The sequence below is a fragment of the Diceros bicornis genome, chromosome 5, assembly GCF_020826845.1.
Source record: "Diceros bicornis minor isolate mBicDic1 chromosome 5, mDicBic1.mat.cur, whole genome shotgun sequence".
NCBI lineage: Eukaryota > Metazoa > Chordata > Mammalia > Perissodactyla > Rhinocerotidae > Diceros > Diceros bicornis.
Genome location: NC_080744.1, coordinates 41,640,010 through 41,919,299, shown reverse-complemented (window position 1 = coordinate 41,919,299; position 279,290 = coordinate 41,640,010). Strand labels below are relative to the sequence as shown.

The window sequence follows — 279,290 nt, the reverse complement described above, 5'->3', positions numbered from 1 at the left end:
ACATTTTCTATTCTAGTTACAATGTTCTCACTATTTATACTTTTACTTATATTGTTCTCATTTGGAACACCTGTTTCTTCCTTCTGCCCATTCAAATCCAAATGATTCCCCAGTTCAAGCTTTCTTTTATAATTCATCCCCTGACTGTTTCAGTTTTCTCTAATCTTCTCTGAAATTCTAAACATTTATAAATTACAAACATGACAACATTTGGCTCTTAATAGTAGACTATCTTATATTGCTTCTATTGTTTTATTCATTTTAAACTTGACTAAATTTCAAAAATTTTATAACAAGAGTAATATCTTATATGCCCATATTTTGCACAATGTCTAGTAGAGTGCTGTCATGGTGGGGTTTAGGTAAATATTTGATTGATTGAGGGAATAGGCCAGAGCTCCTCCTCTGCCCCTTTCCTATCATCAGCAACACTTGAGAATGAACTTTGCAAGATATGTTGTATTTTCTGAGCACTCTGAGCTTTCTAATAATCATCTGAATAAAGAAGTGGGATTGGAAGAGAGAAGAAACCCCACAAAAGATTTTTCCCAGCTTTCCTAAGGGATTGCTCAAGGCCCAGGGCTTACCCACCATAAAGAAGTGGACAGCATCAGCAATCTGCATGAACTCTTTAGACTGCCCCACAGACAACCGAGCATCTTTGCATTGGAAGCAGATCAGTTTCCCATCTGGCTTACTGAACAGTTTCAGGTTCTCTCCATGCTCTGGGCACTGTGGATGGCCCTTGAGTAGGGGTAGCTTCTTAATCTTCTCTACTAGCTTCTCTAGTACAAGGTTGAATGTACAGTGGCTATATTGACATAGCATCTTACACTCAGGACAGAATGTTTCCCTTGTTTGTTGCTTCCAAAAGTTTTGGATACAGGCCTGGCAGAAGTTGTGGCCACAGCTTAGCATCAGTGGATCATGGAACCAATCATTACACAGTGGGCAGTGTAGCTCTGTAGTAATATCTTGCATCTGCACTTTAGAAGGTATCCGGGTGATCAAATCATTCACTTCAACGTAGTTGCGTGGGTCGATGTTGGAGGAGGGGTTGGAAGATACCTTTGGAAAAGAACAGCTAAAATGAGTTTCTCTTTCTTGCTGCCCATTTCAGCACTCCAGGATAATGGGCTCCATTTCTAAATGAGCTGAGAATTGGTGCAGCCAGAATAAAAGCACCTCCTTTGAAAGTGACCCAATAGATTCTGCGTTTTCTAATGTGATAGTTTATTACTACTTTCAACATTATTTAAACTTTAATAGAGAACTAAGGCAGAAGAAGAGAGAATACTCAACCAAAGAAAAGTATTTTGTTGTACATCCCTCCATCCACCCACTTTCCCCATCTATCAGTTGAAAGTTTTACTTTCAATATCTATTCTACTAGTTATTATCTTTTGGTTTTGTTTTCTAGAAGTCACGTACAAAGAATTGCAAAATCAATTAGATTCCTCAGTCAGTGGCATGATATCACCAACCATAATATCATCTATGCCCTCTTCCCCTCATTCGTTTAAAACACATTACAGAAATAACATACATACAGAGAAACGCAGAATCCTAAGTGTACATCTCGATGACTTCACAAAATGAACATATCTGTGTAATCAGCACCCTGATCAAGAAACAAAAGCCTACCAGCTTCCCAGAAGCCCCCCATATGCCTGCTTCAAGTCACTGTGCTTCATCAGGATTCACCCCTATTCCAACTTCCAACACTATACATTAATTTTATCTGTTTTTGAATTTTATATAAATGCAACCATGCAATATGTACTCTTGTTGCGGGCTTCTTTTGTTCAAAATTACATTTGTGAGATTTATCCACATTGTTCTTTGTAATTGTAGTCCATTCATCTTCATTGATATATAGAATTCCATTGTGAATATGCCATAATTTATTTCTTAATTCTACTATTGATAGACTTTTGGGTAGTTACTGGTTTGGGGCTATTATACATAGTGTTGCTAAGAACATTCCTGCTCATCTTCTTTGGTAAATATACGGTCATGCACCACATAATGATGTTTTGATCAACAATGGACTGCATATACAATGGTGGTCCCACAAGATTAGTACCATATAGCCTCAGTGTGTAGTAGGCTATACCATCCAGGTTTGTGTAAGTATCGTGGGGGAGGAAGAAATTTTCCTCTACTCTTCTAGGTTCTTCTGGCGGGTGTAAGAATAAAATTGACATGACACAGATTAACAGGAGAAAAATAAACAAAAGTTAAATAACATGTATACATGGGAGAAACCCAGGAAAACTGAGTAACTCACCAAAACGGCCAACGCTTTCACCTTAAATACTTTTCTCAGCTGAAGACAAAAGAATATGTTGGGAGTGTGGAGAGTCAGGGACTTCAAAGGGAAGGAAGGCAATTCACAGGCAGGTGAAAAGGAGCAAACTTTTGGAAAACAATTGTTTATTTGGCCACACAGAAACAGAAAAACACGGAGGAGAGCCCAACAAACAGGTTTTCTATGTTCTTCCCTGTCCACCACCTAGTTCATGTTATGCTAAGGTGATCACTCGCTTCCTGAGACAGGTTTTTTAAATCTGAATTCTTTTAGGCAGTTAAGGGGGAGGTAACAAGAAAAACTTTCTGAGTCTTTTGTTTCTTAAAAATAATCAGCCTAAAATAATCTTAATGTTAAAGAGACACATTTTGGGATGGCAAATTTTGTTCCCCTTCAGTATACTCTATGATGTTTGCACAACAACAAAATTGCTTAATGATGCATTTCTCAGAATGCATATGTATGCATTTCTCTTGGGTATATACCTGGGAGTGGATCATAGGATTGGCATATATGCAGCTTAGTAGATATTGCCAAACGATTTTCTAAGTGGTTGTATCAATTTACACTGCCAGCAATGTTGTCCCCTATCCTTGTCAACACTTAATATAGGTATATTCATTTTAGCCATTCTGGTGGATATGAAGTAATATTGCATTGTGGCTTTAGTCTGTATTTACCTGATGACTATGGATATTGGGCCTATTTTCATATGTTAATTGTTCATTTGCATTTCCCCTTTTGTGAAGTGTCCATTAAAGGCAACTATTTTATTGTAGAGTTGTCTGTCTTTTTATTTATTCACAAGAGTTCTTCACATATTCTAGATAGGAGTTTTTTTTTATCAGATACACATATTGCAAATATCTATTTCCACTCTGTGGGTTGCCTTTTCATTTTCTTAATGGGACCTTTTAATGAGCAAAAGTTTTTAATTTTTATTAACTTTTTCATTTTTAAGCAGAACACAAATACAGAAAGCAGCATGAAAGAAATGTATAGCTTATTGAATTATTAATAGATGAACAGCAGCCATGAAAGGAGATAGAGCCTTGCCAGCTACCCTAGAAGTCTTCCATATACCCCTCACCACCTTTATGCCCCTTCCCTTATTCCTGAGATGATCACTATCCTGAATTTTGTGTCAATCATTCTCTTTTTTGATTATTTTGATGTTTATATAAACAAAGTCATATTTTATGTATTTGTCTGTGCCCTGCTTTCTTTGCTCAGCATGACTTTTGAGATTCATCTATGTTGGTACACATAGCTGAAGTTTATTCATTTTCACTGCTATCTAATATTCTATTGATGAAAATTTATTTATCCATTTTACTGTTGATAACCAATTGGATTGTTTTGGGGTTTGCCGTACAACCAATGCTACTCTGAACATTTTCCACATGTTTCCTTGTACATATGTGCAAGTGTTCTCTAGATTATTTAATGTTAAACCAACCTTTCTTTCCTGGAATTAAACCATCTTGATCATGATGTATTATCTTATTTATGTATTGCTAGATTTGGTTTGGTAATGTTTTATTTAGGAGTCAACCTCTGTGTTCAATTCAACCTCTGTGTTCATGAGTGAGATGGCTTTTAATTTTCTTTTCTTAAACTATCCTTGTCTGGTTTTCTTATTGAAGTTATACTAGCTACATAAAATTAATTGAGGAGTGTGCCTTCTTATTCTCTTCTCTGAGTTTGTGTAGAAAATAGAATTATCTGTTCCTTGAATATTTGGCAGAACTTGCCAGCAAAACTTCTGGGATTGAAGTTTTGTTTTTTGTTTTTGTTTTATTTGGAAGTACTGATTTACTTCTTGACTAATTATAGGATTATTTAGATTCTCTATATTTTCCTGAGATAATTATGGTAATACATATTTTTCTAGTAATTTATTTTGCCTAAATTTATAAATGTATTAGTATAAAGCTATATTCTCTTATATTTTTATTGTGAGATATATTATAGATACATAAGACTGTATAACACATTTGTATACATTTTAAATAATAAGAACAAAGTAACGCTTTGTAATTACCACCCAGGTTAAGAAATAAAACACCAACTACCAATACCTTAGATGCCGCCTGTGTATATTCCTACACTTTTCTTTATTATTCTACTATGAGTGCATCCCCAAACAATATAGTGTTTAGTTTTTTTTCTGTTTTGGACTTTGTATAAATGGAATCATACTGTGTGTATTTTTCTGTGACTCGTTTCTTTCTCTTAAGATTATGTTTATAAGATTAATCCATGGAGAACCTATGTAGCTTTTCCTTTTCAATTATATATTGTATTTCATTGTGTGACTATACCACGATGTATGCATCCAGTCTACTGTTTGTGGACATTTGCTTCAATTTTTCTGACCATTACACACAACACTTCTAATAATATTCTTGTATGTTTCTCTTTGTGAACGTGTATAAGAGTTTCTCTAGGATCTATACCTAGAAATAGAATTGCTAGGCCATGGGATATGCACCTCTTAACCTTTACTAGATAATTACCAAAACCGTTTGCCAAAATGAATATAGTGATTTATACTCTTACTAGCAGAGGATGAGAGTTTTGGTTGCTCCACATCCTCACCAACATTTCTTATTGTCAAATTTTCTAATTTTTTCCAAACCAGCAGATGTGTAATGGTATATCGATAAAGCTTTAACCTGCATTTCTCTGACTACTAATGCAGTTGAACATTTTTTTCATGTGTTTGTGGATCCTCTTTTGTTAAGAGAAGAAATGTCCAAGACTTTTGTTCATTTTTCTAATGAGTTGTGTATCTTTTTCTTATTGATTCAGAGTAGTTCTCTATATATTCCAGATACTAGTCCTATTTTGGTTATTTGTGTTACAAATATCTTCTCCCGTCTCTAAGTATATGGCTTGTCTTTTCACTCCCATCATAATGTCTTCCCATGAACACAAGTTCTTAATTTTAGTGTAATTCAGTTTATAAATCTCTTCTATTTTATATTTTGCCTAGATTAAAGGTGAGTCCCTCCAGGGAATATTTGTGATTACTTCTTCTTGGACATATAGGTTAGGACCAGCCCTCCATCATTTTATGTTAATTGTGTTGGTTTCAAGTTTCTGAATCATAGAGGGATTATAAATTTTAAGCCTAACCCTGAGGGCAAGCTTGTTAAAAATTCTTCAGGGAGACCCTTAAACTTATTTTTCTCTCAGACTCCAGATCAAGATAGTTAAGATTCTTTATTATTTCTCTTTGCCACTCCTTCACTGAGGCTGTAGCTCTTCAAATGTCCCAGCTTTATTCAAGGGTCTCAGGTCCAATTCCTTAACTCATTGTGGGTCTAAGGATTGTTAAATCTGGGTTTTCCTGAGAGGCACAAAAGCTGTCAGTGCAGCCACAGCCTTAATAACTCCAGACTGCCTCACTGCTTTTCAGTTCTATATTCTTTTTTGTGTGTGTGTGAGGAAGATCAGCCCTGAGCTAACATCCATGCCAATCCTCCTCTTTTTGCTGAGGAAGACTGGCCCTGGGCTAACATCCGTGCCCATCTTCCTCCACTTTGTGTGGGACACGGCCACAGCATGGCCTGACAAGCGGTGCGTCAGTGCGCACCCAGGATCTGAACCCCGGGCCGCCAGCAGCGGAGTGCACGCACTTAACCGCTATGCCACGGGGCCGGCCCCTGTATTCTTTTTTTGACTTTGGAGTTTCTCTCTTTTTTTTTTAAAGATGTTTTATTTATTTATTTATTTATTTGTTTATTTATTTATTTATTTATTTTGTGAGGAAGATCAGCCCTGAGCTAACATCCATGCTAATCCTCCTCTTTTTGCTGAGGAAGACCGGCTGTGAGCTAACATCTAACGCCAATCCTCCTCCTTTTTTTCCCCAAAGCCCCAGTAGATAGTTGTATGTCATCGTTGCACATCCTTCTAGTTGCTGTATGTGGGACGCAGCCTCAGCACGGCCGAAGAAGCGGTGCATTGGTGTGCGCCCAGGATCCAAACCTGGGCCGCCAGTAGCGGAGCGCGCGCACTTAACCACTAAGCCACGGGGCCGGCCCTGGAATTTCTCTTTACTTTCTTCTACACTCAGATATGCATGTCAAAGGATGTTTGTTACATCTTAACTGGCATTTCTAGCTGTTTTATGGTGGTAAGTTTTCCTGGATAAATGGTTCACGGTATTGCCGGAAATGGAACTTAAAGAGTATATCTTCAAGTAATTTTTTAAGAAAGTCTGAGTGGGGAGTATATTCCATTGGAATAATTTCACTTCCAGTAAATGTAGTCCTATTTTCTCCTAGAATTTGAATGATAGTTTGTGTGGGTTTAGGATTTTAGGTTCCAAAACTTTCCTCTCAGTACTTGGTAGACATTTTCCATTATTTACATTTAATGCTGCAGATGAGAAACCCAATGCCAGTTTGATTCTCATTTCTCTTAGGAATGTGTTTATTTCTCTCTAGAAACTTGTAGGATGTTCTCTTTATCTTGAAATTCACAAATGTTTAGCATAATGGCTCTAAGTTTCTTTCTTTTTTCAATATTTTTCAGTATTAAGTGATCTTTTCAGCTTAATCAATCAAAACATTCTTTAACTCAGATAATTTTTAATTTAACTTTATTGGTTATTTCTTCTTTTTTATCTTCTGTTTTCTTCCTTTAGAGTTCATATTAGATAGACATTAGATCTGCTACATCTAACTTCTATGTCTCTTAATTTTTCTCTATAGCTTCTTTCTCTCTCTTTACATTCTAGGATAATTCTTAAATTTTATATTCTAACTCACTAATTTGGTATATTCAACCCTTTCACAGAGCTGGTTTTGTCTAGAAGGCAATCACGTTTTTAATTTCCAAGACTGCCTTCTTGTTCTCTAGTTATTCCATTCTCAAAGACTCCAGGATGAACTTATTCTCTTTAATCTCTATTAAGATGTAGATTAGATATATTTTTTTAATTCTCTTATTTCTGGCACTAACTCTGTTTCTTTGGTAGTTATTTGTTCTGCTTGTGTAACTTGAGACTTCTCTTTCATCTCGCTAATTTTTCTAAAAGCTAATGATTCTTGGATATCCATCTTTATAAATGAGAGCCTAGATCTATTGATATTGAAGTTCTGTGAGCCTCTTTGGCATATTAGAGGTCATTGTTCTCCAGGAAGTTAGGGCAATGGCAGACTTAAATGAATCAGATAGGATGTACCAACAGACAGACATCCCTCAGGATGTGAAGGTTCCACATCTGTTGTGAGACTTTTTGTGCATGTGTGTGAGGAAGATCAGCCCTGAGCTAACATCTGACAGTCCTCCTCTTTTTGCCAAGGAAGACTGGGCTAACATCCACGCCCATCTTCCTCCACTTTATGTGGGACGCCACCACAGCATGGCTTGACAAGCGGTGCGTCGGTGTGTGCCCGGGGTTCCAAACCCGGGAACCCTGGGCCGCTGCAGCCGAGCGTGTGCACTTAACCGCTTGCGCCACCCGGCCGGCCCCTGTTGTGAGATTTTAAAGTTCCCTGGAGCAGTGACCTGTTTCCTCTCCAGCTTTCACCCCAATACTGACAGTATACTCCTTTATTTAGAAAGAGGTTCTTACAAACTGTACCTGGGGCTAACACAAAGCCTGGTTACACAGAGCCAAGAACTGGTCCATCTCTGCCTCTCTCTCAATTAATACTCAACTGACCTTTCCTTAGCCTCATTCTGCTGCAAGTACAGCTGACTTTGAACTTAGAGTTATTACAGAGTTTTGTCAGGATCTAACACTTTAGCAGTCTTCTCTTTTTCTAGTGTTGTGCTGTAGATTTTTCAGCTGTTTGGTTTCTTTACCACCAAATCCCATTTACTTTATATCATGCAAAAATTCCCCAATGTTTTTACTCTGCTGCTAGTTATTCCCTATGTTCTAGCACAATAATGGATTTATTCTTTGTTATATATACTTTAGGAAATTTTTATGGGATTTTGAGAAAGTGGACAAGTATGTGCAGCCTGCCATCTTGAACTGGTAGCCCAAAGTAATACATTGTAAATCACAGAATTTCAGGCTTTAGTATACAAAATTTCTTTTAGATGTTGCTTTCCTGGCTCTGCTATAATCATATTACTTACATGACCACCTCTCTGTCTGTGTGTAAGGCTACTCCTGAGGCTAAGGGCCACAAATCAAGAGCAAGTTGTAAAAAAAAGACAGAAAAAGAAAGAGGAAAAGAAAAGAGAAGGATAGGAAAGATTCTTTTCCAATAGGCCAATTAGGACCCAGATTCTGAGTAATTTCCATAATTCAGCCTTTTCACTATTAAGCTGATCTCTGGAGCCAGCAAATCTGCTCTCAATCACTCTAGCTAGACTCAAGTGTCCAAGTCCAAATTCAGTGAACCAAGCAGGTGCTATAATAACCTAGTATTTCCCACTCTTCATTTTGAGAAGAGAACTCTCAGGAGAAAAATACTTTCTCTTTCTGTAGTTCTGAACACTGGGGATTTTAATTTTTGGATCCAGCAGAGGCTTCAGATGGATTTTAAGAACATCAATCAATGAAACAGGAGTGGCTTTGATAGGTCAGGCAAAGGATTAAACTGAAAAAGGAGCCCAGCCCTTCCTATTGATTGAAATAGTTTAACCATTGCACACTTTTCTACAGAGGAACATTGAACTGGGCCTTTAACGGCTGCTTGTTTCATTTTATTTCCTCACCTGAACCAAATATGCTTAAGCCCTAAATTTTAATTTTAAATACTAAATGCAGTAGATGAAAAATTTGAATTCAGGACTGACATCACTAAAAATGGCAGAGTAGGCAGCCCCAGGGAGGGCTCCACAAAAACAACTAATAAACTTGCGAAAACTGTCAGAATCAACTTTGGCAGAACTCTGGGATCTAGTCAGCCAGGGGAAAACTTAAGGAAGAAAGAAGCTGCCACATTGTAGTAAAAGTGCACTGTAGCATTTTAAATCATTCACCTACCATTCCTCACTCCCCAGATTGGTGGCATCCATGAAGATGGCAGCTGCACTCCTGGTGCAGGTTGCTAGTGCCAGAGGGAATATGGACCTTATTCTCACAGAATTGTGGTTGTGTGTTCCACTCTGTCTGGTGGTTCCCTCAAGGACCAAAACAAGGGCTTGCCTTTGTTTTGCTCAACTCAGAGTTCCCAAGGCTGGGGCAGCTTCCTGGATGGCTTTTATTGAAAGTACTTAATGGGAAAAGAATTGGACACAGCAGCCTGTGGGAAGGGATAGCAATCAATACAAGCAACAGACAAACCAAAAAGCCTGGGAAGGAAGAAGTTGGAAAATAAGATACATGGGGAATAAGGGCTTTTAAAAGCTCCCAGGTGTCCTGGGGAATTGAGAAACCCATGTGCTTGCCCATGTCTGCATACAGGCTCAAAAGAGGCCTGAGAAGATCCCAAGCTTCCACCTCTGGCTGACCTTCAGGCTCTACATGAGTAGGAAGTAAAGGTTAAGGCAGAGTTGTAAGTGGCCTGGCTAAGTGTTGAAGGAGTGCCCCAACACAGAGCCAATGGGCAAAGACTGGAAGAGTACTTTTTTCTTTTTCTTTTTTTCTCCACTTGTCTCCAAGCATTTCAGGAAACTGTCAAAACACTAGCTCACCACTAATCTAATGGAACACAGGTTTCAGGGGCCACACATGACAAAGATAACAGACTTTCCAAAAATAGTTTAGAAAAGTCACTAAGCAAAAAACAACAAAGAGCAACAACAAATACCAGGGAGGAAGAGAATCTGATTTCCAGAGTTTCCACATTATAATATTCAAAATATCGAGTTTTAAACAAAAAAAGGCATGCAAAGGAACAGGAAAGTATGGCCCATTCACAGGTAAAAAAAATGACAGAAATTGTCCCTAAGGAAACCCAGGCATTGGACTAACTAAACAAAAACTTTAAATCAAATATCTTAAATATGCTTGAACAGCTAAAGGAACCATGGACAAAGAACTAAAGGAAGCCAGGAGAACAATGTCTCACCAAATAGAGAATATCACTAAAGAGATAGAAATTATGAAAAGGGACAAAATAGAAAATCTGGAAGTGAAAGCACAATAACTAAAATAAAAAATTCACTGAGGAGCAGAAAGAGAAAAGAATGAACAAAAATGAACAGAGCCGAAGAGACCTGTGGGACACTATCAAGCATACCAACATACGCATAACAGAAGTACCAGTAAAAGAGGAGATAGAGAAATGTGCAGAAAGAATATTGGAAGAAATAATGACTGAAAACTTTCCAAATATGATGAAAGACATGAATCTATACATCCTAGAAACCCAACAAAGTCCAAGCAGGATAAATTTAAAGAGATCCACATCAAGACACATTATAGTCAAATTGTCAAAAGACAAAGAACCTTGAAAGCAGCAAGGGAGAAGCAACTCATCATGTATAAAAGACCCTCAGTAAGATTTAAAGCTGATTTCTCCACAGAAAACATGAAGGCCAGAAGGCAGTGGGTTGACATATTTAAAGTACAGAAAGAAAAAAAAAACCTGTCAACCAAGAATTCTATAGTCATCAAAACTATTCCTCAAAAATGAAAGAGGAGTTAAGACATTCCCAAAAAGACAAACAAAAGTCTTTTTAAGACAACAAAAACTAATGGAAATCATCACTAGTAGACCAGCTCTGCAAGAAATGCTAAAGAGAGTCCTTCAGGATAAAATGAAAGAACACTAAAAAGTAACTCAAAGCCACATGAAGAAATAAAGAACAATGGTAAAGTTAGCTTCATAAAAGCCAATATTGTTACAGCTTTTGGTTTTTAACTCCTCTTTTTTCCTATACAATTTAAAAGGCAAATACATAAAATAATAATTATAAACATATGTCAATGGGCACACAATGTATAAAGATGTGATTTGTAACAATAACAACATAAAGGGGGAAATGGAACTGAAAAGGAACAGAGTTTTTGTATACTATTGAAGCTAAGTTGGTATTAATTCACACTTGATTGTTAGAAAATTCAGATATTGATTATAATCACTTGGGTAACCTCTAAGGAAAAATAATAAACAATATATAGAAAAAGAAATGGAAAGAGAATCAAAATGGCTCACTACAAAAAAAAATCAATTTGAATGCAGTAATAGAGGAGTTTAGAAACAAAAAAAAGATATCACATTTAGAAAATAAATAGCAAAATGGCATAAGTAAGTTTTTCCTTATTAGTATTATATGAAAATGGAGTAACCTCTATTAAAAGGCAGATTGGGAGAATGGGTAAAAGGAACATGATCCAACTATATCCTATCTGCAGGAGACTCACTTTAGATCCTAAGACACAAATAGGTTAAAAGTGAAAGGATGGGAAAATATATTCCATACAAATAGTTACAAAGTAGATGGAGTGGCTATACTCATATCACACAAAACAGACTTTAAGACAAAAATTCTTACAAGAAACAAAGAAGGGTGTTATATATTGAAAAAAGGGTCAATCTATCAAGAAGATATAACAATTATAAACATACGCACACCTAACAACAGAGCCTCAAAAGGTGTGAAGGAAAAACTGACAGAATTGAAGTTATAAATAGATAGTTCTAAATTAATAGTTGTAAAACCCAATACTCAACTTTTAATAATGCATAGAACAACCAGACAGAAGATAGAAGACTTGAACAACACTATAAAACAATTAAACCTAACAGACATATCTAGAACACTCCATCCAACAATAGCAGACTACACATTTTTCTGAAGTGCACAAAGAACATTCTCCAGGATAGACCAGATGTTAGGTCACAAGACAAGTTTCAATAAATTTTAGAAGATTAAAATCATACAAACGATCTTCTCTGATATATTGGAATGAAACTATAAGTCAATAACAGAAGGAAACTAGAAAATTCACAAATATGTGGAAATTAAACAACATACTCTTAAACAATCAATGAGTCAAAGGTAAAATTAGAAAATAATTTGAGACAAATGAAAACAAAAACACAATATACCAAAATTTATGGGATGTGGCAAAAGCAGTGCTAACAGTGAAATTTATAGTGATAAACACCTACATTAAAAAAGAAAGACCACAAATCAATAACCCTTCTACCTTAAAGAACTAAAAGAAGAAGAGCAAGCTAAACCCAAAGCTAGCAAAAAGAAAGACATAAAGATTAGAGTGGAGATAAATGAAATGGAGAATAGAAAAACATTAGAGAAAAGTAATGAAACCAAAAGTTCATTCTTTGAAAAAGTGACAAACTTTTAACAGGACTAAAGATAAAAAACAAAAGAGAAAGAGAGAGAAAGAAGACCGAAATTACTAAAATCAGGAATAAAAGTAGGGGACATTACTACAGAGCTTACAGAAATAAAAAAAGATTGTAAGAGAAAACCATGAACAATTTTATGCCAACAAATTGGATAACCTGAAATGGAAAAATTCCTAAAAACACATAAACTACCAAAACTGACTCAAGAAAAATAGAAAATCTGAACAGACCTATAACAAGAGATTGAATTAATAATCAAAAACCTCCCAACAAAGAAAAGCCCAGGACCAGATGACTTCACTGGGGAATTCTACCAAATGTTTAAAGAATTAACACCAGTCCTCAAACTCTTCCAGAAAATAGAATAGGAGGGAACACTTTCTAATTCATTCTGTGAGGCTAGTGTTATCCTGATACTAAAATCATATGAAGATATCTCAAAAAAAGAAATAATTTTCGTTTTCTTTTCACAAGAGAATGAAAAGGCAACTCACAGAATGGGGGAAAATATTTGCAAGTCCCATACCTAACAAAGGTCTAGTATCCAGAATATAAAAGAACTCTTTGGGGCCGGCCCCGTGGCTTAGCAGTTAAGTGCGCACGCTCTGCTGCTGGTGGCCCGGGTTCGGATCCCGGGCGCGCACCAACGCACCTCTTCTCCGGCCATGCTGAGGCGGCGTCCCACATACAGCAACTAGAAGGATGTGCAGCTATGACATACAACTATCTACTGGGGCTTTGGGGGGGAAAAATAAATAAATAAAATTATTTAAAAAATATAAATAAATAAATAAAAGAACTCTTAAACTCAACAGCAAAAAGACAAACATTCAATTTAAACATGAGCAAAGGACTTGAATAGACATTTCTTCAAAGAAGATAGGCAGATGGCCAACAAACAGGAAAAGATGTTCAACATCATTAGGGAAATGCAAATAAAAACCACAATGAGATACCACTTTACACCCACTAGGATTGTTATAATTTTTTTGAGTGTGTGAGGAAGATCGGCACTGAGCTAACATCTGCCAATCCTCCTCTTTTTTTTGCTGAGGAAGACTGGCTCTGGGCTAACATCCATGCCCATCTGACTCTACTTTATATGGGACGCCGCCACAGCATGGCTTGCCAAGCGGTGCGTCGGTGCACGCCCCGGATCCAAACCAGTGAACCACGGGCCGCCACAGCAAAGCACGCGCACTTAACCGCTTGCGCCACCAGGCCGGCCCCCTGTTATAATTTTTTTTAATGGAAAATAAATTTTGGTGAGGATGTGGAGAAACTGGACCCCTCGTACATTGCTGTTGAGAATGTAAGATTCACAACTTGTACACAAATATTAATAGCAGCACTATTCACAGTAGCGACAGGTAGAAACAATCTGAATGTCCATCAACTGATGGATGAATGGATAAACAAACTGTGGCGTATCCATAAAATGAAGATTATTCCATCATAGAAAGGAATGAAGTACTGATGCAAGCTACAACATGGATGAACCATCCAAAAAATTATGCTAAGTGAATGAAGCCAGGCACAAAAGGTCACATATTATACTATTCCATTTATAAGAAATATCCAGAATAGGTTAATCCATAGAGACAGAAAGCAGATTAGTTGTTGCCAGAAGCTGGGGGACGGAGAAATGAGGAGTGACTGCTTAATGGGTACGGGGCTTCTTTTGGTGATGAAAATATTTTGCAACTAGATAGAGGTGGTGGTTGCACAATATTGTGAATGTACTAAATGTCGCTGAATTGTACACTTTAAAATGGTTATGTAAATTTTGGGTTTATGTTATGTAAATTTTGCCTCAATAAAAAAAACCTGAAGCCATATCTGACTCCAGAGCCAGAATTTTTATGCCAAACAGTATCCTGCTTTGCAGAATGCTATATTATAGCTACTGTTTGATGTGTAGCCACCAGAAGCGGCTTCAATCTCAATACCTAAGAGTCTGATGAAATAAACATTCAATAATGCCAGCTCTGTTCTAATGCCCATACTTGCTAGGGCAAAGAAATGAGTAAGATAGAGGCTCTGCCCATGAGCAAACATCTGGGTCTCCACTAACATTTGTGGGTCAGGAAAAAGTACAACTAGAAACCCCTAGTCCATTTTTCTCCCCTTACCCCCCAATCCCTCGCCCTGTCCCATACCTCATAAGCATGTATGTGGAAAACCCAGCCCACACAACCAAGCTCCGTACACATACACAGACACACACACCTGCACACAGCTTCCCTTTGGGCATGCAGCTGCCTATGGGAGCATGGCGGCCCTAGCAGTGGGCTCAGAATCTTTTGGGCAGAGAATTTTAGAGTCCTGTATACGTGATATGTGCTTTAAAGTAGGAGAGAGCATAGGCTCCTTGGTATCATGGAATCCTTGTCTTATAAGGAGGAACATAGCTGGAGGATAGTCAGAGTAGGAGCCTCAAAACATTGGCCCCAGGAAGGGCCCCCTCATTGCTCAGGTCTAGAGGTGGTACTGCCTTCCTGCCCCATTCTACTGACCCTTATCCTATCTCATCTGAGTACCAGCCATGGGTTGGGTGTCTGCTCTGGAATCAGCAAGGAAGGGCTGGCCTGAAAGCAAGTCTAGAGTTATCTTACAGGCCACACCTTTACTAGAACTGAATTCCTGGAGTCTCAGGGGCCCTGTAGGGCTTGTCTGACTTAGCTATGTGGAGGACCTTGTTGTCACCATTGACTGCCCAGATTCCAGGATTCTGGGCTCTGCTTCCTATAAAATTTTCTGCTCGAATTCCTGAAATGACATTGCCCACCCCAGACTTTCAAATGCCAGCATCCATTGCTCCCAGCATATACTGAGACCAGCTCTGTGTACTCTTACCCTTTCCTAAATGATAAGCTGAAAGGCTATGATCCAGGAGTATAAAAATGGGGACTTGAGACGAGACCTCCTCAAAGTAGGAGGATAATTTCTATGATAGAGATAAGTATGTTTTATGGGAGCATAATAGATGGGTCCTGACCCTTGACTAGGAGGTGTGGTTAAGGGAAATATCTAGGATGTCTAAGATAGGACTTGAAAGATCTTGAAAGATCAGATCTTAGGCAGACAAAAGTGAGGAGGACTATTATGGAGGGGAAAAGAAATGTTAAGTGTACATATACTATTTTCCAATTTGTATATCATATCCTCTGAAGAATAAAAAACAAATATAGACAGAAGATTTATTCTGAGGCAGAATCCCTGAAGATTGGTCCATGAGTTACTCTCATCCTCTTGAGAGGGAAATTAGAACTCAGAACTTACTGTCACACTCAAGTCAGTGGTAGAATCGAGGGAATCCATAGAATTCTAACACCACGATGAAAGTATCTCTATCTGCTGTACATCCGCTTGAGAATTTGAGTATCCAGAACTGATTTATTCTTCATTCCTAAGCCTCCATTCCCAGTTGGAAGTTTGTATTTGGCTCTATTTATGGGCTTAGTTCCACCCATATTCACATCTATTCTAGCCAGGGGAACATGGCTAAAACTTCTTCGCCACATTATCAAATTCCATTCTCATTGTTGACTATTTCTGTTGCTCTCTTCCCATACCTAGATTTTCACCTCTTTCTGTCCAAATGCTTTGGCTTGAGTCCCTAGACCTTTGCTCCCTGGTTTCCCACACCACCTGTGTTCCTTATCCCTGACACCTGATCTCCCCAAACCTGGATCTTGCTTGCCTGGACCTAATATAGCCACTTTCTCTTTGAATATTACCTCTCCACCATTTTCTCCAGTCTCTTTTTCTCCTGTCAGACAAACATTGGAGTGTCTCACTCTAGCCTCCATTTCTCTTAATTTCTTCTTCATATTTTCTAACTCCATAGCTCTCTGTGCTTTGCTCTGGACATTTTCTCCCATTCTTGTTTTATAGTTGCTATTTATTTTTTGTTCCTTTAAACATCTTTGATGAGGTCAGTTCTTCCTGAATCAGCTATTTGCAAGCGACTTGCAAGAGGGTGGAGGCAGGGTCACATTTGAGGCTTTTTTTTTTTTTTATGAAACAGTGTCTATGTGAGTTCTTAGAGCCCTTAATTTTCCCCATGATCAGCACTGCAGGGTTGCTTACGATGCAGAGTCTATCTCCACCACTCTTCCTCACCAACAGATACTTCCCACAAATATGGCTTATTTGTCCTTCTTCAACATCACTTTCCCTATATCTCAAATCTTTGTGATAAATGCATATAGGAAAGCTCTTACTTCAGCCTGCTTGCCTCTTCTCGTTGTTCTGTATAAGGACTTGTGTGTCTTGGGGCACTTTCTTTAGAGACCTATGTCACTCTTGCTTTGTATAAAATCTGCATCCCTAGGCATCCATTACCACGTTTCTGTTTGACTTTCACTATTCCAATAGTCCTTTCTCATAGGTTGTAGACCAGGCTTCCAGATGTCTCTAGTTACATTGCAAATAGAATTTGTATGTCTATTTTTCATTCTCATTGTAGTTTTGAATTAAAGGAGCACAAGTTTCTGAGAAAATGAGGAAAAAAATCACTGTTTTTATTCTACCATTTGAAAACCAAAGCTTAAGCTGTTTTTGACACTTTATCCAACATTTCTACATATTTAGAGAAGGGGGGTTGGTGGCGGAGATATTTCAGTAGATCCTCCCTACACCATCTTGACTAGATTGGGTAGTGTACATTCAGCAGTAATCAGTGTGGATGCCTCACCTCAAGGATTACAAGTTCAATTTCCCTCTAGCCCACAGGGATAGGAACTCAAAGTCAATATTAAACAGTGTTTATAGAAAAAGCTATTCACTATTCTTTACACACGTGATTTTTAGACTAAGATTCATCCCCAATACCTGCTGGATGTGTTAATCACAGTTGCTGTCCTTCCCATAGTCCATGCTAAAGCCTACACACACCATGTTGCCTCCACTCCCTCTCCCAGGCCACAGGTGATTAAAATACAGGTAGGCTTCTGACTCATTTCATAGGCTGTTCAACTACCCAAGATGTGACCTAAAGCAAAAAAGATGATCTGGACAAACTAGAACCTCTTGTGAATTTTACTTGGGAAACAAAGAGAGAATCAGAAAATTGACAGTTGGAGCAAAAACTTAAAGATTGCTGTGAAGTAGGGTTTGGGATTTGAAAGGTCATGGCACGGAGAATCATAAGGAAACAGAAACTAGGAACTGAATTTATAACGTAAGACAGAAGAGATGTAGGGTGGAGAGTCAGTTAGTTGGTAGAGACAAGAATTATAGGGAGAAATACATGTGGAGAGTGGCTGTGTTACATTAACCACAGCACTGTTCCATGGCTCTTCTTGGATTCCTGTGCCTAGCGCAATGCCTTGCCATAGTAGGGGCTCAACAAATGAGTTGGAGGAATGGATGTTTATCCTTATGGAAAGTGAGGTTACCTCTTTGCTTAAGGTAACTTGTCTGAATCTCTGCTCTTGTAGCAGACCCTCTACCCTAGCACTCTATAGAAACTGTTTCTTTAAAGCTTTCAATGGAGTTTGCTAAACACTCATTTAATGACTTACTCTCAATCTTCCTCCTCTTGACTTATTAAGTCTCTCCTCTGGCTCTTGTGATACAATACTGTCCTAGTTCTCCTGCCTCTGACCACTTCCCTGCCTCAGCTAGTTTCTCTTCCTCTTCTCACTTTCTGAAGTGTAAACAACCACCATGGTCTGTCTTCAGCTCTCTTCTAACTCTATACTCTCTTCTTACCAAGTGAGCCATTCATTCCCACGACTTCATGTACAGCCTCTATAGAGGTGACTCCCAAATCTATCTCTGAGCCCACGTTTCTGAGCCCACGATTGGGTCCTTAAAACTCAACAAAACTGAAAAAATTCATCTTTTTCCCTAAATCAGTTCCTCTCTTGACTTCCCTATTTCTATTTATTGCACTACCAACATCCCAGTTTTGAAATCTGAGTTATCTTTGGGGGTTTTCTTCTCTTCTTCCTTCCTCATCATCTAGTCAGTTGCAAAGTCTGGTTAGTAATAATAGAAATAATAATAATTGCTAATCCTCTTCTGCCTCCAAAACCTTCTATTGCTCTCCATAGCCTACCAAAATAAGCTCTGTGGTTTTTTTTAAAGGGCCTCAGAATTCAGAATTCTCTACAAACATGTTGCAAACTCATATTTCTAGTCTTATTTCCCATGGTTCTGTTGTGCAGTGAAAATTTTGAACTTACTATTCATTTACATATTAACGATTTATTTAAGTTCCATTAACCAAAAGATAACAAAAAAATTTTTAAAGACTATTCCATTTTTTATACTAGGCTGAGTGGGCAATTCTGGGGAAGTGAAGAGAAAACATCTGCTTGTTCTCCACCTACTCAATATGTGCTTAGAAAATCAAACTCAGAAAAATATGCCTATCAGGGAATATGCAAGTACAAAAATATTGCATTTTCAGCCCATCAGGCTGTCTTGAAAACTTTAAAATTAGATCCGTTCTGTATAAAATAAAACTTGTGGGAGCACCTGGCCAACTGAGGGTGATTTAAGAGAAGAGTTGCCTACCAGAGCTGGTTTTTAATCCACATGAATGAAGTATCTTTTGGAAATGGATTTAGAAATTTTATTCATTTTGTTTTAAAAATATATTTAAAGTAGATTATCAGTTGCCAGGACTGGGGCAAGGGGAAAATGAGAAGTGATGGCTAATGGGTATAGAATTTCTTTTTGTAGTGATGAAAATGCTCTAGAATTAGATTTTGGTGATGGTTGTACAACTTTATGACTATGCTAAAAACCACTGAATTGTACACTTTAGAAGAGTAAATTTTATGATATGAAAATATATATTTAATGTTATTGATTGTTGATATTATATGATTGTTTGATACTTGATGGTTAATTCATCTTGCCAATTGAGGTTTTTCCAATTACCCTGATTTTCAAGAATATAGCTTCTGCAATAAAACAAGGGATTATTTTCATCATATTAGCTAATATTTACTGAGCATGCACTGTACAAAATGCTTTATATACATTTCATTTAATCCTCATAACAACCCTTTGAGATAGGTATTATTGTACTTTTTTTTTATAATTTTATTTATTTAGTTTTTTTCCCCCAAAGCCCCAGTAGATAGTTGTATGTCACAGCTGCACATCCTTCTAGTTGCTGTATGTGGGACGCGGCCTCAGCATGGCCGGAGAAGTGGTGTGTCCGTGCACGGCCGGGAGCCGAACCCGGGCCGCCAGTAGCGGAGCGCGTGCACTTAACCACTAAGCCACGGGGCCGGCCCGATATTGTACCATTTTTAAGGAAATTGAAGCTTAGAGAGGTTAAATAAGTTGCCAAAGACACACAGTAATTAAGTGGTGGAGCCTGGATTTGAAGTGTTTATCTTACCCCAAGCCTATTATACTAATCATTGAGTCAATCAGTGTTTTGTGCAATTGAATTTATTAAATGGATCAAATTTATGAGGCAAAATAGTTGGAACAACTTCCCACTGTTCTAGAGGGAGGAATAGAATTGGAAACCAAAGGAGATTCGGAAATTTCTCTACCTAGAAATCTTAGGAAATCACACCCACTGCTAGCCCCTTAGGGAAAGTCTAACCTTAAGGCAGAAGGAGAGAAAATTCAAGTCAGGGATTGATAATTCATCCTTATAAAGCCCCTGGTTGGCAGGAATCACTTTCTAAGAAAGCACATCTACCTCCTTCCACTCACCTCCCACATTCTCATAGAGTAGAGAAAAGGCAAGGAATAGAACAATGAAGTCCTTGGAAATTTGCGGAAGAAATACTTAATTTTTCCTGGAGTTTTTTTCCTTGAGAAATTTTGGATTGCAAATCTTTTAAATCGTGTTTAATAAAATATTTAAGGGGATTTTTTACTTTTTAAGGGCATTTGTTGCATATTTAAGAGCATTTGTTGCTTTTCAGCTTGTATTCCTTCAAAGTAATTTTTAAAAACTCTGATGGGCAGATTTTCTGAGGAATTAATCTTAACAGCAGAGAAATACAATTCATCTATAGAGGACAAACCATACGGCACAGCCAGCTCAATGCAAGAACAAGATATAGCCACGCTTCACGCACCCTGCCATTTTCACATAAGAAGGAAGGATTATGAACTTGCTGAGTTTTCAGAGCTTCTCAGAGTTGAAAGAGATCTTAAGTCATTTAATTCACTCCTTTCCAACATCTACCTGAACATTTGAAATAATGGAATACTCACTATTACACAAACTATTTTTTTATACTGTTATGGAAAAGTGTCTATTTTTATTGACTTCACCTTAATAAAAGTGTAGTAGGAATAGGCGATAGTGTTTATTTTTTCCTCTAGAAATTATAGACAAAATACTTACAACTCTGTTTCAACAGTTAAGGACAGAGAAGAATAAGAGCAAAGCTAAAGATCCCATAATCAAGGAAATTAGAACCTGATCTTAATGATTAATATACGTTAAATTAAATTAAATTTTGTAAGAAGTGGAAACTGATGGAAATGATGATAACTCAGAACGCAAGGATTCATGTGTCAAAATTTCTTGTCGATGAATTTTAGTGAGTTTTTTTCAGCTTTCTTATAGTTAATAAAGATTTTCTTTTGTCTGTCTATCAAGAAAACACTTAGTTCAGAAGAATATAACTTCCTTTATTTTAGCTCTGAAGAGATCTTAAAGGAATTCAATTAAAAATGTTTAATTCCTGTGAGAATTAATTCCGCTTTAAATAGAAATTATCAAATGTGAGAGTATAATGAGCAAGCCAAGTTATATATGATAAATTTTTTCAGTCTAAAATAAAGTGATAACATTAACAAGGAAAGTAAATTTTTGTATAGCATTTAGTTTAATTTTTCTCAAAAGTTTATAGTGTTTCATTACTTTCCTACCAACCTCTCTTATATAAATTCTCAGTTATTCCAAGGCCTGGAGAGAGTATAGAAGCTATAAGCTGTCACAAATTAAATATTTCCCTGAATTTCCTTTCATCCTCTAAAATCCCATACCCCTTTCTGTGATCCGGTTTTCCACACGATGCCCAGAAAACCAGCTGAGTTAGAAAAGGGTGACTCACCTCCATTAAGCTCTATCATCAGGCCACCAGGGGGCAGAGGCAGGCACTGGGACCAGAGCTCAACAGGCTCAGGACCGCTGCAGACCAGGAGTCGGAGACTTGGTAGTTTGCTAAGAATGGGCTCAGAGCATGACAGAAGCAGGCATAGTTCAGAAGCTGGGGAGAAGGAGCAAGGCCAGAGTGAGGTCTGGCAGATTCCGTGACAGTTTGTCAGTTGCTTTGATCATTAGCTTAAGAAAAAGAGAAACCCTGATTGGAATGGCCTACGTGCCTACCCTTTTTTGTGGGTGAGTGGGGAGGCAACTCATTTAGATTCAACGTGGCAGTCTAATCTTAAGGTTCACATATCCCTATTTCTGGACTAGGTTGCTCTACAAAAGAGGAAATAAACATCATCATCTGCCTATAAGCCTAACGCATGAGAAATAACCACCACATCCCTGTACGTGATCCCATCATAGCATTGAGATACTAGCTAAGTGGCTTTAACAGAGAGCTATTCCACCTCTCAGAGCTCACATTCCATTGAAACAGCCCCCACTCTATCTCTGAGAAAGTAACAAACGCCTGGAAAACCCCAGGCCCTAAGGAAGCAAGATGAGAAAAGCCTCATTTCAAACAGCTTTCTTCAGCAATTTTAGCTCACAGAGATATGTAGCTGGACTGTGCTCCTGAGTGACCCATAAATAGCCATCACAGAAACAAACAGCTTTTCTTACAGTAATTCCTCTAACAATATATTTGCGTGAATGTCTAGCTCCTGCCTAGCTGTCCAGCCTTTATGCCCACAACTCTTCCCCCAGTGTTTGGGATTCCCCAAATACACCATGCTTCTGTGGCTTTGCACATGTTGTCCCTTCTGCTGGGATCTTCCCTCCCCCCAGCCAATCATTATCTCTTTAGTAAACTCTTCCATAACCAGCCCCCTGAAGCTTTACCCTCCCTCCCCCATCCCTTGTAGAAAATATTTTACTGGCTCTGTACCAGAGTTTCTCAACCTCAGCCCTATTGACATTTTGGGCTGGCAAGTCTTTGTTATGGGGGACTGTCCTGTGAATTTTAGGATGCTTAAGAGCACCTCTGGCCTATGCTCATTGGATGTAGCACCCACCTGTTTGTGACAATCAAAAATGTCTCCAGATAATGCCAAATATCTGCAGAGGATATAGGGGTGGGATCCACTCCCAGTTAAGAACAACTGCTTTACACATTTCTCTAGCATCCTAGATCTTTGTACATGCCTGTACTTAATTATTTTAATTGTTTGATTCCATGTCTGCCCTTTCACTAAATTGTGAACAACTGCTAGTAGTGCTGTGTCTTGCTCACCGTGACAGTACATGGCATTCAGTGGGTCAAATTCCTTGTCAAATAAGTGGCTATGCTGATGATCACCTAGAAACTATGTCCCTAAGTCAAAAACTTAATTTTGTTTCATCTTGAATATTTTTGTTGTTGGCTACAACGTTTAACAACATTTAGTAAAGATGAATGTACTAAATCCTGGAGTCTGTGCATTCTCAGGCCTTTAGCCCTGTGGTGAGAATACTGGCCTAAAAGACAGAAGCCTTGTCTCCCACCACAGCACTGAGTAACCCTGGCCAAGACATTTAACTCCTCTGGGCATCAGTTCCTCCACCTGTAAAATGTGAATTCCTAAGACTCCCCTTCCACCTCTAAAGTTTGTGATTTCAAAACCTATATAGCAAAAGGTCCCAAATTTCACAAAGGGGCACTTCAAGTTTTTAGTTTATTCTTTAAAAACAAAGTTATGGGGAGACAGTGAACAGTGGTGTCTAAGAAACTGCACATACCTAGTTTTACCGTATAACTGGTAGGGGAAAAAAACAAAAACACAGACATAAGCCAAAGTTACTTTTCTTTTCTAAGCCTCAATTTTATCATATATAAAATAGAGATGATAATACCTACCTCATAGAATTGTTGTGAGGATTAAATGGATGATGTATGTAAAGTGCTTAATAGTACCTGGCACATATGAGCACCCAATAAATGGTAATAGCTATTATTGTTGTTATTGCGCTAACACTGCTATAGCAAATAGTTTACAAAACTTCTGCTTCCTCAAATTAACTTTCTGTCTTGAAATATAAGATATATAAGTAGTTATTAATCTTTAAGGACTCCAACGGAGCTGAATATAAATTAAAAGTTCCATTTTCTGTCCTCTAGACTTCAAGGAATTTACTTAGAAGTCAGAGTTATTTCCTCTTTTATGCTTCAGCAGCACCCAGCAGATATTTCTGTCATAGCTTTTATTGCACTGCATTATTTTTTTCATTGTATTATAACTATTTCTTTTCACATCTCTTCCTCACTAGCTGTGAGCTTCTTGGAGAAAAGGACTGTCTTATTCATCTTTTTAACTACACAGGCTACCACACTATCAAAATTTAATAAATACCAAGTCAATGAGCAGATGAGTGAGTGAATTAATGAGTGGCCCATGCCCAGGATTGCACTGCACCTTCTCTCTTCTGGTTGGAGAATAGAGCAGCTACTGTTTCTGTGGCTTGGGCTTGTTCAGAGGAAAGGAAAAGAAGTTCTTCCTCTAAAGGCTCTCTTCTCAGCAGAGAAGCCAAGTGGTATGGGTAACCAGCTGCCTCTATCCTGTCACACCACACTGGCAGCCCCTCTGCTATCCCTTTAGAGGATCAGTGATGTGGGCAGAGCCACACCTAGGGCCACGTGCCTTCTTCATGCCATGCCACAGGGGAAGGGACTATGCCCTATAGGATCTTTTTGCCCACTGAAAGCTAAGGGGGCAGGGAGGGGCCCACATGACATGCTACCCTGATTAATGTCCCCCATACAGTGAGGGTTATTATGTTAGAGCTGTCTGTGAATAGTCCCTGGATAGTGAAACAAAGAAGATTTTCTCCAAGTCAGAAACCCACCTGCATAATACCATGAAACTGAACTACGAAACTGGAGATGGAAGAAGAAGAAAACAAGTTGTTTTACTTTCAAAACACTATGTATTAACAATGTCTAAAACTGTTATAAATAAGGCTAGCAGAAGAGCCTGCTGTCCCTAACCATGAATACCTTGTTTAGAACTACCCAGTAGGACCCACGTCTGCCTGCTAGCCTCAGCTCCCAACCCAGACAGAGATTACCGGAGGATCCAGGATCGCAGGGCGCGAGGACAGCAGGGCTTACAAAGGCCTGTGCCTCCCTGAGACTCTCATTGGTCCTAAGTATCCGTGAGGCTGTCAGGACAGCCCAAGGAAGCCAGCAGGTAAGAAACATCAGGAGGCGTGTGCATTTGTGCAAGTGCTGCTGCTGCTCCCTGCTCTCACTGCAGGGAAGCTGCTGTTTCAGAGACAGATACTGAGCTAATGATGTCACTGAAACCTAATTTACTTTATTAACACTCCTTGGGATAGTCATCCCAGTATGCAGAGTTTAATATCAAATCTGTGAGACCTAATTGATGTAGCTAAGGAAAAGACCTAAAAGTTTATCCCTGTAACAATTTTAGTTTCTTGGAGAGTAACTTGTTTCTCTTGGCAGGTGTACTTGACATTTGCAGTAGGGATGAATTCAGTGTGGACCAGAAAATAGAAAGACCCAGCCTTGCTCAAAGATGGGTCTGACTCCTTCACTCTGTCTCTCTTAACCTCTGTCTTGAACAGCTCAATTTCAATCTGTGGTTGATGAAGTCCAGACATATTACAGCTCAAGAAATTTGACTTTCATTCTCTGCTGTAACCTCAGTGAACATCAGGAAACGACAAATGAAAATTGCCAGATTATCTCACCATGGCGCTGACTTGGTCTGAAGCTAGATCAGGCATCAAGAGGATAAGTTTGATTGTCCACCTCTCCTAATTCCATTTTCAATCTTGCCAAATGAGCTTCCACTTTTCCAAAAAGGTACCTGAAAGCTAAATCCAAATTGCCACAGCTGCCCCCCTTGACTCCTATCATTGCCACCTCAGAACAACAACAATCTCCCAAGACTTGCTACAACTTAAAAGGCTTGCACAGCTCTGCTGGCTGTGCTGAAATGAAACTGTTAGACATCTGAGGGAAGGAGAGTACCAGTGCAATACCAAATTCCTCAGAACAAGGTTGCTTCAGACTTTTTCTTATACACCTCATAAAATTCACTTCTATTTTAAGAGGAAAATCAGCACCAGGATCTTTCCTTCCTAATTCCACCTCCATATTGTTCCCTCAGATTTCAAACAGTATCTTCAGGCTTCCCTGAGATCATGCTGAACCCTTAAGAATCTTTCTTTGAAGGCACTCCTCCAGAGCCTTTAATGGCTCCTTAGCACCTGTAGAATAAAATCTACACTCCATAACACAGTACACAATGCTCTACCCATGGTGTGGCCTGAATCTTCTTTTCTAGCTTTAGTTCTCACTTCTTCCCACAGCCACGTACTGCAGTCAGCCAAATTATTCACGTTCACATGCCCTGTGGCAGCTCCCTTCAACTTTTGCTCTTACATCCTGTTGGGTTCCTGCTCTTGTCTAGGTGTATACCTTGACTACCTGTGATGTGTGAAGTGCCTAGTATTGTGCCTGGAACACAGCTATTGCTTATTAAATAGCAGGTGTCATTATTAATACCTTCTTGCTTCAGTTCTTAAGACAGATAATATTAAGTCATGCTCCCTCTAAAACAAACCTTTTACCCTTGCCTAGTGCTTATATTCCAAACCCCTATCAAATTTTCCTCCCTGATGAGCTGGGCTAGACAATGAAGTAATAAAAGTCAGTGTCCCCAAACATATCCATGGTGATAGTAATCCGAACAGTGGTTGCCTGTGGGGGACGGAGATTGACTAGAAGGGGACATAAGGGAACTTTCTGAAATGATGAAATTGTTTGATGTTTTAACTGAGGTGTTGGTCATATGAATGTATATATTTGCCCAAACTCATCTCATTTTACACTTAAGATCAGTACATTTTGCTGTCTGTAAAATTTATCTCAATTTTTTTTAAAAGTCAGAATCCTCTCTATTTTTTTCCACTAAAACAGAGATCAAAACCTCAATTGGGGCCGGCCCAGTGGCGTAGCAGTTAAGTGCGTGCGCTCCACTTCGGCAGCCCGGGGTTCTCAGGTTCAGAGCCCAGGCGCGCACTAACACACTGCTTGTCAAGCCATGCAGTGACAGAGTCCCATATAAAGTGAGGAAGATAGGCACAGATGTTAGCCCAGGGCCAGTCTTCCTCAGCCAAAAGAGGAGGATTGGTGACAGATGTTAGCTCACAGCTAACCTTCCTCACACAAAAACAAAAAACCTTAATTGTCAAAAAAACCCTCAAATGTCTATATGAGCTTGGCAGGTAAGGTAAATATGTAGTGGACTGGGTAGAATATGATAGGGAGGGTGAAGGGCTGCTAGCAAATTGGAGAGAGTATGCCCTTTATCCTGAACACACGGACGGTACATGCAGTAGCAGAATCTGTGTTTAATAGGCACCTCAGGTGTTCTGATCATTAGCCAAGTTTGTGATACACTGTGCTATGTCGCAGAACAATTAATAGTCTCCAAAGTGGGATGCACTAGACGATCTATTGAAATGTAGGAAGATAATATATAGAACTTTTTTTTTCATTTTCATGTTCCTTTTTCTCATTTCATTTTAGAACACACAAAGGAACCCACAGAAGGGAGAATACCACATTTATCTTGCGTATCCCGTGCCAAGTTAAGCAACTGAGGTCTGTGGTATGAGATATTGCAGAGAATGGTAGAGACAGACATGACGCAGGGATGGGCACTGTTCCATTGGCAAGACTGAGCCTCCACGGAGGAGGGCAACACTGCTACAACCATTGTAAATAAGGAACAAGCTTTACTCATTTCATTCTGAGGGAAAAGGAGCGAGCACCACAGAAATCACGTCCTCTCCAATTCTCAAGTGCAGGCTGAATTGTGAGTGCTGTGTGATTCTCTACAAAAAAAAAAAGAGCTAGTGTGTGTGTATGGGAGGGTAGTGATGAGGTCTTCTCAAGGCCTGTGACCCAGCCAGGCTGCTAGAGCAGCTGGGACGGCGATGCAGTAAAGTGTTGGTTCACAGAGAAGCATGCCAACTTGTTGATTAGCTGACCAGTGTGGTGGAAGGCAGGCACACCGGTAAAGCCACAGTGAAGGCAGCCCCTCTCCGGCCTGGCAAGTCAGAGAGCACAGAACCACAACTCTAGATTCCAGTGTGCCTAGGCAACTCCTCAGGGTGGCCTTGAAGGCCGCTAGGAGTCCCAGCAGGACATGGTGCCTGCCCGTATACCCCCCTCCACCCTGCTGGTTGGTAGAGGTGGTCAGAAAGGACTGACTTCCTTCTACTCCAATGGAATTAGGAAATCCAGAGAAAGCACCCTGCCTGGTCCATTAATTAAAATAAAGTTTCCATTGCTCTAAACAAGACCCAGTATAATGGTTGCTTAAACAAGAATGCAATTTATTTATCTCTCAAGTAAAAGTCCAAAGAACCTTGTATGGTGGCTCTGGTTTGCAAAGTCAGTCTCTCAAGTTCCTTCCATCTGCTTGCTCCACCATGTCTAGGATGTTGCCCTTATTTATTTACATGATCCAAAATGCCCACATGTGGCCAATTAAAAATTGATTACTATGAGAAAGAAAGGAAAAATTGCTTTGAGGACAACCACCAGTCTCTGGCGCACTATGACAACAAAAGTCCAGCCCTGCAGCATGAAACAAAAGGAATAGAACAGCAATCTCATCGTGTGTGAGAAATGAAAGAGTTTTTAATATATTCCAGAAAGCGATTTTTAAAATTAGGCTTTCTGAGCTTGGCACACTGGATGCCAACAACCCATAGTTTCTCCACAAGGATGTGGAAAAACCCAGCCAGGGGGTCTGTTGGTCCTGAGCAACTCAGCACACATCATACATAAATGCGATGCCAGCTGATTGTTTTCAAACAAACTGGGCAATTTTTAGTGTACTTAAGCGAAGTGCAGAGGCACTGACTACAGAAGATGTGGCCACATTCTGTAGAATAGATGTGTCGTCTACTCAATTCAATCTCTGAGTACCCATCCATACAAATTCGACATTGGATATAACCAGGTAGTGTGCAACTTAAAGTTTCTTCTTCCAGGGCATTATGGTAGGCACTGTGGGTCACATATACATCTCTGTCCCTCATCAACCCCTGAGGACTGCTCACCACACTGCTGCCAGTTTGGCCTTGGAGTGACCTTGTGTTTCTCCTTGGCCTCCTCCTTTCTTCAGTAATCACAACACAGTCATGTTGAGTTAGGTCAATCACTGCAGGTTCTAGAGATTCACAGGTGAGGTCAACTACTTCATCACTTTCCTCAAGTTCTATCAATTCTGCTTCCAAGACAATCTCAGGAGATGGGCCTCCTTCTCCAGCTGTATGGAATTCTCGGGCTTGTCTGGAATTCACCATACTACCATAGCCCATTCTTGTATTCATTGTGCTTTTTGGATCCAGTCTTCAAAGAAATAAATGACCTGTACCAAAGTTTACAGTGAATGTTAAAGCCCTCAATGTCTCTCAGCTGTTGGTCAGTCACTCTCTGACTTACATAAGAATTTAGAGCCCAGATTTTCCAGTATATTTGAACTCTGATTCTGATTTCAGTCCTGTCTCCACCTCCACAACTGCTATGTTCCTGCAAGGTTGGGGGTTGAGTCTTCTTGGAGCCACTTATGAGACAGCTCAATCTGAATTTTTAACTGAAAAAAATGAGAGAAAAATTAAGCCTTAGTAATATTTAAAAATAAGATTGATAGTAATATAAAATGTATAGATATATAGAAAAATAATATATAAAAATATATATTTATATATAAAATTGTGTACTCAAAATTTCTGATAGTTATGCATTTAAACAAAATTTATACTTTGTGCCCCTCCTCATTTCATGTCCTGATGGTAGTGGGGTGAAGGAGAAACCCAAGGGGCAGTTACATGAAGAGAAGCACAAAATCATTAAACACCAAGAAAAGGTCACTACTTCATCCAAGATCCATTATGAGGATCTCAAGGAAACACTTATTTTTTACAAAGTGAAAATGGAGAGACCAAAAAGCTATTTGCACATTTGAGTTTCTAATAACAAATAAGAAATGAATCATTTAGTCTACACGGAGGTTCATCTTGCCCAAGATTCCCTTTCTAACAGAGGCAGCAAGTGGAGTTTTGAAGAGTTTTATCCCAGATTCTGTTCTAGGAAAGAGGGGATAGAGTTCAAGCACTCGCCACAGACAGACTTGGTTTGAGTCTAGACTCTGACTTGGGGGCATGTGACCTAGACAGTTAAAGTTCTCAAAACCTCAGCATGTAAATCCTTTTTAAAAATTATTTTGTAATTCAGATATATTTTAAATAATTTTAAAATCATTGGTCATCATTAAAGAAATGCAAATCAAAGCCATAATGAGATATCATTTCACACCCAGTAGGATGGCTATAATAGGAAGATAGATAATAACAAGTGTTGGCAAGGATGTAGAATTTTGGGATTCTCATGCACTGCTGGTGGGCAAGTAAAATGGTGTGGCAGCTTAGGAAACCAGTCTGGCAGTTTTTCAAAAGGTTAAATATATAGTTACCATATAACCCAGGAAGGCCACTCCTAGGTATATACCCAAGAGAACTGAAAACTTATGTCCACAACTGAAAATTTGTACATGAATGTTGATAAGAGTATTATTCATAATAACCAAAAAGTGGAAACAGCCCAAATGCCCATTAATTGCTGAATGGATAAACAAAATGTGGTATAATCCATACAATGGAGTATTATTATTATTATTATTATTTGTGTGTGTGTGTGTGTGTGAGAGAGAGAGAGAGAGAGAGAGGAAAGTTAGCCCTGAGCTAACATCCGGTGCCAATCCTCCTCCTTTTGCTGAGGAAGATTGGCCCTGGGCTAACATCCATGCCCATCCTCCTCTACTTTACATGGGATGCCACCGCAGCATGGCTTGACAAGCAGTGTGTCCAAGCACACCCCAGATCTGAACCTGCGAACCCTGGGCCACCGAAGCAGGGCGTGCGAACTTCACCACTATGCCACCAGGCTGGCCCAATGGAGTATTATTCAGCAGTAAAAAGGAATAAAGTGCTGACACTTGGTACAATATGGATGATCTTTGAAAACATCATATTAAGTGACAGCAGCCGATCACAAAACACCACATATTGTATGATTCCATTTATATGAAATGTCAAGAACAGGCAAATCAATAGAGACAGAAAAATTAGTGGTTCCTTAGGGTTGGGGATTGGGGAGAAATGAGGAGTGACTGCTAATGGGTACAGGGTTTCTTTGAAGAGTGATGAAAATGTTCTAAAATTGAGGTGATGGTTGCACAATTCTGTGAATACACTAAACCCCACTGAATTGTACACTTTAAATAGGTGAATTGTATGGTTTATATCTCAATAAAGCTTTCACCAAAACAAATAAACACACAAGCTGCCATAGAAACGTTACGCAAAACAGTGTAAGACCATCTAGACACAAGCCCTAGAACCTGGTAGAGAAGTGTGGAGCCCTAGAAGAAAATCAGCGGAAGCATAGGAGGGCGCGGCGCTCAGCGCTCCACTGGACGTGCCGATTTACTTATGAAGCAATACTTCTCTTGGACCCCACAGACACACCTGCCTCTCACTGGATCACCAGCCTCAAGTATTTGCCTTTCGTGACCAGCCTGCCCCTCCTTCTTCGCTCTGCGCCCAGGGAAAGAGAACCCTGGGGACGAGACCGGGCAGCCCCAGAAAGCAGTGCCCACCACCTGCGACCCCACCCATGCACCCTGCAGCTCATCAACGGCCTAGATATTTTGTCCTGTCCAGGCTAGTCCTTGCCAAGGTAGCTGTCCAGCGAGAATAGAGCAGGAAGCGTGCGTTCCAGCGGCGCGCCACTTTCCGGCCTCTCCTCTGCTTCGCGGTCCGGTCCGGTCCGCATGGAGCCTTAGCAAGCTGAACCCGGGTGCCTGGCTACACTGGGCCAGGAAGGAGGAACGAGGTGCTGCAGGGTCAGGGAGAGCCTGTGGATAGAGAGGGAGAGGCAGAAGGAGGGGGCGTCGCGGGAGGAGGTACTCACCGTGAACGCGCCCAGGTTGGCGGCGGCGCGCAGCGAAGAACAGAGCCAAGGTCACGAAGCGGGAGTCACGGTGCGTTTGCCCACCGACCCCACGGTAGAAAGCACGGGGGTTTTCCCCTCCTTTTAATCTGCTATTTTAGTTTCTCAACTGCCCAATCAAAACCCGAGCCCATGGTGGCTCGTCACCAGTCTCTGGGCAGAAAGCGCTGTTCCAGGTTAGAAAAGGGGACTTTCCCATCCTTAGTTTCCTTTTTCTCCAGTCTCATGTTTTCCGAGAAAGGGCAAGGGCGATGTTGTTGTATTTTGTTTTTTTTTTCCTCCTGGTCATTAGATCAGCAACTCCTCACTCTCTAAATAAAAGTGGTTCTCAACGGAGACAGTTCGCCTCTCTTTAAATTTTGAAAATTAATAGGGTTATTTTTGGTTGTTCCAACAATGGAGTGACTACAGGTATTTAGGGGCTGAGGGCCAGGGGCCCCAGCCTACACGCAGACACACACAGACTCTCCCCCACCACCCCCACCCCCCAATCTGTGAAAAACCTGCTTATAATCTGGGCTTTACAATCACGTGTAAAAACATGTCCTATTTTTCAGTTAATTTATTCCTTGAATACTTATTGACCATTTACTATAACAGGCCCATATACACTGAATTTTCCAGGAATGGAACTAGCAGGCAACTCAAAAGAAAATGTATTTTTGGTTTGTTTTTGGAATTTTACCTAGAGATTTTCACCATTTCAGAGAATCACACCACAGCCAGCAATACCATATCTGAATCTGAGCCATCAGTATAGTGCAACTCTCAGTCTTCAATGTCATAGTTCACAAAGATCCTAGGTCAGTTGCAAGCATGTGGCACTTCTTTACCTCAGCCAGTACAGCCAGGCTAGAGCATTCACATACTAAATTGCTTAGCTTTCATAATCAAATTAGTAAAAGAGGCACCAGAAGCAAAGGTTGTTATAAAAAGGAGGTGTTGCAGAAAAAAGGGGTGGAGGAGATGTTGGATCTGTTTGGAGTTGAAACCTCTAATATACACTGGAGTCCTAGGAACCATGCCCACCTCAGTCTACCAGGCCTGAACTTGAGTTCTGACTCCCTGTCCTAGAAATCTAGCAGCTAAGGCTTCAGTACACAAGTGACCTGCTTACTGTGCCATCACCAGTTAGTGGCTGAGAACCCTTCATTTTACAGGTAAGGAAACTGAGGCTGGGAAAGGTTAAGAGATTTGAAAGATGATGAACTGTGACAGAAGCAGGGCTAGAAGCTCCTGAAAATGCAATTAGACTTTTGTGAATTCTCTGAGCAAATCCTGAGACTGTCAGAAGCGAGCTCTGCCTGCAGATTTACCTTGGGAGGAACTGTCCAGAGTGAGGGGAACGTCTTTTACCTGCAGCCCTTTAGGGAAAGGAATTCTTACATTGTTTCTTTTTTTCACCAGCTCAGTGCCAAGAAGTTTTCCTTGTATCTCCTTGCTTTGGTTTTAGGCAATTTTATTTATTCTTGTGAGCTGTGAAAATAAATAACCACTGGGAGTAAAAGCAGTTGCCTAGAGCTTTACATTTTACAGAGCTCTTCTTACCACCATCCCCTTCTCAGAATGACCCCCGAACAGTATGTGGCACAGAGTAGACACTCCATATTTATTGAGCGAATAAATGAAAAACTTTATGAGGTAGGAATAATTATCCCGTTTTATGGATGTAGTGACAAAAAGTCAAGCCAGTAATATGACTTTTCCAGTTTTTTCATGGAGTTAGGATTCAAACTTAGACAGTAATATGACTTTTCCCATTCCTTTTGTGGAATTAGGATTCAAACTTGGGTCTGAATTCTGCTAACGTCTGTTGCCAATCTTCTTTTTCTTTTTTTCTCCCCAAAGCCCTAGTACATAGTTGTATATCACAGTTGTAGAGTTGTAGCTGTTCTATGTGGGATGCCACCTCAGCATGGCTTGATGAGCCGTAAGTAAGTCCGTGCCCAGGATCTGAACCAGCGAACCCCAGGCCGCCAGCTGCCGAAGCAGAATGCGCGAACCCACCCGCTACGCCACCGGGCCGCCCCGAAACTTTGAAATTTTAATGGAAGTTTGAGACAGCATGTGTTATGGGCCCAGCAGAGGAAGTTAACAGGAAATTCACAGTAGCAGACTGATGCCCCACCCAGACTTGATGAGCCCATCCCCAGCTTTTTCATATTTTGCTACTAACAGTTAGCACTTGCATAGTACTCCTAGCCCTGGAGATTACCCTCAGGCACTGGAGTGAGCTGGAAGTACCTGGGAGTTTTATGTTTCACCCCACTTCACACTCCTGGGCAGCCTGTAGCCAAAGACAAGCTGATGTGGAGCACCAAAGCCCAGCTCCTTTGCTTCAAGGCAGGACAAACTCTGAGGCGTGTTCCTTTTTTCTAGAGCTCCTGTGGGAATAGGCGGAGTGCCAGACAGCAAATCACACAACCACTTGGCTTCTTCCCATTCCCTATCCTTCATCCCTGACTCCCTCATTGGTTTCTCCTGGAAGCCCTTTCTTAATGTCACTTGCAAATCCTTGGTTCAGCGGCTGCTTCTGCAAGAACTCAACCTAAGACCCTCACTGACTCTTCAGATGATGAAAATGGCATGCACACTTGCAAACAGCTAAGGATACCTAGAAAACCACTTCAGACCACACTACAGCATCGTGTGGCAGCAAGAGGCCTCTCTGTTTTTTCTACGTGAAAACAGTAAAAAGAGGAAGTGGCCTGTTGGGGAGGGGAAGCTACACATCAGTGCGGTTTTCAGTTGAGCCTGTGTGCTACAGAAATATAGATATCTCCTTAGATTCAGAGACTTAGCGCGTAGTAAGTGTTTAATACATGATCAAACTATTATTTTTAATTATATTTACTAGTGGGGGTTTTTTCGATCAGCCCTTCTTATAGCTCTCCAAATTATCAGAATAGTTTTTAATGCATAAAGTTTCTAATCAAAGTACTCACAGATAATTTACTTCTTTAAAGATATCTAGGACCCAGATGTTAGTCTTCAGTTTTTTCTGAAAAGCCTAGAGTCCGAGGAGAGATATGTAATTTTTGCCCCTAAAACCTTAATGGCTCCATCACAGACAAGATGTTTATTTTATTAAAGAAAGACCTTGAATTTTGCCTCAAGAGTTTACAATACAAGAAATACAAGTAAAAAGCAACAGCCCAAAGGTATTTGAAGTGTGGTTGTTGACAAAAACTAGAGAAAACATTTGCCAGTTCTCTGTATTGTTTCCATTTATGCCATGTTTTCATTAGGGATAGTGAAAAAAAAGTGAGATATAAAAATTATTATTTAAAAAAATTTTTAAATAAATATAATAATAATAATAACAATGAAAATTTTTTAAAAGATAGAACAAAAAATAAAAATCTCCTGAAAAGCTAACCATACCAAAATGAACACTGATAAATGGTCATATCTGGGTGGTGGGATTAACAAGGTTTTTTTTTCCTTTCTGCCTGTATAAACTTTCTATTTTTAAAAATAATGAGCTATACTCAAATAATAAAAGTTGTAAAAATTCACATCATATAGAAGTATGTAGAATAATATTTAAAAAGTCTGCCTTCATCTTTCTCCTGCCATCCTAGCCCCTGCCCCTAGCTAAACATTGTTAAGAAGTTGTTGTGTATATTTCTGGAACTTTTCCTGTGGGTGTATCTGCTTAGAGGGATTGAGAAAAAAAAAAGATAAAAAGGCTAATATAGTTTGTTTAAAAATGTATAAAAATGGTAGCACCTCAGTGAGGAGTGCCTGAGAGGCAAACTCTGACAAGGGGGATGAGCAGGATAAGTGCCACGGCTGCCAAGATCTGAGCACCATTCTTGAGGAATATTGCACACAAACCGCTAATATACAGTCACAGTCTCAGCTCGATGTTTCCTTATAGGTCCTTGGTTCAACAGAGCAGTTCTAGGTTAAAACTGCTGAATTCTAACTGGCATTTCAGTATTACTTTGGACTTTCTCTTCCAGACGTGTTTTTTCCCCTTTACCTTGGTGAATTGTCTTAAGCCATGGCTCCTACCTTACAGCTTTTTCTCACTATCACTTCCTTTGGTCAGTTAAGACATGGGGTCCTCTCAGGCTGTCCTTGCAGTTCTAGAACCTGCATCAAATTATATGCTGTCTTTCTCTAGTTTCTTGGACATTTCTAAATTCTTCTAAAAGAGGAATTATAAGGAAATGCAAAGAGAACTATTTAATAAAGATTAAATTTTAAAAATAGCCAGAACATAAAATGGAGACTAATGGGTACACACTGAGAGAATCCAGTGGGGTCCACAAGAGGGTAACCTCTGTCATAGGAGATTGCAGTGGTTTATGATATCGTTTCTTTATTTTCATTATTTGACAATGAGGAGAATTTTAGAACAATCTTAAATAATTCTTATATATCCATTAGCCAAATAATTCTTCAAATGGTCAATTTTCCTCAAGCTGAGAGACAGCTTCCTTAGGCCCTTTCACCAACATAGTCTGGGGTGAGACCACCCCTCTACCTGGGAGAGTAGGGGAGTCCTGTGGGTTGCACCCTTCTTCCATTTGGCCAGGCCATGGTAGGTGGTGATTGGCTCAGCTGCCACATTCCCCAGTGTTTAAGAGGGCAGGACACAGGCCTCACTGTTGGCCCTGGTGAGCAGCGGGAAGGAAGCACCACTGCTTAGGGTCTGAGACTGCCCTGTTTCCCCTTCTTCTCCTCCACTCCCATCCCACCCCAAAACCCCTCCCCTCACACACACATAGAAGGTTTCAGAAAAACCACAACTGATACTCAGGAAAATGACTTTTAACAAATTGATTTTCCAGCAGACTAGTCAACTTCCTCTTCTTTGTTTACCCCTTTCCCATGCCTTCAGTAACCACTGACAACAATTCAGGGTGTCACCTTCCAGACCTGCTTTTGTGTTTGATACAAATATATAGCATGTGTGCTTATATGTAGTTTGGGTTTTTTAATGGCTTACAATATATATTTTCTGGAAATTACTTTTTTGTTTCAGCAATATAGCATGGGTATTCTTCCATGTCAGTATATAAGATGTAATTCTTTATTACTGACATTGAGACTTTTCTATTTAATTTGCATTGCACAGTTATATTTAATAAGCTTAGTTAAGTCTGATATTCCTCCTCTTTGATCGATCTCTTCTTCTGAAATGGGGCACTAAGGCATGCTCCAAAGGAGCATTACATTGGCCTACGAGCCAGCAAAGCAGCATTTCACAAAACAGTTCTGTTGAATGACATGGAATAGAAAGTCTTTTATGATTTAACCCAATGGGTGGTCTCAACCTTGGCTGCACATTAGGACTAGCTAGAGATTTTCAAAAACAATACTGTGAAAACAAGTCCACACAAAAACCTGCACACGATGTCTACAGCAGCTTTATTCATAATTGCCAAAATTTGGAACCAACCAAGATGTCCTTCAGCAGGTGAATGAATAATATTCATTATTCATTAATGAATGTCTGGTGCATCTAGACAATGGGGTATTATTCAACGCTAAAAAGAAATGAGCTATCAAGTCATGAAAAGACATGGAAGAACATTAACTGCATATTACTAGGTGAAAGAAGCCAATCTGAAAAGGCTATGTACTGTATGATTCCAACTGTATGACATTCTGGATAAGGCAAAACTATGGAGACAGTAAAAAGATCAATGGTTGCCAGGGGTTGGGGCAGGGCAGAGGGAAGAATGACTAGGCAGAATACAAAGGATTTTTAGGGCAGTGAATACTCTGATACCAAAATGATGGATACATGTCATATATTTATTAAAACTCATAGAACATACAACACCAAGAGTGAACCGTGACATAAACTATGGACTTTGGTGATTATGATGTGTCAATGTAGGTTCGTTAGTTGTAACAAATATATACCAGTCTAGAGGGGGTTGTTGATAATGGGGGAGGAAATGCATGGGGCAGGCAGGGAGCATATGGGAAATCTCTGTACCTTCCCTTCAATTTTGCTGTGAATCTAAAACTGCTCTTTTTAAAAACATAAGGTCTTAATAAAAGTAATAATAATAACAATAACATTGATATCTGGGCTCCAGACTTAGAGATTGTGATTTAGTTGGTCTGGATTGGAGCCTGAAAAGCTGGGTTTTTTTAATAGACTTTATTTTTTAGAACTGGTATTTTTTAATAAGTTCCACGGGTGATTCTAAGTGCATCCAGGGTGGACAATTACTGGTCTAAGTCAGTCACCCCTCAATCTTCTCCAGCTGAGTTCCTACAAGTCTTCCCCTAGGTACTCTTGCTTTGCTGTTTGGAATTACCCATGCTTGTCATACCTCTATATTTCTCATAATTTGCCCCCCTGCCTGGAAATCTCAGGCCTCCTCACCAATCAGGCGAATCACTACCCACCAAGTCTCAGCTCAAGCAAATGGCTTCCCTAATACCTACCTAAAGTTTTTTGTCATCCCTTGAACACATTTTCCTGTCACCTAGTTCTTTGGGCATACCTATGCTATACTCTTTATCAGGATGTATTTTAATTGTTCGAGTGCATGTCTGCCCCTCTACTAAACTGAGCAATTTGAGAGCAGTGTTGTGTTTTATTTATCTTGTCAGTACCTAGCACTAGCTAACTCAAATTCTTGGTCAAATAAACAAACGCACAAAGCTGGTCATCATGTGTAAACTATGCCTTGAAATTTAAAAAGCTAGTATTTTTCATTCAGAGCATTATCTATTACTGCTAAAATAAGAAATCTTCCAGATACTTTTGCTCCTTCTTAGAGTCTGCACACTTCTCATATCTTGGCTCAGGGAACAGAACTTTGGCTAAAAGGCAGAAGCCTGGTCTCCCAGCAGGGAGCTATACCACCCTGACTCAGTCATTTAACTTCTCTAGTATCCTGTTCCTCACCTGTCAAATGCAGATTACTGGGGCCCCTTCCACTGTGAGTCAAACCCTATACCCCAGGGGTTTACACTCTTCTCCAAGTGACACTTGAAGACCGTTTTCCTGTTTGAAAACAAAGGGGTAAGAGGGGGACTGATATATAAGAAACTGAACGCATCAGGTTTTACCATTGTTTTAATTAGTGAAACAGAAAAATCAAAATGTGCTCCACCATGTTTTTTTTTAACAGATGTAAGAGGTAAATATGAATTTTATATGACAAAATGTATCATCCATTATAACAAATTTCCAATAATTCTGACAATGATCCTTCAAAAATTTTTCCCCAAATTCTAAGCAAAGTATGCAAATTGAAGATTAACTCTAAACATGCATAACTATCTTATTATGCAGTTTTGTGTACACAAGAGACTGAGGAGTTCAGATTTGGCCAAGATGTTGATTTTTAACATAGGTATTCTTTCCTGCCCACCTCTAAGCTACCAGGGTCTCCCTATAGCTACCTGCCACAGGTCAAACAAGGAGGCATAGCGCTCGAAGTACAACTATAAACAAAGTAAAATTTGCCTTAACACCAACATAACTTCCTGATTTATGTGCATAAAGCATAAAAGTATTAAAAAGAAAGAAAGCATAATCTGGAATTAATCCAATCCAAATGAGGCATCTTCAAACCTGAAAAATAGAAAAAAGGCTTATTAGCAAATATGTTTATTTTATTTGGATTACACATCACACCACCAAACTTGATTAACTTCTTCTGTGTAAATCACTGCTTATAAAAGAAGTGGCTGCAGGGGCCGGCCCGGTGGCGCAAGCGGTTAAGTGTGCGCGCTCCGCTACGGCCGCCCAGGGTTCGCCGGTTTGGATCCCAGGCGTGCACCAACACACTGCTTGTCAGGCCATGCTGAGGCAGGCATCCCATATAATAGTGGAAGAAGATGGGCATGGATGTTAGCCCAGGGCCAGTCTTCCTCAGCAAAAAAAAAGAGGAGGACTGGCAGATGTTAGCTCAGGGCAGATCTTCCTCACAAAAAAAAAAAAAGTAGCTGCAGACAATTTCCCAGACACGTTACAAAGAGCATATCCCATTGGTTCCCCCACAAGTGTAGGGGAACAAATTCTGTTTTTGGAGTTCAGACCCGGGCTCTACTATTTAGTAACTGGGTGACTCCAGGCAGGACACCTAACCTCTCTGATGCTCTCTCAAATTAATTTCCCTGTCCTAGAATATACCAGAAGATGTGAATAGGGTTTCAGTATCAAGGTACCCTGTAGAGTAGAATTTCATTGAAAAGCTGGATTTTCTACGTCTTGTCTCCAACCAAAGATGCAGAGAAATCCAATTCCCCCCTTTTTCATGTTGCTAGAGCTCCTTGTAGATACATCTATTACAATATCTTTACATTGATCCATAACAATCTGTTTCCATTTCTCTCCTCTATTGGACAAGGAGCCTCTAGAAGGCAAACACACTAAGGCTGAACAAGAGATTGAAAGAATGGGATGTCTGGGGAACCACGCCACTCCTCTCTTCTGGCTGGATAATAAAGCAACTGCTATGCAAACGAAGAGAGTGGTTCATTTTTGAAGGCTCAGAGATGCCCCATGTAGAAATGGCAGAAGAAAGATCAAATTCTTGCAGGTGGTATGGGTAACCAGCTGCCTCTATCCCATCACACCACACCAGCAGCTCCTCTGTCCTCCCTTCAGAGGGTCAGTGATGCTGGCAGAGCCACACCTGAGGCCACACACCTTCCTCATGTCACTCCACAGAAGAAGGGAATGTGACCCCACAGGATCTTTGCCCGCTCAAACGCTACACTTATTAATGTCCTCCACATAGTGAGGGTATCATATTAGAGCTGTCTGTAAATAGTCCCCAGGATAGTGAACCAAAAATCATTTTCTTAAGCTTAGAAACCCACCTCCAGGATGCTGGTTAGAGGTCTCGATCTATGAAAAAGAAAATGGAAAAAGAAAATGAAAAACAGGAAGTTTTACTTTTAAAATACTATCTATTAACAATGTCTAAAACTGTTATAAATAAGGCTAGCAGAAGAGCCTGCTGTCCCTAACCATGAATACCTTGTTTAGAACTACCCAGCAGGACCCACCTCTGCCTGCTAGCCTCAGCTCCCAACCCAGAGAGAGATTACCGGAGGAGTCCAGGATTGCAGGGCGCGAGGACAGCAGGGCTTACAGACAAAGGCCTGTGCCTCCCTGAGACTCTCATTGGTCTTAAGTATCCGTGAGGCTGTCAGGACTGCCCAAGGAAGCCAGTAGGTAAGAAACATCAGGAGTGGGTGTGCATTTGTGCAAGTGCTGCTGCTGCTCCCTGCTCTCGCTGCAGAGAAGCTACTGTTTCAGAGACCATGCTGTGCAGAGGTCTCACAGAAGGTGCCACTAATCAGAGCTTTAATAACATTCCCTGACCATCCTAGTATGCAGATTTATATATATCAAAGTAGCTTTATGCTGTGGCTAGACTCAGATACAACTTTCAGCAGCTAAGGAAAGAACTTGAAAACTTACCCCACTTAACTATCTTGGGCTCTTTGAGAGTAGAGTGGACTACACGGCAGCTATAGTCATCCACGCCATTGGGAGTAAAATTAGTGTGGACCAGAAGATAGAAAGACCAGTCCTTGCTGAACGACAGGTCTGACCGCTCCACGTTCATCTTCTCCCCATTCTTCAGCAAATCAATTTCAATCTCCGGTGGATGGAACCCAGACACATAGCAGTTCAGGAAGTTTGGCTTTCCATTTTCTGCTGGGTGACGTGAGTAAACCTGAATCTTTGGAGTACCTGAAGAACATCAGGGAAAGACAAATGAAAACTGCAGAGTATTTCACTTGGGGCTACCTTGATGTAAAGCTAGATGAAGCACCAAGTGGTTAAATTTGATCATCCATTTCTCCCAATTCCATTTCCATTCTGGCCAAACGAGCTTCCACTTTTCCAAAAGGCTACCTCCATTTTGAGGGATAAACCATGACTGAGTATCTTTCCCACATAATTCCCCTACACATGCCTTTTTGGCTTTTTTTAAGCAGATTTCTAGTGGTAGCTTCTTCTGTCACTGGAGGTTGTGCCAAATCTTTAAAAACTTTTCTGTGGAGGCTCTCAAGAACTTTTGATGACTTCTCAGCACCCATAGAATTCCTTAACATATCATTCAAGAGTCTACATCATTTGGCCCCAAACTACTTTTTAAACTTCATTTCTCACTTCATACACCCTCCACAGTAGCCACATCAAAAAACTCATGTTATCGTACCCTGTTTCAGCTCCGTCAATGTTTTTTCTTACGTTTACTTCTTTCTTTTTTTGGTTCCTGCTCCTGCCTAGATCCACACCCATCTGACTTCTCAAAATGTATTAAGTGTCTAATACAGTGCCTAGCACACAGCAATTGCTCTGTAAGTGGCAGACGTTATTATTATTACCTCCTTGCTCAGGCTCCTAAGAGAGTCAACCCAAAGTATGTTCCTACAAAACACAACCTCTTCATCCTGCCCAGAGGTACACACCAAACCCCTATCTGATTTTATACCTGATTTCATGAGCTAGAAGACAAAGAAATAAAACTTAAATGCCTACAGAAGCTGGCAAGTACCTTAAATGAATGAGTTGGGCTTAAGAACAATAGATAAGGGTAAGGACTGTGGCAAATGAGAGAGAACTTACTCTCCATTATGACCAAGTGGAGTAATGCATGTGAGAGTGGGATTTGCTTTTTTTTTTTCCTGAGTAAGAGTTGTCCTGAGCTAACATCTGTTGCCAATCTTTCTCTATTTTGTATGTGGACTGCCGCCACAGCATGGCCACTGACCGGTGATGTAGGTCTGCACCAGGGAACGGAACCCAAGCCGCCAAAGCAGAGCATGCCAAACTTAACCACTAGGCTACCGAGGCTGGCCCGGGATTTGCATTTTTAATTATCACCCTCAAGTGATTGCTATAACTAGCCAGGTTGGGAATGCATTGCATAATGCTACGGAACAGTGGTTTCCAAAATGGGATGCATGACTAGACCGTCCATGGGGATGTGGAAAAAAAATATTATACATTCTATTTCTATATTTTCATCCAAAATGAAGAGAAATGTTACTGCTACTAAATATACAGATTGACACTAATACATGTATATAATTCACTTTTAAATACGTATACATTCAGGGAACATGATTACTAGAGGGCAGCTCCTCCTCCATGTCCAGGAGGTGGTGAGGAGGAAGACCACCAGGCTACTCTGACCAGATGTATCTGTCTAGAAACACCTTATCTTCAAAGGAAAGGTCACCAGTCCCATCAAGAGCTGGACTGGGGATCCCAATAAAGCCCTGATTTTTTTCCCCATAAAGTTAAAAATGAAGACTAATCAAAAGCTCTTTGCATTTGAGCTTCTAATAGAACATAAGTGCCACAAGGATCAGAACACAGGTTCATCCAGCCTGGAATTCTCTCTTTGAAAGAGTCAGGCAGCGTTTTGCAAGAATGCGATAATCTCTTCTAAAAGGAGGATGAGGATCAGGCAAGCCTGGGTTTAAATCTAGGCTCAGCCACTTATTGGCTTTGTGACTTGGGAGAGTTATTTGAGCTTCTGAAGCTTAACTGAAAAATGAATTTATGCCCATAGTGAAACAAACAAAACCCACACATCACGTGGGACAGAGCAGGAAATAGACCTCCAGAGGCAATCGCCATTACCCATTTCTTGTGTATCTTCTAGAAATGGTCTATGCAAAGCATGTATTACTTTGGAAATTTTCAAATTAAGATTTTTTTTAATGTCATCTTGTTGTTTTTCAAAAGACTTTATAGTCACTAGCAAATATCAATAATAGTGATGATATAGACATTATGCTTTATTTTGTAAATAAATTATAAATTAAGTACCTTTTTCTCATGATTAAAAAACCCTGCTTCACAGAGGCTTTTGTGAGGGGAAAAAATAAGAGGGTCCGCTATATTGTCGGGTATTTAGAATGTGCTCAAGATCTATGCTGTCCTCCAAAGACAACCTGAGTAACCATGCTATTACCCCTATCATTAGTTTTACAACCTCCCTGACTGATAAATTTTTGCTCTTTCAAAACTGAAAGTAGAGGCTCAGTTCATCTTGGAAAGAACCAGGCAAGGAGCCAAAGAGGAAGCCCTCTGTGCAGAAAAGGCAACAGGGGCCCATGGCCGCCCAGCTCGCTCCCCAGAATCTGACACAGGACGGTGGAGAGGCGGTTCTGAAACAAGAAGGGATTACCGCCAACAGGCGGACGCCCTCGCAAAATGCTTTGGTCAGGCTCGACTGTCTGCCATTTATCCCCTGTGTGATTAAGTCACTTAAACTCTTGGTGCCTCAGTTTCTTCATCTGTGAGATGCTGATGATAACTATCGTATTTACTTCATAGGCGCATTTCAGAATTAAATAGCATAAAGCACATAACGTCCCTGGCACACAGTGAGCTGTCAATAACAGGTAGCTCTTACGATTATTATTAAAAGCGACATGTGATGGGAACAAGTGAATAAATGATTCCTTGCCATGGTTTGGTCCCATATTCCTGGGGAAGTGCGGAGGGGCAAGCGAACCTAGCAGGCGCAGGGAGGAAGCCCGAAGCCCTCCTGATACGAGCCGAGCAGAGTTACCTCGGACTGATTTACCCAGGCAGTGCCTCCCCTCAGAGCCCAGGCAACTGTCTGCACCCATGCACAGCCCCCAAGTCCACGCCTTTGGGAGCCACCTACCCGCCCTCTCCTCCAGCTGTGCCCAGGGAGCGAGAGGTCGCGCGAAAGGCGGAAGAGAAACCCTCCCCCACCTCGGTCGCTCTGAAACTCATCAAGACCCCGAAACTTAGTCCCGACCCACCTGGCCCGAGCATGCCAGGCGTCTCCCCCGACCCCGCTCCCGGAGAAGGAAGAAAAAAAGCTTGTGTCCAGGGCTGAAACCCTTCCCCCCTCCACGGCCATCCCACCGCTTCCCCCATGCCGAGACCTAGTCCGGGGCTAGTCCCCGACCGGGAAGGAGAACCTGGGGAACAGGGGTGTTAAGAGAGTGCCGAGACTGCCAAAGAGGGTAGGAGGCAGGAAAGGAAGGGCTAGGGAGGAGGGAGGGGTAAGAGGTGACACTCACGCTCCACGGCCTCCAGGCCAGACAGGGAGAGCAGTCCGAGGAGGACCAAGGCCACGAAGCGAGCCATGGCTACCAGAGCAGCGCCGGAGGCAGGACTGAGCTCCTGGCCCCGCGCCTCCACTTATAGTCCACTCGCGCACCGCCAATCAGAGCCCTGCCCTCGGTGGCCGTCACTCGTCTCCTAGCGCGCGACGCGGGGCCAGGTTAGAAAGAGAGATTTTCCCGTTTTCAGTTTCATTTTCTTATAAAGCCTCGTGATGCGTAGGAAGGCATGGGTTGCACCTGATGGGGTCGCTGTCTGTAAATCGTCGCCCTCTGATCCGGGGTGCGCGCCCGAACTTGGGGCGCAGGCCGCCGATCCTAGAACTTCAGCCTGGCCGCATCTTGGTCCAGCGCCTTCGCTTTGCGAACCAGCCCCAGAGGTGCTAAGTGATTTGCTTACAATGCCCCAGCCAGTTAGCAGCCTAGAACCTTCGATTTTCATTCGAGAAAACTGAAGCTCAGAAAAATTAAGTGCGTGGATAGAGGATGAATGGCACAGGGCAGAAGAAGAGCTTTGGCTAATAATTACAGCCCAGGAATACACTGTAGGGTTTGTGGATTTTCGGGGCAAAAAAATATCGAGGAACCTCGAGGCCTCCTGAAGACAGCTCAGACAACTGTCCAGAGTGAATAAGGATCTTCTTCCTTGCTGAGTCCCTTCAGGAAAAAGTTTCTTTTTGGAAAGCTCTGTGCCAAGAACTTCTTTTCTGTACCATCTCGCTGTTGTTTAGGTAATTTTCTTTGTTTTGTCATTTGTGAGGAAAAGGACCACTGATAGTAAAAGCAGTAACTGTTTCCTTCTTTAGAGTTTACAGACTCCTTTAGGTACATCATTCCCTGCAAGTTCACCCTAGAATGGTGCTTGGCGCATAGTAGGTATTCGGTAAACTGAATGAATGAATGAGTGAATGAATGAACCAACGAACAAACGAGCCAATATGTGAATAAACTCGAGGAAGTAGGAATTACCCCATTAATTTTTATGTATAGGGAAAACAAAGGCTAAGACACCAGGATTCAAACTCCTGCCTAATTTCATTGGCATTTATGCTTCACACACTCGGAAAACGAAGGGCCGGGTAATTGTAGTGAGAGTTTGGCTTACATCTGACCTGGGCCCAAAGAAATTAAACCCACTGACTATGAGAGCGTGACAATGTTAGACAGACTGATTAAGAAAACCAACACTTCAGGGATACCATAAAAAAGATGCTGCCATCACATGGCTGAGTCCATGGGTCTTTTCTGCGTGTAACAACGAGAGGAAATGAATCATGGGGGCCGGGAGGGGCAGAGATCTTGGAAATCACCTTCGTTTTCAGTTGAAGGGAGTTAGGTTGTGCTTCCCCAAGGAGCACAACAAATATCTTCTGGATTTCTTTTACAGATTTTTATAACTTTTAATAATTCCTATTGTGGAGGCCATGTCTAAACTAGAGAAAGTATAATACTCTCCAGAGACCTAATGAAATGAAATAATGCACACACAGAGAGTGCTTCACACAGTTCCTAGCACACAGTGAGTGTTCTATAATGTTTAAAAAATGTACTTATGTTTATTATTATTGTAAATATTATATTATAAATGTTATTATAATATTTAACAAGTGTAATTATTGATATTATTTACCTAGTTTTTCTACCAGCTCTATCTATAACTTTCTTGAAATATAAGAATAATTGTTACACACAAAGTTATGAGTAAAGACACTCCTCGACAAATCATTCTCGTTTATTTGGGTCCAAAAAAATTTATTTGTTTTTTGTTTGTTTAACTCGTGTAAGGTTCTTAAGGCCTGAAATTTAGCATTGAATTGTTTTCTAGTGCCCTGGGAGTATAGGAAGAGACAGGGCTATTTTATACCTGTAAATTCCTTGTTTGCTACGTCACAGAGAAATACTATACTTAAAATTCAATGAAGATAGATTCTGACCTATTCACTTAGAAAACCAATTTTAAAAGCACTAAAAAAACATAATAAAGACAGAGAAAAGTATATTTTTCAGTTTTCTGTGTTTGGGGAACTCTGGTATTCTTCTTGGGTTTCCATTTATGACATGTTTTGAATAGTGAGGGTGAAAATGAAATATAAAACTGTTTTTTAAAAAATGACAGCAGTGTTTGCCCAGTAGCGCAAACCTCTGGAAGTCTACAAACACGGCAATTTAATAGTGTTATCTCCCAGTAGTGGGATTAACAGATGGATTTTTTTTTGCCTATATGACTCTCCTAAAAAATTTTTTTAAATGAACATTTATTCAAAATAGCAAATATTTTCCAGAATGTGGAATGGATAAGTTGTGATGGATATCCACACAATGGATTACTATCAGCAATAAACAAGGAGTGAACTATTGATACACACAAGATGGATGAAATAATTATGCTGAATGAAAGAAGCCAAACGAAGAAGAATATATACTATATGATTCTGTTTATATAAAACTCTAGAAAAGGCAAACTAATCTATGTAATAGAAAGCAGATGAGTGGTTTCAAGGGAGCCGGGGGAACAGCAGGAGCTGAAGAACTTTGGGGGTGATGGATATGTTCATTATCTTGACTTTGATGATGGTTTCACAGATGTATACATATATGAGAATTTATTAAATTGTACACTTTAAGTGTAATTTATTGTGTATCAATTATACCTCAATAAAGCTGTTTGAAAAAACAAACCCTAAAAGCACAGACACCTGTATTGTTAGGCAAGGGAAGAATGAAGTACTTGAACAGAAAGAAAAAGAAGCATATTGAAGTGGGGAGAAAATAGGAAGAGGTTAAATCTAAGATGAGTTGAGTTGTACCTGAGTGGATCTCAGTCAGCAGTTTTCTGAGATGGGCTCATCCAAACAGCCAGAAAACCAGGCCCACTAGAGAGGAGAGGAACAAGCTTAGGTAGGACATTTGTGCCAGGGCTCTTTCAAATGTTATGTCATTAATCTCTTGCAATTCAAAGTGTGGGCCATGCATCACTAGCATCAGCACCACCTCGGAGCAGACTTTTGGGCCCATCCTAGACCTACTAACCCAGAGTCTGCATTTAACAACATTCCAGGTGTTTCATATACACATTAAACTTTGCAAAACTGCTGACCCAAACTAACAATAATCTAGAAGGTAGGTTTTACTTTCATTTACAGATAAGGATACAGAGTCAGACAAGTAAGATACTTGCCCACATTCACGCTGAGCTCGGATTCAAATGCTGGTCCATCTGATTCCAAAAACCTCATAATTTCCACTAGAAAATCACTTTGGCCACTTTCATGGGAAGGGGTTCATTGGATGGCTTAGAAATCAGGGCAAGGATTAGAAGCAGATGAGAAAGTGAGGGGAAGTAGATAAGCAGGAACCAGCATCACGAGATGTATTATTTTTTTTAATTGACATTTATTTTTTTTCTGCTCATAAAAGTAATATATGCATATGATAGAAAATTGGAACATACTAATAACTATAAAGAGGAAAATTAAAACCACTGGTAATCCTACACCCAGAGATAACCATTGTTAAATGGTTTAATTTAAGGAGTTTGTAGATTGTTGCCCACTCAAAAGTACGTCCTGGTTTGGTCTGTTTGGGGGCTGGAAATTCTCAGTCTTTTGTGTTAAATTTCACTAACTTCAGCAAATGTTGGTTGAATGCAGGCTTTGTGGCAAATCTAAGTGTTGGAAGGATAAAGGGGAAGAAGACGCCAGAGCCTGCCCACCAGGAGATTCCAATCCGGAGTTAAAATCAGCTTAATAATTAATTTATTAGCACTTATAAAGTGCTCATGCTGATTGACTTCTCAGATTTGAGAGCTGTTGCCTAATGGGCAACAGGCCCAAAGGAAATGGAACACAGAGAGGGAACTGGTTTTTTTATTGGTAGTTCCTAAGTCAGACACCACATATGGGAGGAAAAAAAATCTCACAAGATCCATATAAGGTAAGTGCTATTATCGCTATTTGAGAGAGAGTACATGGGAAGACTGAAGTGGAGCGAGTTGAGTTATCTGGTTGCTGGAGAATCTCTGCCTCACAGGCTGTGTGTAACCACCGCACTCTATCAACTGCCAATGTTTTTATTGGGAAAATCATACAAACATGGTGTAAAAAACATCAAGCAGGGGCCGGCCCAGTGGCGCAGTGGTTAAGGGCATGTGCTCTGCTTTGGCGGCCCAGGGTACACAGGTTCGGATCCCAGGCGCGCACTGACGCACCGCTTGTCAAGCCATGCTGTGGCGGCATCCCATATAAAGTCGAGGAAGATGGGCACGGATGTTAGCCCAGGGCCAGTCTTCCTCGGCAAAAAAGAGGAGGATTGGTGATGGATGTTAGCTCAGGGCTGATCTTCCCCACACACACACACAAAAAAATCAAGCAGTACAAAACTGTAAAATCCTAATTTCTCTCAAATCCTCTTCCCAGTACTAACTATAGTGTTTAAAGTACTTTTTATTTTTAGTGACAAGCCCAACACATGAATGTATGCCCATTGTAAAAATGCAAACAATTAGAAGTTTACTGAATAAAAGTGAAAGTTTCCCTCGTGTCTCCTCCCACGTCACTCTCCTCCCCTCAGAAACCATTGTTAAGGTTTGGTGACTAATTATCCATGAGTATATTTTGTATGTAGTTTGGAAGGTGAAGAATTTTAAAATTATAACTAAAAAGGCTATTACTATAAGCCCCAGCTTCCTGCTTTCCAGCTTGCTTAGCTGACACTTGCCTCTGGCCAGTTAGTGTGTGTGGTCCTTTCTGGCTACCTTCTGCTTTTCGGACATGCATCAGACCCTATGCTCTCTACTCTGATATCTTGGACCTTTCTAAACTCTTCTCCTAAAAGAGGACTTCGAAGAACTGTTTAGTTAAGAATCAGTCATTTAAAACAAAATAAACAGCACAAAAATGTGAGGGATGTATACACAAGAGCCACCCATACACATATGTAGGAGCAGTCAAGATACAAACAAGGCAGCCAGTAAATAGATTGGTGAGTTAGTGACAATTTTTCTTTATTTCATTATTTATTATCATCATTGTTACTATTACTGTAGATCAACTTGCCACAAATGAGTTGTCTAAAAGACAATTTATATTTGTCACGTTAGCCAAAAACCTATTTATCTAATGACTGATGGCAGCAAAACCTGAGGTGGGACTCCTCCCTCTGCCTGCCCAATGCCCTGAGGGTTTGAGGGGGTGAGGTGGGCTCCACCATCTACCCCCAGAAGCCAGGCCATGACAGGTGGGAGGTGTCTCAGTGAGCATACACTCAGGGTTTAGTGACGGGAAGGGGAGGTTCCACAAAACTGGGATCATTCTATACATATTTACAAAACTTGCTTATTTTCATTTAAAAATATATCATGGATATTTTTCGTGTCATTATACACAGAACTGCCTCCTTATTATTAACCATTTTAGACTTTTCTCCATATCATACCCTGTAGTAGACAGAATAATGCCCCCCCGAACCCCACCCAGCAAAGATATTCACATCCTAATCTCTGGAACTTGTGAATGTATTACCTTACATGGCATAAGGGACTTTGCAGGTGTGATTAAGGTTAAGGACTTTGAGATGGGGAGATTATCAAGGATTATTTGGGTAGGCCCAATATAATCACATGGGTTGTTAAAAGAGGAGAACTTTTCCCCACTGTGGTTAGAGGGAGATGTGGCTACAGAAGAATGGTCAGAGAGATGCAACATGCTGGCTTTGAAGATGGAAGGCGCCATGACTCAAGGAATGTGAGTGACCTCTAGAAGCTAGAAAAGGTAAGGACACGGATTTTCCCTTTGAGTCTCCAGAAAAGAAAGCAGCCCTGCCTTAATTTTAACCCCGTAAGACTTGTTTTGGACCTCTGACTACACGACTGCAAGATGGTAAATTGTGTTGCTTTAAGCCAACAAGTTTGTGGTAATTTGTTACAGCAGCAAGAAAAAACCAATTCACCCCCTTTTCTAGAAACATGCACTTTTGGGCCTTGGTTGCCAGGAGCCTCGTTCAGTATAAATATTTGCCTTTTCAAAGTTGTTTAACCAGACTCTGGCCACAGAGCATTTTGGGTACACTCATGGTTGAGGCAGGGCTATCATCAGCTGAACAGATGAGGGGGTAGGAGATTTCCTGAAGCCTGGCTTGGTCAGGAGCCTTGGTTCTCCCTTCCTGGCACTGCCCCCACAGAGCTGGGTCAGCCCCAGCTGGCACTGCCATCTCTGGACTATTTCACAGACACCACACAGCAAATGGGCCAAACCACTCCTGCTCTACCTGCTGTTGCCAGTGTTAAATAGGGAATGAGAGTAACAAGAGGAGCCCTACAGTCCCTAGAACAAAGGTGCCCCAGAGCTTTCACTTCCTTTTTCTTAGTCTGGCCCCAACCTATCCATCTGGTCTCAGTGCTCAACACAATCATTCAGTCATTCAACAAAACTTTACTGAGCACCTTGCCTAGGTGCTGGGCACTGGGATGGCACTGGGGAAAATTCTTTCCTCAAGGAGTTCATAGACTCTGATTCATAGACCTATAAATAGATTATGATACTAGGAAAGCAACTAACTCCACCTCAAAGGGTTAAAGGTCCTGCAGAGGACTTTGGTGCCAAGCAAAAGAATGTGGACTTTATCTTTTAGACCATGATGCAGGCACCAACAGAACTGGGTTTTTTTTTCCCTGTTGTTTGTCTTTTGGGCATTTTTGTTTATTTTAAAAAGCTTTTCCACATAGATTTTTTTCTAATTATAAAATTCATATCCATTATGAAAAGTTCAGACAAAAATAGGTAAGAATAAAGATGAAAATTAAAATCACCTGTTATCCTACCACCCAAAGATAACCACTGCTAATGAACTGATAGATATATCAATATATTGATATTGATAATCAATAATATTTTTGACAATATATTTCTATGTTATAGTATATTATTATAGAAATATATTCTATATTAATTTTATATTATATTATATTTATATATTATGTTTTATATTAATATTTATGATTAATTAATATAATTTATATAAATATATATATCTATAATAATAGAGAGATATATAGTTTTTTCCAGCTTTCATAGTATTTCATTATATGAATATACCATACTTTTTTACCAAATCCTGTGGGGACATTTCCAGTTTTTTCCTATATAACCCATCCTATATACTGCGAAACCACCCTCCAGAGACTGTACCGGGTTACACTCCACCATAGAATAAGAGAGGATGCTCGTCTCCCCACACTCTTCCCCAAGCTGGTCCTTATCATTGAAAAATTGTATCTCCTTGTTTTACTTTGTATTTTTAAAAGGCAGTTAGGTTGAGCAGTTTTTCACGTTTACTTGTTATTTATGTTTCTTGTTCTGTGAATTTCCTATTCATGATTCTGTTAGCCAAATTCTCTGGTCACTAGGAACAGACACTGCCTGATGTAGCAGATGAAGGAGTTTATTTAAAGAATATTTGTGAGGCAAAATGTTATCAACTGCTAGGTGAAGGATACATAGAGGTTAACTTTATCATTCTCTCAACTTTTTCGTAGGATTGAAAATTTTTCAAAATAAAACGTTAGAAGGAAGGGGGTCCTGAAGGGGCAGAGGCTGAGGAGGGTTCAGAAAGTGACTGTGGCCAGTCCTAGATCCCTCCCTTTCTCAGTGTACTATGCTCTCAGCTCTGAGGACAATTGCCCCCGCCCTCTGGAGATTCTCAGCCAACTTGGATGGGTCCGCCTCTTCCAGCCCAACAGGATGGGTGTCAAGAGCCAGCCAGCTACTGGGCCAGCCCCAGACTTCCTTGACAGCAGCTTGCATCAGGCCATGTCCCTGCTGACCTCACTGGAGATCAACTATCAAGTTTCAGATAAAGCAAGACAGGATATTGATTTTCTTCTTTTTTGGGTGGGTCGGGGGAAGAAGATCAGCCCTGAGCTAACATCCGTTACCAATCCTCCTCTTTTTTTTTTTTTTTGCTGAGAAAGATTGGCCCTGAGCTAACATCCATGCCCATCTTCCTCTACTTTATATGGGGCACCGCCACAGCATGGCTTGACAAGCGGTGCATTGGTGCGCGCCCAGGATCTGAACCTGCAAACCCTGGGCCGCCAAATCTGAGCCGGCACACTTAACTGCTACGCCACCTGGCCGGCCCCTGATTTTTCTCTTGCCTCTCCGGGAAGTAAAACCTCAGTTTTTGAACAGAGAAAATCAGATAGAGTACAACGGTGGAGACTGAAGTTGGTGACTATATTCAGCACCATTTCTGAAAGGTGACTTTCTTTGAATTAATCCTCGATAATATGCAGGAACAGGAGCACGAATAGGTGGTAATATATTACAGGCACAGGTGTGTTGGATATGAAACCAGAAGCCATCCTGGAACCATCATCAGCATCCGATCAGGGTTATGCAAATGTAGTCAAACCCAAATTCTGCTTACAGCATTTGAAGCTTATCATCGAAATATACAAGGGAAGCAACTTTGATAGAATCGATTTCTGGTCCACAAACAATTTAGTGGTCATGGTGGTGGAGTGAGCCATTTAAGTTTTATCCTAAACCATCTATTTGAAGACAAGTAGAACTTAAAATTCCAAACTAGTTACCATTTTAAAAAGAGGCTAAAAAATGCAATAATCTGTCATAGTCAAGATTATTAATAGTCTCTTCTAAATTGTTTTCAGGCAGTCTTACGTGTGAAACAAATATAATTTAAATGTGAAAGGAAAGTCTACTTTTGTCTGTTTAAGTAATCTTATTTATTCAATTGTACTTAACTGTGTAACACAAATATTTTGCATAGTTTAAGTATAATTCAATGAAGCCCTATTAAAACTGCATTTTCCTAAGTTTGAAAAAATTTTCCAAATGTCATAGGTGATTTACATAAATGAACATTGACCCTAAACGCAACACCAAACGATCTGTATTAAAAAGTTTCTCTCAGGGGCCAGCCCCATGGCTTAGCCGTTAAGTGCGTGTGCTCCGCTACTGGAGGCCCAGGTTCGGATCTCAGGCGTGCACTGACACACCGCTTGTCTGGCCATGCTGAGGCAGCATCCCACACACAGCAAATAGAAGGATGTGCAACTATGACAAACAACTATCTACTGGGAAAAAAAGGAGGATGGGCAATAGATGTTAGCTCAGGGCCAGTCTTCTTCAGCAAAAAGAGGAGGATTGGCATAGATGTTAGCTCAGGGCTGATCTTCCTCACAAAAAAAAAAAAAACAAGTTTCTCTTAACCAGGAGTTTCTTTGTAAATGTGGCAATTACAGATTAATCACAAAAACTTGAATTACCTGATTAAGGTTTAAATATAGATTTGGAAGACAAAGTCTCAACTTCCCTCTATCTATATATGCACCTCCCTTACAATGTCAATAGAAGCATAGTTTTGAGAAACAATAACATTTTGAGATTTTTATAACCAAATATTATATTTCAACCTAAAATATTGGTAAAAAAGAAGTAGCTGTTTTATACACTTAGCCTATATTCTCCAAGGGTCATGGCTATGGACTGAATATTGGTGTCCCCCCAGATTCTATGTTGCAATCCTATCCCCCAAGGTGATGGGCGATAGGGGCCTGTAGGAGGAGAGGGGCCTGTAGGAGGTGCTTAGGTTATGAGGGTGGAGCCCTCGTGAATGGGATTAGTGCATTTATAAAAGAGACCCCGGAGCGCTCCCTCACCCATCCCTTCTACCATGTGAGGACCAGTGAGAAGGCACCATCTATGAACCAGAAAGTGGGCACTCCCCAGACACCAAATCTGCTGGCACCTTGATCTTGGACTTCCAGCCACCAGAACTGTGAAAAATAAATTTCTGTTGTTTATAAGCTACCCAGTCTCTGGTATTTCATTATAGCAACTCAAATGGACTAAGACACTCACATTTTGACAACTAATTAAAAATACAAAGTCATGCTTTTCTTATTTAAATTAGGACAAATTTTCTTTTTGAAGAAGTGAAGAATAAGGTCAAAGATTTCTTAGTCTCCATAAGGATGCAAATATTCTATGTTAACAGACATTCAGCACTTAACTAAAGTATAGGATTTTAAAAGTAGATATGAGGGGCCATCCCCATTGCATAGTGGTTAAGTTTGGCGTGCTCAGCTTCAGCAGCCTGGGTTCGGATTCTGGGCACAGACCTACACCACTCATCAGCCATGCTGTGGTGGTGACCCACATACAAAATAGAGGAAGACTGGCACAGATGTTAGCTCAGGGAGAATCTTCCTCAGAAAAAAAAAAAAAGGGTAAATATGAGAGAAAAGAACAATCTTATTTTTATATTATCCATCAACAGTATTATATTAATTGTGACATGGTTGCTTATTGGATAATACTGATTACCAGCAGTCGTGAAAGAAATACTGCTAAAAGGATGTGGGCTTAACATAAATATCTCCTTTTCTGAGACCTCAAAATCTTCAGAAACAATAAAAAGAATCTTCACCTAAAAGTTCTTTTAAATAACTATTAAAGGTAAATTTAAGATTATCAGATCAAAATAGAGTTTTTTTTACTTTGTTTATGATTTTTTTTTTTAGCCATTCAGAAGCCTTACATTTTTATGTAGGCAAATTTACCAGTCACCCTTCATGGCTTATTGATTTGAAGTGATGGTTAGAAGGGCTTTCTCGGGCCGCCCCGTGGCTTAGCGGTTAAGTGCTTGGGCTCTGCTACTGGTGGCCCTGGTTCGGATCCCAGGCGTGCACCGACGCACCCCTTCTCTGGTCATGCTGAGGCCGCGTTCCCACATACAGCAACTAGAAGGATGTGCAACTATGACATACAACTATCTACTGGGGCTTTGGGGAAAAAAAAAGGAGGAGGATTGGCAATAGATGTTAGCTCAGAGCTGGTCTTCCTCAGCAAAAAAAAGGGGAGGATTAGCATGGATGTTAGCTCAGGGCTGATCTTCCTCACACACACACACACACGCACAAAAGAAGGGCTTTCTCTACTTACATTTTTTTTAAAAGTCACTGATTTTCTTTGATTATTTTTGAGATTTAATTTTTTTTAAATATTTAAATCTTTGCACCATAAGAATTTACTTTGGCATAAATAAGTGTTCGGTATAGAAGTTTTACTTTCTTTCTTTTTTTTTTTTTTTGGTGAGGAAGATTGGCTCTGAGCTAACATGTGTGCCCATCTTCCTCTATTTTGTATGTGGGATACCACCACAGCATGGCTTGATGAGCAGTGCATAGGTCCACACCCAGGATCCAAACCCGCAAACCCCGGGCCGCCAAAGCAGAGCGCACAAACTTAACCACTACGCCACCAGGCCGGACCCAGAAGTTTCACTTTTTTAGTCTAATCTATATGTCTTTTATGATTCTTGCTTAGGCACCATTAGGAACCAGTTTTTTTTCGTAGAATGACATTTCTTGGGAGCAATGTGGAGAGTAGGCTGGAGTTAGGACACACCCAGGTGTCAAGCAAGAAACCCCATCTGAAGAAGTCTGTGAGGGGAAGGACCATCATTTTTCATTTCCGTTCAGCTCAATTAACACTTATTGAGAACCTTCTCTGTTGCAGATACTGTGTTAAGTGCTGGAGGCACAAAGATAAAGAAGACTTACATCTCTGTTCTCAAGTGGGGGTGACAAATACAGAAACAGAATTATAACTCAGTGTGGTAGGTACAATGAGAAAAAGATGTAAGGGCCAACGAGCGCAACTCATCTAGCCTGGAAGGCAGGATGGTGTTGAGAAAGCTTCCTGGAGGAGGTGAAGCTTGAGCTGAAGTTTTTTTCCCCATTTGAATATTTAGAATATTAGAGTAAGATAATTCATTAAAGCATCTGAAATCACCTTCCAATTAAAATAACTCTTCCTTTGCAAATTTATCTTGCCTGTGGAACACAACAGCATATTACCTGCGAACATATCCATGTTCGATGTTACTGAAAAGAAAGACAGAAAGAATTGGGACAGGAAGCCACTTTAATCAACAACTGGATGTAACTCCCAGACCAAGGGTGAGTGGTCCTCAGGGCGGGGAGAAACATCCTGGTGCAGAGTAATTAGAAAGAGGGCTCCCTCGGAGTCCCACTCTCCCTACAGGGCTAAAAGCAGTTCACTATTTCTGAAACCCAAACCAGAAGGCAGGGAACTTGAAGACAGGAGGCTGGAGAGGCAGTCAGGTTGGGATCTTAGAGGGCCTTATGCCACATGTAAAGGACAGGAGATGAAAACCACTGAGGTGCTATATGTTGGGGAGCGTCAGATCCAACAAAAGGACTTGGAAATCATCGGCGTGTAGGAGGGAAGAAAACATGAGTGGATGAGATTGCCCAGGGATACCAAGTTGCAGAGGACTTAACCTTTTCAGGGATTCTTGATCCCTTTGAGAATGTGATAAAAGTTCTGGACTGTGCCGATGCAAATAATCCATAATCAATCTATAAATCAAAATTTGGGGTGAGTCTATCATGAATTGTGAGGACTATAGCCTGGGGGGTTTCCTTCCCCAGGGAAGGAAGCACATCAAAGAAATAGGGTATACAGAGTGGTTGTATACTGTCTTGGAACAAAGAGCATACATCACATGTGATGGGAATATCCCTTTTACAACTGTCATGAGATTGCTTTGCTAGCACAGCAGGTCAGTGGTCACAAGGTGAGCACAGCAGGTCAGTAATTAATGCTTAGTTTCCAGGAAGAGCTATTTATCCTTCAAGAAATGCCAATATGGGGGGAAGCTACATCCCTATCTTTAAGAGCATCATTCTTGTCTTTGGGACATTGTAAGTGTTTAAAGCAGATGTATAATGCATGCTCAAGAGGCCACATTGGGCCTTTTGTAAAAACAAGGTCAGGTTGAATTGGTTTTAAACCAAATGGCTTCCTTGCATACTCTAATACATCCTATTGCTTTTATTTATCAACTGTCTCTCCAGTAAAAAGGATGTGTTAAAAGTCACACAAACATATACACAATTTCAGGGGACTTTCAGATTAAGAATATTTGACATAAAGGGGAAAGAGAAGAGGCATGAGGAAGAGGATATCTGAAGCATGGGAAAAGGAGGAGAAGAACAGGAAAGGGACCAAAGAAAGATGACCCAAGAGGTACAACAAGAACCAGGAAACTGAAGTGTCACAAAGCTGTGGGAGAACAGAGATGTAAGGAGGGTGTGATCAACAGCGTCAAACGCTGTAGGGACTTCAACTAAGGTAAGGACTGAAACACGTCTTTTGTACTTACAGTTAAGAAACCCCTGGTAATTGAGAATAGTTTCTAAGGAATGATGGGTCATGCTAGTTCCAGATTTTTTTTTTAATCCAAGAAGTGTTTAGGGGTGGCATCAGGGTAGAAGTGAGGGTAGGGGATTTGTCTTGATGGTGTGTTGCAGAGTACTAATATAAGGTTGAAAAATTGTCAATTGTCCATAGCAAGAGTTGAAGGGCTTGTGGGATTATGTCCATCTGTCCCCCAGTGCCCTCATTATGATGGAGTCAAAAGCCAGAGAGCAACGGTTGAAGGAATGATGTGAGTTGAAGAAATGGAGAAGTTTGGTTCATTGGGTAGGAGAGAGAAAAGGGGCTGTTAAAACAAGAAACGGATTTTGTTTCTAAGAATGAACATATCCTGATATTTCTATGCTACGGAATAAGAAGAAGAAAGAAGGAAAAATAGAGAGGCTGAAGACAGGGGCGAGAAGCCTGACTGAAGTGGCCAGAGGACATAGGAAGAGAGGCTGGACTTGAAGAAGAGGAGGGACACTCCACCTGGAAGAATGAGGTGGGGCGGCCTGTGGTGCATGTAAATTTCCTCCAAGCATAAATTTAAGCAGATCAGCCCAGATGGCCTCTATTTAATCAATAACATAAAAGGTGAGGTTGTCTACTGAGAGTAAAGAGACAGGAGTTGTGTAGGGGACTTCAGGACAAGGGTTATGTTTAGAAGCGCTGATGATTGAGGGATGGGAGAGGAAGCTGAACAAGGACAAAGAAAAGAATGGCTCAGCAGGCTGGAGATGGTGTCAGTCAGGGTCCTGATGGGAAACAAATAGCCCATTCGAGTGGGGTAACTGAGGGGAGTTTTGGGAAGGGCATGTTTACCAAGGTGTGAGCAGGGTTAAGAGAAATTTCTAAAGGACAGTGAAGCACCCTGGGGGCAACAAGAGTGGGGAGCCTTTACCACACCTAGGCAGGAGGAGAGAGCAGATAGCAGATCTCAGAGAGAATGGATATGGTTTAGGAGAGGGCTGCCACATGGGATCCCATGTGCACAGATGTTGAAATTATCTGCCAGCCAGGCAGCCTTCTCTTTCTCCAGCTGCTGGTAACTGCTCCATCCTCTGGCCTTTGCCCTCAAGTGGTGACAACCAACTTTTCCCAGTCCCAGGGCACTGTACTCGTCCTTACGATTGCACTATACTCTTTCTACACCTTTACAAATATCTCTTTACTAAAATTCTGCTCAAACTATCCATTTTGAGTGTACTGTCTATTTCCTGTAGAAACCCTGACTTATGTATAAGGTGAAAAGACTAATAAAAATAGAAAATCTAGAAAATCTCTGGAAAGAGAAAAAAAGTATAATACATAAATAATGCTAGCAATAAAAAGAGAGACAAAGCACAGATATAGCATGGATTTAAAAGATACTCTTGGGCCGGCCCCGTGGCTTAGCAGTTAAGTGAGTGCGCTCCGCTACTGGCGGCCCGGGTTCAGATCCTGAGCGCACACCGGTGCACCGCTTCTCCGGCCATGCTGAGGCCGAGTCCCACATACAGCAACTAGAAGGATGTGCAACTATGACATACAACTATCTACTGGGGCTTTGGGGAAAAAAAGGAGGAGGATTGGCAATAGATGTTAGCTCAGAGCCGGTCTTCCTCAGCAAAAAGAGGAGGATTAGCATGGATGTTAGCTCAGGGCTGATCTTCCTCACAAAAAAATAAATAAATAAATAAAAGATACTCTTATACTATGAACAACTTAATGCCAGTACATTTGAAAACTTATAAGAAATGGACACATTCCTAGAAGATTATATAATTGAGCAACACAAACTCAAGAAGCAACTGAAAACTGGAATAGATCTACAGCCATTAAAGAGACTGAAACCATGGATTTAAAATCTCCCCATATAAGTAGGACAGTCCTTAGGTGTTTTATTCAGTAAATGTAAACATGTCTAACATATCTTTTATCTGATCCAACAATCCCATCTACCTGTCTCTACTTCTTATTCTGTGGGAAACTCTAAGAGGCCATGGGTGACATCTGCCTTATGGCCCAAGCCTAGCACAGCCTTGGCTTAGTTAAACTTAGCATAAACTATGGCAGAAAGCTAGAAAATCTAAGGGATTATTAGACATATAAGACTTCAGGCAGGGCTGGCCCCGTGGCTTAGCGGTTAAGTGCGCGCGCTCCTCTACTGGCGGCCCGGGTTCGGATTCCAGGCGTGCACCGATGCACGGCTTCTCCGGCCATGCTGAGGCCGCGTCCCACATACAGCAACTAGAAGGATGTGCAACTATGACATACAACTATCTACTGGGGCTTTGGGGGGGAAAAAAAAGAGGAGGATTGGCAATAGATGTTAGCTCAGAGCCTGTCTTCCTCAGCAAAAAAGAGGAGGATTAGCATGGATGTTACCTCAGGGCTGATCTTCCTCACAAAAAAGAAAAAAAAAGACTTCAGGCAAGGGTAGGAGACTTTCACAAAAGCCACTAGGTCCTAAATGAAAATTTAAACAGCTAAGGCAGGGCTGTGATCTTAAAAGGCTGAGCCTTAGTCCACCTGCTCCGGTACTAGCTGGTACAGGGAATCTCTTCAGAATGAAAAATCTGCAGGCAGCAAGTGGCTCTCCCTAAGACCTGGTCTCTACAGCAACCTAATAAATTACTTCTGGAACACTGAAATTCACCATTTGGCTCTTTTGTTAATAATACCAAAGTGAGTTATTAGGAAGTTCTTGAGAGAGACAGCTGAATAACATTACCAAAAAGGCCTGAACCCAATTCAGATATTTGAAAGTTTTTCAGTAACTTTCAAGCTACTTCCCCCCCCCCCCATATAGTTCTGACCTACAGCACAACTTTTGAAACAAATATTTTTCTTTAGAGGCACCAAGAATTGCGGTCCTATAACCAGGACAATAGGGCCCTAACTTGCATTTTTGATGTAGAGAAATTAGCTTCGTTTTTATTTTTATTCAAAGGTACAGAAGTTCTTTTATTCAGAAGCTTTACCAAGTTATGTGAGGTTCAGCTGAACACAGGATGTGGGCACAGGACCCAGGATCGCTCTGGGGCTAGATGAGGCTCAGGTGGGTCTCAGGTTTTACCAACTAGCAGTACTAATGTGCTTGTTTGTGTTGTTTTGTTTTCTTTTCTTTTTATTCCTGAGCTTCTGAACCAGTTTTCCATTACAGCAGCCAAGAAGATATAAGATTGTCTGTGTAACTCATGCAAACGTATTTTTACCTTGAAGACCCCTAAATTCACAGGGGTCCTAATCAGTTAGAGCTGGGTAGCCGACTTAAGCTTACGGGACCCAGTGAAGGGCAAGCATCTCCAGGTGGACCATAGGGATCCACAAATGCGCTGCCCTGAAGCAGTGAGAACTTGGTTGCTAGGTAATCTCCTCAGATCCGCCCAGGGCTTTCCTATCCAATTTTGATGGAGCAAAAGCTAGGGATTGAAGGGAAAATAACCTCACAAAGTTCTTATGATGGGTGTGGAAAACAGGGATCCTCTTTTTAAATATCTGCTCCCAAATATCAATCCCAATAAACCGTACTCACAACCTTGGATGGTTAAAAATGCTGTTTATTTTTCTTGCCCTTTCGAGGATTTTCTTTATCATAAGATTATGTTCTCTTATTTCTACCAAGACGCAGTGGTTGGGGGATGCTGGCCCTTTAATGGGAGAGCAGGGGAGGGGCTGGGACTCTTAAAGCCAGGGGCAGCAAGCCAGCCCTGGCCCAGGCTGCCAAGGCTAAACTGAGCAGAAAGGACAGCAGCTGTCAGGCGGTGCGTGTCAGCAACAAGGCAGCTGTGAAGCCGCCTCGCTGTGCACAGGCAGAGCCTGATGGTGTCTGTGTGGGGGGCTTCTCCTCCAACTCCTAGTCCTGTCCCTCATTTCTGTCCCTTTGCAGGACGACTCCCTAGAGTCGTGGGCTGGTGAGGTCAGAGGGTGGGGGTTTAGAGCAGGCTGAGAGCCCAGTGTCTTGCTCCTAGAGACCCTGGGCCAATACCCCCCTGACAACCTTGCTGGGAGGAGACCATGGTGGTTTTAGGGTGCCATGCCATCTTGACTGAGCAGAAGGATGCCTCTGGGTCTCTTCCCTGTCCCAGGTTTACCTTCCAGAGGCTGACAGTGCTCTCTCACCAGAGGAAACAGCCATGGAGGATGTCTGCCAGCCTGCAAAGATGAAATGCCTCAAAGGTATCACCAACTCAGCCGTGGAATCTGGATAAAAAGCCAGGGGGTGTGGAGACTCGCTGGTCTGGTTCAGTGCATGGACATGGACTTGGGTATCCAGAATTGCTGGGAGTGATTCCAAACTCGTCTACTTACTAGCTACATAACACTGGGTGACTGAGATCACTTTTCTGAGCCCCATTTTCCTCACCTTCACAGTGAAATTATCAATAACAGCCTTGTATGATTGTTGTGAGAGTCAAATAACATATACTGTATGTGCAAAGTATCTGGCACACAGCAGGGTTAAATTGCAGTGAGTCAGGGCAGCTGGAACTTGGTTCATTAAAGAGGCACAGACAGGGCTGTCAGGTGGGGGAGAACAGGTGGAGAAGTCTGTGATGGTACCTAAATGAGGCATCGAAGAGGGGATGTGGTAAGTGAAGGTGTTTGCTACCTGCCAGGTTCTGTTTGCTCTAGTGGAGGATGGTTAGGGGCCCCCTGGGATAGTAAGGCTGAGTTGAACCTTAGAACAGGAGGTGTTGTTTGAAGGTGGTGCTGGAGACGGCTTATGAACAGAAGTACTACTGAGAAGCAGCCTCTCTAAACGAGACTCCTCACACCTGGACCCCTGTCTACTTCCTCCTCAGGCCCCCACTTAGACCAGGGCCCGGGCAAGTCCTGTGGCCCCTTGGCTCCTGAGGAGGAGCTGGTGTCTGCCTCCCAATTGGAGGAAGAGGAAGAAAATGAAGAGGAGGAGGAGGATCTGGATCCAGATCCAGATCTAGCCCCAGACCCGGAGGAGGAGGAAGAGGAGGAGGAGGAGGAAGAGAAAGATCTCAGGGATCCAGCTGTCCTCAGTGCTGTCCACAACACCCAGGTACCATGGCAGGAGTCGGTGGGGGGACAGTTGTCCTGATCTGTCTGTGGCTCAGGGACTGTTGCTAAACATCCCTCTCCTCCTCTCCACCCCTTTCTAAGATAGTTCTGGGTTAACACCTTCTATTTCAGGCTTGAACCCGAGTAGGGACTTGCTCCTCCTTCCCTCTTGCCTCCTGTCTCCCACTTAGATTCTGATGCTGTCTTCACCTTAAAAATCAGGTCCTAGCAGGGTTGTGCATTGTCCATAGGTGCTGGCGCTGCTCCTGGTGCTGAAGGTGAGTCACCTTTGACCCTGGGCCCCTGTGTTTCAATGGTCCATTCCTGGTATTTATTCCTTTGGATTCCCGCAACCAGTGGAGAGAGACAAGGATTCTCATGTAGAAATGAAGTGACTCAGACCCTCCTTCAACCTACTTCTGAAATACCAGTCTTGCTTCCCCTCAGGGGGAAGGAGAGAGGACTTTGATTATGAGGGAGGGCCAGGCTGCCACTGTCCTGGGTATTGGAAATGGTTGGCCTTGCTGCCACACCCCCCATGGACACATATGAATGTAGAAAACACCACAGAGGCTCATTAAAGCCTGGGTTTTCCTCCCTCCCATTCCAGAGAGGTCTTCTCAGCTCCCCTGGAATCAAGGCCCCTCATGTGCTGGAGATGTCACCTGCCTCCTTGCACTTTCTGTGGCAGGTGAGTCACTCCAGTCTCCATCCTGTGAGAAAGTTGACTGGGTGCTGAGAAGGAGCATGCCAAGTGTCCCTTATTTCCATTATCTTCTGTCCTCTTCACTTTGCTCTGGAGATGAAGCACCCAAAGTGAAGTGTGGATATGGGAGGTGGGAGACGTCCATAACGTAGGGAAGCTTGGTAAATGACAGAGGTGGTACTAGGACAACTGGCCGTTCAGATGAAACAAGAAACTAGACCCCTGCTTACACCTTACAAAATATTTCAGCAGATGAGCAGCACTGAGCTTAGGGCTAGAAAGAGCACCTGCCCTTCAATTAACTGCATAATGGGAACATGGTCTGGGGTAGAGGAATCGCAGGAAATCTTCAGGGAGAACAAGAAGGGAATTACAGCTCTGGGGAGGGCTTCAGATGAGTCAGAAAAGAGATAGATAAGCATTGCCCCAGTAGCTAAAGACACAAGAGCCTGAGACTGAGAGAAGACTAACAGAGAAGAGAGGGAGAGGTGTTGACCTTCCAAACAGTAGGAAAAGCACATGTCCCCACATTGTCAGGGACTGAAGAGCTGCTTCCCTAGGAGATGACAAACCCTGTTGGAAACAAGGGCAGGATCCACAGTCTGGTGCCCTCACTGTTGGCTTGAGGGCCCCCAAGATGGCAAAATGTTGGATAAGCTTCTTTAGGGAAAAGGCAGGTGAGAATACAGAGGCAGGAAAGGCACTTGGCAGGAAGAGCAGCATTCTGTTGATGCAGATGCCCTTCTCCCAGACCTCTTAATCCTTCTCTCAGACGGTGGACTACCTGTCACCAGTTCCTTTCCGGCCTACCTTTCCCAGCGCCAGCTCTTCAGCACGGCATTTTGGACCTCGACTGCTCTTGCCAGACCCATCTATCTTCTGCAGCCTGCCGACCTCATGGCCTAGGTTCAGGTACTGGGTCAGGGTGCTGGGCACCTCAGCATCCATGACAGGCTGAGCTCTTCTCCAGAGGTCTCAGGAGGTCATGGCTGACGAGGAGTGGGGGCCGCTCTACCAGCTGCCACAGAAACATACTTACAGAAACTTAAAAATAGAAGTCTGAAGTAGAGTCCAATCCCTTCTCCCTCACAGATGAGGAAATGGAGGCCCAGGGAGACTAGAAAGAACTTACTTGAGGTTAGGTGACATGGCAAAACTGAGATTAGGACTCAGAACTCCTGACAAACAGGGCCAATGGTTTTCTACTGTGTCAAGATTTCCTGCAGCCAAATTGTAGGAAAGTATCTTGGAGGGGAATGTGAGGCCTGCTGAGCTAGGATTGTGATGTTTCATATTGCTGACTTCGGGGAGGCACATAAACAGATAGGATTACCTTAGATGTCCTGCTGAAGTTACCAGAGGCTAAATGAATTGAAGGGGTAGGGAGCTGAGAGCTTGCTTTCACCCAGCCCAAGTTTCTTTCTCAGTCTTCCCAGTCATCTGACCCAGTTCCACCCTCAGCACCAACGGATCCTGCAGATGCAGCAGCACAGTCGAACACCAAGGTAAAGCCTAGATGAGGAGCAGGGTTGATGCTCATCCACATGCTGGGTACTCCCTTGTGATTCCCAAAGCCCCTGCACAATTAAGACTCTCCTGGTGTTGCCCACCTCTGCACTCGCTCCCCTCCTTCCCAGACAGCACCAATCCCTGCTCACCACTCCTTGGGAAGTTCACTGTGGCAGGGGTGGGTACATCTAAAGGGATGCTCCTCCTGGCTTGAAGTCCCTCAGCCAAGAAGCCTTGGTCTCAGCAACCAGACCCCTATGCTAACCTCATGACCCGAAAAGAGAAGGACTGGGTGATAAAAGTGCAGATGGTTCAGCTGCAGAGTGAGAACCCCCGCCTGGATGATTATTACTACCAGGTGAGCCCCAGGTATTCTTCCCACCTCTGACCGTGGAGCCTGGACTCCCCGGGCCCTCGTGGATCCTCTCTTCAGCTCTCAGAGGCCAAGTCCATTCAGGCGGGAGAGGCAGTCACTACAGGATAGGGGCCATATTCCTAAAGTTGACATCCCAAGCTCATTCCCCTCTATTCTCCTACACTTCAGCCAAATGGGATTATTTACAGTTCCCCAAACAGACTCAGGTTTTGTCTCCATCCTTTGCCCAGAATTTCCTCTATTCAGCCTGGAACTATGGATTTTTTCACCTTTGTACACTTTTTTGGATCTTAGAAATGTCTTGTTATAGACATTCATCTACTTTTTACTTTTTTAGATCTAAAACAGGGATCTTATATATAGTGGGTTTCAATTTGTTGACTTGAACAAATGCTGGCAGACATTGTAACTCATTTCCCCCTGCTTCCTGTCTCCCCTTTATTTATGGGGCAACTCTTTGTCTATGGGTTTTTGGGTTGTCCAAGCTGTGTTTCACTTTCTTCTCAACCTCCTTCTCAACTAAGTTTCCCCCCGCTTGATCTCCTTCCTATTTACATTAGTTTCTTCCTTTCTTTCCACCACGCTTCAAAAACTTGCTTCTTTGTGCCAGGATCACTGAAAATGAAATCGTTTTATACTCTTTCGTTTCTGGCACTGCTCCTAAATGAAGGAGCTTTATTCAAATCCTTGTTTGACTCTCGGTCAGTGGCTTTATTTTAGCTTGGGACTTTACAGATTTCTTTAAGAAGCTATTAGAGCTGCTGAGCAAATCCTCAGAAGTATAAAACTGGCCTAGAGACCAACTGATAATAGTGCTATCTCTGTACTTCAAGCTGCTTATGGTCTTCATGCCATCAGATAACTCTGATTTTGGAAAGCCCAGGTAGGATCACAAAATTATAATGGGGAGGGGGAGGATATGTGGTATGCAGGGAATAAGGAATACAGGAAGGTTGCAGATGCTCAGACAGGTTTGCTTCCTGGCTCTCCACTTTGCTCTCTGCCTTTCCATCAGATCTGGTGGTGTTATCTAGCTCTTCAAGTCCTTAGTATGGGGACCCCAAGATAGGTGGCATGAGGCCCAGGGTGCTTAAGATGCTTTAGGATAATTGCTAGAAGGGCCTAAGGTGCCAAGATCATTTCTGGAATGAATGCTTTAGGAAAGGGTATATTAAGAGGTTGCACTTGAGAACCTTAATTCTAAGTTCAGAAGATGAGTAGGCATTTTTCTATTCCATGGACTCTCAGAAGTATTATCAGAAACTAGAGAAGAAGCAGGCAGATGAAGAACTACTTGGGCGAAGGAACAAGGTTGAGTCCCTCAAGCTGGTAACGCCTTACATTCAGAAGGCAGAGGCTTATGAGTCAGGTAGGACCAGGGCTGACCTGCTGAGTTGGGCTGGACATCTGAGTGGGCAGAGGGTGGAAAGGGGAGGGGAATGTGCCTCTCCTGACTCCTTCTGTGCAGTGGTTCGAATCGAGGGTTCCCTGGGCCAGGTAGCTGTATCGACGTGTTTTAGCCCTCGCCGAGCTATTGACGCTGTACCCCATGGAACTCAAGAGCAGGTAGGAGCATTATCTGCCCAGAACCTTTTTTCTCTTCCCCTGTTCTGAAGAAAGGTCTGGAGCACTCTCATGCTTGTGTTCAGACTGTGACCAAAGAGTGAAGAAGTGTGATCAGACTTTGTGTCTAGCCTCGTCAGCTCCATGTCTAGCTCGCCAGAGGCCTGAGCTGCTGCTTTGGAGGTGTGGCTGATGGCTGGGGACTCTTTCTTCTAGGAGACAGGGGCTGCAAGCAGTCAGAGGCTTCGGGTGTTGTACCGAATTGAGAAGGTGAGCTATCAGCTCCTTAGGGACGAGTTCCTAACTTACCCATGAGAATGGGATATTGCTCAAATTTACCTCCTTCCTCTGTTCCCATCCTCAAATTCCTAGATGTTTCTTCAGTTACTAGAGATAGAGGAGGGCCAGAAGGATGGGCCTCCACAGCCCTGCTACTCTGAGCAGCAGAGCAACCAGGTTGAGAAGCTCTTCCAGACCTTAAAGACCCAGGAGCAGAATAATCTGGAGTGAGTGTGGGAGGGTCACAACTCAGCCCAGGAAGGAAAGGATCAGCAAAGACATTGGCTTTGCTTCCGCCCCTCCTCTCGAGCATGTAGTCCTCTCCTTTATGCAGAGCCCTAAAAATGCTCCCCTATCTCATTTGTAGGGAGGCAGCAGATGGCTTCCTGCAGGTGCTTTCTGTGAGGAAGGGGAAAGCTCTAGTGGCCCGGCTGCTCCCCTTCCTGCCCCAGGATCGAGCTGTTAGCCTTCTTCTGGCTATCACTCACCATCTGCCCCTCCTGGTCAAGAGGGATGTGGCTGATCAGGTATGGTGGCACTGAGTGGAGAAGAGGATGGTTTGTGGACAGGTTAGGGATCTTTCCTCCTCCTCCACTCCCCACTCCCAGAGATGCCAGAGAAGGTGCTGGGCAGCGAGGGGTGCTGACTTTGCCACTCTCAAGTAGGTGAGTTAACTACTATAGGAACAGCTGATCATCTTCAGGTACAATGAACGAAAAACACATGGGTATATGGTTGCACAGGTGAGTATATGCTGTGGAGGTTTGAGATGATAAGGACTCCCTGATAAGTGTTGAGCCCCATATCTACTTTTCTTAGGGAAGCCATCCTAGGACAAGTAGGTATTGAAGGACCAGTGCTAGGGATGGAGAGACATTGAGTGCTGATAGCTCTGGTAAAACTTGACCAGAAAGACACCAAAGGCAGGTCAGCAAGAAAAGGGGTGGGAAGCAAGGTAGGAGGAGGTGAAGTAGCAGAATCAGAGAGGTGCTTACTGACCTTCTTGCAGGCCCTACAAATGTTATTCAAACCTCTGGGCAGATGTATCAGTCACTTGACCTTCCATGAACTCCTCCAAGGACTTCAGGGACTCACGCTGCTACCATCTGGCTCCTCAGAGCGGCCAGTCACTGTGGTGCTTCAGAATCAGGTAACACACCTGGGAGGCTTTTCTCTGTCCATGGATGTCTTCCAGGTGTATCACTAGCAAGTAAGAAGTGGCAGAATGTTCTCATCTCTCCATCTTATCCTCTGTAGTGCTTCTCAACTTCTAGTGAGCACTAGGATCACCTGGAGGCTTATTGAACACCTGGTCCCACCCCTAGAAAGCCTCATCCAGTAGACCCAGGGTAGGGCCCATGCCTTAGCTTTTCTAACAAGCTCCCTGATGATGTCCTGGTGTGGATCTCTAAAGCAGAGGTCATCAAACTCTTTTGATTGTGTATCCCTTTTAGTAAAAAATTCTGAACCATATCACCCATGTGTTTGTTTATAAGTCATATACATGTAACACTGTTAATAACAGGTACACAATAAATACAAGATAGAAAGTTTTAAAAGATGAGACTTCAGATGTGAAAGTTGTAATATCTTCTAATATCCCAGTGGAATATCTTGTGAACCACTCTCTGAAGATCTTTGCTTAAGCAATGCTTCTTAAAATGGGGTCCACAAACTTCCTGTATTAGATTCCTGGGTCTATTCCTGATCTACAGATGCTGATCCCTGGCGGTGGAGCCCACGAGTATGCATTTAATCAGCTCCCCAAAAGAATCTTTTTGGAGAGTTCAGAGACGTGATTTCTTTGGAAAGGTCTGAGTTCTTTGGCCAGCCAGTGTAAAACTTGACAGTTTCATGGGTGTTGGACTCTATTTGTACATGTGAACTTGCCCTTTTAGTTGGGAAGACAGAGCCAGGGAAGCACTAAATGCCTGCGTTTAACTCATTTTACCCTGAATACTTGATCACTTGCAGTTTGGAATATCTTTGCTCTATGCCCTGCTAAGTCATGGGGAGCAGATGGTATCCCTGGATTCTTCCCTAGAGAAATCCAACAGTGACCGTACAGCTTGGTAAGATCATAAATGTCTTGTAAATACTGTTCCACTACCCCTGGGATGTGTAGGCTGAGCCAGATGAGGTATTTCCTGAGTGGTGTGTTGAAGCATGGGGGAGGAGGTTGGACAGAGAAGGGATAACTAGCAGAGTTGTAGCTATTCTTTTTTTTTTTTTTCTCTAGTGCCCTAGAGTGTTGGTTTCCTATGGGAGGCAGAGTAACATAGTCATTGAGAGGACAAGCTTTAGAGTCAAACAGATCTAGGTTTGAATTCTGGCTCTGTCACTTATTAACACTACAACTTTTGGGCATGTCACTTCACTTCTTAGTCTGTTTCCTCATCTATAAACAAGGGATCTAGGGATGATGGTAGTAATCACTTAGAGTTCTTAAGATTAAATAAGAGGAAGATTTGTAAAGCACTAAGCATTGCCTGGCACATACCAAACATGCAAATAGTATCTCTTAATTGCTACGTGCACAGAGGATGATAGTGGTAGTAGAGAATAATAAGGAACCTTGGCCTTGAGTCTGTTTCCTGCATAAATACAAAGACTCCGATGTATTTCTTCTTCTCTGCCTCCAGGACAGACATGGTAGTTCTGATCGCCTGGGAGATAGCCCAAATGCCTACAGCCTCTCTGGCAGAACCCCTAGCCTTCCCCAGCAACCTTCTTCCTCTGTTCTGTCACCATGTGGATAAACAATTGGTACAGCAGTTAGAGGCCAGGATGGAGTAAGTGATGGTAGAAACAAGGTCATATCCCCTGGTTCAAGCCCAATCTAGGTTCTGTCACTTACCTCTCTACTTTTTTTAAACTACGAGTATGGAGGATACCTTGCTTTTAGAAGTAGTTTCAGACACTGGCATTTATTGAGTAAGCAGTCTGTTCCAAGTTAGGACACTGTGGTCTGTTTCTTCAGCCAAAACTTTTCATTTATTCCCAGGTGCTTTGGTCATTTATCATGCTGAGCTATTTGAGGGCAATAAGTAATTTGAGAAGCTGAATTGTTCATTCAAGAAATATGAGGGACAACTATGCTAAGATATAAGCATGAACACCATAGAGGTTATTGCTGTCCTCAGAATTTACCATCTGCTGTAAAGAGTCAGACATTAGTCATCACACAAGATTAGAAAATGGAATTATGTTTGCAGTTAACAAGTTAACACTTGTTTTCTTTGTAGGCTTGCCTGGATCTACTGATCTGGTTGTTCTGCAATACATACATGTGGGAAAAGTTTAATCAGACACTAGCTGTTTGGCCTATGTCTACAGGGATCCAGAGAGTCTGAAGACATTTCTCATGCCTTGATATATTGGAGGACCCTGCCCAAAACATTTTCTTATCCTTTCTTCAAAAACCTGAATGATATGCCTAAAAAGGCATGGCATAATAAGGGATAATTAAAGAGATAATAGAAAAATGTGTTAAAATTTGTTTGTAAACTAGGTATAATGAAAGCCATTTTCTTATGTGTGAATGCTCCAAGAAAGTGCTTAATATAAGAAATAAGGCCTTATGTCTAACAAAAGTATGACTTTGAAAATGACTATGCTTTAATGTTGCCATTTTTTATAAAGAGAAAGTAGCCCTAGCAAAACTAAGAGGGTTGGATATAAATATCTCCTTTGGGATATGAAATGTTTGGTTTAACTTCACAAACAGGGTCATGCATTCATCAACAAACAGTGGAGTGCCTTCTCTGAACCAAGCACTGTTTAAGATGCTAGGGTAACAGTGGTGAGCAACAAAAAGTCCCTGCTTTTTTGAAGCTTACATTCTGGTTGGACTGGGACTGACACAAAACATCAAGTAGTGATAAATACTATGGTGAAAACAAAACTGGGTGATGAGTCACTGGAGTGGAATGGTCCAGGAAGGCCTGCCAAGAGATTATGTTTAAGCTGAAACAAAGGACAAGTATTCCATGTAGACGCACTAGCGAGCACAAAGCCCCCAAAGTGAGCATGAACTTTGTGTGTTTCAGCAAAAGAAAGAAGGAAAGTGGCTGAAGTACACAGATAAGGGGGAGGGTGATGAGTGTGATCAGGTTGGAGAGAGTAGGCAGGGTATAGATCTGTAAGCCATGATTTAAAAAAAATCTGGACTTTTTTAACTGTGATGGGAAGTTAGAATTTTAAACAGGAAAGTGATATGATGTGATTTTGTTTTTTAGAAGATCACTTTGTTGAATTGTTAGAGGAACAAGAAAGAGAAAAATGTCAGGTTTTTCCAACAGCTCAGGCAAGAATTGAAGAGCCATGGACATGGAAAGCAGAGAAGAGATTTGGAATAGGGCTTGGAAGTAAGAGTTGACGGTTATCCAATGGGCTGGATAATGGTGGTGATTAAAAATCAAGGGTGATTCTCAGGTAGTGTGAAGGGTGGGTGCCCCATACTGAAATGGGAAAAATAAGAAAAATGGGTTTGTGGGGAGTTAAAAATCAACATTTATTTCAGATACTTTAAAATTGAGTCCTGTTAGAAATCCAAGCAGATATACCAAGTAGGTAAACAGAGTCTGGAGTCAAAGGAAAAGGCCAGGGATAAAGACACAAAGTGGGAACATATGGGTGTTATTTACAGGTAGAAGAGAGGAAGAATCATATAGGAAGAAAAGCCATCATAGGAGACTGGGGAGGAGTTATCAGTGAAATGGGGAAAACTAGGGAAGTGGTGTTTCCAAAGTTGAAAAGGAAGTACTTGAAGAAAGGAGTGAGGAATGAGGATAGACAGGTGAGGGCTGGTTGTGGCAACATGAAGATCACTGAGGACCTTGAGGGACAGTTTTGGCGGAGATGGCAGCCTGATCAGAGCGGCTGAGGTGAGGAGGGAGGAACTGACTATAAGCAGTCAACTTAGGATTCTCTAAAAGGGAAGCAGAGGGCTGGCAGCCCGGGTTGGGATCCCAGGCGCGCACCAACGCACAGCTTCTCCAGCCATGCTGAGGCCGCGTCCCACATACAGCAACTAGAAGGATGTGCAGCTATGACATACAACTATCTACTAAGGCTTTGGGAGGAAAAAAATAAATCTTAAAAAAAAAAAATGGGAAGCAGAGAAAATTGACAGGTATGTTAAGGGAGGATTTTTTTTTTTAAAAGAATGACGTAAGAGCATGTCTCCCTCCAACAAGGAGGGAGAAAGCAACCCAGGAGAAAAAACTTTAGACACAGTCCTAGAACAAGAGGAGGATAGGAATCAAAGTACACAGGAGTTGGCCCTGGATAGCCACGTGACCCCATCTCATAGTGAAAAAGAAGGTGTTGATAAGAAAGGGACTGCTGTCTATTAGGAGACCTTTCCAAAATGCCTACTCACCACCTCTTCTCCTCTCCCTCTCTGCTTATGATCTTGGATCATACTTCTCTGAGACAAGAGGAGTAATGAAACGCGAACTCGTCCTCCTCCACCCCTTACCTACCCTGTTTTCCTGCCTGTAACAATGGATACTACTTGACTTCGGCATTCAGGTCAACTCCCTCATGATGGATCGGTCCACACTACCAAGGACATTGCACCACTCCAGGGCCTGTAAACAAAAATAATAGCACAATACGAAAAGCAGGAATAGGATTCCAATAGATAGGAGGCTGCCAGATTAAGGCAGCAAAGGATAACGCCACGTGTGAGAACAGCTGCTACAGCCTGCTTTAGGCCGCTAAATTAGGCCCTCAACTATTTCACAGCAGTCACACAGCAGGCTTGAGACAAAAGCAGACGTGGCTCTGCGGGAGCGGTTGCTGCGCTCCTCCACAACACGGAACGTAACCGCGCAGACTCGGCTCTCCCGGGGGAGTCACGAGGCAGCGAGCGGCTCGGCTACACTGCGCATGCCCAGGACGCAGTCGGGTTCCGGGACGGTCCGGCGCAGGTGACCGGAAGAGCGGCCGAGCCAACATGGCTACAGAGAAGGGGGCCGGAAGTGGTGCCGCAGGCGGTAGCTTCACTGCTGCAGCCATGGGGCGAGTTTTACGTGTGTTATTGGTGCCAGTTCCCGCCGAGGCAACGGGGTGCCTGGGGGCCCGGGCGCAGCTGCACAAGGAGCAGGAGGTTCTGGGGAGCCTGACGGCTGCAGGCAGCCTTCAAGTGCTTTCCTTGGCGCCGGGAGGCCGGGGCGGGGGCGGCTGCCGCCTGGACGGCCCCTTTCGGCAGTAAGTGCGGCGGGACGGCTGGGCAATGCGGGGGGAGGCCGGAGCCTTCGCTCGGCTGGCCCCAGTGCCCCCTCCTGGCATGGAGGTTGCGGGAGAGGAATGAGAGCCGCGGGAAATGCCTCAGAGGCGAACCTTTTCCTCGCTTTGGTGCATCCCCGCACTCTTGCTTCCCGGTTCCTCTGCTAGCAGCGGGGAACCCGGAATGCTTAGACGCTCTTGTATTCATTCAGCACAGGTTGATTAATTGTCAGTGTGCTGTGCACCATGCCCATTTTCCTAAATTTGTTAAAGGTGCCAGCTAGGAACCATCTCTAATTTAAATCATCCTGATACCTTCTTTTTGTCCCTGCAACAAATAGCGATTTCCTTCACATACGGGCTTTTTTTTTTTTCAAGTACAGAATCTGATTTGTCCACTCATGTATTCACTCAACAGATAATTATTACGTGCTCACTGTTACCTAGGAGCAATGCCTAAAAAATTGAGTAAGATACAGTTCTTACATGTGAGGCTTGCATGATTTGGGAAGACAGAAAAAAACATAATTGCAATCGTATTGCTGTCCGCTTCTGTAACTCTCGGTCCAGGACTTAGAGTTTACATCATTAAGTTTGGGAGTGCCCTCTGAGGCTTTGATTGGGCTCTTTTTAATAAGAGAAGACATTTTGGAAACGATCTTCTTTTGAAAACTTTGAATAGCCAAGAGGTGTCTTACCTTGGAATCTCCAGGTGCTGTGACAGTGCCTGACAGTAGAGATTCATTTGTTAAATCAGTGAATGCTTGAACGTGTTCTGTGTTTGGCTTCTTTATTCCTTGTCTCTAACTTCCCTTAAGGAGAGATTCCTCTTCCTAGCAACTAATTTATCCAACAGTATTAAGTACCTATGAACACAGCCCTGTAAAGAAATGAATGAGACAGAGAAGAGAAGCAGAACTCTTGAGGTATTTGAGAACCTAACAGAAGATAAGACATGTGAAGTAATGGGGGCATTCATAAGCTATTGCATGAAATTAGTAGAGGAGAGGGAGATCAAGAAGGGCCTTTTAATTTTTGTATTAGACTTGAATTTTAATTCAATTAAAATACTTCATAGGGTAAAAATAAGGATGAGTTTATAGTATTCAGGGTTTACTTCCTACTTTTCTCAAGGTATATGTAGTCCTTTTTATATTGTTGAAATCACTGTACGTTCTATATTTTATTTTCATTGAAAATTTCCTACCTTTCCACATGACAATGTAGTCCATGCGCTAATGATGTTGATAGTGTCACAGTATTCTGCCTTTTAAATATCTTAATTTGTTTAACCTTTTCCATATTTGATATTTAGATTGTTTTCCAGATTTTCAGTATAAGCAGTCAGGAATTAGGTGTTCAGGAAAAATCATCAGTCTGCATATAAAGATAGAAATATAAAATGTGTCAGTCTTTTTCTGTAATAAGGACATAATGGCACCAAGTTCGATTTTTTTTTTTTTTGAGGAAGATTAGCCCTGAGCTAATATCTGTCACCAATCCTTTTTTTTGCTGAGGAAGATTGGCCCTGGGCTAACATCTGTGCCCAACTTCCTCTACTTTATGTGGGACGCCACCACAGCATGGCTTGATAAGTGATGCGAAGGTACGCCCCTGGGATCTGAACCTGTGAACCCCAGGACCCCAAAGCAGAGCATGCGAACTTAACTGCTACGCCACCGGGCCGGCCTCCCAAAAAAAACTTTTTTAAAAAGATGAAATTTTATCAGCATGGTAGCCTCGTCTTATTCTGTTGCATTGTTTTCAGAATTGGGGCCCATTTATTTTTAAAGTGTGATTTAGTTTTATTATTTAATTTGAAGTTGTAGTATCATTAGTGTCTTTTTATCCCTGTTAGCCATTGTTGGTTTGTTGACATTACGCTGCTTTAAAAATTCTGCAACTGTGCTGTCTGGGATGGTAGCCATTAGCCACTTGTGACTTAAATTTAAAATTTGTTTCCTCAGTTGCACGACTCATGTTTCAAGTGCTCGGTAGCCACGTGTGGCTGTTGGCTACTGTATTGGACAGTGTAGATATGTAGAACACTTCCATCATTACAGAAAGTTCTGTTGGACAGACCTGTTCTATAATATACCCTGTGAGTCTTCAAAGTCTAAATAAAAATAATTGCTTATTATTCAGTAGTCACTGAAAGCATTTAATTTAGCAAAACCTATTTTGTTAGTTGTGAGCCTCACCTCATATAAATAATATACATATTTGGTTGTTGAAACTTATCCTTGATCATGATAGTTTCTTTAAACATATCAGTCAGGATTTAGGATGAAGGAATAAAAGCCACCATTTCTTGCTCCATGCCCCCTTTGCATCAGCCACTCCTATATTCTTGTGTTGGCATGAAGGGGGCTGAGGGGAAGAAGTGAGGAAGGGGAACGGGGAAAAAAAGGAAAGTCCTAGAGCAGTTTATATTCTCTTAAGTTAGACGTAGACTTAATGCTGCTAGGTGAACTAGAGAACTGTTCTCTACTCATTCTGTCCTTTTACCCTCACTACTGTGGGTAAATATTATTGTGGATATAGAATATAATAAAGAATCTTAACTTTTTCCTCAGTTTTGTATGGGAAGATTCTCATAACAGCGGCACACCAACAGACAAGCCCAGACTGCTTGCTCTTAGTGACAGTTATGAACTGCTCATCTATGAATTTAATTTGAAAAATGGAAGATGTGATGCAACCATTTTGTATAGCTATAGTGAGGAGACATTGCAAAAGCTCATTGAAGATCAAAATATCAGTAAGTATTTACAGGTGGTCTTTCAGCGTGTTTAAATCTGTGGCATTAGTACGTAATTTTGTATGTTTCAGGAAAAGTTCTTATAGAGGTGAAATCATGGAAGAGACATCTGCTTTGTCCAGTACAGTAGCCACTAGCCACATGGGGTTATTGAGCACTGGCAATTGTGGTTAATATGAATTAAGATGTCATTTAAGTGTCAAATACGTACCAGATTTTAAAGACTTAGTACTAAAAAAGTAAAATATCTCATTAATAGTTTTTTGTATTAATTGCATGTTGAAATGATATTTTAAATATGAGGTAAATAATATATATTAAGAAGTTTCTTTTTTCAACGCAGCTACTAGAAAATTTAAAATTACGTATGTGGCCCACATTTGTGGCTGACATTATATTTTTAATGGGTAATGCTGATATAGACCGGTTACAGAGCCATTTACTATGCCCCTGAGGGCTGTAGGGAGCAGAAATCTTCTTCTGTTTTTAGGGCAGTAGCATGCTTGCCACCCTTGATTTTAAGATTCCTTCTTTTTTTTAAAAAAAAAAAAAAGTCTGATCTTGTGAGGTCTTCTGGTGTGCTATCAGACTCTGGCCATAAACAGAAGGAACAGAGACATTGTGGGCCATCTTTATTCATCTTCTTACCTACCTTCCAGTGACCACTTGCTTAGGTGGGTATGAACAACCTAGAGTTGGACTAAGTTAAGTGCTGTTTCTTTTTTGTTTTACCTGTTTGTGTTATGTTTACAAAATTAATTTATCAATTGTAAAATTGTGACCAATGTGTTTGAGATAATATCCTTTTCTTTCATAGGTATTTCCTTATTATCTTTGAGGATTCTGTCATTTCACAATAACACATCATTATTGTTCATCAACAAATGTATCGTCCTACACATTGTATTTTCTGAGAGAGATGCTGAGATTAGAGTACTCAGCTGTTTCACATTACCCTTGCCTGCACAGGCAGTGGAAAGGATTATTGACGTGCAGCTCTGCAGAGGAGTTCTTTTTCTTTTGAGTAGTTTAGGCTGGATCTGTATCCTTTGAAGTAAAGATGTTGATATGCAGGGGCAGAGAATACCTAGCAAGATGAGCCTTTTTAGGCTTTTAGTCTTAGGGACTGGGGTATAGGTAGAATGGTTAGTTTTTCAGTAAAACTTTTCAGGGAAAAAGATCTTAGTGAACTTAAAATACTCAACTATATTGCTTTGTATTCCATTCAAATATTTTCCAGTATATACATATATATTTTTCCATAATCATAATTATCTTATCCAGTTTGCATTCTTTTTAAATTGTATATGCTTTTCACTATCCATTTATTCAAAATATACTTATTAAATATCTACTATGTGCTTGTTCCGGGAAGGATTTAGATAACTGCTTGTGATGTGATACACATATTTTCATGTATGAATGTAATCCGCCTCTTATCATCTCTAATGATGTTTCTATCATATTAGTGAATCATATGGTTTGCTTAACCACTTTTAATTTGTTTTTGGAAAATATTACAGTTTTGTTGTCTCTAGCAGATCCATAGGTCATTAGCAAAATTATTTTGAAGACTTGAAAAATTATCCTTATATGATTTTGGAACTTTCATTTCTAAATTAAAGGAATGGTTTTCCTATTTTAGATACATCATAGCCTGTGTTAAAATATCTTTTGTAAAAATGTAAAATATTGGATAACTTCATTTTTGTTGCTAGTTTATAGAACTGTGCTGTCCAACACAGTAGGTGCTAGGCATATATATGCCTGTTGAGCACTTGAAATTGGCTAGCATGACTGAGGAACTGAATTCTTAGTTTTCTTTAATTACTTTAGATTCAAAAGCTGATACTTGATTCAGTTATTGGAGAACTTTTAAGTGTGTTTGGAACAACTTTGCTTGTTCCAAGTTCTCAAATGTAAATTTTATGAAGTCTAAATATAGATCAGGTATTGCCAATGAAAATTTAGTGTCCACATTGAGGTGTGCTGTAAGTGTAAAGTACCAGATTTTGAACACTTAGGTGAAAAAAAGGATATAAAATATCTCAAATTTTTTATATTGATTACATATTGAGATAATCTTTTGGATATTATTATAAGTAAAATATATTATTAAAATTAGGTTCACTGGTTTCTTTTTACTTTTTTAATAAGACTACTGGAAAATTTACAATGACAAATGTGGCTTGCATTGTATTTTTCCTGGACGGCACTGTTGTAGAACACTAGTGGAAAATATTAGCAGTGTCTCAGGGCTTGCCACATAGTGGGTATTTAGCAAGTATTGTTGAATGAACTCTATCAGGTTGTTTATTGGGCCACCAACTTCATAGTCATCTGGTTACTGTGATCGGGGCTGCTTCAGTGTCCAGTCTTCCTTCTGTTGTTATAGCTGCAAAGTTGGAGCGATGAAGTCAGTAGCTCTATCCCATCCTGTGTTTTAAATGGTTAGGCATACTTAAGACTGGCATTTTCTTTAACTCTAACTCAAAGATATTTTTGACATTGTGGATGGTACACATGTAGCTCATGTGGACTTAGCACTTCACGAAGAAGATATGTATAATGAGCAGCAACAGGAGCCAGCCAAGATTTCTTCCTTTACTTCACTGAAAGTGTCTCAAGACCTAGATGTTGTAGTGATTGTCAGCTCCTCCAACTCTGTGATTGCTCTTAACTTAAATTTGTATTTCAGGTATGTAGATTACTGTAGTCTCTAATTCGAGGTGGATAATTAGAATCATAAGAGGTTAAAAATGTACTTGTTAGTTTTTTGTTTACCAGTTTTCTTTCTCTATTCAGTTAGATCATGTTCTAGCTACTACATAGTGAGATTGTTACTGTATAATAATGTATGCAAATGACCACTGGGTACCTTTTCATTTCTGGATATATATCAAAGTTTTGATTTTGATTTATATACATTATTATATGGCTTATATCATCATATTTCATCACATTGTATAAGTAAAAAAAAGTAATCAAGCACAATTTTAAAAGCCCGTGGCCATTATACGTTATCTACTCACCTCTTGCCCCACATTTGAGTAGAAGAGAAATGGGATTGACCCTATGTTATAATTGCTTCTTATGTGGCTCAGTGTCCCGGCTGCGTAAGGGCTCACTTTTCTCTTAAAGGACTTTGACAAGATATATTAAGCTAGCTTTCTCTAGCTGAGGGTTTCCTCTGTGTTTCCCTTGTAGAGCCCACACTTGTGGCTGTATACATATATTAGTAAAAATTGCTTATTTGTGTTGCTTATTGATTTACATATTCTGGTTGCTTCTGATTTTATGTTTGAGAGGAGTATGTGTGTATGTGAGTGTGCACACAGACACAACAGCCTGTTCATTGCAGCTTGCTTATGTAGAAGTAGGCCAGTCCATGTTTATGACTTTCAGTATTTAGAGCCATTTCAAACCATAAGGATTTTTCAGTCATAATTTAACATGAATGAGATAAACAAATCCTTGAATGATTGGGAATGCACTTTGATAGATTTCATTGCTTATTGTTTGGATCATAAGAAAGGGTAAATTCATCTTCACATACCTACCAGAACTTCCTACCACTGTGATTTTTTCATTTGTTTAAATGGCCTTTTAATGCTTTTTTTTTTAAATCTTTGAGCAGAGGTGATTAGCACATTCTCAGATTGTGTGCTTATTTATCAGTAGGCCATTTTTACTGACTAAAATGTACCCTGTCTGTATAGAGTTACATCCTAATCATCTGCTTTGGAAAACAACTTGACAGGTGAGGAAGGAGGAAAGCCTACTCTGCTACTCTGACCCTTGAGTGTGGGGTTCTCTTCCTCGGGATGTTTTGGCAACATTCCGAGAGAACTCTGAAGAGGGCACCAGGCACATTCCTTTGAACAAATTTCATTGAACTCAGCTACTGTAACATCAGCCAAAGAAGAGCTACTGTGCTGTTCCCTGCAGTAAATTTAGGGATCTGTCCTGTCCAACTAAATAAGTGATCTCTATTTATTAATTATTTACATGAATGTTCTTTAGTTAGTATAATTTCTCTGGAGTTGACTACATGTTTTATTTTCTAAGTGTGCTCTGAAATCTAAAAGTGTTTTTTACCTTTCTTGCCTCCTGGCCCTAGCTCTTCTTTCCCCTTGATACAGAATGTCAGTCCCTCCTTTTTATTTTATCAAGTCCTGTTCATCCTTTGAGATCCACCTCTTTCATGAAGCCTTTCCATACTAAAACCCTCTTCCACTTGTAATTTTATATCATTTTATAATTTTTCTCCTCTTTGAACTTCTGTAGCACTTCTACTTTGAACTATAGTTTAGCACTTAGTTGTTCAGTCTTCTATTGTTTCCCTAATTTTTTCGTGTTTCCTGTAGAGTTTGTAAGCGCCTTGAGAACCCAAACTCTGGGTTTATTCTTTCAATTCATTGTCATTGACGTTTTCTTCCAATTTACCTTAGTTGTCCACTCCCGTAGTCATACCTTGGGCTTTGTCATTATTTGAAACTGCTCCTCCCCCAGATCACTCTTCTACACATCTCGGTCTCTGACCACAACTTCCCAAACTTGCCTGCTCGCTTACTCAAGTATTCACACTTCAGCTGTCATCTGACCGCACTGGAATTTCCAATTCATTGACCTTCCACTCTCCAGCCCCCTCCTGTCTTCAATTCTCTCCCTTTCCAGCATAGGTTATGTGACCTATCATATCAGTCACTTTCTTGCATGCACTCTAAACTCTTGCTCCTGCCCTGTGGTGGCACATGGTCTGACAACATCTTTTTTTTTTTTCCCACTCTGCCTTCTCTGTTCCTGCACCCAAGCAACTGAGCACTTGTGAGAAAATGACAAAGGAAAATTGATACCACTATAAGTTCACATTCACTGCCTTCAACTGGTCTCAATATTGCCTGGAAATTTTACAATGATTTTTCATGAGGCCATTCTTTACAACAATGTTTTTAAACCCTCATTTTCCTCAAACCTCTATTCATCTCTTTATCCCCAGCTCTTCTTGGGTGACTTTGCCTCCTACTTTATAAAAGAAGTAGAACCCATCTAATGGGAGCGCCCTCAGTTTCTGACATTAAATTACAAACCCACTTTCCTGCACCCGTCTTTGTCTTCCTTCCTGTGAAGTCCCATCCCTCTGTTTGCTCTGGATCCCATTTCTTCCTTCTCAGGGACTGTTTTCCATTTCCTCTTTTTTCTATATCTCCAACCTCTTTTAAGTATTAGATCCACATCCAGTTAATCACCAGGTCCTAGCCATTCTACCTCCTAAATGTTTCTTGAGTCTATCCACTTTTTCTTAACTCCTCTGTCATCACTCTGATCCATGCCACTGTTATCGCTTACCTGAACTAGCTTAACCATCTCCTGATTGATCTTCCCATGTCTGTTCTTACCCCGTCAAATCCATTCTCTATAGAATAGCCAGAGTAATTGTTAAAATGCACATCTTATCAGAGGTGTAGCCAGGTATGAACATCTGGGGGCAGAGAATCTACCTTTTGTTGGTGGGGGAACTACCTTCTCCATGAATCATTTTTTCTCACTGTCACTCTGCCTTCTTTAACTTATTTATGTCATCTCTTTGACAAATGTATGTCAACATATTACCTTCAGATTGTTCAAAGAGTTAATGGTTAATAATTTAACTAAGTGCTCAGGGGGTTTAAATGCCTCCCTTTCTCCCCCCAGCTACCCTTCTGCATCTGCTCATATCGCTTTTCTGCTTAAAAACCCTTATTTAGCTTCCTTTTTTTCCCCCAGAATAAAGCTAAAAGACCTTATTATGCCATAAAGCCCTGCACCATCTGTCTCCTGCCAGACTCTCCAGCCTTATCTCACACCACCTTGCTTCTCATTCACTATGCTTTAGCCCCCCCTAACCTTTTTATTTGTGTGTGTGAGGGAGATCAGCCCTGAGCTAACATCCATGCTAATCCTCCTCTGTTTTTGCTGAGGAAGACCGGCTCTGAGCTAACATCTATTGCCAGTCCTCCTCCTTTTTTCCTTCCCCAAAGCCCCAGTAGATAGTTGTATGTCATAGTTGCACATCCTTCTAGTTGCTGTATGTGGGACGCGGCCTCAGCATGGCCAGAGAAGCGGTGCGTCGGTGCGCGCCCGGGATCCGAACCTGGGCCGCCAGTAGCGGAGTGTGCGCACTTAACCGCTAAGCCACGGGCCGGCCCAGCCCCCCTAACCTTTGTGTTTCTCAGATGTGACACCCCTCTTTCCGCGTATGCTCTCCCACCTACACCTGCATTCATACTTTGCCTTCCTGGTTCTCATGCATTCCCCTGGTCTCAGCCTAAGTCTTACTTTATAGTGGTGGTATAGTGAGTGATTAAAAAACCTGGGCATTATGATCACATTGACCTGGTTCAAATTCAACTGCACTGTTTCTCTGCATTAGTTTCCGTATCTATAAAATGGGAGTGTGTTTACCTCATAGGGTTGTTGAAAGGCTTAAATAAGATAGTTTATATAAAGTTTTTAGCACAACATCTGCAATATAGTAGACAATAAATGCTCTTATCTCTTTATAAAGCTAACTGCCCTTAGGGGTCAAATTCTTTTTTTTTATTGAGATATAATTTACATATAACATTATATTAGTTTCAGATGTATAACATAGTAATTCAGTATAAGTATATATTGTGAAATGATCGCCACAATAAATCTAATTAACGTCCATCACCATGCATAATTACAAATGGGTCAAATTCTTAAGGTTGACTTTATCACTCTGCCATAAGCAATGGAGGTAAGGAGGAGTCATATTCAGGGAAACTTATTGTCTATACTGTTCATTCTCTGTGACATACCTCCCTCTCCCTGCCCCCCCCCCCCATTTTTAACAGGAGCAATAGTACAATGGATTTTGGGTTTGATCATTTTTTTGACCATGGCTGTCATTTTAAAATGTAGGAAGCACCCAGGACATCTACTATGTGAAAGAACTCTAGAAGACATTCCTATTGAAGGCCCTAAGGGGATAGATGAAGATGATCCTGCTAATTCTGACTACAACATGAAACTGACCAAGTTTTCTTTCCAAGTCAATAGGTACAGAAACCTCATTTTTGGATTTACTTTATTATTTTCTTTTTTTGTCATGCTTGCTCTGTACCTTTTCACTAAAGTTCTTCACAGTGGTAGACACTCTTTTTTTTTAAGTACATCTTTTTCCTAGTTTAGTGTTTTACTTAGTACCTTTCACTGTAACAGGTGTAAGTTCTACCCTATCTTCCAGGTCTTGGAAAGCCCAGCTATCGTCATTGAATGAAACAATCAAGAGCTCCAAACTGGAGGTTTCCCATTGTGCTCCATGGTTCCAGGATATTTTGCACTTGGAGCCCCCTGAATCTGGTAACTATGGTACCAGTGTGCCAAGCTGGGCGTTCATTCCACAGGGCATAATGGGCAGCCAGTATAATTTTCCACAGAAAGATCACACCAAGACCAGTGATCCAAGAAGATCGTGGAAAATAATGCATATCAGTGAACAGGAGGAACCCATCAAGCTTAAATGTGTGTCTGTGACAGGATTCACTGCACTGTTTACTTGGAAAGTGGAGAGGATGGGCTGCACCATTGTCCTTTGGGATTTGGAGACCCAGGGCATGCAGTGTTTTCCCCTTGGCAAAAAGTGTATTCCTGTAGACCGTAGTGGAGACCAGCAATTGTGCCTTGTTTTGACAGGTAAGAATGTCTTGTATCAGGTTGAAATCCATTGCTGAGAGGTGTACTTTCTTAATGTATTTTACTTCTGCTGTCCTGGTGGTGTTAGTGCCTACTCTCTCCTAAGTGGTAATCTTTTATGGAGGAAATTTGGTGTTACTCTTGTTAACTTTGTTTCATATGCTTGATTTTTAATTAAGGTTATTTATGCTCAGCTGAATGCTAAGATACTAAGAGAAAGTTAAAGAGTAATAAAGATTGATTTTAACTGAGGGAGTCTTCACTTGACCTCAGTCTGTACAAGCAAAGGTTGCAAGCTGGCTGCTTGTGGGCCATGTATGAACTGCAGATTTATTTTGTTTGGCTTACACTATATAGGCTTTTAAGAAAGATTTTATTTATTATAAACATGTAAAATTAGAGGATTTCACACAAAATCTGAATTTCCAGCTATTACTGAAAAATTACAAAATCTGGCAACACTGGACCTGCATTCCTGCATAGTAATTTATGGATTGGAGCTGAATTTGTTCTCTTAGATGGTCTGTTTTCTTTCTGGTTAGATTTTTCTTGCCCTTCTCTCACTGCCTGCTTGGTCTTTGTAGGCGTTTGGGTTTGATATTTCAGATACACATCTTTTCAGCATTTATGCCATAACCTCTATTCAATAAAGCTATTGAATGTTGTGATTGAACTAACCATGTGTTTCTTCTTCAGTACCCCAATTTTGATAATCATGTATTTCTGTGTGTCAAGAGCATGCTATTAGTTGTTTTATTTTGGTAAACCAGAAATGTGACTTCTCTGTAAATAGTTAAAGGTTCCAGGTATTGCTTGTGCAAGATAATACAAAGTAGAAAAGTGAGATGTAATGCTATTCCATAGGATGCATTGTTCTCATGAGAATTTGCCTTGTGGTCAGTGTTTAAAAATAAAACTCTCCTTTAAAAACATTGAAAAATCATGACGAATTAATTAAGGTCATAATAGTACCTGTGTCTAATAAATGTATTTCTAATTATAGTGCTGAAGTATTGAGTAATTAGAAATTAATTCCTGTCATAATGTTAAAACCTAAGTCCTAATAATTTATTAAAGCCAACTTTTATTTTTCCTGTAGAAAATGGACTTTCTCTGATTTTGTTTGGTTTGACTCAAGAGGAGTTTTTAAATAGACTAATGATCCATGGAAGTGCCAGCACTGTGGACTCTCTTTGCCATCTCAATGGTTGGGGGAGGTGCTCAATCCCCATACATGCACTAGAGGTAACAGAATTAAATGTCTGCAGAGCTTTGCTTGATATTTTCTGTCATGTACTCTTATTTGACTGAAGATTTGGGAGAATTCATTTAACCTAACAGCAAAAAGAACTATAGTGTTTACTCATCCAGTTGCTTAGTGCTGGCTATTTCATTATCCTAACTCTGCTTAGCAATTTATCCTTTTTGGCTTTAAAAGTTATAAGATTAGGGGCTGGCCCGGTGGCGCAAGCGGTTAAGTGCGCGCGCTCCGCTGTGGCGGCCCGGGGTTCGCCGGTTCGGATCCCGGGCGTGCACCAAGGCACCGCTTGGCAAGCCAAGCTGTGGCGGCATCCCATATAAAGTGGAGGAAGATGGGCATGGATGTTAGCCCACAGCCAGTCTTCCTCAGCAAAAAGAGGAGGATTGGCAGATGTTAGCTCAGGGCCGATCTTCCTCACACACACACACAAAAAAGATATAAGATTATAATATACACTATTTAAGAAAGAAAAAATTACAAGAAGTAGAGGTAACAATAAGCTGAGGAGTTTAAATGAAGTGGAAGGAAGCTATGGAAAGCTTGAACAGGAGTGATCTTTTATTCCTACCTTATAGTCCTTACTCTTCTAATCCAGCTATAGAAACAACATAACCTGAATTTATATAGCATTTTATAGTTCACAAACACTTCTTTGTATGCGTTATCTAATTTCATCCTAAAATAACCACATGAGATGGATTGGATAGTTTTTATTCATTTCATTTTACAGGTGAAAAACCTTAGGCTCAGAATGGTTGGAGAAAGGAGCTAGAATAAAGTCAGAGCACTTTCTGCTATACCACACAGCCCCTGAAAGGTCAAAAACTGGAAGTTAATAATGTTATGTGGCAGTTTGTTTTTTTAATGACAGCTTTATTGAGATATAGTCACATACCGTAAAATTCACCCATCTAAAGTGTATGATTCAGTGGTTTTTAGACTTATATTTGGAGTTGTACAACCATCATCACTGTCTAATTCCAGAATACTTTCATCACTCCAAAAAAAAACTGTGTACCCATTAGTAATCACTTCCTATTCCTCTTGGCCCCTAAGTCCCAAAGACTAATCTACTTTCTGTCTCTGGATTTGCTTATTCTGGACATTTCATATAAATAGAATTATAAAATATGTGACCTTCTGTGACTAGCTTCTTTCACTTAGCATGTTTTCAAGGTTCATCCATGTTGTAGTATCAGTACTTCATTCCTTTTTTTTTTTTTTTTTTTTGGTGAGAAAGATCAGCCCTGAGCCACCATCCATGCCAGTCCTCCTCTTTTTGCTGAGGAAGACTGGCCCTGAGCTAACATCCATGCCGATCTTCCTCCACTTCATGTGGGACGCCTGCCACAGCATGGCCTGACAAGCAGTGTGTCGGTGCGCGCCTGGGATCCGAACCCGGGCCGCCAGCAGCGGAGTGCGTGCACTTAACCACTACGCCATGGGGCCGGCCCCAATACTTCATTCCTTTTTATGGCTGAATAATATTCCATTAAATGGATATACCCCATTTTGTTTTGTCCACTCGTCAGCTGATGGATATTTGGGTTGTTTCCCCTTTTTGACTATTATGAATACTCTTGCTATGAACAGTGGTGTACAAGTTTTTGTGTCACCATATGTTTTCATTTCTCTTGGGTATATACCTAACAGTGGAATTACTAGATCATTTAACTTTTTGAAGAACCACCAAGCTGTTTTCCACAGCTGCTGCACTATTTTACATCCCCGCCAGCAATGTATGAGGGTTCCAATAGCTCCACATCCTACCAACTTGTTATTGTCCACCTGTATTATTATAGCCATCCTAGCAGTTGTGAAGTCAAAATGAAATGGTTTTTATTTGCATTTTCCTAATGATTAATGATGTTGAACATGTTTTTATGTGCTCATTGGCCATTTGTATATCTCTTTGGAGAAATGTCTGTTTAAATCCTTTTTCCATTTTTAAATTGAATTATTTGTCTTTACTGTTGAGTTCTAAGAGTGCTTTATGTATTCTAGATACTAGACCCACATGAGATTACCCTCATGAGATATTTTGCAAATAGTTTCTCTTGTTCTGTGGGTTGTCTTTTCACCTTCTTGATGGTGTCCTTTGAAACAGAAGTTTTTAATTTTGATGAAGTCAACTTACCTTTTTTTTTCTTGTCACTTGTACTTTTGGTGTCATATCTAAGAAAGTATTGCCTAATCTGATTTATAAGAGTTTTATAGTTTTGGCTATTGCATTTAGGTCTATGATGCATTTTGATTACTTTTTGTATATGGTATGAGGAAGGGATCCTACTTCATTCGTTTTCATGTGGATATTCAGTTGTTCCAGCACCGTTTGTTGAAAAACTTACTGTTATATAGTACAAAATATCATTGTAGAAAATTTGAGTAATATGGGGAAAAAGAAAATTTGTCACCTATAAATCTATTATCCAGAAGTATTCATGTTTACTATCAGGATAATTTCCTGATAGGTGTTTTTCCTAAATATTAATGTTAATAATCAGGTATTGTCTCATTAATCTTCTTATTAACGCTATAGGTAAGTACTGTTATTATCCCCATTTTATAGATGAGGAAACACAGAGAGGTTAGAAAATCTAATTCAGATATACATGGATGGTAGGTGGTAGCACCAGGATTTGAACCCAGGCAGTGTGACTGCACAGCCCCTGCCCTTATACAGTGTGCACGAGTGTGTATGAGTTTGATTAGGATTGCATGGTATTGCATAGTATATATAGCACTGTTTTGACCTTAGTCTCACCCGATAAAAAATGAGTGAACATGTGTGATTTAAGTGATAACAACAACAACAATCATAATGAAACGAATGCTCATGTACCCACTCTCCAGGCAAGAACTAGACTATTAAGGATATTTTTGAATGGGTGCCCCTCCCCATCCTATTCCCTTACCTTCCCAGCCTCAGAGTTAAATACCATTCTGAAAATTTTAAGCATTCCTTTGCTTTTCTTTATCTTACTCCGTATAAATGTATCCCCAAATAATGCTATTTAGTTTTGACTATTGTTGAATTTTGTATAAAATGGAATCACTATATATATTCTTTAGGGACTTGCTTTTTTTTTTTTTTCACTCAACATGATTTTTTGTGATTCATTCATGTTAATTTATATAACTACAATTCATTCACTTTCACCCCTGTGTAATATCCCATTGTATTATTATATCTTCATTTATCCAATTTTAGGTTGTTTCCAGTTATAAACAACATTGCTGTAAACAGTTTTTTACACATCTACTGCAGCACGGGTGCAAGAGTTTCTCTATGGTGCTAGTAGAATTGCTGGGTCATAGGGCATGTGCATCTTTAACTTCTCTAGATAATAGTCTAGTTTTCCAAAGTTGTTTTATCAGTTTATGCGCTCACCAGCAATGTCTGTGAGGTCTCATTGTTGTATGTCTTGCCAACACTTGGCATATCCAGATTTTTAAAAATTTTGCCAATCCGATGGTATGATGGGTTTTAATTTGCATTTCTCTGATTAAGGTTGAGCATCTTTTAATATATATATATATACATACTATAATATATGTTAATGTATATATAAATTCATATATATGACATTTGAATTTCTTTTGTAAAGTGGCTGTTCAAGTCTTTTGCCCATTTTTCGCTTGGAGTGTTTGTGTTTTTCTTAGTGGTTTTTAGTGTTTGATATATTCTAGATACCAATCCTTTCTTAAAAGTGTGGTGAATATATTCTAATCTGTGGCTTGTCTTTTTATGGTCTTCATGGATGTCTAATTTTAATGTAGTTCTAAATTTTAGTATAGTTTAATCAGTCTTTTCCTTTATAGCATGTAATTTCTGACTTCTCTTACCCTGAGATCGTAAAGATATCTGTATATTTTTTCCTAAGTTATAAAATTAGGACTTTTACATTTAAGTCCTTTTTCATTTGGAACCTATATTTATGCATGGTGTAAGGTAAAAAAGTAAGTGGCATCCTTCTCTTACTCCTGATTTTAAAAAAGAATACTTATAATATCTCACTATAGAGTTATGTGTGTGTGTGTGTGTGTGTGTGTGTGTGTATTAAGAAAACCTTTATAATGGGGCTGGCCCTGTGGCGTAGTGGTTAAGTTCGCATGCTCCGCTTTGGCGGCCCAGGGTTCACAGGTTCGGATTCCGGGCGTGGACCTACACACTGCTTATCAAGCCATGCTGTGGCAGGTGTCCCACATATAAAGTAGAGGAAGATGGGCACGGATGTTAGCCCGGGGCTAATCTTCCTCAGCGAGAAGAGGAGGATTGGCAACAGATGTTAGCTCAGGGCTAATCTTCCTCACCAAAAAAAAAAAACCTTGATAAGATTAAGTTCTTTTTTTCCACGTGTGAGTTTTTATCATGAATGGGTATTGAATTTTATTGAATGCTTGTTCTGAATCTGTTGAGATTGTTATATGAATCATCTCCTTTAATCTGTTACTGTAATAAACCACATTAATCAGTTGTATTATTTTTATTGTGAAATATATAAAAAAGTCTATGGAATATATGTACAGTTCAACAAATAATTACAAAGGAAAAACTCTTGTAACCACCGCCACCCAGGTCAAGAAATAAAACATTACTAGCATTCCAGAAGCTCCTGTGCACTCTACTAAAGTTTGGATATTAAATATTCAGGTTATGTTCTTTTAGAGGATATCCTAGGAAATATAATGTACATATTTAAATTATCCAATCCAAAGTTAATAACTTTACTCTTCTGGATAATACAAGTCCATTGAATGCTTTAACTTCATTTACTCTTTCCCTACTTGCGTTATTGTTGTGTTTTTTTTTAAACCACGTTAGACATCGTTATGTATTTAGATTCGTTTCGTTTCTTTTCTTTTCTTTTTTTTGGTGAGGAATATCGGCCCTGGGCTAACATCCGTATCCATCCTCCTCTACTTTGTATATGGGATGCTTGCCACAGCATGGCTTGATGAGTGGTGCATAGGTCCGTGCCCAGGATCTAAACCTGCGAACCCTGGGCTGCTTAAGCGGAGCGAACAAACTTAACCACTATACCACTGAGCCAGCCCCACTGTTTGGTCATTGTTTTTAAATGTATTATTTTGCAGTTTTTCAAATTTACAGAAAAATTGCAAAAAATAGTAAAACGAACATCCATTTATCATTCGCCTCATTCGCCAACTGTTAACATTTTGCCAGGTTTGTTTTGTGTGTGTACTTTTAATTTTTGCTGAACTACTTTAAAGTTGCAAACTTCATAACTCTTCACTCTAAGTATTTCCTAAGAACAAGAATGTACTCTTATTTAACTGTCCATAATTCAGTTTTTCCTTCCACCACCCAGAGCAAAGGCATTTGTTTATGGTCTCCCTCTGGGGGCAGTAATTTTTCTAGTTCATCGTTTTTCAGAGTGTCACCTTGCGTGGACCCTAGGTTTATCCTCTCTTTTCTTCCTCCATACATAACTTCCGCCAGTACCTCTCACTCCAACCTGTCTGGTCTGTTAACACCCAGAGCTTTGGCCCACTGGTTCTCACAGTGTGGTCCCCAGGCCAGCAGCATCACCATCACCTGGGGATTTGTAGGAAATGCAAATATCAGGGCCTAACCCAGACCTAGAAGTTAGAAACTCTGGGGGCAGGGCTCAGCAATCCATATTTTAACAAGTTCTCCAGATCCTTCTTACAATGCTTTAGGCTAGGAGTGGCAAACTTTTTCTATAAAGGGCCAAATAGTAAATATTTTAGGATTTGCACGCCAAGTGGTTTCTGTTGCAACTGATCAGGTGTGCTGTTGTAGCCATTGACAATATGTAAATGAATGGGTGAGGCTGTGTTCCCATAAAACTTTATTTACAAAAAACAGGCAAGGGCTGGATTTGATTGGTGGGCCTTAGGTTTCCAACCCCTGTTTTAGGCCATCAGAGATATGCAGGTGCTTTCAGGCAGCAGTTGGCTTTAGAGCTCACTTTTCTGGATTTGTCTTTCTCCTCCTTGTTTTTATCTCCTGAGGATTTTTTTCACTTTCTTTGTAGTTCAACTGAGCATTTAAAGATACATACACATATTTTTTTTTTTTAATCTGTGATTTTTTTTTTTTTATAATTTTATTTATTTATTTCTTTTTCCTCAAAGCCCCAGTAGATAGTTGTATGTCCTAGTTGCACATCCTTCTAGTTGCTGTATGTGGGACGAGGCCTCAGCATGGCCGGAGAAGCAGTGTGTCGGTGCACGCCCGGGATCCGAACCTGGGCTGCCAGCAGCGGAGTGCACACACTTAACCGCTAAGCCACGGGCCGGCCCATAAATCCGTGATTTTTAAGTGTTTTTTATAGAGAGGTTCCTCAAGATACCTAGACAGAAATGGGAATCTGCTTTTAGCCGGCTTTTCAATTAACTTTATAGCATATTGCTTTAACATTTTAATTCACATAGACTATAACTTAACTATAAGGGTGATCCCCAAGTCCCTAGCTTTGAATGGTTTTAGAATTACAAAACAGTAGAGCTGGAAGTTTTCTAGTCTAACCTCCTGTTTCAGTAGAAATACTGAAGCAGAAACTGATGTTTGGAAAGGTTACGGAGACTTGCCCCAGGTCACATGATTAGTCATTTTCAGAATCCTCTCTAGAACCCCGGTACCCTTGCAAGATAAAGATAGCCTTGTGTCTCCTTGAGTCTCAGCACATTAAGTTCTAAAGTTTTTTGTTCTAAAATCTGTATCCTGATTTTTTTTCCTATTGTAATTTTTTCTTGATTTTCTCCCATTTCAGGCTGGGATAGAAAATCGTCAGCTGGACACAGTAGATTTCTTTTTGAAGAGCAAGGAAAATCTTTTGAATCCATCCTCAAAATCTTCTGTACCTGATCAGCTTGATCACTTTTCATCCCATTTATATTTGAGAAGTAAGTAAAATAAAGATGTTTACATTTGTATTTATCATTTTATCTTTTTAATCACTTTCAAATTATTGTTGTGTTTTCTGTTGACTTATGTACTTGCCAAAACTCAGTCAGTCACGAGATTTTATATACTTTGTGCAGACTTGAGAGAGTTGTGAGAATCTATAAATGTTCTCATTCTGAGTGGGGTGTTTATTGTTCCTGTCCTATACTGTGCTTTGTATTTTTAGTATGCAAGGGAGAGATGATCTTTCAAATTGAAGAGATTTTTATTCAAAAGACAATAAAATTTATTTGCAAAATTGCCCACCCTTGAGATGTATAGTGACAGTGTGGCTGGCTGAGTTATGGATTGGGACTTGATGTAAGAATTTTCAGCCTGACTCTTCTGCTTTTTTGCTACATTACCAACACTTTTCAAGATTTTGGCTTTCCTTTTTAATAAACAGAAAATCTAGCTTTTATTCTTGGATCGGGTAGCCATACAAATCCTCTCCTCAAAGGTGTAGGGTAATAAAGTGTTTTCCCTGTATGAACAGTTTCATAATCCTTTTTTTCACTTGATAATATATTATAGACATCTTTCTTGTTAATAATAGATATACTTATTATTTATGGTGGCATAGAATTTCACTGTATGGGCTGTACCATAAGTTACTCAACCAAACTCTTATTAGACATTTAGATTGATTCCAATTTTTGCTATTATTGGCAGTGTGCTAAAAATGCTGTGTGTGTGTGTATAATTTCACATATGTACAATTATTTACTTGAGATAAAACCTTTATATGTGGAATTTCCAGTTCCAAGAGATGCACAGTTTATCTTCTTAAATGCTTTGATAAATTGTCCTTCAGAAAAGTTTTACCAATTTGTACTCTGGTTATGTGGAGAGAATGACAACCTGCTTCTTCCATCGATGTAGAGTTAGTTCCCACTGAGAATGATACCAAACCTCTGAACTTCTTAATCTCAAGTTCGTGTGCCCGATGCAAAATAAGTCAATCATTGAGACACCAGTGCTTGGAGATGGATAAAGGTTTATTTGAATTGGCCAAAACGAAAAGGCAAGGGTTAGGTTCTCTCAAATCCACCTTAACAAAAGAACAAAGCAGGGAGTTTTATAGAGCTAAGGAGCTTGGGAGGAGGAGTTTTGGAAAAACAAAGGGGAAATCCCTATTTCTTTCACTCCAGGTAAGCCCTTGGACAATCAAACTTCTGGGTGTCAACTATATTTGGAGGCTAGTTATTTGGTGATTGGTAACTTCCTTGAAGGCATTCTTTTTCTTTTGCAAAACAAACTCATAAATCCTTTTGACCTTTGAGTCACGACCCCTCAGGTTAAACAAAAAAACAGCAAATTAACAAGATTAACTTCTTTCCACCAGTGTCTGTGTTAGGAACAAGGTCAAAAGGTAATTATGTTCTTATTGACTATTTACAGTTACCCTCAGGTACCCAGCTTCAAGCCCCACTGTCTTTTTCCCTTCCTCATTCTTGTAGGAAGCTGGGCATCAATCATCCTGGCTACTTCCTGCTGAAAGGGGGTGAAAATGGGGAAACTGAGGAATGAAATTTTTCAACCTGAGGTTGAAAATAGTCTCAGGTACCAGGTTTATATTTTGCATTATCGTTATTTGAGGGCCTTTATCTATAGTCATAGAACAGCACTTTATTCCACATTTGATGACAACACCAGAAAATATAAATTCCTTGTAGAGTCTAAGGAGAATAACCCAGAAAACCAATCTCTAATCTCTGGCCTATCAGCCTGGACTTGTAACCAGGGTGCTTGTTCCCAGATTTTATCTAAGTGTTTTTCTACTTTTCCCGAGGTGTTGATGTAAGCTCAGTGCAGAGTATTAGCAACCACACATACCTCACCTTGTTCCACCAACAAATAGTCAAGGGCCATACGATTATCCAGAACCACTCTAGCCAGGGAATCCAAGGCCCCTTGTTGGGTTGCGATAGCAAAAGCAGTTTCATTAGTTATAATTACTGAAGTTTGCACTAGTGAAGAACCCAATTCTTATCTGAAGAACCCAATTACTTATCTGACTGATTGGTGTGGACTGTCTTAACCCAGAAGAGCAGCTTAAGGTCTTCAGCAGCTCACAAGACCAGTTTTTTCCCTTTTCAGCTTCTGGGTGCTCTGGTTGTTGGCGGGGCGAGCTTCACTCGGGTGCGATGAATCCACAACGTGACTCCAGCGAATTTGACTGATGAATGGGTGGTCAGGAGGACTTCATAAGGCCTGGTTCACTTGGAGGCTAGTTGAGTCTCTGGTGCATGCTTCTTCCAAGAGTAAAGGAGAACCTGGTTGTGGTGGAGTGGAAATCTGATGGAAATGGGGACCTGTGAGAGGCAAACTCAGGAGAAGTTAGAATTTCATTTAAAAATTTCAAGGGCTGCCTGATTGCTATTTCCCTCTGTTGTACACAGTCTCCCCCTGTTGGTGAAGCCAAGAATGGTTTCCCATACATCATTTCAAAGGGACTCGGTTGAAGCCTACTTCAGGAGGCTACATGGATCCTCAACAGGGCAGAGGGCACCTTGTCTCAGGTTAAATTAGTTTCCCAACAAATTTTGACAACTGTCCTTAAAGTATGGTACATGTTTTCAGTCTTCCCCATTGACTGGGGCTGCCATGAGGCGTGGAGTTCCCAAGTGCTCCCCAAGGCTCTTGATACCTCCTGGGTTATATAGGAGACAAACAGGGTTCCATTGTCACTCTGGATTGACAGAGTCTGCACCTGGGAATGATCTCCTTTAGCAAAGCCTTGGTCATTTTGGCAGCCCTCCCAGCTCTGGAAGGGAAAGCTTCAACCCATCCCTATCCAGAACCTCTTCGGGTATCTCAGAATGAGATCCATCACTGGGCTACAACAGTAGCATCTGAAAGGTGCAGGCACGCTCTTGTGGAACCTCCACTTCTAAGTGTCCAGGGGAAAAAATGACTTGGGCCTTTAGCCTGGTGAGTAAATCCTGACCCAGAAAAGGAACGGGGCATTCAGGCATGTATAGGAAGCTGTGCCTCGGGTTTGTGTTTCCAAGATGATAGTCCAAGGGTTGTAAAAGAAAAAGTGGGGGGCGTGGGAGGGGTCATCGCCTCCCCTGACACTCCAGTAACAACCGTAGTTTCTTTTTTTTTTTTTTTTTGTGAGGAGATCAGCCCTGTGCTAACATCTGCCAATCCTCCTCTTTTTTTTGCTGAGGAATACTGGCCGTGGGCTAACATCCATGCCCATCTTCCTCCACTTTATATGGGACGCCACCACAGCATGGCTTGCCAAGCAGTGTGTCGGTGCGCGCCCGGGATCCGAACCGGCGAACCGTGGGCCGCCGCAGCGGAGCGCGCACACTTAACCGCTTGCGCCACCGGGCCGGCCCCAACGTAGTTCTTTTGAGTTGGGGGATAAATGTGTGTTAACAACAGAGTAGGTAGCCCCCGTATCGACGAGAAAGTCACTTAAACTTGTTCCCCACTGTCATTTGAACTTGGGGCTCCTGTGGGCACATAACGATAGGTTGCTCCAGTCTAAGCAGAGCCCCTAGGCCTCTTCATTCTTCATCTGTATCTCCTCCCTCTATTTCCACCATCTGGGTTGAGGGAGTCTTACCTTCTTTCGCCGTCTTCTGCAACTTGGGACAATCCTTCTTCCAATGTCCTTCTTTCTTGCAGTGTGCACTGCTCTTTCCCTCGGGGTGGGCATTCTCCTTTTCTTAATCCTATCAGAATGCAATTCCTGTAGTGTTCTAGGCAGGGCATTCCCCCTCATTTGTATCCCAGTTTGGTTCAACTGTGGGGACAGCCTCAGAAGAATCAGGCCAGTTCCTATCCTCAAGATGGAGCCTATGGGCTTCCTCCCATGCCTTTTCAGTAACCATATGGCATTCCTCGGCCATGAGTAAAATACTCATTAAGACTTGGATGTCAGCCCAAGTGGGATGATATGTCAAAAGATGGAGGAGAATAACTCAGTCATACGATTGGGGTCCTCCCTATAGGGTGAATTGTTGTTCTTCCAATTAAAAAGATCTGAAGTAGAAAAGGGGGAATGCACCCATATCATGCCTGCCACGTGTCCCTTAGCATTCAGTCCTCCAATTGGGAACTGGCGGGGCGGAAACTGCCCTGCTTGAGGAGCAGGCCAAATTGCACACCCTGCCGGATATGGGAAGGACAGACCATATCCTGGCTTCCCTCAACTATTAGCAGGGTGGCTCCTGCACCCTGCTACCCATATGGGGGTGGGTTGGACAGTGGGCGAGGGGTCTGCCAGTTGTGGAGTGGAAACCAGTGGAGGGGGTGCCAGCTGAAAAGGAGGTGGCACAGGGGCCAGCAGGAGAGCTGGGGGTACTATGGGGGGATTTAAAGCATTGATCAAAATTTCGTCATCCTCCATTGTGTCCTTGGAGTCCAGCAGAACTGGCTTGGGCTTCTCAGCCCTTTGAACCATCAAATTACACCTCTTTTATGCTGACTCGTTTTGGTGCAATAGCAAAAAAGCCTGCACATACAGAATTTCATCCCCTTTCCCTTCTCTGTTACAGAATGACTCCAGTTGCAAGATGACTTACAGATCCATTAACAGGCCACTTTTCTCCAGAGCCTAAGGAGTATTGGGGCCAGACAACACTACAAAGGAAAATCATCTTTTTATGTTTCATAGGTTCATAACTAAAAGCAATCCAGTTTTGGAGTATGCATCCCAGGGGGCTGCATTCATCCCATAGCTGACTCACACACAAGACAAATGCACCCACACAAAGACAAAATCTGACTCCTGCTGGACAAAATCAGTTGGTGAAGTCCATTAATTCCCTAGATCTCTCCCAAACGAGGGTCCTTCCTTTCCAGTCACACAAAATGCAAATGGAGAGACAGAAGATTCACGACCACGTGTGTTGTGGTAACTCATCTGGCAAATGCAAAACTGAAAGTAGACTGAGGTCCATTGTGTTTCTTCACTCCAAGCGAGCATTGTGCTGAGGGCCGCTGACACCAGCGGGAAGGGGAGAGTGGCAGGGGAAGTTCCCCGGGAAAAGAAACCTGGGCAGCTGCTGGGGACCACCGACTACTGGGGCTGTCCAGCCGTGGGCACAAGACTCTTGGCTGGCTCGCCAAAATTGGTACCCAACCTCTTAATCTCAAGTTCGTGTGCCCAATAGGTTCAAGATAACCTGTCCTCCCACCTTGTCATTTTGGCCAGTTTGAATAAACCTTTCTCCATCTCCAAGCACTGATGTCTCAGTGATTGGCTTATTGTGCATGGGGCACACAAACTTGAGATTAAGAGGTTTGATATCAACAATGTGGATTAGAAATTTTCTTTTTTTTTTTAATTTATTTACTTATTTATTTATTTTGGTGAGGAAGATTAGCTTCTGGTGAGCTAACATCCGTTGCCAGTCTTCCTCTATTTTTATATGTGGGATGCCTGCTATAGCATGGCTTGACAAGTGGTGCATAGGTCCGCACCCAGGATCCGAACCTGCGAACCCCAGGCCGCCAACGTGGAGAGTGCGAACTTAACCACTACGCCACCAGGCCAGCCCCTGGTTTTGAACGCAGGGTTTGGTCTCCTCTCTCTTGAATTGCTAACTCTTTTTATGCTCCAATTTCTTTTTAATCTACTTGAATTTATAGAAAAAGGCCTGGTTTGTGGTGTTGAGTGGGGCTCTCTCACGGATTGTATAGTCAGCATTCACTTCTGCTATTTGGTGGTCAGTGATCTCTCCTCACTCCACTCGCACCTGCACTGCTCTGCCTTAAAGGGAGGGGATGGGTCTGGAAATAAGAAGCATGGAAATAGCTTTACCTGTGCCCTCAGGGGAAAACCCATGTTTTCCATCATTCTCACTCACACAGATGCAGACCTGGAGCTGGGGCCAATGCTGAGATAAACAGGAATCACTTCATTAGGGCCTGCAGCTGGCAAATAGAGGATTCAGGGGCCCACACTCTTTCCTTTACCTTCGTGTTTAGGAGAATGGTTTTGGAATCAGAAGGGTTTAAGTTCATATTTTGACTCTGCCACTTACTTTCCACATTAACTTGAGCAAGGTATTTATCCTCTCTGAACCTCAGTTTTCTCATTTATGGAAAAGGGGCTATAATACCTCCCTCTCAGGTTGTTGAAAGGAATAAATGAGATAGCATTTATAAAATACCAAGTACAATACTTAAGATACAGTAGGTGATCAGCAAAATGGTAGTTACTAGTAATACCAGTAAATAATGACTAGTAGTAAGTAGAATTACTAAAGTTTGCAGGTAATAAGACTTCATAAAAGTTCGTGAACTTTTTGAAAATAAGATATTGGTCTTTGTTTTATGTTTGAAAATATTGCAACATGGTATTTTTGTATATGTTAATTTTATTGGGATATCCTGATGTTCTTCATGTTAATTTCTTTGGTTCTTTCTCAGATGTGGAAGAGCTGACACCAGCATTGGATTTACTTTGCTCAGCAATTAGAGAAAGTGATTCTGAAACCCAAAGCAAAAACTTTTCAGAACAATTGCTTAATCTTACACTGTCTTTCCTTAACAGACAAATAAAGGAGCTTTTTATTCACAATGAAGGTAAGAATAGCAGCAAAGAGAGGTGAGTTTGTCCCATTCTTCTGTCAGGAATAAGAAAGCATAAGCCAGTGGAGTGCCATTTGCTGAAGTCAGGTAGAGTCAGTGTGCAACTGAGTGAGTGAAATAGGTTCTAATAGTGGGAAAGTTAGCAGAAAGGACTAATCATTGTGAAAAGGGTTATATTAAAACACAGGGCTACTTGTAAATAGGAAAAAACTCAGATTTTTTGTTTGAAATTTTGAAAACACTGAGTTTGAATTTTCTAGAATCCTTTATAACAGCACATTCTCTCTACACACACACATATTTGTATATGTATGTATATCTATATGAAATTGGCACATTGGTGTTTTCCATAGAGCTAGATGAACATCTACAGAAAGGAGCGAACATTCTGACCAGCTATATTAATGAACTTCGAACCTTCATGATAAAGTTTCCTTGGAAGCTAACAGATGCTGTAGATGAATATGATGTAAATGAAAATGTGCCCAGAGTAAAGGAGAGCAGTATGTGGGAGAAACTCAGCACTGAGGTAAATATGAGTAATTCTCATTTCTTTTCTTTGCCAGATTCAGGAGATCTGAGAAAACAATAGAAGAAACAGAATTTAGAATCTTTGGCAAGGGTTTTAGGTTTTGTAGAATTTGGAGTCTCTGAGCACAACTTCAAATTTATGTCTACAAGCTTTGTTTATTTAATTCAGAACAGATAGGTGCCCTCTTAATGCCAGATCTGCCCACTTGGTTCCAGTGACAAACACCCAACCTCAAACCACGTGAAGTGGCACTCCTTTGGCAATGCCCCCTCAATGGCTAGAGCCTTTCCCTTTGTACTTATGCATTCTGCCTGACCTTTGAATAAATAGAATTGCTGCTGGTGATTCAATCTTAGGAAACTTTTATGACATTATTGCTTGGAAGTATATTCGATTTGAGTCCTATCTCAGATTCTAATTAAGATATTTTGCCAGTTAAATTTTCTGTGCTCAGCTGCTTGCCTTTCTTTTTATAGTAGAAGTTAATGCAACCAAACTGTGCTGCCCTCTTTATGACTAGTGACTGGAAGAATCCCTCCACCCACATGGAGAGTGTGGGCATTTGAAAGACAAAGGCCAAAATAGCTTAACCCAGGTGATCAGAATCAATAGAGAGTGAAAGTAATACAGTTGAGATGCTGCCAAGTTCACAGGACTGCTGTTCTTAGGGTGGAGGATAGGGAAGTACCTAGTGTGACTGCATTTTTTGTATTTCTTATTCATTCTTTAGCCAAAAATTACTTGATTTTCCATCTCCTTTTTTTGGTTTCTCTTTTCCAGTCTCCTTTGCAGGTTTCCCTTCCTGTTTCCTCCGTTGAATGTGCTCCAAGACTCCATTCATGGTCCTCTGCTCTTTTTACTCAAAAGTACTGATTTTTAATTTTTTGGGAGGTTACAGTCCACTTTGATGAAAGCTGTGGACTCTGTCTCCAAAAACCTGCGTATGAATGTGTGCATGTGCACACACACACAATTTTGCATGTGACATCATGGGGTTTACAGACCCCTCTAAAGCCCCAGGTTAGGAATGCCTCCTTTCTGTTCTCTCTCAGGTTTAGGTCTTTATTTCTTCTTACTTGGATAAGTAAGGCATTCTAATGCCTCACTATCTTGAGCTTGAATCCCTTTCAGTCCATTCTCCACATTACTGCCTGAATATTCTTCCTAAAATAGATATCTGATTCTGTCACCTCTTGCATTTAATTTAATTGTATTTAATTAATTAATTTTTTTTGCAGGGGAAGATTTGCCCTAAGCTAACATCTATTGCCAATCTTCCTCCTTTTTTTCTTCCCTTCCTCCCACCAAAAGCCCCAGTACATAGTTGTATATAGCTGTAAGTTCTTCTGATTCTTCTCGGTGAGCCACCGCCATAGCATGGCTACTGACAGATGAGCAGTGTGGTTCTGTGCCCGGGAACCAAACCCGGGCTGCTGAAGTGGAGCACACCGAACTTGAACTGCTAGGCCATCAGGGCTGGCTCTCATCTCTTGCATTTAAAATCCTACAGTAGCTCCACATAAGTTTCAGGATGAAATCCATCTCACACACACAACGCCCTTCATGATGGAACCCTACTTTTCTTTCAAGTTTCTTCTGCTACTCTCTCCAGCTTTTTTTCCAGTTACATTGAATAATTTGGAGTTCCCTGAAGACTTGATGCTGTTTCTTTCCATTATGCCTCTGCACTTATTCCCTCTTTTTAGAACACTGGTCTTCTTTTCTCAATATATGTATGTAACATTTACTTGTCTTTAAAACTTTTGCCTACAAATATGTAGTTATCTCTACAAGGAAGCCTTTTCTTTTTTGTTCTCTTATTTAGATGCTTCTCTTCTGGACCCTCCTCTCTAGCATCCTGGCATACCTGTGTCATCACCCTTATCATAGAGTACTATAATCAGTATTTTATTTGTGTGTCTTCTACTAGTTTAAAAGCCTGGAGAGCAGGGTCTATGTTGCGGTCTACTTCGTATCGCCTGCGCAAAGGCCCAAGTCTAGTGGTAGATTTTCAATTAAAGTCCCTTATTAGGTGCTCAATAAATGTAAAAGTTCCATGTTGATAATCATAATAAGGAATTAAAAAGGAACTTAAAAAGCAAATGTTTTTCTTACTTTTCCTAGGAAGTTATCACCAATGCCATTTTAAACAACAAAATACCAGAGGCACAAACTTTCTTTAGGATTAACTGTCATTCTGCTCAAAGACTTGAGGAGCTGATTAGAATAGGCCTGGATTTGGTCTTTGACAATTTGAAAAAGAATAATATAAAGGAAGCCTCTGAACTTTTGAAGAATATGGTGAGTGGCATAATCCATTTGTCTGATCTTAAAGTGCTTAATGTAAGAGAAGATCTTTATGTATTTAATATAATTTCTGGTCAATATAAAAATTTATTTATATTCATACTTGTGTCACAAACTAAGAAATTTGTGTAGCTTTTGTTAGGAAATAATGACAGTAATACTGAGAAATGTTCTTCAGTACTGTGAGAGCTTTCTTGAAGAGATTTTTGATTAGAGTTTCCATCATTTGCTCTCTGTTAGATTTGGCACTTTGGTTAGAAGGAGACCGTGGTTTTTTTTGTTTTTATTTATTTATTTATTTTTCCCCCCAAAGCCCCGGTAGATAGTTGTACATCATAGTTGCACATCCTTCTAGTTGCTGTGTGTGGAACGTGGCCTCAGCATGGCCGGAGTAGCGATGCGTCGGTGCACGCCCGGGATCCGAACCTGGGCCACCAGCAGCGGAGCGCGTGCACTTAACCGCCAAGCCATGGGGCCGGCCCGAGACCGTGTTTTTCACAGAAGTCTTCACACATGTCAGAGCATACACAGGAACTCATTATTTGTTGGGGAACATACTATATTGTTCATGTGACCACTTACTTCTCCATTTGAACTTTCTAATGGATTATACTTTTGCTTCGTGCTCTGTGGTTTTATTTCATTTGAGAAGGGGATGTCCTAGAGGTAAAGCTTCTGAGCTAAGCTGAGATCTGGCCCTAATCTGCATTATTGGGGTCTTGCCCCTGGTAACTTTCGGGAAGTACAGAGGAGTGAAACTATGCAACGGTTATTTGCATTGACTTTTGTTTTCGGGTGAAGCATCATAGGGGTTTCTTGTAATTTTGGTCCTGTGGTAGCCTGGCATTACCTTACATTGTTCTATATGCTGCCTTTGTTTTGGCAAAATGCTTAAGGAGTTTAGGGATAGGCAGTAAATATGTATGATAAATGTAGAAAATGAATGTTCACAAGAGCAGGAAAGCTGTGGGATTCTAACAGGATACATGTCTATAAGAGAGTACTTCTGTATCCAACATATATTTATGTTCAAAATAGCTCCATCACAAAATGTAAGTTTTTAAAAATTTTCTATTATTACAGGGCTTTGATGTAAAAGACCAGTTGCTCAAGATATGCTTCTATACAGCTGATAAAAATATACGGGACTTTTTGGTAGGTAAAGGTGAGACTATGTAGTTTACATTTTCTAGTAAACCTTGGTGAAACTTGAAAATAAATTATTTTATTAATCAACTAATATCTAGTAAGTAAGAGTACAACTCCTTTGTCTTTTTAAATGAATCGTTTTGCATTTATAGTAAAGGAAAATTTGTGTGACTATATACATTGCCTCAAAAATTCAAAATACAATACTTAAAAGGCATTTAATCTCATGGCATTTGTTTTGCAAATGTGCTTGGTTTTTGTGAGGTCATTGCTTTACTTTAATTACTTTTTATTCAAGGTTGAAATTTTAAAAGAAAAAGATTATTTTTCTGAAAAAGAAAAAAGAACTATAGACTTCGTGCATCAAGTTGAGAAGTTTTATTCAGGACATTTCCAAGAAAATACGCAGATCCAGTCCTTTCCCAGGTAGTCTCGTTAGCCCCCTTTTGATAATATGGAAAGAGCATTGTAGACAGTGTTTAGTTTATAACTGTTAGTGAGCACAGATTTCTTATGTGGAACTGAGCTTACCTTCCCTATGAAGATAAAACTTGTGTCATCCAGAAGGGACTCACACATTTTCTGTCATTTCAATATTTGCATAATCAGATATGTATTTTTAAGATAATAAATACGAAATTAAGAATATTGAATTGTATGTTTTCTAAAAGAGTAGAAGTTCTTGAGCAGATAAAAAGAAATGATGCTTTTTCCTCCAAAATTAAAAAGAAATGTATATCGCTGTTTTAGGTATTGGATAAAGGAAGACGATTTTTTCAAGCACAAATCTGTTTTGGACTCGTTCCTGGAATATGATCATAAAGATAAATTTAACAAACAGGATCATAGAATTGTGTTAAATTGGGCCCAGTGGTGGAATCATATAACACAAGAATCTATCCTTCTCCCCAGAATAAGTCCAGAAGGCAAGTGTGAGAGCCTGAAATGTCAACATATTGAATGGGGATTAAATTAGGTATTGGTATTTGAATATTTTGCTGTGTCTCCATTTTAGCATTCCTCTTGGGGAACAATAGTCAGTTGCTTTAAAATGCAAATCATTGCAGTAAGACCTCTTTCTTATCTCAAGGTTTTTGTAAGGGATTTGTAATGTGATAGTGAAAGGGAAAAGTCATATAGTTCAATGAATCAAGATTTTAAGACTAAGAGTTCTCATCCCAGCCTCAAAGTGACATTCTTTGTTTTTCCAAATAGTCTTTGAGTTTCTTCTTGAGTAACAGTTCTTGTGTAACTTGTGTCACATCAGGGCTCTGGGGAATAACTAACAATGATAGACAGTGGTAATTGATAGGGTGTCAAATTCATGTTTACTGTTACAGCCAAAGTTTTTATTTATATTAAGAAAGGAAAAGAGAAAAAGAGCCGAAAAGATAAGTGAAACACACAACTAATTCCCAAGTTTTATTTAACCACTCGTAGTAATGAGAAGCTCTTCTTACAGCTGAAGTGTTGATTGTAAAATGAACAACAACACGAAAGAGGAAAATAGTAAAAGAAGCAGAGTGCCTGAATAATTCATATATTATATAAATATTTATACTATTTACTCAGTTAATTAGTGTTGAGTTTCATGTCAATAATCATAATTCATTGCTATTTCAAAATGTATTTTGTTCTTAATGTAGAATACAAATCATATTCTCCCGAAGCCCTCTGGAGATACCTCACAGCTCGCCATGATTGGTTAAGCATTATCATGTGGATTGGAGAATTTCAGACACAGAATAGTTGTGCTTCACTTCAGCAGAACAAATGGCCCCCTCTGACTGTTGATGTTATTGATCACAATACTTGCTGCAACAACTACATGAGGAATGAAATTTTAGATAAACTGGCCAGGTATTGTAACTGTGGGGATGAATAAAAGGAAGAGCAATAAAAAATAATGGTGTAATTTTTCCTTTGAAACGCTATAAATCCAATGCAGTGTTGTTTCATAGTATTTTAAAACTGAAAGGACATTATCTTGTATTGAGACTTTAAAATCATGTGTGTTTAACGTCATATGGTAGTGAATAGGCTCTCAAATTCTAGATGTAGGTTCTTCCCAAAACCTTGCGTGGACTTTGGTGTAGAAATGATAAGCTGTCTGTGGGGCTACTAGGACCAAGTGGCAAGAACTGAGCTGAGGATACCTTGGTATCCTGTAGTGTCTCCCACTCTTCTCAATACTATCTCTGCAACCGTATGCTGTGTATGGCCTTGAACTAAAGAGGACTGTTCAGCTAAGAAATTAGAGAGGCTGGGGCCGGCCCCATGGCTTAGCGGTTAAGTGCGCATGCTCTGCTGCTGGCGGCCTGGGTTTGGATCCCGGGCGTGCACTGACACACCGCTTCTCTGGCCATGCTGAGGCCGCGTCCCACATACAGCAACTAGAAGGATGTGCAACTATGACATACAACTATCTACTGGGGCTTTGGGGTAAAAAAAGGAGGAGGATTGGCAATAGATGTTAGCTCAGAGCCAGTCTTCCTCAGCAAAAAGAGGAGGGTTAGCATGGATGTTAGCTCAGGGCTGATCTTCCTCACAAAAAAAAAAAAAAAAAAACTTAAAATGTTAAAAAAAAAAAAAAGAAATTAGTGAGGGGAAGTAGCGCTTGAAGTGATAAGTGAAGATTTTAAACTTTTAATTCACTTCTAAAAATAATTCGGTTAGATCAAACCATGTGAACTTGCCATTTGTGTGGGGTTGAATATCAGCAATTGCATTTGGCTCAACCTAATCATTAATGTTCCTAAGCTATCAAAATAATATAAGGAGACTTAATAACATGTATGTTAATTTTTAAATTTCTTAAACTTATTTCCCTTGTATTATTTTATTTTCTATTTATACTTATTGGGGCATTTTAGCTGTATTGTCCTACTCAAAGATGTGGAGAATGAGATTCAGAGAAATTAAGAGCTTTGCCAGAGCCAATTACTTACAGACTCTAATCCTTTTACCCCTGACTTTCTGTTCACTGTTCTTTTTTTTTTTGTTTTTAATTTATTTATTTATTTTTCCCCCAGAGCCCCAGTAGATAGTTGTATGTCACAGCTGCACATCCTTCTAGTTGCTGTATGTGGGACGCGGCCTCAGCATGGCCAGAGAAGCAGTGCATCGGTGCGCGCCCGGGATCCGAACCCGGGCCACCAGCAGCGGAGCACATGCACTTAACCGCTAAACCACGGGGCCGGCCTTCACTGTTCTTTCCATTGCGCTAAATCCTCTTCTTGTTTTTCACTAAAAGTAGAATTTTGTATAACTTGTATGCTTATCAAATATTTTGATTAATATTTGATTGTTTAAAAAGCTAATATATGTATGATTTAACATGAATTATGACATTAATGAGATCTACTACATTGACAGATTAAAGGGAAAAAATTATACTACCCTTATAGATGCAGAAAAGCACCTGATAAAATTCAATGTCTATTTATAATAAAAACTATTAGCAAACTAAGAATAGATGCAAACTCCCCTGACTTGAAAGAGATGTCAAAAAAAATCTTCTAGCTAATGTTTACTTAATGGTGAAGCATCACAAGCATTCTCTTTAGATTTGGAACAAGACAGGCTTGCTATCAGTTCTTCCCAAGTTGAGCTGTAGATAGAGTGCAATGTCAATAAAAATCCCATCAAGTTTTCTTATGGATTTTGACAAGCTGATTATAAATATTTATATGGAAATGCAGAGGGTCAAGAATAGCCCTGAAAAAGAAGAACTTGCCCTACCGGATATCAAAACTTATTTGAAAGCTGCAGCAATTAAGACAGTGGGAGTATTGGTACAGAGACAGACAAATAGACCAGTAGAACAGAATAGTGAGCATAATATGTAAGCATAATAGACTTATACATAAGTATGCTCACTTTATATATGACAAAGGTGGCACTGGAGAACAGTGGGGAAAGAACAGTCTTTTCAACAAATGGGGCTGGGATAACTGGATAGCTGTATTGGGGAAAATTAAATTGGACCCTCTGCCTTATATCACACATAAAATCAACTCCAGGCAGATTTTAAAACCTAAATGTCAAATGTAAAACTATAAAGCTTTTGGAAGATATAGAAGAATATCTTGGAGCCAGCCTGGTGGCACAACGGTTAAGTGTGCTTGCTCCGCTGTGGTGGCCAAGTGTTTGCAGGTTTGGATCCCGGGTGAGCACCGACGCACTGCTTGTCAAGCCATGCTGTGGCAGTGTCCCATAAAAAGTAGAGGAAGATGGGCATAGATGTTAGCCCAGGGCAAATCTTCCTCAGCAAAAAAAAAAAGAGGATTGGCATTGAATGTTAGCTCAGGGCTGATCTTCCTCACACACACATGCAAAAAAAAGAATTTCTTCATGACCCCGGGGTATGCTTTCTAAAAGGCCTGGAGAGGCAAAGGAAGGGAACAGTTACTGAGACCAAGAGAGCTACCTGGCAGGAGTTGTGTCACTTAGTGGAGAGTGTCACCCTACCTGCAGTCACCCAGCACAGAGAGAGCCAGAGTATCCCCATCCTCCCTTTTTTCTGAATCTTATCTCCTGATGGGGGTCTCCCATTTGGCAGACCAGAACAGAAGCCTGAGGACACGGGAGTCTTCTGGAGCAACCCATACAGGTGAGCCTCTAGGGACACAGAGCAGGAGAAGAGTAGAGCTTTGATCTGGAGGGAAAAGATACCAGCACACATAGGCATCTCACAAAAGAGGTGGCCAATAAACATATGAAAAGATGCTCTTCTTCATTTGTAGTCATGGAAATGTAAATTTATTTTACATTTTGGTAAAATTATCTTACCAAAAAAAATCTGGAAACAACTGCAAAGGTAGAGTGAATAAATAAAATGTAGTATAGTCATATAGTCATACAATGGAATACTATATAACAATGAAAACTAACAAACTATAGCCACAGGTACCAACATGGATAAATTGCACAATGTTGGGTAAAAGAAACAAGACAAAACAGTAAGTCCAGAATGTTCCATTTATATATAAAGTTTAAAATAGGCAAAACCAAACCATATGTTATTTGAGGTTACATATATGGGTGGTAAAACTATGAATGAAAGTAAGGGAGTGGTTACCACAAAAGTCAGTCTAGTGGTTACCTCTGGGAGTAGCAAAAGACATGTAATGGGAGAGTTGTACACCAAGGGCTTCCAGGTATAGTGTTCTGTAATCTGGGTGGTGGTTACCTGGTGTTTCTTTGAACTCCACATATTTTTTACACTCCTTCGTATGGTATGTATGATGTATTTAACAGTAAATTTGTAAAAAGTAATATTTAAATGCAAATTTCTATTGTTTAGTAGTTCTATTTAAATTATTCTGCTTTCATTTCTTAATGATTTTGTTTGAATATTTTGGTGAATTTCTCAGTGCTTAGAGCATCTAGCTTCAAGAGCTAACCACTGTTGCCACACTGGGTTGTACAGTTCTGGTCAAAAACGAAAAAATGGGGATAGCTTTGTTTAGGTTTTTGAAATATTTAAGATAACTTGAGACTGTCATTACTACATTTAAATACTACAGTGGTGCAGAAACTTTTGTTGGAAGCTAGAAAAATATGTGTCTCAGAACATATAGAGTAAGAATTGGCGGTCTTAATTTGTCAATACTTAGGTAGGTAAGTAGGTAGGTAGTGAGGAAGACTAGCCCTGAGCTAACATCCGTTGCCAATCCTTCTCTTTTTGCTGAGGAGGATTGGCCCTGGGCTAACATCCATGCCCATCTTCCTCTACTTTATATGGGACACCGCCACAGCATGGCTTGACAAGTGGTGTGTCAGTCCACGCCCAGGATCCAAACGTTTGATCCCCAGGCGGCCAAAGTGGAGTGCGTGAACTTAACCGCTATGCCACCGGGCTGGCCCCTGTCAGCACTTATTTTTAAGTAGTTGAGACTTAAACAATGAAAGATTTGGTCTGCTCTTAGTCTAGCAACTTTTTAACTTGCCGTTTCTTAAACCTGCCCAATAGGAATGGGATTTTTCTTACATCTGAACTAGAAGACTTTGAACTCTTCCTCCTAAGACTGAACCGTATTGGGGGTGTGATGCAAGATACCCTGCCTGTTCAAAACTACAGGTCCAAAGAAGGTTGGGATTTCCATTCTCACTTCATTCTCTATTGTTTGGAACACAGTCTGCAGTATCTTCTTTATGTCTATCTCGACTGTTACAAGTGAGTACTGAGAATTGATTTGTCCTTGAGCAGGTCTTCAGGTTTCCTCTTTCCATACTACTTATGAACTCAACTTTTAGGAAAATATTAAGCATTGACATGAGAAATACTGTTGTTTTTGAAGTAGTTCCCCCACTCCAATACTTGTTACATCTTTTAGATCAATGCTACATTCAACTAAATGCTTATCATGTGTTTTTTGATAATGTTAATTCTGTAATATCTCTGTTAACCTTTTAAATAACTAGAGATTAGAAGAAAATGAAAGAAATGCGTTAAAAGTTAGAAAGGGGCCAGCCCGGTGGCGCAAGCAGTTAAGTGCGTGCGCTCCGCTGTGGTGGCCCGGGGTTCGCCAGTTTGGATCCCGGGCACACACCAACGCACTGCTTGGTAAGCCATGCTGTGGTGGCATCCCGTATAAAGTAGAGGAAGATGGGCACGGATGTTAGCCCAGGGCCAGTCTTCCTCAGCAAAAAAAGAGGAGGATTGGCAGATGTTAGCACAGGGCTGATCTCCTCACAAAAAAAAAATTAGAAAGAAAGGAAGATTCTAAAGGTTAACTTGGAGTTCTTTGATACTTTCATTACCAGGTAAATGCTGAAGAACTTTGAATTCGTAGCTACTGCAAGCATTGTTAGATATGCTCTAAAATTTATATTTAGATAGATAGATAGATACATAGATACATAGAAGATAGATACATAGATAGATAGATAGATGGATAGCAGTATATGCCTGCCTGAGATCAACCTGCAGAATCATATCTGTGGCCAGTGTTAACTGTATTGGGTCAGTAATAACAACAATAACAGTAGTAGTCTCTAATGTATGAGTGCTTACAATGCTCTTGGCACTAGGCTAAGTGCTTTATATGCATCATCTCATTTAATTTTCACAAAAGCCCCATGAGGTGGTTATTCCCTTCTCCATTTCACAAATGAGGAGTTTCAAGAGAAACTGAGTGCCTTGCTTAAGGCACACAGCTAGGAAGTGGCAGAGCCAGATTTAATTCTACTATTGTTTGATTCCAGAGGCTGCGTTCATGTGCTAATGAGAAGATTTTTATTTTATTTTGTGTAGTAAAGACTAGGAATTCAAACAGAGTGTATTTCTGGTTCTTATCATTGAGGCCTACTTAGACAGAAATACTTTACCCAGAGCTATTGGCCAGAAAAGATTTAAAAGCCGTATTTTCAGAGGATCTATTCTGAGCCTTAACTCCTCAGTCCTAGCTTTTCTGCAGCTGTGTAAAGATTTTTAAAAACCTCTTAAGTTTGAAAATGCTAAAGAGTTGTTGTAAAAACTAATAAAATACAAAGTATCTTAACGTACAAGGTAACTCTTAATCTTTTTTTTGTTTTTGTTTTTTTTTTGTGAGGAAGATCAGCCCTAAGCTAACATCCGTGCTAATCCTCCTCTTTTTGCTGAGGAAGACCAGCTCTGAGCTAACATCTATTGCCAATCCTCCTCCTTTTTTTGCCCCAAAGTCCCAGTAGATAGTTGTATGTCATAGTTGCACATCCTTCCAGTTGCTGTATGTGGGATGTGGCCTCAGCATGGCCGGAGAAGCGGTGTGTCGGTGCACGCCCGGGATCCGAACCCGGGCCGCCAGTAGCGGAGCACACGCACTTAACCCATAAGCCGCAGGGCTGGCCCACATAACTGTTAATCTTATACAGAGTTTGTAAAATATCATCATGATAGTAAACACATTTTCAATAACATTATCTCAGTCCCTAAAATTTTCTCTATTTCCCTATCATAAGGAATATGTAAAACACAACAGTGACAGTATATTATGTTATATTTACTTTTTAATTCCAAGGTTCTTTTTTTTGTGCTAGTTATTGCTTGAGCAAACATGGTGGTAGGTGTCTTATCCTGTATGTTAATCAGAGAGTCGTTTTTTTTTTACTTTATATACAGACTTAGTCCTCCTATTTGTCCCTTTTTGGAAAAAAAAGAATTACATGAAGCTCACTCTTGGTTTGAATTTTTGGTTCAGTGTCGACAAGTTTCCAGTAATTTAACAGGTATGGGTATACTGTATTAAATACAAAAACTTTCTTTGGATAAATAACTGGTCTGTTGAATGGCATTTAACTTGTAAACTCTTTAAATAGGTCATTTTGCTGTAGACAAATATCTGAACATAATCTAGGCTCAAGCTTTATTTAAGAAGCAGAAGACCAAAAATGTTAGCCTCTTGCCAGCCAAGAAAAGCCAGACTTGGAGCAGACAGCGTGTGTTGTTATGTTTCCTTTTCCCTCAGCCTCGTGCTCTATTCTCTTTGGATTTCTCTCATCCTACCAGTTTATCACAAGCTGAATTCCTGCTTTCTGGTGGATTGACACTCTTTTCCTGTGAAGAAGTGGTCTGTCTTCCAGGTGCCTGCCCTGAATCTTTTAGTAAGGAGCTCCAGATGGAGTGAAAAGAAATCCATAGTGTGGGTAGGATTGTCATGTCTTCTGTAGTGGAGCTGCTGATGAGAGCCTTGCTCTGGTTATAATCAGATAGAAAAGCCCTGTGCCCCCTGAGGGTGTTGTTATTCCAGAGTTTCAGAAAAGAGGACAAGCTAAGCTACCAGACAGGCAAGGAATGTCAACAGCCAGTCTTGCACTTTTGTGTAATGCCCAGTTTCTTTCCAAGTGAAGAATTTTTCATAATGTGGTTTGGGTGTTTTGTTTTGTTTGTTTTTTTGTTGCTGGTTATAAAGTTGCTGGTAATATAAGTTCATTGTAAAAAAAGAAATTGGAAGCCACAGACAACTATCAAGAAGATGACACCTCCGTAGATAGATAGCCTAGGTAGATAGGAAGATAACTATCCATAGGCAACTCTTGGTATATTGTAGTGTATTTTGTTCCAGTTATTTTATCTATACCTTTTTTGTTTTCTTACCTACTCTGTATTGTATTTCATTCATCCAACAAATATTTATCAATCTGCTACCTTGTGACAGTCTATAAGTGCTAGGGATACAACCAGAAACATCTATATATTTGTATACTGTTTTTTTCATATAGTAATTATAACATAAGAATTTTCCTGTGTTCTTAGAGACAATGACCATTTTATGTCTACATAATATTTCATTGTATGGACATACTCTTATTTAATTTACTGTTCTCTCATTTTTTTTGACATTAAGGCTGTTTTCACTTTTTTTCTGTTGTAAATAATAGTCTTGACTATATTTTAACATACAATTTTTGTTCTTGTTTCAGATTATTTCCTTAGTACAGATAGGTTCCTGGATATAAAATTGCTGGGTTAAAGGTTATACGGGTTCTATTTTGAAGGTTCTTGCTATAAGGCCAGATTGCCTTCCGGGGGAGTGTTGTACCATTTTATCCATAAGTCTCAGCTTCTGTGTACCCTGACCAGCTCTATGCTTGAGGATGATTATTTTTTAAAACCATTGCTGATTTGATAGGTGATATATGGTATCTAATTATTATTTTAATTTGCATTTCTTTATTACTAGTGAATTAATATTTTTGTGTGTCAGACATTTATGTTTCCTCCTTTGTAAAATGGTTATTTCTTTTGTCTATTTATCTATTAGAGTCAGTGTTAGGGGCATTGATTTGTATCAGCTCTTTGTTGAAGACATTGATCCTTAGGTTGTCATTTGTTGTTAATTTTTCCCCCTAGTTCAATGCTACATTTCAATTATCTTTGTTTGAATAGAAGTTTTTATTTTTATGTAGACAGATCTTTCATTTTTTCCCTTTGAGATGTTTTCACATTGCTTTTAAACTTAGAAAGTCCTTCTAACTATGGATAGAGTTAAAAATTCATTTCCTTTCTCAGAATTATGTAATTCTTAATATAGTATTTCTCTCTCGAGGAGAAAAACATACTCCTTTATTTTCCAGATCCCAAACTAATGTTCCAGGCTAGCCTTGCAAATGCTCGGATCCTGATTCCCAGCAACCAGGCCAGTGTAAGCAGTATGCTATTGGAAGGACATACCCTCCTGGCCCTTGCTACCACAATGTATGCTCCTGGGGGTGTCAGCCAGGTATGGACAGCACTTTTACCTATATGGCGAAATAGGACTGATTTTAAAATTAGCAGAAATATGTATGTATTTTCTACATCTCAGTTGATATTATAATATAACCCTTTGCAAGTATTTCATTAGATTTAAGAGCATAAAACAAGGGCGAATTTTTAAAGTTTTTATCCTCTTAAGTTGAAAGGGAACTAAAACATTGTATAGAGATTATTTTTCCCCTTTGTTTTGTAATACTCCAGGTTTGTTTTCAGGATAGAATCAGGATCTGATTGCTCGTGGGAGTAAGTATACTTTAGGTTCTGTGACTTGGGAATTAGTCTCTACTCTTTGTCCTCTTAGAGGGATAAAAAGGAATTCATAATTTTTAGCTACCCATGTAAACTCTTTTGAGGGACCCAAGAGAAATTTGCCTGTCTCTGCTTTTTTGAAAGTATAATATACCTGGTTAGAGGGAACTTAAGAATGCTGTTAAACATCTAATCTTTAAAAGTTTCTTACTGTTGCTGGCTTAATTTAATACCACCTCTCTTAGATTGTTGTGGTATGCCTTAACTTATATGGCTGTTTATTCCTCTGTTTTTAATCACCTGTCAGAAATTAGTCACAGCATAACTTTAGAGCTGAGGGGGAAGGATGTAGTCTAGTAATTTTTTTCCTTTTAAAGTATTTATTTAATATCTAATTAATTATTATTATTTTTTTGTGTGTGAGGAAGATTAGCCCTGACCTAACATCTGTTGCCAATCCTCCTCGTTTTTGCTGAGGAAGATTGGTCCTAGGCTAGCATCTGTGCCCCTCTTCTTCTGCTTTATATGTGGGACGCCTGCCACAGCATGGCTTGATAAGTGGTGCGTAGGTTCACGTCCAGGATCCAAACCTGCAAACCCTGGGCCGCTGAAGTGGAGCGCACGAACTTACCCACTATGCCACCGGGCTGGCCCCTAATTAAATATTTAATATTTTAATATTTTAAATATTGTAGCAACAGAGCCTTTTTTCAAACAACTTTTCCACATGCAGTTTGAAAACCACTGATGTAGCTGAACTTACTAATTTTATGGGTGAGAAAATTGAGGCCTGATATTAAATATCTATCCCAAGGTAAGCACAGCTAGTTTGTCTTAGAACCAGAACTAGAACTATTGGCTTTTGACTTCTTCTCCAATGCTGTTTTCACACCACATACTCTCTCAAGTTAATCTTGTTTCACAGGGTTGTCTTGAATAAAGGACTTAAATTTGGAGAAAAGACAAACATTACACTGTGTTATCTGTCTTTTTATTTAGGTTGTTCAGAATGAAGAAAATGAGAACTGTTTGAAGAAAGTAGATCCCCAGCTACTGAAGATGGCATTAACTCCTTACCCCAAGCTAAAAACAGCTCTCTTCCCACAGTACACTGCCCCTAGTGTCCTGCCACCCGATATTACACTCTACCACCTTCTTCAGGTACAGTATTTCAGTGGCCAATATATAGGAGTATCAGTCAGCGTTTCAGCCAGGAAAACAGAAACCACTCTGGGTCTTTAAAATGGAGGACATTTAATATAGGGAATTATTTACAGAGTGATAGCAGAATGGAGAAACCAGACATGTGATGGTGAGACAACCAAAAACTGACAAAGAAGGAAGCCATCAACACCACTAAGGCTGCAAGAACAGTGCAAGAAAATGGTGTCATCAGCTGGAGAGAAGCTGGAGCCTTCTCTGGGAGCTAAACTCAGTACCAGGCTGCCTAATGGGAACTGGGAACATAGAGGATGGCGCTGGAACCTTGGAGGAGAGGCCCCAGAAAACAAAGAAGGGGAAAAATATCTTGGTTTCTCCCCTCTTCCCACCTTTAATCTCCCATGTTGTCTCTCATGGCTAAACCTATCTGGTAGCCAGAGGGCAAGTGAGCGTGGGAAATGCAGTTCTCTGCAGTAGGGGAAAGGTGGAAATGGATCTGAGAGCAGACAGATAGTTGACCAGCATACTTGTCTGCTGCTTTCATCAAAAGCTCTTCCATTCTACCACTGATATCTTCTCTCTCTTCTCAATGAATAGGGCTATTTGTTTATTTAAATCAATGCTTCTTAACATTTTTCAGGACAAGACCTCTTTAAGAATGTGACAGAGCTATGAGCTCTCTACCCAGAAAAATTGCACATATGCATATAATTTTGCTTATATTTCAAAGGAATTCACAGATTATCTGAAACCTATTCAGGGATCCTCAGCTAAGAGCACCTTCTTTTGTTCATTTCTCGTTTCAAAAGGCTTTTGTTTTTTTTTCTGGGTGCACATATTCCCATAGTGTCTTCAATTCAAAATAAGCTCTGTAATCCTGTAAAGATACAAAATCTCTCTTACTCTAATGTAAAGAATTTTTAGGGTATAGACTTTTTTGCTACTCAAAAAAGTCCCCAGATGGGCACCAGTCCATGCACTGCTTGTTGCTGGTATGTGATGAGATTAGGATCTTGCACCAGAATGTGAATCTTCTGTCACTAAGCATTCTGTTTAGTTCAGCAGGCTTTTTTTCTTTTTTTTTTTTAAATGTATCGAGGCTTTCTTGAAGAAGGAAGCACTAAGCTGGGTATATATTTATCACAAGCTTCTTATCTTATTGCAGACAGCACTTTGAGGAGCACTGGTATAAACTATATATAAGTGGAGTATATAAAAACGTAGTCTCACTACCTACAGTGGATTCAATCAGCCTAAAACATAAGTAGTTTCAAGTTGTTTGTTCTGTTTTCAAGTTGACTGATGTAATTTTTGAGTCCTGTTATTTTAGGAAAAGTATTCCTTGCTTAATAGACCACAGACTCTCCCTTAATTTTAAATCAAAGCTGCTATTTCCTTAGCCATCCAAATCTAGACTTAATAATTAGTTCTGCTTTCTTGTATATCCCTTCCACCATCTGTTTATCGTCTTTGCTAAACCTTTGGCCTAGACAGATTTCAGTCACTGCTCCCTGCGCTCAAATGGTTTCTGACTGACTTGACCCTAGTTGGCTCTTTCTTTGTTGGTGGTGATCCACATTCCTTTAACCCTTTCCTTTCCTGACCTGCCTTATGTACTTTGTCATGTTTACTTGGTAACATTTTCTAGCCTCTTAGTCCTCTTGCCTTGTGATTCCAAAAGCATTTCTAAAGCCCATTTTACATTATAACTGATGCTGCTTCTACCAAAAGAGAGTACACTTTGCAGGCATAGTTTGAAGTGAGGAGAGTCTTTAAAAGGAACACAGCCAGTTCTATTTTTATTAAGATAAAAAAAGTGTCTTGTACATTCTTTTTTGTTTTTAGCTGTATTAAAAGAATTTGTGTCCAGAAAGATAGGGTTTTTAATTGCCCTAGAGAAGGGAAGCAGACTACCTGTGAAGTCCTTTTATATAATTTTATTACTTATTTTAGAATCAATTAACTTTTGGGGTCAGCCCCATGACGTAGCAGTTAAGTGCACGTGCTCTGCTGCTGGCAGCCCGGGTTCGGATCCTAGGTGCGCACCGACACAGGCCATGCTGTGCGGCGTCCCACATAAAGTGGAGGAAGGTCGGCATGGATGTTAGCTCAGGGTCCGTCTTCCTCAGCAAAAAGAGGAGGATTGGCATGGATGTTAGCTCAGGACTGATCTTCCTCACAAAAAAAAAATTAAAAATTAGAATCAATTAACTTTTAACTCTGATTTTACTTTCCCTCTTTTTCAGTCATTATTGCCCTTTGATCCCAGTAGATTGTTTGGCTGGCAGTCTGCCAACACTCTAGCTATAGGAGGTAAGTCATTACGGGTACATCTTGCTTTAGAAGTATTTCAGCAGTGTTGACAGTGGGAGTAAATTTATGTAAAGCCAATTCAGTTTTTTCCACTGCTTTCTATTTTTAAAAATAAAGGCACATTCCAGTGGAAAACATTGTCTAGGAGACTGAATGGAAAACATGTTGTGAGTTGAAAGTCGTTGGATTAGGTCACTAATGCTGTGCTTGCTGGGAAATGTAATGTGTACATATCTGCTTAAATTTCTCCCTTGCCCAGAATCCCTCTTTGTTAATAGTATAGTAGTATAAAAGTGAAGGGCATAGGTGTTGGCATTAGACAAATCCTGGCTCTACCATGTAATAGCTGTGTGATCTTGGGCAAGTGATTTAACCTCTCTTCAATTCCCTATAAAGTAAGTTTAATAACAGTGCACCTCACATGTTATATGAGAATGAAAGGAGATAAGGCCTTTAAAAAGCTCTCACAGTTCCTGGCACACGGTCAGCACCAGATGCACACACATTGGCGTTCTCTCTTCTAGACCATAAGAGTTCCTCTGATTTTTTTTGTGCCATTCTTAAACTCTGCTTTTTCTATTTTTTTTTCTTTTGCATTTAGAGTTAGCCTTTAATATCATGTTACCTATGGTGCCTCTGCCTATATTACTCTAAAGTAGGCTTCAGATTAGTACTTTGCATATAATATATATCCTGTAAATATTTATTCACATGCAAAAATATGAATTTTCTAATGTGTCAGTTTTATAAGTTCAGATTTCAAAAATTGAATTTACCTAGTGTCCAGAGCCCATTGCAGTGCCAGGCTTGTAAGAGATGTTCAATAAATATTTACTGAGTGCTGAATAAAGTAGAAAGTGTATTTTCTTTTTTTTTTTTAATTTTTATTTATTTTTATCCACCCCCCCCCCACAACGCCCCAGTAGATAGTTGTATGTCGTAGCTGCACATCCTTCTAGTTGCTGCATGTGGGACGTGGCCTCAGCATGGCCGGAGAAGCGGTGCATTGGTGCGCGCCCGGGATTCGAACCCCGGGCCGCCAGCAGCGGAGCACGCACACTTAACCGATAAGCCACGGGGCCGGCCCAGAAAATGTATTTTCTAATGAAAATACAATTTCTAATCTCAGTGAAGTTACTAGAGAGTAAACAGAATCCCTTGTCTTGCTCTAATACCTCCAACTCCTTCACTTAGCGAGTCTTGACACCCTCTTGGAGATCAAGCACTCTACTAGGTACTAGGGAAACAGAGGAAGTTGAAGGCATGTGCTCTGCCTGGTTTTTAGAAGTTTAAAACATATTTTATGCAAATAAAGCACAAAGTGAATGAAACAATTATCATGAAAACATAATATAGATTTATAAAATTAGAGGTTTGTATTTGTACGTTCTTTTTTCATATGGTTTTACCACTGAAAGGGGATGTAAGGCAACTGCATGGTGACTTGGCTTCTGTGGCAAGCCAGAGAAAAATTTCCCTTAGGGTAGAATATTCTCCTAAACACAACCTCCACTCTAGCCCCTAACTGCTAAAAAATCAGAGTCTTATTTGAGTAAAAAACTCAAGTTTGCTCATTTGGCACCTGGAAGTACTGTATACTTTACATGGACTCAGGAAATATTTAATGAATGAATGAAGGTTTTATATGAATTGTAAGTTACCAAAGTCACTCTGATCTTACAAAGAACACAGATAAGCATGTGACAATTTTTTAATCTCAAAGGAGGTGTAGTTTTAAGTAATAGCTTTGTAAGATGACAGACACCTTTAAGGTCTTTGTGATTTTTTTAAAGGAGCCAAGTCACAATATAAAAAATCCTTGGAATTCCATGGGAGAATAAAACTTATTTTCAAAGTTGAAAGCTTATTTCTGAAATAAAGAGCATATGCACTGTTTTCCAGAATTGGTTCCCTAATAGTTCAAAATGTTATTTTATCTTTTTTTTTTATAGGTCGTAAGTGGTTAAAAGGCAATTAAAGATTAGGGCTTGATATTTCGTACTAACTTATCACATCCAAATATCCTCTGGGTTTAAATTTCTTTAAAAAGAGAAAAAATATTTTTTCTGCTCCTTTCATGGGCACAGAGGAACTTTAAACTGAACTCCTCTGCTGGTCTCAGAAAGATGGTACCATCATGTAGATGATGAGGTGCTCTATGAGTATAACATCAGAAAGTACAACTAGTGATAACAAAAGAATATTGGAGGATATTAATATGGAGGAAAAGATGTTCTTAGAGTATTCGTTGGAGAAAAGTACAGTGAGTTGGCGTTGGTGAATAGAGGACTCATTTAGATATGTTAAGCAGAGATTTCATTGTGTAATGAGCTGCGTGACTGAATTAAAAAGCTCCTTTTGCAAATTGTTAGCAGAGATTTTGTAGCTAAAGGGTTATTGCCATTGTGAAGTTAAAGGATCGTTAAATATGGAATTAAAGCATTTAAAATTACAAGTTCAGTGGAGGAAAAGCATAATTTATAAGTTTTTATGTAGCTTCTCAAGTACACATTTTTGTATAAAATGAGGGCTTCCTCTCCACATTGAAATGAAACTATTACATTTTGGTGGTCCAAAGTGGTACACAGTGGTACAAAATAATTATAGCAACCAGTTTTCTTTTACCATTGCAGAGTTAAGTTTTCCACATTCAAATCTGAAATTAATCATGGTGAGATGCAGAGAATTAATATTGCTTCACTTCGTCCACAGATGCATCAAGTCATCTCCCACATTTCTCTAGCCCTGACTTGGTTAATAAGTATGCTATAGTGGAACGTCTGAATTTTGCTTATTATTTACATCATGGACGGCCATCATTTGCATTTGGTACTTTTCTGGTCCAGGAATTAACCAAGAGCAAGACTCCCAAGCAGCTGTGAGTATTTGAACATAATTTGTAGGGGCCAGCCCCGTGGCATAGTGGTTAGTTTGGCGCGCTTCTCTTCAGCAGCCTGGGTTCGCAGGTTTGGATCCCACCAGCAGACCTAAACCACTCATCAGCCATGCTGTGGTGGTGACCCACATACAAAATAGAGGAAGGTTGGCACAGATGTTAGCTCAGGGCCAATCTTCCTCAAGCAAAAAAAGAGGAGGATTGGCAACAGATGTTAGCTCAGGGCGGATCTTCCTGAGCAAAAAAAAATAAAAAATAAATAAAAAATAAAACGTAATTTGTGCTCTTAATAAAATGCATATTTGTGAATTTTACACGTGCATTTAAAAAAAAACATACTGGAAGGGCCGGCCCGGTGGCGCAAGCGGTTAAGTGCGCACGCTCTGTTGCGGCGGCCCGGGGTTCGCCAGTTCGGATCCCGGGCGCGCACTGGCGCACTGCTTGGCAAGCCATGCTGTGGCAGCGTCCCATATGAAGTGGAGGAAGATGGGCATGGATGTTAGCCCAGGGCCAGTCTTCCTGAACCAAAAATAAAAAAATAAACGTACTAGAAATGTGTACCACAATGAACAGTGATTATATTTGGATGGTGATTTTTTTTTTTTTCATTTGTGCTTTCTGTGTATCCCAAGTTTTTGGGATTTAGCATGTGTTGCTTTTGTTAACAGGAAAAAAGGTAAATATATTTTAAAAGATAATAAATATATTTTTAAATCATATTTTAAAAAAATGATCCAACTTGTCAAATGTTAACAGTTAACTCTAAAGAGAATTCTATAATGAGATGTGAATTCTGTATTTAAAGTCTTTGTCTTTTATAATTCACTTTTATAAAAAGCACAGAATTGGGAGGAGTATTTGATATAATCAGCAGTTAAATATAGATTTACTTTATTGGTTTGGTTCATAATTAAGAGAATAATGCATTTTTATGGTAAAATACTCAAGTTGCTCAGAAGGGTGAAAAATGAACGATGAAAGTCCCTTAGTCTCCTATCCTCATTCTACATAGTAAATAAACGTGGTTAATTTCTTGTGCATCTTTCCTCAAAATTTTTCTATGCATATAAAAGTACATATATGAGTCGTTTAAAATATATGTGCTTTATGATATCAAACTTTAGGTGGCATTAATTTTCTTGGTAATTTGTGTACATACTCATAATTGATAAGACCACAAGTTGGCAGTCTTTGGGAAATTCTACACTGTGTTCCCTGGATGAAGTTGGAAGCAAGAGTAATTTGGACTATGAGTAGGTGTTTTAGGAAAAGGTAAAATATAAAGAAATGGTGGGCTATGGAGCCAGAAGACAACTAAAAGCTACTGAGAACCTAAATGGATGTGTGCAAGGGGCTCAAAAAGGGAAGGGGGAGGGGCTGGCCCCATGGCTTAGTGGTTAAGTGCGGGCGCTCCGCTACTGGCGGCCCGGGTTCGGATCCCAGGCGCACACCGACACACTGCTTCTCGGCCATGCTGAGGCAGCCTCCCACATACAGCAACTAAGAAGGATGTGCAGCTATGACATACAACTATCTACTGGGGCTTTGGGGAGAAAAAGGGAAAAAAAAAAAGAAGGAGGATTGGCAATAGATGTTAGCTCAGGGCTGGTCTTCCTCAGCAAAAAGAGGAGGATTGGCATGGATGTTAGCTCAGGGCTGATCTTCCTCACCAACAAAAAAAAAAAAAAAAAAAAGGGAAGAGGGAGGAAGCCCAACATCACATGTGTCTGACACTCCATGTACCACTCATGTAATGCCATCTGCTTTTCCTGGTGAGAAACAATTTTCATGTGCTGATGTGACTTTGATTCCTTTCTTTTTCAGGATCCAGCAAATAGGCAATGAAGCCTATGTTTTAGGGCTCTCCTCCTTCCACATACCTTCAATAGGAGCTGCCTGTGTTTGTTTCTTAGAATTGCTTGGCCTCGACAGCCTCAAGCTCAGAGTTGATATGAAAGCGGCCAATATAATTTTGAGTTACAAGTGTAGAAATGAAGATGCTCCATACAGCTTTATCAGAGAGTCTCTAGGTACAGCACCTTTTCTTTATGTGGTTTGGCTTGTTTAGAGGACAAGGAATGAATAGGTATAAGGCATTGAATTGTGAGTGGTTGGGCAGGAAACAATTATCTTCTTGTTTCATCCTTCTGCAGAGTGTTTGTTCTTTATCTCACTTGCTTGTGCCCTTTAATTGGGTTCTGAAATGGCCCCGGGCCACACTCTTCAAACAGAAATGCCCAGTTCCTGACCTTTTCTCTTGACCATATTTTGTTGTTTATATTCCTTACAGCTGAAAAACTGTCTAAACTGGCTGCGGGTGAAAAGGCAACCGTAGAAGAATTGCTTGTTCTCTTAGAAGAAGGTGTATGGAATAGCATTCAGCAGCAGGAAACAAAGAGGTTTGTGAGTTGCAGTCCCAACCTCCTTTCTAGCAAGCTTTATTATTCCAATGTGTGTTTGCCTAGTCTTTCTTCCAACACCTCAGATATGTTCATCAATCCCCCTGGACCTCACCTTCTACTCATTCAGCAGATAGCAGATATTCAGTAAATGGATAATGGGTTTTAATTGCATCTTGCTGTCAGTAATAGGAGGGTGAAAATAATGATTCCCTCTTTAGAGATGGAGTTTCCAAGAAATGGAGAGGAGCTTTGTCTCCTCCATTGGACTGCTGGTCAGAGCAGTCTCTTAAGTGTTACATGTTGAAATCATTTCAGAAGATGTGGGATGAATCTCACAAAATTTGACTCTAAGTGATGTCCTAAATTTTTCTTGCTAATATATGTCAGTTGATAATGGAAGTTGAGGTGACCATCTATCTACAAAATCCCCTCTCCTTACACATTCATGCCATCTTTCCTCTGTGCTGTCGCACTGGGGCTGACCCCGCCACCCCCGACCTGGGGAGTGCACCATTCTTCTGTACCTCCTATTGCTGACTCTGCTCGACAGTTTCCTGCTTTCAGGAAACCCTCCCCTTATTGAGGAAGCCCAGGTACCTGTCAGGGCTGTGATAATCTAAAGTGAGTCATACAAGAGAATTAAGCACTCAGAAAATTTCTCTTTTTTTTTTTTTTTTTTGTGAGCAAGATCAGCCCTGAGCTAACATCCATGCCCATCTTCCTCCACTTTATGTGGGATGCCGCCGCAGCATGGCCTGACAAGTGGTGCATCGGTGCGCGCCTGGGATCCGAACCCGGGCCACCAGCAGCAGAGCTCGTGCACTTAACCGCTATGCCACAGGGCCGGCCCTCAGAAAATTTCTTAAGTGACTGTTTTCTCAATTCTCCTAAAGATGGTACATAGCTAGTTTGATGGATACTTGGTTGGTGAAAAGGAATGAATTGTGCAGTTACACTAAGAAAGCTATTGTGCATTATGGGTGAATCCTTGTTTTTCCAAAGCAGTCTGATAAATATTTGGTATTTGTTGAAAGGCTTTTTGGAGAATGTACTCTAGTTAAATTTATTTAATTTTTACTAATTTTCCAATTTAAAACTACAGCTATATTTTAACTAGTTTTTTTTCTCTACCACCCCCACCCCCAATTACAGATTATCCAGTGAATCCAGCAGCCAATGGGCATTAGTGGTACAATTCTGCAGGCTCCACAATATGAAACTGAGCACGTCTTACCTGACAGAATGTGCCAAAGGAAATGATTGGTTACAGTTCATTATTCATAGCCAACTCCATAATTACCACCCAGAGGAGGTAAGCCACCAGTTGTTGCCAGTTATTCAAGAAGAGGAAATTGGAATACTTCTTGGAGGAAAAATAGTGTTCTTCCTGTTGTGTACACATAGGCTTTTGTTTGATATGACACTATTAGTTTTACTAAGATTTCAGCAGATTGGCTTAGACAAAGGACTAGTCATTAGTACTAAAGAGATGACGGAAGAGTTTTGGTGACTCCGGATTGAAAATGGAAGTTCACTGAAAAGCAGCAAACAACTTTGTAAAATTATAAGGTCACCTCTGACACAGTTCAGGGTGAGAAAGAACAATTTTGCCTGTGCTTTTCTCTAACGTTTTCAGCTCCATCTGAAACTGAAAGTTGGTTGTCTGTTTTAATCATCTAATATGTTTTCTAGGTGAAATCTCTTCTCCAGTATTTCAGCCCTGTCCTTCAAGACCACTTACGGCTGGCTTTTGAGAATTTACCCTCAGCGTCCAACTCCGGAATGGATAATGATCAAGTCTACAACAAGTCCCCCCAGGAACTCCAGAGAAACAAAGAAAGGATGACTGATTTCTTTAAAATTCTGCTGCAGTGCCCAGAGGAGCCAAACTCCTGGTGTTGGCTCCTGGCTGAAGCAGTGAAACAACAGGCCCCTATCCTTAGTGTTCTGGCCTCATGTCTGCAGGTGAGGATCGTGAGAAGCCAGAATTAAGGACCCAGAGAACAATATAAAAGGGGGAGGGGAGTGGGGAAAGCTGATAATCAGAGAGGAAGTAGGATGATGACGACAGTGAGGCTCCACCGTGTGTTTCCCAGGTCACTATAACTTTTTGTGCTTCTCTAGCTTAGGCTCCAGGCCATCTTGTGACTTGACATTCAGTAACTTAAGTGGTCAGAGCCTTGGTTCCTGGTTGGCAGTCATAGAGAAGGATGCTTTAGTGGACTGACCACCACTGCCTCTTGAGCAAGGAAGAGGGATGCTTTAGACAGTCCTTTGATCAGCAGTTCTATGAAGGGCAGTCCTGTTTTCTTATACTTAGTACTTCCCTGACTTCCACATGTATCCCCTCAGTCTCTTGGCCTTTTGACCTGCCATACTCTGCAGGACAGTTTATAATAGTCTCTTGTTTGTTCATTAGAGTTTGTTTCATGTTTGAAGGCTTTTCAAGCCATTTTAACTAATTTAGTGAGATTACTTGTTCTAAGCAAGAAATATCCATCTGTAGTTGTAGCATTGCTGGAAACTTCCTCTGTTCGGTAATCCAGGCTCAGTGTTATTTTATTTTGAAAAGTTCTTATCCAATGGCAGGATGCCAGTACTATTCCTTGTCTGTGTGTTTGGATCATCACTTCTGTGGAGGACAGTGTTGCAGCTGAAGCAATGGGACACATTCAGGGCTCACTGGAGGGCCACACTTGGGACCTTGAGGACCTCTCAGTCATCTGGAGAATGTTATTATCAAGGCAGAAGAGCAAAACTCTCATCAGAGGTTTCCAGCTTTTCTTTAAGGTGGTGATAGTCACTTCATTTCTTTCCTTAGTTTAAAAGCATTACTTCAGAATATCCCCTGTTGGCTTTTTCAATTATTCCTATTCCTGGATTTTTGTTTTTTAGCCAACAACAAATAATGATGATAAAACTACCATCTATTTGGCAGAGTGCTTTGTATACATTATTTCAGTTGGTTCTCACAATAATCCTCTACAAAGATGATGTTGTATGAGGATATTATGAAGTTGTATTATCCTCGTTTTACAGAGTAATAAACCAAGGCTCACAGAACTTAAGTAACATGCCCAGGGTCTCAAAGTACTTTAATAAGTGACTTGTACTTATAGTTCAGACCCATACTTTCTAATTCCCAAACTGCTGTCTTCTGACCGAAAAGCTCCCACTGAAGTGATGGAAATGTATGGGTTGATGCTACAGACCGCTGTAGGTTGGTGAGTCAGTGGAACCCATTATCCAGGAGTGTATGTAGAGGTATCCTAGCACCATCTAGTGGAATGCTTCCTGCTCATGTGTGGTGGACCAAGTATAGCACAGACAGAAAATGGGCTATTGAGTAGATGTACCGGGCCTGAGTATCTTTTTTCCTAAAAGAAATATAAATGTAGCTTCCTTTCTTTTTAACATAAATGATTTAATTCTATGAAGCTGTTGTTAATAGTATTTGTGTACTTTAACCTCTTATATTGGCATTATTCATTGAAAAAATAATATTAAGTTCAGGATTTTGTAATTTCATTTACTCTTCCTTAAAGGATTCCCCGTTACTATTGATGATGGAGATGTATGAACTGTGTATGTTCTTCAAGAATTATAAGGAAGCCGAAGCTAAACTATTGGAGTTCCAGAAGAATCTTGAAACTGTAAGTTGGAATTATAGTGCTCTCTCTCGCTAATCTGAAATTGGTTAGAGTGGCCTGTTGTCTGCTAGTAATGAGGATGTGGCAGCAGGTGAATAGCTGTTGTGTGGGATAATTCAAAGTAAATCATTTGTACTGTTCCAGAGATGGGGAGGCAGGGTAGGAGTTGCAGTGGCCTTGCTTACAGCACCTTAGTTCCAGGGATGACAGAGAGATATCATCTGATGTGCTAACTCTGATCAGTATCTGAATGCTACAGCCAAGCTCAGTGGGAAAGAGATTAATGATATCTGCTGTGGGTGCTGGAGAGGAGTATCGTGGTACATGGGCCACATTTTGCCAGTTCAAGATAGCTCCAGCAGCCATTGAGTGTGAAGAATGTTTAATACTGCTTTATTCACTGTGACAGAAAATAATGGCTTTTTTCATCAACACTCCTCGTGGTCCCTGTCCACATGATGCTGAGCCTTGTGGTCAACTTCAGGCTTTACCTATTCAGATGCTTGTTTCGGGCCTATTTATCATGTGGAGCTAATTAACCCTATGGAAAAAAAGAGGAAGTTATAAGAAAGGAAAAGAAATACGCTTTTGTCTTCTTTGGGGTTTCAGCACTTTTGCCTTTTGTACCCGAAAAGAGCTCTATGATAAATGAGACAAAACTATGTACTAATTCTACCCAACAAATATATCACAGTGGAACCTCATTATAGGCTTTTGTTTTCAGTCACATTGGTCTTAACTTAATGAAGATTTAAAAGTTAAATTATTTGAAAATATTGAATCAATAACTCAAATATGCCTGAGGCTCCTAAATCACAGAAAATAGGGACGTTAATTTTTTCAGTCTGTTGCTCTCCATGGCTGGGGCACTACCAGGTATCTTCTTCCTTTTTTTTTAAATATTATTTTTTATTGTGGTAAAATACATATAACATTTACCATCTTAACCTTTTTTAAGTGTGCAGTCCAATGGTGTTAAACACATTCACATTGTTGTGCGACCGTCACCACCATCCATCCCCATAACTCTTCATCTTGTAAAACTGAAACTCTATACTCATTAAAGGATAACTGCCCCTTCTCCACTACCCCTAACCTCTGGCAACTACCATTCAGCTTTCTGTCTTTATGATTTCGACTGCTCTAAGTATCTCATATAAGTGAAATAGTACAGTATTTGTCTTTTTGTGACTGGCTTATTTCACTTAGAGTAACGTCCTCAAAGTTGATCCATGTTGTAGCATGTGTCAGAATTTCCTTCCTTTTTAATTCTGAATAATATTCCATTGTATGTATATACCACATTTTGTTTATCCATACATCCATTGACGGACACTTTGGTTGCTTCCACATTTTAGCTCTAATGAATAATGCTGCTATGAACATGGTGTATAAATATCTCTTCGAGACCCTGCTTTCAATTCTTTTGGGTATCTACCCAGAAGTGGCATTGTTGGGTGATATGGTAATTCTGTTTTTAATATTTTGAGGAACCTCCATACTGTTTTCCACAGCAGCTGTACCATTTTACATTCTCAACATCAGTGCACAAGGGTTCTAATTTCTCCACATTCTCACCAACACTTGTCTGTTTTTTTTGATAGTAGTCATCCTAATGGGTATGAGGTAGTATCTCATTAGAGTTTTGATTTGCATTTCCCTAACGATTAGTGATGTTGAGCATCTTTTCATGTGCTTATTGGCTGTTTGTATATCTTCTTTGGAGAAATGTCTATTCAAGTCCTTTGCCCATTTTTGTATCAGGTTGTTTGTTTTGTTGTTGTTGAGTTCTAGGTATTCTCTGTATATTCTGGACATTAATCCCATATCAGATATATTATTTGCAAATACTTTTCTCCCATTCTATGGGTTGCCTTTTTACTCTGTTGATACTGTCTTTTGATGCACACAATTTTTCAGTTTTCATGAAGTCCAGTTTGTCTATTTTTTCTTTTGTTACCTGTGCCTTTGGTGTCATATCCAAGAAATCATTGCCAAACCCAGTGTTGTGAAGCTTTTGTCCTATGTTTTCTTCTAAGAGTTTTATTATTTTAGGTTCTATATTTAGGTCCTTGGTCCATTTTGAGTTAATTTTTGTATATGGTGTTAGGTTAGGTCCAACTTCATTCTTTTGCATGTGGATATCCAGTTTTACCAACACCATTCGTTAAAAAGACTGTCCTTTCTTCATTGAATGGTCTTGGCACCCTTGTCAAAAATCATTTGACCGTATATGAAAGGGTTTGTTTCTGGGCTTTCTATTCTATTCCATAGGTCTATATGCGTGTCTTTATGCCAGTACCACACTGTTTTGATTACTGTAGCTTTGTAGTAAGTTTTGAAATCAGAAAGGGTGATTCCTCTAGTTTTGTTCTTCTTTTTCAAGATTATTTTTGGCTGTTCAGGGTCCCTTGAGGTTCCAAATGATTTTAGGATGGATTTTTCTATTTCTGTAAAAAACATCATTGGGATTTTGATACGGATTGCATTGAATCTGTAGATAGCTTTGTATAGTATTGACATTTCAACAATATTAAGACTTCCAATCCATGAACATGGGATGTGTTTCCATTTATTTATGTCTTTAATTTCTTTCAGCAGTGTTTTGTAGTTTTCATTGTACTTTTACTTCCGTGGTGAAGTTAATTCAAATATTTTATTCTTTTTGATGCTGTTGGAAATGGAATTGTTTTTGTAATTTCCTTTTCAGGTTGTTCATTGTGTATGGAAATGCAACTGATTTTTGTGTGTTGACTTTGTATCCTGTTACTTGGCTTAATTCATTTATTCTAAATTTTTTTGTGTGGAATTTTTAGGGTTTTCTACATATAAGATCATATCTGTACTTTACTTCTTCCTTTCCAATTTGAATGCCTTTTGTTTCTTTTTCTTGCCTAAATGTTCTGGCTAGAATTTCCAGTACTATGTTGAATAGAAGTAGCGAAAGTGGGCATCCTTGCCTTATTCCTGATCCTAGAGGAATACTTTAAGTCTTTCACCATTAAGTATGATGTTCAGTGGGATTTTCACATATAGCTTTTATTATGTGAAGGTAGTTTCCTTCTATTCCTAATTTATTGAGTGTTTTTATCATGAAATGATGTTGAATTTTGTCAAATACATTTTCTGCATCAATTGAGATGGTTTTTTTCCTGCATTCTGTTGGTGTGATGTATACATAGATTGATGTTTATATGTTGAACCATCTTTGCATTCCAGGAATAAATCACATTTGGTAAGGGTGTATAACCCTTTTAATATGCTGCTGAATTCAGTTTGCTAGTATTTTGTTGAGGATTTTTGCATCAATGTTCATAAGGGATATTGGTCTGTAGTTTTCTTGTACTGTCTTTTTCTGTCTTTGGTAAGAACATTATTCTGGTTTCATAGAATGAGTTGAGAAGTGTTTCCTCCTCTTTAGTTTTCTGGAAAAGTTTGAGAAGGATTAGTATTAGTTCTTCTTTAAGTGTTTGGTAGAGTTCACCATTGAAACCATCAGGTCCAGGGCTTTTCTTTCTTGGGAGAATTTTGATTACTGATTCAATCTCCTTAGTAGTTATAGGTCTATTCAGATTATCTATTTCTTTGTGTTTCTAGGAATTTGTCCGTTTCACTAGGTTTTCCAATTTTTGGCATACAGTTTTTCATAGTACTCTCTTATAATCCTTTTTATTTCTGTAGAATAGGTAGTAATGTCCTCACTTTCATTTCTTATTTTAGTAATTTGAGTCTTCTCTCTTTTTGAAAATACATTGTTTAATTTCCACAATTTCATGAATTTTCCAGTTTCCTTTTGTTGTTGACTTCTAACTTCATCCTGTTGTGGTCAGAGATGGTACTTTATATGATATCTATCTTTTAAAATCTATTGAGACTTAATTTGTGGCCTCATGTATGGTCTATCTTGGAAAATATCCCATGTGTACATGATAAAAAATGTATTTTCTATTGTTGTTGGGTAGAGTGTTCTGTATATGTCTGTTAGATCTAGTTGGTTTATTGTATTAAGTCCTCTATTTCCTTACTTATCTCCTTTCTGGTTATTCTGTCCATTATTGTGAATGGGGTATTGAAGTCTCCAACTATTATTATAGAACCGTCTATTTTTCTCCCTTCAATTCTCTCAGTTTTTGCTTGATATATTTTGATGGTCTGTCATTAGGTGTATAGAGGTTTATAATTGTTATATTTTCTTGCTGTATTGAACCTTTTATTAATATACAATGTCTTTCTTTGTCTCTTTTAACCTTTTTTGATTTAAAGTTTATTTTGTCTGATGTTAGTATAGCCATTCCTGCTCTTTTAGTTACTATTTGCATGGCATACCTTTTTCCATGCTTGCACTTTCAGCCTGTTTATTTATGTCTTTGGATCTCAAGTGAGTCTCAAGTGAGTCTCTCAAGATAGCATATAGTTGGATCATGTGTTTTTATCCATTTTGCCAATCCCTGTCTTTTCATTGGAGAGTTTAATCTATTTACGTTTAAAGTAATTACTGACGAGGAACTTACTTCTGTCATTGTGCTGTTTGTTTTCTATATGCCTTATAGTTTTTTTGTCCCTCATTTCCTGCATTCCTGTCTTCTTTTGTATTTAGTTGATATTTTTTAGTGAAATGTTTACATTCCTTTCTCATTTCGTTTTGTGTCTATAGCTATTTTCTTTGTGGTTACCATGGGGATTACACTTAACATCCAAAAGTTATAACACTGTAATTTGAATTTATGCCAGCTTAACTTCAATAACATACAAAAAATGCTCCTTTACAGCTCTGTCCCCACCCCTTTTGGTTATTGATGTCATAAAATCACAACTTTATACATTGTGTGCCCCAAAACATAAACTAATAATTATTTTCAATGCATGAGTCTCTTAAATTATGAAGAAAACAAGATTTGGAGTTACAAACCAAAGTTACAGTAATGCTGCCTTTTATACTAAGAATTTTTCTTTTTTCTTTAAATGTAAACAAAAAATCCATAGCTACAGTAATATTAGCTTTTACAATTGCTTGTGTATTTACCTTTATTGAGCTCTTTATTTCTCCATATGGCTTTGTGGTACTGTCTAGTGTCCTTTCATTTTACCTTGCAGGACTCCCTCAAGTATTTCTTGCAGGGCAGGTCTAGCGGTTGGGAACTGACTCGGCTTTTGTTTACCTGGGAATGTCTTAATTTCTACTTCACTTTTGAAGGACAGTTTTGCCAAATATAGGGTTCTTGGTTGACGGTGTTTTTCTTTGAGCACTTTAAATATACTAGCCCACTGTCTTCTGGCCTCTAAAATTTTTGATGAGAAATCTGCTGGTAATCTTATTGAGGATCCCTTTTATGTGATCAGTTGCTTCTCTCTCATTGCTTTCAAGATTCTCTTTGTTTTTGTCTTTTGCAAGTTTGCTTATAATATGTCTCAGTCTGGGTCTCTTTGAGTTCATCTTAATTGAAGTTCTTTGAGCTTCTTGGATGTTTATATTCATGTTTTTCATCAGATTTGGGAAGTTTTCAGCCATTATTACCTCAACTATTTTTCTCTACCCCTTTCTTTCTTCTGGGACTCCCATTTAGTCTTTAATGTCTGGCTCTGGAAAGGGGAAAAAGCAAAAAATGAAGGGGGGAGAAAAAGGGCTCTGGCCCTTTAAATCCCCTGGAAGTACTTAAGCTGGAGGGGAAGGGGCTTGCAACAATGGGGTAGGTGAAACAACAATGGCTGCCTGCCTCTTTGTCTGCCCTTCTGTGGTCAGAAGCAGCAATCAGTGATCAGAGCACAGATCTCCAATATTTGGAAGATAAGATCATTGTGTGTCATCCATTGTCCCGCAACCACCACTGACTCCTGTAAGCTGTGTGCAAGCTGCTTCAGGAACATGTGCACAACTGCCTACCATGTGACTAGGGTTTGGGGATGGGTAGCTGTTACTGTGCTAAGGGCTGAAATTGACCAAAGTTCGGTAATTTACCTTCTAAGTCTTCCTCTGGAAGTTGCAAGCCTTCAGCAGACTCCAGAGTTCCAAAACAGTTACATCAGACAGATTCTGCTAGTGCAGTTGTTGTCTAGGTAGGGAGACAGATTCCTGGTGCTTTCTACTCTGCCATCTCTCCCCGCCCCCTTTTTTTTTTAAGGAATTTATTTTTTAGAGCAGTTATAGTTTACAACAAAACTGAGAGGAATGTACAGCGATTTCCAGTATACTCCCTATCCCCACACGTGCATAGCCTCCCCCATTATCAGTATCACTCAGCAGAATGGTCCATTTGTTACCAAGGATGAACTTATATTGACATATCATAATCATCCAAAATCCATAGTTTACCTTAGGGTTCACTCTTGGTGTTATACATTCCTTGGGTGTACATTGGACAAATGTATAATGATATATGTCCGTCATTATAATATACAGAGTATATTCACTGCCCTAAAAATCCTCTGTACTCTGTCTGTTCATCCCTCCCCACCCCCAACCCCTGGCAACTACTGATCTTTTTGCTGTCTCTATAGTTTTGACTTTTCCAGAATGTGGTATAATTGGAATCATATAGAATGTAGACTTTTAAGATTGGATTCTTTCACTTACTGCATCTTAAGTTTCCTCCATGTCTTTTCATGAGTTGATAGCTTATTTCTTTTTAATGCTGAATAATATTACATTTTCTGGATGTACCAAGTCTGTTTATCCATTCACCCACCGAAGAACATCTTCATTGCTTCCAAGTTTAGGCAATTTTGAATAAAGCTGCTCTAAACATCCATGTGCCAGTTTTTGTGTTTTGTGACGTAAGTTTTCAATTCCTTTCGGTAAATGCCGAGGAGCAAGATTGCTGGATCACATGGTGAGAGTATGGTTAGTTTTATGAGAAACCACCAAACTGTCTTCCAAAGTGGCTGTACCATTTTGCACTCCCACCAGCAACGTATGAGTGTTCCTGTGGCTCCATATGCTTGCCAGCCTTTGGTGTTGTCAGTGTTCTAGATTTTGGCCATTCTCATAGATATGTTGGGATATGTCATTGTTGTTTTAATTTGCATTTCCCTGATGACATATGATGTAAAGCTTCTTTTCATATGCTTATTTGCCATCCGTATATCTTCTTTGGTGAGGTGTCTGTTAAGGTCTTTGGCCTATTTTTTAATAGGGTCGTTTGCTTTCTTATTGTTTAAAGAATTCTTTGTATATTTTGGGTAACAGTCCTTTATCAGATGTGTCTTTTGCAAATATTTTCTCCCAGCCTGCAGCTTGTCTTCTCATTCTCTTGACATTGTCTTTTGTTGAGCAGAAGTTTTTTAATTTTAATAAAGTTTAGCTTAGCAATAATTCTTTCATGGATTGTGTCTTTGGTGTTGTATCTAAAAAGGCATCACCTTACCCAAGGTCATCTAAGTTTTCTCCTATGTTATCTTCTAGGATTTTTATAGTTTTGCGTTTTACATTTAGGTCCTCCGAGGTATCTTCTTATTCTTGCCTGACTACCTCTGCCCCAGCTTCCTGTGGAGGGGCAATGCAGCTGCTCTATCCTTGACTCAGCCCTTTACTTCCATATATTTTTTCCTTCAACCAGTTCTATCATCTGCCTGCTGTAGTCCCTCTTCTTAGAGCAAGAGAGATAGGTAAACTAATAAAGACTAAGAACTAATGTTCTAATTCAAGCTAATGAGGTCTGCTACTTGGGGTCATTAGCATTTGATTAAAATGACATAAATCCAGGCTTCTTGAGATCCTTCTCTAACGATAATGTAAACTAGAAGCAAACTAGTAGAACCAGCTCAGTAATGTTAAGCAAGTCTTTCTAAGAGGGCGTCATATGTGATTTCAGATCTTCTGGACCCTAGATCCCTCTTTAAAGAAGCTGTTAAGTGAAACACGTCTAGTTAATTTCACAGCAACTCACAGGGCTCTTAGTTTGACAGTCACTAACTGGAGGTGTTTGCATCAGTTCACTCCATCGTTAGCATTCAGTCTTTAGGTCTCTTTCCCGTCTTTGACTTTCACACACACAGCTCTCTACCCCGGGACATCTCGCAAAGAGGCAAACTCCAAAGCCGTGGAGGAGGGCTTATTTTTGCCAGTCCTCTGAGCCACAACACTGATTCCTGCTGTTTGGAAAGGACTTGAATAAGCATCCATCTTTGTGATAGGAGATGACTTTTTTTTCTCCCCAGGGAAAGATTTGCCCTGAGCTAATACCTGTTGCCAATCTTCCTCTTTTCTTTTTTCGTACCCAAAGCCCCAGTGCATGGTTGTATATCCTAGTTGTAAGTCCTTCTAGTTCTTCTTTGTGAGCCGCCACCACAGCATGGCTACTGACCAATGGGTGGTATGGTCCTGTGACCAGGAAACAAACACAGGCTGCCAAAATGGTGAGAGCACCGAACTTTAACCACTAGGCCATCAGGGCTGGCTCAGGAGAGGACTTTTCATGGTACCTGGGCTTTCTTAGGCATTCCCAGATTTGGAAGTTTTGATTTGCTATTCCTGTGAAACCACTTTCCCTGACCCTCTTTTTTTTTTTTCATAGCTTGAAACAGCAGCCACAAGGGTCCACACTATCATCCCTGCCCCATGGCTGAAGGAGCAGGTGTGTTTTCTTTTGAAGCTTATGTTGCAGCAATGTAGGACCCAGTATGAGCTGGGGAAGCTTTTACAACTGTTTGTTGGAGTAGAGCATCTCTTCCCTGATGGTAAGACAATCCTTACAATTAAGTTGCTGTTAAGAAATTAGCTTAATCTTGAAAATATGTTTAGAAGGGCATTGAGGAAATTAAAATGCATATGATATATAACATGACATTTACAGTCTGTAACGGAGTATGAAGAAGAGGTTACAGGAAACTTCAGTCATCGTTAAAGCATTCAAAACACAGCACAAGATATAAAATGATACAATTATCTGCTCATTCTAAGCAGTTGTCAGATAGCCACATTTCCCCCCAGCTAGCCTCTACATTACCCTGTCACTGTCATTCTCTGACAGGTAACCTTAAAATATCATCATTGCTCAGGGTCACAAACTTATTTCAGGAATGCCTAATTTGTTTTGAGGTTTTCAGAGACAAATTGTGCTTATCTTTTGCAGATTGATCCAGACATTGGCAGTCGCTAAGCTTGTTGCTGATTGAATGAAACCAAACCAATATTGTCTTACCCTCTTTTCTACTTGTTTGATAACTTCAAATGTTTGTTGAATAATAATGTTATTCTTTTACACTAGATTCTGATGTTTTCACTACTAAGGTTATTTTATCACATTTAAACTCACAGATGTTCAGCTGGAGAGCTCAGATTTGCAGAGAATGCTGAGCTCAGTGCCAGTGTTGTAGGCTGTGGGGCTGGTGACTGGAAGGAAAGAGGAGTGTTTCCAAAATGTAGTGTATGTAAGATAGTACTTGTCAGTTACTATGTAGACCAAACAGTAGATCCTTTTAACATATAGGTGTTTTCATTGATATGTAGTAATTTTAATTTTTTTCAGAAATGAATTTCCTGTTTTCTTGCCAGAGGTACTCTATCCTTGAAAAATTATAAGGATTGTCTTCATTGTTAACTATTACTATAATGATTTTATTCATATAATTAAATTATCTCTATTTTTATAGAATATTTGTGTGTGCGTGTATAACATGTACGTGCTTAGAGAAAAGAAGTGTTTTTTTAAAAAACTGTGTTTTATATGATGCCAACAAAGAAATCCAGCATGTTCATACTAGTGGTTATTGTGTAGGGTGTCTCACTGCCCTTGAACTACCTAAATCAGACCACAGCTCAGCGCACGGCATTGTGAGTAGGCTCCTATAGAATGTTGTTTATGCTACTCCTTTATGGTAGGGCACACACAGGCTCTACACAGATTGGGAGTGGGAGCAAACCCAGCCACGTAAGTTATCGGGAGAGAATTCCTAATATTACCGATAATAAGAATTTCCTGAGTACGTCAGGAAGAGCTCAGCTGGGTCTCCCTGGGTTAAGTAGATAGATGTCCAGAGGAGCAAGGTGATGCTCCATTCTGAATACAATGGGCCACACTTGGGCTGTTGGCCAGCTGCAGCTTCAACTGTCCTACAAGTTCTGTCTCTTGATCCACATGATGCCTGCATTGAATGAACAAGTGAACAATCAAGCTAGGACAAAAATCCAGAAAGAAGTGGGACTAACCTGAATGAATGGCCAAATCTTCCCAAGGTTGACCGAGTTCCTACTACATAGTAGGCCACCAACCTCTGCCCTGTATATAGAGCCAGATGTGTAGACTGAGTCCATGCACTAATCCCTAATAATTCTTACTATATGGGAGCTGCCTTATGGCTTCCTCTGCTGGTCAACCAGAGTAGAAAAATAGGTTTCTGTTTTTCCTTTAGCCACATTATTATGTTAAACATACATATTTTCCCCCTGATATTTAGTTACTCTTGAAATGCCATAGTGGCATTTGATTGATTAAATGTTTATATCCTCTTCTCTTTGGCACAGGTCCAGATGTAAAGAAGCTGTGTGTCCTTAGCCAAATTTTGAAAGATACGTCCATAGCCATTAACCATGTGATTATTACCAGCTACAGCCTTGAGAATTTTCAGCATGAATGTAGATCTATCTTGGAAAAACTGGAGGCAGATGGACAGTTTGCTTTGGCCAAGAGGGTAGCGGAATTAGCTGAGTTACCTGTGGACAACTTGGTTATTGAAGAGGTATCATTAGCCTTTTAAGTATTTAAAATCTTAGCTTTTTGAACCAGCACTGAACAGAGAATCAAATGAGATATGTAATTTGTAGGAGATGAGGCTTTTGACACACACATTACTTTCAGAAATGGAGGAGCCTAAGATGCCCTCTATTGAAGAAGGTATGCTTTAAATGTGAGGTTGGCTTACAGAATATGCTATAATTATTTTCCTTTTAATAGAATTAAATATAAGGTGACTTCTTCTTGAACCCCATTCAATTAGATAAATATAGAATTGTTTTTCATTCCTTAACTTTCCAGATAAAATACCCAGGATCATGTGTAGCCAAGCCCCATGTTCTCTGACTTGATTTTGTTTTCACGAGTATGGTATACTTAGAGAGCATTAGCGTTTATGGTACTTCTTTATTGAGGAAAGACTAAAATTTGCTTTGTTAAATTTCACAGATAACACAGGAAATGCAGACCTTAAAACATATTGACCAGTGGTCCCTGAAACAAGCAAAAATTGACTTCTGGAAAAAATGCCATGAGAGTTTTAAGAAAAATTCCATTTCAAGCAAAGCAGCTTCTTCCTTTTTCTCAGCCCAGGCCCTTGTGGCATGTGAGTACTCAACTGTGGAGGGACAGAGCAGCATTGAGGAACGCCATCTACTGCTCACCCTGGCAGGGCACTGGCTTGCTCAGGAGGACCTGGTGCCTGTCGACAAGCTGGAGGAGCTGGAGACGCAGATCTGGCTCTGCCGCATCACCCAGCACACCCTCAGAGGAAACCAGGAGGAAATAGAGCCCAGATTTTCTCAGCAGATCTCAACTAGTGGGGAACTTTCCTTTGATAGCTTAGCCAGTGAGTTTTCATTCTCCAAGTTGGCTGCTCTGAACACATCAAAATACTTAGAACTTAATGGCCTTCCATCCAAAGAGACTTGTGAGAATAGACTGGATTGGAATGAGCAGGAGTCACTAAACTTTTTGATTGGGTGCCTATTGGATGATGGCTGTGTGCATGAAGCAAGTAGAGTGTGCCGATATTTTCATTTCTATAACCAAGATGTTGTCTTGGTATTGCACTGTAGAGCACTGGCTTCTGGGGAAGCTAGTGTGGATGACCTGCATCCAGAGGTCCATGCTCTCCTACAAAGTGCTGAGCTGCTTCAGGAAGAAGAAGAACCTGGCATTCCTCTAAAGAAAGTCCAAAGCAGTAAGTGAAGGAGAGCAAAATGCCCTGAGTGCTAGACAGTGCTATTGATCCAAGCGCTGTTGGTTCAGGACGAAAAAGGTCCCTTTTGGCATACTAGTTACACTAAGTTAAAGGGATAGCAACTCGTTTTCCAGGTAATCCATAAACTAAGTAATTAACTAGTCAATGAAGTAGAAACTCCTGTGTCTTTTAAGTAGCTATGTGTCAAAGTTAGAGGGAATCCATCTGACTTATAACTGGTTCATTGAAATTTATTCTGTACAAATAATCATGTTTCCAATTGCACATTGATAGTATATAGAAATATGGTTGATTTTTATGTTAACCTTGTATCCTGTGACCTTGCTAAATTCACTTATCCCAGGAGTTTTCTTGTAGATTCCTTGGGAGTTTTCTACAGAGACAATCATGTCTGTGAATAGAGACAGTTCTTTTTCTTCCTTTCTAATCTGTATACCTTTTATTTCTTTTTCTTGCTTTATTGCACTGGCTGGGACTTCTAGTGCAATGTTGGATAGGAGTGGTTAAAGTGGACATCCTTGCTGTTTTACTGATCTTAGGGAAAAAGAATTCGGTCTTTCGGCATTAAGTGTGGTATTTGCTGTAGGTTCTTTGAAGATACACTTTGTCATGTTGAGGAAGTTCCCTTCTATTCCTAATTTGTTGAGAGTTTTTAGCATGAACTGATGTTGAATTTTTGTCATGTTTTTTCTCTGTCTCTTGATATGATCATGTGTTTTTTTTCTTCTTTAGACTATGAATACAGTGGATTACATTAATTGATTTTTTAATATTGAACCAGCTTTGCATTCCCAGGATAAACCCCACTTGGTCATGGTGTGTTATTCTTTTTGATGTATTACTGGAATCAATTTGCTATTTTCAGAATTTTTAGATTTATGTTCATGAGGAATATTGGTCTGTATTTTTCTCTTTTTTGTGTTATCTTTGTCTGGTTTTTGTATCAGAGTAATGCTGGTTTCATGAGTTGGAAAGTACTCCCCCTTCTTCTATTTTCTGGAAAATATTGTGTGGAATTGGTGTTATTTGTTCTTTAAATATTCAGTAGAATTTACCAGTAAAACTCTCTGAACCTGGAGATTTCTGTTTTGGAATATTTTCAACTATGAATTTAATTTCTTTCATAGTTTTATGACTAGTCAGGTTATCTTTTTCATCTTGGGCGAATTTTGGTAGTTTGTGGTTTTTGAGGAAACCTTTTTTTCCTGCCTTTTAGGTTATATGAACGTTTTTTAGTCTTCTATTTTAATTTATTGTGACTTCGACTATATATCTTAGCATAGTTTTTTTAATTTGTTGCTTGAGGGATTACGTCGTACATTCTTAACTTTCACATTCTACTTAAAATCAATATTTTACCACCTCAACTGGAATGTAGAAACCTTACCACCATGTAGGTCACTTTACTTTTCTCCCTTTATGTCCTCGTCGTCTTACAATATTATATCTACATACATTGGAAATCCTATCAAACAATGCTATAATTTTTGTTTTCAACTGAAAAATATATTTTTAAAAACTCGAGGAGAATCATTTGTTATATTTACAATTTTTGTTTCTCTTCCTTCATTCCTGATGTTCCAGGTTTCCTTCTAGTTTCTTTTTCCTTCTGTCTGAAGGACTTCCTTTAGTAATTCTTTTAGAGTTGTCTGCTAGCAACAGGTTCTCTTAGTTTTTCTTAATCAGTTTTTCTTCATTTGAGAATGTCTGTAGTTCACCTTCATTCCTGAAGGATGATTTTTGCTGGATATAGAAAATTTTATACAGGCATACCTCGGAGTTATTGCAGGTTCAGTTCCAGATCACGGCAATAAAGTAAGTCACATGAATTTTTTAGTTTCTCAGTGCATGTAAAAGTTATTTACACTATACTGTAGTCTGTTAAGTGTGCAGTAGCATTATGTCTAAAAAAACAATGTACATACCTCAAGTAAAGAATACTTTATCCCTAAAAAATGCTAACCATCATCTGAACCTTCAGCGAGTTATAATCTTTTTGCTGAGGTAGGGTCTTGCCTCGATGTTAACGGCTGCTGACTATTAGGTGGTGGTTGCAGCAATTTTTTAAAATAAGACAACAGTGAATTTACTGCACCAACTGACTCTTCCTTTCACGAACAGCTTCTCACTAGCACGTGATGCTGTTTGATAGCCGTTTACTCACAGTAGAACTTCTTTCAAAATTGGAGTGAGTCCTCTCAAACCCTCCTGCTGGTTTATCAACTAAATTTATGTAATATTCTAAATCCTTTGTTGTTATTTCAACAGTCTTCGCAGCATCTTCACCAGGAGTAGATTCCATCTCAAGAAACCACTTTCTTTGCTCATCCATAAGAAGCAACTTCTCATCTGTTAAAAGTTTTATCATGAGGTTGCAGCACCTCAGTCACATCTTCAGACTCAACTTCTAATTCTAGTTCTCTTGCTGTTTCTACCACATCTGCAGTTACTTCCTCCACTGAAGTCTTGAACCCCTCAAAGTCATCCATGAGGGTTGGAATCAACTTCTTCCAAATTCCTGTTAATGTTAATATTTTGACATCTTCCTATGAATCACAAGTGTTCTTAATGGCATCTAGAATGGCAAATCCTTTCCAGAAAGTTTTCAATTTACTTTGCCCAGATCCATTGGAGGAATCACTATCTATAGATGGCAGCTATAGCCTTACTATAGGAAACATAAAATATGTTTCTTAAATAAGACTTGAAAGTCAAAATACTTCTTGATCCATGAGCTACAGAATGGATGTTGTGTTAGCAGGCATGAAAACAACATTAATCCCGTTGTACATCTCCATCAGAGCTCTTGGGTGACCAGGTGCATTGTCAATGAGCAGTAATATTTTGAAAGGAGTCTTTTTTTCAGAGCAGTAGGTCTCAACAGTAGGCTTAAAGTATTTAGTAAACCATGTTGTAAACGGATACGCTGTCATCCAGACTTTGTTGTTCCATTTATAGAGCACAGGCAGAGTAGATTTAGCATAATTCTTAAGGGCTCAAGGATTTTTGGAATAGTAGAGCATTGGCTTCAACTTAAAGTCACCAGCTGCATTAGCCCCTAACAAGATAGTCAGCCTGTCCTTTGAAGCTTTGAAGCAAAGCACTGACTTCTCTCTAGCTGTGAAAGTCCTAGATGACATCTTCTTCCAATATAAGGCTGTTTCGACTACATTGAAAATCTATTGTTTAGTGTAGCCACCTTCATTAATTATCTTAGCTATATCTTCTGGATAACTTGCTGCAGCTTCTATATCAGCACTTGCTGCTTCACTTTGCACTTTTATGTTATAGAGACAGTTTCTTTCTTTAAACCTCATGAACCAACCCCTGCTAGCTTCAGACTTTTCTTCTGCAGCTTCCTCACTTCTCTTAGCCTTCATAGAATTGAAGAGAAATAAGGCCTTTTTCTGGATTAGACTTTTGCTTAAGGGAATATTGTGGCTGGTTTGATCTACTGTCCAGACTACTGAATTAACTTTCTCCATATCAGCAATAAGGCTGTTTCACTTTCTTATCATTTGTGTGTCCACTGGAGTAGCACTTTTAATTTCCTTCAAGATCTTTTCCTTTGCATTGACAACGTGGCTAATTGTTTGGCACAAGAGGCCTAGCTTTTGGCCCATCTTGGCTTTCAACATGCCTTCCTCACTAAGCTTAATCATTTCTAGCTTTTGATTTAAAGTGAGAGATGTGCTACTCTTCCTTTCACTTGAACACTTAGAGGCCATTGTAGAGTTATTTGTTGGCCTAATTTCAATCTTGTTGTATCTCAGGGAATAAGGAGGCCCCAGAGGAGGGAGAGAGACAGGGGAACAGCTGGTCAGTGAAGCAGTTGGAACACACACATTTATCCATTAAGTTTGCTGTCTTACATAGGTGTGGTTTGTGGCACCCCAAAACAATTACAAGAGTGACATCAAAGATCACTGATCACACATCGCCATAACAAATATAATAATAATGAAAAACTTTGAAATATTGTGAGAATTACCAAAATGTGACACACAAACACAAAGTGAGCCAATGCTGTTGGAAAAGTGCCACCCAGTAGGCTTGCTCGACTTAGAGTTGCCACAAACGTTCAATTTGTTTTTTGTTTTTTTTTTGAGTTGATCAGTAAAATTTCTTTTTTTTTTTTAATTTTTTGTTTATTGCAGTAACATTGGATTATAACATTGTATAAATTTCAGGTGTACATCATTATACTTCTATTTCTGCATAGATTACATCATGTTCACCACCCAAATACTAATTACAACCCATCACCACACACATGTGCCGAATTATCCCTTTCGCCCTCCTCTCTCCCCCCGCTCCCCTCTGGTAACCACCAATCCAATCTCTGTCTCTATGTGTTTGTTTATTGTTGTTATATGTACTACTTAATGAAGGAAATCATACGGTATTTGACCTTCTCCCTCTGACTTATTTCACTTTGCATAATACCCTCAATGTCCATCCATGTTGTCACAAATGGCTGGATTTCATCGTTTCTTATGGCTGAGTAGTAGTCCATTGTGTATATATACCACATCTTCTTTATCCATTCGTCCCTTGATGGGCACTTAGGTTGCTTCCAAGTCTTGGCTATTGTGAATAACGCTGCAGTGAACACAGGGGTGCATGTATCTTTACGCATTGGTGTTTTCAAGTTCTTTGGATAAATACCCAGCAGTGGAATAGCTGGATCATATGGTAGTTCTGTCCTTGATTTTTTGAGGAATCTCCGTACTGTTTTCCATAGTGGCTGCACCAGTTTGCACTCCCGCCAGCAGTGTATGAGAGTTCCCTTCTCTCCACGTCCTCTCCAACATATGTTGTTTCCTGTCTTGTTAATTATAGCCGTTCTGACGGGCGTGAGGTGATATCTCATTGTAGTTTTGATTTGCATTTCCCTGATAGTTAATGATTTTGAACATCTTTTCATGTGTCTGTTGGCCATCTGTATATCTTCTTTGGAGAAATGTCTGTTCAGGTCTTTTGCTCATTTTTTAATTGAGTTGGTAGTTTTTTTGTTGTTGAGATGCATGAGTTCTTTATATATTTTGGAGATTAACCCCTTATCAAATGTATGGTTTGCAAATATCTTCTCTCACTTGTTAGGTTGTCTTTTCGTTTTGTTGATGGTTTCCTTTGCTGTGCAGAAGCTTTTTAGTTTGATGTAGTCCCATTTATTTTTTCTATTGTTTCTCTTGCCCGGTCAGACATGGTGCTTGAAAATATGTTGCTAAGACCGATGTCGAAGAGAATACTGCCTATGTTTTCTTCTAGAAGTTTCATAGTTTCAGGTCTTACATTCAAGTCTTTAATCCATTTGGAGTTAATTTTTGTGTGTGGTGTAAGGTAAGGGTATACTTTCATTTTTTTGCATGTGGCTATCCAGTTTTCCCAACACCATTTGTTGAAGAGACTTTCTTTTCTCCATTGTATGTTCTTGGCTCCTTTGTCGAAGATTAGCTGTCCATAGGTGTATGGGTTTATTTCTGGGCTTTCGATTCTATTCCATTGATCTGTGTGTCTGTTTTTGTGCCAGTACCATGCTGTTTTGGTTACTATAGCTTTGTAGTATATTTTGAAATCAGGGAGTGTGATACCTCCAGCTTTGTTCTTTTTTCTCAGGATTCCTTTAGCTATTCGGGGTCTTTTGTTGTTCCATATAAATTTTAGGATTCTTTGTTCTATTTCTGTGAAAAATGTTGTTGGAACTTTGATAGGGATTGCATTGAATCTATAGATTGCTTTAGGAAGTATGGACATGTTAACTATGTTAATTCTTCCAATCCAAGAGCACGGAATATCTTTCCATTTCTTTGTGTCTTCTTCAATTTCTTTCAGCAATGTTTTATAGTTTTCCATGTACAGCTCTTTCACCTCTTTGGTTAAGTTTATTCCTAGGTATTTTATTCTTTTTGTTGCAATTGTAAATGGAATGGTATTCTTAATTTCTCTTTCTGCTACTTCGTTGTTAGTGTACAGAAATGCAACTGATTTTTGTATGTTGATTTTGTATCCTGCAACTTTACCATATTCGTTTATTACTTCTAAAAGTTTTCTGGTGGATTCTTTAGGGTTTTCTATATATAAAATCATGTCATCTGCAAATAGTGACAGTTTCACTTCTTCCTTTCCAATTTGGATCCCTTATATTTCTTTCTCTTGCCTGATTGCTCTGGCTAGGACTTCCAGTACTATGTTAAATAGGAGTGGTGAGAGTGGGCATCCTTGTCTGGTTCCTGTTCTTAGAGGAAGTGCTGTTAGAGGAAGTGTTTTAAGTGCTGTTCTTTCAGCACTTAAAAATGTTGTACCACTTCCGTTTGACCTCCATGGTATCTGCAGAATAATCTGCAGTCATTTGAATCATTATTCTCCTATGGATAATGTACTTTTCTCTGGTTGCCTTCAAGTTTTTTCCTGTCTTGGGTCTTGGGCAGTTTGATTATAATGTGACTGGGAGTGTATTTCTTTGGGTTTACCCTGTTGAGGGTTCACTGAGCTTCTTGAACATGTAGGTTTATGTTGTTTCACCAAATTTAGGTAGTTTTCAGACATTATTTTTTAGTCTTCTGGGACTCCAATGACGTGAATTTTAGAACTTTTGTTATTGTCTCACAAGTCCCTGAGGCTTTGTTCAATTTTTTTCCTGATTTTTTTTCTCTTTGTGGTTCAGATTGGACAACTTCTATCTTCAATTTCACTGACAACTCTTTTCTCTGGCATTTTCATTTTGCTACTGAGTTTTTTCATTTCTTTGATTTTTAAATTTCAGTTATTTTTCAGTTCTAAAATTTTCATTTTATTCCTCTTTATACCTTCTGTTTCTTTGCTGAAAATTTCTGTTTTTCTGTTTATTTTAAGAACATTCATAATTGCTTCTTGGAACATTTGTATAATAGCTGCTTTAAAGTCTATCAGATAATTTCAACATTTGTGTCATTTTAGTGCTGGATATCATCTGTTGATTGTCTTTTCTCATATGAGTTGAGATTTTCCTGCACTTTTGTATGCTGAGTAATTTTGGGTTGCATCCTATACATTTTGAAAAGTATGTTATGAGACTCTGGGTCTTGTTTAAATCCTGTGAAGTATGTCAACATTATTTTTAGCAGAGAGTTGACCTGGTTAGATTCAGGCTACAAGTTCCAGCCCACTTTCTATGGGCTATGGTTCTAACATCAGTTCAGTTTTCAAATTCTTTGTGGTGCCGTTCAGATCCATCTTGTGTGTGTGCCATCCTGTGCTCAGTCTGCGACCTGGGTAGTAGAGTCTCTGTTAATTCAGTTCTCAGAGTCTTTGCTATGCTGGTTAGGGTCAGATCCATACATACAAAGCCAGGAGTGAGCCCTAGTCTTTATAAACAACTTTGTGTTGCTTTCCTGACTCTCTCTCTCAGGTACTTTCTGGTTCTCTGAGGCTCCCCTTTTCAGTCTTCTGGCCAAAAGCTGGAGGTTTAGTTACCCCATTCTGTGATGCACTTCCCTGACTGTGCCTGCATCCAGGGCCAACTGACAGGAGGATAATGCATAAAGGAGGGGGCTCATTCCACCCTCTTGTGACCAGAGCACTTCTGATCTGACAAGAAGGTTCCTCTCTGAGTTTTGGCTCTTGCCACTATACCACCACAGCCAGGGGATTGCTTAGGAGCTTGGATGAGAGAGAATGGGCATTAGGAGTTCCCTTTCCTACTCCTTGAAGCCATTCTAGAAGGCTTCTCATGGAGCACTCCCTCTCTCTTTGTGAACCTTAGTGCCTGGTTCTGGGTTTCAGGCAGCGTTGCATTCAGCGTGGAGGTTACTAGGGGGGAAATGGTAATTCTGGTCGTCTTCAGTCCTCCTGCTACTGTTTACTTTTCAGAGTCCTCACGGAGTGCTGCCTGCACTGTGTCTAGGTTTTATATTGAGTTCAGTGGGAGAGACAGAGTGGAGTGAGCTTATTACTCCACCTGACCTAGAACTAGAACCCCCAAAGGATTTTAAGGATTTTAAGCAGGGGAATAACATGGTCTCAATTGCTTTTTACTTTTTTGTCTTTAAAGCATATTTTTTAATGCATGATATCTTAAATGCGAAAGTATTACATGCTTAGTGTAACAAATCACACAATACAGAAGTTCATAAAGTAAAAAGTGACAGTCATTTACCCATTCAACACCACCTCCACCACATTCCCCAGAATATCTTTTACTTGCTTGGTATGCATTATTTTCTGTATGTAGGCTTGCCCATATGTGTACGCACGCACACACAATATTTTTTACAAAAATGAAATTATATGATATTGTTTTACATTTTTTCCTGTCAGTATACATAGATTGACCTCATTTGTTTTTTGTTTTTTAAATTTTATTTATTTATTTTTCCCCCAAAGCCCCGGTAGATAGCTGTATGTCATAACTGCACATCCTTCTAGTTGTTGTATGTGGGACGCGGCCTCACCATGGCCGGAGAAGCGGTGTGTCGGTGCGCGCCCGGGATCCAAACCCGGGCAGCCAGCAGCGGAGCGCGCGCACTTAACTACTAAGCCATGGGGCCGGCCCTGACCTCATTCGTTTTAATAGCTGCAGTGTTCCACTACATGGATGTACTGTGATTTATTTAACAATGCTTTATTGATACACATTTCAATTTTTCAATTTTGTTTTTGCTATTAGAAACAGTGTTATATAAATATTCTTTTCTACTTTTTTTCCAAATAGAAACCCTTTATCAAGTTAAGATTGTTTTCTTATATTTCAGGCTAAGAGCTTTTTTTCCTTTTTTTAAAAATCAGGAATGGATTTTAATTTTACTGTGCCTTTAAGGCATCTATCCAGATGATGCTCAATTTTTGTGATTTGCATTTTAAAAAGATCCTACTGATTATCTGAAAGATTGACTTGCGGAAGAGCAGAGGCTGGCAGCAGGAGACAGTAACAGCCTCTTCAATGCAAGGTGATGAAGGCTGGAACAAAGGCAGTGATTGGAGAGATTTCTTGGAGATACATCAGTCTAGACCTGATGACGTATTTGATATGAGGGGAAATTGAGAGGGGGTGTGTGTGGAGGATAGTCTAGGAGGCATCTTTGGTGGTGATCTCTAGTGTTCATTAGGTGGCTTTGAGACTTTTGTAACCTGTGAGGCCTTTGAAGTATCTTGGGCTAGGATTTCCTGGAAGAAAGCAATGAAGGAAGTTTAAGTGGGGTGTGAGCCCTGACAGAAGTGGTCCCAGACCCAAAGGGAGTCATGGGGGTGCAATGCAGGAAGCTGTGAGCGGAGAGGTAGAGTCAGAGGGCACCGGGGACAGGCCTTACTTTGTCAGCTTAAAGTCCCCCTCAGATCTGTATTTGCTTCCAGCTTCAAGTTTGGATAGTCAGTCATTTGTGATGCTGCCCCCCAGTGATGAAGTGGTGACTAATCTGGAAACTCTGACAAGCAGATGCCTCCATGGGAAGAACTACTGCCGGCAGGTCCTCTGTCTGTATGAACTTGCCAAGGTATGTGCCCAAGGGTGAGGCCTCCACAGGAAGCTCCCTCTGAGAGGGAGGGAATGGGAAGTTGGAGGTAGATTTTGGACATTGCCAAGTCAGCCCCTCAGATGATAATCATGACCTGGTAGTAGAGCTCTTGTCAGGATGTTGGCCTATAAATCCATTCCTGGGAAAGAGTGGGGAGGACACTATGCTAAATGCCAGGGCGATTTGAGTCCTGGCTGCAGTCAGCCAACCAGAAGTTAGGGCAAGACATTTCCCTTCTCTGGGCTCCTGGTTCTTGATCTATAAATGATTTGACCACGAGGGTCCCTTCTAGCCCTAATATTTTAAGTTTTGCTTCAGGATTGTTTGGAGCTTTCCACGTGGGGGAGAGCCCAGAACAAGTTTTAAAATAAAATGGAATGTGATGATTATAAAGACAGGAGCCAGAGCAGCCAGGAATTGTTGGTGGCTTTGTGCTGATTGAAGGAGAAAAACAGTAGACTCTAAGTGAAGTGGACGAGCACGAGAGAAACAGCCGAGCACGAAAGCCTTGTGCCTTGGGTAAGGTGCAGAGACTTCTTTGGAAATTGTCGGTTTCTCTGCTGCTGTGGGAACGATAAGGAAGAGGCTCTTGCCTTTTATTCAACTTTCTTACATTTCATAACATTTGAAAAGCCCAGTGTTCAACAAGAGACAAGTCACCTGACACTTTCTGAAGACAAGCCCTTCTCTTGCTTGGATTTGGCCCATTGGCAAAGTGATAGAAAGGGCTAGAAAACAGTGCTTGCTTCTTCTAAGGTTCCTGCTCAGGATGAGGGATCTTTAAGCTCAGAAAATGATGGAGTCTGTCCGCATGAGATTTCAGAAAAAGGGCTGTCTTTTGCTAGCTTTTTCCTGGCTCCTAATGATGGCTTTGACTGCTCTGCCCTCTTCTCAGGAGTTGGGCTGTTCCTATACAGATGTGGCCGCCCAGGATGGTGAGGCCATGCTCCGCACAATCTTGGCCTCTCAGCAGCCTGACAGATGCAAGCGAGCCGAAGCCTTCATCAGCACCCAGGGCCTCAAGCCAGACACGGTGGCTGAACTTGTGGCCGAAGAGGTGACCCGGGAGTTGCTGACCCCATCAGAAGGAGCAGGTATCCTGCCCTCCAGCCTCCTCAGCCTTTCAGACCCCATTCGCACATTGCCAGCATTAAGGATTTGGATGTTATGCTCATATCCATCCTGCATGCTGCCCTTTTAAGTTGCCAGGTTGAACTTGTAAGAACACATTGCATTTATTTTGTTGTTGTTGCTTTTTGTTTGCTTATTGTTTTGTGATTTTGCTTAGAGTAGCTCTGCCTTTCTCTGAGCTCATGAACTCCTGCTGTCCTGTAGGATGACCACTAGGCCAAGGTATTTGAGCTCAGCAAGAGGAGAGTTGCACTGGGAGCTCCTTTGGCATTACCTCCTGGTGCCCAGGCCCAGGCAGAGTGGGCCTCCTGGCATTGGGCTCTTATCTTTCCCTCAGTTCTCTTGAGGTAAAACCAGTACCTTTCTCCACATCTTTCTGTACAGGACATAAGCAGATATTCAGCCCAGCAGAGGAAAGCCAGACTTTTCTTCAACTGACCACTTTGTGTCAAGACCGCACATTGGTAGGCATGAAGTTGTTGGATAAGATTTCCTCCGTTCCCCATGGGGAATTGTCTTGCAGTAAGTTCTTGTAATTTTCTTACATGTTTTGGGCCCAAGCAGGTCTCCAGGAAGTCTTCTTGAGTTAGTCTTTCCAAAACTCAATTTGGATCCTTGTTTCTGCTCTAGATCCCTATGCCTCCTGCATGGTTTATAAGTTCTTGGTAGAAAGCCGTAAGTTCAGAAAATATATATGGAAAAGCAGCCCAAAATTTAAAATCACACAGAAAGGTAACCTTTTAACATTTGGCGTACTTATCTTATTTTACTCTGGCATTACCCTGCAAAGAGGATATTATTGTCCCTATTTTACAAAAAGGAAAACTGAGGCTTAGAGAAGTTGATTAGTTTATAACTATTAAGTGGCAGAGCTGGTATTTGAACCCAGTCTGTGGGATTTCAAAGCCTGCTCACTTTCTACAATGTCTTGTTCAGTGTAGGTGTTCAGTAGTATGTGTCCCTCTGATTTTTTTCTATGCAAGTCTATAGGTTTTTTTTTTCAAAAGTGGCATTATATTGTACATACTGTTTCTAATTACTTTATTGATATGCTGTCATTAACCTCTTTCCAAGACATTGAATATGCTTCTATATCATTTTTAATGGTTACACAGTATTTCTCTTACATGTAATTAAAAATTGTATACCCTATTGTGGCAGCTTTAGATTGCTTCCAATTTTCTGCTGTTTTTAACTGTCACAAACATCCTTATAGGCAAATCTATGTGCACATCCATGATTATTTCCCTGTGATAAATCCCTGATTCAAGAGTGTGCCCATTTTTAAGGTTTTATGTATAAATAAATATATATATAGCCAATTTTTACTCCAGAAAAAAAAAATTCACTTTTCATACCCACTTAAGCAGAGTGTGTGAGTATCATTTCCTGGAACCCATTCCACTTGGCAAATTTGATAGCCCCACAAAAGGCATTTTACTGATGTTTAGTGAACAAATAAATGGAAATGTGAAAAGGTTGAACAGTTTCATTTTTAAAATCGCCTTCTGTGTCTCTTCTCAGTCCAGTTCAACAATCTTTACTGAGTGCCAGCTGTGTGCTAGGTACTCTAAAAACCAGGGATGTGAGGAACAAGGGAAGCATTGGTCCCTGGAGCTCACAGACTTGGGTGTAATACACAGTAAGAGCCAGACTGATGGAGTCAAGAAAGGTTTTTGGAAGAAATGTCTAAACCAAGGCCTGAAGGATTAGTAATCAAGGTTGCTCAGTAGTCAGTAGGTTTAGGGAGGGCCCCACAGGTGCCAAGGCCCAGAGGGCACAGCGTGGATTAAGGCTGGGAACTCTCTGTCTTCAACATGCAGATATTTTCCCCAGTTTATCTTTTAATTGTGCTTAGAGTGTTTGTGTGTAATAGTTTTAAATTTGTATGTAGTCAAATCGTTCAGTAATCTGGAAAGCCAGTAGAAGAGGAGAACATCAAATGGCACTTGGTTAGGCCCTAAGACTCTCCACTGAGATACAGAGAATGCCCTTGGATTCGTGTTGGCAGGTACTCCATCACTTTGTCTGCAGAAAGTTTATCCACCTTTAGAAAGCAAGGGTTCCTTATTCTCATTCATTGGACCTTTTAGAAATGCGGTCACTATATGATTGTCTTTCAGGAGAGTTAATCCCTGTACTGTGACAGGGAAGAATTTAGACATGATCAGGGGGCTGCCTCAGAGCTAGAGCTGGTGAGGTCAGGGATCTCAGAGGACTGGTGGGAGAGCCGTCTCCAGACAGGCCCCGTCTGTACCAGGCCCTTTACCCCCCTCAGGTACAGAGCTAGACAGTGGGTGGCCAGGGTTCATAATCCTGTCTTACCAGTGCCCCACCTACACAGCCACAGAGCTGCTGATCCTGGCCCATCACTGCTTCACGCTGACATGCCACATGGAGGGCATCATCCGAGTCTTGCAGGCTGCTCGGCTGCTCACAGACAACCACTTGGCCCCCAACGAAGAGTACGGACTGGTGGTAAGTAACTCCCTCATCTCCCACCTTTCATCTTGAGGAAACCTTTGAAAGAGCAGATAGGCTGGGGACCAGTTCAGATCTGATGTGGTCTTAGGGAATTTGCCCATCTGAATACCACTACATACTTGATAGCTGGCTGGGCAGCTCAACCCTCTGCTTCAGGTTATGATTTCTATCAGAATCAGCACAAGAGTAGAAATTGAAGGGATCCCTGCCATGCTCCAGGGCTGTTATACCCCTTTGCCAGAGCAGTTAGCTTTTCTAGAGGGCTAAGACAGCTGCATTTCCTCCCAAAACAAGGTTCAAACCTACCTCTTATCTGAGTTGAAATGAGCTGAAAAGTCAAGCCTCCTGTGCCTCCCCAAATTCTCTAGGCTTGAAACTGACCCCAGTGGCTGAGCCAGCCATTGGGCACTGTACCAAGGAGTGTTGGGAAAAGGAAGAGTGCCTGCCCAGGAGGATGGCACTTCAGCACTTGATAGTCACATTTAAGGACAACAGAGGAGAGAGCAGCCAGTGGTGTCCCTATGACTAGCTTTCTGAATCTTCCAGAGGAGGTCCCCTGTTGGGTACGGGGAAGGGAGGGAGGGAGACAGGGAAGGAAGGAATGAGCTAAGGATGGCACCCTGGCCATTAGCCCTTCTCCCCCCTGGAGTCGGCATCTGAAAGCAACCAAACTGATCAGGGTAGTGGTCTGGCTCAGAGAACTTCAAGTGATGCTGATGCAGGCTGCCCTCTCCCCTTTTTAGGTGCGTCTCCTCACGGGCATTGGAAGGTACAATGAGATGACATACATATTTGATTTGCTGCATAAAAAGCACTACTTTGAAGTGCTGATGAGGAAGAAGTTGGATCCGGTAGGTGTACAATATTTTGAGCTCCAGGATGACATATACTACTGACATTCAGGAGTCTCAGACTTTCTCAGGAATACTCCCATTCGGGATGGACCCCTGGGATATGGAGGGAGGGAATTAAGGACCTCCCTAGGACATATACTGTAACCAGTAGCTTAAAGTTAGAGTTCAGATTATGCTGACAGATGGTAAGTAATGAAGAAAATGAGTTTGTGCACCGCCACCTCAGCCTCTGTCACCTGCCTCTGCTGTCTGAATGCCTACTCTGGCAGGGGCAAAAACCCTTCCTGAGAGTGGAAATGGATTGACCAGCTTGGAAGGCTGTATTTGAGGGCTTTTAGAGTGGAGAGTTTTCAGGGGACCATGAAAAAGTGTGTTACCAAGAGCTATTAGGAAGTGAATGCCAAGGCCTGGGCCTGGAAAGCTATGGAGCTATTTATGACGACTCACATCAGAGGAAGGAGGCTTGGAAGCAAAGGCCTGATGTGCCAAAGCCTTTGGGCTCTGGGCGCTTGTCTGCCTCAGCGTGCAATGTGACATCAGGCATGTCCCTCACAGAGCCTGCTTCCAAGTCATTCATTTGGCTGATTCATTGTTTCAGCCCATTTCACCTCTGAAGATATAAAAATCGAGGTAAAACTTTTGGCTTCTGGGAATGTGGGCCCAGCCAAGCAGAGTTAAGAGACAAAGCAGAGGGCCGGCCCTGTGGCTTAGCGGTTAAGTGCACGTGCTCCGCTACTGGCGGCCTGGGTTTGGATCCCAGGCGTGCACCGACGCACCGCTTCTCCGGCCATACTGAGGCTGCGTCCCACATACAGCAACTAGAGGGATGTGCAACTATGACATACAACTAGAGGGATGTGCAACTATGACATACAACTATCTACTGGGACTTTGGAGGGGGAAAAAAAAAGGATTGGCAATAGATGTTAGCTCAGAGCCAGTCTTCCTCAGCAAAAAGAGGAGGATTAGCACGGATGTTAGCTCAGGGCTGATCTTCCTCACCAAAAAAAAAAAAAAAAGACAAAGCAGAAAAACTCTCCTCAATGCTGGGCTAGTTTCAGGACAGACCAGTCCAGTTGTCAGCAGAGAAGCAAGTCCTGGACATAGGTACACCTTTAGGACCCCCCAGAGGGTTTCTAAATTGTTTTTGAGGCATTTTTGTTTCTACATTTAAATATTCTTTTAATAACTTTTTTTATGATTACAAAAGTAATGCATATTCACTGTTAAGACACTTGGAAAACAGAACAACACAGAAAAAAACCCTCTGTGTCTATCTACCATCTGGAGACAGCCACTGCTAACAATTTGGTATAGGCCCTTTCTTTGCACACGTACCCACAAACATATACATACATATTTACATATTTTTAACAAAACATATCATGGTGTGCAGATATGAAATAGTCTGCTTTTCTCACTTAACAATAAGCATGTCATGAATATTTCTCAAATCAACATCAGTTTTAATGGTTACATGGTATTCTCTTAGCCCTTATTTTGGACATCTAGATTATTTCTAATTGTTTGCTATTAAATATCCTTGTTATATCCATATTAGCACTTTTCTCTGCTTATTATTTTACAGATAGATTTCTAGAAGTGGAATTGTTAAAATAACATGTGTGCACATTTTTAAGGCTTCTCCCTTCTGACAGGTTTTACTGTTCACACTCCCACCAGCAGAGAGGAGGTGCCTGTTTTCTTATACTCAGGATAGCATTAACTTTTCTATTTATTTTTGTTTATCTTGTCTTTTTTCTTGGGAGTTTTTAAGGAATTTTCAGAACCAAGAGACTTGGCCAATCCTGCCTGCCTTGCAGCACCTGGTTGAGACTTTGGTATTCCCTTTTTTTCTGGGCAGAGTGGTACCCTGAAGACAGCCCTACTCGACTACATCAAACGCTGCCGCCCTGGGGACAGTGAGAAGCACAACATGATTGCCCTGTGCTTCAGCATGTGCCGTGAGATCGGGGAGAACCATGAGGCAGCTGCCTGCATCCAACTGAAATTGATTGAGTCTCAGCCCTGGGGTGAGCAGAGGTCACAGCAGCACCCCCAGGGCAGCACTGCCGGCCAGGGGAGGGTCTTAGGGCTAAGAAGGGCAAGAGCCCATGAGCTTGACTAATACCCTCTCAGCTTCTAATAGCTTCTCAGCAGGGCCCCAGCTGAGCAGATGGGAGAGGGAAGGAGACTTGGAAGGCATTTGCCCTCTTGTAGCCTGTGCATCCAGGGTGTTATCCGTCAGGAACCAATGTGTTGATGCCATGTCAGTATGCCTTGATGTTTCAGAGAGAAATGAACTAGATGGGGAACTGAATCCTACTCCCAAGTGTGTGTACTTCTGGCCTTTACCCAAGGGAGACATACCTGCCTCTCTCTGAATATGAGCTGGAATGCTTCTAGTCCAACACACCATCACTCTGAGTGGGGTGAGAATAGCCAGCCTTGGGAGTCAGACACACCCAACAGGTTTCCTTTACTCCCCTGCAGAGGACAGCCTCAAGGATGGGCACCAACTGAAGCAGCTGCTGCTGAAGGCCCTGACTCTCATGCTGGATGCAGCAGAGAGTTATGCCAAGGTAACATGAAACGTCTTATTCCAGACTGGCCTTGGGGCCTGGTGTCTGCAGCAGGAATTATTTTGTCTCTGGGCTCCTCCAAGTGAAGGGGGAGGGAGTCACGGGCCAGCTGGGGACAGAAGGGGTGAATTCAGTTGCTGGAGGGTTCAACAGGAGAGATGATGACAACAAAGTCTTTCTCTACCTGCGCCTCCCTCCACCCTTGTCCCTCAGGACTCCTGCGTGCGACAGGCCCTGCGCTGTCACCGGCTCACCAAGTTGATAACACTGCAGATTCACTTTCTGAACACTGGCCAGAACACAATGCTCATCAACCTGGGCCGCCACAGACTGATGGACTGTATCATGGCCCTCCCTCGGTTCTACCAGGTGAGCAAGGAAGAAAAATCTAGTCAGCATCCTCTCTCCTGCTGTGCTTCTCAAGGGACCCAGAAGTTGAGTGAGTTGCCTAAGGTCTCAGAGCTAGTGACAGAACCAGGACAGCTCAGTTCTCCTGACTTAGCTATCTGATACATCAAATTGCCTTTCCATGGTAGTATTTCTTAATAGCATATTGTTTGGGCAGAGGTTGGAGAATGGTGAGACAGTAATGTCTCCTTCCCCTACCCTGTTAGGCCAGCAGAGAGGCAGATACCTTTGCCCCTTAGACAGCTGAAGTTCAGAGGAACATCCCTGCTAGTGTCCTATAAGCATCTCTTAGCCCTAGTGTTTCTAGAATGATGCACCTGGGATAGCATAGGGAGTCTGGGCTTCTGGGAGGCTGGTTCTAGCCTTTTAATGAGGAGAGATGGTAATGAAGGAATCAGCCCTTTCACTGTTCCTTATACAGTTGAATTAGGGAGAAAAGTATTCTTTCTCAGCAGTTTTATTAACCTATTGTGAGGAAGATTAAAAACACTGAAGGAAGGTGTTTGGAGGTTTAAGGGAGTGGAAATGTCAAACTAACAGCAAACCTTTCACCAACCCTAATACATACAGCCTTTTAACATAATTGGTAATGATCACATTCACTGTATGAGTATATAGTATTAAGTTGTTTTCTAGAACAATTTGCCTTCAATTTAAAGTCAAATAGGCTCTAATGGTGTCCTCCTTCCCCTCCATCCTTTAAGGCTTCTATTGTGGCGGAGGCCTATGACTTTGTTCCTGATTGGGCTGAAATTCTATACCAACAAGTGATTCTTAAAGGAGACTTTAATTACTTGGAAGAATTTAAGCAGCAAAGGTTATTAAGATCCAATATATTTGAAGAGATTTCAAAAAAGTAAGTATTAAAATGCCTCTGTTTTGAGATAAGGCATGGGTAAGAATTTTATGGCTAAGTGTAACACTGCCTATAGCTACCCCTCTGCTTGAGATGGCAAAGAGATGTCAAGAATCCCCCAAATAAAGAGATCTTTTAACACATTTAGGCAAACAGATGAATGAAAACAATTTGCTTATGGTGCTCTGTACTTAAAAAGCGAAGATAGCTACTCAGCCTGCCTGAGGTGCCAAAATCTTTAACATCAGAGGTCTCCTTTAGAGTACTGAATTTATTCTAATAAAGGTGAGCATTAAGATATTCATTTTTAATGAAATAATTTCAGCGGTTATCAAGCACCCCCTAATACTAATCTTAGATAACTTAGATACTCCAGCACCGTCTCCTCTGTAGGTAGTGATAAGTGTCAGAGCTGACAGCCCTCGATCAAGATAGAGTATCTTAACCTGTACATTCTTATGTTTCTTTGTCTAGATGTAAACAACATCAGCCTACCGACACAGTTGTGAAAAACCTCAAGAAGTTACTCACATATTGTGAAGATGTCTACTTGTATTACAAGCTAGCATACGAACACAAATTTTATGATATTGTAAATGTGCTTCTGAAGGACGCTCAGACAGGTTGCTGTTTAAAGGACATGCTAGCAGGTTAGATGGATTCAGATGACACGAGGGTGGTTACTGCCAAGATTTCTTAGGTGCCTGTTTTCATGTACTGAAATGAGGTACTGACAAATATTTGTGATCAGAGTAGCATAATGCGTTAGGGATCTTTGTTGTCCGAGTTGTAAAAACCCCAGGACTGATCATACCAGTCCTTTGTGAATAATGGGTAAAGAATGAGAGAATTTTCACAAGGAAATTCCTATTTAAAACTGATTGTTCATCTATATCATTTTATATAGATATTGGTATTAAGATCAAAAGCTCTGGGGCTGGCCTGGTGGCGTAGCTGTTAAGTTCACACGCTCTGCCTTGGTGGCCCAGGGTTTGCCGGTTCTGATCCTGCGCGCAGACCTACGCACTGCTCATCAAGCCATGCTGAGGCGGCATCCCACATACAGCAACTAGAAGGATGTACAACTATGACATACAACTATCTACTGGGGCTTTGGGGAGAAAAAAGGAAAAAAAGGAGGAAGATTGGCAACAGATGTTAACTCAGGGCCAATCTTCCTCAAAAAAAAAAATCAAAAGCTCCATCTTCCTCAAGATGGCTTCTACTTTAGGAGATGATACGATATTGATTAAAGAATACCTATGCCTGCAGATTCCAGTTTCAAAGGAATTTAATTTTATTTACACAGTTAAGGAACAGATGATACATTTCCATTTGTTAAAAACTGATCTCTATAATAAAATAGATTTAAATTCAGTGTTATGTCGTTATTACTGCTAAGGAAATCTTAGCCCTTCTCTGCCTTAAAATAGTCTTTATTTTGCTGTAATTATTGCTGTGTAGTCACTGCTTACTGGTAATTCCTCAAATCAGTTAGATGGTCCTGTCTTCCACTTAGTGGTCTACAGGGCCTTGATTGAGGCTCTTATTTCCTATAAAAGAGAAGTTAAAAACATTTTTTTGTTCTGTCCCTACTTTTGATTTTGTGACAGTTCCAAAAATGACTCCAACCACAAATCTGGTTAAATTGCTTAAAAGAAAAATATATAATAAAGATGATCACCCAATCTATGCTTACAGCTATAACCTGAGTTATAAGCTCAATTACTCCAAATAAATAGTTGTTGTTCTAGGTACTTAATTAGGCCTTAGTATCTAAACAACCAAATAATTTCCCTAAATAAATAATAAGAAGGCAGCCCTACACCTTTGTTGCTCTAGGGTGACACTATTAAGGGCCTGGCAAATCATTTTTGTTTTAAAGCTATAACTACTAGTCAAGCATTTATTAAGCTTTATAAGTATATAGAGAACTCTAGTCCCAAGAGCTGTGTTCTATACTTTCCCAAAATATCTCTTGGGAGGTAACACAAAATTTAAGTCCTCACAATAGTGATTTTATTAAATTAGTTGCTTTATAAAACATTGCAGATGTTATAATTGTTAACATAACAATTTACCAAACTGTGTTTAACTGGTGCAGTTTGCTGAGCATGTTTTATAAAGGAAAGGAAATGCCAAAACCCTGTTAAAGTTATTCCATTGCAGCCTAGGAGAACAAAGGAGATCTGTTTCTCAGATACTTAAATCAGGCAAATAAAACAGGTAAAGAGTTTCCCTCCCCCAGCTGAAGCACTCATCAGTAGAACAGTCTGATAAATATAACTAGACAGTCTATGCATTCAAGAGAGAGATCCCACAGCTTGTAATGCAATAATGGAGAGGTTTACCTTCTTCAGCTTCAAAGTTGGAGGGTTTTGGTCATTTAATTTTTAAGTATCAAACTAGTGCTTTTCAGCCGCTGTATCTTCACTCTGAGATAAGCAGTCTTCTTCACAATGTATTTTTAATATCCTCACGCTCAATTTTAAGACAAAGCAATTTTAATACTAGGTGCACACCACATGCCCTTGCTGCAAACTGCTTTTCTTGACAAGTTATGAAGTAGTTCAAGGAGGTGTGGTTAAGGCTGTATTACTGAATGGTGCTGGTAAATACTACACAATTTTTTGTCATGTTGCAACTTTTGTTTCCAATTTAGTGACTGCTGCTATGGAATCAGATAGCAACAATGACAACATTATTAGGTTTGTTTTTTTAAACTATGATTTAGTAGCAACCGAGGTTCCCAATTTTAACCCCTTGGCAGCAAGATCCAAGTTCCCTCATTCGCACGTTAGCACCTAAGTTGTCAAGGGGTTAAATTACCAGCACAAAAGATACTGCACTTCTGATTGTAGCATTTGGCAGAAACTGAAAGGAAAGGAAGTTGTGCTACATGTTGAAGGGATTGTGGGCAACAGAAAGAAGACACCAGGAGAGAGAAAATGTCACATGAAGTCTTCGTAGTCTTGTACATATCCTGCATCATAACCACCATAATCCGCCAGATCGTCTTTCATGGTGGCCTTTAATCCCCCTCCAGGAACCACACCTTTCTTCTTCTTTTTGGCTTTGCTTTGCTAAAGAGAGGAGAGAGTTAATTCATGAGACATGTCTACTATGGGCATCTTGTCTCGTAATAGCAACCCTCATAGAGACCTAAAGCCTCTGGTCCCAAAAACACTGTAGTTCTCTGAGGGAGATCCCAGACCTAACCCAGGGAAATTTCTGTTAATTCAAAAAAGATGACTGTGAACATGTCTGTAAACAAAAGGATGGTAATGGCACTCACACTCCTGTTCTACTCCAATTTAAATGGTATTGGTGAATTGCTTGATTTGTAAGTTTATTAAGTCAGGCTCCTACTACACTTGAAGATATTATGCCCACACTCCCATCCTAATGTAATAGACATTTCCCCACACAGCTTGCTCCTTACCTTTTCTTGCTTCTGTTTTTCACTGCAAAGCACAGTCAGTGAGTTGGTAATCTTTTTCAAGTCATCAATTTCCACTAAAAAAGAAGAAAAGGCATACCACTAATTTTTAAGCATTTTGAGGAATATGTAAAAGCAAAAGATACATTCTTCCACAAGTGTTATGAGAAATCCAATTTGTCCATCATTAACTTCAGTAACTTTAAGAAGGCTATGAATTTTTCCTGCTTAACATAACATGGTAAAGAATCATTCAGTGTATGGCTAGGCTTACAAATCAGAACTATTTAAATTAAAATGGCAAACTCAGCAACAAAAATTTATCTTTATAATGACCAGTAATCATGAAGACACCATTGATCAACCAAAGAGAAACTGGAAGTGTCATTATAGCTCACAGTGCTCCCTACCCATTCTTCCTTACCCAGTCTAAACACACGGATGATAACCATGCCCTTCCATAACATACCCTTGATGCTCAGTGAAGAGCACCTGAATGAACATGAAACAATTCTGAAACCTACAGATGACAACTCCCCACCCCTTGGGGTCTCCATTTTCTAGCACAGGAACTAAAATAGTAAATATTGCAAATCTCAAGTGTCCTACCAGGCGACAAGCCTGTTTAGTGGACAATACATCCTTCCATCTTTTAAAAATATAAAGCCAGAAACAGATACCAGTTTTTAGCTACCAAAAAACTGTTCAGTTTTGGTTAGAGAGCACTTTCAAAAATAGGAAAAATAGTACAGTCATATGTCACTTAATGACAGAGATACATTCTGAGAAACGCATCATTAGACAATTTCATCATTGTGTGAACATCACAGAGTGTAGATACACAATCCTAGCTAGTATAGCCTACTACACACCTAGGCTATATGGTACTAATCTTATGGGACCACCGTTGTATATGCGGTCCGTTGTTGACTGAAACATCATTATGTGGCATATGACCATATGTGCAGAATAAAATACCAACAATAGGTATATATTACTGGTCAAATTCAGAACCCCCAGCTTAATAATAATTTCTCAAAGAAAACTCAATTTAAAATTAATTGTGTAGAATTCCTTTTTCTCAATCTTAAAAACAGCAAATACTAGCAAAACCAGTCCCTTCTACATTAGAGCTACACCACCCCTGGCTGTCACTCCCACACACCCTGCCCCTGAAATGTATGACTCCTCTCAGGGCCTGGCACCACACCCATGGACCCAAAGAATGGGTGCCAGCTCTGTTGAGCAACTTGAACCTGGTCACAGGCTTTCTCATTTAAAATGAACAGATACTCGCTGTAGTCTCACTCAGCTCTAAAATCCTGTATGCCCAGAGATCATTTTCCCCAAAAGACACTTGGTAGCCCCTTTCAAGATACAATTAGATAAAAGAATAAGCCAGTGTTTTATTAGCTGCTGTGCCAAAACCCAGATGTCTCTTTGGGAAGCCACTGTAAAAACATCAAGAAGGTTGGGGCCGGTCCCGTGGCTTAGTGGTTGAGGGCGCACGCTCCGCTGCTGGCGGCCCGGGTTCGGATCCCAGGCCCGCACCGATTCTCCAGCCATGCTGGGGCCACGTCCCACATGCGGCAACTAGAGGGATGCGCAGCTATGACATACAGCTATCTACTGGGGCTTTGGGGTGGGAAAAATAAATAAATAAAATCTTTAAAAACAAACAAAAAAACATCAAGAAGGCAACCTCAAAAAACAAAAACAAAAAACTACTCAAACTCGTATATTTGCAGAACAACATTCCCAAGGTAACTGCTAAAAAGCAAATCCTAAGTCTATATCATAGCACCCAGAAAAATGTCAACCTCCATCTTTCTGAGTATGATGTGCCCCTAATAACTAAAATCCACCCACAGGGGCTAGAGATTAGAATTACTTACATGAAATACACACATCTCGAACTAAGGTTTCCAAAAAACTGGCATAATATAGTGACTTTTCATATTGTGTAATTTTATCTTTTAGTAACTTTCCAAACTCTGTGAAGTCATCTCTTGAAGATGGGTTCATAGCATCTATTCCATAAACTGTATTATTAACACCTGTAGAAGAAAGGAAGCACTGAAAGTTTATAAACCAATTAGCTATCTGGATAACCCTGTTATTTCACTCTAAAGCAGATGTTCTTAACTGGGTCCCCTGGAATCCTTGGACAGAATTCAGGGGGTCTGTGAATTTGGATGAGAAATAAAAATAACAGCTTTATTTTTATTAACCTCTAATTTAGCATTTCCTTTCATTTTGATTACAGACAACAAATCACAATGGTATTAGCAAACCTTGATTATTAACAACAGAGATCAGGTACTTCATATCACTTTACAGTTGTTACAGATATCTTGAAATATTGTTCAGTCATCATTACTTTCAAATTGCATTACTTATTAAACGTGCCACTAGATCTTATTTAATGCAGTAAGAAGCACATAATTACTGTATCACAGAGTATTTTAATATTTTGATATCTATTTCAATATAACAGATTTCCTGTGTAAGTAAAATCCTGTTTTTTATTTTATGCATTTAAAAACATTATATTAAGGGGCCCAGAGGCTTCACCAGACTGCCAAAGGAGTCCCTGGCATAAAAGGGATGCTCTTAAAGCGTTTGTCCTAGAACAGCCCACAGGTAAAGTAGGGAGAGAAGGAAAAAAAGTAAAGAAAACAAAGATGGTTCCTGTGAAAGTATCCAGCTAACTACCCCAGAAGCTAGGCAGGGGTAAACCATGTGTTAAATTCCAATAGAAAAATTAATCTGGCCAAAAAGGATTCCAGGCTAAGAGACAATATCACTAATTCAGTATTTTAGTATAAGCAACACAACATTAAAATCCTATTAACCAAACGATTACTGTATGAATGCATGTTTTTGCCTTTTAATCTGTAACTAGTGTCCCATATTAGGATTTATGGGTACTGCATAAACCCTTCTCTTTAATAAACACACAGCAGCTTTTACCATCCTATGAAGACACAGGATAATGGCTGAGTGCCCTCTGTAATGAGATGAGTGCAGCTAAGACATGCCAAGCACACACCAGTACATAGGAGCATCCACAGCAACTCTTGAGATTGCTAGAGACACACTGAGAGAGAAGGTTACACTTCCCATGGAAAGGAGAATGATCACTACAGTCAGCGTGCTTGATCCGTTTTAAAGAAGAGGAAGTGTGTGGGGGGGGGAAGATCAAGATAACTAGATCATTCTTGGCTCTAGGTTTTAATCTCAAAGTTATATAACTGTTTCAACATGGTCTTCTACTCTGAAAAGTACTCAATAGGTAATGACAACAACAAACTTGGTTAATTGAAGTGAGAGGTCTTAACTATTTCTCTGGCCATGTTTCTTACTCTACCCTCTGTGCCATGTAGACACTCTGAACTTCTCTCTTTACAGGATCCTGAACATATCTGTTATCTCATGCACTAACCACAGTGCAGGGATCGCACACAAAAATGGAAGCCCTCTACAGACAGGGCATGGTGAGGGCCAAGAAGAGTTGCAGAAAGAAATGACTCTGAGCACAAGAAGGCACAGCAGAAGCTGAAGGCCCCACCAGGACCAGCATGCTACTGTCTAAGTCTTATCCAGACTTAAGACAACAGGACAATCTTACAGTCAGTTCAGTATTTAAATCTCAAAGCTACAGACCTCACATTTCATCCAGCTGATAAATACATTTAAAGCAACATTATACCTTACTTGGGTCCAATGATTTTTTATCTTAATAATCTTATATTTGATACTCAAAACATAATTATTCAAAAATCTGAACATGTATCTCACTCTACCTTAAGTAATGAAATCTCAAATATAAACAGATTAAAAAATGCTTCCCTAATATCTAAATTAGTCAATATCATGTTTCTTCAAAAAAGGAGGCATTTTCTGAACATCCATAATTAGTAAGACTTCCACAGTATTCACTTGGAACTTCAATATTGTACTGCAGTCACAGCCCCACTTACCAAAAGTTTCTTTTGCTAATTCGAGATCTGACTCTTCCTGTAATTTCTTTAGCCGAAGTTTATCTGCTAATTGTTCTTCTGGTGTTAACACTTTAGGTTCTTCAGGTTCTTCTAACTAAAATGAGACAGAAATGAAGTTTTAAAAGGGCTGGGATTATGATGGACTCAGTACACTTCTGTATTGTATGATTTTTTTTTTTTTTTTTTTTTTTTTTTTTTTTTGTGAGGAGATCAGCCCTGAGCTAACATCCGCCAATCCTCCTCTTTTTTTGCTGAGGAAGACGGCCCTGGGCTAACATCGGTGGCCATCTTCCTCCACTTTATATGGGACGCCGCCACAGCATGGCTTACCAAGCAGTACTTCGGTGCGCGCCCGGGATCCGAACCAGCGAACCCCGGGCCGCCGCAGCGGAGCGCGCGCACTTAACCGCTTGCGCCACCGGGCCGGCCCCTGTATTGTATGATTTTTTTATAAGCATATATAAATAATAGCAAATGCTTATAAAGTGTTTACTGTATTTCAGGCATTCTTCTAAACACTTTAGATATTCTTATCCTAATTTTACAGGAAAAAACCTAATTTTACAGGAAAAAAACATAAGACACAGAGAGGTTAAGCAACCTGCCCATGGTAAGAGAAGGTTAACACAGCTGGTAATGTGACAGAGCTGAGATTTGAATCCAGGAAGACTGGGTTTATTTCTATGGCCTTCTTTAAAAATAAGGAATTGAGATTGGAGACAAGGTGAAAATGGCACTCTCATATACTGCTGCTGACTATATATTGAAATCACCTTTCTAAGGCAACTTGGTAATATGTACCAAGTCATAATATATTTTTATATGCTTTAATATAATATTTTTTAATTTTATTTATTTTTTTCCCCCAAAGCCACAGTAGATAGTTGTATGTCACAGCTGCACATCCTTCCAGTTGCTGCATACGGGACGTGGCCACAGCATGGCCGGAGAAGCGGCACATTGGCGCACACCAGGGACCCGAACCCGGGCCGCCAGCAGCAGAGCGGGCACACTCAACCGCCAAGCCACGGGGGGCGGCCCCTATACGCTTTAATAAAATAATTCCACTTCTAGGCATTTATCTTAAGAAACCAAAGAGGCACACAAATATTTAACCACAAGGATGTCCAATGGAACATTATTTATTATTTCAAATAAATTTAGAGACAACCTAAATGTTCAACAACAGAATGGTTAAATAAAGCATGGCACATCCATATGAAAATACTCTGTAGACATTAAAAAACATGTTTTTTTCCAAAGACTCAGAAAAACATTTTCCCTGTATTTATCTTTTTATCTTATTAGATTGTACTATTATAAAAGTAACAATTATTATTGTAACAAATTTAAAAACAGACAATAGGAGCTCTGATTATTTCCCAATCCCAGTCCTCTGAGATGACAGTTAATAGTTTAGTGTATATCATTTCTACATACTGTGATATAATTTTCTATAACAAAGAGGTATTACTTTTACTATGAGGGAAAATCTTCAATAATATTTACTGAAGTGGGAAAAAGGGGAAGGGAATTTGTGCCATTCATGGTTATCCATGCCTGTGCAGTTTGAAGATTCTGATTCAGCAGTCCAATTCTGAGATAGATCACATTTTATTTCTCATGGAGAAGATGAAATGAGAAAGATCATTATGCCAAGTTAGGAAATCTCAGAACACTTTCTAGAAAGAAAAAGGGAAATATCTTCACTTAACTGTCTTAGTAGACTGGACATCATTAAGTATTTCCTGCATAAAAGCTGAATATATCTTAACTCAATACTTGGCCTAAGATAAACTGAGTACACTCAAACTAAAGTTTCTTTATGTTGAAGACTAATATCAAGATACAACAAAATAAGTATAATTCTAACTTCAATGACTAAGAAAGATCTAATCAATACAATTTCTTAGACTCAGTTATAAGATTCCACTGCTTGTTCTGATCACAGAAATACACATGCAGATATTTTTAGATATATAAATTATTAAAAAGCATCTAAAATGTTCCTGACTGGGGGAAACGGGCACTCTCACTATTGGCAAACTGGTGCAACCCCATAGAGAAGACAATTGGGGAACATTTATCAAGACTACAAATGTGATTTGCCCTTTGACCTGACAAACTCACATTTGGGAATTTACCCTACAAATACAGCTACACCCATTAGAAATGACATACATATATGATTATTCATGGAAGCATCGTTTATCAAGTAAAGGACTGGGAAAAATCTAACTGTCCACAACAAAAGACTGGTGAAATAAATTATGGTACATCTAGGCAATGGAATATCATATAGCTACACACACACACACACACAAAAAAAAAAAGAATGAGGAAGAATAAACCAGAAACTAATGAAAATGGTTTCTTATAGGGGGTGATAGGGAACAGAGTGGAGAGGATAGGAATGGATGATTGAGAGTTAGTTCTGAGTATACCATTTTTGTACAGTTTTGAGTTCTAAACATATTTCATATTTAAAAAATAAAGTTAAATAAAAAAGAAAAACCTTAAAATTTAAAACAAACTGAAACAAATGACTCTAAAATGTATATCAAACTAGACATAATGACCAGAGAAAATAATTCAAATGATTTTAGGACCCAGGACATAATTATACATGATTAGTAGGATATATTCTAAGCCCAAAAAGAACTGCAAGGAAATCCTAAACTTCATTCAGTAGCTTTGCATTGTTAGTAATATTAGTATTGTAGAAAAGAAAAAGAAAACAACTATGTTAACATTATCAGAAACCAGGATTTTCAGAATAAGAGAAAATATCAGTATGAACTAGTGATTACACACACACACACATACACACTCATTCACACATGTTTATTTATTTCCTACCTTCATCCATGAAAAGGGGTCTAGAAAACAAGGCCATCCCAATAATACTAAGTACTACTAGCACCTAGATTTGGCCTCTAAATATCATTTCCCACTAGAAGGAACCTTAGAGAAGTAACTAATTCCAGGCCTAAGGAAAAGAGTTTACCAGGTGAGCCTGGCACTTCTTACTGTGCCAGAAAATAATGAAGCTGTCAAAGACTAATGGGGTTCTGGTAAAGGATGAAAACAGGAACAACTTAAAGGGACTCCTACTGGCCAAAGTTGGGACAATTTGAGCATCAATAAAATAATCCCTGTATCTGAGTAAAACAGAATGAATTTATAAAAACTTAAGTCCATAAATTTACCCAAAAAGAAGAAATAAAACCCATAAAATCCCTCATTTTTCACCACTTCAAGTCATTAGACCCCCTTCCTTACTCTGAAAATTGATAATTAAAAGAAAAGAATTAAGTTTTTACTCTGTCTTTCCAGTACAAACCATATCCACAGTAACCAAATAGAAAAATAAGAAGAAAAAAAGCCAGCCAATAAAAAATGGAAGAGAAGTCATAGAGTAAGGAAAATCACTGGGCCGGCCCCGTGGCGTGGCGGTTAAGTGAGTGCGCTCTGCTGCTGGCGGCCCGGGGTTCGGATCCCGGGCGCGCACCAGCACACCGCTTGTCAGGCCATGCCGTGGCGGTGTCCCACATGAAGTGGAGGAAGATGGGCACGGATGTTAGCCCAGGGCCAGTCTTCCTCAGCAAAAAGAGGAGGATTGGCATGGATGTTAGCTCAGGGCTGATCTTCCTCACAAAAAAAAAAAGAAAAATCACCATTTTGCAATCCCTAATGAAGTAATTAGTCGATGACGCATGATATTAAAACTACTGGGTGAGAACTGGATGTAAACTGGATTACTTCCAAGAAGAAACAGTAATTTTATAATAGAATTTATAACATAGAATTTTATAATCAGGCTGTCACCACTGTAACCCAGTGATCAATTTTAGCATTGCTAATAATAGGACAGACATTATATGACTCCTGATGTGATGTAATATGAAGCACACAGCATTACCTCTAAAGTATTCCAATCAAAAATGTTTACTCTGAATCCAATCAAACTTTTAGACTTAACTGCCAAGTTACACGAAATTGCAACTATAAGGAAGCAATCAATCTAAAAGGTGGGACGTTCTAGAAGACAACGGGCCCATTCTCTTCAATAAGTCAATGTCATTTTAAAGAGAGAGAAAGACAGACACTCTAGGAGACTTAGGATACATAACCAACCAAATGCAATGCAAGGTCCTTGTCTGAACAAACCATATGCAAGAGACATTTTGGGACAATTAGAAAAATGCCTATAAACTGAATATTAGATGACATTAAAAATTATCGTTCATTATATTAGGTATGTAATCATGTGAGAAATATCCTTGCTTTTTCAGAAAGGCATACTGAAGTATTTAAAGGTAAAACGCATAATGTTTGTTATTTACTTGATTATACTTTAGCAAAAAAAGAATAGATGAAGCAAATACAGCAAAATATTAACAACTATTAAATTTAGGTGATGTGTATGATCATTCATTATGCTATTTTCTCTACTTTTATGTTTGAAATTTTTCTTAATCAAGAGTCAAGTCTCAAAAAATCAAGGATAGAACTACCATATGATCCAGCTATTCCACTGCTGGGTATTTATCCAAAGAACTTGAAAACACCAATTTGTAAAGGTACATGCACCCCTGTGTTCGTTGCAGTGTTATTCACAATAGCCAAGACTTGGAAGCAACCTAAGTGCCCATCAAGGGACGAATGGATAAAGAAGCTGTGGTATATATACACAATGGAATACTACTCAGCCATAAGAAACGATGAAATCCAGCCATTTGTGACAACATGGATGGACATTGAGGGTATAATGCAAAGTGAAATAAGTCAGAGGGAGAAGGTCAAATGCCGTATGATTTCCCTCATTAAGTAGTCGATAATAACAACAATAAACAAACACATAGGGACAGAGATTGGATTGGTGGTTACCAGAGGGGAAGGGGGGAGGGAGGAGGGTGAAAGGGATAATTCAGTACATGTGTGTGATGATGGGTTGTAATCAGTATTTTGGTGGTGAACATGATGTAATCTATGCAGAAATAGAAGTATAATGATGTACATCTGAAATTTTTACAATGTTATAAACCAATGTTACTGCAATAAACAAAAAATTAAAAAAAAAAAAAGTCAAGAAAAAACAAGAAAGTTCTCTATGATCTGATATGGAAAGATCTCCACAATATATGAATATAATAAGGTGAGAACTATAAAAAAAGGTAGGAATAAGAATATATAATTGTATCCAAATACATAAAGACACCTTGGAGATGTAAGAAACCAGTATTTACTTAGAAGACAAAGGGAGAGAAACAGGATAAATGAGTGAAAGGTTGGGAGTGCTTCTTAATATTGTTTTGATTTTTGAATCATGTAAATGTGTTTTCTATTCAAAAAACAAATAAATTAATACAATATTCCTGATCTTGCTCCAAATAATCAAGAACAAAAACACTTAAATAAAACACTTACATGGCAGAGAAACAATTTTTTTATTTCACTCAATATGAACACTGCAAATTAAAGACTGATCATAACTAGAAAGAACTGCATGCACTGGCAAAAATCACTAACTGTGGTCACTACAAAATCATCACTGTTCCTGAATGTTTGTGAAAACTTAAAAGGCATTCTAATACATAAAGCTTCTAGGTTCAGTTTTTGCAAAAACCACAAATTCAGTTTTGGGATTCACTTATCTGATGATGTCCATTTATAGTCTTTACAAAGCCCTTCAAATAGCTAGGTAATATTTGCTGCCTATTAAGACACTGCACCACTACTGATGTGAGAATTCTGTATTTTAGAAAATGAACAGTACCTACCCTCTTTTTAATTTCTTCTTGCCTTTTCTTCTGTTGCCGTTCTTTCTCTTTTATCTTCTCTGCTATTTTTTTCTTTTCTGAAATTTTTACTTCTGAAAGTAAACAAATGTTTTAATCACAGTTATCTTGAATATTTTCCAGTTTATGGATGAGGCAGACATGATACTTGTATACTTCATGAGACCAAACCTCTCCCAGCTCCAATTTCATACGGTGATTTCCTGGCAAATGAGAATGAGAAAGTTCTGGGATTCTTCCTTTCTCCTTTCCAACCTGACCCCTAAAACCCAAACATCTCCCTTGATACTTCCCCCTAGTCCTTTAGGCAAGACTTAGATCATTCAACTATGATGCCACACCCTATACGCTCTCCTAACAATAGCACTTAAACAGAAAAACGGCAGATATCTAACCTGATTACATTTTGAGGGGAGAAAAGAGATGCAGAGAGAATAAAGCGGGAATGGAAGGATGTTTGGTTTCTAAATACTAAAATTTTCAATTTTGTGAGCATTCTGTCATTTGTCTTACCATAAGTCCCAGATACTCACCAAGATATAAAACCAAAAATGGAGGAACCCCAGTGGCTCACCTGGTTTTACTTCTGCTTCCTCTTTTTTTTCGTCATCATCATCATCCCAGTTATCCTAAAGAAAAGGATCTCCATTAATAATTCTTGCATGTTTACTTTTCCATGTGAACTTTATTATCAATCTGTCTAACTCCATAGAAACAAACCTGTTGATATTTTTGTGGTATTGCATTAAATTTATAAATCAATGTTGGGAGAATGGACATCTTTATAACCTTGAGCCGCCCTAGCCAAGAAAAAGGGCTACCTTTCCACGTGTTCAAGTCTACTTCCGAGTTTCCCTCTTAGAGGTTTTGCGCATTTCTCTTTAGGTTTATTCCTAAGTATTTCATCTTCTCTGTTGCTATTGTAAACTGAGGTTTTTTCCTTTTATGGCCTCTAACTGGTTATTATTTGTATATAGAAAAGCTATTGTTTTCGTACATCAAATTTTATATCTTGCGCTGGTGGTCTAGTGGTTAAGATCCGGCGCTCTAACCACTGCAGCCCACGTTCATTTCCCTGTCAGGGAACCACACCACCCATCTGTCGGTTGTCATACTGTGGAGGCTGTGTGTTGCTGCGATGCTGAAAACTACGCTACCGGTATTTCACAGGGTCACCCATGTTGGACAGGTTTCAGCGGAGCTTCCAAACTAAGACAGACCAGGAAGGACCTGGCCACCCACTTCCGAAAAAACTGGCCATGAAAACCCTATGAACAGCAGCAGAGAATTGTCTGATACAGTGCCAGATGATGAAAGGTTGGCACAAAAAAGACAGGACAGGGTTCCACTCTGCTATACACAGGGTTGCTAAGAGTTGGAATCAACTTGACAGCACTAACACACCTTAATGAATTCCTTTATCATTCTAATTAGTTCTATCATTGATTCCCTAGGGTTTTCCAGGTATACTACCATATCATCTGCAAACGAGATAACTTTACTTCTTTACCAATTCTTACACCTCCACCATTGATTTCTTTTTTCTAATTACACCACTGGCTAAACCTCCAGTACAATGTGAAGAGTGGCAGAAGTAACAAGCATCATTGCCTTGTTCTTCACTTAATGGAAATGCCTCTAGTGTTTCCCCATGAAGTGCTATGCACCCCACCACATTTATGCAGTAACATTTATCAATCTTTTTTTTTGTTGCCTCTGGATTTTTGAGTCAGTAAGATAGTCTTTTCTTACAGCAATGAATTTTCTTCTACAACATGTATGTTTTCATTGTTTTTTCATTTAGATCGCTGATCCATTTGGAGTTTTTTCTTTTGTATGGTGTAAAGCATGAATCTAATTTTAACTTTTTCCAAATGGTTACCCAGCTGTTACAGCATCATTTATTAAAAAGTCCACCTTTGCCCCATGATTTACCATATACTAAATTTTCATAGACTTTTGGTCTATTTCTGCTGTCTATCCTATCCCACTGATCTATTGTCTCTTCATGCACTAGTACCATACTGCTTTAATTACAGAGGCTTTATAGGATGTTTTTCTGTAGGCTAGGGCTAGTTCCACCATGTAGGTCTTGAGGGTTTTTTAGTGTTTTCCTGGCCATTCTTTGCATGTTCGTTTTTCCATATGAACTTTTATATCAACTTGTCTAGGGGCGGGCCCAGTGGCGCAAGCGGTTAAGTGCACACGCTCTGCTGCAGCGGCCCGGGGTTCGCCGGTTCAGATCCCGGGCACGCACTGATGCACCGCTTGTCAAGCCATGCTGTGGCGGCGTCCCATATAAAGTGGAGGAAGATGGGCACGGATGTTAGCCCAGGGCCAGTCTTCCTCAAGCAAAAAGAAGAGGATTGGCAGATGTTAGCTCAGGGCTGATCTTCCTCAAAAAAAAACCCCAAAACTTCTCTAATTCTATAAAAAACCTTCTCCATTAACAACTAAAACACAAGACAACCAAGCCAAAAACAATAGCCTCTCTTAAAGTAATTCACAGTTGTTTTAAATAAAAAATTGAGAACTTCATATTTCTGACTTTCCCAAATGTAAAAGCATGTAACATTCTAGCCAATGGTTCATTTATTTCAAGCAATATTCCATACAACATAACCTTGATTAACAAATTATATATTTAAGCCCAGTATTTAAGAATAGTCAAGAAACAAATTATCAAACAATTTTCTAAAGGCTCTACAGAATTTAGAAGGTTTAAGTTTAATAGAGATAGACACAGCCCTGTATTTAAGTGGAGCTTTAATCTACAGGTAGCCTGGCCATTGTCTTAGCAACTACCAGGCACACTATGACACACCCTTTGAAGCTGAGCCACAGGATGGCAGATGCAAAGCAGGAAGCCCTGACACTACTGGAAGATGCAGGGGCTGACATAATTATGACACGAAGCTTCTGGTTTTATAACGAGACAGATCATAAATCTGAATCGCTTTAGGTATATAAACTAACCAAGCCTTGATTCTTAACAAAAATCTGTAAGTCCACCAAAGAAATCAAAAGTCCTGATTAAGGCTGTCATGGGGTATGCAAGCAGAGAGGGAAGAATTTTATATAAAAGTAAAAATATTTTTATAATCACCTTATCTTGGCAATTTAATCCACAGTTCACAGTTAACAGATTGAAAGCAAACCAGCTAGTCATTGTTTGGACATCTAAGACTCTAGAGTTAGAAATTAGAGAACAAATGTCTGTATTACTTCACTGGTTTGCTTAAGTGCCTGTACAAAGGGAATCAGAGAGCTAAAAATAAAAGTTAACTACCAGGAGTTTTTTGTTGTTTTAATCTTCACACAACATAGGAAAGCTGGGTCTGTGAGTGATATGCTGCTTACATGGTGCTTCAGATAGGATGACCATTTGCTTACTTCCAGGTGGTGCATATTTATAACTCTCTACTAATAACAGTAATGATAATAACAACAATGGATAGCATTTATTGAATGCTTACTTTGCACCAGGTACTATGCAAAGGGGTTTCCATGTAGTAACACAGTTAACCCTCACAAAGGTCCTGTAAGTAAGGTGGTTTTATCTCCATTTTAAAGATAAGGACACTAAGGCCTAGAGATAGCTATCCCACAATCTCAGTGAAAAATAACAAAGGAACCTGTTCTGAACAGACCAAAATTCCTTTATTTATTTATTTATTTATTTATTTATTTTGTGAGCAAGATCAGCCCTGTACTAACATCTGCCAATCCTCCTCTTTTTCTGCTGAGGAAGACTGGCCTTGGGCTAACATCTGTGCCCATCTTCCTCCACTTTATATGGGATGCTGCCACAGCACGGCTTTCCAAGCGGTGCATCGGTGCACGCCCAGGATCCGCACCAGTGAACCCTGGGCCCCCCAAGCAGAGCGCACGCACTTAACTGCTTGCGCCACCGGGCCAGCCCCCAAAGTTCCTTTAAAATGTCATAGTTCTGACACACCGCTTCTCCGGCCATGCTGAGGCCGCATCCCACATACAGCAACTGGAAGGATGTGCAGCTATGACATACAACTATCTACTGGGGCTTTGGGGGGAAATAAATAAATAAAACTGTCATAGTAAACATGACTTTCTTACTTGAGTCCTGAAGTATAAAATAAGTATCTGGGAACTAGGTCCCTCCCCACCAAAATTCATTCTTTCGATTAGTTCTGGAATGAACTCCCCTGGAATCGCAGGGAATCTCATCAAAGAGAAGAGTTATGGCACATACTAAGAAGATATGCCCAGCTACAACCACATCAGTTACCCATCTCTAATTGCCTGTGATGGTTTTCTACTAATTTTAAGAAAATAGTCTAGCCGTCTCTGGTACTAGGAGACCAAGAAGGGAGAGGTATGGCTGAAGATGAGCAGTTCCATCCCAATAACTCCAACATAGAGAAATAGACACAACAGAGGAACATTTGTATTCAATGCTGATGTTCCTCAGTTCCCTTTCCCAGTAAAATATCACCCCCACTCCTCCCATATCACTGCTCCCTCAGTATCTCATTTACACCAACTCTATGGTCCCACCTCTATCCCTGTCCATGGTTTCCCCATCAAAGCATAAACCTTATCCCAGACAGTCAAGTTAAACTGTCCCATCAGTGCAGACATAACGAGGCTATCTAGAATTCCACCACAGAATGGATTTCAGTAGCAAAAGCAGTGGTTCCCATCAAGTCCTAGGAACAGCCATGACATCTAGCTCCTCAGTTCATAAAAGGACCATGAAAATCAAGCCTTGCCTGTCACCGTTACGCCACAGTGCTTGAAACAAGTCTGCCCTGAAGTTACTACCATACTAGGGACAAGTCCCTAAAGAAGGGAGCGTATGATGTCAGCAAAAAGAGACTGGTCACACTTTCAAATAAATGTAATCCCAAAAGCAGAAGACCAGGGTTGCTTTCCCCAACAGGGTTGCTTTCCCCAACAACTTAAAGAGTTTTTGTTTCCTTAGTTATAAAATTTGCAGATGCTCAAAAAGTAAATGTAAGGTAGAATATCTAAATCTGCCCAATTTTCTGCAAACACTAGGCCTTTATAAATGCTGACAATAAATTCAGATAAAAGGCACAAAGGGTTCCTAGAGAAACACCTAAAATAGGAAGTAAGTCTATAATTTAGTAAGCCCTAAATGGTTATTTGGTTCAAGAGACTATCAATATCCAATTAAAATCCTTACCTAATTATTTTTGGTAGCCAATAAATCCTCCAACTATAATATCCATTTATCTCCAAAAGAATCACCCAGGCTGCTCTCCTAAAATGGCTAGCTTCCTTAGAACAGAGGCTGTTTATAAACTACTTGCTTATCTATATACTTTTGTTCTATAGATACATACCCAACATAATTTGAGCCACTTCTCTGAAAGAGAAGGCTGCTTGTCAAGTTTAAAACCTGCTTCTCAATTAACATGACTAAGAACCGAAAACAAAATAGAAAAATTTTAAATGCTTCTTTCTTTTTATTTCTAATAATGTGGCCAATAGTTGGCTGGTGTGTCATTTTTATAATGTACAACTGCAGAATGTCACGTGCAATGAGAACACATTTAGGGCTGAAAATGCTTTCCAACTTAAGCAAGATATATTTATAGATCGTCAAATAGAAGTAGCTTCAAAAGAGCAGTAAAATTCTTCTGCACCACAGCAATAGCCTATTAACTAACATATACTCCTTCCTCTTTTTTCTTTAAGTAGTTTGGTTTAGATAAAGCATAACCTCTGGTAGGAAAAGAGCCTTTTACTGGTGTTCTGTAAGCTGTACCGATCTGCTCTGAGAAGCCTGAGAACTCTTAAGGAACTCCTGGCAAGGCTAGACTACCCAGCAAAGTTCAGTTTTTAATGTTCTTCCATCATCTCAGAACTATGCTGGTCTCTGGAAGCCAAGGTACCTGCTTCAATAAATTCTACTTCATTTAATTCAATTATTTAAGTTTTTAACATCCTACTAAGTATAAGTATGGCTTAGCACTCAGTTGAATTCCATCTCAATGCCTACCTGTCTCATATACAGGACTGTTATCAATCAATTCTACTTTAAATTCCTGGCTAAACAAGATCAAGAGCAAGGCACTACACACTTAACAAGTAGCTTATTTATTTTCAGTGGTCCAGCATGACAAACACATTAGGTAAATATTGTTCAATAACAAACATGCTTCCTAACTAAAAACTGAGTTTATAAAAATTGTCAGGGTACTGAAATGATATAATTGGGATTTTCTTCAAAATAATCTGGTTGAGGGAGGAAAGCAGAAGTGGGGATATAGAAGAAATAAGATTGGTCATGGGTTTATTAAACTTTTCTTGGGGTCCTGCCCCGTGGCTTAGCAGTTAAGTGCGCATGCTCCGCTACTGGCGGCCTGGGTTCGGATTCCAGGCGCACACCAACGCACCGCTTCTCCCGCCATGCTGAGGCTGCGTCCCACATACAGCAACTAGAAGGATATGCAGCTATGACATACAACTATCTACTGGGGCTTTGGGGAAAAAAAGGAGGAGGACTGGCAATAGATGTTAGCTCAGAGCTGGTCTTCCTCAGCAAAAAGAGGAGGATTGGCATGGATGTTAGCTCAGGGCTGATCTTCCTCACACACACAAAAAAAACCTTTTCTTTCTACTTCTGTGTATGTTTGGAATTTTTCATAGAAGTTACACACACACTTCAAGATATCCATTTCCTGGCAAAATGCCCACTTTCTGAGTATTTCCCAGTAATCTCCCATTTGTCTGAAATACAGATCTCCCCTTCATAAGTGCTGTTTCCAAAGCTTGAAAAATGTCTTTACTTTGGTAGATTTAAGCTATTAACCAGGATAGGATTCTAACAGATGGATGAATGGGTTAAGATGAGGCAGGCAGTTTTCAAGTAAGTCAGTTATCTAAGATCTTTTAAAGACATTTTATAATAACGTTATAGAAGCAAATGCCTGAGATGCTTGAACACAACCAGGAGAACTTTTAAACTCAAAACAACTCTACACCCTTTGAATAAATATAGCTTCTAATCTGTTCTACTGAAATGCTGGGAGACTAGTAAAACGGAGTGAAAATTGTATTGTCCCTGCTTGCAGTGGTAGGTACTCACTGCCTTCTTAGTCAACACAGCCTACACATCATTCCAGCAATGGAGAAGGAGTCCAGTGATATAAGCCAAGCAAACAATTCCTTCCACAGCCTCTGCATAACATCAGGATAGTAACCAAGGTAAAATAAAGCCAGGTCAACAGGAAAGTATGCTCGCTCCCTAGTTCTCACCTTTTTAACTGGGAAGAAGCACAGGGTTTCCCCTCCATGAACATTAACAATTCTACAGTTTCACCTAAATCCACTTCTGCCACTGCCAGACAGCTATTTGAAAGTCGAGGGGAGCAAAATGCTATAATGTCTACTAAAAGATACTAAACTACTGGAGTAAATTACTGTAACAAAGACCTCAGTTTTCCTTTCATTTCTCAGGACATTACAAATGACATTAAATCTATATTCTTAAAGGTTAAACACTAGATGCTGACATAAACTGAAGAACTTACTCTATTTCTACATACCTTACTTTTGAAGACTTTTTAAAAATTCACATATATTTAAGGACTATGATTATTTGATCTTATGGAAACAAAGCCTTGTTTGCATCTCCTTACAAAAGCATTAAGTACTAAAACATTAGAATTCAGAAGTTTGGTATTATTCACTACCATCCAAGTTGACAAAATTGGTAACCTCTGAGCAAGCAAAAACTTGAAAACCATGGTCTTTCCAATCAAAACACAAAATTCACAGTAAATAACCACTGTGGAGAGAACTTACCCCTTCTCAGCTTAGGAAATCACAAAATGTGGCACAAAATACACCCCAGACACTAGATCTAAACAGCCTAAGCATATTTTCCATTAGCTAGAAAAATTAAAACTATATCTTGAAGTGAGAGAGAATTAACACTTACTGAGTGCCTACCAAGTGCCAGGCAACTCTGCTTAATGCTTGACTTGGTATCTCACTTAAAATGCAAAATAATCCCCTGAGGTACTCCTATAATGACAATTTACAGATTGAGAAACTAAAAAAGAAAGATTAAAAAACTTATTTATGACCACAAATATAGAAAATGTCAAGGCAACAATATAAACCCAGGTCTGCCTGATTCCCAAGTCCAGGAATCAAACTACTCCATAGCTACCGTATCTTGGGAATCTTGGAGAAACTCAAAAGAAAGAAACCAACATTTCAACTTGGAAATAAAACAGACAGTTCAGCTTTCTTCTCCAAGATCGACGTCAAAGTTTATGTAAAAGAAATAAGCCGGGGCCGGCCCGGTGGCATAGCAGTTAAGTGTGCGCACTCTGCTTCGACAGCCCGGCCCAGGGTTTGCAGGTTCGGATCCCGGGCACGCACCAACGCACCGCTTGTCAAGCCATGCTGAGGCAGCATCCCATATAAAGTCGAAGATGAGCACAGATGTTAGCCCAGGGCCAGTCTTCCTCAGCAAAAAAAGAGGACGATTGGCATTGGATGTTAGCTCAGGGCTGATCTTCCTCACCAAAAAACAAAAAAAGAAAGAAGCTATTAGTGGGGCTGGCCCCGTGGCTTAGCTGTGTGCGCGCTCCAGGTTTGGATCCCTGGCGCGAACCGATGCACCGCTTGTCAGGCCATGCTGAGGCGGCGTCCTACATACAGCAACTAGAAGGATGTGCAACTATGACATACAGCTATCTACTGGGGCTTTGGGGAGAAAAAGGGGAAAAAAGGAGGACTGGCAACAGATGTTAACTCAGGGCTGGTCTTCCTCAGCAAAAAGAGGAGGATTGGCATGGATGTTAGCTCAGGGCTGATGTTCCTCACAAAAAAAAAAAGAAGAAAAGAAATAAGCTATTTGTATAAAAGAAACTCGGCACTGAAAGGGTGACTGGACAAGATGATCTTTATGGTCCCTTAAAACTTGTAAATCTCCAAAATTAGTTCCAAGTGGTCAGAATTATATTTATCAGGATTGACACCATTTAGATTCAATAACCTCAGGCAGGCTACTTCATGATCAGTCTAGACTGATCCATTCAAACTTCATTTTCTGGTACTTCTTTCCTGATTTCTCTAATCTTTTCTTCTCATTTGCCAACTTGTTCCCAATTTTCATAACAGATGTCTTAAATGCTACATCCAGTATGCACAGAAAAAGTGAATGGACAAATCTGAACTAAAGGCTCAAAACAGAAAATTCACTACAATGTGGGAAGGTGACATATCTTGTAATGAGTCTGACAACACAATCCATTCCCATGTCTACACAACAAGTAAATAAAGCATCTAAGTATCCTCACAATAGTACTACTCATTTATTAACCCCAAAGGGTGCAAAGCTCACTTCATTCCTGTACCTGGCTGTTTGATAAACTGGACATCCACGTCATCAGACTCAAGACAAAACAGTAAAATCCAAACAAAGGTAGTATTAAGTTCATAGTGATTAGCATAAATTTTTTCAACCCAAGCAGAAGGAACTGTAGGGTTCTCAGTATGTGCTGAAGGGTGGAAGTTAGGAGATTAAAACATTCACCAAATGAATCAAAACCACAAAAAAAACATTTCCAATCCATACAAAACTTTATCTACACAAATACAGTATAAGACTTGGAGAACTTTGTCAATAAGAGTCTTAACATTCTGGGCTTGAGACTTCTGTAGCTACTTCAAAGGGAAAAAAAAAAAACAAGGAATGCAGTAGTCACGATGTCATCTGAAGCCATATGCGGAGGCCCCCCAAGAGTTTTCAAAACACAAACGAGGAAGGTATCTGGTTCACACCTACAAGCAATAGGAAAAAATAAACACTGCCCTGCCTCGTCCACTCCAACCACTAAATCTTCAATATTTCTTTGGACGTCACTCGTGTTTAGACGAATAACTCACTCTGTCAACTCCCCATTTTTCAGGTTTCTGACCATTAACTGTGGGCTATCTCAGGACTCAGTTTATCCTTTTACCACAGGGTCGGGGAAGGAAGGCTAAAACTTATTTCACTTTATTGTTTTTATTTGTCTTTTATGAAAAATAGATTGAAATTAAACAATATTTCACTCATCTAACTGCTTGAACAAATTCTACAAATGGGCCTTCGGAGACATAAATTAGTTACTGGCCCTGGGGAGACCTGAGCTCGAAGAGGCAGGTGGGTTGCAAGACTTTCCATATGGGACGAGCCATGCGGCTCAATCCCCAACTTCCCAGTCTCACCCCGGGGAGCGGCTCCGGGCCGCGAAGTCTGCACGTGGACCGGCCCAGACGCTGCTGTCATCTCCTGTCGCCAGTTGGGGGGTGGAATCCAGGCCGGAGCGCGGACCCTCAAACAAGGGCTGGGGCCCGGCCGCCGCCCTCGCCAAGGAAGTCCGAGGCAACGCTGCCCGTCTCCGGTCCGTACGGCCGGCGAGCGGAGGGGAAGGGGGCACCGCCAGGCCCTACGATCGCGCCTGGAGGCCCGGGCGGCGCCCCTGGGCCCAGAGTCCATCAGCCCGCCCGTCGGCAGGCAACCCCGCCCGCGACGGCGCCAGTCCGCTCCCGCGCTGCCCGGAGCCCCGGCCCGCACCCACCTTGACGTCCTCGTCCTCGTCCTCGCCTTCCCAGCGGTCCCCGCCGGCGGTGCCGCCGCCCCCCACTTTCCGCACCGGGTCTTCCACGGAGAACGTGTCTGCGTCTACGGAAGAGAGCGAGCCGCGTTAGTCCCTGTCTCGGCATGGTGCCAGCGCCGGCCCGGGCCCTGCCCCCGGAACTTTTGCTCACCCCAGGAGTCGGAGTCCCCCGCCGCAGCCGCCATCTCGAGCCGGGCGTGAGCGTGTGTGAGGAGTGAGCGAGAAGAGTTAGCGCGGCGGAGGTGAGTCACTGGATTTGCTCTCGTTGGCTGGCGCGGGGCAGGCTGGGACCGTGGCTGACTACGCCGGGACCCAGGCCCCGCCCCCTCTGGTGGCGGCGGGGACGCGCGCGCAGGCGGGAAGGGGGCGTGGAATGCGGTCAGTGGGGCGTGGGTAGCGCGGGCTGGCGAGGCGAGCGTCCGGTACCCCACGACGCGGAACAGTCCTGGTGGATAGTGGGGCGGGGAGAGATGAAGAGGCCGGAGACCGCCACCCTAGCCTGGGCCCCGGGGAGGAAACGTGAGTGCGGGGAACTTAGCAGGGCGGTACCTTGCCTGGCGCTTGGCCCTCGCCTGTTCTCGCCATCCTTCCCCTACCAAGCCCAGCCCCGCCCCGACTGGTCGGGTGCGCCCTCCCTCTGGTCACTTTGATCGCCGCCTGTGGCTGCTTGTGGAGACCCCCAGCCTCTTCACGCCGCGCTGAGAAGCGGACTCTGAACGCCACGGCCGCCTCTGGGGGCGGTGGACGGGCCTCGCTGACCCCCCGAGGGCCCGCTCGCGCGCTGGGGGAGGAGGGATCCCTCGGGAAGCCGGTGTGCGCGGGGCGCCCGGGAAGGAGCGAGTGGAGAGAGCCGCGTTCCTGGCACTCTTCCCAGCCAGGGTGCTTGGAGTCAGCTCCTGGCACGTTTGCGTCGAGTTAGTCACGAAGGGATCGAAGAGAGCCCCAGTGCTCGAGGATTTTCCTGTCCTGTGAGCCTCATGAGGCCAGTACATGATTCATTATTTCGTAGAATAATTTTGAAACTCAGTCTGCGCTAGGCATAAACTCTAGCCTTGTCTTCAAGGAGCGCATAATCAAGTAACATAGATAGACGTGTAAACAAGTTTCGACACAGTGTGATGGCTGCAACAAAAAGAAACATTGTGAGGTTAATGTAAAAAGGTAACAATAACGGCGGGGGGAGCGGGGATGCATGAAAGTCTTCTTGAGGTAAGCGCTGCGGAAATTGGAGTTTGAAAGACCAAGTGAAGTTTGCTCAAGTGCACTTCCAATAGAAAGAACGCATATGGTCCCTCACCTGACTGAGTGAGACAATCGCAGATAAGCTGAGCAGGTAAACTGATCATAATAAAGGGCTTAAGATAGGCTAAGCTGCACTCTGCCTTTTGGGCCACTGGTCTTTGCTGCAGAGGGTTTAAGAGGAGAGCAGTTTCACATGTTTTATTGTCGAATACATACTTGGTACAACATTCAAGTTATAAAAAGCTGTATACAGTGTTCAGCTATTCTATTCTTTCTAGTGGCAACCATTGTTCCCCATTTCTTGTGTATCTTTTCAGAGAGTCTACAAATACACATTTCGTAAAGATGGGCTTTTAAGAGAGATTCTACAGCCCAATTACTTAAAGTTTGTCCCTCCATCAGCAGCAACACCTTGGGAGCTTGTTAGAAATGCAGAATCTCAGGCCCCATCCCAGACCTACTGAATCAGAATCTGCCTTTTAACAAGATCTTCAGATGAGACTTTGTGCATTAAAGTGTGAGAGGCAATGATATACAGGCATCCATTTAGAAAGATGGATTGGAAGGAGGCAAGACAGAAGGCAGGGAAAGACTGGAATATAAGGTCCTTAGGGCACAATCTTTTATTCACAGTGTATCTCCAGTATTTGGCACAGTATCTAATACATAAGTAAATATTTTATGAATTAAATGAGAAGAATACAAGCCTAAAAGTAAGGCAAGGGCGACAGGAAAGAAGGAACAAATCTGAGAAATATTTAAGGGTCAAAATCAACAGAATTTAGTGACTATGATGGTTAATTTTATGTGCCAACTTAGCTAGGCCATCTACCCAGTTTTTGGTCAATCACTATTCTAGTTGTTGCTGCGAATGTATTTGTTGTATGTGATTAACAGTTAAATCAGTAGACTTTGAGTAAAGCAGATTACCCTCCCTAATGTGGCTAGGTCTCATCTAATCAGTTGAAGGCCTTAAGAAAACATAATGAGGAAAAAGGAATTCTACCACCAGACTGCCTTTGGACTCTGCAGCATCAGCTCTCCCCTGGGTCTCCAGCCTGCTGGCCTGCCCTGCAGATTTTGGACTTGCCAGCTCCCGCAATCCTGCAAGCCAGTTCCTTAAAATAAACCTTTTTCTGTGTATATATACACATCCTATTGGTTCTTTTTCTCTGGATAACCCTGACTGCTACAGTGATTGACTGGATATGGAGGAGGAGGGGAAGGGAGAAGTACATAGAAGGTAATGCCTTTGGAGATTGAGTGAGTGGTGGTGACGCCCATCTATAGATGCTCAAGTCAAAAACCTGTGAGCTTTCCTTGCTTTCTTCCTCTCTCTCACCCCCTAAATTCAATCCATCACCAAGTTCTGTGAATTACTACCAATATTAATCTTGAGTTCATTTAATTACCCCCCTGACTCTTGCTACCACCTCAATCCAAGCTTTCTCTAGACTGTTCTAGTATAATAACCTCCCAATTGGTTTTCCTGCTTCCACTCTTCCCTCTCCACAATCTATTCACTACGCACCAGGCAGTTTTTTTAATTTAAAAATGTAAATCAGGGGCCAGCCCACTGGTGTAGTGGTTAAGTTTGCGTGCTCTGCTTCGGTGGTCTGGGGTTCATGGGTTCGGATTCCAGGTGTGGACCTATGCACAGCTCATTAAGCCATGCTATGGCGGCATCCCACATACAAAAAATAGAAGAAGATTGGCACACATGTTAGCTCAGGGACAATCTTCCTCAAGCAAAAAGAGGAAGACTGGCAATAGATGTTAGCTCAGGTCCCATCTCCCTCACCAAAAAAAAAAATTGTAAATCAGATCGTCACACCCCTTTCTCTCAGTTGAAATCCCTTTAGTGGCTTCTTGTTATTTTTAGGGTAAAATCCAACTCCTTACTATAGCTTACAAGGCCCTGTATAGTCTGACTCCTGACTCCTGACTCCTGCCTCCTCCCACCAAGCCCCTTATGCCATTCTCTTTCATTAACCTCAGTTGCTCCTGGCCCTCAGGTAGAGGGCCTACTAAGCCTTTCCCTATTTTTGGACTTTGCACTTGCTGTTCTTTCTGCCTACAGTGCTCTTCCACACCTCTTTGTATGGTTGGCTTTTCTTCCTCCTTCAAATCAAAGTTCATATGTTACCTTTGCAAAAAGCTCTTTCTTCCCTGATCTCCCTCCTGCAAGGGGCCTCCCCTAGTGACTCTATCTCGTCACTCTGTTTTTGTCATAGCATTTATCACAATCTCTAATGACCTTGTTTATTTAATGTCTGTTTGAAGCACAGGGACCTTGTGTTCTTGACTACTGTACTCCCAGTGTCTGCCATGTAGTAAATGCTCAATAAATGTTTCTGAAAATGACTGAATGGTGCCTCTCATCATAATAAGGAATAAGGATAAATTAAGTTTTGGCCACTCAGATCTTGATATTCCTATGGGACATCCAAATGGAAATGTCTAGGACACATTTGGAACTGAAGAAATCTGGGCTCCAGATAGAAGATTTGGAGTCATCTGATTATGGTGGTGGATGGAATCATGTGGAAGTAGAGGCCATCTGAAGATAGGAAAGAATGAGAAGAAACCTTGAAGGACATAACATTTAAGCAGCAGCCAGAGGAAAAAGGTATAGAAAGGATAGTAAGTTTTTAAAAAAATTTTGTATCCTTCCAATTCTACCACTTTTTTTGGTAAAAAATATAAATTTTAAAATACTATGAATTATGGTATATTTGAAAATTCACTGTTGGAAGTCAAGAGACCTGGGTTCTTGTGATTCAAATGATCAGATTATATTGAACTGAACATTGGGCACTTCTGGTGAGGGGTGGGGAAAGCTCACAATAATTCCTTTTCTGGGGCCTGCCCCGTGGCTTAGTGGTTAAGTGCATGCACTCCACTACTGGCGGCCCGGGTTCGGATCCTCGGTGCACACCAACGCACCGCTTCTCCGGCCATGCTGAGGCCACGTCCTACATACAGCAACTAGAAGGATGTGCAACTATGACATACAACTATCCACTGGGGCTTTGGGGAGAAAAAGGGAAAAAAAGGAGGAGGATTGGCAATAGATGTTAGCTCAGGGCTGGTCTTCCTCAGCAAAAAGAGGAGGATTGGCATGGATGTTAGCTCAGGGCTGATCTTCCTCACAAAAAAAAAAAATTGTCCATAACAAAGGTATTTAAAAATAATAATAATTCCTTTTCTGAAAATTGTCCTAGTATACAAGAGTAGGTGGACTCCCTAGGGTCATGTTTGCTCCATTACCATAGCTGATTTGGGAAGGGGGTCAGAAGCAGATTAACTGAAGCTAATGAAGCTTTAGCTTGAGGGACCCTCATTGCATGGGCCCCTTCCATTCTTCAAGAAAGCCCTCCAAATTGTATATGCTTCAAACCATATAAAATCTGAATCTGCCCCTAGATGGGATGTAAGTAACCCAGTGGAACCACCAGATTCTCTGATGGTCTCCAAAGATGGCCCTTTAGTGAGCAGTACTCAACTCCTTATGTAGTCTCTTCCCCTTGAGTCTGGGCTAGCCTTGTGATTCATTTTTGACCAGTAGAATAGGACAGAAATGACATCTAAAGCTAGGCCACAACAAGCCTTGCAGCTTCCACCTGCACCTTTTGGAATGCTCACTCTGGTGGAAGTCAGCCACCATTTAGGAAGTCTTACTATCATGCTGATTCAAGCTAACTATATGGAGAGGCTGTTTAGGGAGAGAGAAATACTCAGCCAGCCGCTGGCTGTTTCAGATTATCCCAGCAGAGATAACAGATATAGGAGTGAAGAAGCCATCTTGGACATCCAGCCTAGTTGAGCCTTCAAATGATTCCATCTCCAACTACTTTTTTGATGCAATCACAGAAGACCCCAAGCCAAGAGTTGCCCAGCTGAGCCCACTCAACCCACAGATCTGTGAGAGATGTCATCTTAAGCCTCTTAAGTTTTGAGGTGAATTGTTATGCAATGATAACAGAAAGATTCTCTTTCCTAGGACTTTAGAATTTGGAACTCAAGACTCTCAGGGCCTGGGAGTTGGTGGCTGATGACAGCACCCTGAAGGGAAGACCACAAGCTCCTGTTGGAGTGATGATTTCCCAAGCCACTTTACTGCCTCATGCATTCCCTTGAGGTCCAGTTGTCCAGCTCTTCCTTAAATGCCACGGGGTACCCCACTATCTTTCCAGTAAATTCCATTCTTGGCTTCAGCTAAAAATTGTAAAAATATATCCTAGTAGTCTATTTGCAGATAAGAAATCTTGAGAGGCTAAGCTCTGCTATACTTAAGTCTGTGTTTGGCACATAGTAGGCACTTAGTAACTGTTGAATGACTGCATGAATAAGTTTCTATGCAGAACTGAGGTTTTTTCCAAGGAAAACCTGCCCATCAGGCCATTGTTTCTCTTCATGAAAGGTAGTCTCAAAAGAAAATTAGTACAGCTGGGTCCCAAAGAAAGATTTTTTTTTTTTTGAGGAAGATTGGCCCTGCACTAACGTCTGTTGCCAATCTTCTTTTTTTCTTTTTTCTCCCCAAAGCCCCAGTACATAGTTGTGAATCACAGTTGTAGAGTTGTAGCTCTTCTATATGGGACGCTGCCTCAGCATGGCTTGATGAGTGGTGAGTAGGTCCGCGCCCAGGGTACGAACCAGCGAACCCTGGGCCACTGAAGCAGAACATGCAAAATTAACCACTACGCCACTGGGCCGGCCCCGAATGATGCTTTTTTATTATATTACTGGTAAGCCCACAGCATTGTATCAGTAACCTGAAGTACGAAATAGTAAGTGGCTAAGAAGTTCCCAGATTCAACCAACTACCCCAAGGTGGAGTCCCGGGAAAGCAAGACTGTTTATTTCTGAAGTGGTAATGTAGTCCTCTGTATTAACTTGCCTGAAGATGTTGTAAGACAATGTATCTTTAAAAAAAAAGTTGGGCCAGTCCCAGTTGCCTAGTGGTTAAGTTCAGCATGCTCCGCTTTGGCAGCCTGGATTCATTTCCCAGGTGTGGACCTACACCACTCTGTTAGTGGCCATGTTGTGCTGGCAGCCCACATACTAAAAAATAGAGAAATATTGGCACAGATGTTAGCTCAGGGTGAATCTTCCTCAGCAAAAAAAAGAAAATGTTAACAGAAAGATGAAATATAGGGAAGGTGATGCCAAAGAACAAGACATTGAGAGTCTCCAAAGAAAAGGGTAAGCTGACTTGCAGACTTTCAGCAGATAAGATATCTAGTAGAGAGGAGGTCATTCTGTTGACTTAATATTAGCTGTTATGATTCTCTTTCAGTAGACTTTCCCTCTAATTCTATTCTTACCAAGCAGACATTGGATTGTGATTTAGTTTCATAAGGAGGAAACTTGGGAACAGTAAATGAATGAAATTGAAATCTGGCTTAAGAATTAGTGTCTTGTGAGTTTAATTAGTGTGAACCAATTCCCCTGAGTTTCATCAATTGTGGGTTTCACTGAATGGATCAATTTTCTGACCTTATAAATAGAAGTCCTAACTTTGAAATGTAGGCTCATTCATTCCTTCATTTACTCAACAAATAATTATTGAGTGCCTACCCTGTACCAAGTACTATTCTAGGTTCTGGGAATATTAACTTCAAGATATTAAACCACATGCCATTGAAAATAGGGTGGGGGTTGGAGGTGCTGTGGAAAAATACATGGGCTATGTGTATGCAGCACTGATAACTTTTTGAAACAGAAATTGAGTATTCACAGTATTGTGCATGCTGCTTTTTTGAAATGAGGAAGCAAGGAAACAATTGTCTAGAACTATGTGCTGGGGATTTCATGTAGTCCTTCAAACTAACCTATGATTCACATGTTAATCTCTAGGGGAACCCTATAATCACACATAATATTCCCATTTTACAGAGGAGCAGAGTAACTGATCAGTTTGTTGAAGAAATTAACGTTAAAACTTCTGCCTTCAAGAAGCTTCATCATTAAAGCCATAGGAGAGTAAATGACGCAGAAATGAAGCAGTGCTGCTCATGGCTTCTTTCTAAATGGAAGTATCTTAAGCACCAGACTCAAAATCTCATAAAGATGAAATAAGGTAAGGCTAAAGAGGAGGTTTTAATTGCAAATAGGACCAGGTTAAAACTCACTTATAAAATACCAAAATCACTGAGTCATTACATCTATAAAAAGATTTAATTTATATGATTTGATATAGAAACAACTAATTGAATGACTTTTTCCATTTTAACTTCCCTCTCCCCCAAAAAAGCTTACCCAAGAATCTTACAAGACGTGAAATGACATCTGTCTCCATTCAACTCCTATACATTTTTCCATACTTTTTTTTTTTTTAATTTTTATTTATTTTATCCCCCAAAGCCCCAGTAGATAGTTGTATGTCATAGCTGCACATCCTTCTAGTTGCTGTATGTGGGACGCGGCCTCAGCATGGCCGGAGAAGCGGTGCGTCTCTGCGCGCCCGGGATCTGAACCCCGGGCCGCCAGCAGCAGAGCGCGCGCACTTAACCGCCAAGCCACGGGGCCGGCCCTTCATACTTATTTTATATGGTGCCATAAAATCCTGGTGTGCCTTCCTATGCCTGTCAGTAAACTGGACAAACCATACTCCCTCAGACTACCAATCTCCTAACCTCAGATTGTCCATTATGATGCCAGCGCTCAATGCATTAGCCATTTGTTATCTTGGAGAAAGGGAATACAATGTGTGGAGAATTAGGTCAACTTCTATATAACTCTTCTTACTGGTCTCCCCCTACCCCCCCACTTTATTCCCAATGCAGCAGCCAAAGTGATCTTTTTGACAGATCTGATCATTTACTCCCTTGCTTGATTTTACCCCTCCCTCCCCCACACCCAAGCCCAGCTTTATATTCTTTCAATAAATATTCTACAGATCTCAACTTAAACAATGCTTCTTCAGCCAACCCAAGCCTCACTTCCAGAGTAGATTGTTATTAGTGCTCTCAAAGCCATTCTTCTCCATTGTGACCCTTTTCCCAACAGTAATTAATGTCAGTTGCTACCACTAGACTGTAAGCTTGAGGGCAGCGTCAGGTTTACTTCCTTCTGTCATTTGCAGAGCCTGGCATACTTACACATAGTAAGGTAATGTTTTAAAATGATTTTTTTACTGTCATTAGGAAGGCTACTTTTAGCTACCTTCAACAAATATTGTCATACATCAAATATAACATTAAAGCTCATTGTATGGTAGCCATTAACAGCTCTAGTTATTTAGTTCATCCATTACTAAGAGACTTCTAACTTAGCAAATCATTTATATGAGCCTGCTACCCCAACTTCTTACCAGACTTCTCAAGCCATTCAACACTTCAATTTCATCAGCCATTGCTTAACACTCAGCATATTTTCATCAAATATCTTCTTGACAGTTATAGGTGACCTCTCCTTTATCACTTTTCCAGTCTTTGTTTGAATGCACCTTACTGCTTGTCTTTTTTTTTTTTTTTTTTTAATTTTTTGTTTATTGCAGTAACATTGGTTTATAACATTGTAAAAATTTCAGGTGTACATCATTGTACTTCTATTTCTGCATGGACTACATCATGTTCACCACCAAAATACTAATTACAACCCATCACCACATACATGTACCGAATTATCCCTTTCACCCTCCTCCCTCCCCCCTTCCCCTCTGGTAACCACCAATCCAATCTCTGTCCCTATGTGTTTGTTTATTGTTGTTATTATCTACTACTTAATGAAGGAAATCATACGGTATTTGACCTTCTCCCTCTGACTTATTTCACTTTGCATTATACCCTCAATGTCCATCCATGTTGTCGCAAATGCCTGGATTTCATCGTTTCTTATGGCTGAGTAGTATTCCATTGTGTATATATACCACAGCTTCTTTATCCATTCGTCCCTTGATGGGCACTTAGGTTGCTTCCAAGTCTTGGCTATTGTGAATAACGCTGCAATGAACACAGGGGTGCATGTACCTTTGCAAATTGGTGTTTTCAAGTTCTTTGGATAAATACCCAACAGTGGAATAGCTGGATCATATGGTAGTTCTATCCTTGATTTTTTGAGGAATCTCCATACTGTTTTCCACAGTGGCTGCACCAGTTTGCACTCCCACCAGCAGTGTATGAGAGTTCCCTTTTCTCCACATCCTCTCCAACACATATTGTTTCCTGTCTTGTTAATTATAGCCATTCTGACGGGCGTGAGGTGATATCTCATTGTAGTTTTGATTTGCATTTCCCTGATAGTGATTTTGAACATCTTTTCATGTGTCTGTTGGCCATCTGTATATCTTCTTTGGAGAAATGTCTGTTCAGGTCTTTTGCCCATTTTTTAATTGGGTTGGTAGTTTTTTTGTTGTTGAGATGCATGAGTTCTTTATATATTTTGGAGATTAAGCCCTTATCAGATGTATGGTTTGCAAATATCTTCTCCCAATTGTTAGGTTGTCTTTGTGTTTTGTTGATGGTTTCCTTTGCTGTGCAGAACCTTTTTAGTTTGATGTAGTCCCATTTGTTTATTTTTTCTATTGTTTCTCTCGCCCGGTCAGATGTGGTGTTTGAAAAGATGTTGCTAAGACCGATGTGGAAGAGCGTACTGCCTATGTTTTCTTCTAGAAGTTTCATAGTTTCAGGTCTTACATTCAAGTCTTTAATCCATTTGGAGTTAATTTTTGTGCATGGTGTAAGGTAAGGGTCTACTTTCATTTTTTTGCATGTGGCTATCCAGTTTTCCCAACACCATTTGTTGAAGAGACTTTCTTTTCTCCATTGTATGTTCTTGGCTCCTTTGTCGAAGATTAGCTGTCCATAGATGTGTGGGTTTATTTCTGGGCTTTCGATTCTATTCCATTGATCTGTGTGTCTGTTTTTGTGCCAGTACCATGCTGTTTTGGTTACTATAGCTTTGTAGTATATTTTGAAATCAGGGAGTGTGATACCTCCAGCTTTGTTCTTTTTTCTCAGGATTCCTTTAGCTATTCGGGGTCTTTTGTTGTTCCATATAAATTTTAGGATTCTTTGTTCTATTTCTGTGAAAAATGTTGTTGGAACTTTGATAGGGATTGCATTGAATCTATAGATGGCTTTAGGAAGTATGGACATCTTAACTATGTTAATTCTTCCAATCCAAGAGCACGGAATATCTTTCCATTTCTTTGTGTCTTCTTCAATTTCTTTCAGAAATGTTTTATAGTTTTTGGTGTACAGATCTTTCACCTCTTTGGTTAAGTTTATTCCTAGGTATTTTATTCTTTTTGTTGCAATTGTAAATGGGATGGTATTCTTAATTTCTCTTTCTGCTACTTCGTTGTTAGTGTACAGAAATGCAACTGATTTTTGTATGTTGATTTTGTATCCTGCCACTTTACCATATTCGTTTATTACTTCTAAAAGTTTTCTGGTGGATTCTTTAGGGTTTTCTATGTATAAAATCATGTCATCTGCAAATAGTGACAGTTTCACTTCTTCCTTTCCAATTTGGATCCCTTATATTTCTTTCTCTTGCCTGATTGCTCTGGCTAGGACTTCCAATACTATGTTAAATAGGAGTGGTGACAGTGGGCATCCTTGTCTGGTTCCTGTTCTTAGAGGGATAGCTTTCAGTTTTTCACCATTGAGGATGGTATTAGCTGTGGGTTTCTCATATATGGTCTTTATTATGTTGAGGTACTTTCCTTCTATACCCATTTTATTCAGAGTTTTTATCATAAATGGATGCTGTATCTTGTCAAATGCTTTCTCTGCATCTATTGAGATGATCATGTGATTTTTGTTCTTCATTTTATTAATGTGGTGTATTACGTTGATTGATTTGCGAATGTTAAACCATCCCTGCATACCTGGAATAAATCCCACTTGATCATGGTGTATAATCTTTTTAATGTATTGTTGTATGCGATTTGCTAGTATTTTGTTGAGGATTTTCGCATCGATGTTCATCAGTGATATTGGCCTTGGAGACTTCTAACTTAGCAAATCATTTATATGAGCCTGCTACCCCAACTTCTTACCAGACTTCTCAAGCCATTCAACACTTCAATTTCATCAGCCATTGCTTAACACTCAGCATATTTTCATCAAATATCTTCTTGACAGTTATAGGTGACCTCTCCTTTATCACTTTTCCAGTCTTTGTTTGAATGCACCTTACTGCTTGTCTTGAAGACTTTCCCTGACATCAGTGGTATTACAATACCCTGATTGTACTGCCCATTCCTGCCCCCTCTAGCTTCAGACTTCTTCCAAAACCCTGTGTATATCTCCCACACACCCTCAAGAAAACTAGCTGCTTGAACATTTTCATTCTGGTGGTCATTTATACTGCATATTGCTTTACAGTTTATAACATGCTCTGACATGTTTCATCTTTCTAATTCTGAAAGATGAAGCTTGGTGCACCCATTTTCAGATGAACAAACTGAGGCTCAGAGAACTACTTTGTCTAGTAGGTAGATGAGTTATCAAGGACTTGAATTCCAGTCTTTTGACTCTGAACTTTATGCTCCTTTTATTAATCATTCTCCCAAGTCAACTCTTTACCTGAAGTCCAATCATTTACTTCTAAAGGCCTACTGCAGTGATTCTTAAACCGTGGATGTGCATTAAACTCCTTTGGAGCTTAGGGAAAATAGTTATCATTAAGTCGCATCACAGCCAGGGGCTGGGGGAGAATGAAGAGATGTTGGTCAAAGGGTACAGACTTCCAGTTGTTTGAGGTTCTAATGTCCCAGGGATCTAATGTACAGCATGGTGACTATAGTTAGCAATACTGTATCATATACTTGAAAGTTGTTATTAGAATAGATTTTAAATGTTTTCACCATAATAACAAAAATGGTAATGAATGTGAGGTGAAGGATGTGTTAACTAACCTTATTGTGGTAAACATTTCATAATATATACGTCACATCATACACCTTTAATTTACACGTTATACGTCAATTTTATTCAATAAAGCTTGAAAAAAAAAGTCTCATCACAGAGATTGAGGTGAGACCAGAGTGCTATTTTAGTTATAATGATTCAAGTTATTATTAGCCTATTACATCAAGTATAAATGCCTCATTTTAGCTCACCATAATCTGGTTCTTTGTTGCCATTTTATCTCTACTTTTCAAAACTAACCCCTTTGTTTTCAGGTATCATTCAAATGTTTTATTTCACTTCTGCACACAGTACTTCCAGAAATTAAGAATATCATTCCTCCTAAAGTCATTACTTTGAGTAATAGTAATTTTTTTTTTTTTTTTTGGTGAGGAAGATCAGCCCTGAGCTAACATCCATGCCAATCCTCCTCTTTTTGCTGAGGAATACTGGCCCTGGGCTAACACCTGTGCATATCTTCCTCTACTTTATGTGGGACGCTGCCACAGCATGGCTTGACAAGTGGTGCCTCGGTGCACACCTGGGCTCCAAACCCAGGCCGCCAGCAGCAGTGCGCCCACTTAACCACCACGCCATGGGGCCAGCCCCTGAGTAATAGTAATTAAGAGACCTAGATTCTAATCCCAGCTCTGTGATCTTGAGAAGACACTTTTCTAGATATATTTCCTTATCTGTAAAATAAAGGGATAAACTTAGAAGTTGGAGTTTCCTTCTAGTTTAAAATTGAATCTAGGGCCTAGTTTATACCACAAGTTTTTGAATCAAGTTTCTATATTCCTTTTTAAGAAAATTTTGTTGGCTAAGTTGATTTATAAACTTGAGAAAGCTTTGTATTTATGTACAAACATGATTATACAAATATGCCAAGGCCTTGGGAAAAAGTTATGTTGTAGTGATACCTGAACTCCAGTCTCCCAGAAGAGCTGAGGTCCTGGGTTACAGCCCTCTCTGAGCCTCAGTTTCCTTATCTGTCACATACTCTATGTTCCTTACAGGTCTGTCCTGAAGATCATCAAAAGGGAAAGTAATGTGAAAAAACTGCATACTTGTAAACAAAAAAAGCACTATCTAAATGTTACTAGATATTATATTGTTTCTAATGGCTGATAAAATATCATCAAAGAAAAGTGCTTCCATAAAAGTTTTATTTATCCCCACAACAACCCTGTGAGGTAGGGTGATCAGGGCATATGAAGATGAGAAAACTAAATCTACATTACTTGTTCACGGCTATACTGCATAGTAAATATGTAGAAATTAAATTGAGATTTTTAAATGTCCAGGACTTTATACTGATTCATGTGGAAAAAGGCAGAGAGAATATCAACTCCCCCCTACCTTAATGCGAAAAGGACACTGCCTTGAAAAATCCCATTTCAAAAGTTGAAAGTAGTATTTCATTGCTTATTTCTACAAAGATTTATAAAATAAAAAAATAGTGAAATATTTTACAGTTAATATATATAATGGTCTCATTCAGGGATATGTCCTTCAGCTGTGTATATGATCAACTATTCCAAGTGCTAGAAATGCAAACTCTTAAAAAGTATGAAAGATAAGAATGATAATGAGCAGTAGCCTCAATCTTCATTATTTTTCCTCCATGTATCTTGAATAAGTTCTGTGAAATCTGGTCCCAGTTTACAAAAAGAAAAAGAAAACTCTACCACAAAGAGATGTCTGGTAAACTTTTATTTTGTTGCCTACTCTCAAACCACTGTCACATTATTTAAAACAGTGATTTCCCAAACCTGGCTATTAGAATCACTTGGAGAGCTTTTAAAAGACACAGAACTCTCAGGCCCCACTCAGTGAGACAATTTTGTGGGGCTAAGCCTCAGGAATCTGTATTTCAAAAGCTCCTCAGAGTAATTCTAATGAACAGTCAGGTTTGGGAACCTCTGACGTACTTTAAAATACTAACTAATATCAAAACCATAAAGTAACTAAGTATAAACTTTGTGGTTCTCTTATCCCCCTTTTAAAAATTTCTCAAAACGCATTATATCCCCAGAACTCTTGCCTCTAGGCAAGTAATTTCAATTCAAGATACAGAGAAACATTTTATAAAAATGTATCCTAGTGAGTGAGACTTGGATTCCAATAATAATTTAAGTAGCATTTAAATATAAGATACTGAGTTTTGTGGTTCTTATTCTGAAATTTTAAAATGTATTTTATACAGGTTCCTAGCAGGCTTTCAACTCAGGGGAAGACATGAAAAGTAATGACATATAATCAAGCACATCAGCACTGAAAAAATACTATACTCAAATATAGCTCATGAAAGGAATAAGAAAGTGAATGAATGACAACCTAAGGCCTTTTGGCCTGTACATTTTTGTTCCCAGTCCACTCTTCCCCTATAAGGGGAAATAAAATAAACATTCTTTCCTAGTTGCTTGGCATAGTTATTCGGTGGGTAACTATTAACTAAGTTAATTTAGATACACAAGATTATAAGAGATAACAAATAAATACCTAGGAAGACAGAGAAATCAGGTCAGAAAACCTTAACTAGCTAATGATGTAGTATATAACACCATCATGTTAGTACAATTAAATGAAGGCTTCAGTGTCCTTTACATTTCAGCTCTATGTGATTGACACAAGACATGGAAGAGATTTGGTCCTTATGAAGAATTCTGTGCTCGCTGTAAAGATTTGTAGGAATAATGAAATGCTTTCTTCATTGATGAGATGAAGTCTCTCTGTTTTTCAGGCAAGTTGAACAAAACAATGAAAAATGAACTTCTTTAGAAGGTTGAATGAAAGTAATATCTAGCTAAAAAGTCATTGGCCAAAAATAACTTTTTTTTTTAAAACCATTCTATGATTAACCCTAAAAAAAAAAAAAAACAAAAAGCAAACCAGAAAAACCAGAGGAATATAAAAAAAACAATGTACACATCCATTTTCACTGACAGTTACAAGAAAATAGCCATTTATAGACGATACAATGCTTTCAACAAATCCCCCCCAAATTTTGGGAAACAAGATAAAGCCATTGGGTAAATAAATATACATACTAGCTAATATAAAACAATTTATGCTTTCAAATTGTTATCACCTCTCTTTTTAAGACCCAAGCAGAAAGATGGTGATATAAATCTGGTTAGGGCTACATATATTACATGGAATTAAAAAACACAACTAAAAATAAAACATCCTAACAATAATACAAATATTTAAAAGAATGTCTTAAAAGTCAGACATTTATCACTGTAAATATCACAATTATAATATGTACTTCAGAGTTGTAACGTGTATATAGGTCACTTTTGCTGTGTCTTAGGTATTCATCTCTCCTGCATTTACTACAGTCATTTTTTAAGAGTTCATTTTCCTGTGTGAACTGAAGAGACTGGGCACATCTCAATTTATAAAATATACACTTCCACTTAACTAAATGGAAGTGTTTAAGATAACATCTACCAACAGATAAAAGAAAGGTAATGAGGATATAAAACAATATATTATGGTGGAAGGAAGCTGGATAAGTGTCTCTTTAGAAATTATTTAAAATTTTGCATTAACAACAAATTTAAAATGACTCAAATCAAGTAATGAAGAAAAATGTATTAAATTGGTCTCAAGAAATTTTTCCAGGTCACATTAAATTTCCCTTAGTTTCTTTCTTTTCAGAATCTTGTTATGCTTGATTCATTTGTCAGTCGACTTAAAGGAACTCTCGTAGCATGGGACTGAAAACAGCTTTACCATTAATAAAAGATGATTAAAAGTTGATCTTTATTTAAAGTGCCCACAAGCACAATAGTATAGGTGCTTACATTTCCCTTTAAGTTATGGGAAAGCCCTTTGAGACTGTATTTACTTAATCAGAAAAGCTTTCAGCAATTATAATGTATGCTGAAAGTTTAAATCTTGTACAGGTTTTGGGATTTGCTGTTTGAGCATAAAAAGGGAACAAGGAGAAATGTAACTAGGTTCACAATTTTGAGCAAGAGCATATGTAAAGGTAACGTATGTACATTTTATTTCAAGAAAGACAGAAGACAAATAGCATAAAGATGCCCAGATGCCCTAAAGATAAATACATTTCAAGGATTCTCACTAAAATGAATCTGTAGTATTTTTTCCTGCAAGCAAAATACCTTTCTTTAAATTAAAACAAAAACAAACAAAAAAAAACCCAGTATTCTGAATTGCAAATGCTTTTGCTTTTTTTTTTTTTTGCAGAAAACCTGCCATGATTATTTTTTTAATGAATAAGGATTTTCCACAAAACAGGCTTGCTCTACATGCTAGATTTTTAAACAGTTCAGTGACACAATCTGCTAACTACATACACAACAGATAATATAGTAAGAAAACACTCAACCTGATGAAAAGTTAAAATCTTCATTAATACACTGAAAATTGACATAACTCATGCCTGTAAAATCAAAAATACAAAAATTAAATGTTTTCCTAAAAAGATTTCCTTATTTTAAGGATTCATTTGAAAATGAAGCTGCATGTAATTTGTACAATAAGTTGTACAAGTAAACAGGTAATATACATAAAAAATTAAGTGACATACTCCTCAATTATCAGTTGTCCACCTTTAATTTCCAATACTGTACTTTCTTAACAAGCATACAAAATATCAAACTTCTCTTTAGAAAAAGTGCCGTTCTTTGACATCCTTTACACAAAAACAGTCTGAGCCTGTGGCATGTTAATGCAGTCGAGAGGCAAAGCATACTAACTTTTACAAATTCTACCTTCCATAAAAAGCCTCCCGAAAAGGAGATTACACGCCACTATAAAAATATCAACCTCTTGTGGTAGCTGCATTAGAGAACCAAGGCTTGAAGACTATTTCCATATAGCATAGAAAACCACTATGAGAGCATATTAACTGCATTGGTGGCTTGGGAGTTTACTGCGCCACAGGATTATGCATAGCTACTGTAAGGTACCAAGACTGTTATACAGAGTTTTAAATTGATTGTAACCGAGAGCATAACAGAGGTACTACCAGCCCATGCAAAATAACTAAAAATACTGCGTCACTGTGTTGAATACTTCATTCCTGGAGAAAACCAAAGGCAGCAGTAACCAAATCAAGCCCAGCAGGTGACCAAACTCATTCTCCTCAAAGATTGGTGAGCACAGTGAAGTCTGAGGTATACCTTTATCCATTAAATCTGTGTGTCATTGCAAGATATTACCATTTGGGAACACATGCCATCACAATGGTTTAAATCTTTTGAATATTAGTCATTCATATATTCTTATCTAACCAGTCTCTTGATTTTTGAAAAGATTTCACCTACAGTAGAATATTACAGAAACAAAATATAAATGCATGTCTTTCTAAATGAAACTTACATGGACTAAAAGTAGAGAATATTTTTAAACAAATATACAATATGCAGGCAGACAAAGCAGGAAAACGGCCATTCAAATGTATAATAAAAAACTAAAAATTGACTATTTCCAGAAAACTATGAAGCGCCTCAACTAAAAGGAATGCATAATGAAATTCTAATCTAATACAGGTCAAAAATGTAAAAAGGTTATAAACCTTAACAGGAAAAATAAAACAACTTTTACTGGCCATTCCTGTTGAAATGAGAATTTTAAAGTAACAGAAAAGTGGCTACAAACCCACTTAGAGCACCAAACAGAGAGAAAATAAAAGTCCATTTTCATCTCTGTTATTATCATAAAATCCTGTGTGACTACAGGTCAAACTGCTGGTGGCAGAAACAGAATTCTTTATAAACTGCAGATGTCCTGTACATAAAAAAATTTCACTGGAGTTGCACTAGTTCTAAAGACTCTTCTGTTTTAGCCTACCTACTATATGTATTCAATCTGAGATAAAGTCTCTTTCTGTAACCCTTGATTATTATTGGGCACCAAAGATAAGAAAAGCAAGACGGGGTACAAAAATGCAAAATTTCAACAGTAATGGCAATGTTTTTTTCTTAGTCCAAAAGGGTCCTGCATTCTCTCCCCCTTCAGTGATTTGAGAAGTCTTTGTACTTAATCTGGGGGCAGCAAATCATGCAAGCGAAATCTGTCTCTGATGTGAGGTCGAACATCTTCATTCTGTGTGAAGAAAAAGACATTTTAATAAGCCACGTAATTTCAAAGATATGATCAGCATAACATTATGAACATTCTTACTTTGCAGACAAAATACACCACTATTTATTTTACAACTTACATTATTTTGTTTGCCTATATATAAAGATACTACACAGAAGCAGTTAACTTAGAATTAAATTTAGACTTTTAAAAAACACTGTCATTAAGGGCCAGCCCCGTGGCTTAGCGGTTAAGTGCGTGCACTCCGCTACTGGCGGCCTGGGTTCGGATCCCAGGCACGCACCCACGCACCGCTTCTCCAGCCATGCTGAGGCCGCATCCCACATACAGCAACTAGAAGGATGTGCAACTATGACATACAACTATCTACTGGGGCTTTGGGGAAGAAAAAAAGGAAGAGAATTGGCAATAGATGGTAACTCAGAGCCGGTCTTCCTCAGCAAAAAAGAGGAGGATTAGCACGGATATTAGCTCAGGGCTGATCTCCCTCACAAAAAAAAAAAATTTTAATTTTCTAAAAACAATCATGCAATAAAAAGCCAAACCAAAAGATAGGTAAAAGCATTAAGCCCTGAATTCTACTGTATACATTAGTTTTAAAATTAATCCAAGGATATAGGAAAAAAATTCCCAGAATAAAGTTTCAGTAGCATAAGTATTAATTCTAGACCTGAACTATGAAAGCAAAATGAAATCAATTTAACACAACTAGTTGGTGACTTGCAAGAGGAAACCCAATAAAATAAAAACATTCAATCTATAAATTTTTAAATACTGATAAGCATAATTTTAATATAATTTAAAAGGTTTGAAAGTGCTTGTAATCCTTTTCAACCTGCCCTAATCTCCCAACATGCTGACTTAAAAAGTCAGTACACGTAAAGGAAAGCAATTTAAGATTTGCTTCGATAGAGTTGAGACAACAAAAACATAACAGAAAAAGATAAATGATAAGATATACTTACCAGTTCTACAAGCTTCTCCAGAAATGGAATCAATTTTAGGAGTTCATTGTCATTTTTATCCATAAACCAGCTTTCTATAGGGATTCCATTAGATAGCTAAAACAATAAATAAGTAATTAAATCCTCTTTTTATTTACATTGTCTACTTTGGAAAAGCTTAAAAAAGAAATAACATTTAAGTAAACATTGATCTATACATTCCTTTGAAAAGGAATGCCATCAGAGTTTACGCTTGTCATATATTCTTTGACAACTCAATACTGCCAAGAGACGGATGTTAAGGAATAAACTGAAGCCTAACTGGCTTTTCAGCGTAATTTCTTCTTAGTTTATATAAAACTAAACAACAAGAAAGATCCATTAAAACAAATTTTGCATTAACATAACTAAAAACATTCCTTTATTCACTCAAGAAATAGTTACTATTAGTCAATGCTAGGCATTGTGAATGAAGGGGTATTGACACTCTAAACAGAACACTATCAGAAAGCATATACTTTTAGACAGGGCCCATGTCCCATTCATTGTTTTATTCCCAAAACATAGTAGGAACAAATTGACTCAATGGTATTTCATTGAAGGAGGAGTCTAAAATCAAGAATGCAAACCATATTTGTTTTATAGTAAATAATCTCTAGGATAAAATATCTTTATCCTAACATTTACACAGAACACTTCGGATCCTGGGCGCGCACCGAGGCACCACTTGTCAGGCCATGCTGTGGCGGCGTCCCATATAAAGTGGAGGAAGAAGGGCACAGATGTTAGGCCAGGGCCAGTCTTCCTCAGCAAAAAAAGAGGAGGATTGGCGTGGATGTTAGCTCAGGGCTGATCTTACTCACAAAAAAAAAAGGGGGGGGGGTCACTGTTTGAGACAGTGGATAGCTGAAATGATTTCATCTGGGACCCAAGATGAAATTCTTAAAACCATACCTCAAAATGCAAACAAATAAACATAGTGACCTAACCTGAACAAACTTCAATACTATATGCAGTTTTTCCTCTTTTCTTCTTTTTTATTTTTTATAATGGACATGTTGAAACACAGAAGGGTGAATTTTGTTTCATCTACACCCAACTCACTTTCCACCATCCCCACTCTGCACTGATTTATTGTAAAGAAAAATCTCAGACATAGCACATGAACATATTCAAATGTAAAATATATCTTGCAAGGATGGCTCATCTCTAGTTGAAGTTATGTTTCAAACAATCATTGACAAAGGGTACAAATATATTGACAAAATAGTCTAAGAAAATATTTCAGAATGTCAAACAGAACAGAAGAACATGGTTTAGCTATACGTAATTCTCAAACATGTTTATAATTAAATTACTGATTTAACAACTGATAAGAATGCTATTAAATGATGTGTATCTTATAGTCCTTTCTTATTCAGATTTACTACTCAGATTTTTCTTTATGTTGTACTTCATTTAAAAGAAAATTTTCCACAAGGAATATACCAATTTAGCATTTCTAATTCTAAAAGATGACACTAAACAGGGAAATTCCATCAATGAAAATTTTCTTCTCCCATCATATTCTGTTTGGCAGCATTTGTCCTCATTGTATTTTTTTTTCCAATCTGATTTTTTTTTAGCAACCCTTTTCCTACCTGATATGCAAAGGCTTGTGGTGAGTTGTCAATTATTATAGTTTTTGAAAGATCCCTTCCAAGGATATTTAAGTCCTTTATATAGTTTCCTTGTACACAAACACAATGTTCACGGAAAAGCCGGTGCCTAAACATAAAAATAAAAACAAATTAACTAAAAAAAAAAAAAAAACCTCTAAAAAGTACAACATATACTGAAACATATACACATACACATACCATAGGCTTTACAGATTAAGCCTTATTTTCTCTCAAAAAGGAAATTCAAATATAAATGTGGGCCTAAGCTTTGGGCTACAATTTTACTATAAAAATTCTTAGCAATTATTGAAATCTTACAATGAAATATTACCATGCTGTAAAGAACTTCGGTTTATCCCAAAATTTTATATTAAATTATAAAGAGGGATTAAAAACTCTGTAAATTGTTTTTGTAATTTATTTACCCAGGAAAGCTCAGTTCAGATGCAGCATCTGGTTGTCAGCGAGGTCCTGCTTTTTAACCATTTTTCCAGATGGTTGACTGAGGCACAAGGAGGTCAAGTGACTTGCCCAAGGTCACACAGTAAGTCAGTGGTTAGCCCCGCATTGGAACCCAGGATCCTCCTGGCTCCCAGTCCTTTGCTCTAACCAGAAGACCACACAGCCTCCCTATCCCTGTACATGCCAGAATAGAAAATATAAGAAGGAATGTTTCTGTGTTGGCGTTTTAAAAAATGTTTTTAGTTTCTCTTATAGTTTTTGAGAAAAGATGCAGTGGCCAAAACATTCCATCATTTCAACTTTACTCAAACACCCATCTTTCTTTTAATTTAGTGTGAGTGTGTATATGATCATTTGAAAAAACAAGGATTGAATGAAATGATGAATTCAGACTTAAACATTGCAAATGTAAACTGATGTTTCACCAATGATAGATACTAAATTGAAAAATGCTATATTATCTTTAAAAGCTATTAAAAGTTTTAGAATAATATTTATATACTATAATAATTATATAACCTCCATTTAGCACTCAAAATATTAGTCTCTGAATATTACTAATAATTGATACAGACCACCTTGAAATACTCCATTTGTATACATTAATAATTTGGTAGTTTGGCTTCCTTGTGTCTTAATCCCACTAAACAATTTTTCAGGAGCTAGGCCCTACTCATACCTGTATTTTCCATTATGCAACTTGAAGAAAGTGGCACTTTCTACCAACAAAATATGTCATAGCTCTAACAATAACAACAACAACAAAACTCAACCTTATCAGTGCCAGTGGTGATGGCAAAAAAGAATTTTACAACCAGACAAAATGTGGTATAAACAGTTCTTTCCCCGCTTATTATAAAGAATACTTTTAATTAAATAATCATCTATCTCTGAAAGGTTTAAAGAGAGTCCTACTTTGAAACAATAAGACTAGACACAAGAATTTAAGTCCTGGTTGGGCCTAAATAAGATTCCATATTTTATCTGGATAAACATTTAGATATGAGGAAATCGGAGAGGCAGGTACAGCATGTACATGGAAGTCATACTGCTGCCTCTTCCCCAATAGTAGCAAAGTCACCTAAGACAGGAGATAACTAAATATGTATGTGGATACTAACGGTTAATTAAATTGTATTAACCCCCCTCCCCCACCGCACTTATTCAGGAATCTGAGGGTCAACAGCATGTATATGCGGTTTTAGAAAGAAACTACTTTTGCCAGTCATCATATTTGCATTTGGACTCACAAGATTCAGAGATCAAAGGAATTTCTGAGTCTACTTTGTCACCAAAACAGATAATTCCCTATAGTACTCTAATGAATTCAATATACTGTTCAAAAAGTGTTCTTTGTTTTAAGTTTCTCAAAATACAACTTGATAAAACAAATTTAAATTCCCAATGTGTAGATTTTATAAAACTAGTTTAAAAGAGAGGTGTTAATTTGTAACATTATAATTGCATGACTATGATTTGCCCCCCAGTAGAATGAAAGCTCCAAGAGGGAAGGGCTTATGTTGCTCACCACTGTTCCCTGAAATATTGGAGGTGCTGAACAGAAGTCTTCAGAATGAATGAAGTCATGAAAGCAAAATCATCTGTATACTTTTGTTAAAGTTAGGTAAAATGAGCATGAATTATAATATACTTTTATGAATAGAAAATACCACATTTTCATTTGTGTATCTGAAGCTTGCTTATATGAAAGATAAAATGGAAACGGACTACAAGGACAAATTTTGATCCTTTAGATTAAAAAAAAAAATCACAGTTCTATTTAGAAGGAAAAAAATATCCTAAACATGGACATTCGGAAAAGCCTTTCAGCATAGTTGCAACCACTCAATAATAAAGCTACTATTTAACAGTAGAAATTAAGTTTAGGATTTTCCACTAAGACTATATGGAAGAAGGCACTGAAGAATATGAATACCCAGCCATGAAAGCTTTTATGAGCCTTTTGTGGCATCTCTCTTAGCTCTGGCTCAAAGATTAACTCCTACATCTTAGAGGATGCAGCAACATTCTGCAGTCTTAAGATCTCACTTCAGTTGACAGAAATAATGGAACTAATTTTCAAACTGTTTAAAAATTACCCAACGCACTCCCACCTAACCAGGAACACACTGCATCTGCTGGCTTAGGACACGCACAAGGAACTGAGTCCAGGATCAGGATAACCTGAGTGACTAAACCAACTGCAATTTCCAATTAGATTCATGTAACATTTTCTTTCCATGGAAGATAAATTTGCTCTTGAAAAAAGCAAAAGAGTTTAATTTGATCCTTTCTGTTAAAACTTATTTCTCTATGCCATCAAAAAGGTGACGTAACATGCATTATCTCAGAGACATAAGGAAGTGAAAACATCATGCACACAGTGAAAAATTCCACATACCCCCAATCTCCCCCCAATCCCAAAAAAAGTAAGGATACAGATGTAACAGTGAATAAATACATTTGATTCTTGTATCCTTTAAAGAACGTCTGTCTGGAGGTATATTATTAGGAACTCTTAAAGAGTTTGGGGCTTAAAAAATTCATTTATTTTCACCATTCAACACAACAAATCTCTATATATGCAGCCAACTGAAAATGGCCATCAAAATTAAATAGAATCATAGTAAATTCATAGATCAGTGTGACAGACATTTCCACTATTTCTTAATTAAATTTACCTGACCAGTTGCTTTTTAGGGTCTAGTATGTTCAGTAACTTGTCTGCATACACCTTCTTAGAAGCAGTAAAAAGAATGATCTACAAATTCAGGGGAAAAGAAGTAATCATTATACATGATCTAAATATGGGTACTATATTGAATAAAATAAAAATACTTAGGTAATTAGCTTAAGCATGTTTACCTCATACATCTGAGACATTCGTTCCAGGAATTCCCTGAAGAATGGTCTTAATCTCACATAAACCTGAGGAAATACAAAGACAGCCTTCAGCAAATTAAAATATAACATAGAAACAACTTATTTATAAGATACATTGTGTTCTAACTTTGGAAATATTATAATTAAAAAGTTCATATTTTAAAATAATAGAAAAGTTTACTAATAAGTACCACTCATCCAAATATATTTCACATACAAAAAATCACTTAAAACAATTTTCTAGTAGGGCAATAATAATCAATGGTGATCATTTCACTTTTTAATAGTTAAATAGCAGCATACAATATAATAGTACTTTGTGGAATATAATTTTAGTAAACATTTAAACTAAAAATGGAAGGTTTCCCTCTGAGATTTTGATCCACCAATCAGCTCCATCTTCCAGCCAGGTAGCATCCATCCAATTATTAGGCAGGCTCTGTGTCCACCTCTAGCTGACCTGTCTCAATGACCTTCCTCAATAATTACTAGAATTTCTTCTCAACAATAACCTGCTAAGAATACCTTTATTTTAAATTTCTATTAAATAATGTTCAAGACATAGATGTCTAGATTGGTGGGTTTAAATAAGTGGAATTTTTCAGAAGTCAATCTTGTTGTTCTACATTTACTGATTCAGATATGGCATCTAAATTTGCAGTACTGGGCTACTTGAGATTGAAAATATTAGTAGTCAAACACATCAGTTACCAAAACCTACTGGCAATATCAGGAAAGACTACAATACCCAAAGAACTGACTCACATACGTTATTTTCCTATTTCTGTGTCTGTCTTTTTGCCTACTTTTAATGTGGTTCTTATCATATACTCCAATATTCAAAAAGCACAGAAATATAAGCCATGAGCAACCACTAACACCAATTTACAAGAGATTTTGACTCCTTTAAATTGTATTCATTTTGTGACAAAATTTTATAAAAAGAAAATTTTGTACTCCACTCAAAAGTGATTATTAACCTCAGATACCATGAACAACAAATATTTACAGAACACCTATGTACCAGATTCACTGGATTCAGATTTTTTAAAAAAACTGTGGTGACAACAAATTCAAAATCTAGGCTTCATGAGTTTAATTCTGTCATCAACACACATCCACACAAAAATGCCCTCATGATAAAAACCTTGTTCTAGGGATGTTTTAGGGCAGAACAGGGAAATCATGCAAAGGATTCTAGGAGGTAGAGACTATGTTCTACCAATCTGTAATTTCCAAAGCCCAAAGGGCATGAGACAATGCCAAATATATAGTAAGTAATTGATAAAAATCTGTTGAGTAAATGAAATAGAATTGCCTGAAGTTAAGCAATATAGACAAAATAGAGAAAGAGAGGTAAGCCTACATGACTACACAAGGGCAGCTACTGAACTGCCTTAAGAATTGATCACTTGTGGAAGACAAATTGGGAACAATTATTAATATGCTAATAATATTACTCTATCCCCACCTCCAGACTAGAATGATAAAAGTTTAACTTGCTTTCAATCCTATTAGTCAGGCATTTTATGTCAATTTCTTGACTAATCAAAAATAAAGTAAGCCACATACTCCTACTCCTAGCAAATAAAAATAACCAAATCCTCTGTATCCAATCACTATCATTTAGGATGAGGTACAAAAAATTTTTTAACATTTTCATTCTGAAACATCTAGTATAGTTTGTGGCCTTGGTTGAAACCACACACACCTTATTTGTTTGGTAATCCAAGTAACTGATAGATTTTAGTTATATTACTACCTTAGCTGGCAAAATCATTTTTTATTAACTATGTGTCTTTTCAAAATAGATTTGTGATGGTTAAGAAAAAAAACTATCAGAGGCCAGCCCGGTGGCGCAAGTGCACGCGCTCTGCTGCGGCAGCCCGGGGTTCGCCGGTTCGGATCCCGGGCACGCACCGACGCACCGCTTGTCAAGCCGTGCTGTGGCAGCGTCCCATATACAGTGGAGGAAGATGGGCATGGATGTTAGCCCAGGGCCAGTCTCCCTCAGCAAAAAGAGGAGGATTGGCAGATGTTAGCTCAGGGCTGATCTTCCTCACAAAAAAAAAAAAAGAAAAAGAAAAAAACCATCAATTCTGCCAATACGTTTTTTCAATTATCTCATCTTAAGGAGGATGATAAACTATGAACCGTCAGAGCCTTTTGTTTGTTGCTAAGAAGGTTTATCACTTACATGCTTTTAATAACTAAAAATATTTCACTTTTTCATTTGTTTTCAATATCCCTGTTATCACTTGCTCCATATTGTAAATTAAGATAAGCAGAGCCTCTGTAATTTGGGATTTGTTTCCTCTGAACACTAATACACTTCCATTGTAGAGGAATACTTCTATTTAAACAATATTATCCAAGCATAATAAGTGGAACACTGTACAAAGGTGACATTTTCCAACTTAGACAGTGACTGCCAGATTACGTCAAAACTATAACTTCACTATGCATTCTACAAGTTTGACTATATTTAAATATAAAATACATCTTAAAATTTGATATTACCTTCAAAATATGCTTGCTTACTGGGGATGAAAAGTGGCACTGAAGATGGGGGAATGTATTGCTAGAGTGTTCCTTACCATGTGAATAGAATAAATGTTGACTATAAAAGTTCCTATCCTCAGAATAGATTCACCATTAGAATAGGGAGGTGTTTCAGAATTAAGAGACATGCAGAAACTGAGGTGGTTAGTGAAAAAAAAGACTGTAGAAAGGTACAACGTAACAGTGAGCAGGGATGGGGTTGGGACCACATGGGGTATGGGTACTGCCATGTGCTGCAAAGGCAAAATCTCAGAAACAAAAATAAAACTACAAGGCCAGCAGGGTCTAAGTCATTTGGATGGATATAGTAAAGCAGAAATATACAGAAGTCAAGAAGCACTAAGTATTGTCCAGTAGGAAACAAATAAAGAACAACTGTATGTTTAATACACTGAGACTATAATCACTTATTGTGTTAGGTCACAGAGACACAAACATACAGATGCACACATAGGTATGCTTCCAAATGCTTCCAAATCTATTCCACAGATGCTCTTAACTCCATTTTTCTTCTCCTAACTTTCTCATAACAAAGATTCCTGTCCTGACCTGCCTACTTCCTATTTTCTACATTCTTTTTATACTTAGTATTTCACCAACCATCCTTCTTCAAACTTCCAACGCTTCAAAACCATGTAGTCTTACAAATGTAAGATTAGGACAGAAGTTTTATTTCAGTCTGGCATACGTACGTTCTTCCAAATATATGCAATTATTGTATCTACACTACAAATAGTTTTAATCTTCTATCACTAAACCAAATATATTTTGAAAAAATTAAAAAGTTTTAAAATAATGCATAATGCCATAATAAGAAACAATTATTATATAAAAATACCACTACCAAAGACATGTCTTAAATAGACTACCTCAAGATAGGGATTTATGAATATGTTCATTATGGAAAACTTTTAAAATAAAATCTACTAGAATAATACCTGCAAAAGAGTGATAACAGAACTAATCTTTTATAATCTGTTGTGGATAGATTTTAACAAAATTTAAATTTTATAGAGAAAAGCGATGAATATATAACAGAAAAATAACATTACATTAACAGTACATTAACACTACTTGATATGAACAATACCTGACAGTCAGCCTGTACTTTCTTTGCTATTAAGACAATGAGAATGTCCTATAATTGTGTATATAGATAGTCCTAATAGGCCATAAATGGTTTAACAGAACTAGATTTGATAAAAGTAGTCATTAAAATATCCAGTTATAAATTGATTATAAATATTTTGTGATCAAGTCTGTCTAAATTCAAATTTATGTCTAAGTATGCAATGTCAAGTTATATACACTGGGTAATTTCTGACTATTAGTTTACCAAACCTTTATCTAATATTACAGATAATTTTCTCAGCATGACCAAAAAAAAAGGAGCAAAGAAAACATCCGAAGATAATCACTTGCCCACAAATTGAAACTGCTTAAGAAAAAAAATTTCTTATATATGAATCTTTTTAGGAAAAATATTTCTAAATGGTTTTAAGCACAGATAATATGACCCTAACATATTAAAAAAGAAACATCTTTAATAGTTTTTCCATGCTATCCTTTGAACTTATTGCTACACTGTTTTAGGTTAAAAAATGGTAAATTCAGTGGGACTCACCCACTTAAGAGTATGGCACCTTTAAATAAAAAGATGATTGGTGAATGCTATTTGTTTAGTCAGCAGTAAGGATTTAAAGCAGTAGAAAACTAACAATGCTGGGGAATGTGAAAAATGATATGCTACAAATAACTGAAAAATCTTACCATTAGTAGATACCACAGGTGTACAAAGTGGCTCGGCCAATTTTTTTAAACCCTTCTGTACACTTCAGTTTCCTCATCTATGAAATGGGTATAATAAGAGTACCTACCTCATAGGGTTGTTGTGAGGATTAAATAATATATGTAAAGCACCTAGAACAGTGCCTGGTACATTGAAACTATCAATAGCTATTATTACTATCCACCTTAGTATTTAAAAGTAATTAGTCAAAAGGAGAATAGCTGGGATGAGTATGGGAGAGAAATAGGCAACCTCAACTCAAAAAGAAAGCCCTATGGCTACAATCTATACTTTTAGAAGAGGGAAAGTAATGAATTGCGTCAGTTGATAGCTTAGCTATTTAACTTAGTTAACATTTTCTTAGCATCAATACCAGAGCATAGAGACAAAACCCAAACCTTCTCCATAGAAAGAGGGTTGCTCAGGTAGGCCCTGTGGAGGCCTCAACTTCAAACACATAGGGTGATTTTACAGTCATCTTTTGCTTCACGCAGTTCCAATAAGAGGTAGATGGCTGCTGGGGATAAAGTATTGGTAGGTGGATCAATGTGAGAATGAATAGGTAAATACTAAAACATCAAAACCAATAAAAATAAAAACAAACAAAAGTCTCCAAACTAAAAACTTCTGCAAAACCTTACACAGTATTAAATAGAAATAAATTTGAAAAGGAATTTTCTTAGAGAGTCCAAGTGGGATAAAGTGAAGCTTAATGCATTCATATAGATGGTATATTAAAAGTTAGCAATGAAGCATAATTTTCAAGTAAAAACTAGCCATTATATAATATTTTTATTTAAATGTGTATGTACATATACTTGCGTGTATATATATATAAACTTTTGATGTGTTTATAGTAAAATAAAGTTTAGTCATTTTAAAAGCAAAAAAAGGGCCATTTTAGTAAAACAAAAATGTTGCCTTTAAAAACAAATTCTAAACTTTCAAGCCTCCAATTTAATATGCTTAGTAATCAACTGTCGCCTCTCCTAAATTTGCAGAACATTTTTAGCTGTTGAACAAGAACTTTCCATGTATTTTCTTAATTAATTGCTTCTAAGATACATTTACCAAGAATACAAAGAATTCCCCATGAAATGCATTTTATCTTTGAGAAGCAGACAACTATAGGTTTCAGCTATCTTTCTTTTTTTAACCTAAAAATTAATAATGGATAATCATGATGAAAAAATCAGTACCAATGACTAACTATTCTCACCAATAAGGATAGGAAAGTTACTTTAAAATTATTTTTAATATTTACTTACAATCAATTATCGAAATATTGTTCCCTACCAGCTAAAATATTACTTTTATCCTCAATACTAAGTGTTCATGACCCCAAATGTTATATTTAAGGCACAAAAATACATACTACTTTTGTACAACAAAATTATACTTTATGAAGATCAAAACTAAACGCCTCTTGGTTAGTATCAATTTAAGTCAGAGCTTGAGAGAAGGAAATCTTTATTTAAATGATTGCTTTTTTTCCTTCATGAAGCAAAAATAATGCTGACTTTTCTAGGAAAGACTGTAGAGAAGAGAAAGAAGCCACTGACTCTCTACTTCTCTTGTTCTGACATATAAAATATTTGAAATCCTTATGAAAATTATCCTAGGCTGTAAGGTTCCCAAGAAAACAAATTATAATATTGGGGAAGAGGCTAAGCTTTGCTAAACATGGGCTGTCTCTCCCACCTTCTCCCCCCAACTTTTCCCATAAAAGCAACCTCTACTAATAAAACAAAGCATCCTTTAGGAAGTAGCTCCCTACAGGATCCTATCTCTCCTTGAGTGCTTACCACAATCTGATTTCTGGACAGCTGACCCAAAGTTTGTTGATTTTACTGATCTTCAGAAAGCCACTGACTGGCTAAAGTCTTATTGGTGAACAGAGTCAAAAATCAGATGCCCCTGCCATACTTTACAGAATGAGGAGTTGGACAACACAGTTACGTTTGGCTGCACTGTGGTGAAACATATGAGGCATCTTCTTTTTGTCTTCAATTAGCCACGTTTGGGCTGAGTAGCGCTATTACATCTTCAAAAAACTGAGCTCCAGTTCTTGATGGAGATAGAGGAAGGTCATTGAGGAGGTGGTTCAGCTCAAGAGCTAAGTGAAAAATCTGTCTTTTGATTCAGTCCTGCTTGTGGACAGCAGTCATCTTCTGGATGGAAGAGGGAGTGAGATGACCTAGAGTCTTGAATTGGTGGATCTGCAGGAACAGAAACTAAATACAGTGGAGACCTCTTAACTGAGTAACACCACGAGATGGATTTCCTGACAATGTGTCAATATAAGCTAAATATAAAGATCAAACATGTGCAATGGAACTTATCAGGCACTTGTTTTTCCAGATATCAAATGCATTTGTACCATTCTACGAGTAAATGCGTTTCTCAATAACTAACTGTAAAACAATTTATGGAAAAACTACCAAGTTAAGGGGGAAAAAAGACCCATTCAAATAAAAATCTATATACTTTGCCTTTGTGAGTGCCATACCCTCAATTTAAAAACTCAGTTCTTCTTTCTAATGACTTTTTCTCCATATAGTGTCAGCATAACATACATTAAATTTTAATTTGAGTTGCATCTTTTAGGTTTTTTTATCCCCTAGAGAAATGGAATTTAAATACACTCAAGGTACTAAATTGAAGTTTGAATAATCTACCTGCTTGTAAATTCTAAAACTTGCATTAACTAAGCTGAGTCCTACGTATCAATCAAAAGAAGACTATATATACATGAAGTCAGGCAATCTTTAAATGTGAGTGGTGGCCACCTTAAATTTCCCTCAAACTTTCATCTGGAAAAAAAACTAAGAAAGCCCAAAACCAGATTACAGTGGATCTAATTTAAAATTTCTCTATATATTAACAAGAATTTTGATGGACATTTGATTACTTACTTCCACTTACAATTTGAATACGTAAATTTACTGTATATACTCTCATAATTATTAGACCAAGGGTCAGCAAACTATGGCCTATGGGCCAAATCCAGACTGTCACTTATTTTTGTAAATAAAGTTTTATTGAGACACAGCCACACTTATTCAATTATGTGCTATGACTACTTTGATGCTACAATGGCAGAAAAAGTAGTTGCAATAGAGACTGCAAAACCTAAAACATTAACAGGCCTTTTATAGGAAAAAGTTTGCCAACCCCTGATATAGACGATTATTAATACACATGTAAGACAATTTATACTTTAAATTGTTTTGAAAGAAAGATAAATAACAAGTAGAATTAAAATTAGGTATAGTTCAACCATAACAAACTTACCACAAAAAGAAAACAAAAGTAAAAAAAGTTCCAAGAGGATATTTTGTCTGGCTTTGATTCAGATGAAGAATTTCATCCTATCTTAACATTATCATTTTATTTTTAAGAGTATATACATAAATGCCACGGAACTGACATGTTCAAGAGTATATAGACAAGTGCATGGAATTGTTCACTTAAAAATGGTTAATTTTATGTTTTGATTTTCACCTCAATAAATTATTATTTAAAAGAGTATATACAGTATTTTACAGGATTCTACCTTTAAGTGGGCCACATTATATTGTAGTGGTTAAATATGTAAGTTACATCTTACCTAATAATGTGGTTTCTCCAAAATCTCTTAGATCATCTCAGACCCTTGTGTATATTTCTTCTTTGCCAGTAGATGGAGACAACACCACTGAAAGTTTAAAAGACATCATTCCCTGTTTAAAGGGAGCTTGCTGGTCTGAAACTGGGGGGGAACCCTAACCCAAGATATCTTCCAAGTTATTTTTAAAAAAGCAGACAGAATGGCTATGCCAAAACCAGAAATCCAAGGGAATGTACCCAATATTAGCTATGGACATCCTCAAAAATTTACTGAAGGGGACCTAAACTCTGTACATGATGTAGCAACTAAATCATAATTTAAAATGCAATCATCTCTATAACTTGTAAGATTCAAACGTCTTGCTCATTGCTCCTGATTTAGGCTAGATCATTTATTTTTCAGTCACAAAGTGTAATAAAGAATATACAAGAAAAAGAGTTCTTTGAACTCCACAGAGGTAGATGCAGTACATATATGGTTTTTGTAAGCATTAAGTCATATGCACTGCTAGAAGCCTTTTATTCAAAATAAGACATCTATCCAGATCCACATGAAAATAATAAGAACTTTATAAAGAAGAGAATTAAAGTAGAAATGGTAAAACCAGTAAGAAAAAATTCAATTTTATGGTCACACTGGAAAGAAATGCTCATGAATGGAAAGAATCAAACTCATCTACTTTCCAAGTTTCTTACTTCACTATTAAAAATTTTATAAACAGACCAAAACCATCTGCAAGAAATAAATTTCAAATCTAGAAGCTTAAGAAATCTCAAAATAATTACTTATCTATATTTTTCAAAAAACAGCTTTCCTTTACAAGTTCAAAGCCTGAAAGCCATTGTTTTTAAGTGCAATTGTGAACAAAAAACAAGGTCGTCAAGCTAAAAAGAGAGAACTAAGATATTGCTATACTATTTATATTTGCCACAAGACTCCCGTCCTTGAAGTGCACTAAACAAGAACAACATATCTGGCAGAAAATGTCTTATTAAGAAAAAGATTCACCTTAAACCAAATAATATCCAGTTAAAAAGGAATATAAAAATCTTAAAATCTTTTATTTTTATGTATATTTTGCTCATCCTCTGATCATTTATCAGAACTAAAATCAGTTTACATAAAAGAGAAATGAATATAGTATTCAGATATTATCATACCTACAATACCACTCTAGGTTAAACTAGAACTGACAATAACTGCTAAAATAAACCCTCTTATGACTCATTACAAGATAAAGTAGCTAAGCAGACCCTGAACCACAAACTTCTATTTAACCCTGAAATTTTATGATTCCCAAGAGATAACTATCATGTGCCAAGAAAACCATACCCACATTCTAACTGCCTATTAAAGCACATAAACAACCATAAACATCTTTTCATCATCCTCATGGTAAATGTTCTGTGACTAAATTTATTTAGTTAATCCTTGGGTTGGCTTCCTCTTGACAAACAACAGACATTTTGACCCTTTCCCAATCCTTCAACAACTGGTATGTAGTAGGAAGGTAATGCTAATTAAATCACCACCACCACCACCACAGAAAGGCACTTTGCAATTTTCAAAGTGTATTCACATATATTAATTAATTCAAATTTTATGATAGAAAAATCTCAAGCATAAAAAACTATGCCAACACAAAAAATTCATAGTGAAATGTAAATGATATTTTTATCTTGCACTGTTACCTGTCCATCAACACAGATGAGGGAGAAATGCTTATACCCAAATTTTTTAAGCAAAGCAATAACTAGAAGAGTGTCCTGCAATTCTGTGATTAATATAAAGTAGATCCACCAAACTGCAATCTACAAACCACATTACTAGAAAAGGAAATAAAAATGACCAACAAGGAATGAGATTTCTTTATATTAATTGGATTGGGGCTAGGGGGGTGGGGGGGGTGGAATACCAGGTGTTAACCTGACAATCTCTTCTTGGGGACCTATGATGTCAGTGCTCCTGCCTCCACCTGCTGGCAAACAGATTATCAAACTAGCAGAGATCACTGGGTAAAAAAAGTTCACATTTTTTTTGGTAACAAATTAATGTTGTTTTAAGTAAATATTTAGCATGATGCTACTTTGCGTTAATAAATCATTAAAATATTGATGAAATCCATTAAAAAAACACATTAAACTTCACCAAAAAAATATATATATATACATACACACACACACACACAAAAGATTTCTTGGTTTAGAATGTTATCTAACAAGCCAAAAATCAAGTTAAAAAAATTTTTAAATTACCTGATAAATGACATCTTGGAAAAGGACTGGAAAAGTAAGTGCTGCATCTTCTAGTTCATTTAGACTACAGTGTACTAGTGTTTCATCCTTAAAATAAAAAGCACATATTGAATGAAACAAGATATTAAAAGAAATTTCAAATGATAATTTTATGTATTCATGATCACCAAAAACATTTATTAAAGAACCCATTCATATGTGGAATTTTACATTTATCATACATTACTGTGTGTGTGGCACAGCAATTTGGGATCGGTCCCTGGACCAGCAAGGACCATCAGCATCATCTAGGAACTAGTTAGAAATGCAAATTCTCCAGTTCCACTTCTGATAATTCAGAAATTCAGTAGGGGGTAGAGAGACGAGCTTAGCAATCTATGTTTTAAATAAGCCCTTCAGGTGATTTGGATGCATATTCCAGTTTGAGAACCACTACTCTGAGTTCTACAGATGCCAACTTTCTATTAAGTAAACCACACATATACTCTCCCTTCCCCCCCTTTTTTTTCACAATTAGCATATGGAAGTTTAGAGTCTAATTATTAAAAAAATACATATATTCTATTCATATAGCTCCTTATCCTTAAACCTTTTATAAAGAATTTTATCTTAGAAAATGGATGTTTTAGTATCAGTTGAATATGTTTCATAGACATAAACATCGTTTAACTAAATTAGCAGTCCATGACAATTTGTCGTCTTTGATTACCAAACCTTTTGTCTCAAGAGGATAAGAAAGTGAGGATCATTCAATCTAAGATATGTGCAAATATTTATATTTCTCAAATCTTGAATGCTTAAAAAAACAAGGTTTCTATCTGTAGTAACACTTTAAAAAAAAATAAAAAATAAAGCTGCTAATAACTACCACTCAAATTTTTCAGTGTGTTTAAGATGAATTAAAATGAAATACAAATGTTCATACCTTGTGATTCCACATCTTATTAGCTGGAGTGTTTCTTTTAACCTAAAGTTAAACTCTGGGGAGGCAAAGAGCAAAAAATACTCTAGATATGCCTCATTTTCTTTTAATAGCATATCAGACTATGCATTTCAAGGTATTCTCTTTCCTACAACTGAATCATAAATAATTCTACTACTTCTTCATCTACAGCCTATCTAAATTTTAATCATTCTTCTTTATCCACGTCTGTAAAATTTCTCATTTATGCTCAGCCAATTCTTCTTTCCTTCTCTATTTACCTTCACATTGAATTAAAAATTATATGGCCAAACTTGTTATCATGACCACATCAATTCCTAACATAAAAGTCCAGCAAAATCTCTTTTTCAGTTTCTCCACTAACTTGCACATCAAATCGACACTACTCATAATCAGTTTCAAAATTTTTCTTTCTCTTGCTACTTATCCTCTAATAAATACCTTAAATACTTAGGACTTCTGGATATCTTTCATGTCTCTTTGGCTAGGCAAAGGCTAAAGTACTGAACTCTCAGAACTATACATGATAGTTAAGATTTAAATAATATGCTTTTCCTCAAGATAAATTTTTTATGAGAACCAAACCATATCTCCAATTACAGGGTACCAGTAACAAAGGCTAAATAAAATGTTTTCCAATATTATATAACAGATACATATTTTTTGCTAATATCAAGAAATTGCAGGCAAATGGTAAATACAGTGACCGTATATTAATTTAGTTAGCAAAAGATGAGATATTCAGTTTTCAAAGCTTTTCTGGTACCCTAAAATATAAATTTTTAAATCACACCCAGAGAGCATATTAAAGGTTTTATTACTCAGCATTAAGAGATCATGCTTCTGAGAGTCTATTAATAAAGTTATTGGTATTAGGTAATACGCAAAAATAAGAATAGGAAAAGAAGTATGCTCTTGCATAAGGTTAACTCATTGAGACCCACATTATCATTATATTTGGTCCTTTAGGAAAACATAATGCTGACCCAAAAAAAGGTGAAATCTAGGCAAGAAATAAAATTAGAATTTGTTGGGAGATATTTAAAAAAAAAAAAAAAATCACAAGGGTCTCAAGAGTATCGGGTTAAGAATTAATGTGTATACAAAAATAAAAGCCTAATTTATTTTCAAAAGGTACCTGATACACACCAAACCGGGGACCCTCGCATTAGACTATGCTCAAAATAAAAACATTTAAGAACACCTAAGACATGTTTATAGTAAATATGTAAAGCTATTCAATCATTTGTATTCTTTTAGGTATTTTGGGCTAGTATTTTAAATAAGGAATTTAACTTCTTTATTATCCCCACGTCTACAGATAATATACTTACCAGGTCTAAAACTAGGGAGAATTCTGGTGTGCTTCTTGTTTTCAGTGGAAGAGCAGGTTTCCTATTTAGTTGTTCTTCTGTCAGTGGTGGAACGTGTTTGATGAAATAATAGCTATAAACCAAATTTTAAGAAAATTTCAACATTTAAACTTTTTATAAATATAAAACATATTACTAAATTCATCTTTAAATCTTTAATTAAATAATGCATATTTAACCTAGTAAACCAAACTTATAAAACATGTAAATAAAACTGAAAATATACAAATCAGTATTTCAGTAACTCACTAAAAGTATTAATACCCACAGAACACATGCTCTTTGCACTATACCACTCAGCCACCCTTCCACACATGTACTTTCATTCTGCTCCAAGAGAGAAAGAAAAAAAAAAAAAACTCACGGGTCAAATACTTCCCAGTCTTCTTCATAGGTGGCCTCTGCATGGGCTGATGAATAACCACTATCTGGAGTTACTGGTGCTATTTAATAAAGTGAAAAACAAAATGTTACTTTTACCCACTTAATGCTTCTATGAAGTATACATTTTTACTGCTTTTATATAAGATCTTCCTGAAGTTCTGTGTATTTTAGGTTAAAGATAAGACAGAAATAATTTGTAAACAGTATTTAAAAGCAGATTTAACACAGAGATCTAACTCCCAGATCCAAAGGAAAAAATTACCATTTACAGACAAAATGTCAAGCTAGCTCATGGCTAGCAGAATTAAAATCCCTAAAAGCTAAGAGAAAATTTACTGCTTATTACTAGAAAAATACACTCCACAAAAATTCAGTATCTAACTGGATGGTGTTTATACGTATAACCATAAAAATTTCACAGTGCTATTATAGCAGTAATACTTCACAAAGTGCCCTGTACACAGTCAATATATGTGTGCTGACAACAGACCAAAAGGTACTTTTTAACCCGAGATCCTCTTTTAAGAGGTCCATGAACTTCTTGGAGATTTATGAAAAAATGTTGTATGTACATTTTTCCAGAAACCTTAAGGCTGTCTATGATCTTAACAAGAAATGCTGCTCTATATAGAAATCACTGCTTTAGAAGACCCATTATTTTACTTCTAATTTATAAGCAACTTAAAAATAATTAAGAAGGAATTCTATATCCCATGACACGTAGTCCGTTCTATTTTTGAGCTAAAATTGTATTAATTGATAGAGCTTTAGAAATTATGTTGGGAATTTTCTTTTCTTTTTTTTTTGGTGACGAAGATTGGCCCTGAGCTAACCTCTGTTGTCACTCTTCCTCTTTTTGCTTAAGGAAGATTTTCCCTGAGCTAACATCTGCGCCAATCTTTCTCTATTTTTTTTTGGTATGTGGGGCGCCGCCACAGCATGACTTGATGAGCAGTGTGTAGGTCTATGCTCAGGATCTAAATCCACGAACCCGCGGGCCTCGGAAGCAGAGCGCAGGAATTTAACCACTATGCCACTGTGCCAGCCCCAGGAATTTTCTAAGACAATAATTACAACTTAAAATTCAAGTGGAGGACAGAGATAACTTACAAGTTAAACAGGTAATGTCTCAGAGATAAAAGTTTAAGGTGGATACTAAAGACCGAATGTTTGTGTCCCCCCCCAAATTCATACGCTGAAACTTAATCCCTGATGTGATGGTATTTGGATGTGGAGCCTTTGGGAGGTCATGAGGTCATTGGGTAGGTCATAAGGGTGGAGCCCTCGTGAATGGGATTAGTACCCTTATAAAGGAGACCCCAGAGAGCTTACACAGCTTCTTCTACATAGCCAGGTGAGGACACATCAAGAAGACAGTTGTCCATGAACGAGAAAGCAGGCCCTCACCAGACGCCGAACCCAATGGCACTTTGATCTTGGATTTCCCAGCCTCCCAAACTGTGAGAAATAAATTTCTGTTGTTTATATGCCATCTAATCTATGGTAGTTTGTTAAAGCAGCCCAAAAGGACTAAGACAGTGGAACTCAATAAGAATCGCTGTAATCTGTCTATAGGAATGGAATACTGGTGGATAAAAGTCTTTCAGGACAAAAACTAACCTTTTTTTTTTTGCTATTATCATATATTAATACCTTCTGAGACAGAGCCAATACAGTGTGTATGGTCAATGAATGACAACAGACGTACAGCAGAATTTTTGTTCATCTGTAACCTCTTTATGTTTCTAATAATGGTTCATTAGCACAAGGGGATAAAGGAAAATATGTATCTTCCAACTACTTTACTGTTTCAAATTCCTATTAACCTCAAAGAAAGGTGAAAGGAAGTAACATTTGAGTGCCTTCATGTTAAGCATTTTTCATATTTCATCTCATTTAGCCTTCAAAACCCTGAATTATTATTACCATTTTAAAGCTAACGAAACTGTCTCAGAGAGCTTAAATAAGTCATCCAAAGTCACACAGCTAAGTAAGCGGTAGAGCCAGCCTCCGTCCTTCTTGTTCTCTTTGGCTACATTCTTGAAGTTAAGGAAAAGTAATAGTTTTGTCACTCATACTCATCTTTTAAGATCAGGAAAAATTTTACTTCTAGCTTCTTGTGATCCTCCTAATCAGAGTAATTGCAATGTGCCACCTCATCATTTTGATCATTTATTTGTAATAGCACTCACCAGACTATCCAGTAATTTTTGTGTCTATTTGGCTCATCAATCAGATCATGTACTCTTCAGGGTCAAGGAGCATATCTTATTCATCTTTATAAATGGTTCCCACCACAAAAAATAGGTGTTTAATAACAGGAGAATAAATGAATGAATGAGACAACTGGAGTAAATCTTACTTTTCCCCTCTAGAAACCACTAAGGTTATAGAAATCCCTTCTCTATTTTCATAGTTGTCAGAAAAAATAGAAAGGTCTATATAGCAACACAAAAATATAAAACAAACATCAAACAGGAAGTCAAGAGCCCTGGACTTTATACGTTACCATTTACTAGCCTTTAATATTGGGCAAAATAATCAGCATAAAATGATAGGTCAACAGTGGGTTCATCTGCAAGTCTTATCCATCCAAGAATGAACTATGTGCATAATACATGTTGATTTGCTTGTTAGATTCAGTATTACTCCTAAATTATAACATTATAATTTAACATTATAGATATTAACATTATAAATAATATGTTTAACATTATAGATATTAATCTTTGATGAATTTAAAATAAATCATTCATTATGTTGCTTTTCTCTTCATATTGGTATTAATGGGTTGCACTGTATAGAACTTTCACAATTATATGCATTTTTTTCTTTAAATGTTTTCTGCTGTTTCAATGATTTTTTTTTAAAGTCTCCCCTTTATATTTGAGAGAAGAATATCATTCTACTTCCTTACCAAACTATAGTTCTTAACTACATGTACTAAGCTCTCTCAAATACCTGGCACCACAAGGAATAAAAAAAACAAAACCTAAAATAACCTTCCTCTGGGAAAAGATGGCCACCCTCAGTTTTATTTCTGCTTTTAAGCATGATAGAACATAATTTCATCTTTTAGCTTTATATGTCTTTATCTACCACAACCCTCTGATCTCACATATTTCTACATTTCCATGATAACTGGTTCAGGGACCCAACAATTTTGTTAGGCCTTTATAAGGATCCAGAATTAGGCTGCAAAGTTTGGGTACAGGGAGAGATCCAGGAACAGAAGGCTTCTTTTTTGGGAATGTCATCTATGTACGAAACAAATCTGAAGGTATGAAACTGTCTCTAGATAGAGACTTCAGACCTAGGGGTCTAAGACTGGTGCAATTACAATAAGTATGTTCATAAACATGAGCATATGTTTTGCTGGTTGTGTTAAAATTTCTCCGAGTAATAAGACTGGTACAAACAATTAAACTGTAAAATGACTAATAGTCAAAACAACTTTAAAAAAAAATCTAATTTCAAAATGTCTCCCAAAATGACTGGATTTTTGGGAAAAAGTTTTGTTTCCAATTTCAATTTTCTTAATTTCAAGGAAGAAAAACTTATGCATTTAATCTGCCTATTTAAGAAAAAATATGAAATACTGTATTTTTATAAACTATTCATGAAGACGCATAAGAAAAGGAATTTTCTTCACCTGTAAGGGGTGGGATATCACGATTAACTGTTTCTTCTGCTTCTTCTAAACCATTATTTATCGATGGCCTCACTTGAACTGCTTGATTTGAGTAAGCTGCTCCATTAGTTGATGTAGTAGTACTGGTAGTGATCTCATCCACCTGTTCCATATCAAGTTGTTTTACTATCTCTTCAGCTTCCACAGCCTGTCCTGGGGAATCGGATCCTGATGTTCCTGAAATCATGAGTCAGTGTACTCACAATCATTTAAAACTCACTGGAGGTGGGGGGATAGGAGAGATGTTGTTTAAGGGTACAAACTTACAATGAGTAGTAAATAAGCCCTAGAGGTCTAATGCACAGCACAGTGAATATAAACAACAATACTGTATTATAATCATCAAACTTGCTAAGCGACTAGAACTTAATTATTCCAACCACTAAAAAGGATAATTATGTAACATGATAGAGGTACTAATTATCACTGCAACGGCAATCATATTACAATATATAAATATATCAAATCAACATGTACACTTTAAACTTAAATATTATAGTCAAATATATTTCAATAAAAATAAAATTAAATTAAAATTAAAAAAATAGAAACAAATATTTAGAAAAACTAAATGCAACAGAAACAAAGCTGAGGATACCATTGTCTAGTTAGTCTTTTCTACACATTTCAAACAATGAGGATTAAAAACTATTATAAGCTTGAGTAATATCTGTGAACAAAATTTTTCTTAAGAGTGTTCAAATAGTTTAGAAACACCCATTTATAGTCAGTCATAATTTGCAACTTTTTAATTTTTTACTAAGATATAATTGACATATAACATTGTGTACATGTTGATTTAATACATTATATATTGCAATATGATTACCAAACCAGCATTAGCTAACACCCATATCCTGCCACATAATTATCATTTCCTTTTTGTGTTGAGAACATTTAAGATCTAGTCTCTTAGTAACTGTGAAGTATATAATACAGTATCGTTGACTACAGAACTTCTTTTCATTAAAGCAAATATTTATTATGTGCCTATTATGTGCTAGGCATTATATATATATATAATATCTATTCATTATCCTCAAACAGCTCCTGATCCTTCCAGCACTAGGCATCCTAAGCCATTGTGAGCAGCTGGAATTTTTAAACCAGAGGTAGTTATCTATGAATGAGCTGTTTCCCTAACCATGAGACTCTTTTTATTCAGAGACCCAAGAATAATTTCTCGACAAGATTCCCTCTCAATAACAGAGACTGAGGTTAGCTTCCTCATTATACACAGCCATCACCTAGATGACCCTGCTGCCCAATTGTTCTTCCACTATGGAATGACCCCAACTCTTATATTTCTATACGGAATCCTCCAAATATCATTTTCAACAACAAAATTAACCTCCAATACTCTCCAATACTCTCAACTTCCTCACAGAATATTCCTTCTCCTTCATTGCTTTAAATTTAACCTTTTTCCAAAAAAAATCTCTTTTCCTGATACCGTTCCCTCAAAGCTCTTTATTCTTCCATACTCAATGTACTAACTGAATCAGAAGTCATTTACCTCCATTGTTGCTACCAGACTACTGGTTTTCCACTAATGTGCAAAAATGTCTGCTCCGGGAGACTGATGTCATCTGGCTATACAATTCTTCACTTATCCCCACTCCTGTCATCTACCATCTATTGCCAGCATCCTCTCTCAATCACAGAGGAATTTAACATCTAGCTACCAGTTTACTGCTCCATTAAACTTCTGTCTAGTTGTTATTACAGGTGATGTCAATGACTCATCCAATGACGAATCCTCAAAGGTCTTGCCCTCTTTAGCTCCATTTTCATTCATAATACTCTTTAGCAATTATTATTATTTTTTTCTGTGAGGAGATCAGCCCTTTGCTAACATCTGCCAATCCTCCTCTTTTTTTGCTGAGGAAGACTGCCTCTAGGCTAACATCTGTGCCCATCTTCCTCTACTTTATATGGGATGCCGCCACAGCATGGCTTTACAAGTGGTGCGTCGTTGCACACCCGGGATCCAAACCGGCGAACTCTGGGCCGCCGCAGCAGAGCGCCTGCACTTAACCACTTGCGCCACCGGGCCGGCCCCCCTCTGTAGCAATTATTACCAGGGCCATAACCTGGAGATTAACACTAAGAAACTGTTCACCTCTGAAACCCAAAATTCAAATATTGGTCCTCTATACAACCTCCTAATCTTCTAATTATCTCTCTCTCATACTCTTATTCAATGTGACCTTCATGTTTGATAAAGGCCAATCTCTTTTATTCCAAACTCATCCCTCAATGGCTGCTTCCCCACCCTTCTCATCTAGTTAGACTTCATGATGTGGTACTTAAAACCACTCTCAAGCCAGCAGCCTCAGTGTCCTTGCTCCCTTGTCTTTCCACTGTCATCCATCATAGAATCACTCTTGAATCAATAGAACAGACTTCTCATGCACTAGTCCCAGGCTACTAAAGAGAACAATACAATTATAAAGACTGGTTGTACTCCAAATAAAACACTCTAATCTTAGCTAGGCGTATAGCATGCTGCTCAGTACTTTTGTGCATCAGTCTGCTTCTTTTACTTATACTCAACAGCAAACATTTTAAACCTTCACCATTCTCTTCAATCGCTCACATCACCTCCTCCTTCAAAGAAAAAACTGTAACTACGTATCAAACATCAACTTCTGCCCAAACGTGTATTTCTGCACACACCTTCCCAGCTTCTTTCCTCAAGCATCAGAGAAAAATGTCTCTTCCCAGTTTCAATTGTAATCATTCCACCTGTTTTCTGTCAGTAGACTCCAGAATCTTTATTAGTTATTCTTTTTCCTCTACTTTCAACCTCTTCCTATTAGACTCTTCCCTGAGGCTTAAAAACATGCTTGTCTCTCACAAAAATACAGACCATCCCTTGAGGCTTTGTGACCGCTCTAGTTTCTTTCACATTCAAGTTCTCATAACAGTAATCGACACTTGCTGCTTCGTGTCTTACCCTCCATTTTACTCTTTTAACCCAAGGATGTTAGTGTTCCAACTCCAACCATTCCTCTGAAACTGTTCTGGCAAAAAAAACCAATGACCTTTTAATTGCCAGGTTTAGTGGTGTCTTTTCAATGCTCATTTCCTTTTTTTCTATCTTTACAAATGTTTGACCCTGGGTTTTGATATTCTCTCTTTCTCTGGCTTCTATGACACAATTTCCCTTCTAGCTTCCTCCACCATGTCTCCTTTGTTGCCTTCTTTTACTGTGTCCAGTCCTTAGATGTTTTCCCCCAGGATTCTGGTCTTAGTTTGTTGAACCAAACAGATCACTTAACTCCACTGGTTTCAACTAAAACCTATAAGCTGATAATACCATGGTCTACTGCTTAAACCCAGATTTTTAAGCTCCACACCAGAATAACAAACTGCTACTAGACATTTTTGATTGTTTCATGGCATCTCAAATTCAGCACAGCCCAAATTAATTTCAATTATCTATCTCCCAGGAACTTCTCTCTCTTGAAAATCTAACCTTGTGTCATCTTAATCTCTCTTCTTTTTCACCTCCAATCTGTCCCCAAAATTTCTCCATTCTGTATCTCTGATCCTTCTTCTCTTATACCACAATTAAGGTCACATGACATCTCACATGGACTACAAGTCTAATTGTTCTCCCTGCATCCAGCCTCTTAAGAATCTAGCCTACACACTACTGCCAAAGAGATCTTTAGAAGACACAAATCTGTTCATATTACTTACCAGTTTAAAACCTTTCAAACATCCCCCACTGACTAAGGATAAAGTTCAAATATCTTACCATGTTAGCTCTAGAATCTCACTTGTGTATAACTCTCCTATCTTATCCCTTACTGTGCACTCCTCAAATCCAATGCTCCATCTGTGACAAACTAATTTCAGTTTCTCAAATACGCTATGTCTTTGCTCATGCTGCTCCCTCTACATGGAACGCCCTTTACCACCTTTCAAGATTCAGCTTTTCTATTGAAGCCTTTTGTGAGCAGCCACCCCGAATACACAACTCCATTCTCTGAATACCCTACTGTCCCATAACTCCACCAATGCTCCTACAAAAATTTATTATGCTTGGGGCTGGCCCGGTGGTGCAAGCGGTTAAGTGCGCACGCTCCGCTGCGGCGGCCCAGGGTTCGCCGGTTCGCATCCCGGGTGCACACCGATGCACCACTTGGCAAGCCATGCTGTGGCGGCGTCCCATATAAAGTGGAGGAAGATGGGCACAGATGTTAGCCCAGGGCCAGTCTTCCTCAGCGAAAAAAGAGGAGGATTGGCAGATGTTAGCACAGGGCTGATCTTCCTCACACACACACAAAAAAAATTTATTATGCTTATTTACATACATCTCTCCCTCTTGTAAAAAGCAAGCTCCTTGAAGACAAGGACCACGTGTTAATCATCTTTGAATCTCCAGTGACTAACACAATGAGATGCTCAATGTTTGTTGAATGAACTGAAATCTTCAAATCACCCCTCATATTTAAGTATAATTATCCTCTTTCACAAAGAGGCTAAAGAATTTAAAGAACTGGTCCAAGGTAACATGGTTAAAGAGTGGCACAGCTGGAATTTTTAAGAAGTTTCTCTAACTCCAAAGCCCATTCTCTTCCACTACAATACCATTTCCAAAAATGTTCTATTTGGGGCACTAGTTCTACAAGATGTTAATAGATGACCCACAGAAAAGAGTTGTTGGTCAAATATCTCAAATACTGAGCTAAACAAAGTTAGTTTTTTATTTTGTTTCTACTATAGGACTTCATAGTCCTTTAATGTGTTAATACGCATTATTTTTGCCCCCAGGGCATCTTGATTTTACAGTGCACCATTATGCCTTTTAAATTGCATTATCACCCAGAAACATAATTTAAATTAGAATTTAAATAATTAGGCAACATGCATTTAATGGCAATTTTCCATGAGCTCAATACTTTATCAAACATGATAAATACAAAAATAAAGACATGATCTCTTGCCCTCGAAAAATCTAGAGACTAAATTATCATGTATGAAATTAAGTGTTAATCATCAGAAAAGATAGGACACTAGCTACATCTTTTTAAAAAATATGTTAAGAAGTCAATTTTGATTCTTTTGCAAAAGCATTATACAATGAAAACCTTCAATTCATTTGAATTAGGATAGTTTTACTATTTGTCTAAATTGAAGATCCCTAGGGGGAAAAAAATCAAGCAAATGATAATACAAATAAACTGTGTTATAAAAAAATGACCTAGTTTCAACTCACTTAAAATATTCAATGCATTCCACTTTACTGATCTAGAATATTGAAAATGCTTATGGATTCTCTCCTGGACACACTAAGGGTTACAGAAGTCATCTCAACACAGAAAAAATAAAACTTTCCCTCCAGGCCAAGTTTATCATCTAGCTTTTCAGAGAGTAAAAGCAGAGTTCATTCACTTCAATAGAATTAAACGTAACCTATATTTATTTCGGTCACTTAAAAACAATACCTTTTATTAGCTGTGTATTTTTAATGAGGCTGATAACAAACATAAGACGCTAACAAAATAAGCCAGTAAAATCAAACAGATCTTTTAAAAAACTAGGAATACTGTTAATTTTTTAAACCCTATGGTTATGGTTTATACTTACCATTTTTATTTGCTGGTGAAAAAAAGTTGAAGACAGGAGAAAATATGGTCCCCAACAAGGTAGTCCTTGGAGGACTGCCAGAGGAAGGATTATCTTCTAATTTTCCATTTTGTTTTACATGTTGATTTGTCATTTCATAACTACCAGCTTCTAAGAAAGAAACAGAACAAAAAAGTTGCAATCTAGAAAACATGACTTTCAGAAATGTGTTCTAAACCATTCATTACAAAAACTTTTTTCCTTTCAAATAGTTCATGAAAACTCATTAACATTAATGTTAGAAAAGATTACTATTTAAAGAAATCCTGAGATAAATCACTTGTGAATCAAATGATCTGTATAACAAATTTATTTATAATGTATTATAAATGCTAAAATTTCCTGAGTTTTTTCACAGTAGATTTACATCTAGAATTACATAGACTGAAAAGGCTTCAAATCAACACAGTGTTAACAGAAAATGAAATAAATTCTTTTTAAGTAAAGCAAGCAAGTTCCAGTATGAAAAACACAAATGCAAGATTTTGTCTCTGTTTATTTACATTTTAGAATGCTGCCTACTTCATAAAACCTACCCTTTAATCTACTTCTAATGACTAACAGCTAAGTAATTAGAGGCAACATAGTCTATTGAAGTAGAAGACTACATATAGCAGTGTCAAAAATTACTTATGGATATTGAGGCACCACTTCAGAGTGGTTAGGAAGAATAACCAGTTTTTTTTTTTTAAGTTTCTTATGAATAAAAAATTTTCATGGGTTTTTAGAAAATATAAAATAAATTAAAACAAATGTTTTGATTAATCATCCTCGACCCTCCACAACTTTACTTAGTATCTATCACATTTCCTTCCTTCTTTGCTATAGCTTTTTTAACTTGTTTCTTTACCCCTTTTCTCTCTAATGGTCAATTCTAACAATAGAAATACATCACCGCATTGAGGGGAAGGAGGTAAGGAATTATAATTGCTGTTGTATAAAATAGCATTGGTTAAAAGGCAGCACTCCATGCTCTAAATTGTTGTTCTTTAGAGCTTTCTCTGCTTGTCCTTCTTGTTTTTCTCCCTCTTTTTGACTTTGAGAAGTTTCTCAGAGATACCGTAAGGTATTGACCTAGAACAGGGTTTATCAACAGCAGCGCTATTGACTTGGGGCTGGATAATTCCCTGTTGTGGGAGGATGGCCTGTGCACTAAGAATGTCTAGCAGCATTCCTGACCTCTACCTGCTAGATACCAGTAGCAACCCCTTCACAGGTTGTGACAACCAAAAAGGTCTCCGGACATTGACAACTGTCCACCAGGGACAAAACCACCCCTAGTTGAGAACCACTAGCCTGAGTGATCCAAGCCCCCTCTTAACTCTGAAATTCCAGGATCCAGAAACAAATTCTTTGAATTATATTTCAAATAAAGTTAAGTCACAATTATTATTGCTTTAAGAAATAAGTTTATTAGAGATCAAAAATATTGCTCCATATATCTTTTCATGCTAAACAATATACAGCTAGTTGCTCTGCCTTCACTTGTCATTTTAATTCATCAAAGTAGATTTATATTAGGAAGGCAAATTTTTATTTCAATTCATGCTACTAATATTTAATACAAAGGAGATTACAAAAATGGGGCAGGAATTGCTCAAAGTGGATTTTTAAAAACAGAAAAGAAACATGTCAGGTGAGATCTCTGCTTATACCTAATAAAACAATATCTAAATATTAACAAACCTCCATTTACTTGACTTTTCCGTCTTACTCGAGATATCTGTTTGTTAGGCTTTTCTCCTGCTCTTGGTGTTGATGTAATCAAATTATTATCTATATCACGTTCAATTCTACTCCGTTTCGATGGATTTTCTCTCTCTTCCTTAAGATATAAGAGGAAAAAACATGCATTGAGCAGTCATTCTGCCTTACAGGTAACACTTTTAAAATGATAAAATATGATATGCACCCCCATGTTCACTGTAGCATTATTTACAAAGCCAAGATATGGAAACAACCTAAGTGTCCATCAATGGATGAATGGATAAAGGAAATGTGGTGTCTATATACAACAGAATATTATTTAGCCATAAAAAAATGAAATCATGCCATTTGCGACAACGTGGATGGACCTTGAAGGCATTATGCTAAGTGAAATAACTCAGACAGAGAAAGACAACACCATATGATCTCATTTACATGTGGAATCTTTAAAAAAAAAAAAAACAAAACCCCAAGCTCATAGATAGAGAGAACAGATTGGTGGTTGCCAGAGGCAGAGGGGGTGGGGAGTAGGTGAAATGGGTGAAGGGAGTCAAAAGGTACAAAATTCCAGTTATAAAATAAACAAACCATGGGGATGTAATATACAGCACAGCAACTACAGTTAATAATACTGTATTGCATACTTGAAAGTTGCTGAGAGAGTAAATCTTAAAAGTTCTCATCACAAGAAAACAAATATTCTGTGACTATGTATGGTGACAGGTGTTAACTTAAATACGGCAATCCTTTCACAATATATACAAATATTGAATCACTATGTTGTACACCTGAAACTAACATAATGCTGTATATCAATTACAACTGATCATTTAATTTTAAAAAAAGATAGAATATGGTGTAATATACCTTCCTCTGTTTTTCACATCCAGGAGAAATAAAATAGAATTAATATCCAACAGAAAACACAGGAAAAATCTGACAGTGTTGTAACAGTATTTATTAAAGTAATTACAATACACAAATATAATTACAGAATCCTCACAATTCGGACCCCTTCCCCAGGGTCCATTAAATTTTCCATGCTATTAAAATACTGAATTGTACAACGTGTTCTGATTTTTCAGCAATTTTTCCTTATTCTTAGAATTGCCCAAAAGAACAGAAGTCATTTCCTTGAGCACTCAGGGTAAGAGAGAGAACCCCACTGGAATTCGCTAGCATATAACATACTACCAAAAAACGACACAAAAATAATAGCCGGCCACTGCCACACCCCCAGTGCCAACCTCAATTCTTTAAATGCCCAAATTAACAGTAAGGAGACTACTCCTTAACAAAGCTCTCTCTTCATTTCCTTATATGGGGCAAATCCACATGACCAGTTTACACTATTTCTACAGCATTATTGACTAAAATAGTATACTCCAAGCAATAGCCTCATATATTTTTCTCCATTTATTCATCTATTTTTCTCATTTGTAAAATTTTTCTAGAGTTACCTACCACATGAGTGATTTTCTTACATTACATTACATCTTACATTACATTTCTACATTATAGGTAATATTGACCTATAATTCTTTGCTATTTTAATGAGATTACCTGAAATCCTTTGATAAGGATTAGAGTTTTAAATCCATATTATAATTTATACATACAATCAACATTCTTATTCAATAGGAATAAACTCTACTTATTTTGTATTTGATGCTTTTATACCATAGCAAATAATATATTACTATGCATTTTCTAAAGGTTAAATATTGTTTTATTATTTCTGAAACAAATCTTGGTATCGTAAATAGCCAAAATTACAATTCCCTATTTGGATCAAAACAGAAAAAAGATAATACATAAATATTATTCAATATACAATTTTACTTTTACCCAGCAGTTTCTATAATTTTAGGTAGCTTCATCAAAACAATATGTCATTATAGCACAAAATAATGCCTCAGTGATCCACAACAAAATTCCTCTAATTTTTACTTTTTATCATTCCCTTGCATTTTAAAATGATGAACAGGAAGCCTCATATACCTAAAACAGGATTTCCATTACCAGAAAATATAGAGGTTCTCTTTATAAAGTTCTTCAAGAACAGAAATAATGCCACAAAGCCTCAACTACACTAACCTCCAGCATCCTCTTGAAGAAGTCTCTTACTACATCTACTATAACATAAATACATACATTCCTGAAAACCTTGCATTCTGCAACACTAAAAGTAACAAGGCTTATGGAAAAAAATGGGTCCAGGAGGTAGAGAGGGGGTATGTTGTTGCAGATCAGTCAATGCCCCTATACCTCTGTAACCAGAGCACTAACAAAAACAATGATTGGGTTCTCCAGAGATAACTTGGACACCCCAGTCAGGCAGATAAGAGCAGCTGAAAAGCTACCTCAGGGCTTAATAAAAGGTATTAAAAACAGAAAAGCAAAAACAAGGGCTTACAGGAGCTGAGAAGTGGAGCTTTAAGCCAGCAGGGCTGCCAAAATAGATAGAAAAGAAAATGCAAGCTGCCACAGGAGAAGAGTCCCTGATAGATCAGGGTGTATCTCTGTGGGAGGAAAACCCTTGCAGGTTATCACTTTTAATTGAAAACTGTGGGGGGGTGGGGCTCACGGGCAGGGGTTGGGGGACAGGTGCAGGAGAGAGCTTTTGCCCCCATAGCAACTGAACTGAAATTTTTTTACTTTCCTGTATATATATTTTTTACTTTCCTGAACTGTAAAACTCAACTCCCATTATTCAGGATCCCCTGGTTCAGTTTAGGAAAAATCATATATAAACCAACACACTATCCAGGTTATATTGACATTATTACCCTCTTTACCAACAGTGCATAAGCTAATTGATACTGTGGAGGTACCCCATACTGTAGCAGAATAGACTATTCTGTGGTCAATTGAGAATATATTCAATTACTTTAGCTTACATCTTTAAAGAGGAAGAGGAAACTATTAAGATCAAGGTTAAAGTTCTGTAGTGATTGACAATCAAATTCTGTTCTTCAAGATACTGCATTCAAATGTCTGATGATGCTCCAATTCTGAAAGACAATTTGTCACCCAATCCTAGTCTGTCTTGAACATTCAACTATATAATTTGGGGACATTTTTGTACATGATATGATTTTTAGAAGAGGAACTAGGAAAAACAAGATTTCTACATTACTGTACATTACTACATTACTGTACTGTTTTAATAAATTTAATAACTCTACATATCTGCTTCGGAATTTGTATTTTTCAAAGTTGTCTCTAAGATAGACTTTTAAGGGGGAAATCTTAGGAAGGTGATATTCTTAAATCTCAGAATCCTGAAGGAAATACAGAGAACTAAAGAGGCAACAAAAACACAAGGGCAAACTTACAACAAAACCAGGAGACAAGGTATCTCCCCCAAATTTCAAGTGGATGAGGACAAACCAACAGCCACAACACCTCAGTGCCCATATGCACCAGTGTAGAAGAAAGCAAAGGGATACAACAAGGTATGTGACACATCTGAGAACAGGAGAAGCCCAAAATAGCTAACAGGTAGGTATTCAATAGAAAGCATGGCAAGCCAATTTGAGGATGCCTGATGCAACAGGGGAGAAGAAGGTGCTGCCCAATCCAATAGCAAAGGGGTCCATGGTGAGACTGAAACAACAGGAGCAGTTTAGCTCCCCTGAACTCTTGAAATTGACCAACTATGGCTCCCTTCTAGAATGGGGCTCCACACTGAGGGGAAACTTCTGGGAATGGGATCAAAATTGAGTAGGAAAGGCACAACAGAGAAGAAGGAAAAAGAAGTTCCAGATAACTTCTGGGGTGTAGAGGGTAGGGATAAAGAGACAAGAAGACTCAAAAGCAATCACTATATTTTTGAACACTATGCCAAAATAACAAAACTAGTTAGACAAGATATCCTAAACCACATAACTTTCTAAAAATTCAGAAAAACTAATCTCACATAAAAATGAGCAACAAGTACAGACGTCAAATCTCACACAAAATTATCGTAATAAAACACACAAGGAGTAAAATAACATCTCTATAAAGAAAGCATATCAGAAAAACATGCATAGCAAACGGATCAAAATTATAACCTTCAATTTCAAAACAAGACAAAAGACACTAAGAAAATATGAGAAATATAGCAGAGTTAGAAAAACTCAGAAATGAAGAGACAGAACAAAATAATTAGAAGTAAAACAAGAAAATTTTGGAAATAAGACTAAACTAGAATGGTCATAAAAGTGAGTAAACAGAATAGATATGCCTTTAACAGAAACAGAAGGTACAATAGGGAAAAAATTTTTCTAAAGAAACCAAAGGTGACTAATATTGAAGCTAGACAAAGAAGATCCAACAAACAGAAAATAGTAGTCCCTGAAGAAAACTTTCAAAGCAAAAGAATGGCAACAGAACAAAAATTAGAAAATTTTCCTTGAATGAAAGATAGGAAATTACATATTGAAAGAGTACGCTGTTTAACTAAAGCTATCAACCCAGAAAAACAAATACCAAGATATATTCTAAACTTAACAGAACTAAAAAACAACAGTTTGTAGAATAAGGCAAAAATCAATTCATTTATAAAGGGTAAAATTAGATTATCATCAAACTTTGACAGCAATGCTTTTCATGCCAGAAGAAAATAGCATAACATTTAAAATAATCAAGAGAAAATGTAAGCCAAGGATTTTATATGCAGCAAAACTGATTTTCAAGCATAAAGGGCACTGTTATGAACAAGTGAGAACTCAGAATATTGATCCCATGAGTGCTTTCTGTGGCATCTACTAGAAAATGAGCTTCAGACAACAAAAAATAACTACAGACAATGACATGAGAACTGAGGATAAACATACCAAACATATGTAAACCTGTATAACTAAGACAAATGAGGATTAAAAGATAGTATGTAATGCCTATAGGCTCAAAATGTATAGATATAAAACTATAAGAAAATTGGTAAGAGTATATAAAAAGTTTTCTTTTTAATTGTTCACTTTAAAGACATTCTGAGACAGAAAACTTGACAGAATTCACTTCCAGGTGATCTGAACAAGAAATACTAAATGAAGTTCTTTAGGCATAAAACAAAGAATTAAAGATGGGATCCTAAATCTGCCGTAAGGAATGAACACCACTAAGGCAAATAAATATATGAGTAAATATAAACTGTATTTGTGTTCAATATTTTGACTGTGCTCTTACTAGCTATCTTCAACAGTTATACGTGCTATAATCTCTGTAGCCTCATTATGATCCAGTAAATTATTATTTTGAAGTCTCAAAGTTTTTCTATATATATGTGGAAACAGTAAGAGTACTCTTGTTTTGCTTTGCAATAATACTAAATTTGTTTTTTAAATGTTTATTTAAAAGTTATTTTAGAATTTAGTAGTATTTTAAAATAAAAGAAAATTTATAACTTTATAATTAAGAATGGATCACTGGCATAAAAAAAGAGATTAGACGATTTATGATTTCAATGCATTGCTACGTTGAAGAAAAGATGAAACTGACATATCAGAATTCTCTGACTCACAAAAGGGGGGAAATCTACTTCAAAGAAACTGGATGAAACTAAATTACAAATGAAAATATGATAAGGCTATCTTCCCTTTGGCTGCATAAATATTAAGTTGCCTTATTTTGTCTTACGTAATAGAACATATTCAAAGAGAATTGTGGTGTTAATTCAGTTGCACTGTCATTTGAGATCATTCAGTATTTTAAAAAAAGGAATTTAGGGGCCAGCCCGGTGGCACAGCGGTTAAATTTGCATGCTCCGCTTCAGCAGCCTGGGGTTCACAAGTTCAGATCCCGGGCGTGGACCAATGCAGTGCTTCTCGAGCCATGCTGTGGCAGCATCCCATATAAAGTAGAGGAAGATGGGCACGGATGTTAACCCGGGGCCAACCTTCCTCAGCAAAAAGAGGAGGATTGGCACTGGATGTTAGCTCAGGGCTAGTCTTCCTCATCAAAAAAAAAAAAAAAAAAAAAAAATTTAGTATTTTAAATGTATGTACACATGATGAGTCCTTTAAATAAAGCCAAAAATCGTTATAGCTTTTCAAACTAAAAATAAAAAAGCCAATGATGTATCTTCAAGAGTTATCATATTGCCTTGGTTGAAAAAGTGTACATAATATCTGAGACACACATAAACTCTTGCACAGTAGATAGTGCTGAAAGCCTACTGGATAAAAAGTCAGTAAAAGAAACAGGCACTTCTACTTTGCAATGATAATGTAACTCACTGAATTAAAGACTCATCTGCAGATACAGAAAATGACTTAATATCTGGTCTACAGAATTGTACTTCTGCCTTACGGATGTGGCCAGACTTTCTGTTCTGACTATATTTTACTGGTACTAGCATCAACTAATCATCAAAGATTTTCTTTACTGTGAATGCATGGTAACATACAAGTGGTGAATAATTTTTTAGCATCTCAGTTTATCCTGGAATAACCTGTGTTGACATTTGCACTAATTGTGCAAAAGCATTGGTGGATATAACTACTGCCACCTGAGCACAAATCAAGGCACTGACACCCAACAGTCACTGTATTCTTCACTGCCATGCACTTGTTGGGGGAGAGGGGGAGTGAACTCTACATAAGAATGTCCTTCATGAAGCTGTAAAATTAATTAAATCTCAACCCTTAAATAAGTGTTAACATTCTGTATGATGAGATGGGAAGTATTCATAAAGCATTTCTGCTGCAAACCTGTGCTTCCACAACTGTCTTGAGAAAAAGTATTTGAGTGAGTGAGTGAGTTGTAAGCTGAATGAGACTACTTTTTCCAAAGGAAAATTATTTTTACTTCAAGTAGATATTTTCTGAAAACTGAACAAAGCAAGCCTGTCACTTCAAGAAAAACTGACAATTTTTGTTGCCAACAATAAAATTTGAGCTTTCAAGCAAAAATTGGAATTTACCAAACTTGGACCCAGCAACATGAGCTTGACAGCTTCCCAATACTTAAAGACTGTCTGTTGAGATCAGCGGGGATGTTCACACATGTGATTTTTTTAAAATAGTGAATAATAAAATATGTCAATGTGGACACATATGTGGAAGAACTGCATAATTCAGTGAACCAATATTTTTAAAATAACCAGTGCATGATGTTACAAAATCATACATAGGTAAAAGATCCATTCCAAGTGCAAGATAGACCAACGAAAAGATCATTTCAGTGCTGTCAAATTCAATCTTGGAACAAGAACCTAAGAAACTAGACCATTTGTCAAGTTTTGGTATAACATCAACAAAGTATCCACAATTATCTAAAAAGGATATTAAAATATTCTTCCCTTTTCTAACTATATGTAAGTATGATTTTCTTAGTACACTTCAATGATAACAACCAACTGCCTTCTAGGAAGCCACTGTTAAAGAGATTTGCAAAACTGTAAATGATGTTATGCTTCCCACTAACTTCCTCTTCATTTTTAGAAAACAGTTAAAATGTTATTGGTATTAACATGTAGTGGGTTTATAATTGTAATTATAAATGAATAGATATTTTCAAAATTCCTCAATTTTAATATCTAATGAGATATATTGATAGATATAACCCACACGAGCAAATGTTCTTTAGGGTTTCCAATAATTTGTAAGAAGGTAAAGGATCCTGAGATCAGAAAGTTTAAGAACCACTTGCTATGGGCCGGTCCCGTGGCTTAGCGGTTAAGTGTGCGCGCTCCGCTGCTGGCGGGCAGGGTTCGGATCCTGGGTGCACACCGACGCACCGCTTCTCCGGCCATGCTGAGGCCGCGTGCCACATACAGCAGCTGGAGGGATGTGCAGCTATAACATACAACTATCTACTGGGGCTTTGGGGGGGGGAAATAAATAAATAAATAAATAGAACCACTTGCTTGAATGGGACTACTATTGAAATCACAAGAGAAAAGTTAAAAAGTGACCCCCACAAATGGGGAAAAATTTGAACTGACAGTTCATAAAAGATCCACACATGGCCAACAAACACATGAAGATACTCAACCTCACTAATCATCAGGGAAATGCAACATAAAAACACGAGATACTACCCCACCCCTGTAGAAAGGAGACTGACAATACCAAATATTGGTGAGAATGTGGGCAACTAGTACTATCAGACATTACTAGATAGAATGTAAAATGGTACAAATACTTTGGAAAACAGCTGGGCAGTTTCTTAAAAGTTAAACAGTCTTTCAACAAATGGTGCCAGGACCACTGGATATCTGGGACCGGTGGATATCAATATGCAAAAGAATAAGGTTGGACCCTTACTTTACACCATCTACAAAATTAATTCAAAATAGATGAAAGAGCTAAATGTAAGAGCTAAAACTATAAAACTCTTATAAGAAAACTTAGGGTTAAATCCATCATCTTGAATTTGGCAATGGTTTCTTGGATATGACACCAAAACGCAAGCAACAAAAAGAAAAAATAAACAAATTGGACTTTATTAAAATTAAAAACTTTTGTGCTTCAAAGGGGTCCACAGTATAAGAGAAAATATTTGCAAATCATATACCTAAGAAGAGATTTGTATCCAAAATATATAAAGAACTCTAATAATTCAATAATAAAAAGACATAAATAATCCAATTAAAAAATGGGCAAAGGGGGCCAGCCCGGTGGTGCAGCGGTTAAGTGCATGCACTCCACTTCGGCGCCCTAGGGTTCACAGGTTCGGATCCCGGGCGCACACCGACACACTGCTTGCCATGCCATGCTGTGGTGGTGTCCCATATAAAGCAGAGGAAGATGGGCACAGATGTTAGCCCAGGGCCCAATCTTCCTCAGCAAAAAGAGGAGGATTGGCATTGGATGTTAGCTCAGGGCTAGTCTTCCTCACAAAAAAAAAAAAAAAAAGAAAGAAAAAAAGGGCAAAGGACTTAGACATTTCTCCAGAGAAGATATACAAATAGCCAACAAGCTCATGAAAAGATGCTCAATGTCATTAGTCATTAGGGAAATGTATATCAAAAACACAATGAGACACCATTTCACACCCAACAGGATAGCTAAAATTAAAGACAGACAATAACAAGTGTTGGGATGTTGAAAAATCAGAACCCTCATACTTTGCTGGTGGGACTGTAAAATGGTGCAGCCACTTTGGAAAACAGTCTGCAGTTCCTTAAAAAGCTAACCATAGTTATCATATGATTCAGCAATTCCACTCCTAGGTATATATTCAACAGAAATGAAAACAGATGTCCACATAAAAACTTATATGTGAATGTTCACAGCAGTCATTTTTCATAATAGCCAAAACGTGGAAACAACCCAAATGTCCATCAATCGATGAATGGATAATCAAAATGTGGTATTATCCATACAATGGGATATTACTTGGCAATAAAAAGGAATGATGTACTGATCCATGCCACAACACGGATGCACTTTGAAAATATTATGCTAAGTCAAAGGAGCCAGACATAAAAGACTACATATTGTATGATTCCATTTATATGAAATGTCCAGGAGAGGCAAATACATAGAGACAGAAAGTAGATTATGGTTGCTCAGGGCTAGGGAGGAAGGGGGAGCTGACAAGTGATAGCCAAAGGATACAAAGTTTCTTTGGGGGATGATGTAAATGGTCTAAAATTGATTGTGGTAATAGCGGCACAACTCTATGCATATACTAAAAACCACTGAATTTATACCTTAAATGGATAAGTGTGACAGTATGTGAATTATATCCCAATAAAGCTACCACAAAAAAAATAAACATGTATCTATCATGATGCAGCAATATGAATCTTATTTACCCAAGTTTAACTTAAATATATGCCTACACGTGGACTCAAACACAAATATTCATAGCAACTTTATTCATGATAGTCAAAAAACAGAAATAATCCAAATGGATAAATTATGGTATATGATATACTCATGCAATAGAATACTGCTGGGGGGTTTGCAGAATAAATCAATGTTTGTCTAAGGTGATGCTGAGAGATTGTCTACAAAGACTGTAAGGGTACTTTTTGGTCATGGGTGTGTAAATCTGTTAAAAAAACATGGAAACATATACTTTAAATGGGTGTGTCTTATTGTGTTTAATTATACCTCAATAAACTTAATTTTTTTTAAAGTTAATATAAGAGAGGAAATAGAATTCTGAAAGATAACTAGTCCACCAAAAAGAAGGCAGGATAAGAATAGAGAAAAAAAGGGGGGGATAAATACAGAATAAAGAACAAGATGGGAGACTTTAAAATCAATCATATTAATAATTACATTAAATGTAAACAGACCAAACTTGCCAATTTAAATAGAAATACACAATGTGTATTTATACACAGAGTAGAAAAAGGTATATCATGCAAATACTAAGCAAGAAAACTGTGTGGCTATATTAATATTAGGCAATGTAAACTTCAAGGCAAATAATATTACTAGAGATAATGAGAGACATTTCACAGTGGTAACAAGAATAATTTACATCCAACAATCATAAACGTGTACTCATCTAAAAACAGAGCTTCAAAACACATGAAGCAAAAACTGGCAGAACTGAAAGGTGAAGTAGACAAGTTCACAATAACAGTTGGAGATTTTAACATCCCACTCTTAGTAACTGATAAGACAAGTTTAAAAATAAGATATAGGGGCCAGCACTGTGGCGCAGCGGTTAAGTGTGTGCGCTCCACTGCTGGTGGCCCGGTTCGGATGCTGGGCGCACACCGATGCACCGCTTGTCAGGCCATGCTGTGGTGGTGTCCCATATAAAGTGGAGGAAGATAGGCACAGATGTTAGCCCAGGGCCAGTCTTCCTCAGCAAAAACAGGAGGATTGGCATGGATGTTAGCTCAGGGCTGCTCTTCCTCACAAAATAAATAAATAAATAAAAATAAGATATAAAAGACTAGAATATTATCAACCACCCTGACCTACTACATATTTATAGAATACTGCACTAAACAATTCCAAAATATACATATTTTTTCAAATACACATGGGACATTCACCAAGACAGACTATATGCTAGAAAGTATCAAAAAACTCCAAAGAAATGAAATCATACAGAGTACGTTCCTGGATCACGATGATATTAAATTAGAAACCAACAATTAGAAGATATCTAAGAAATGCCCAAATATCTAGAAATGAAATAACACATTTCTAAATAATTCATGGGTCAAAGAATAAATCACACAACAAAATAAGTAATAAATTATAATCAGAACGTGTGGAAAGCAGTGCTTGGAAATTCATAGCTTTAAATACTTACATTGGACAAAAATAAAAGTGTAATATCAATGATCTAAGCAAGGGGCCAGCAAACTACAGTCCAAAAGCCAAGTCCAGCACACTGACTGTTTTCGTAAGACCAGCAAGCTAAGAATGGTTTTTAAACTTTTAAATGGTTGGGGGAAAAAAATCAAAACAGCAATATTTCATGACAGGTGAAAATTATATGAAATTCAAATAGAAGTGTCCAAAGCCATGCTCATTCATTTATGTATCGCCTACAACAGAAGAGTTGAGTTAGTAGTTGCGATAGACAGTACAGTTCACAAAGCCTAAAATACTTCTTCTCTAAAATATTTACAGAAAAAGTTTACTGATCCCTGATCTAAGGTCCCACTTCTAGAAGCTAGAAAAGTAAATCAAACAGAAAGTAGAAAAAAATATTAAAAAATAACAAGTAGAAGTCAATTAAATAGAAAACAGAAAATGAACAAAGACAGATGTTGGTTCTTTGAAAGAGTAATGAAAGCGATAAAGCTCTAGCAAGAAAGATAAATCATAAATTATCCACATCAGGAATGAAAAGAAGAACATCATTATAGATCCTACAGACATTATTAGGTTAATACAGGAATACTGCAAAAACTTTACACCAAATAATTAGGAAACTTAGATGAATGGACAAATTCCCTGAAAAATACTTATAACCAAAACTGAAACAAGAAATGGAAAAGCTAAACAACCCCATGTATATTAAAGAAATCAAATTTATAATAAAAGCTACCCCACAAAGAAAATTCTAGTCACATTCCAGAAATCCCACTCCAGAATTCACCAATGGATTCTAGTAATTATTTAAGAAAGAAAGAATACTAAGCCAACACAAGTTCTTTCAGAAAAGAAAAGCAGAGGGAACGGTTCTTGACTTGTTTTATGATACCAGCATAATCCTGATCCCCAAATCTGAAAGTATTAGAAATCAAGACAACTACAGACCAAAACCCTCATGAACACAGATATAAAAATCCTTAAAAAACAAAAACAAAACAAACAAAAAAAGCAAAGCAAATCCAGCAATACAAGTGTGGTTTTGCATTCAAAAAAAATTTATGTACTACTCCATATTAAAAGCATAAAACAGGAAAATCTGAAGAACATCACAACAGATACACAAGAATCTTTGACAAAACTGAACATGATAAAAACTTTTAGCAAACTAGGAATAAAAGAGATCTTCCTCAAACTGATAAAAGATAACTATGGAAAACATTTAACTAACTTCATTCTTGATGGTAAACAAACTCTTCTTCCCTAAGACCAGCAACAAGACAAGGTGTTTGCTCTCACCACTTCTACTGAACATTGTACTAGAGGTCCTAACCAATGCAACATGTGAAGAAAAAGAAATAAAAGGGCTAGAGATCAGAAAAGAATAAGCAAAACTGTCATTATCTGGTATATGATATGATTATGCATGTATAAAACCTTATGAAACCTTAAAAAAAGACTGGAACTATTAAGTGAATTCAGCAATTTCACATAGTACCAGGTCAATATAGAAAAACAAACTATATTTACATATATTAGCAACAAACAACTAGAAAGCAAAAAAATATTTTATTTATTTATTTATTTATTTGCTGAGGAAGATTTGCCCTGAGCTAACTAACACCCATTGCCAATCTTCCTCTTTTTGTATGTTAGCCACTGCCACAGCATGGCCACTAACAGAGGAGTAGTATAGGTCTGCAACCAGAAACCAAACCCAGGCCACTGAAGCACAGGGCACCAAACTTAACCATTAGGCTGCCGGGGCTGGCCCAAGCAAAAATTTTAAATGCATACCATCTCAAAAAGCATCATAAAACATCAAATACCTAGGAATGTTGTACAAAATGTACATAAAACATCAAATACCTAATGAAAGTTGTACAAAATGTCTACATTACTGGGAGAAATTAACTAAGAACACCCATATTAATGCAGAGATATATCATGATCATGAACTGGCAAGCTTAATATTGTTAAGATGTTCATTCTCACTAAATGATCCACATATTCACTGCAATTTCTATTATAACTCCAGTAGACTTTTTTTTGAGAAATAGACAAGCTAATTCTAAAATTTATATGTAAGTATAAAGGATCTAAAAGAATAAAAAAATCTTGAAAAAGAACAAAGTTGGAGGACTTATACTATCTCATTTCAAGACTCACTGTAAAAGCTACAGTAATAAAGACAGTGTAGTATGGGTCTAAAGATAGATATACCTACCTATCAATGGAATAGAATACAGGCATACCTTGGAGATATTGCAGGTTTGGTTCCAGACAACCACAATAAAGTGAATATTGAATAAAGTGAGTCACACAAATTTTTTGGTTTCCCAATGGATATATAAGTTATGTTTACACTATACTGTAATCTATTAAGTGTGCAATAGCATTATGTCTAAAAAACAATGTACATACCTTAATTAAAAAATACTTTATTGCTAAAAAATGCTAAGTTATCATCTGAGCCTTCAGCGAGCCATCATCTTTTGGCTGGTGGAAAGTCTTGTAAAAAACGCAAAATCTGCGAAGTGCAATAAAACAAAGTATGCCTGTACATTCCAGAAGTAGATCCACACATATACAGTCTTTGACTTTTAAGCAAGATATCAATTAATCTAATGTGGAAAGTAAGGTCTCTTTAACAAATGTTAACTAACTGGATATCCACAGGGGAGGGAGGGAGGAGGAGGAAGAACTTTTCCTTCTCTTTCATTCATTCATTCATTTATTTATCTACGTATTTATTATGGTCTCATGAGTTATTTCATTCTAGAGGATATAATTTTACTACCAAAGCCCTAGAATGAGACATTTCTTCAAGGAGCCCAATTCCTTTTAGTGGAAGACAGTATTTAGAAACGAAGGTCTGGGTGCTAGGTGCACATAGTTCAGCAGAGCAAGAAAATATATAAAAATATGCATACATGTAGGTTTGTGTGTGTGTGTATATAAAGGGAGGAAAGGAAAGGAAGCAGGGAGAGAGAGAGAGAATATGAATCCTAAAACAAATTATCTTTTCCTCCATTAAATTCAACCAGTCAGTGTGAGCTTCTAATTTTTTTCATTCCACAATAAATGGTAAATTATTTCATTAATCTAGTTGTTAAAGAACACATCTAGAGAGACTTGCTTACATGAACAAGTGGGATTTAACTTTGGCAGGAAGGAAGCTTGGCAATACAAAGGTTAAAGAGTTAGAACAAAGTTTTCATCTAATCACATTTTTCAAACTAAGGGGCACAACCCATCAGCGGATCACAAAATCAATTTAAAGTATTAAGATCATCTGTAAAAGGAGAATAAGAAACAAGAGAATAGAAAAATCAGAGCACATCAAATATACTAAGGGTGAGCTTTGCTTCATATGTATGAATATAGTATAAGCTGTATTTCTTTCTATCTTTCATAGTTAAAAGATCTAAAAACACTGATTTAATAAAACAGATAAGGATTTCACTATTAGAATTATAACCATATCAAAATTGATGACCCTTAACTATGACAGAATAACAGTATTTAGGTAAGAACAGAGGAAAAGATCATTTTGTTACGGTAAAACTCTAGAAACCACCTATTTAGAAAGGTGTACAGAGATTCCTGGTATAAAGCAAATATATTTTAGTTGTGAGGCCTTCACTTCAAATGTACATCAGAAATCTCATCATGCTAAAAGCAGAAAGGCTGCATGTGAACAATTCCTGAGTGTTCTTGCTGACAATTTCCTAATTCTGAAATCAGAGAAGTCGTAAGTCTTTGAATCATAAAATATGGATTTGAAAGAGACCAGAGATTTAATTTACCCTGTATGGGCTAAACTGGGTCCCCCAAAATTTGTATGTTGAAGCCCTAACCCCCAGAATCTCAGAATGTACTATATTTGGAGATAGGGCCTTTAAAGAGGTAATTAAGTTACAATAGGGTCATTAGGGTAAGCCCTAATCCCAATATGAGTAGTGTCCTTACAAGAAGAAGAGGTTATGACAGACAACACACAGAACAAGGGGCAACCATGTGAGGACACAGCAACAAGGCAGCCATCTGTAACTCAAGGAGAGAGGCCTCAGAAGAAACCAACCTGCCAACACCTTGATCTTGGACTTCTAGCTTCCAGAACTACGAGAAAATGAATTTCTGTTGTTTAAGCCACCCAGTCTGTGATATTCTGTTATAGCAGACAAAGCAAACTAATACACACCCTTATATTCATAAATGAACAACCTCTGTTTAGATTACCTAAATACTCTTGTGGCTAATTTATGCAAAGTTAAACAGATTAAAACTTGTCAGCAATATAAAAATTGGGCAGTGATAGTAAAATGGCAAGAAACACCAGTAGCCATTGGTTCTAGAAATCATAATAGTAAGAGAAGAGTAAAAAAGCAGGCTGATATGAGGAGAACAAGTTTCAAAAATCCAGACTCATGAGACAGGCATGAAAGCAATGTCAGATACCTTAGAAGGGACCATAGCTCAAAAGAGAAAGAAGCCTTGACTATAAAGTTCAATTCTAGCCACATAACTTCAAAAGTTCAAAAGAAGAGAAAAAGGAAAGGCACCAAAGAAACCAATGTGGCAGCACAGGGAGTTGTCTAATTAACTTGGTTTTGAATAGGACACTTGTAGAAATAAGAAAAGTAGTCTATCATCCAGTCAGAAAGACTAAAGACACAGGACAATATATACATAAAAAATACTAGGGGGAAAAAGCTTCCTATAGTAAGAATAAGCTTCAAGCTTTGAGCTGATGATAGAATATAAATAAATAACAGGGTAGGTAGCACAGGAAGACTCAACTTTCATTTACTTTCATCAAGAATAATTTCCAATCCTTACACAAGATAGATGATACTATAAAGACAATATCCAGCTACTCTGAGACAGAATGGTATAGGAGAAAGAGCACAGGTATCAGAGTCAAATGTACTTGGGTTTATTTTTTTTTATTTATTTTTTTTGTGTGTGAGGAAGATCAGTCCTGTGCTAACATCTGCCAATCCTCCTCTGTTTTTTGCTGAGGAAGACTGCCCCTGGGCTAACATCCGTGCCCATCTTCCTCCACTTTATATGGGATGCCGCCACAGCATGGCTTGCCAAGCAGGTGCGTCGGTGCGCGCCCGGGATCCAAACCGGTGAACCCTGGGCCGCCGCAGTGCAGTGCATGCACTTAACTGCTTGCGCCACCGGGCAGGCCCCTCTACCTGGGTTTAAATCCCAGCATTGTCGCTTATTGGAGACGAAGTAGTGCATAGTAGTTAATTAAGAGTGTAAGCTCTGAAATCAGGCTTTCTGGATTTCAATTTCAGTGTTGCTACTTAAAGCTAAGTAAATCTGCACAAGTTATTTAACCTCCCTGTGCCTCCGTTTCCTCGTCTGTAATACAGAGAGAAGAGCACCTACTTCATACGGTTTGTAAGGCTTAAAGAAGTTCTTACACTTAAAGCACTGAGAACACTGCATGGCACGTAGTAACTGCTCAATAACTGTTAGTAACTGTTGTTGTATTTGTTCTTTATTGGGCAAGCTATTTCTTATAATTATTGTTGCTGCTATTATTGACATTGTGCAAGTTACCTAAATTCACTAAGCTTCAGTTTTCTCTTCTGTAAAATATCAAAAGATGGTTATAAGGATTAAGGAGACACTGGGTATAAAGCACCTAATAGATACTCAATAAACATTAAGTGCCATCCCCTACCCAAATTTTGAAAAAGACAATGATGTTGTATTTAAGATACTGAACATAAGCAAGCATTGTACAGATATTCAGTAAAATTTTAGAATATATTATCAAGAAAATGGCTTAATGACAAATGTAGATAAGAAAGAAATAACAATTAGAAGCCAGAATAAGCTCATTAGGAATTGGGGCCGGCCCCGTGGCACAGTGGTTAAGTTCTGCGCGCTCCGCTCTGGTGGCCCCGGTTCACAGGTTAGGATCTCAGGCAAGGACCTACTCTACTCATCAGCCATGCTGTCGAGGCATCCCACATACAAAATAGAGGAAGACTGGCATGATGTTAGCTCAGGGCTAATCTTCCTCAGCAAAAAAATAAATAAATAAAAATTTTTTTTTAAAAAAGGAAGAATAAATGACAAGCTAACCTTTTAATTTACTTCTAACATAGGAGTAGTAGACTAGGAAAAGAAACAGTGTACGTTGATTTCAGTGAGGCATTCAAATAAATATTAATCTTCATAATAATCTTATAGAATACAATAAAGAAATCTGGGATGAATAACAGTACAATTAAATGAATTTGTGGCTGCAGGAAAAATTTTGCCCCAAAATATTAATTAATGAGTAAGACATTAGTCTGCAAACAGCTTTCTAGTGGCCCTAACCTATTTAACATCTTGGAGTAAGTAAGAATTAATGAAAAATCCTAGATTTTGGTTTTAAAAAAGAAAGAACGAGGGGCCACCCCGGTGGCGTAGCAATTAAGTGCACACGCTCTGCTGTGGTGGCCTGGGGTTTGCAGGTTCGGATCCCAGGTATGTAACGACTCACTGCTTGTCGAGCCATGCTGTGGCAGCGTCCCATATAAAGTAGATAAAGATGGGCACAGACGTTAGCCCAGGGCCAATCTTCCTCAGCAAAAAAAAAGAGGAGGATTGGCAACTGATGTTAGCTCAGGGCTAATCTTCCTCACAAAGAAAGACAGAAAAAGAAAGAAATTTGACAGCAATTTGTATAGAAAAACCCTGAGGGTTTCAGTTGACATGGGCAAAAATTTGCTGACCAACAAACATGGATCTAATACTAAAGGAGAAAACAAAAGCATATGATATGATATACAATATAATGCCACATTAATAGAAAAATGTCCAGATCAAAGGAAGCAAATACGAACAGACGTCAGAAGACACAGGAAAAACCTATCTTCACTTCTGGTTGTTACCTTTCATGAACAACAGAAAAGGGTGACCAAGACAGTGATCTGTATCATATACTGTCGTATAATGAAAACTAGAAATATTTAGCCTTGATAGTGATTGAGGGTTTGCACTTGCATATGCAAAAAAAAAGAGAGAGAGAGAAAGTAAAGGGTTGATATATTTTCCTTAAGATGACAAAGAACTTGACAACATTTAGAGTTTTTCAGAGAATGAACTAACACATAGTAATGCTATCATCAACAGAGGCTGAAGACAACCCATCAGAAATTTAGAGATTCAGGAAATCATGTTTTTGGAAGGAATCTGATCTTTGTTATACAATAACACTAGAATACTTCTAGGTTTATATAAATTAACTCAAACTTCTTAAAAATTCTAATTATTTAAAATTAACAACAGAAATTTTACTTATATTATTAGAAAAACAAAAAATAAAACCACCAAAATAAAAACTCTACAAACAGAATACTTCTAAATCTTGGCCAACGGTTCACAATAACTAGGCTTTCTTAGTCCTATGATGACAAAATCTACCACAATGAACGGGTCACCACAGTCATTTATTTTTCTACTTATCAAAGTGAGAAACTTACATAATGAAAAATTTCTCATATATATTATAATCCCAAGAAGGAACACTAGTATTAGTGTTAGTTAATTAGTAAACAGTGATAACAAAATCTACATACAATGAATAACACTAACCATTTATAGAGTATATTAAAATTTCCCAAACTGCTTTTCCAGCTGTTTGCCATCTAATCTGAAAACAACTCTGAGGTAGACAAAGCAGTTGGGATCAGTCCCATTTTACTTCCTGAGGCTCAGAGGGGTAAACAACTTTCCTCAGGTCACTCAACTTGGTCCAGAGTATGAATCTGGAGCATACAACTCCTGGTCAGTGTCCATTACTTTTTTAATAATTTGTTTTCTCTTTAATCAAGTAATATATTTTCATTGTACTAATGTTAGAATTCAGATAGATAAATCATCTCCCTCATTAGACAATGTATTATTAACAAGAAACCTTAACTTTTCTTTGAAATGAAAAAAAAAGAAGTAAAATAACAACTCAAGTAAAAGAATAAGGAGAAATTTCTTTTACTTCCCATAATACTATGCTGAAAAAAACAGAAGGCTAAGTGGGTATCAGTTAAGCAGAATAAATAATGTTTTCTTGAACGGCCATTAAATATTTTTCAAGTTAATTCTCTTAAAATAACATCAAAATGTAGACATTCCCTTAAAGTGGGCTCTGGCAGTATTAGACTTCTCATCTTTATACGCTTAAAGAAAACAACCTAAACATCACTTTTAATGATATAAGTACGAGGAGTAAAACCATTACCTTGGGTGTGCTTCCTTTAATGAATTTTTTAATTGACGACAACAAGCCGGTTTCATTCTTCGGTGGTTTTTCTCCTCCTGAAGGCAGGCTATCATCAACCTCTGAATATTTCCTCTTTGCTCTGGCAGTGCGCTGTGTTTGGATTTGATTTGATTGCTGAGAAGCCTTCCGTGTTCTCAGCCTCATCTTTTATGGATGCCACATGTAAAACTATAAGAGAAAAATAACAAACATTATTAATTAAACCTAGTGTACCCATATGTACCCAGCTTATATAATAAAAATCTCTTCGTTAAAAAAAAGTCCAGGTCTCCAGGAGACCGAAATAAGAAACTAACATTTTAAGTGAAAGACATTGTGCTTTGAACTTTATATACATTATCCCAAGTAACCTTCCCAACAACTTCTGAAATATTATATCCTATGATCTAATAAAGTTTGGAATAATACCAAAGAGTATCCATTCTCTTTCCACAGAACTATGCTGCCTCCACCCATGCCAGCGTTATCACTTATTTACTCATGCATTCAACAAATATTTATTGAATAATAAATATTTACCACTTACCACATTTGAAGCACTGGGCTAGGTGAGCACCTAGCAAACAGTAAACAAGATAGGGAAGGTTTTTGCCCTCTGGAGCTCACAACATAGTGGAAAGAACCCTCAGTCAATGAATGAATGAATTCCATGAGCATGATTCTAATAATCAACAATCATACAAGTGTAACAAGAGCGGTTGGATCATTTTGTGGGATTCAATCTTACCACACATAATGATACTTTAAAAACTGAATTCACACCAGAAAGAAAATATGAGGCAATCTACTTTAACTCTCTCATTTTATGGATGAGAAAATTAATGGCTGGTAAAACTGTCCTAAGACTTAGAAGTAGTTAAGAACACACCATGAATGAGAATCTGTGAAACTGAATACAAAAACTACTAAACTAAGAATTCTGAGAGACATGAATTCTAATCCTACTTCAATCATAGCTAAGCTACAGTCACTTAAGTGTGTTTTTTCATCTGTAAAAGAATACATTCATCTTACCACCTGGAAACTCAAAATAAAAAAGTTAATTATAAGAGGCTATACAATGTAGAGGATAGCAAAGCTACTCACAACAGTGAATGCATTCACAGAAAAGTCTAAACCCATTTAAGCACTCTAAACTTCTAAAGGTGTAGAAATTCCTGGCAAAGGATAAGGTCTTCACTAACCAATTCAGAAGCTTAAGTTGTGTCTTTACTAATTCAACATAACAGTCATAAAAAACACTACAAACCTTTTTTGTTAAATATGGAAACTATATAGACAATCTACTTCAACAAAAAAACCCCAAACTCAAAGGAGTCACCAGAGGAGTCCCAAAATACCTTTTGAAATAACTATTTTGTTTTCCCATCACCAATGGTGCTCAGTGTTAAGTTGCCATCCCCAAATAAAATAAATATTGCCTTTTCTCCTAGAGTCAATGTTACATCTAAATCTAAACCTAAAGAGATTTATCATTCAGGGCATGTATTCTTTACTTAATAATCCTATTTACAGGATTTTGTCTAATTTTTCATAAATTTTGTCTTAATTCCTTTGTTCTTCAGCACAGCACTCCTTAGAAAAAGAAAATTCCCACATAGCAAATGCATGGGGGGATTTTTGAAACAGAAAGTTATTTTTAATCAATTTCTGTAAATTTTTTTTAAAAAGTCTTTTCAATACTACCTAAGAATGAACCTATCTTAAACCCTGAATTATTAAATGGAAATTATAAAATGTTATGAAATAACATAGTGCCATAAAGTAAAAATAAGTCTTAAAAGTCTCAAGACTTACAGGTAGTCCAGTCTTATGAGGTTCAGCTCATTGAAATTTAAATACTAACTGCTCATCTGCTACCAGAATGGTAATAAAAGGATGAAAACAATAATCTCAGCCCATGAGAATCGAAAAGTCTAGCAGGTAAGTATACACACTTTTCATAGTGTATATATAAAATGCTAGATCACTCTGCAAGAGGAGAGTGAAGAAGATTCTGGGAAAGCTTAGGAGAAACGTCCTCTGAACTCAAAAATAACCAGTGAGGAGTCACTGGAAAAAGAGACAAAAGTATTTAAAGAACAAAGCTGAAATGTAGATGGTTTCTGTCCACTCCAATGGTGAGTTGTAAAAGATGTACTTAATAGGTCTAAAGGGCTAGAGCAGTCAAGGCCTCATAAAATTTCAAAATCGACCGTTCATATAATAGATGAAGAAAATACATACTTTTCCATCTTACATGGAATGCTCTCCAGGATTGACCATATGCTGAGCCATAAAACAAATCTCAATAAATTTCAAGACTAAAATCTTACAAAGTATGTTCTCTGACCACAATTATAAATCAAAAAAAAAAAAAAAAAACTTAAAAAGCACCAAATAATCAGAAATTTAAAAATATATTTATAAATAAATCATGAATCAAAAAAGAAATCACAAGGGAAATATGAAATATTCTGAAGTGAAAAATAACAAAAACAGGGCACATCAAAATTTCTGGGATGTAAATAAGCAGTGCTTACAGGGAACAACAGGGTCCCAAAATATATCAAGTAAAAACTGTCAAACCAAAGTGAAAAACAGGCAATTCAACAATAATTGTTGGAGACTTCAATATCCCACTTTCATTAATGGATAGAACTAGACAAAAGACCAACAAGGAAACAGAAGACATAACAATTCTCTAGACGTAAGAGACATCTATAGAACACTCCACCTAACGGCAGAATATATATTTTTCTCAACTTACACATGGAACATTCCCCAAGACAGACTACATGTTAGGACACAAAACAAGTCTCAATAAATTTATAAGGACTGAAATCATACAAGTATATGGTCTCCAACCACAATGGAATGAAATTAGAAATCATAGGAAGGAAATTGGAGAAATTAACAAATATGCAGAAATTAAACAACAAACTCCTAAATAACCACTGTGTCAAAGAAGAAATCACAAGGGGAATCAGAAAATACTTCAAGACGAATGAAAACAAAAACATAACATACCAACACGTATGGGATGCCCTGAAAGCAGTGCTCAGAGGGCAATTTACAGCTGTAAATGCTTATATTAAAAAAAGACTTCAAATCAGTAACAAAATATTCCACCCTAAGAAACTAGAAAGAGAAAAGCAAATTAAATCTAAAGCAAGCAGAAGGAAGGAAATAATAAAGAATAGAGCAGAAATAAATCAAATAGATAATTAAAAAACCAAAAGACAGAAAAGTCACTGACGTCAAAAGTTGGTTCTTTGAAAAAATAAACAAAATTGACAAACCTTTGGTTAGACTAGCCAAGAAAAAAAATGAGAGAGGACTCAGCCTACCAAAATCAGGAATGAAAGAAGGGACATTAATACCAACCTCACAGAAATAAAAAGGATTACAAGGGAATACTATGAACAACTGTACACCAACAAATTAGATAACCTACATGGACTGGACAAATTTCTAGAAAAACAAAACTAAAACAGACTCCAGAAAAAAAACAGAAAATCTGAAAGACTCGTAACAAGTAAAGAGACTGACTTGGTAATAAAACTTCCCACAAAGAAAAGTCCAGGAGCAGATGGCTTCACTGGTGAATTTTACCAAATGATTAAGGAAGAATTAACATCAATCCTTCTCAAATTCATTCAAAAAATTGAAGAACATCTCCCAACTCAACCTACGAAGCCAGCATTACCCTGATACCAAAGTCAAAGACTCAACAAGAAAACTACAAGTCAATATCCCTTAGGAATATAGATGCAAATATCCTGAACAAAATAATAGCAAATTGAACCCAGCAGCTTAATAAAAGGATTATCCACCATGACCAAGTGGGATTTACCCCAGGGTGGTTTAACACATGAAAACCAATCAATACAATACACCATATTAAAAGAATAAAGGAAAAAATCCAAATGATCATCTCAATTGATGCAGAAAAAGCATTTCACCAAACCCAACACCCTTTCATAACAAAAACACTCAACAAACCAGCAATAGAAGGAAACTTCTTCAACCCGATAAAGGGCATCTACAAAAACCCCACAGCTCACATTATATACTTAACAGTGAAAAACAAACGATCTCCTCCTAAGATCAAGAATAAGACAAGGTTGTCCACTCTCACCACTTTTAGACAACATTTTACTGAAAGTTCTAGCCAGGCAATTAGGCAAGAAAAAGAAATAGAAGAAATCCATGTTAGAAAGGAAAAGTAAAACCATCTCTTTGCAGATGACATGATCTTGTATAAAGAATACCCATAAAAGCAAAAACTGAATAGACTTCTCACAAATAATAATGTCCAACTGAAATTCCACAACTTTATACACTATTATGACCTCAATAAAATTTTTAAAAAAAAATTCTGTTCACCCAAAGACACCAATAATAAAATCAAAAGGCAAGCAACAAACTAGGAGAATATTCACAAAACATCTATGCTGCAAAGTACTTTATATGCAGAATATATGAAGAGGTTCCAAAACACAATATAAGAAACAAACAAGCCAAGAGAAAAATGAGTAAAAGATTTGGGAAGACATTTCATAAAAGCTAGATGACTGGCCACAAGCATATGAAACGATACTTAATATTATCCATCGCCAAACGTTTAAGTTAAAATCACAGCACCATAGTAATCCACGTCTACTTGAATGGCAAACATTAAAAAGACAATAAATGGTAGCAAGGATGTGGAACAATGATAACTCTCATATTCTACTGGTAGGAGTATAACGTTTTTGGTAAAAGTTAAGCAATTTCTAATAAACGACACCTAGCCTTTTGATCCAAGAATTTCACTTCCAACTGTTTTTTTAAATTGGGTCATAATAGTTTATAAAATTGTGAAATTTCAGCTGAACATTATTATTTGTCAGTCATCATATATATGTGCCCTGTTACCCCTTATGCCCACCCCCCAACCCTCTTCCCCCCTGATAACCACTAATCTGTTCTTTGTCCATGTGTTTGTTTATCTTCCACATATGAGTGAAATCATGCAGTGTTTGTCTTTCTCTTTCTGGCTTATTTCGCTTAACATAATATCCTCAAGGTCTATACACGATATTGCAAATGGGACGATTTGATCTTTTTTACTGCTGAGTAGTATTACATTGTGTATATATACCACATCTTCTTTATCCATTCATCAGTCGACGAGCTCCTGGGTTGCTTCTACATCTTGGCTATTGTGAATAATGCTGCAATGAACATAGGGGTGCATAAGTCTCTTTGAATTGTTGATTTCAAGTTCTTTGGATAAATACCCAGTAGTGGGATAGCTGGGTCGTATGGCATTTCTATTTTTAATTTTTTGAGAAATCTCCATAGCGTTTTCCATAGTGGCTACACCAGTTTGCATTCCCACCAGCAGTATACAAGGGTTCCCTTTTTTCCACATCCTCTCCAACATTTGTTATTTTTTGTCTTGGTAATTACAGCCACTCTAACAGGTGTAAGGTGATAATCTCATCGTAGTTTTTTGTGTGTGTGTGTGAGAGGAAGATCAGCCCTAAGCTAACATCCATGCCAATCCTCCTCTTTTTGCTGAGGAAGACCGACCCTGAGCTAACATCTATTGCCAATCCTTCTCCTTTTTTTCCCTTTTACTCCCCAAAGCCCCAGTAGATAGTCGTATGTCATAGTTGCACATCCTTCTAGTTGCTGTACGTGGGACGCCGCCTCAGCATGGCCCGACAAGCAGTGCATCGGTGTGCGCCTGGGATCCAAACCCACAACACCACTAGTGGAGCGCACGCACTTAACCGCTAAGCCACGGGGCTGGCCCTCATTGTAGTTTTGATTTGCATTTCCCGAACGATTACTGATGGTGAACATCTTTTCATGTGCCTACTGGCCATCTATATATCTTCTTTGGGAAAATGTCTGTTCATATCCTCTGCCCATTTTTTGACTGGGTTGTTTGTTCTTTTGTTGTTGAGTTGTGTGAGTTCTTTATGTATTTTGAAGACTTACCCCTTGGAGGATACATGATTTGCAAATATTTCCTCCCAGTTGGTGGGCTGTCTGTTCGTTTTATTCCTGGTTTCCTTTCCCTTGCAGAAGCTCTTTAGTCTGATGAAGTCCCACTTGTTTATTTTTCCTTTTGTTTCCCTTGCCCGAGTAGACATGGTATTCGAAAAGATGTTTCTAAGGCTGATGTCAAAGAGTGTATTGCCTATATTTTCTTCCAGTTTTATGGTTTCATGTCTTATCTTCAAGTCTTTAATCCGTTTTGAGTTAATTTTTGTGTATGGTGAAAGATAATGGTCTACTTTCATTCTTTTGTATGTGGCTGTCCAGTTTTCCCAACACCATTTATTGAAGAGACTTTCCTTCCTCCCGTGTATGTTCTTGGCTCCTACGTCGAAGATTAGCTGTCCGTAGATGTTTGGTTTTATTTCTGGGCTTTCATTTCTCTTCCAATGATCTGTGTGTCTATTTTTGTACCAGTACCATGCTGTTTTGACTACTATAGCTTTGTAGTATATTTTGAAGTCAGGGATTGTGATGCCTCCAGCTTTGTTCTTTTTTCTCAGGATTGCTTTCCCTATTCAGAGGCTTTTCTTGTCCCACATGAATTTTAGGATTCTTTGTTCTACTTCCAAGAAGAATGTCATTGGGATTCTGATTGGGATTGCATTGAATCTGTAGATTGCTTTAGGTAGTATGGACATTTTAACTATGTTTATTCTTCCAACTCATGTGCATGGAATATCTTTCCATTTCTTTATGTCAACATCGATTCTTTCAATAATGTCTTATAGTTTTCATTGTATAGGTCTTTCACCTCCTTGGTTAAATTTATTCCTAGATATTTTATTATTTTTGTTGTGACTGTAAATGGGATTGTATTATTGAGTTCTCAGTTAGTTTGTTATTAGAGTATAGAAATGCAACTGAGTTCAATAAGCTGATTTTGTACTCTGCAACTTTGCCTTAGCTGTTGATTACTTCTAATAAGTTTTCCAATGGATTCTTCAGGGTTTTCTATATATAAAATTATGTTGTCTGCAAACAGCAAGAGTTTTACTTCTTCCTTGCCAATCTGGTACCTTTTATTTTTTTTCCTTGCCTAATTTCTCTGGCCAAAACCTCTAGTACTATGTTGAATAAGAGTGGCAAGAATGGGCACCCTTGTCTTGTTCCTGTTTTCAGAGGGATGGCTTTCAGTTTTTCCCCATTGACTATGATGTTAGCTGTGGGTTTGTCATATATGGCCTTTATTATGTTGAGGTACTTTCCTTCTATCCCCATTTTGTTGAGAGTTTTTATCATAAATGGATGTTGGATCCTGTCAAATGCTTTCTCTGCATCTTCTGAGATGATCATGTGGTTTTTATTCCTCTCGTTGTTAATGTGGTGTATCACACTGATTGATTTGCAAATTCTGAATCATCCCAGCGTCCCTGGTATAAATCCCACTTGATCACGGTGTATGATGCTTTTTTTTTTTTTTTTTTTTGAGAAAGATCAGCCCTGAGCTAACATCCGTGCTAATCCTCCTCTTTTTGCTGAGGAAGACCAGCTCTGAACTAACATCTATTGCCAGTCCTCCTCGTTTTTTTTCCCCCAAAGCCCCAGTAGATAGTTGTATGTCATAGCTGCACATTCTTCTAGTTGCTGTATGTGGGACGCGGCCTCAGCATGGCCAGATAAGCAGTGCGTCAGTGCGCGTCCGGGATCTGAACCCGGGCCGCCAGTAGCAGAGCATGCGCATTTAACCGCTACGCCACGGGGCCGGCCCTGATCCTTTTAATGTATCCCTGAATTAGGTTTGCCAATATTTTGTTGAGGATTTTTGCATCTATGTTCATCAGTGATATTGGCCTGTAATTTTCCTTCTTTGCGTTATCCTTGTCTGGCTTTGGGATAAGGGTGATGCTGGCCTCGTACAATGAGTTAGGAAGTATTCTGTCTTCTTCAATTTTTTGGAATAGTTTGAGCAAGATGGGTATTAAATCTTCTTTGAATGTTTGGTAAAATTCTCCAGAGAAGCCATCTGCTCCTGAACTTTTGTTTTTTTGGGAGGTTTTTCATTACTGTTTCAATCTCTTTACTTGTGATTGGTCTATTCAGATTCTCTATTTCTTCTTGATTCAGTTTTGGGAGGTTGTGTAGGACTCTAAGACCTTATCCATTTCTTCTAGGTAGTCCAATTTGTTGGCATATAGTTTTTCATAGTATTCTCTTATAATACTTTGTATTTCTGTGGTATCTGTTGTAATTTCTCCCTTTCATTTTTAATTTTATTTATTTGAGCTTTTTCTCTTTTTTCCTTAGTGAGTTTGAGTTTAGTTTCCACTTAGTTTCCTTAGTGGCTAAGGGTTTGTCAACTTTATCTTCTCAAAGAACCAGCTCTCAGTTTCAATGATCCTTTCTATTGTTTTTTTAGTCTCTATTTCATTTATTTCTGCTCTAATTTTTATTATTTCCCTCCTTCTGCTGACTTTGAGCTTTGTTTTTTCTCCTTTTTTTAGTTCTGTTAGGTGTAGTTTAAGATTATTTGAGATTTTTCTTGTTTGTTGAGTTGGGCATATATTGCTATAAATTTCCCTCTTAGAACTGCTTTTGCTGCATCCTATAGGAGTTGGAATATTGTATTTTCATTTTCCTTTGTCTCCAGCTATTTTTTGATTTCCCCTTTGATTTCTTCACTGATCCAGTAGTTGTTCAATAGCATGTTGTTTAGTCTCCACAGAGTTGTGACTTTCCTACCCTTTTTCTTGTAGTTGATTTCTAGCTTCATACCACTGTGGTCAGAAAAGATGCTTCATATGATTTCAATCTTAAATTTATTGAGGCTTGCCTTGTTTCCCAACATATGGTCTATCTTTGAGAATATTCCACATGCACTTGAGAAGAATGTGTATTCTGCTGGTTTTAGATGGAATGTTCTATATATATCTATTAAGTCCATCTGGTCTAGTTTTTCATTTAATTCTACTATGTCCTTTTTGACTTTCTGTCTGGACGATCTATCCATTGATGTAAGTGTTGAGGTCCCCTACTATTACTGTGTTGCTGTTAATTTCTCGTTTTAGGTGTGTTAATAGTTGCTTTATGTACTTTGGTGCATATATATTTATAAGTGTTATGTCCTCGTGGTGGAATGTCCCTTTTATCATTATATACTGCCCCTCTTTGTCTCTCAATGCCTTTTTTATCTTGAAGTCTACTTTGTCTGGATATAGATATGGCAACACTTGCTTTTTTTTGCTTGCCATTAGCTTGGAGTATCATCTTACATCCCTTCATTCTGAGCCTGTATTTGTCTTTAGAGCTGAGATGTGTTTCCTGGAGGCAGCATATTGTTGGGTCTTGTTTTTTAATCCCTCCAGCCACTCTGTGTCTTTTGATTGGAGAATTCGATTCATGTAAATTTAGAGTGATTATTGATATATGAGGGCTTAATACTGCCATTTTATCACTTGTTTTCCAGGTGTTCTGTATTTCCCTTGTTTCTCGTCCCATGTATTATGACTGCCAGTTCAATTTGGTATTTCTCTATGATGGTTTTCTCAGTTTTCTCTTTATTTATCATTTGTGTCTCTGATTTTTTGTTTAGTGGTTACTGTGAGGTTTATATAAAAGACCTTGTAGATGAGAGAGTCCATTTTCTGATAGTCTCTTATTCTTTAGTCTAAGCAGGTTCCATCCCTTTCCTCTTCCCTAAGTTATTGTTATCACAACTTATTCCATTTTGTGTTGTGAGTTTGTGATTAAAAGTAAGTGATTATAGTTATTTTTGATGTTTTCCTTCCCTTTATCTTTAATGTTATAATTAAGTGTTTGCTAACCTGTTCTGATAGAGAGCTGCAATTTTCTGACTCTGTCTATTTATTTCCTTGTTCAAGGCTCTGTAAACCCTTTCTTCTTTTTTTCTTCACATACGAGGGCCTTCTTGATCATTTCTTATAAGGGGCATCTCGTGGTGATGAACTTCCTCAGCTTTTGTTTATCTGGGAAAGCTTTTATTTCTCCATCATATCTGAAGAATAGTTTTGCTGGTTAGAATGTTCTTGGCTGAAAGTTTTTGTCTTTCAGAATTTTGCATATATCATTCCACTCTCTCCTAGCCTGTAAGGTTTCTGCTGAGAAATCTGCTAAAAGCCTCATGGGGTTCCTTTGTAGGTTATTTTCTTCTGCTTTGCTCCCCTTGATATTTTTTATTTGTCATTGACTTTTGCCAATTTTACTAATATACCTGGAGGTCTTTTTACACTGATGTAATTAGGAGTTCTATTAGCTTCATTTACATGTAATTCCAGCTTCTTCTCCCAGTTTGGGAAGTTCTCAGCTATCATTTCTTTGAATAAGCACTCTACTCCTTTCTCCTACCCTACTCCCTCTGGAATACCTATAATACTTATGTTGCATTTCCTAATTGAGTTGGATATTTCTCAGAGAATTTCCTCATTTGTTTTTTGTCTTAGTTCTCTCTCCTCCTCTATCTGTAGCATTTCTATATTTCTGTCCTCTAAATTACTGATTCTGTCCTCCATAACATCAGCTCTATTTTTTAAGGACTCCAGATTTTCCTTTGGCTCCTTCATTGTGTTTTTCCTCCCCAATATTTCTTATTGTTTTTTTTTTTTATAGTTTCAATCTCTTTTGTGAAGACTTCCCTCTGTTCATTAAATTTCTGGGACTTCAGGATTGATTTCTGGGTACCTGTCATTTTCCTTCTGGTGTGGACTGTTAATATACCTCTTCACGCTATCTGATGGGGTGGACTTGTGCCATCGCATAGTGGTAGTATCTGATCACAGATTCCACTTGCCAACACTGGTGGGGGGAGGCAGGAGCTGTATCTTCTGAGTCTTCTGTGACCCCTGGCAGATGTGCCTGTCTGTTGGAAGTTGTGCCAACAGGGTCTGTTTGCTCTTGCCCGCTGGCTGCTATTGCTTTACATACATATGTGCAGGTGCTCTGGCAGGGATCTCCTGTTCGCTGGTGGGCCAGGAGCGCTTTCTCTTGCATGCGCGATCCTGCGCACCCCCGTTCTGCACTCACTATCTGCTGGCTTGGCTGCTCAGCTTGGTGTGGATGCCCCTGTGATTACTTAGCTGCCTTGTTGTAGAGTGTTCCCACAGGATGGGAGGCAACTCCAAGAGTGCAAGCGTTCCCACAGAGGGCTGCCTTTTCCCCCTTCTTGCAGTGTTGTGCGCTGGCCGCTGTGCAAGGACCCACGCCCTAGATTGCTGCCGCTCGAGGAGGGAGAGGCGATTGCCTTATCTCCTTCCACTGCCTCCTGCGGGGGGTCCAGCACTCCCACCTTCAGACGTATGGCTGTGTGGATCTCTCAGATGTCTACTGTGTTGTGTGGATGCCCTCTGTTGGTTTATGAATGTCCTTTTCGTTGTATCTTGGGGGGAAAGACTAAGGGAAGAGCTCACTCTGTCATGATGCTGACATCACTCCCATTTCTAAGGTTTTATCCAAGAGAAATGTAAACATGTCCACAAGATATTTTTACAAAAATGTTCCTAGCAGCTTTATTTACAATAGCCCCAAACTGAAAACAACAAAAATGCCCAGCAACAAAAAGATGAACATTGTGGAGTTTTCATATGGTGGAATAATAATCAGAAACACAAAGCAACAATTACCGATATCATCAACAACATGAAAGACCCTCACAGACATTATGCTGAGCAATGGCAGACACAAAAGACCACATATTTGATGACATCATTAAAAATAAATTCTAGCAGAGGCAAAAATAATGTAAGGAGAAAAAAATCACAATAGAAGTTGCCTTGGGAAAGGAAACGTCCTATACTGTGATAGGAATGTGGATCTATTTGTTAAAACTTACAGCTAGGATCTATGTATTTCAAAGTATGTAAATTTTACCTAACTAAACACCTGTAAAAAGTTCTTATGAATATTAACCATCCACCAGGTAGGAGGAAATTAGGAGTCTGTGGGGTACAGACGTGACCAGAAAGACAAAATGTTAGTAACTGTTGAAACTGAATGACGGTTATATGGGGACTCATAATATCATTCTCTTTAATTTGTGCATATGTTTGATATTTTCCATTAAAAAATAACAACAACAAAAACCCTGACCACCAGAGCTACTAACAGGGTTAGTAGCTACTGTGAAGAAACTACTGAATAAAGTCAAAATAGAGTAGGACAGGGCCGGCCCCATGGCTTAGGGGTTAAGTGCGCGCTCCGCTGCTGGCGGCCCGGGGTTTGGATCCCAGGCGCGCACCGACGCACCGCTTCTCTGGCCATGCTGAGGCCTTGTCCCATATATAGCAACTAGAAGGATGTGCAACTATGACATACAACTATCTACTGGGGCTTTGGGGAGAAAAAATAAATAAATAAAATTAAAAAAAAAATAGAGTAGGACAGGATCAAATGAGAAAAGCAAAGAGACTGTCTAGAAAGAGTGGGGAAGAGAAACATAAACTAAGCAATCTCTGAGAGCAATCCTCCGTATTTTCAAACATGGTAAGAAAACAACAGAAAGCTCCATTTAAGTTAAAAACTATCTTGAAACACATCTTCTAGAAGTTCACGAAAACAAATTTCACATTAAAAAGTAACAGAGGGGCCGGCCCCGTGGCTTAGCAGTTAAGTGCGCGCGCTCCGCTGCTGGTGGCCCGGGTTCGGATCCTAGGCGCGCACTGACGCACCGCTTCTCCAGCCATGCTGAGGCCGCATCCCACATACAGCAACTAGAAGGATGTACAACTATGACATACAACTATCTACTAGGGCTCTGGGGAGGGGGGGGAAGGAGGAGGATTGGCAATAGATGTTAGCTCAGAGCCGGTCTTCCTCAGCCAAAAGAGGAGGATTAGCATGGATGTTAGCTCAGGGCTGATCTTCCTCACAAAAAAAAAAAAAAAGGTAGAGGGGCCAGCCGGGTGGCATAGCGGTTAAGTGAGCACGCTCCGCTTCAACAGCCCAGGGTTCGCAGGTTCGGATCCCGGGCGCACACCACGCACCGCTTGTCAGGCTATGCTGTGGCAGCATCCCATATAAAGTGGAGGAAGATGGGCACGGATGTTAGCCCAGGGCCAATCTTCCTCAGCAAAAAGAGGAGGGTTGGCAATGGATGTTAGCTCAGGACTGGTCTTCCTCACAAAAAAATTTAAAAAATAAAATAAAAATTAAAAACAAAAAAAGGCAGAGAGTATAGTAGGTAATAGGTATATTCTCTGACAATATAAACATAGACTCACCTATCTAAAAGTGAGGGAAGAGGGGCCAGCCCCAGTGGTGTAGTGGTTAAGTTCAGTGAGATCGGCTCAGGCGGCCTGGGTTCGGTTCCCTGGCATGGACCAACACCACTCGTGGCCACGCTGGGGTGGCAACCCACATACAAAATAGAGGATGACTGGTACAGATGTTAGCTCAGGGCAAGTCTTCCTCAGCAAACAAGCAAGCAAGCAAATAAATAAATAAAAGTGAAGGAAGAGGGGCCGGCCGGGTGGCGCAAGTGGTTAAGTGCGCGCGCTCCGCTGCGGCGGCCCGGGGTTCGCTGGTTCGGATCCCGGGCGCGCACCGAAGTACTGCTTGGTAAGCCATGCTATGGCGGCGTCCCATATAAAGTGGAGGAAGATGGGCATGGATGTTAGCCCAGGGCCGTCTTCCTCAGCAAAAAAAAGAGGAGGATTGGCGGATGTTAGCTCAGGGCTGATCTCCTCACAAAAAAAAAAAAAAAGTGAAGGAAGAATGGGGAGAGCACAGCAAAAAAAAAGTGTATATACCACTTCAGTAATCATATATATGGTGATAGTACTGGCATTGCTATTTATCATAATTATTCACTATCATCACCTCAAACATAATAACTTTACATAAATTTCAGTCCACATTTCTGATTCTTAAGATAGTTTCTTAGAAGTGAATTTATTAGGTTGTTAACATTTGTGAGTACCTCTAGAAATACTAACAAAGTGCCTTTTTAGAAAGATGGACTCAACCAGCAGGATACAAAGAGTGCCTGTACCACTGAATCTTGCACATCAGAATTTATTTTTAATTTTTAAAATGTTTGCTAATTGAAAGTAAAAATTATTAGTAAAACTAAATGTTTTAATTATAATTATATGCTACCTCTAGTGCCCATTTTGTTAAATGACTACGTATGCCCTATTCTAATTTTTTCTAAGAATCCAAAACACTAAAGTTGAAAAAGACTTTAGTTCAACCTCACCAACCAAAGCAGAAATCTCTCAGGTAGCATTCCTGTCTAAAGGTAATCTAGAATCTGCCTGAATGCTTAAAGAAGACATGACGCTCACTACTTCATAATGCAAATACTTAAAAATTAAAAAACCCTGCAAATATGTACTGTCCATTCCCTTTAAGAAGCGTTTCTAAGAATAATTTAACTCTACCAACTTAGTTAAGAATAATTTTCCTCGTTTTAAACTCAAAGATTAAAAATTTTTTTCACTTTAATACTTAAAAAACTGATAGATTATATAACTTTTTTTGTGTGTGTGCGGAAGATCAGCCCTGAGCTAACATCCATGCTAATCCTCCTCTTTTTGCTGAGGAAGACCAGCTCTCAGCTAACATCTATTGCCAATCCTCCTCCTTTTTTTCTCCAAAGCCCCAGTAGCTAGTTGTATGTCATAGTTGCACATCCTTCTAGTTGCTGTATGTGGGATGCGGCCTCAGCATGGCCGGAGAAGCAGTGCATCGGTGCGCGCCCACGATCTGAACCTGGGCCTCCAGTAGCAAAGCACGAGCACTTAACCGCTAAGCCACGGGGCTGGCCCAATTATACAACTTTTTTAGTTTGCTAATTATGGCTTAATTTAGAGGAGTCTAGATATTTGCATTATTTCTCCCACAACTCCCAAAAATAATGGCACTATATTTAATACTTTAAAAACTATATTTCCAAGGATCTCAATAAACATTTATCTCTTGGCATTTCCTACAAATTACTAAAATTCTAAAATAAAGGCTCAAACGTCCATGCTTACTTGAATATTGAAACATAATACAACCAAGTATACTACCAAAGCACTGTGTAAAAAAATACTGTGATGATTTTCTAATAAGTTTCCTATCTGTCGACTTCAGAAAACCAACCCTCAACCTATTCTTTTAAAAAATATAGTACCTATTTTAACTACATTTATCGGAACACAGAAAAGGTTCAAGTGATACATAACCAACAGCTGTCCTTTATTAACGGCTATGTGCAAGGCACAGTCCTAAGAGCTAATACATTATTTCACTTAATCTTTTCAATAACATAAAGTAGTGTCCATTATTTCCATTTTATGACTGAAGAAAATGAGGCAGAGAAAAGGACAGAAATGTTTGAAGTAACAATTCCTGGATAATTTTAAGAAAAATAACCAGCAATGTAAAAATAGTATATTTATCACCAAGAAAAAATTTTAACTAATTAAAAAGTTACCAAAAATTCCAATTTCTCATCACCCTCTCAAGTTTGTTTTTCACTTCTGCTCTTTTTCTAAATAGTTATTCACAATGGTTGATTTTCCTGCCGAACCCCTGGCTATGCAAAGCCTTAAAATAGGGTCAAGCTACAAACAGCTGTGTTTACAAATTGGCAGTTGGGAACTCAAAATCAAACTTCTCATAGAAACAATGTTACAAATGGGAGTTAGAGTTCCCACGCCCAGCTCCTATGGGATATTTTTACCAATAATATAACCGAACAGAAAATCTAGAATCTAAACCATTATGCAAACAGTGTGAAAAGCTATATTCCATATCTCAACACCAGGCCTATCTGTACCCATATTAAAACTATTAGATCTCTAGTGCCGGGAAAACTGGATATCCAAATGCAAAACGATGAAGTCTATGAAGTCTGGGGTCGGCCTGGTGGCGCAAGCAGTTAAGTGCGCGTGCTCCACTACAGCAGCCCAGGGTTCACCGGTTCGGATCCCAGGCACACACCGACGCACTGCTTGTCAGGCCATGCTGTGGCGGCGTCCGATATAAAGTGGAGGAAGATGAGCATGGATGTTAACCCAGGGCCAGTCTTCCTCAGCAAAAAGAGGAGGATTGGCAGATGTTAGCTCAGGGCTGATCTTCCTCACAACAACAACAAAAAAAAAGGACGAAGTTGGACAGCAACCTTACACCGTATAAAAAATTAACTCAAAATGGATCAAAGGCCTTAAGAGCTAAAACTATAAACTCTTGGAAGAAAACATAAGGGAAAAGCTCATGACATTGTATTTGGCAATGATTTCTGGGATATGACACCAAAAGCACAGGCAACAAAAAGAAAAAAAAGATAAATTGAACCACATCAAAACTAAAAACTTTTGTACATCAAAGGACACTATCAACAGAGTGAAAAGGCAGCCAATGGAATGGGAGAAATATGTGCAAATCATATATCTCATGAGAGGTTAATATCCACAATATATTTTAAAAAACTACAACTCAACAAAAAAAAAATCAAACAACCCGATTTGAAAACGGGCAAAAGACTTGAACAGACATTTCTCCCAAGAAGATATAAAAATGGTCAATAAGCACATGAAAAAATGCTCAACATCACTAATCATTAGGGAAACAAATCAAAACCACAATGAGACACCACTTCATACCCAGTAAAATGGCAATTATCAAAAAACAAAAAATAAGAAGTGTCAGCGAGGATGTGGAGAAATTGGAATCCTTGTGCACTGCTGATGTTCCTGCAAAATGGTGCAGCCACTGTGGAAAATTCTATAGCAGTTCCTCAAAAAGTTAAATAGAATTACCATATGATCTAGCAATTCTACTTCTAGGTATATGCTCCAAAGAATTGCAAGAAAGGACTCAAACAGATATTTGTAACACCCATACTCACAGCAGCTTTATTCACAATAGCGAAAAAGTGGAAGCAACAGTATCTATCCATGGATGAATGGATAAACAAAAGGTGATATATACATACAGTGGAATATTATTCAGCCTTAAAAAGGAAGGAAATTCTGCAATATGCTACAACACCGACGAACTTGGAGGACATTATGCTAAGTAAAATAAATCAGCCACAAAAAGACAAACATTGTATGATTTCACTTACATGAGGTACCTAGAGTAGTTAAATTCATAAAGACAGAAAGAATGGTGGTTGCCAGGGCCTGGGGGAAGGAGGAGAAAGAGGGCTATTGTTTAACAGACATGGAGTTTCAGTTTGGGAAGATGAAAAAGTTCTGGAAGTGGATAGTGGTAATTGCAGTGGTAATCGTGCAGCCATTAGCTGCACAAAATGAATATACTTAATATCACTGAACTGTACATTTTAAAATGGTTAAAACAGTAAACTTTATGTTATATATATTTTACCACAAGTAAAGAAAAAAAAAAAACTATAGATCTCCATCTAATCCCTTTTTCCAAGCCACTAACGATAGCATAAGATCAAGGTTTTCAATAGGGTGAGAGACAAGGACTCTGGAATGGGAAAATAAAACCTCTTTTTTTTTTTTCCTTTTTTAACAAACTACAGCAAAAAGGGGAAGAACAGAATGGAGACAGAAGTAAAGCATAGGAAAGGGGACTAAGTAAAATTTGCCCTCCTATTCTGCCTTTTAAATATTTACTTCTTATAAGACATAACAAAACAACCTGTAGACAAAAAAAATGGTGGAGTATCAGGTATAAAAATTACATAACTATTTCATCTAAATTCTAGATTTAAAAATTCAGTATATACTTTGTTTTTCTGGGCATTTCATAACAGGAAATAGAATGGAAGGATAAGCAGGGTTGGGAGAAAGAGGGATTCTGGGAAAAGATGACAAAAATAGTAGAGGTATTGACCAAAAGATAGTTTTGGGGGAACTACAGTGTTTAGGGAAGAGGAAAAAGCAATCCTGGGCCAGTTGGGGAATTATTCTCCTTCTTTACAATCAACCTAACCAATCTGAACCCTTTCCTTTGGTCTAAATCAAGAAGGCAAGAGAGTTTATCCCAAGCAACCTGAGGCCAAAGAAGTCACCGAGTTACAAACTGTAGCTCCAAAAAAGAGAAGAGAGCTCCCCTAACTGGAATTTTGCCTAAAAATCCATTTTTATACATTAATTGGGTTCTGCCTATGTAATAGAAAGCTGGAAACAACGCCACTACCAGCCTAACAACAAGAAAAAAACTGCATAAACTAAAAAATTAAACTTTTCTTGAACCCATCAGAGAGCTGAGGCCTCAGGGCAACCAAATAAAGATCCAAGAAAAGACAAGCCCTTCCTAGGAGAGACAAGATGTAAGCACTGGCTCACCTGTGGCAGAGCAAGAGAAGAGATGTTGGTGCCATAAAAGAAGGTAAAAAGAATTCAACTAAAATTGTTAATAAACTCCTTAAGGCAAAGTATGGGCTAGCTTAAGCGTGTAATACTCCTGGGAGCCGTAGACAAAAAGGGATTTCAAATCTATTTGCAGGATCTTTGCCACAAATCTCCACCAGGTGCTCACAACATGGGAACAGGCGACTGGAGAGAGTCTTCGTCTGTGGTGCAGGGCTGGAAAAGGGGAACAGCCTCTACTAGGGGAAATATCAAAGCCTCAATCAGATCCTTCTCCCTAAAGGAACAAAGACTTTAAGGCTGGGGGAGGGATAGCAAGTCCAGTCACCCCAGCGGCACAAGTGAAGACATAATTAACAATGGGAGTAGAGTGAAAGAAAAATCCCTCACCACTAGGCGAGAGGCAGGAAAAAGTCTTGGGCCCAGGATCTTATACCAATGCCATTAGACATCTCCCATCACTGAGGCAGGGTCAGGAAACTCTTTTCCAAACAAGACCTAAAAAGATACAAGGCCTATTTTGGCATAGAGGAGCAAGATCACTGAGAGAAACCCACTCCTAATGCACAGACACACAGGGCCTATCCAAGGTTGAGACTGGACCACAACAACAGAAACATTCCTGACTCCACCACCAGGCTAAGAAGCACCGATTAACACAACAGTCATCCACCGCTGGGAGAAGGTCAGAAGCATCCAGATTCTACACAGAGGCACAAGTGCACAAGGAAAGCCAAAAACTGAGAGTCAATCAGGAAAACTGAGGAACACGTTCCCATACCCCCATACCTCAACTTCTAGCCTAAGCACAAAGTAACACGAGAGAAATTTGAAGCCAAGGGTGCACTTAAGGTACCCTCTGCAACAAAAAAATGGAAACTCAGCTTACCTCAACCATCCCCCAAAAGAGTCAAGGTATGCAATTTTCCTGGTATGAATACTAAACTCCGTCTTTACTGTCCTGTTCCTGATATCTAGGATTAAATAAAACTGCAATACACACAAAAAAAGGAAGAAAATACAACCCACTGTCAAGAGACTAAGCATTCAAGAGAACCAAAAATCAATGAGGTTAAAAACAGAAAATTCAAAGAAACCAAAAGTTGATTTTTTTTTTTATAATTTTATTTATTTATTTTTTTCCCCCAAAGCCCCAGTAGATAGTTGTATGTCATAGCTGCACATCCTTCTAGTTGCTGTATGTGGGACACGGCCTCAGCATGGCCGGAGAGGCGGTGCGTCAGTGCGCACCCGGAATCCAAACCCGGACCGCCAGTAGCGGAGTGTGCGCACTTAACCGCTACGCTACGGGGCTGGCCGGAAAATCGATATTTTTAAAAAAAGAAAAGTAAACTGATAAACCTCTAGCAAGACTGAAAAAAAAAAAGGAGAAGACACAAATTATCAATACTGGGAATGGAAAAGTGAAAATCATTACACAGCCTATGGACAGTAAAAGAAAAATAATGGAATATTACAAACAACTTTATGCCCATACATTTAACAACTTAGATGAAACAGTCAAATTCCTCAAAAAATATGAACCACCAAAGCTCAGACAAGAATAGATAAACCGATCAGCGCTATATCTATTTTTAAAAATTGAAATTGTAGGAAAAGCCTCCAACATAGCAAACTCCAGGCCCAGGTGACTTCACTGGAGAATCCTACCAAACATCCAAAAAATATATATATACCAAATCTATACAAACTCTTCCAGAAAATAGAAGGGAACCCTTCCCAACTCATTTTATGAGGCCAACATTACCCTGATACTAAAACCAAAGACAATACATATTAATTGGGCCAAGTACTAGTCAAAAAACTGCCTAGAATAACATCTGCAGTAACCTAATTTTATTACCTAATCTTAAAACATAAAGGAAAGTTTTAAACATATATATACAGCCTCATCTTGATGATCCTACTATTTATGTTAGAATTTAACACATCCTCTAGGTTCTTTACAGCTCCATTACTAGAGAAGTTCTTTTCTATTATCAGTAATAACAGAATAAAACAAGTAAAGATTGGGAAATGAGTACACTAGGGAAATAAATCTACTAACGAATGAAAATGATATAGTTTAAGTAGATTATATCACAAAACAAACATAGTAATGGAGGAACAATATCTGAAGCCTAAGAACTGATGACATTGGGGGGAAAGTATACAATATAAAACAGTTCCACTTTTTCAACATTTGAACAAGATCTCATTTCAGGAATAGAAATAGCTGATTGCTCAGCAATATAAAACTGGGCAATTATGTCTGCTTTCTCTTTACCTGCAGCCCAGCTAAAAGAATGGGGGGGAGGGAGCGAGCCTCTTCCAAATGCTCAATATAAATTGCAACATTAATTCTGCTAGTTTCGCTATCACCTCTAAATTTCAGACTGATATCCAAAGCCTTCTTGACACTTTCACTTAGTACCTCAAATTCAACTTACCCAAAACTGTATTAACTTTTCCCATCCCACCCCCATACCCAAACCTGCTCTTCCTACTGTATTTTTCCTACTATATTCTTGATCACAAGTAATGCTACCACCGTCTACCTAATCAACCAAGCCAGAAACCATCCTAAACATCCTGGTCATTCTTCCTCTCCCTTGTCCCCCTACAGTGAATCACCAAATCCTGATGATTTTAACTAAAGTATATCTCACATCTTGTCCCCTTTAAATCCATCCTCCTCACTCCACAAATCTGCCTGTTCTTTCCACCAACTCCCTTCAAAATAAAGACTAACTCTGGCATTATATATAAAACTCTACAAGATCTACCTCTCCAAGTCTTTTTTCATTGCTATTTGCTGCCTCACTCTTTGCACTCCAGTAATATGTTTCCTGCCCACACTGTGCTGTATATCATGCTTCTGCCTTTCTGTTTACCTCCTTCTTTCCTTTCAACTAATTCTTATCCTCATCATTTAGAGCTCAGCCCAAGCATCATGCACCCCAAAAAGTTAAGTAACTACCTCCACACCCCCTAGCCTGTGTAAACCTGTGATTATCTCTATCTTAGGTCTTAATAAATCATACTGAAATAATCTGTTTATATATCTTTAAATTGTACTAGACTATAAGAATCTTGAAGGCAGAGATCTTATCTCTAACTCCAGTAACCTGGCACACAAGATAATTCAACCTTTGTTGAATTGAACCATAATTTTTCTCATTTTCCTCAGAGACCAGAGAATGGGGAAAAAACTATTCACTGAAACACAAACAATCCTCACTGCAGTCATCATTTCTTGCTCACAAAAGGGGGCCTATAAATAAAACTAAAAATGTTCCTTCCTCATAAGGTTTCCTTCCTCTTCACAAAATCCCTGATATCAAGCAATATTTGAAGCAAATAATTATGGTTGCAAATTGTCTTGTGTTAACAAGATTATAATAATGACACAAGCATAAACACAGTTGATAATTTGCTATTGAGGTCTTCAGCACACAAATTTCTATCAAAACAACAAAATAGCACACTGTATATGAAGGATTCTTAACAAATTATCTGGGACTAACCTAATGTGCATTCTTTCAAACAAATGTTTGCTGAACGAAGGAGAGAAAGGGGAAACAAAAGTGGGTAATAACTATAAAGAAAATTGTAAAAAGATCACCAATCAAACTTTAAAGGCAACAAAGTCTAGGTTTTCCCTAAAATTTAGGTATATATAAACTATAAGTTGGCTATATAAAGAATATATGCATGAAAGGTTCTGGAGTAGGTTTCTGAGGGAGTTACTAGAGGAATAACCTCTGGACTAGCAGGTACCAGTGCTGAATCTATCATTACTTAGCTGTGACACTGATGAGACACTGATTAAGACATGCAATCATTCCAGCACGTCATTTCCTCAACAGCAAAAAAAGTTATTGGACATCAGATCTGTGCATTTCACTACATGTAAATTTTACCTAAAAAAAGAGCTGCCAAAATGGGAGATGAGTCATTAATTAATCTGCGATGTGTTCATCCTTCTATCACATACAACTCATCCCACAGCACCCTAATTAAGACAAACATTTACTACATGCTAAAAAGTCTTCAGAATGGTTCATCATTAATAAAACAAAGATGTTACTGGACTAGATGACCCCTTTGGTCTCCTGTAGCTCTAAATTTCTACGAGTTTGTTAATTTATACTCTATTACAAATGGTATCATTACTAAACTTATATTAAAATTTATATTTGTGAAAGAAAAAGCTAAAAATCACTGCCTTAGTTGACACCAAATGACATACTCAAAAGTGTCAGCATGTTTTCACTGCCTATATTTCTAGCCTGACTAACCTGAAATCAACAGCCTCAAGTATTGCAACTGCCCACTTTTACTCTCCATTACTTCCCTAAGCCCTCTTTAAATGACTTCAGAGAAGGAAGAGATTTCTCTGTCTCTCCCACTTATCACCTAATAAAAGTCAAAAGTCAACTAGGGAAGAGGAATAAGTAGAGAAGTTATTATATAAAGCATCAACTCCAAGACAGAGAGATTCTTTTCACTGAACCTTTGCCAACAAAGTGTGTGATAAAGATAGGTGATCTTTTTGGGTCATTATCTTTGATGTATGATTTTTCTCTTTTTTATTAGCTAATAATATAGGATTCTTCAGAAACTACTAACTATAATAAGCTTATAATCAAAAACATTTGTCAAAATATAGGAAGTAAACAAAAAATAAAAGAGCTGCTGAGTTAGGTTGATAAAATTATGGAGTTTTTTCCTTCTTAGTTTTCAATGAACAACTAAAAAAAAAGAATGTTTTTTCTAAAATCATGATCAATTAATTTTCTCTAGAGAAACAAAATGTGGGTTGTTAGATACTGATGACTAAAACGCTCTATGAAAATATGAACTGATTTTTTTAAAATGGCATTATTCGGTTTGTTGATCACCAAAAACAGTTCTTTAGGCATGGTCATTCAGATATATGTTTTAAAATACTACCATTAGCACCCAAATTTAAAACTTTCTATGTTCTCAGCAGAAATACCATTAGGGCAAAATCAATATTTGTTATAAACAGAATCAGACTGTATGTCTTCTATTTCTTTAACCTAATCTTTAATAGAATAATTTGGAGATTGTTTTAATTTTAACTTTAAACTTAATTTTAAACATCTTGTAAAAAAAAAACCATTCTATTACATGATATGAAAGAAATTCATACCAATAAAACTTTATAACACAATGTGTTATTTTAGCAAAAATATTGGTTACAAATTATAAGAAGTGAGTACAATAATACTTATGAGAAGCTTTTTTTTTCCTCAAAAAGTGCACAGGAAACTTGTCACTCTATCACTTTTCATCCATATTTCTATGGAATATATATATTCCAACATACATCTTTTTTTTTAATTTACTGGGGTCATCTCTATACCTACAAGTTACAATGTATTTATTGGATACATTAACAATGAATTTTTTTTTTTTTGTGTGAGGAAGATCAGCCCTGAGCTAACTTCCATGCTAATCCTCCTCTTTTTGCTGAGGAAGACTGGCTCTGAGCTAACATCTATTGCCAATCCTCCTCCTTTCCCCCACCCCCCAAAGCCCCAGTAGATAGTTGTATGTCATAGTTGCACATCCTTCTAGTTGCTGTATGTGGGACGCGTCCTCAGCAGGGCCGGAGAAGCGGTGCGTCAGTGCGTGCCCAGGATCCGAACCCAGGCCGCCAGTGCAGAGCGCGTGCACTTAACCGCTAAGCCATGGGGCCAGCCCAACAATGAAAATTTGAAGAAAAAGTGAACCTGATTTTGGCAGAATTTTCCTAAGAGTGCTTTTCATTTAAGTAGTTCTCACCAAAGCTGGGTAAGGGGAGAGATATAACTACTTATTTATATACTCTTTTGATAAAAACTTCTATTTAAAGAAAATTAACTTTATATTAAACTTACTCTCCAGTAAATCTGGCCAGTAGAAATCTGAAACCCTCACAACAGATTAATTTGATAGTAAGAAAAGAATCAATGAGATGTTGACAAAGAAGAAAAAGTTATTAACTAAAAATCTTGAAAATTATGAAGCAAAAATCAAGGTCCTCCCCCAAAATAAATTTGCATTAAGTATCTGAAATAATTTGCCACTATTCTTGTCATGATCTACCAAGAAAAAACTAATCATTATGCTTGAGATAAACTGAAAACAAGGTCATGAATTTTTATTTGAATTACTAGTCAAAGATGAAGTATAATCATAATTCTCTAACAGAAGTGCCCTCTTGTTTGCTACTACCAAAGAAAAAAATAAAATGGTATATTCCCAATGAGAGAAAAATGCATGATTGCTTGAAATGTGATTGTGATTATTTTTCAAATAATTTTTATCAGCACATCAGAAAATTAAAGGATTGTATAATTATCTTATTTAACAAAATACACTAAAGCTGGTATTCGTAAGGTCAGTGAGAGGTTAATCATTTTCAACTCAATAAGATAGTCATACATATTTGTGGAATACTAGGAAGAAAGCAATTATTACTAAAATAATCATAGTTTTTCTCAACTAAAAAGATGCTTATGTGTTCTGGATACTTTTCTTTAACAAATAATATACTCTTCTAATAAAGCGTACTTTTAAATTCCTACTTAAAGATTACTTTAACTGGTCAACATGAAAAACTTAAAATGTCAGTTTATGCTGCTAACAGGGTCTTACTCTTCCCCTCCTTACTTATTTTTAACAACGTCTCTGCTTTTCTAGTTCCCAATTTCTCAATATAGAAGTATTCAGTCCAAAGAAAGAAAACATTCTTCCTAAACTTCCTACATAAGCCATTATTACTAAATATTCATCCCAATTATTTCTTAAGTATTCAAGTGCCTTCTAATAGGACAGTTTTGTTTCTTTAATCAAAGCAGTAAACACATTTCCTTGTCCTAAAATTATTATAGCTATTATGAAAACCTGATTGCTAGAACCTTAAGTCAAAGCACTGCTGATGATTCACCTTTAATCTAAACATACTTCCTTTTCTACAATCTCTCTAATTTAATACAGGAGAGCCTATGAATACCATAAAATATGGGTTCACTAATATAGTCAACTGGCCTACTGTGACCTTATATTAAAGTTAAAAGACTTTTTATGCAAATATTTTATAACACTATTTTTTTTAAATGGCATTTTAGTGTTTCCCTTCACTCTTTTCTAAAAATCACCATACTAACTGGGGGACCTGCAGATGAGGTAAACAAACAAAAGGGCTGACTAAACCTATAAACCATATTTTGTCCTTAAGGTCCTATGATTCTTCTTGGGACCACACTTAGCCTCACCCCTCATTACTGTCAGATTCACAAGATTCCCAAAGGACCCCAAGAGGCCCAAGCTTCTCACTACAACTCTACCCCACCATGCCTTTCTCCCCTAGACAATGTTCCTATACGCCACACCTTTCCTGATCATAGTCAGTGCATAAAAGCTTTCCTCTACATTCCACTGCCTCTGAACCCTCACCTGGTATCAGCAAGTTTATCTGATAAATTAATCTGTGCTAATATTGTCAATAAAAGACACTAGTTTAAAGTTTCTCTTCCAGAGAATTTGTGATTTTAAACAGAACATTTTAGAAAGAATTTCATAACACACAGGAGAGATAGTTTGGCATTGGCAATTTCCAAATTATACCACACAGTCAACCACCTAGTCAACCTATTTGTAATGTAGATCCAAGTACAATTACTACACTTTAAATTAAAAATTAATTTAGTCTTACAACCAGTAGTGAATATATGTCTGGCTTAGATATATGCCTCATGGCAAATGTCAAGTTAGTGGAAACTAAAATTGCAATTGTATGGTTTTATCATAAGTCATGGCCATATCTGTTACATCTTCTCATCTTCAAAGTAGAGCAAATGACCCCCATAGCCAATCCAGTTAAATTAGTGAGTTAACTTTTTAACCTACCCAGAAGAATTACTTAGAGCACACCATTTATGAAGTCCTCTCAGCACTTTTGATACAGCAGTCCCCCCTCATCTGTGGGAAATCTGTTCCAAGACCCCCAGTGGATGCCTGAAACCATGGGTAGTACTGAATCCCATATATACTGTTTTTTCTTATACATACATACCTATTATAAAGTTTAACTTATAAATTAGGCACAGGAAGAGATTAACAACAATGACTAATAATAAAATACAACAATTATAACAATATATTGTAATAAAAGTTATGTGAATGTGGTTTCCCTCTACGTATCTTATTGTACTGTACTCACCCTTCTTCATGTGATGATGTGAGATGATACAATGCCTACTTGATGAGATGAAGTAAGGTGAATGAAGTAGGCATTGCAACCACAGTCTTATTTTCAGACTGAGGTTGACTGCACGTAACTGAAACCGTGGAAAGCCAAACATCGGATAAGGGGGGGACTACTGTATTTATGGATTAAAGTGTTTTTTCTACTTTATGCTTTCACAACAACTTGGTAAATCACAAACATAATTAGATATTGTTTATTTCAAATTCTGACAAACCACTTTATTCTTTATCACATTAATCCAAAGCATAGTCTCCCATGACTGACATAATTTAATACCCTTTTATTCAATCTGCAATTAATTCTGTAGTTATGAGTCTATAGTCTAGTACAACCTTTTTGAACAGGTCCAAACTTCTTTTTAACCAGAACTGGATAGATTCTATTATACATAATCTTGTGAAAAAACCTCTTGACCAGAAATCTCAAACATGGGATCAACTAAATGAATTTGGGAAAGATAAAACTTCCCAAATTCTTAATTTCTTAACAGTGGAAAAAGAATAACATTACTAGCGCAAATGAAATGTCCAAGAGACACTATGTAGAATGGAATATTATAAAACATACTAATCCTATTTGGTTTTTCTATGCAATCTTATTTGGAATTTCTATACAGCTACAAATCCACAAAGGTTAAGGACAATACCACTTAGAGCTTTTACATCCTTTCAACCCCTACTGAGAAGAATTAAAAGAGTACAGGTACTGAATAAATGTAGAATTAAAACAATTCAGGAGAATTCTTGAAGACAAAGTCTACGTATAACGCTCACTCAGCTACCTGTAAATCAAATTTTATTAAAAACATCAATGCTTCACAAACTACCCAAAAAAGTCATTAATATACAGATAAAGCCTGCACTAGACCAATAATTTATTTTACATCCTTTTAAGTCACATATTTGACCCTATTTTTAAAACAAATTGACTCAAGTATCCAACATGCCCTCACCTCCACTTCGCACTCCATATTCTTTCGGTCCTAGAAGATAAGTACAAAGTTCAACTCAATCTTAAAAGACTGCTTCACGTAAGAGCTACATTTTGCCTTGACTTTCTTTATGACCTTGGGGGGAATCTACCTAATGACGACTATAATGATGTTTGTGTGTTCCTGTTTATTACTGAAATTCAATCCTAATATCATGCTAACAATAGTGAAGTCTTCTAAACTGGACCTCTAGACAGGTGAAAGCCTTTGAGTTACAAACACCAAATGATATGTAATACGAACCACATTTTTAAGACTTCATTTATTTAGTTAAAAAAAAACTACAAAGGCCCCAAGTTCAACAAGATCGCAAAACAAATTCTGAAAAACACCAACAGCCTCATTATTACTTCTCTTTATGAACAACTGGTCTTCATTGTGGGGAAAAAAAAAAAGGAGGAATAAAACTAGCTTTAACTAGCTATTTCCTTGCTTTTATAAGGATAACAGCTAGACAACTAACGACAATTTAAAGCTTGGCAAAGAATGGGGAGATGGTATATAAAGAAATCTTCAATCTGAAAATTATGAAGATAAATCTATCATTTCAAGCCACTAATTTGTACACCCATGTTGGGCAGTAATCTTGCTATTGCTTTATTAGCATTAGAAAGATAAATCTCTGCCTTGGAGGAACATTTACTAAGTACACTTCATTTCAGGATCTTAGGGCAGTTTACGAGCGGTATCTCTTTAGGCTTCCCTAAGGTACTGTAAAGTGCTTAACATCATTCACACATCCAGCCACCACTAGGGTGAGAAGTAAATAAACACGATTTACTTATGCAATTATTTACCACAGAATTCTAGTCAAGAATGCCAAAGTAAACATTCATACAGGCATTTAACACCCAAAGAAAGCGGAGAATACTACGGACGATAAGATCCACCCTTAATTGCCTACTACAGAAACCAGAGGCCTTCCACATGGACTGTTCTTTACTACCACTCTTGATTTGAAAAAGTAACAATGTCAACTCAACATTTTAACAGTACAGAAAATAAACAGATCTTAGTGAAATCTCTTCTTCCAGATCCTCAAAAGGTGTTTATAAAAACTGAGATAGAGCAACGCCCCCCTATAAAAGCACCCTCCTAGAAAGAATGAAATATCGAAAACATCAGGTGGAGCAAGGTTAGAAAAGCTGATCTAACCCAATTACCCGGAGAGACCACAGGTTTGGGGACTAGGAAGGTGAGATCGGGGTGGGGGTGGGTAGCAAAGTGAAATCTAACCCCAGAAATCACAACACAGGCCGCAGCCTGAGAGCCAAAGCTGGCGGGAAGTGAGCTCCCTTTCTGTTCCCAGGGGAAAGTCCAGAGAAGAGCAGCTCCACACAGCGGACGTACAAGGCGCCGATAGTGCATGCCTACCAAGGCGCCGGAGCCGCTGGAGAACCCGGTTGAGAAGGGGAGGAGATCCCGGCAGACGGCCCTGGAAGAGGAGGAGGACTAAAGCTGGGAGAAGCGGCAGCGTCTGGACAGGGGGATTACCTAACTGTGACGACAGAGAAGTGTCCTCAGGCTCCGGCGATGGTCCCGACTGCGCAATGTGTGGTGTCTCTCCCGCTTAGCCCGCAACAGCAACAGAACCAGCTCCTTCAGCCAGTCGCCATTTCCCGCCTACCGACCTGCTGCACCGCACGGACAGGGACCCGGATGGAAAGCGGCCTCTCCGCGCAGGCGCTTTGACTTCCTCCTCCCCCTCCCGCCACAATTCCGCGAGGTGGGAGGGAAGGAATGCGGGCGGCCACAGCGGCCAAAAAAAAAAAAAAAGCACAACTTTTACTTCCGTGAAGAGCGTTGGAGTTCCTGCCGCCGGAAGAAACTCCCGAGCCCAAATTCCTGACAAAAATTGAACGCAGGGCCTTAGAACTGGATGGTAACAAGCACAAAACCTATCACGATACGCCAGGGCCTGGGGGATATTTGTACTTTAGGGGCCTCCGTAGCTGACTGTGTAGTGGTCGCAGGGGGAGTAGGGAGTAAAGCGTTGGGACTGGAGAGGCGGGGATCCGAAGGACGGTTTTTCCTCCCGCTGCTAACGGAACTGCTTAGGCAGAGCTTGGAGGGGGAGCGAGCCCTCGCCCCGGAGGCGGGGCTTGGGAACGCGTCGCGCACCCTGGCGGCTAGGGTTTAGTAATCCGGGCGCGCCAGGTGGGTGGAGCCGAGTGGGACGGGGTGGGACTAACCGCTTGGCGCGCTGGAGGAGGTAGTGTGTGGAGATCGCTGCCCAAGGCCAGGATAAGATGTGTCTTTCGTCTTTCCTGGGATCCTAGTGTCCCCTGAAGGTCCTCTTTCCAGCTCATTGCCTAGAGGGCATAGCAAGTGCTCGGGGATCTGTCATACAGACCCACGCCCTTCGACTCCAAGCGATGTCGGCGGTAGTTCTGCTGCGAAGTCAGATCAATCAGACAAATGGGTTCCTACCTACAGGCGTGGGTCAAAGGATGGTCAGCCTCACAGGATGAAAATGTATCAATCCGGAGCGTCCAGTCCTAGTGGAATATCAGAAAGCCAAGTCTAGTGGTTGGAAGAGCATTATCTGTTTACTAAAACTCCTGTCACTCTCATTATTCAATTAAGAAATATTTATTGGAAAACCACAATATGTTAGGACCATACTAGATGCAAGGGATACAACAGGGAACAAGGCAGACGTGGATCCTGCCTTCCCAGAGTTCAGTCTTTTGAAGAAGACAGACAAACAGAATTGAAATACAATGTGATAAAATTACTGCAAGAAGGAGTTCTTGACAGGCAGTGTAAGAGCACATGAGGGGTGCTCCTCCAGTGAGGGGATCTGGGAAGGCTTTCATGAGATGACATCTAAGTGAGACATAAAGGAAGAGTTGATGTTACAAAGGAAGAGTGTCTAAGTAAAGGAAACAACAGATGGAAAAGTCCTAAGACGAGAGTGCATTGAGCAGTTGAAGTAGTTCTGTGCACCGGAGATAGAGGAGTTGGGGGGAAGATAGTGGAAAAAGGTAAGCAGAGAACCCTTGTGAATCTGGCTGTTTCTGTTTCAAAGTGTGGAGTAGGTGGGTTGTCTTCTGAAAGCCTAACATACTACAGATCCTGTCAGAGCTCAATGTTCATTTACACCCTAAATCTTCCTAGTACAAGAATGCTCTGAATGCGACATTTATTGAGAGCCCCTGGAATACAGCTTGCAGAACTAGTAATAGTCCACAAAAATAGATTCCTGAAAAACTAATTGGAAATCAACAAATAATTACTGATTATCCAGTGTGTATCACGGAAACCAATAGAATATAACCTAAACAATTACCCTAATTGATTACTAAAATAATTTTTAAATTGGATAAAAATTGGAAATGTTCTGAAGAAAAAAAGCTCCAGGTAGTATTTATTTCATACCTTCACTCTCCTAAAATTTAAGTAAAATATGCCATTTACAAAGTGCTTTTATATGCATTTTGATTCTTCCAACAACCCTGTGAGATAGGTAAAATAGGTGATATGAGTCCCCCCACTCTTCAGTTGAAGACACTGAAATTTAAAAAAAGGGGGGGAGGGAGAAAAAAAGGAGAAAGATGCCTTATCCAAAGACGGTTGCAATCAGCTAGTAAGAAATACTCAAGTCTTTCTCCTGCTCATTACACCACATCCTACTATCTCTTATGGCAATGTTATTATTGTTAGATGTTAAGTTTAGAAAGGTTGCTGGTAGTAAGCCTAAATGCTTTTGCAATTTATTTAACATTTTAACACCATTTTTCACAGAGGATAACTGTGTTATGTTCTTTTTTTCACCTTCGTCATTTATATCCAATTGTCTCTTTTCTGCAGTATCTAAGTGGATTATTGTGAAGATCAAATGAGATTATTTATGGAAAACATTTAGTAAGATGTTTTCCTTGCTCCTTTAATGGTAGTTGTTAATGTCGCTAAGCTTCAGTAACAACCCTGTACAAGATTTTAGGATAAAATAAAGATTTAAAAATAATGAACATAGGGTCGGCCCCGTGGCTTAGTGGCCCCGTGGCTTAGTGGTTAAGTGCGTGCGCTCTGATGCTGGAGGCCTGGGTTCGGATCCCGGGCACACACTGAGGCACCGCTTCTCCGGCCATGCCGAGGCCGCGTCCCATATACAGCAACTAGAAGGATGTGCAGCTATGACATACAACTATCTACTGGGGCTTTGGGGGCAAAAATAAATAAATAAATAAAATTATTTAAAAAAAAAATAATGAACATAAAAAAAAGTGTGAGGTATATTTAGATGCAAAGCAGTAGCCACAGGAAAAAATGTAATGCAAAAACTAGTGGCATGCATGCTTTTTAAACTATTCAAAACTATTGCTATATGAAAACATTAATGAAATAGGATGATCACTAAGTAATGTAATAGAAGTATCTTGGATCTTCAACAGAGTCTTTCAGTGGATCCCTTATTCCAGAGTATACGGAATATATTTACTTTTTACCTGATATATAAGGCATATGCACGTCACAATCCATTCTTACATTAATTCTATGAGTTATGTGTTTTTTATCACTCTTATTCCAACTAAGGAAGTAATATTCACAATAAATGTTGAAATATCACAGCTGTCATTTTTCTCCAAATTGCAATCACTTGATGGCAGTGACCATCTGAAACTTAACATCGTCAAAACTAAACTCTTAATTTTCTCTCAAACCTGCTTCTCTCTCTGTGTTCTCCACCTTACAGAATGCAGTTTTTCTTTCTCATATCTAACATCCAATCCATTATAAGTGCA

At 38.8% G+C, this 279,290-nt stretch overlaps 6 protein-coding genes across 12 annotated transcripts; 2 read left to right on the top strand and 4 right to left on the bottom strand.

The window, feature by feature from the left end:
• Positions 1–28,021: 28,021 nt before the first annotated feature.
• Positions 28,022–31,883, bottom strand: LOC131406036 (E3 ubiquitin-protein ligase RNF4-like). The gene is made up of 2 exons (XM_058541479.1): positions 31,689–31,883; positions 28,022–29,310 (listed from the first exon to the last, which is right to left on the bottom strand). Exon 2 carries the CDS (start codon positions 29,045–29,047, stop codon positions 28,490–28,492), a length of 558 nt encoding a protein of 185 aa, XP_058397462.1. The 5' UTR covers positions 29,048–29,310; positions 31,689–31,883; the 3' UTR covers positions 28,022–28,489.
• Positions 31,884–38,763: 6,880 nt separating this feature from the next.
• Positions 38,764–44,852, bottom strand: B2M (beta-2-microglobulin). The gene is made up of 4 exons (XM_058541478.1): positions 44,745–44,852; positions 41,143–41,418; positions 40,536–40,563; positions 38,764–39,282 (listed from the first exon to the last, which is right to left on the bottom strand). Exons 1-3 carry the CDS (start codon positions 44,809–44,811, stop codon positions 40,550–40,552), a joined length of 357 nt encoding a protein of 118 aa, XP_058397461.1. The 5' UTR covers positions 44,812–44,852; the 3' UTR covers positions 38,764–39,282; positions 40,536–40,549.
• A 20,576-nt stretch (positions 44,853–65,428) lies between these two features.
• PATL2 (PAT1 homolog 2) lies at positions 65,429–70,289 on the top strand. Its single transcript, XM_058540456.1, has 9 exons — positions 65,429–65,622; positions 66,889–67,009; positions 67,109–67,206; positions 67,420–67,473; positions 67,576–67,709; positions 67,850–68,009; positions 68,492–68,632; positions 69,457–69,554; positions 70,125–70,289. The coding sequence occupies exons 1-9, from the start codon at positions 65,533–65,535 to the stop codon at positions 70,276–70,278; spliced, it is 1,050 nt and encodes a 349-aa protein (XP_058396439.1). The 5' UTR covers positions 65,429–65,532; the 3' UTR covers positions 70,279–70,289.
• Positions 70,290–73,421: 3,132 nt separating this feature from the next.
• On the top strand, positions 73,422–156,401 carry SPG11 (SPG11 vesicle trafficking associated, spatacsin). Of its 5 annotated transcripts, none has more exons than XM_058541477.1 (41): positions 73,422–73,698; positions 76,293–76,477; positions 77,295–77,519; positions 78,974–79,175; positions 83,405–83,542; positions 83,730–84,178; positions 85,278–85,423; positions 92,201–92,333; positions 98,767–98,922; positions 99,282–99,457; positions 101,585–101,761; positions 102,851–102,922; positions 103,215–103,342; positions 103,667–103,842; positions 104,563–104,776; positions 107,478–107,528; positions 108,891–109,094; positions 111,021–111,127; positions 112,976–113,121; positions 114,405–114,566; positions 116,813–116,879; positions 119,592–119,757; positions 121,600–121,805; positions 122,066–122,174; positions 123,330–123,489; positions 123,870–124,142; positions 124,767–124,967; positions 125,723–125,830; positions 134,338–134,500; positions 136,287–136,501; positions 136,945–137,101; positions 147,050–147,189; positions 148,106–148,304; positions 148,726–148,863; positions 150,686–150,819; positions 151,569–151,676; positions 153,544–153,712; positions 154,173–154,261; positions 154,475–154,630; positions 155,374–155,525; positions 156,000–156,401. In XM_058541477.1, the coding sequence occupies exons 1-41, from the start codon at positions 73,445–73,447 to the stop codon at positions 156,178–156,180; spliced, it is 6,792 nt and encodes a 2,263-aa protein (XP_058397460.1). In that variant the 5' UTR covers positions 73,422–73,444; the 3' UTR covers positions 156,181–156,401. The 5 variants fall into 5 exon arrangements, with proteins under 5 accessions (XP_058397460.1, XP_058397455.1, XP_058397456.1 ...); XM_058541472.1 differs by having other exon boundaries at positions 136,945–137,698; XM_058541473.1 differs by lacking the exon at positions 107,478–107,528 and having other exon boundaries at positions 136,945–137,698.
• A 1,126-nt stretch (positions 156,402–157,527) lies between these two features.
• EIF3J (eukaryotic translation initiation factor 3 subunit J) lies at positions 157,528–179,877 on the bottom strand. The gene is made up of 8 exons (XM_058541471.1): positions 179,549–179,877; positions 179,359–179,462; positions 169,344–169,398; positions 168,752–168,843; positions 162,948–163,062; positions 160,860–161,021; positions 158,968–159,041; positions 157,528–158,608 (listed from the first exon to the last, which is right to left on the bottom strand). The coding sequence occupies exons 1-8, from the start codon at positions 179,580–179,582 to the stop codon at positions 158,477–158,479; spliced, it is 768 nt and encodes a 255-aa protein (XP_058397454.1). The 5' UTR covers positions 179,583–179,877; the 3' UTR covers positions 157,528–158,476.
• Positions 179,878–193,760: 13,883 nt separating this feature from the next.
• On the bottom strand, positions 193,761–276,508 carry CTDSPL2 (CTD small phosphatase like 2). Of its 3 annotated transcripts, none has more exons than XM_058541470.1 (13): positions 276,037–276,508; positions 246,966–247,175; positions 227,469–227,607; positions 225,744–225,890; positions 220,104–220,319; positions 216,432–216,510; positions 216,029–216,140; positions 213,752–213,838; positions 203,518–203,580; positions 203,334–203,413; positions 200,170–200,296; positions 198,551–198,646; positions 193,761–197,585 (listed from the first exon to the last, which is right to left on the bottom strand). In XM_058541470.1, exons 2-13 carry the CDS (start codon positions 247,149–247,151, stop codon positions 197,520–197,522), a joined length of 1,398 nt encoding a protein of 465 aa, XP_058397453.1. In that variant the 5' UTR covers positions 247,152–247,175; positions 276,037–276,508; the 3' UTR covers positions 193,761–197,519. The 3 variants fall into 3 exon arrangements, with proteins under 3 accessions (XP_058397453.1, XP_058397452.1, XP_058397451.1); XM_058541469.1 differs by having other exon boundaries at positions 225,744–225,893; positions 276,042–276,505; XM_058541468.1 differs by having other exon boundaries at positions 225,744–225,893; positions 276,037–276,503.
• Positions 276,509–279,290: the final 2,782 nt, after the last annotated feature.

Coding starts and splice junctions, on each gene's coding strand:
- B2M (XM_058541478.1), bottom strand. CDS start 44,811: ATGGCTCGCTTCGTGGCCTTGGTCCTCCTCGGACTGCTCTCCCTGTCT. Junction 41,419..44,744: donor TGGCCTGGAGGCCGTGGAGC/GTGAGTGTCACC, acceptor GATGTTCTTCAG/GTACTCCAAAGATTCAGGTT.
- PATL2 (XM_058540456.1), top strand. CDS start 65,533: ATGACCCGAAAAGAGAAGGACTGGGTGATAAAAGTGCAGATGGTTCAG. Junction 67,207..67,419: donor CCCATGGAACTCAAGAGCAG/GTAGGAGCATTA, acceptor TCTTTCTTCTAG/GAGACAGGGGCTGCAAGCAG. Junction 68,010..68,491: donor AGAGGGATGTGGCTGATCAG/GTATGGTGGCAC, acceptor ACCTTCTTGCAG/GCCCTACAAATGTTATTCAA.
- SPG11 (XM_058541472.1), top strand. CDS start 73,445: ATGGCTACAGAGAAGGGGGCCGGAAGTGGTGCCGCAGGCGGTAGCTTC. Junction 77,520..78,973: donor GAGTAGTTTAGGCTGGATCT/GTATCCTTTGAA, acceptor TCTAACTCAAAG/ATATTTTTGACATTGTGGAT. Junction 83,543..83,729: donor TTTTCTTTCCAAGTCAATAG/GTACAGAAACCT, acceptor CCTATCTTCCAG/GTCTTGGAAAGCCCAGCTAT.
- CTDSPL2 (XM_058541469.1), bottom strand. CDS start 247,151: ATGAGGCTGAGAACACGGAAGGCTTCTCAGCAATCAAATCAAATCCAA. Junction 216,511..220,103: donor TGATATCCCACCCCTTACAG/GTGAAGAAAATT, acceptor TTTATTAAATAG/CACCAGTAACTCCAGATAGT. Junction 216,141..216,431: donor GACTGGGAAGTATTTGACCC/GTGAGTTTTTTT, acceptor TTTGGTTTATAG/CTATTATTTCATCAAACACG.
- LOC131406036 (XM_058541479.1), bottom strand. CDS start 29,047: ATGAATACAAGAATGGGCTATGGTAGTATGGTGAATTCCAGACAAGCC.
- EIF3J (XM_058541471.1), bottom strand. CDS start 179,582: ATGGCGGCTGCGGCGGGGGACTCCGACTCCTGGG. Junction 159,042..160,859: donor TCGAGATGTGTGTATTTCAT/GTAAGTAATTCT, acceptor CTTCTTTTTTAG/TGGAAATTGATGACTTGAAA. Junction 158,609..158,967: donor AAAAACAGAAGCAAGAAAAG/GTAAGGAGCAAG, acceptor TCCTCTCTTTAG/CAAAGCAAAGCCAAAAAGAA.